The sequence below is a fragment of the Macaca fascicularis genome, chromosome 12, assembly GCF_037993035.2.
Source record: "Macaca fascicularis isolate 582-1 chromosome 12, T2T-MFA8v1.1".
Lineage (NCBI taxonomy): Eukaryota > Metazoa > Chordata > Mammalia > Primates > Cercopithecidae > Macaca > Macaca fascicularis.
The window spans coordinates 96,590,638-96,878,995 of NC_088386.1; the positions used below are offsets into that span (position 1 = coordinate 96,590,638).

The following is a 288,358-nucleotide window of genomic DNA, read 5'->3' on the forward strand; positions in this document are numbered from 1 at the left end:
AATTTTCCTGCCTCAGCTTCCTGAGTAGCTGGGATTACAGGCGGCTGCCACCACCCCTGGCTAATTTTTGTATTTTTAGTAGAGATGGGGTTTCACCATGTTCGTCAGGCTGGTCTCAAACTCCTGACGTCATGATCTGCCCGCCTTGGCCTCCCAAAGTGCTGGGATTACAGGCGTGAGCCACTGCGCCCAACCAAAAATTTTTTTTTAATCCTTCTTGGTAGTGATTGACCCCCATTGAGAATGCATGCTCTAGTTTTTTTTAAAAGGGAAGAAGACCTAGTGATAGGCCTTTGCATTGGCAAGCATGTCTATACTGTGAAGTAGTAGTTTTTCTGTCAGGGTCAATAGAAAATAGATGAGATTCATTTTCAGCCAATCTTTCACCGGTTGTGCTTTGTACCTTAACCCACCACAGGCAACAACAAAGCATTTCCCACTATCTTTCAAGGTCTTAACAGATTCTTACCTGATTGTAAATGTATCACTAAGTAGAATCATTTGGGTTCCTTTTATAAAAATCAGTGAAAATCCTCTAGATGAATGAATTAAAGTTGTAGGCATAACACTGATAAACGGTATTGAAATTTCACTGAGAAACCTCTGCTCTCATACTCAAGTAGGCTGCTTGCAGAAACTGCGAACTATTGGTTGGCTTTAAATGTAATGTAGATGCCAAAGTTTTAGTGTACAGTGTTAATTTCAACTACCAAATTACCTTTGTACAAATATTCCTCAGATACTGTCTACAGGTGCCATGTAAAATAGGTTAATAGGTATTTGCAAATTCTGGTAAATTGCCTTGCTATGATTTTTCATGTTCAGTATTAGTCCCCTAGTATCAATATGAAGTTTTTCTATTCCCCAGCCTACTAAGGCCTAAGGTTAAAATGCCAGGAATAAAAAGGTTTTCAATGGGCTTAATTTGATTTAAGTGGAATCTGGATGATGTGATAAGTACTTTTGTCTTCAGAGTAATGAGTTTATAATTGGCTTTTGTCCAAGAACTTTAAGTGGATTAATATCTTAATCTTTGACACAATTATATGAAACTGGATCAGAAAGGCTTCCTGACTCCTTTCTCTTCACTTTTTTTCTCCCAACTTAACTGTAGGCAATTAACAGTCATTTTAAATCTAGTTATTTTTATTTTCCAGTGTATTTATTATCCTTTTATCTTTATGCTAGGAGTATAGTCTCACTTCTTAATGAGTTGATGGGATGAAGATACTTTTAAATGTACTCAATCACTGTCATTTTAGTAACCCTGAATCAGAACCTCAGTTATTAAAGGCTTAACTGCTGTGGCGACTACTGTAGTGCCCTAGAGAGGACAGTGGTTAAAATCTGCAGAATCCCTTGCTTTGTCATCTTCATCCAGAAGGACTGATACCTTGTTAAACTGTGATATGATTAGAATGTTTGTGGTTGTGTAGTGCATTTAGGGTGCTACAGCGTTAATCAAACATAATTGAGCTGTTCTGTTTCCAGTCAGTGTAACCATTTAAAAATACCTTGGCAAAACAAGCTAGGATCTAGTTCATGCTAATATTCTTAAGGACAACAGCTTCTTTTTTTTTTTTTTTTAATCTGAAATCCTGAAGGCTGTGCTTAAAAGTTAACTTAGAGATAAACCTGTTGGAAATAAGTGATTCATTTATAGACTGAAGCCTCTATGACTTCAAAAAGATACTCTGCAGTCTCTGGCATTTGAAGGACAAAATATTTTCTCTGTAAATACACCTCATTTCCATTCTAGTTAGGAGTAATGGCGCCCAGCACAGCACACACAATGGAGAAAACTGGATAGCTGGTAACTCACTTAGCTCTTGGCACTCTGAACAACCTCAAATACGGCCATCCAAGCCAGTAATTCTATTGCTGCATTATTTCTGTGTTTAACTGTGAAACTTGCTGCTTGTCTGTACCCTTGAAATTGAATAAAATTTCATGAGACTCCTTGTTAATGTAGAGAAAAGCAATGACTGTTGAGTTGGTTGTACACTAAGGCCTCAGTCCTTGACCTTCCCCATTTTGCTCAGTGTTTTAAATACGACGTAAAGGCCTGTTTCCAGATATTTTTCCTCCAGACTCAAAGTTTTACATTTGTAAGACTCACATGTACTTCAAACTGTTTGTACATGTTCCAAAAATGCCAGTGTTTAATTCAAAAGAGACGAATGCAATCTACTCCAGAATGCTTCGAGTCCTGTCCACTGTAACTCCAAAATAATCTCAAATGTCACCGCAATTCAGGCCACCAGCAGCTCACCTAGTTACTAAGTGATTTTTGCATCCACTTTTGTGCATCTCATCTTTTAACAGCAAGAGTTGTCTTTGGATGTAGTTTACCAGTTTAAAATCTTTGTCTTTGCCTAGGTGGTCTTTCATGAACTATTCAGCTTCATCTGCCTTTTCCTCTTCATCACTATGTGTTGTGTAGTTGGCAGAGCTTATCCCATCCAAACCTGCAGGTAATTGAACAAGCTGATTACTAACTGGATTAGTATCCAGGGAATAGTGAAGATAGGAAAAAGGAGATTATAAAGCCCATCAGTTAATACCATTTGTGTTTTGTGTTTTGAGCTGGCCTTGCCCTGTCGCCCGGGCTGACATGATCACAGCCGAGTGCAGCCTCAAACTCCTGGGCTCAAGCAATCCTCGCATCTCAGTGGCTGGGACTGCAGGTGTCACGCTTAATACTGTTATTAAAAAGACAACTAGGAGGGATGTTTGCTTGTAGAATGAAAACTTAGTGAATTCCAAGTATTAGGAAGCAACTTTTCTTGGCAATATTAGATGCAAGCTATTTGTGTCCTGTGGTTAGTATTGCTATGACTGATGTGACCAAGACAGAATGAGAAGCTGGCAGTCCACAAATGTGAAACATATACTGTCAGGCCCTCTGCTGAGCTTTAGGACTATGGTAATGAACAGCACTGGACCCCAAGATTCAAGCCTATAGGAGGAGATAGGAAATGAAGAGCAGACTGAATGCAAAACAAAAGGATGTGGGAGGGACTGGCAAATTGGAGAGTCCAATCTCAAGGATATAATCTGTAAATTATTAGGATACCATGAAAGACAAATTGCACTTGCTGATAAAATATGGTTTGCAAGCCCCTAATATCTGAACAAAACAGTGCATAGCTATAGTCTAATGGAGAAAGATCTGTCTCCATCTATTAGCTGTGTGACTGGGCAAATAATTTAGCGTCTGAATCTTGTTTCATAAACCTGTAAAATGAGAACAGCAATCCAATTTTGATTAAATGATATCATTGCTGGGCACAGTGGCACACACCTGTAATTTCAGCTACTGGGGAGGCTGAGATAAAGGATTGCTTGAGTCCAGGAGTTTGAGGATATAGTGAGCTATGATCATATGTGATAATAGCCACTGCCCTCCAGCCTGGGCAACATAGCAAAAAAAAAAAAAAAAAACTCGTATCATTTTACCCAGTGATAAAATGACAGTCTCAACTACATGGGGCAGTTGAGAAGTTCTACTTAAAGGTGCTTAACCTGGCACATATTCGCTCAGTGAATGGTGACTGTTTTTATGTTCACCAAGGATGGGTGCATGGAAAAGCCAAGAGCTATGGGCAGTGTGCCAAAGTCCTAAATACAGGGGTTTTTGTTGTTTTGTTTTGAGACTGAGTTTCACTCGTTGCCCAGGCTGGAGTGCAATAGCACGATCTCGGCTCACTGCAACCTCCGCCTACCGGGTTCAAGCGATTCTCCTGCCTCAGCCTCCCTAGTAGCTGGGATTACAGGCATATGCCACCATGCCCGGCTAATTTTGTTTGTATTTTTAGTAGAGATGGGGTTTCTCCATGTTGGTCAGGCTGGTCTCGAACTCCCAACCTCAGGTGATCCACCTGCCTCGGCCTCCCAAAGTGCTGGGATATAGATGTGAGCCACCGTGCCCAGCCCTAAATACAAGTTTTTATGTTCGATAGGAACTGGTGGAAGGTAATTTAAGTTCCAGCAGCCATCATTATGATGCCTGCTTTAGCAACTGTAAAAACGGAGAAGCAAGATAGTAGCTGAAATCCTCATAGCCCAGTAGTGAATGATAATCATGCTTTGTATGACTGGTCAAGTATTCAGTCAATCTCACAAAATCCTTTGTAATAACAGTATAAATATTATCAACTTCTAAGAACAAGAGAGAAGAGTTAATGGCAGGTGAAAAATATCCAACTAATGGAAGAAGGCAAGCAGATATGACCAACAGCCCAGCTTGGTTTTAGCTTTCTCTGTTCTGCCAAGCCCCTGTGGTGCCGCAGGTTGCTAACAACAACCCAAGAAGTTGATTGGAACTGCAAAACTCAGCAAGGTCTTGGGAGTCAGGGATGCTAGTTTCTTCTGAGAATGGGAGTGAGTAGAGTGGAGCTGAAAACAAGTTTATTGAATGTCTTAGGCCATCCTTTCCCCTTATGCTGGCAGGTGAGTGCCCCTACACAAATTCAGCAGAAAACAGAAGTTTCACCATCTGCAAAAGTTGGGAAAAGGTGAGGAGAGGGTGATAACGTACTGGGGATACCAGACAGATAAGAGTAAAAAAGCACTGTATCAAAAATAAAAATAATGGCCAGACGCGGTGGCTCACACCGGTAATCCCAGCACTTTGGGAGGCCAAGGCGGGCAGATCACCTGAGGTCGGGAGTTTGAGACCAGCCTGACCAACATGGAGAAACCCCGTCTCTACTAAAAACACAAAATGACCCGGTCGTGGGGGCGCATGCCTGTAATCCCAGCTACTCAGGAGGCTGAGGCAGGAGAATCGCTTGAACCCGGGAGGCACAGGTTGCGGTGAGCTGAGATCGCGCCATTGCACTCCAGCCTCGGCAACAAAAGCGAAAGTCTGTCTCAAAGAATAAATAAATAATAAAAATTAAAATAAAGTCAGCACTTTGGGAGGCCAAGGCAAGAGTTGCCTGAAGCCAGGAGTTCAAGACCAGCTTGGGCAACAGAGACCCCCATCTCTACAAAAAAAGTAATAAAGCCAAGTGAGCTACTTGGAGGCTGAGGAGGGAGGATTGCTTGATCCCAGGAATTCAAGGCTGCAGCGAACTATGATCACACTACTGAACTCCAACCTGAGTGACAGAGTAAGACCTTGTCTCTTAAAAAAATGCTGGGGATGGTGGTTCATGCCCAGCACTTTGGAAGGCCGAGGCAGGTGGATCACCTGAGGTCAGGAGTTCGAGACCAACCTGGCCAACATGGCGAAACTAAAAGTACGAAAATTAGCTGGGCATGGTGGCAGGCACCTGCAATCCCAGCTACTCGGGAGGCTGAGGCAGGAGAATCGCTTGAACCCGGGAGGCAGAGGTTGCAGTGAGCCAAGATTGCGCCATTGCACTCCAGCCTGGGTGACAGAGTAAAACTCTGTCTCAAAAAAAAAAAAGGAAAAAAGACTGGGACGGGCCACTTCTAGTGCCCTTAAAAGGAGAGGTCATGTAGGCCGGGCATGGTGGCTCACGCCTATAATCTCAGCACTTTGGGAGGCCAAGGCTGGCGGATCACGAGGTCAGGAGATAGCAACCATCCCGGCCAACATGGTGAAACCCTGTCTCTACTAAAAATACAAAAATTAGCTGAGCATGGTGGCACGTGCCTGTAATCTCAGCTACTCGAAAGGCTGAGACAGGAGAATCGCTTGAACCAGGGAGTTGGAGGTTGCAGTGAGCCGAGATTGTGCCACTGCGCTCCAGCCTTGAGACAGAGTTAGACTCTGTCTCAAAAAAGACAAAAAGTCTATTCCCAGGTCTGTGAGGTTTATTCTGAGTTCAAGGCTCCAGTATCAGCCAAGAAAGGGCCCCTCCCTAAGTTAAATTCCACATCTTTGGACTCTCTCCAAGCTTAAAATTTGAATAATCCTAACGCTTTCCCTTTTTCACCACCAGCTATAGAGATGATTGCTGCATCTTGCAGTTAGTACCTCTGTAATATGTCAGTATCCCCTCTGGGCCTTTCCAGTTCTCCAGTACGTGTTTTTAAATACTTTCTATTAGATCTCCTTGTTATAATTAGGTTTCGCCTCTTTCCTGACTGGGAAGAATTGGTACCAGGACTGGTCCTATAAAAAAGACTCTCAAAGAGGGTATTTGGGGTTTGATTTGAACTTAAATGCACTGCTGAGATTTTTGCCAGTGGGAAGTGGCATGCTAGGAATTCATGGTGTGGAATACCACATAATTAATCAAATTATCAATGACACAATGAATTAAGTGCTTTGGGGGATCAAGTGGCTGCTGCATTTGGCCATTATTGCAGTAATGATGACTACAAGGACTTGGAATGGTTGCATCCAAGTACACAAGAGCACCTATGGAAAGAAGATAACAAGCTCAGGTCTCTAAACTTTCAACTCAAGACGTGCTTATAAGACCAGAGAGCTTCTGTGATTGCCCTAAAAGAATCTTATTTTGTGTAGCCTCAGGACCAGCTGATAGATACAAAATTTAACCATGCCCAGCCAGACAAATTTGAAATCAGCTATTCCAAATATGTTCCAATAACTAAAAGAAACAGTCTAAAGAACTGAAAGAAAGATAATGATGTTTCACCAAACAGAATAAGCATTAAAGAGAGAGAAATTGCAAAAAGAACCAAATAGAAATTTCCTGGTTGAGGCCGGGTGTGGTGTCTCATGCCTGTAATCCCAGCACTTTGGGAGGCCAAGGCGGGCAGATCACCTGAGGTCAGGAGTTCGAGACCAGCCTGGCCAACATGGTGAAACCCCATCTCTACTAAAAATATAAAAATTAGCCAGGCATGGTGGCAGATGCCTATAATCCCAGTTACTCAGGAGGCTGAGGCAGGAGAATCGAACTTGGGAGGCGGAGGTTGCAGTAAGCCAAGATCACGCCAGTGCCCTCCGGCCTGGGCGACAAGAGCAAGACCCCATCTCAAAAAAAAAAAAAAAAAAAATTTCCAGGTTGAAAATTGCAATAACTAAAATAATTCACTAGAGAGGCTCAATATCAGATTTTAAGCTGGCAGAAGAGAGAAGGTGAATGAGAGAAGCTGTATCAGTTGAGATTATCCAGTCTGATAAATAGATAAAAGAAAAAGAAAGATGAGAGTCTCAGAGACCTGTGGAACACCATTAAGGATACAAACATGCACATTTGAAGTCTCAGAAGGAGAGAGAGAAATGGGCAGAAAGAATACTAAAAGGAATAGTAGTTAAAACTTTCTAAATTTGATGAAAAACGTTAACGTGCACACCTAAGAAGATAAGCCAACTCAAGAAGGATAAACTCAAAGAGGTCCACACCTATATTCCGTTATAATCAAAAAGTCAAAAACCAAACACAAAGGGAAACTCATGAAAGCAGCAATAGAGAAGTGACTCATCATGTACAAGGGATCCTCAATAATATTTAAAGCTGGTTTCTCATCAGAAACGATGGAGGCCAGAAAGCAATGAATGGGATGACATATTCAAAATGCTGAAAGAAACAGAATGCCAAACAAGAATTCTATGTCCTGCAAGGCCGGGCGCAGTGGCTCAGCCTGTAATCCCAGCACTTTGGGAGGCCGAGGCGGGTGGATCACGAAGTCAGGAGATTGAGCCCATCCTGGCTAACACGGTGAAACCCCGTCTCTACTAAAAAAAAAAAAAAAAAAAAAAAAAAAGAAAGAAAAAAAAAAATTAGCCAGGCGTGGTGGTGGGCGCCTGTAGTCCCAGCTACTCGGGAGGCTGAGGCAGCAGAATGGCATGAACCTGGGAGGCAGAGCTTGCAGTGAGCCCAGATCGCGCCACTGCTCTCCAGCCTGGGCAACAGAGCAAGACTCCATCTCAAAAAAAAAAAAAAGGAATTCTATATCCTGCAAACCTGTATTTCAAACATGAAAATAATTAAGACATTCCTACTCAAACAAAAACTGTAAATTTGTCACTAACATATACTTAGTCCGTTCCTGCTACTATAACAAAATGCCTTAGACTTAGTAACTTTATACACAATCAAGTCCACAATCAAGATGTCAGCCAGCAGATCCAGTCTCTGCTGAGCCCGTTGTCATGGACGGTACTTCCTATATGTTCTCACATAGTGGAAGTGGCAAAAATGCTAACTTACGACTCTTCTAAGGTAAGGGCATTAATCCCATTCATGAGGGTGAAATCCTCATGACTTAATCACTTCCCAAAAGGCCCCACAATTTAGTGATGGGCAGTTAAGATTTCAACATATGACTTTGGGGAAACCATCATTTGAAATGTTCTGCCCTCAAGGCCCTGGCATTCTGGGCCTGTGATGGGCAGGGTAGCCCCTGAAGACCACTGAAACATCTAGGATCAATCTTCCACTGTTTTGATGAATGGCACCTGGCTTCCTCTAAGCCATACTAATTTTCTTATCACATGGTTGCTTTGGCCATGTCCTTGATGTTGTCTCCTAAACATACTTTTTCATCTTTATAACTTGGCCAGGCTGAGAATTTCCCAAATATTTAACTTCTGCTTCCTTTTTGATTACAAATTCCATCTTTAGGACAAATGGTACACTCTTGTAATCCCGGGTACTTGAGAAGCTAGGGTGGGAAGATTGCTTGAGTTCAGGAGTTCAAGACCATCCTGGACAACATAGCAAGACCCCATTTCTTAAAAAAATAGCCAGGCACGGTGGTATGCACCTGTAGTCCCAACTACTCAGGAGGACAAGGCTGTAAGATTGCTTGATCCCAGGAGTTTGGAGCTGCAGTCAGTTATGATCCCGCCACTGTACTCCAGCCTGGGTAACAGCAAGACTCTGTCTCAAAAAAAAAAAAGCGGGGGGGCTGGGCGCAGTGGCTCATGCCTGTAATCCCAGCACTTTGGGAGGCCAAGGCAGGTGGATCACAAGGTCAAGAGATCAAGACCATCCTGGCTAACATGGTGAAACCCTGTCTCTACTAAAAAATACAAAAAAATTAGCCTGGGTGTGGTGGTGGGCAGCTGTAGTCCTAGCCACTAGGGAGGCTGAGGCAGGAGAATGGTGTGAACTCGGGAGGCGGAGTTTGCAGTGAGCCGAGATAGTGCCACTGCACTCCAGCCTGGGCGACAGAGTGAGACTCTGTCTCAAAAAAAAAAAAAGAGGAAAACTATATAACTTTAAAAATCTTTGTTTCTCTCTTCTCACATTTTACTATAAGCAGTCAAGAGAGCCATACTGCACCCTCAACACTTGGCTTACATATTTTGCCTGCCAAGTATTCTATTTAATTACTTATAAATTCTCTCTTCTGGGTCAGGTGCAATGGCACATACATATAATCTCAGCACTTTGAGAGGCTGAGACAGGTGGATCTCTTCAGCCCAGGAGTTTGAGACCAGCCTGGGCAAGATGGTGAAACTTCATCTCTACAAAAAATACAAAAATTAGCTGAGCATGCCATGCACTCCAGCCTGGATGACAGAGTGAGACTATCTCAAAAAAAAAAAAAAGTTCTATTTTCCACAAAACACTAGGACATAAACACAATTCAGCCAAGCCCTTTACCACTTTATAAAAAGGATGGCCTTTCCTCCAGTTTCCAAAAGGATGTTCATCATTTCTGTATGACATCTCATCAGAATAGCCTTTATTGTCCATGTTTGTACCACTTAGGTAATCTCTAGAAAGATTGAGGATTTCCTCATGGCACTCCTCTTCTTCTGAGCCCTCACTAGAATTGTCCTTAGCACTCCATTCCCAGCAAGGTAGCCTTTTTCTATCACGCGCTTTAAAACTCTTCTAACCTCTACCCATTGCCCAATCCTAAAGCCACTTCCACATTTTTATTTGTTTGTTTTTTTGTTTTGTTTTGTTTTGTTTTGTTTTTGAAATGGAGTCTCACTTTGTTGCCCAGGCTGGAGTGCAGTGGGGTAATCTTGGCTCACTGCAACCTCCACCTCCTGGGTTCAAGCAATTCTCCTGCCTTAGCCACCCTAGTAGCTGGGACTACAGGAACCCTCCACCAAGCCCAGCTAATTTTTGTATTTTTAGTAGAGATGGGGTTTCACCATGTTGGTCAGGCTGGTCTTGAACTCCTGACCTCAAACAATCCACCTGCCTCAGCCTCCCAAAGTGCTGGGATTACAGGCATGAGCCACCACACTTGGCCCACATTTTTAGATATTTGTTACAGAAACACCCCACTTCTGGTACCAATTTTTGTCTTTGTGCATTCATGATGCTATAACAAAGTATCTTAGACCAATAAATGTATAAACAACAGAAATTTATTGCTCACAGTTCTGGAGGTTGGAAAGTCCAAGATCAAGGCACCAGCAGATTTGACGTCTAGTGAGAGACTATTCCTCATGGAAGTCACCTTCTATGTGTCCTCAAATGGCAGAACAAGTAAACACGTTCTTTCAGCCTCTTTTATAAGACACTAATCCCAAATATGAGGGTGGAACCTTCACGACTTAGTCAATATACAAAAGGTCCCAATTCTTTTTTTTTTTTTTTTGTCTTTTTTTCCTGAGATGGAGTCTCACTCTGTAACCCAGGCTGGAGTGCAGTGGCATGGTCTCGGCACATTGCAAACTCCACTTCCCGGGTTCACGCCATTCTCCTGCCTCAACCTCCTGAGTAGCTGGGACTACAGGCACCTGCCACCACGCCTGGCTAATTTTTGTATTTTTTGTGGAGACGGGGTTTCACCGTGTTAACCAGGATGGTCTTGATCTCCTGACCTCATGATCTGCCCGCCTCGGCCTCCCAAAGTGCTGGGATTACAGGTGTGAGCCACCACACCTGGCCGGTCCCAGTTCTTAATACCATCACCCCAGTAGTCAAGATTACAACATATGAACTTGAGGGGAACACATTCAGACTATAGCAAATACAAAAGAGAGTCTTTCAGGCTGAAACAAAAGGATACAACTCAAATCCAGTAGACAGTAACTCAAATTTACATGAGGAATTATTTTTTGTTCGTAATTCTTTCTTTTATCTGATTAAAAAGATAATACATAAGCCAATTAAATTAGAAAACAGTTTTGATGGGCTTATAATTTGTAAAGATGTAATTTGTGTGACAATAATAGCACAAAGAAGCAGGGAGGGAGCAGAGCTATATAAGAAGTTTTTGCATACTATTGAGATTAGGCTAGCATTATTTCACATATACTAGATTGTTATAAATTAAGATGCTAAAGGTAATACTATGACAACTGCTAAGAAAATCATTCATCATTCAAAAAATTACAGAACTAAAATGGCACCCTAAAAAATATCTAACGTAAAAGAAGACATAATGAAACAAGAAATATGTATAAAAAACAAATAGCAAAAATGTATTAAACAGAGGAAGGAGACAGAGTAAGATGGCCAAATAGAAGGCTCCACTGATCATCCTCCCTGCAGGAACACCAAATTTGACAACTATCTACACAAAAAAGCACCTTCCTAAGAACAAAAAATCAGGTGAGTGATCATAGTATCTGGTTTTAACTTCAAATTATTGCTGGAAGAGGCAATGAAGAGAATAGGAAAGACGGTCTTGAATTGCTGACACCACCCCACCCCCATCTCCCAACAGTGGCCACATGCCACTGGCCCAGGGTATGGAGAGGTAATCTGTGAACTTGGGGGAAAGAGGGTGCAGAGTTTGTGGGACTTTATATTGGAACTCAGTGATGACAACACCGGGCAAAACAGCCAATGTCCATAGAGAAAGCATTTAGAACAGCCCTAGTCAGCCAGGCATGGTGGCTCACACCTATAATTCCAGCACTTTGGGAGGACAGGGCAGGTGGATTGCCTGAGGTCAGGCAGGACTGCAACTCCTAGGCAAGTTCTAGTGCCTGGCCAACATGGTGAAACCCTGTTTCTACTAAAAATACAAAAATTAGCTGGGTGTGGTAGTGGACACCTGTAGTCCCAGCTACTCAGGAGGCTGAGGCAGGAGAATCGCTTGAACCCAGGAGGTGGAGGTTGCAGCGAACTGTGATCACATCATTGCACTCCAGCGTGGGTGACAGAGCGAGACTCCGCCTCTAAAAATAAAATAAAATAAAATAAAGAACAGCCCTAGCCAGAGGGGAATTGCCCATCCCAACAGTCAGAACTTGAACTTGAGTTTCAGTCAGCCTCACCACCATGGGCTACAGTACTCTGGGGTCCAAAATAAACTGGAAAGCCTATCTTGGCCACAGGGACTGCAACTCCTAGGCAAGTTCTAGTGCTGTGCTGGGTTCAGGGCCAGTGGACTTGGGGGGCATGCAACCCCGTGGGATACCAGCCAGGGCAGCCAAAAGAGTGCTTGCCTCATCCCTCCCCTAACACCAGGTAGTGCAGCTCACAGCTCCAGAAGAGACTCCTTCCTTCCACTTGAGGAGAGGAAAGGGAAGAGTAAAGAGCACTTTGTTTTGCAGCTTGGATACCAGCTCAGCCACAGTAAGGTAGGGCACCAGGCAGAGCCATGAAGTCCCCATACCAGGCCCTAGCTCCTGGATGACATTACTAGACACACCCTGAGCCTGAAGGAAACCTATTGCCTTGAAGGGAAGAACCCAGTTCTCACAGGAATTATCACCTGCTGACTAAAGAGCCCTTAGACCCTAAATAATCAGCAGTGGTAGTCAGGTAATACCTGCCGTGAGCCTTGGGTGAGACGCTGAGACAGACTTCAGGTGTGACCCAGCATATTCACAGCTGTGGTGACTGTGAGGAGACGCTTGCTTGAGCAATACAGAGGGAAAAATCAAGGGAACTTTGTGTTGCAAATTAGGTACCAGCTTGGGCACAGTGGGGAAGTGTAGCAAGTGAGTTATTGGGGTTCCCAGTTCCAGGCCTTAGCTCTTGGATGGCATTTCTAGACCTACCCTGAGACAGAGGGAAGCCCACTACCCTGAAGGATGAGTCCCAAGCCTGGCAACATTCACCAAAAGCTGACTGAAGAGCCCTTGGGCCTTAAGTAAACATTGGTGGTACACTGGCAGTGCTCCCCGTGGGCCTTTGTGTAGGGAAAAGAGAGATCAGACTCTTACTGTGTCTATGTGGAAAAGGAAGACATAAGAAACTCCATTTTGATCTGCACTAAGAAAAATTGTTTTGCCTCGAGATGCTGTTAATCTGTAACTTTAGCTCCAACCCTGTGCTCACAGAAACATGTGCTGTATGGAATCAAGGTTTAAGGGATCTAGGGCTGTGCAGGATGTGCCTTGTTAACAATATGTTTACAGGCAGTGTGCTTGCTAACAGTCATCGCCATTCTCCATTCTCGATAAACCAGGGGCACAATGCACTGCAGAAAGCCGCAGGGACCTCTGCCCAAGAAAGCCAGGTATTGTCCAAGGTTTCTCCTCTCTGAGACAGCCTGAGATATGGCCTTATGGGAAGGGAAAGACCTGACTGCCCCCTAGCCCAACACCCGTAAAGGGTCTATGCTGAGGAGGATTAATAAAAGAGGAAAGCCTCTTGCGGTTGAGACAAGAGGAAGGCCTCCGTCTCCTGCATGTCCCTGGGAACAAATGTCTCAGTGTAAAACCCGATTGTACATTTGTTCTCTTCTGAGATAGGAGAAAACCGCCCTGTGGCTGGAGGCAAGATATGCTGGCGGCAACGCTGCTCTGTTACTCTTTGCTACACTGAGATGTTTGGGTGGAGAGAAGCATAAATCTGGCCTATGTGCACATCCCGGCATAGTACCTTTCCTTGAACTTACTTGTGACACAGATTCCTTTGCTCCCATGTTTTCCTGCTGATCTTCTCCCCACTATCACCCTGTTCTCCTGCTGCATTCCCCTTGCCAAGATAGTGAAAATAGTAACCAATAAATATTGAGGGAATTCAGAGACCGGGGCTGGTGCAGGTCCTCCGTATGCTGAGCGCCAGTCCCCTGGGCCCACTGTTCTTTCTCTATACTTTGATTCTGTGTCTTCTTTCTTTTCTCAGTCTCTCTTCCCACCTGACAAGAAATACCCACAGGTGTGGAGGGGCCGGCCCCCTTCACCTTTGGTGGTAGTGGTGGACATGGGAAGAGACTCCTCTGCCCAGGGAAAGGGGAAGGAAGAGAGGGAAGGACTTTGTCTTGTGGTTTCGGTGCCAGCTTAGCCACAGTAGAATAGAGCACCGGGTAGATTTCTAAGGTTTCTGACTCCAGACCCTGGCTTCTGGACAGCATCTCTGGACCTGCCTGGGGCCCAAGGGAGCTTGCCTCCCTAAAGGGAAGGACGGACCGGCTTTATCACCTGCTGACTGTAGAGCTCTAAGGCCTTGAGTGAACATAGGTGATAGCCAGGTAGTGGGTACAGCTGGCCTTGGCTGAGACCCAGTGCAATGCTGGTTTCAGGTCTCACCCAGCACAGTCCCAATAGTGATAGTGGCCACAGGGGTGCTTGTGTCACCCCTCCCCCAGCTCCAGGCAACTCAGCACAGACAGAGAGACTCCATTTGTCTGGGAGAAAGTAAGGGAAAAGAACGGGAGTCTCTGCCTGGTAATCCTGAGAATTCTTCCAGATCTTATCCAAGGCCACCAAGGCAGTACGTCTACAAGTCTGCAAGAACCACAGTGTTATTGGGCTTGGGTTACCAAGATGCAGATATAGTTACAGTGACCAAAAACTTAGAGCATAACACCCAAGTCACTTCAAATACCTGGAGAGCCTTCCCAGGAAGGACAGATACAAATAAGTCCAGACTGCAATATACACCTAACTCTTTTTTTCTTATCTCTTCTCTTTTGTTTTTTTTTTTTTTTGAGACAGGGTCTCACTCTGTTACCAAGGTTGGAGTGCTGGAGTGCTGGAGTGCTGGAGTGCTGTGGCACAGTCACGGCTCACCGCAGCCTCAATCTCCCAGGCTCAGGTGATCCACCTCAACCTCCTGAGCAGCTAGGGCTACAGGAGCACACCACCATGCCTGGCTAGTTTTCTGTATTTTTACTAGAGATGGGGTTTCACCACATTGCCCAGGCGGGTCTCAAACTCTTGGGCTTAGCGATACACCACCTTGGCCTCCCAAAGTGCTGGGATTACAGGCACGAGCCACTACACCCAATCAATACCTAACTATTAACAAAAAATAAAAAATAATTTTAAAAATACATAACTCTTCAATGCCCAGACACCAACAACCACCTATAAGCATCAAGATCATCCAGGAATGCATGACCTCACCAAATGAACTAAATAAGGCACCAGGGATCGATGCTAGAGGGACAGAGATATGTGATCTTTCAGGCAAATAATTCAATATAGCTGTTTTGAGGAAACTCAAAGAAATTCAAGATAACACAGAGAAGGATTTCAGAATCCTTCAGAGAAATTTTAAAAAGGCATTGAAATAATAACTTTTTAAAAATTTGTTTTGTTTTGTTTTGTTTTTGAGACAGAGTTTCGCTCTTATTGCCCAGGCTGGAGTGCAATGGTGCAATCTCGGCTCATGGCAACCTCCATCTCCCAGGTTCAAGCGATGCTCCTGCCTCAGCCTCCTGAGTAGCTGGGATTACAGGCATGCACCACCACGCCCAGCTAATTTTGTATTTTTAGTGGAGACAGGGTTTCTCCATGTTGGTCAGGCTGGTCTCAAAATCCCAACTTCAGGTGATCCACCCGCCTTGGCCTCCCAAAGTGCTGGGATTATAGGCGTGAGCCACCGTGCCTGGCCCTTTTATTTTTATTTTTATTTTTTTGAAATGGAGTCCCGCTCTGTCCCCCAGGCTGGAGTACAGTGGCGCGATCTCGGCTCACTGCAAGCTCCGCCTCCCGGGTTCACGCCATTCTCCTGCCTCAGCCTCCCGAGTAGCTGGGACTACAGGCGCCTGCCACCACGCCCAGCTAATTTTTGTATTTTTAGTAGAGAAGGGGTTTCACCACGTTAACCAGGATGGTCTCGATTTCCTGACCCTGTGATCTGTCTGCCTTGGCCTCCCAAAGTGCTGGGATTACAGGCGTGAGTCACTGCGCCTGGCCCAATAACTATTATTTTTTTGAGACACGGTCTCACTTTGTCACTCAGGCTGGAATGCGGTGGCACAATCTTGGCTCACTGCAGCCTCAATGTCCCGGGCTGAAGCGATGCTCCCAGCTCAGGCCCCTGAGTAGCTGGGACTGCAGGCACGTGCCACCATGCCCAGCTGATTTTTTGGTATTTTTTGTAGAGATGAGATTTCTCCAGGTTGTCCAGGCCGTTGTTGAACTCCTGAGCTCAAGGAATCTGCCCACCTCAGCTTCCCAGGTGCCAGGATTACGGGCATGAGCCACTGCACCTATCCAAGATTGAAATAATTAAAAATAATCAAGCAGAAATTCTAGTCTTAAAAAATGTAACAGACAAACTGAAGAATGTATCAGAGTCTTTTAATAGCAAAACTGATTAACAGAAGAAAGAATTGGTGAGCTTGAGGACAGGTTATTTGAAGTCACACAGGGAAGACATAAGAAAAATGAAACAGAATGAAGCATACCTGTGAGAGCTAGTAGTCCCAGCTACTCAGGAGGCTAAAGCAGGAGAATCACTTCAACCCAGGAGGCAGAGGTTGCAGTGGGCTGAGATTGCGCCATTACACTCCAGCCTGGGTGACAGCGAGACTCCATCTCAAAAAAAAAAAAAAAAGGAAAGAATAGAATCTCAAAAGGGCAAATCTGGCTGGGTGTGGTGGCTCACACCTATAATCCCAACACTTTGGGAGGCCGAGGCAGGTGGATCACCTGAGGTCAGGAGTTCAAGACCAGCCTGGCCAACATGGTGAAACCCTGTCTCTACCAAAAATAGAAAAATTAACCAGGCATGGTGGCACACACCTGTAGTCCCAGCTACTTGGGACTGAGGCAGAAGAATTGCTTGAACCTGGGAGGTGGAGGTTGCAGTGAGCCAAGATTGTGCCATGCACGCCAGCCTGGATGACAGAGCAAGACTCCATCTCAAAAAAAAAAAAAAAGGGCAAATCTAAGTTACTGGCCTTAAAGAGGAGGTTAGAGACAGAGGTAGAACATTTATTCGAAGGGATAATAAGAGAGAACTTCCCAAACCTAGAAAAAGATATAAATATTCAAGCACCAGAAAGTTCTAGAACACCAAGCAGATTTAACCCAAAGACTACTTCAAGGCTTTTTTTTTTTTTTTGAAACAGAGTCTCGCTTTGTCATCCAGGCTGGAGTGCAGTGGTGCAATCTCGGCTCACTGCAAGCTCCATCTCCCGGGTTCACGCCATTCTCCTGCCTCAGCCTCCCAAGAAGCTGGGACTACAGGCACCCGCCGCCACGCCTGTCTAATTTTTTGTATTCTTTTTAGTAGAGACGAGGTTTCACCATGTTAGCCAGGATGGTCTCGATCTCCTGACCTTGTGATCTGCCCGCCTCAGCCTCCCAAAGTGCTGGGATTACAGGCATGAGCCACCGCGCCCGGCCACTACTTCAAGGCATTTAATAGTCAATTTCCAAAGACCAAGGATAAAGAAAGGATCCTAAAAGCAGCAAGAGAAAAGAAACAAATAACACAGAATGGAGCTCCAATACATTTGGCAGCAAACTTTTCAGTGGAAACCTTACAGGGCAAGAGAGACTGACTTGACATATCTAAAGTGCAGAAGGAGAAAAAAATGTCTGTAATACTAACATAGTGTGTCTGGTGAAAATATCCTTCAAACATGAAGGAGAAATAAAGACTTTCCCAAACAAAAGCTGAGGGATTTCATCAACACCAGACCTGTCCTATAAGAAATGCTAAAGGGAGTTCTTCAGTTTCAAAGAAAAGAACATTAATGAACAATACAAAATCATCTGAAGGTACAAAACTCTCTGATAATAGTAAGTACAAAGAAAGACATAGAAACACAGAATATTATAACACAGTGATTATGATGTATAAGCTACTCATATCTTAAGTAGAAAGATAGAAAGGTAAACTAATCAAAAATAATAACTACAACAACTTTTAAAGACACAGACAGTACAATAATATATAAATACAAACAAAGTTTAAAAGTGGGGAGACAAAGTTAGAGTTTATATTAACTTTCGTTTTGCTTGTTTTTTAGTTTATGCAAACAGTGTTGTCATTAGTTTAAAATAAAGTGTTATAAGATATTATTTGCAAGTCTCATGGTAACCTCAAATCTAAAAGCATACAACAGATACACAAAAAATAAAAAGCAAAAAATTAATACATACCACCAGAGAAAAATTACCTTCACTGAAAGGAAAACAGGAAGGGAGAGAAGACCACAAAACAACCAGAAAACAAATAAAGAATGGCAGGAGTAAGTCCATATTATTAATAATAACATTGAATGTAAATAGACTAAACTCTCCAATCAAAAGACATAGAGTAGCCGAATGGATTAGAAATAAGACCCAGTGGCCGGGCGCGGTGGCTCACGCCTGTAATCCCAGCACTTTGGGAGGCCGAGGCGGGTGGATCACAAGGTCAGGAGATCGAGACCACGGTGAAACCCCGTCTCTACTAAAAAATACAAAAAATTAGCCGGGCGCGGTGGCGGGCGCCTGTAGTCCCAGCTACTCGGGAGGCTGAGGCAGGAGAATGGCGTGAACCCGGGAGGCGGAGCTTGCAGTGAGCCGAGATCGCGCCACCGCACTCCAGCCTGGGGGACGCAGCGAGACTCTGTCTCAAAAAAAAAAAGAAAAAAAAAGAAATTAGACCCAGTGATCTATTACTACAAGAGACACACTTCACCTATAAAGACACTTATAGACAGGATATAAAGAGATGGAAAAAGATATTGTATGCAAATAGAAATCAAAAAAGAGCAAGAGTAGCTATACTTATACCAGACAACATAGAGGGTTTTTTTTTAGACAGAGTCTCGCTCTGTCATCCAGGCTGGAGTGCAGTGGCATGATCTTGGCTCACTGCAACCTCTGCCTCCCGAGTTCAAACGATTCTCCCACCTCAGCTTCCTCAGCAGCTGGGACTACAGGTGTCCGCCACCACGCCTGGCTAACTTTTGTATTTTCAGTAGAGATGGGGTTTCGCCATGTTGGCCAGGCTGGTCTCCAACTCCTGATCTCAAGTGATCTGCCCGCCTCAGCCTCCCAAAGTGCTGGGATTATAGAGATGAGCCACTTCACCCGGCCAGACAGCATAGGTTCTTTTTTTGAGACAGTTTTGCTCTGTCACCCAGGCTGGAGGGCAGTGGTGCAATCTCAGCTCACTGAAACCTCCGCCTCCCAGGTTCAAGTGATTCTCATGCCTCAGCCTCCTGAGTAGCTGCGATTATAGGCACGCACCACCACACCCAGCTAAATTTTGTATTTTTAGTAGAGACAGGGTTTCACCATGTTAGCCTGGCTGGTCTCAAACTCCTGACCTCAAATGATCCACCCACCTCAGCCTCCCAAAGTGCTGGGATTACAGGCATGAACCATCATGCCTGGCCAAACAACATAGATTTTAAGACAAAAACTATAAAAAGAGACAAAGAAGGTGATTACATAGTGATAAAGGGGTCAATTCAACAAGAGTATTTAACAATTGTAAATATATATGTACCCAACTGGGGCACCCAGACATATAAAGCCAATATTATTAGAGTTGAAGAGAGAAATAAACCCCAATACAATAATAGCTAGAGGCTTTAACACCTCACTTTCAGCATTGGACAGATCATCCAGACAAAAAATTAACAAAGAAATGTCAGACTTAATCTGTACTATAAACCGAATAGACCTAATAGATATTCACAGAACATTTTATCCAACAGCTGCAGAATACACATTCTTCTACTCGACACATGGATCATTCTCAAAGATAGACCATGTGTTAGGTAACAAAACAAATTTTAGGCTGGGCACAGTGGCTCACGCCTCTAATCCCAACACTTTGGGAGGCTGAGGCGGGTGGATCATGAGGTCAGGAGATTGAGACCATCCTGGCTAACATGGTGAAACCCCATCTCTACTAAAAATACAAAAAATTAGCCAGGCGTGGTGGTGGGCGCCTGTAGTCCCAGCTACTCAGGAGGCTGAAGCAGAAGAATGGAGTGAACCCGGGAGGTGGAGCTTGCAGTGAGCCAAGATTGCACCACTGCACTCCAGCCTGGGTGACAGAGCAAGACTCCATCTCAAAAAACAAAACAAAACAAAACAAAACAACAAAAAAGTCTTAAAACATTCAAAAATTGCTATATACATGAGTGGAAAAAAGTAAATAGATACAGAATAGAGCACAAGCAGGATCTTAAAAAATCGTTTAAAAAGCCAGTTGCAGTGATTCACACCTGTAATCCCAGCACTTTGGGAGGCTGAGGAGGGTAGATCAACTAAGGTCAGGAGTTCAAGACCAGCCTGACCAATATGGTGAAACTCCACCTCTACTAAAAATACAAAAATTAGCCGGGCGTGCTGGCACATGCCTGTAATCCCAGCGACTCAGGGAGGCTGAGGCAGGAGAATCGCTTGAACCAGGGAGTAAGAGGTTGCAGTGAGCCAGGATCAGGCCAGAGCTGGACCAGCTGGAGAATTTGCTGAAGGTGAGCCACATTGCCGGTGAGATGCAGGGCCAGCCTGAGGGTGGCCCAGGATGAGCTGGTGACCTTCAGTGAGGAGCTGGCCCACCTCTACCATCATGTGTGCATGTGAAACAACTGGAGGCCCAGCTCTGTCACGGGGGACTACTACCTGAGGGCCAGGGCGGGGCCAGCTGCACCAGCCCCGCGGGCAACTCCTCCATCCTCCTACCCAAGGGGCTGCTGGCTGCAGAGGCAGGCCAAGCACACAGCAGGACCAGGGACATCAGCCCCTCACGTAGCTCCTCGCTGCTATCGCCCCTGGGTGACCCACGCTGGGAGCCCATGGATATCTACCGCCTGATTGGTATCATCTGCCACCAGATCAAGCACCTGCAGGCAGCTGTGAACCACATAATGGAGCTATTGTGGCGGCGCATCCCCTCGCAAGAGCTGGGCCCAACCATGGACAAGTTCAAGGAGGCTGTCATGGAAGAGATCCTCAGGTTGAAGTCTCTGCTCAGCACCAAGCGGGAGCAGCTCACCAGGCTGCGCACTGTGCTGCAGGCCAGCCAGCAGGCAGCCAAGGTGGCCCTCACCAAGCTGAAGGGCAAGAATGCGAAGGAGAAGACCATGGTTACCAAGACCAGGAGGAAGCTGTGCAATGAGCTCCAGGTGCTCGCCTCTGAGGAGGACGTGGCCGCCTTCTCCTCACTGTGTGCCACGTTTGCCACGTGCAACGAGTACATCACAGCTGGATTAGACGCAGCAGCAGCTGTCAGCTGCAGAGGATGAGAAGGCGCTGAACTCGCTGCTGCACATGGTCATCCTGCAGAAGCTGGCACTGACCCAGTGGCTGGAGCTGCTCAAGCTGGATCACACAGACCTGATGTGACCCCACCAAAGCTGCCCCCAAGGCCAAGCCAGCCACCCCAAGCTTAAGTTATGCCTGCCCCTGCGCCCGTGACAGGGCCAAGAGCACTGGGCTGGCCAACCAGGTGTTCCACATTACAGGTGTAAGCAACCGTGCCTGGCCCAGTCCCTGAGTTTTTAATGGGAGGGAAGAAAAGCTTTAATGTTGGCCAGAGTGATGGCTCACGCCTGTAATCCCAACACTTTGTGAGGCCAAGGCAGGAGGATGGCTTGAGCTCAGGAGTTGGAGACCAACCTGGGCAACACAACGAGACTGAGACCATGTCTCTACAAAAAAGTAGTGGGGCATGGTGGCATGCACCCGTGGTCCCAGCTTCTTGGGCGGCTCAGGTGGGAGGATCACTTGAGCCCTGCAAATCAAGACTGCAGTGAGTCATCATCAGGCCGCTGCACTCAGCCTGGGCAATAGAGTAAAAAAAAAAAAAAACGCTTTAAAATGTTGAGGATGTCGAGAGCTGCTGCGTGGAAAGGCCTCTGTACAGACTGAAGAACCTTCCCTGGCTGCCAGGCTTGCCAAGAGCCCTCTAGAAATGCCCACCGCGGGGCTATTTGTTACAATGTTCTTTTTTTAATCTGATCAACCTGTGCACTTTTGATATTTTGATACTATATTTGCTTCCTTAATTCCTCATGCACTGACAGCCTCAGATGCCGTGGTCTGTACCCATGGGCCTGTCGCTGCCTGCCCCAGCTCCCTCTCTGTTGGTCTGGTGTCAGCACGAGGAAGAGCTGTGTGCTCTGTAGCACGTAGCTCTAGACTGTGGAGATTAGGGCTTTGACCAGAGAATTCACCAGAGAAGGCATCTAGGCCTGAGTTTCTCTTTGTGCAAAATTTTTGTATTATAAATTCAATTTCTTGTTATAGGTCTATTCAGATTTTCTATTTATTTTTTTATTTTTATTTTACTTATTATTATTTTTTGAGGTGGCATCTCACTCTGTTGCCCAAGATGGAGTGCAATGGCGCAGCCTTGGCTCACTGCTGTCTCCCAGGTTCAAGCAATTCTCCTGCCTCAGCCTCCCAAGTAGCTGGGATTACAGGCATGTGCAATGACACCATTCTAATTTTTGTATTTTTAGTAGAGACTGGCTGGTCTTGAACTCTTGACCTCAGGTGATCCACCCGTCTTGGCCTTCCAAAGTGCTGGGACTACAGGTGTAAGCCACCGCACCCAGCCTTTTTTTTTTTTTTTTTTTTTTTTGAGACGAAGTCTCACTCTGTCACCCAGGCTGGAGTACAGTAGTGCAGTCTCGGCTCACTGCAACCTACACCTCCTGGGTTCAAGCAATTCTTGTGCCTCAGCCTCCCGAGTAGCTGGGATTACAGGTGTGTGCCACTATGCCTGTCTAATTTGTTGTATTTTTAGTAGAGACAGGGTTTCGCCATGTTGGCCAGGCTGGTCTCAAATTCCTGACCTCAGGTGATCAGCCCACCTCAGCCTCCCAAAGCTGGGATTACAGACATGAGCCACCATGCCTAGCCAGATTTCTTATTTATTTTTGAATCAATGATTGATGAGAAGCAATTGGCATTGGGTCAGAATTTTAAATGAAAAAAATTTTTTTTTGTTTCTTGGAGACAGAGTCTCACTTCGTTGCCCAGGCTGGAGCACAGTGGGACAATCTTAGCTCACTGCAGCCTCCGCCTCCTGGGTTCAAGCTATTCTCGTGCCTCAGCCTCCCAAGTAGCTGGGACTACAGGCGTCCGCCACCACGCCCAGCTAATAGGGTTTCACCATGTTGCCCAGGCTCAAGCATTCCACCCGCCTCAGCCTCCCAAAGTGCTAGGATTATAGGTGTGAGCCACCATGCCTGACCAAAATGAACATATTTTTTGATTCAGCAGTTCCAATCCCAAGAACTTATTTCAGTTATATGTTGCCATATGCTGAAGTTCAGTGGCATAAAACAATAACCATGTTATTATGCTCACAGATTCTGTGGTTCAATAATTCAGGTAGGGAACAGTGGAGATAGATTGCCTCCATCCCACATGTCTGGGCCCTAATCTGAGAAAATCCAAACACTTGGGAAGGGAAGCAACTCAAATGACAGTGGCTTGGAGTCATTAGCATCTGACTTAAGATGACTTGAAGACCAGGGCTTTCCAAAAGTTACTTACATGTAGTCTTTCTATGTGACAGGCTTCTCATGGCATGGTGACTAGATTCCAAAAGGTAGCCCTCCAAGAGGGAGCTGCCAGAGAGCAGGTGTTCTGTGAAGACCAGATGGAAGTCGCATGACCTTTTATGATCTAGAATGATGTCTCCCACAGTCCATTATTTGAAGCAGTTACTAGTTCCAAAGAGCATGTGAAGTGGGAGATATTGTTGTGGACATTTCTGGGAGATACAGTCTGTCAGACTTTTTACACAAATACTTACTTGTATTTGTTAAGTGTAAAAAGGGAGGCAGAACAATAACTACAGCAGTCTCATTCACAAAGTTTTACAATGTGTACATATGGGCAGGTGCAAATGCATAGAGAGAGAACCAGAAAGTAATGGGATTTTCTTTTCTTTTTTTTTTTTTGAGACCCAGTTTCGCTCCTGTTGCCCAGGTTGGAGTGCAATAGCGTGACTAGGCTCACTGCAACCTCTGCCTCGCGGGTTCAAGCAATTCTGTCTCAGCCTCTTGAGAAGCTTGGATTACAGGCACATGCCACTATGTCTGGCTAATTTTTGTATTTTTAGTAGAAACGGGGTTTCATCATATTGGTCAGGCTGGTCTCGAACTCCTGACCTCAGGTGATCTGCCTGCCTCAGCCTCCCAAAGTGCTGGAATTACAGGTGTGAGCCACCGTGCCCGGCCGGGATTTTCATACTGATTATCTCTGTAACGGGGAATAGGGAGATAGGTAAAGTGGGACTTTCACACTTTGATCTACATTCTTTTGTATTATATGAAAATTATTTTTTATTTGAGTAATAAAATATCAATGTTGAATCCATAGTCGTCAATAAAAAGGAACCAACTACTGATGCATGCAACAATATGGATAAATCTCCAAAGCATATATGCCAAATGAAAGAAACCGGGCCAGCCTCAGTGACTTATGCCTGTAATCCCAGCACTTTGGGAGGCCAAGGCAAGAGAATCGCTTGGGCCAAGGAGTTCAAGACCAGCTTGGGCAACATAGTGGGACCCCGTCTCTACAAAAAAAAAAAAAAAAATGTTTTTAATTAGCTAGGCATGGTAGCGCACACCTGTGGTCCCAACTACTCGAGAGGCTGAGATGGGAGCCGGAGAAGTCAAGTCTGAGTAAGCCATGATTGCACCACTACACTCCAGCCTGGTAAAAAGAGTGAGAGCCTGTCTCAAAGAAAGAAAAGGAAGGAAGGGAAGGAAGGAAGGAAGGAGAAGAGAGGAGAAGAGAAGAGAAGAGAAGAGAAGAGAAGGGGAGGGGAGGGAGGGGAGGGGAGGGGAAGGGAGGGGAAGGGAGGGGAGGGGAAGGGTAGGGAAGGGAAGGGGAAGGGAGGGGAAGGGAGGGGAGGGGAAGGGAAGGGAAGAGAAGGGAAGAAAGAAAGAGGGAGAGAGGGAGGGAGGGAGGGAAGGAAGGAAGGAAGGAAGGAAGGAAGGAAGGAAGGAAGGAAGGAAGGAAGGAAGGAAGGGAGGGAGGGAGGGAGGGAGGGAGGGAGGGAGGGACGGAGGGAGGGAGGGAGGGGAAGGAAGGGAGGGAGGGAGGGAGGGGAAGGGAAGGGAAGAAAGAAAGAGGGACAGAGAGGGAGGGAAGGAAGGAAGGAAAGAAGGAAGGGAAAAAAGAAAGAAAAGAAAGAAAGGGAGAGAGAGAGAGGGAAGGAAGGAAGGAAGGAAGGAAGGAAGGAAGGAAGGAAGGAAGGAAGGAGGGAGGGAGGGAGGGAGGGAGGGTGGGGGGGAGGGAAGGAGGGAAAGAAGGAAGGAAGGAAGGAAGGAAGGAAGGAAGGAAGGAAGGAAGGAAACCAGACTCCAAAGTTTCCATATTGTATGATTCCATTTATGTGACATTCTGGAAAAGACAAAACTGTTAAGGTGCCAGCTGCTGAAGGTGGGATAGAGATTGCCAGAAAAGCAGTATGAGGAAACGTATGGGCATTGTGGAGATGTTCTTTCTTTTCTTCTTTTTAATCAGCCATATGCTAAGAAAATATTGTAACTGAATATTATTGGGGATGGTGGCTACGTGTACATCTGTCAAAATATTGTACCATGTGCTTAAGATGGGTAAACTTATTGTATGTAAATCACACCTAAAGAAGGCTGATTTTAAAATTATCAAAATGTTGAAAACATCAGTTCTCAAGAAATAATATAAGCTACGGATGCCTTCAAATTCCCAAGCAAAAGAAAAATTTAAGGCAACATGCATGAATTTACACAATGCCAATAATTAAGGTCCAGGGATTAGAAACACAGGGGTTTGACCCAGGGAGGTGGTGTGTTAGGGAGGAAAAAAAAAAACAAAGAAACACAGGGGTTTTCAGAGAGAGATGTGAGACACACAAGGAGAAATCTTCTAGAACCTACAATCCAAAGTGCTTTGTGGCCGGGGGTGAGCTTGAAAAAAAAAAACAAGTGCTCTATGAAGGCAATGTATTGGGAGTTATTCGATGGTTGGCATTTGCCAAATTTATAAACCTAGCAAGTACAGTGAATTTCACAAGGTGCAAGAAAACAAAGCTTATGGTGAGAATGTAGATTGACAAATGTCTTAGTTGCCAATTGACATACAAAATGAAAAACCAGAGTCTTGCTATTAGGATAAAACGCCAAGTTTTTGTTTTTAGAGACAGGGTCCCACTATGTTGCCTAAGCTGGACTCCAATACTTGGGCTCAAGCGATCCTCCTGAGTAGCTGGGACTATAGGTGCAAGTCACTGTACCTGGCAAGAGTGAGTCAGGGGTCAAAAGCTTACAGCACCCGGTAAGAATCCCACCCAAGTACTAACCAGGCCTGAGCTTGCTTAGCTTCTGAGTTCAGGTGCATTCAGGGTGGTAGGGCTATAGACTGTTTGGTTTTGATTTGGTTGGTCTTTGTTAACAAAGCCCAAGGGACTCTTTTTATGCTCACTTTTCTTCCTTCAGTATTGCATGCCTGGGAGTTCTGCTTCTAGCTATGGCAGGATCACTTATTCCAACAAACCCTCTCACTAAAAATAACTAGAAAACCTGGACAAAATGTAAAATACTTAAGTTAAAAAACCCCAGCAGTTACCAAGGCAGTGATGACTCGAGGGGCTAAGATCCCTGAGAAAGGAAAAGGGTCCATAGGGGTCAACTATTCAAAGTATTGGGAGAATTTACAAATGGCAGCTGAGAGCTGACTGGCTATAAATTGGAGGTTTGTAGTTCCCATGACTTCCTCTTTGGGTTCAGTAATTTGGTAGAAAAGCTCACAGAACTCAGGAAAGCAGTTTACTTCTAGATTACCAGTTTATTATAAAGGATACAACTCAAGAACAGCCAGGTGGAAGAGCTGCCTAGGGCAAGGTACAATGGAGGTGCGTGGAGCTTCCAGGCCATCTCCAGATCCCCCACCCTCCCAGCACCTCTATGTGTTCACCAACCCAAAAGCTCCCCACACCCCATCATTTGCAGGTTTGAAGGAGGTTCCATTAGGCAGGCATGACTGATTAAATCATCCGCCATTAGTGATTCAGTCAATCTCCAGATTTTACCTTCATCTCCCTCTTATCTCACCTCTTGTCTCCTAGGCAACTTCAAGGGATTTAAAAGGTCTGAACTGGGGACAAAGATCAAATATGTATTTCCTTTTTTTTTTTTTTTTTTGAGACAGAGTCTCTTGCTGTGACCCAGGCTGGAGTGTAGTGGTGCAATCTTGGCTCGCTGTAATCTCCGCCTCCTGCATTCAAGCGATTCTCGTGCCTCAGCCTCCCAAGTAGCTGGGATTACAGGTGTGTGCCACCACATCTGGCTAATTTTTTGTATTTTAGTAGAGACAGGGTTTCACCATGTTGCCTAGTCTGGTCTCGAACTCCTGAGCTCAGACAATCCACCTGCCTTGGCCTCCCAAAGTGCTAGAATTACAGATGTGAGCCTCTGTGCCTGGTCTCAAATATGGATTTCATATTATGTTGCCATATCATTGTACCTCATCAGGGACGAGCATTCCAGACCAGCAAGATGAAAATCTTCAATGTGTGGTACAGTACAGAGGTGTTATCTTTATTGACCTCAGGACCAAGTACCACAGTGGAGACTTTATAGCTTATTCCATTCATCCTCCTGTTATAAAAATCTTTTTTTTTTTTTTTTTTTTTTTTTTTTTTTTTTTTTTGGAGACAGGGTCTTGCTCTGTCAACCAGGTTGAAGCACAGTAACTCGATCTCAGCTCACTGCAACCTCTGCCTCCTGGGTTCATGTGATTCTCCTGCCTCAGCCTCCTGAGTAGCTGGGATTACAGGCACCCATCACCATGCCCAGATAATTTTTGTATTTTTGACGGGGTTTCACCATGTTGGCCAGGCTTGTCTTGAACTCTTGACCTCAGGTGATCCTCCTACCTGGCCTCCCAAAGTGCTGGGATTACAGACATGAGCCACCACACCCAGCCATATATATATATATATATATATATATATATTTTTTTTTTTTTTTTAAAAAGACCAGTGCCAAGGACATGGTAAGTTTAACATAGGGCTTGAGTGGATCTCAGCAGTGCAAGGTGTGGCCTTAGCAGACATTTTTGGCTCCCTCCCTGATCTTATTAGGCCTTACTTAGTACATACAGGTCCAATGTCTCCTGCCAGCACCTGAGTTTTTTTTTTTTTTTTTGCTCACTGCAACATCCGCCTCCTGGGTTCAAGTGATTCTCCCAACTCAGCCTACCGAGTAGCTGGGATTACAGGCACCTGCCATCATCCCCAGCTAATTTTTGTATTTTTGTAGAGATGGGGTTTCACAATGTTGGCCAGGCTAGTCTTGAACTCATGTCCTCAGGTGATCCACCCACCTCGGCCTCCCAAAGTGCTGGGATTACAATGTGAGCCACCATGCCCAGCCACTTGTGTCTTTTTGGCTGAGGCTTTCTTTGCCTGCGTGAGCCCAATGTGAATGCACCATGCGTAAGATTAACATCCCCTGGTATGAAGCCATAGCAGCCTAACTCAGTGACTGACAGGAGTTGGTGTATAAATAGCTCTATTTCTGGCCCCTTAGGTGGAATAATTTTAAGACACATATTCTCAAAGCCAGGCGTAGTGGTATGCACCTGTAGTCCCAGCTACTGGAGAAGCTGAGGCTGGTGAATTGCTTTTTTTTTTTTGAGACAAGAGTCTCACTCTGCCGTCCAGGCTGGAGTGCGGTGGGGCGATCTCAGCTCACTGCAACCTCCGCCTCCCAGGTTCAAGCAATTCTCCCGAGTAACTGGGATTACAGGCACCTGCCATCATGCCTGCCTGGCTAATTTTTGTATTTTTTTAGAGATGGGGTTTCACCATGTTGGCCAGACAGGTCTTGAACTCCTGACTTCAGGTGACCTGCCTGCCTCAGCCTCCCAAAGTGCTGGGATTAGAGGCGTGAGCCACCATGCCTGGCCAAATAGCTTTTTTGAGACAGGGTCTCTCACTCTGTCACTCAGGCTGGAGTCCAATGACATGATCTAAGCTCACTGCAACCTCTGCCTCCTGGGCTCAAGTGATCCTCCCACCTCAGCCTCCCAAGTAGCTGAGACTACAGGTAAGCACCACTATGCCTGGCTAATTTTTGTGTTTTTAATAGAGGTGAGGTTTCACCATGTTGCCTAGTCAGGTCTTGAACTCCTGGACTCAAGCAATCTGCCTGCCTTGGCATCCCAAAGTATTGGGATTAGAGGTGTGAGCCCCCACCCCCAGGTGAATTGCTTGAACCCATGAATTCAAGTCCCAAGTAGCTGAGACTACAGAAGCATGCCACCACACTGACTATTTTTAAATTTTTTGCAGAGACAGGATCTCCCTATATTGCCCAAGCTGGTTTCGAACTCCTGGACTCAAGCAATGTTTTGGGGCTCCCAAAGTGTTGGGATTATAGGCATGAGCCACTGCATCTGGGTAGTAAACACTTTTTATTTTTGGAGATGGGGTCCCACTGTGTCACCCAGGCTGGAATGCAGTAGCATGGTCCCAGCTCACTGCAACCTCCACCAGGCTCAAGCGATCCTCCCACCTCAGCCTCACCAACCAGTTGAGACTACAGGTGCATGCCACCACACCCAGCCAATTTTTCTGTTTTTTGTAGAGAGGGGGTTTCGCCATGTTGCCCAGGCCGGACTTGAACTCGTGGATTTAAGCAATCAGTCTGCCACAGCCTCCCAAAGTGCTGGGATTACAGGAAAGAGCCACTGCGCCCCGCCCCAGTAAAAACTCTTACGAGTAGGGGTGGGGGGAAGCAGAGAAGAGGATGTAAATGGAGTTGACAAGGGAGGGTATTGCAATTTTAAGTAATGCAGTCAGAGGATACTTCACTGAAATGAATAAACTCTTGAATGCCAGGAGGGGAAGGGAAGGAGATGTAGATACCTAAGAGGATGGACTATACTTGGTGAGGCTACAGCGCTGCATGTGGGGGAAAAGTAGACACGTGGTCAGGAAAGTGGAGTGGTACAGGCTATATTGTAGACCTTTTTAAAGATGACTGTAAATACTTCGGTGAAACTGACATGGAAGCCATTAGAGAATTTTTTTTTTTTTAATTTTCATTTTCTCCCCAAAAGCAGGATCTGAAGCCATTGAAGAATTTTTTCCCCCTTCTGTTTCTTTTTCTTCAATAGTTTTGGGGAAACAGGTGGTTTTTGGTTACATGGATAAGTTATTTAGTGGTAATTTCTGAGATTTTGGTGCACCTGTCATCCAAGCAGTGTACACTGTACCCAATGTGTAGTTGTTTATCCCTCACCTCCCTCCCACCCTTCCCCAAGTCCCAAAAGTCCGTGATTCTTATGCCTTTCCGTCCTCATAGCTTAGCTCCCACTTGCAAGTGAAAACATACAATATTTGGTTCTCCATTCCTGAGTTACTTTACTTAGAATAATGGTCTCCAACTCCATCCAGGTTGCTATGAATACCGTATTTTGTTCTTTTTTATGGCTGAGTAGTATTCCCTAGTGTATACGTTGTTTTTTTTTTTTTGGTGACACAGCCCTCAGGAGGTCTTGAGAACATGTGCCTGCTATACATTTTCTTTATCCACTTGTTGATGGGCATTTAGGCTGGTTCCGTATTTCTGCAAATGCAAATCATGCTGTTATACCCATCTTGTTCATATAATGACTTATTTTCCTCTGGGTGGATACCCAGTAGTCAGACTGCTGGATGAAATGATTGGAGATTTTGACATGAGTGATTTAACAGTTTTAACAGGCTCACTCTGGCTATGTTAATAGACTGGGGATAGGTAGGGTGGGTGAACTGATTGCCTTGATGGCCCAAATTCTCCACCTCTTTTGCCCTACAACCTTGCAGTACCATGATTCTGGATGGAGCTGTGCGACTTCTTCGACAAATGGGATGTTAGCAAATTTGCTCTGGACACCATTCCTGAGGAACAAGCCTCAAATTCTGGAACTGCCTTTTAAAACTAAGAAAATATAGGCCCTTAAGGTTTAGTTTAAGTCAATCCAATCTAACACATTTTAGTCAAACATGTAACTACCGTACTTTTGATTCTCATTGGTACAAATGACTATCCACACCACCACTTACAATGTCAATTTACATAACACAAATTTAGGATTCAGGCCAGGTGCCATGACTGAGGCTTATAATCCCGGCATTTGGGAGGATGAGGCGGGTGGATCACTTGAGGCCAGGAGTTTGAGACTGGCCTGGCAAACATGGCGAAACCCGGTCTCTACTAAAAAACACAAAAATCAGTCAGGCCTGGTGGCTCACACATGTAATCCTGGCTACTCAGGAGGCTGAGGCTCAAGAATTGCTTGAACCCGGGAGGCAGATGTTGCAGTGAGCTGAGATTGCTCTAGCCTGAGCAAGAGACTCCATCTGCTTAAAATCTCTGAAGCCTAACTGCATTTTTTTTTTGATAGCCTCATTGTTACCCAAGCCCGAGTGCAGTGGTGCCATCTGGACGCACTGCAAACTCTGCCTCTCGGGTTCAAGCTATTCTCGAGCTTCAGCATCACCAAGTAGCTGGGATTACAAGTGCTTGCCACCACGCCTGGCTAATTTTTGTTTTTAGTAGAGATGGGGTTTCACCATGTTGGTCTCAAACTCCTGGCCTCAAACGATCTGCCTACCAAAATGCTAGGATTATAGTCGTGAGCCACCCCACACCTCGCCAGCATTTAAAAATTTCTGAAAGAAAGAAAAGACAGAAAAAAAAGAAAAGGAAGAAAAGGAAGGAAGGAAGGAAGGAAGGAAGGAAGGGAGGGAGGGAGGGAGGGAGGGGGAGGGAGGGAGGGAGGAAAGGAAGGAAAGAAAGGAAAGGAAAGAAAGAAAACCTCCCAAACCAAAAAAACTACGTAAAGATCTAAGCCTCAGGATCCCAAATGGATCAAACAGATGAAACCAGACAAAAATTTGCTGCATTACACACACTCACTTGATAAATTCAGACTAGGCTGCAAAGGAATGAAGGCTCCACCACAGTGGGATTCTGCAAATGACTTCAGATCCTGTGCAACAATTAACAGCAAACCGCAATACTAAGTTTGAGTAGGATGAAAGACAGAACTCTTCTCGGCTGATCTTTAGTTTTGTGTGTCCCATAATCTGGTTTCATTACATTTAACTTACGGGGCAGTAAAGTCTCAATCTTGACAATCCCTAAAATGGAAATGAAGCTAAATTTTCCCAGACCTGAGGAAATCTCCAAAAACAGAAATCTACGTCCATTCTTTGAGGTAGGAAGAAAAACGGTACTTAGAACAAACTGTTCTGATACATATCAACTTCATAAGCACAAAAAATTTATTCTGAATAAATCACTTTACAATTACTGAAAAAGATGTTCATTACTTAGCTATGTACTTAACAAATCAAATTACCCAAACAAAATAAACATGGCAATACAAAAATGTTAAGAATTTACAAAGCTGTACAAAATAACTTAAAATTTAAAAATTAGACTGATACAGTCTATAAGATCTCTTCAAGAGAGCTGTCCAATTACAGATCTACAGAGTTTTCTTCAGAAGGTCAAAGAAAGGATGCTTTAAGGCTTCTTTGAGAGTAATTCTTTTGGCTGGATCATACTCCAACATTTTCTGAATGAGGTCAAAGAGACACTCATGTTCAACATCCTGAGAAAGCATAAATTCCTGGAAGAAAAAAAAGAAAATCAACAGCCTTTTCCACTACCATTTACTATACTGTGTAACAGTAAACCACATATATATAACCACCATAAAAACAGAAAAGAGGCCAGGCATGGTCACTCACACCTATAATCCCAGCACTCTGGGAGGCCAAGGCAGGCGGATCACTTGAGGGCAGGAGTTCAAGACCAGCCTGGCTAACATAGTAAAACCCTGTCTTTACTATTTAAAAAAAAAAAAAAAAAAAAAAAAAGCATGGTGGCGTGTATCTGTAATCCCAGCTACTTGGGAAGCTGAGACTCGCTTGGGCCTGGGATGCAGAGGTTGCAATGAGCTGGGCCAAGATCGTGCCACTCTACTCCAGCCTGTGCAACGAAGCAAGGCTCTATCTCAAAAGACAAACAGAAGAAACTCAAAGTTTTGACTATTTGAGCAATGTCTCAAAGGCTTACCTTCAGAGGTTTGCAGCGCCTTGAAACATATCTGCCAGCAGAACTGTGTTCATCCCAGTCTAATCGATCATGGTGAAAATATTTACGTTTCCTAAAAATAAGTCAATATCCATTCATGTTTATAACACTGAAAACTTAAAACAGCTAGCAAAGGTTATCAATCACTATGCTTTCCCAGATCAGTTTTCTAGAGACTTAAATGGCAGCCATGGGATAAAAACGTTAGCTGCTTTGCACCAAGGTAATCTACTATTTAACCGATAAAAATATTAGTCTGACTTCATTATTTATAAAGTTCTAATCAGCTCCTGAGACTTGGTAGAGTGAAAATTTTTTTAAAATTAAGTTCTAATCAGAAGATGTGATCAAATGATACTAAAGATGTCACTAACTCTTAAAACGTACCTGGTTTTCTGTATCATATGTTTTGGTAAAGGTCCAAGAATCCTTTCCATCATTGCTAAGTGCTCCTTACTATCGTGTGTCTAGAAATAAAATAAAAACAAACTTGAGGAAGATGACCACCAAAACATAGTTAAAAGCTGACAGCAAAAAACTAACATTAATGCTTGCAGAACAAACTTGCCAATGATTTCCTACATGGACACGGATAATTGCTTATATACTTAAAGGTGTTTTAAATAAAACAATTATGAAAGAAATATGAATTAGTTTCATTTTAATTTATGATTATCTACAATTAATAGTCTATAATGGGAGAAGCAGCTATCTAAATGTGTACGTATACTTTATTTCTTCATATAAACAGGCACTTTTCTTGTGCAAAGCAAGGTTGAATACATCATTGTCACTTACTGGAAATACGGTAAACCCAAGATAGTATTCAATAAGAATGCATCCTATACTCCAGACATCACATGGTTGGGACCACCCTAGGGCTGCAAAGCAAAGCAAAATGTAAGGGAAAAAAATCCTCAATATTTGTTAGAGAAATTAAAATGTTAAGAGTAATACTTTTTTTTTTCTTTTAGACAGTCTCCTCTATCACCCAGGCTGGAGAGCAGTGGTGTGATCTTGGCTTAATGCAAGCTCTGCCTCCCGGGTTCATGCCATTCTCCTGCCTCAGCCTCCCAAGTAGCTGGGACTACAGGTGCCCACCACTGCGCCTGGCTAATTTTTTGTGTTTTTAGTAGAGACGGGGTTTCACCGTGGTCTCGATCTCCTGACCCCATGATCCGCCCGCCTCGGCCTCCCAAAGTGCTGCGATTACAGGCATGAGCCACTGCGCCCGGTCAACAGTAATACTTTTTTAAAAAAGCATATGTAATGTAGGCTGGGCACAAGTGGCTCACGCCTGTAATCCCACTGCTTTGGGAGGCCAAGATGGGAGAACTGCTTGAGCTCAGGAGTTCAAGACCAGCCTGGGCAACCTAGTGAGATCTCATCTCTATTAAAATATATACATATAATGAATTGGCTGGGCACGGTGGCTCACGCCTGTAATCCCAACCTTTTGGAAGGCCGAGGCGGGTGGAGCACGAGGTCAGGAGATTGAAATCATCCTGGCTAACATGGTGAAATCCCGCCTCTACTAAAAACACAAAAACAAAATTAGCCGGGCGTGGTGGCAGGTGCCTGTAGTCCCAGCTACTCAGGAGGCTGAGGTGGGAGAATGGCATGAACCCAGGAGGCAGAGCTTGCAGTGAGCCAAGATCGCACCACTGCACTCCAGCCTGGGTGACAGAGCGAGACTCTGTCTCCAAAAAGACAAGAGACTCTGTCTCCAAAACAACAACAACAACAACAAAAAAAAATTTATATATATATACACACACACACATATATGCAATGTGATGTTTGAGCTGGATGATACTAAAGCAATAACTTAATCCAAGGTTAAATACAATATATATGGCCGGGCACAGTGGCTCATGCCTGTAATCCCAGCACTTTGCAAGGCCAAAGCCGGCAGATTGCTCTAGGTCAGCAGTTTGAGACCAGCCTGGCCAATGTGGTGAAACCCATCTCTACCAAAAATAAGAAAATTAGCTGGGCGTAGTGGTGGGTGCCTATAATCCCAGCAACTCAGGAGGCTGAGGCAGGAGAATTGCTTGAACCCAGGAGACAGAAGTTGCAGTGAGCCAAGATCGCACCACTGTACTCCAGCCTGGGTGACAGAGCAAGTCTCCATCTAAAAAACAAATAAATGATAAAAATAAATAAAATACATAGTGTTACATACAGTCTGGAATATAATAGGCATTGAACAATTCTCTGAGACGGAGTCTCGCTCTGTTGCCCAGGCTGGAGTGCAGTGGCACGATCTTGGCTCACTGCAACCTCTGCCTCCTGGGTGGTTCAAGCAATTCTCCTGCCTCAGCCTCCTGAGTAGCTGGAACTACTGATGCGTACAACCACACCCAGCACATTTTTTTGTAGAGATGGGGTTTCATCGTGTTAGCCAGGATGGTCTCGATCTCCTGACCTCGTGATGTGCCTGCCTCGGCCTCCCAAAGTGCTCGGAATTACGGATGTGAGCCACTGCGCCCCACTCGGCTATTAACTATTACATTAAAAAACCCTACCACATAACTACAAATGTGAAAACAATTCCAGAAAGGTTAAGACACTTGCTCAAATTCCCAGAACTAATTATCTGGTACAATTGAGAGCTTAAAATCCTTAATGCACTTCATGATACTTATCCCTTAAAGAAAAAATGATAAAGCCCCACAAGTAACACCTAAAACTGCAAAAAAATTTTAACTCTCAATAAGGAAATACAAAGGTTCTCAAAGGACAATTAATACTCACCTAAAATAACTTCAGGTGCTCTATAATGTCTTGTAGATACCAACGTACTGTGATGTTCATCATCGTATGTTGCACTTCCAAAGTCTACAACTTTAATATCTGGATTTATTAAGGTGCGTTCATCACGTTTCTGAAAATCATATATTATGGTTAATAAGGCATAAGCTATTAAGGTATAAAATATTCACTTTATGAATACTTTGGAAGACTTACTATTTTGGGATTATATGCCTCTGTGTAGTCAGACTGCACAAATAAGATGTTTTCAGGCTTTAAGTCTGTGTGAGTCAACTTATTACTGTGCAAAACTGAGAATAAAGAGAAAGTTGCTGTAATCAGAAAACATCAAACCAAACCACAAAACCCCACAATAGGCCAGGTGCAGTGGCTCACACCTGTAATCCCAGCACTTTGGAAGGCCGAGGCACGTGGATCACTTGAGGTCAGGAGTTCGAGACCACCCAGACCATTACAGTGAAACCCTGTCTCTACTAAAATTACAAAAATTGGCCGAGCATGGTGGCGTAGTCCCAGCTACTCGGAACGCTGTGGTAGGAGAATCACTTGAACCAGGGAGGCAGTTTCCAGTGAGTGAAGACTGCGCCACTGCACTTCAGCCTGGGCAGCAAAGTGAGACTCCATCTCAAAACAAAAAAACCCAACAAAAAACCTCTGATTCCTTTCCCATATGCCCAAAGAAGAATGGTCAACAACATTCCAGTCTGCTAGAAAATCACCAGTAACTAAAACTCATTACCTCTTATGAAGCTTTCTTTTATGATACACCACGCCTTAATTTTTAGCCAGCATTTGAAGTTACTATTTTTATGCACCAGAAAAGTCTAAATTATAGTCTGCAACACAGTATATTGTTATATGATGGATATCCTACTTATTGAATCAAATGTACACCACTGATCAACAGCCTGTGATCAAATCTCTTCCATACCTACTCTTCCTCCCTCCTTTATTTTTAATCAAATAAAAATTGTACATACTTAGGATGTACATTTTGATATATTTTGTGGAATGGATAAAACTAGCAAATTAACAAAGATACACCAAGAACTTACAATTCACAGACTTGCATATCTGATATGCCATCTTTCTGATATGATCCAGTCGAAATGGTAGAAAACCATTTTCTTTAATGAAGTCGTAAGTACTAAGTCCCAGTAGTTCAAAAACAATGCAAATGTGACCGTGATGCTCAAACCATTCCAACATCTGGACACAGCGGCTATAAACACAAGAAAAATAGCTAAGTATAGTTGCTCCTAATTTAAATATACCTGACACCACTCCCCAAGTTCTAATCTGATACTTACAAAGTACTGTTGGGGTCTGTTGTATTCAAGTGTTCCAGAACTTGTATTTCTGAGCGAGCAGCTTCACAGTATCTATCCACATTTTTAACTATTTTTACTGCTACATGTCTACCTCCCCTGTTAGAAAGATGCATGCAAATTTCAGAATGACAGACATGATGCTCAATTCCAGTTATCACTGACTTCAAACTGTACTACTACTACTCTGACCCACTGTATTTTTTTTTAATTTATGGTTTAGTGTTCAGTTCTGATTATATTACATGCTGAATGACACAAATTTCTTTCCTCAAACCACCACTCACATGAGTTATTTTTTGGTATTTCAGCTAAACAACTTCTTCCTAGGTACCTGTCACTGTCAAACATTATCTCAAATGTTCTTTTAGTCCAGGTTGCCAGACGAGTTAGGATACAGTGGGGACAAAGTAAAGAGCTCTAGGGCCAGGTGCAGTGGCTCACGCCTATAATCCCAGCACCTTGGGAAGCCGAAGGTAGTGAATCAGTTGAGGTCAGAAGTTTGAGACCAGCCTGGCTAACATGGTGGAACCCTGTCTCTACCAAAAACACGAAAATTAGCCAGGCATGGTGGTGTGTGCCTGTAATCCCAGTTTCTTGGGAGGCTGAGGCAGGAGAATCACTTGAACCCAGAAGGTGGAGGTTGCAGTGAGCCAAGATCGCACCATTGCACCCCAACCTGGATGACAGACCAACACTCCATCTCAGGGAAAAGAAAAAAAAAACAAAAACAAAAAAAGAACTCTAGCTCTCATGTCCTTACCAATCAATAGTAGGAAGCCTCCTCAAAACTGCTTTGCCATTCAGGAAGAGGAATAACAACAACAAACAGGGAACTTAAAAAAAAAAAAAAAAGGCAACGGAAAAAATTCTATACTATCTTAAGAAATTTCATGGCTGGAGCCGGGCACTCATGCCTGTAATCCCAGCACTTTGGGAGGCTGAGGTGGGCAGATCACCTGAGGTCAGGAGATCAAGACCAGCCTGGCGAACATAGTCAAACTCTGTCTCTACTAAAACAAAAAATAGCTAGGCAGGGTGGCATGTGTCTGTAGTTCCACCTACTCAGGAGGCTGAGGTAGGGGAACCACCTGAACCCAGGAGGCAGAGGGTGCAGTGAGCTGAGATTGTGCCACTGCACTCCATCCACCCTGGGTGACAGAGCAAGACTCTGTCTTGAGAGAAAAAAAAACAAAAAAAATTCAATCAGTAGTTTGATAAACATACATAATTAAACTTGGGACACTAAGTTATCTCTGGCTGTTACCAGAATGAATTATGGCAGTTTCTAAATATATAGATTCCCAGGTAACTACCCTGAAAAGGTCTGGGGGTAGGCAAACCTCTCAAAAAACCAAGGCTGAGAACCACTAATATGGCGGGGGAAAAAAGTGTGGCCTAACAACAGTGTCTAGTAGGACAACAAAAAAATACTTTCAAAATAATACAAAGTGTGTTCTCAGCCTAAAATTAGAAACTATACATACTATTAGTAGCTGTTTAAAACATATGAAGGGATAAGTACCTCTAACTGGAAGTTTCTTATATCCAAGTAAAAAAGGGTATAAAGATACGTATCTAACTCACAGACCATTTTCTAAAGCTAAATCAAATTACCCATATTGCCAACTTCCCTAAATGTAATCCCAACATGGGAAACTTACGCTTTATGATCGATGCACTCCACAACTTTTCCAAAAGCTCCTTCACCTAAAGTATCAACAATTTCATCTAAAAGAGAGAAATAAATCTCAGTCATATCAAGAAGTGGAAACAATGTACTTATCACAATAAATGCTATCAATGTAGATTATTCTAGTTGATGCTACAAATTTCCTTATCACTAGATATTTATTTTATTGGTCAACACCAGCAAAAAACATATTAGGTCTAATTTCATTAATTTGATTACTGTTCTGGAAGTTCTGTATAACAAACATTACATTTCTAAAGAAAGCAAAAATACAATCCCCCCCACCAAAAGAAATGGAAAAATAAAACAAAAAAAAAAAAAAAAGAGAGAAAGAAAAAAAGATTTCCAAATCCCTGAAAGCTTAATCTATATATAGATTATGTTATCTGAAAAGTTAATAAGTGTTGAAAAATATTCTATACATCTTGCACTTAGTACGTCTCCACTCTGACAGATCAGGTGACCCTCCTCATCATCCTCTACACTCCTGGTTCTTTTCCTTCGGTGACTCTTCTGGAAACGTCAAGTGGGCGGCACCAAGATCATCCAGCCAATCAATATACCCGAGTGAATTCAGGGCAGAATACGAAATTCATTCAGCGGGGAGATATTCAGGCATTCAGATACACGCCAGGCCACAAACGGTTGGCAGGAGCAATTTCAAATTCAGTCCCCAGAAATTCACAGGGCACATAGTTTATGTTAACAGGAGAAAAACATGGCAAGGAACAGATTTTCAGATAAGATACTCAAAGTGGCAAGGCAACAAAACATAATACAATTGTTTTTCTTAAAAAAAAAAAAAAAATGCTTAGTTGTAGCATTCACTGAAACATAATTTTTTAGTTTCTAGTGTTCTAATTTAATGTTGCAAAATTGTAGGATGTAATATTTACTTGTCAAAGTAGACGGTGGCCAAATTAAGATTTCCTAGCTAATCTAAGAAAACAAATATTATAACAGTAAATAAAATTAAAGTGCTAATTTTGGGGAAAAAAAGATTTGGCATGTAAGAATAACACTACGGCATTTTTAATGTCATCTGAACTGATCTCCAAATTAACAAATAACCCGTAACAGTTCAAATCTGCTTTGGTTTGCTTAGTGAAAGAAGGGTTAGAAAACATGCCTTGTTAGAACAAAGAAGCATACCTAATCCTAAATTATACAAAAATAAAATGCCTGTTCTACTCTTGTGATAAGGTTTCAATATATCAAAACTAATCAGATTTCTTGAAGTACCATAAAAAACCTTTTAGAATATTTTGTAATCATTTTCAACTAATCTAAATTAAATCAATTAATTCCCACCATTTCACTGGAATATCAATTAAGAGCCAACCAATAACTAAATTATAGAGCTAAATGTGTACTGTACTTCCAGAATTTCCTATCCAATGAACAAACACAGAAAAAATCGTGTAGGTTAAAACTGAGATGATTTCATCTTAAAACTTTCTCAAATAATCAAACACAAAAATTCAAGTTTCCCTGTTCCACATGGGATATAAAATTTCCAAAATGTTTTAAAAACGTTCATACCCCATGTGAACGACGATGTGAAGTACTGTGGTGAATCCTGTGTTTGCTTTTATAACTACTTCTTCCACTTCTACCAGAAGACTTGCTACTATGGTTCTGATACCGGCTTTCATGGTCTCTATGGCGATGTCCAGGTTCACATTCTTGATTGTAGTCATTTCTGTACTCATCAATGTAGCGTCGACTATGATAATCTTTCTCATTTATACACCTGCTTTCCAAATAATGGCTAGAGAAATAAAAATTATTTTCAATGTTTTATGCTAAGACCAAATATCCTCACATTCTCAACACAGCACAGCACTTAAGACTCCCCCACAACCACCTTAATTTTACAAACATTACAAACCATCTCTCATTAGAAACACAAAGGAATGGTAGTAATCAAGTACTTATTTTAAGTGATACTAGTTTTGTCTAATAATTTATTTTTATATTCAGATATTTTAAGTATCCTCCTTACCTATCACACATTTTAGAGTGAGTGTATTTGCAGCGCTTGTTCTCCCGGGCACTGCTATGTGATCTCTTCCTTCTTTTATGACTGCTGCTGCTCCTCCATTTTCCATAATCCCAATCCTTGTCATCCCAATCAGGACAGTAAGTTCTCTTTGAGTGTCTCATCTACATTAAAGGCAAGTTTTTCCTAGTTAAATTGTATCCCACACTGAGCTGTTTAAAATTCGTATTTACAAAGGTCCCCTCGTGACCTCGTTTTTTTAAAATCAAAATTTAAGAATCATTGTCACCCAATCTGAAATCACTGATAAATCCAATGATTGTGTTGTCCCATATTCTGCAATTTGATCTGCAGTTTGAACTTTATTCACAGGCACTCTGCATTAGCCATATCATGCCCAGATTTATTGGAAGAATGTAAAAAAAGTGAAAAAAGCAGAGGGAGGAATCACAATTTACTAATTTTGGTAAATTTTACCCCTGCCCTACCAGTAGCACAAATGTACTATAGAAGTCCACACGTCATTCTCCCCTTTTAAACGTGTACCAGAAACTAGTCTCCAACTCAAATGCAATCATAAATGTTCCTCACCAACACCGCATTACTGATTACTGCAAACATAATCAGAATTGTATCTGAGTTGCTGACAGAATCATCACACAGAATCATCATTATAGAGTATTTCTGTACACGAATAAATGAAACTACCAAGGACTTCAATTACACACGAAGGCAACGATGGCATCAGAATATAACAACAAAACACCATCTTTCCAGTACCACTCCCAATCACATACGACATAATTTATCCTAAACGCAATGTTAACACAATCAATTTGGGAATGGTAAGAACCACCTTCTTTTCAGAAATCCTTCGAACAAAATCGAAAATCTCTAACCTAACAACTTGAAAACGACATTATATAGAAATTCATCAACTGCCGTTCTTTCTTCCAAGTGGAACCCCTCTGCGTCTTTGGCTACAATTTTTTTTTTTTTTTTTAAAGCCTGTCAAATTTAGCTGTAGGGGTTGTATACTAATTTTTGTGACACTAGTAACTACTAAGTTATAATAACCCATTACCATTGGACCAGCCTGAGTACAATTTCTAAAGCCCTCCAACCGGGTCGGGGGCCGTGGCTTATGCCTGTAACCCCAGCACTTTGGGAGGCTGAAGCAGGATGATTGCTTGAGCCCAGGAATTCGAGGTCAGCCAGAGCAACATAGCGAGACCCTGACTCTACAAAAAATAAAAAATTAACCGGGGGGTGGTAGCGCGCGCCTGTAGTCCCAACTACTCAGGAGGCTGAGGTGGGAAGATCACCTGAGCCCGGATTTCAAGGCTGCAGTGAGCCCTCATTGCACCACTTGCACTCCGGCCTGGGCGACAGGGGCGAGACCTTCTCCCCCCACCCCAAAAAAAAGGGAGGCGGGGCGCGGTGGCTCACCCCTGTAATCCCAGCACTTTGGGAGGCCGAGGCGGATGGATCACCTGAGGTCAAGAGTTTGAGGCCAGTCTAATACGATGAAACTCCGTCTCTACTAAAAATACAAACATTAACCGGACGTGGTGGCGCGGGCCTGCAATCCCAGATACTCGAGAGGCTGAGGCAGCAGGAGAATCGCTTGAACCCGCGAGGCGGAGGCTGCAGTGACCCGAGATCGCGCCACTACACTCTAGCCTGCGCGACAGAGCGACACTCCAAGAAACAAAAGCTCCAACTGCTAACCCAAGAGGAGTACGCTGAAACGCCATCGCATAAAATGCTCGGTCACCAGACTTTTGTCACAACGCTCCTTCAAATACACCCCGGCATTTCTCTTTCCTTAGGTTCCCAAGTCTCGTTTTTGTTAACACCACTGAGGACAAAGCCACTCGCGACGTTTACGCCGACCCTTTAACCACTAGACATTAACTGTAACCCCCTACGGGTTCCGTCTCTTCCTCCACTTGCTCCAGACGACATTTCCCCACAGCTGCGTGCTTCAAGCACATTCCGGAACCCCAGCAAACCCCACCCCCAACAGGGAGCCTCGCCTTTCCGGCCACAGTGCCAAGGCCGGCCTCCGCCCAGCCGCCATCTTACAGCTCGGCCGAGGCGGCCCACAACATGGCGCCCACCCGACCCTCCCACGTCAGGCGGCGCCGCTCCCTCAGCGGAGGGCGAACACTCCAAGAGGGCGGCCGGCCTAGCAAACACCGTAACTACTCCCGCAGGCCGGATCCGGCGGCGACGGGCTCGGCCGCGCAGGAAAGAGGGGCGCGCCGCCATTATGCAGCCTGGGAGTGAAGGGAGCAGGCAGTCGTCGCGCCAGGGACGGCGGGCAGCAAACAAGCGGGAAGTGGTGGCATCGCCAGGCGCCCGCGAGGCTCACAGGAACGGCCCTGTCACCTAGTCCGCTCCCTCCTGCGTCTTACCGTCCTGGACAAAGACTCCAAGTCGAAGGAGACAAAGCTTGTAACGCAATCACGGGAATCACCCAGCTGACTGCGACGAGCACCGACAACAAAATGGAGCTGACAGCTGCTGCGTCGGGACTCGCCTCGAAAACACCGATGACGCAACGAGCGCGTCTCCGCCGCGGGGCGGGGCATGCACGGGGCGAGCAGGCGGAAGGGGCGGGCGTCCGGAGCGTTGGCGGACGCGTGACCACGGTGGGCGCAGGCGCCGGGGCGGGAGCCAGAGGTGGGTGATGAAAGGAAGTTGTAGATGCTTGCTGTGTTGTCTCTAATCTCCCGATACCGAGAAAACATTGCAGTTTTAGGGGAGAGTGTCGTCCCCACTCACTGAAAATTGTTTTTGAACGCTAGAACAAGGAATAACTTGTGAACAAGGAAAAGTGAGGGACTCAGGATACACAATAGCACGTGCCCTGATTGCGACCACTAAAACAATTACTTTAAAAATAATACTTCACGGCGCGATGTGTCTGGCGCGTAACCCTAGCACTTTGGGAGGCCGAGGAGAGCGAATCGCTTGAGCCCAGGATTTCGAGACCAGCCTGGGCAGCATAGGGAGACCCCTGTCTCTAAAAAATAAGTAAATGTTATACCACTAGCGTCAGATGGCTTCAGATTACTAATGGGATCAGTGAACGTGTCAGCTCAGTGTGAGCCAACAGAAATCAATGTTCTGCACCTTGATCCTCATGGTGCCTGCATTAGGCCCACCGTGGGTAGCCAGCGTACCTCCTATGATGCTTTTATGGCTGTAACTTGAGTACACATTCTAAGAATAAAACTCCTTGATAAGTTTTTGAAGGGAAGGCCAGCGTTAAAGAAACAGAGTGGCGGCTCTACAGCAAATGCAGGCTTTATGTCCAGCCTAAGATCTACAGAAGTGGGGGACCAGCCTAATGCCGGTGCCCACCAGTGGGATACTTTTAGGTAAGGGCGGGAGGGGCCTGGGCCATAACGCTTACTGGCTTGCTGCCCTGCAGGATGTTAAGATGTTCCCATAACGAGGCGGTTCTGGCCCTTGTTCCCGCGGAATGTGGTGGTGGTGGGTTTTTTTGTTTTGTTTTTTGTTTTTGTTTTGAGATGGAGCCTTGCTCTGTCACCCAGGCTGGAGTGCAGTGGTGCGATCTCCGCTCACGGCAACCTCCGCCTCCTGAGTTCAAGCGATTCTCCTGTCTCAGCTTCCCCGGTAGCTGGGACTGCAGGCGCGCGCCACCACGACCCGCTAATTTTTGTATTTTTAGTAGAGACGGGGTTTTGCCATGTTGGCCAGGCTGGTCTGGAATTCCTGACCTCAGGTGACCCACCCGCCTCGGCCTCCCAAAGTGCTGGGATTACAGGGGTGAGCCACCATGCCCCTGCAGGAATGCGGTGTTCTTCGCACTTTCTCACAGCAGAATATGACAGAGGTGTTTCTTTAGTGGTGCGTTTGTCCGTTTTGTGGTCAGGTGGTTGGGCAGGATGTTTCTCACAGCCCGAACCCCCGTGGAATGTTTCACTTTGACCAAGGTCTGCAAAATAGCCTGTGGGGGAGACGGGGCAGGGCCGGGGGAACGGGGGAGGGCGGGGGGCAGGGATTTACAAAATGGTGCAGTTTGGACTAACACTCTTAAAACCAAAAAATAACCATATTTGCACCACTGATTAAAAGTGGCAGAGTTTAGAATAAAACCTGGAGGAGGTCGGGTGCGGTGGCTCACGCCTGTAATCCCAGCACTATGGGAGGCCAAGGTGGGTGGATCACGAGGTCAGGAGTTCAAGACCAGCCTGGCCAAGATGATGAAACCCCATCTCTATTAGAAATACAAAAAATTAGCCGGGCGTGGTGGCAAGCTCCTGTAATCCCAGCTATTCGGGAGGGTGGGGCAGAATTGTTTCAACTTGGGAGGTGGAGGTTGCAGTGAGCCGAGATCTACCACTGCACTACAGCCTGGGCAACAGAGCAAGACTCCGTCTCAAAAAAAAAATAAGTGGAGCCTGCGAGTCCTGACATCACTTACCAGGAGCCACAGGGAACCCAGCTGGCACAGCAGCAGCAGCCTTGCTTCTATGAGATCAAACAGTTTCTGGAGTGTGCCCAGAACCAGGGTGACATCAAGCTCTGTGAGGGTTTCAATGAGGTGCTGAAACAGTGCCGACTTGCAAACGGATTGGCCTAATCAAGAAGTTCAACCTGGAGAGATGGAAAATCAGCTCTCATACCTTAAGTTAATTTAGTGTAAAAATAGAATTGATAGTGAAGGTATAAAGTGTAACCATCAGTTAAACCTCTCCTGTCATTCCTAGCTTCCTTACTTCAGAACTGAAATGGAAGGGGGTGTGTTCCTACTCTGTAGAATTTGGGACTGGGCAAAATGTGTTACCTCCTTAAACTAGCTGTTATGATTTTATTCTTTGTGAGTTAATTAGAATAAAGTCATTTTCTTCCAAAAAAAAAAAAAAAAAAAAAAATAAGTGGCAAAACAAGGTCTGGCCAAAGGCGTTAATACTAATTCTAGAAACCTAAATGATTAAAATTTTAAAAGTGAAACAAAATGTAAAGTCATTAGTATACCAGGCGTGGTGGCGCACACCTGTAATCTCAGCACTTTGGGAGGCGGAGGCGGGTGGATCACGAGGTGAGGAGTTCGATACCATCCTGGCCAACATGCTGAAACCCCATCTCTACTAAAAATACAAAAATTAGCCAGGCGTGGTGGTGCTCACCTGTAATCCCAGCTACTCAGGAGGCTGAGGCAGGAGAATTGCTTGAACCCGGGAGACGGAGGTTGCCGTGAGCCAAGATCGCAACATTGCACACGAGCCTGGGCAATAGAGTTGAGACTCTGTCTCAAAAAAAAAAAAAAAGAATTGCTTGAACCCTGGAGGCGGAGGTTGCAGTGAGCCGAGACTGCGTCACTGCATTCCAGCCCAGGCAACAGAGTGAGACTCTGTCTCAAAAAGAAAAAAAAAAGTCACTAGTATAACTGGCACTGTTACAGTAGGTAGCTAGTCAGGTATAAACAAAGAAGATGGCTCCCCCAAAACACACACTATGAGTGTCGGGCAACCATCAGGTGAGATGGTCATGCAGTTATTACTTGTCTTGCTAAAGTAGTAATTGGTCACAGCTGGCACCAGGGAACGGCAGTCTTCTAATAGAGAACACCTGAAACTGATGAGCAGCAGCTTCCTGATAAGATCTCAGGAGTTGGGCGAGTGGGGAGAAGTAATGCAAGATCCTGGAAGCATGACAATGTATAAAACCCCAAGTCATAAGCTCAAGCCACACACTTGTCTTCCAAGTCGCCCGCTTGGCCCTCTTCCAAGCATACTTTCCTTCCTTTCATTCCTCCTCTAAAGCTTTGTAATAAACTTTCACTCTTGCTCTAAAACGTGCCTCACTCTCTCCTGCCCCTCAGTCGAATTCTGTCTTCTGAGGAGGCAAGAATTGAGGTTGCTGCAGACCTGTACGGATACAGCTTCGCTCCTAGTAAAAGCACCTCAATTTAGTGGAAGATATAAATGGTGACAAGAGGATAGCTGTAAGCTAACTTCAAACTAGTCAAGAAAGAATCAAAACATTAATTAGACCAGCCATTGGAAGAAATGAGACAAACCAAGAACTGATGCCAAGAGAAACATTTTGAGACGGAGTTTTGCTCTTGTCGTCCAGGCTGGAGTCCAATGGCATGAGCTCAGCTCGATCTCAGCTCACTGCAACCTCTGCCTCCCAGGTTCAAGCAGTTCTGCCTCAGCCTCCCGAGTAGCTGGGATTACAGGCATGTACCACCACGCCTGGCTAATTTTGTATTTTTAATAGAGACAGGTTTTCTGCATGTTGGTCAGGCTGTCTCGAACTCCCAACCTCAGGTGATCTGCCTGCCGTGGCCTCCCAAAGGGCTGGAATTACAGGCGTGAGCCGCTGCGCTCGGCTGGTATAAGTTTTAGGAACACCCAAATCCAACCACTGTGATCTAGGCAGTGAGCAGAATATGGTCTTGATGAAATCAATGGTAGAACCCAATGAATGGCCTGATGAGGTGAGAGCCCTGTGGTGGACATGAATGTTAGGAGAGCAGCTTCCACTTACTTACTACATGCCAGCAGCTTTACACACATTTAACCCTCACAAATGTCTTATGAGGTATTATTTATGGATGAGAATACTAAAGCTTGGAGATGTTAACTTGCCTAAAGTTACACAGTAAGGGGCACAGCTGTGATTCAAACACAGACCAGAACTCCACAAACTGATGCCTTTAACTAGTTTACTGCATTTTTCAAATGGATCTTCTGTAAAGCTCCACTCTTCAATATTTTCAAAGATATGCCTTATGTTCTTACTTGTAATACAACCAAGTATCCTAGCCTTGAAATGCATTTTAAAGTTTTTTTTTTTTTCTTGTTTTTTTTTTTTTTGAGATGGAGTCTCACTCTGTTTCCATGCTGGAGTGCAGTGGTGCAATCTTGGCTCACTGCGACCTCCACCTTCCGGGTTCAATCAATTCTCCTGCCTCAGCCTCCCAAGTAGCTGGGACTACAGGTGTGTGCCACCATGCCCAGCTAATTTTTGTATTTTTAATAGAGACGGGGTTCCACCATGTTGGCCAGGATGGTCTCGATCTCTTGACCTCCTGATCCACCTGCCTCGGCCTCCCAAAGTGCTGCGATTATAGGTGTGAGCCACTGTGCCTGGCCCATCAAGGGCTAATCGTGACATATACCAGGCTTGGAGACCCAGCTGCAAAATTCCAGAGATTACCTTAAGGTGGTTAGTCAACAACCCAGCCATTGTTGAGATGATGCCAGCCCCCACTCCAGGCAGACCACAACTCAAGATAGCCACCAGAGCAAGCCACAGAGACCTGAAACCCTGTACCACTCCCGCATGCCTCCCATTCTAAGTTCCCTTTTTAAGCCCCTCTCCCCAGCCTAAAGTTCAAAATGATTTATTTAAGGTACCAGCTTTGGCCATTTCCCCATTAATAGCTCTGGAATAAAGTCACTTTCCTTTTACTGCATCTCCTCCTTGTTATTGACTTTGCAAGTGGTGTGCAGCCAAGCCTGCATTCAGTTACAATAAATGGGAACTAAATCTTGGATTCACATGGACAAAAAGATGGAAACAGTGACACTGGGGACTCCAAAAAGGAGGAGGAAGGGGCAGGGGCAAAGGCTGAAAAGCTTGCTTTTGGGTACTATGTTCACTATCTGGGTGACAGGATCAGTAGAAGCCCAAACCTCAGCACCATGCATTATACACTTGTAATAAAGCTGCATATGTACCTCCTGAATCTAAAATTTTAAAAAAAGATATGCCTTAAAACATGTCCATAAGCAGGCCAGGTGTGGTGGCTCACACCTGTAATCCCAGCACTTTGGGAGGCTGAGGTGGATGGATCACCTGAGGTCAGGAGTTCGCAACCAGCCTGGCCAACATGGTGAAACCCCATCTCTACTAAAAATACAAAAAAACAATAGCTGGGCATGGTAGCGGGTGCCTGTAATCCCAGTTATTCGGGAGGCTGACACAGGAGAATCACTTGAGCCCAGGAGGCGGAGGTTGCAGCGAGCCGAGATTGTGCCATTGCACTCCAGCCTGAGTGACAAGAGTGGGACTATGTCTCAAAAAAAAGAAAAAAAAAAGTCTATAAGCAAATCAGTTGGGAAATGTTGTTTACGGTATTCCAAGACGTCTTTTTTTTTTTTTTTTGAGATGCAGTCTCGCACTGTCGCCCAGGCTGGAGTGCAATGGCTCGATCTCAGCTCACTGCAACCTCTGCATCCCAGGTTCAAGCGATTCTCCTGCCTCAGCCTCCCAAGTAGCTGGGATTACAGGCGCCTACCACCACGCCCAGCTAATTTTTTATATTTTCAGTAGAGACAGGGTTTCACCGTGTTAGCCAGGATGGTCTTGATCTCCCGACCTTGTGATCCACCCATCTTGGCCTCCCAAAGTGTTGGGATTACAGGTGTCAGCCACCGCACTCGGCCTCCAGGACTTCTTAGAGCCTTTACTGTAAACCTAAAGATCACACCTGTAATCCCAGCACTTTTGGGAGGCCAAGGTGGGCAGATCACAAGGTCAAGAGATCAAGACCTTCCTGGCCAAAATGGTCTCTGTAAACCCTGTCTCTACTGGAAAAAAATACAAAAAGTAGCTGGGTGTGGTGGCGTGCACCTGTAGTCCCAGCTACTTGGGAGGCTGAGGCAGGAGAATCGCTTGAACCTGGGAGGCAGGTGTTGCAGTGAGTGAGACTGCGCCACTGCACTCCAGCCTAGGTAAAAGAGCAGACTCCGTCTCAAAAAGGAAAAAAAAAAAAATTACAGAAAATAGCAAACGAATTGGCTGGCCTTTCCAGACTAACTTTTTATCCTGTCCCTCCTCTTTCTGACTGTATCAAGTGAATAATTAATGGCAGAGCTCTTACCATTGGTATCAGTTTCAGGAATACCCAAATTTTCAGATTTGGGGATACTTGCATATACACAGTAAGATATCTTGGAGAAGAGACCCAAATTTAAACATGAAGTTCATTTACGTTTCATATATACCTTATAGCCTGAAGGTAATTTTACACAATACTTTAAATTAATTTGTCCTCCAATTTAATTCCTTAAAACATTTTTAATTTTATTATAAAGTAACACTTCCAGGATATGGACTTGCTGTGGTAGGACTACGTAATCAGGCCGCTCAAAAATGCCTGCACTTGAGGCTCAGCATTTAAAAATGAATGTTTATATGTAACAAAAATTAAATGATGTATTTTTTGTATTAAAATTAAAGAAATATGTTGGATAATCGTTATAATAAAGACTATGCTCTAAGAATGGGGATAAAAGCTGTTGGGTGCCCCTTGGTATCATCATTTCGTAGAAGATCATAGTTGTAAACAAGCAGAAGGATGATGTAATCTCTGAAAAATTTAGAGATGAATCTCTAAAAAATTTTTAGATTCAGGAGGTACATAATTAAAACCGGGTAAACCACAATAAGTGTGTTCCAGCAATTTGTCAAGTTATTTGTCCAGGTCTATTACAGCTACTGAGCAAATGGGTTGGCATGAATAGTTATGTCCTTAATGTGTACATCATTAAGAGGTCGATAAGTCTTCTCATTTACTGGCAACTTCTCCAACTCATCTAGAGTTTCCAGACCATCTATTACCCTGAAAGAGAAACAATATAACATATGAAAATTTCCTTAAATTGAAACATGATATCCATATCTATGACAATTACAGTCTCCTTAAAAGAAATCAAGTCTTACAGATCTCTGAATTCTCTAGTTGAATGTACAACAAAATATTGATTTTCCATCATAGATACGGATCAAAATTCAGAAATAATTTACTTTTATGCCCTTAATTAACAATACAAAAGGTAGGAATATTTCCACCATAGTACCTAAAAGTATATTCTACCCCATTCATACACTGACACAGAACAGCTACCAATGGGACTAATATAACCAGTGAAAGGGAAAACAAACTGTTTTTCTACACTTTCACACTTCCAACACCAAATGTGTGGGTTTTCCCAATTCTCCAATTCTCTGGGTATCCCACAACTTAATTATTTTTTCAAAATTTTATTTATTTTTTTAAAGACAGGGTCTCACTGGGACTACAAGTGCATGCCCCCACACCTGGCCCTACAATTTAATTGTGACACTAACTACAAAGAGTGAACAGAGACGCCGGTTAATCCCACAAGACAGCCCCTACTACTTCGGATGCCAGTTCCAAGTCCTGGTTGTGATCTGTACTATCTGACTAACCAGATATGCTTTGGGATTTTTCATGCCCCCCGGCTCTGTTCAATAATTTTCTAAAATGGCTCATAGAACTTAGGAAAGCACTTTATTTATTATCGGCTATTATACAGGTTACAACTCAGGAACAACCAAATGGAGGAGATGCATAGGGCAAAGTCTGAGAGGGGGGCACAGCGCTTCCATGCTCTTCTCAGGGTGTGTTACCGTCTCAGTATCTACTTGTGTTCACCAACCTGGAAGCTCTGAAACCCTGTTTAGGGTTTTTACGGAGGGCACATTAGGTAGGCACGATTAATTAAATCACTGGCCACTGGTGACTGGAACTCAATCTCCAGCCCTTCTCTCCTTCCCAGAGGTCAAGAATAGGAGGTCACTGAATGTTCCAGCCCTCTAAAAATACATGGCTGATTCCTCTGGCAACCAGCCCTCCATTCTGAAGCTATCCAGAACCCCACCAAGAGTCACCTCATTAGCATAAACTCAGGTATGGTTGAATGGGGCTTATTATGAACAATAAAATATTCCTTTCACTCCTGTCACTCAGGAAATTGCAAGGTTTTTAAAAGAACCATGCTAGAAACAAGGGATGAAGTCCAAATATGTATTTCTTATTACAACACACTAGTCATAAAGATTTCTGTGTTACAGGAAATAGCTGGAGAAAGCTAGTAGATGACACTATTATCAATGTTGCCCTACAATGAAGAGTCCTGAAGTAGGTGACCACCCCACTTTGTCCTTGTTTTTGTTTTTATTTTTTATTTTTTGTGAGACGAAGTCTCACTCTTGTACCCCAGACTGGAGTGCAATGGCGCGATCTCGGCTCACTGCAACCTCCACCTCCCGGTTTCAAGCGATTCTCCTGCCTCAGCCTCCCGAGTAGCTGGGATTACAGGAGCCTGCCACCATGCTCGGCTAATTTTTGTATTTTTAGTAGAGATGGGGTTTCAGCATGTTGGCCAGGCTGGTCTTGAGCTCCTGACCTCAGGTGATCCGCCCACCTTGGCCTCCCAAAGTGTTGGGATTATAGGCATGAGCCACCGCACCCGGCAGTTAATTGTTTGTTTATAGTATTTCTTTCTTTTTTTTTCCGGAGATGGAGTCGCACTCCCCTTGCCCAGACAGGAGTGCAGTGGTACTATCTCGACTCATTGTAGCCTCTTCCTCCAGGTTCGAGCAATTCTGCATCAGCCTCCCAAGCAGCTGGCACTACAGGCACATGCCCCCATGCACAGCTAATTTTTGTATTTTTAGTAGAGATGGGATTTCACCACGTTGGCCAGGGTGGTCTCAAACTCTTGACCTCAAGTGATCTGCCCACTTCAGCCTCCCAAAGTGCTGGGGTTATAAGCATGAGCCACCGTGCCTGGCCTAATTACGGTATTTCTACTTTTTGCTTCTGGGTAACAATAAGAAGTAATAAAAATAGGAGAAGAGAAGACTAACAGTTAACTCAGCCTCTAGCAATCCCACTTCATGTTACCACCAAGAAAAAATATATTGAGAGCTATTCTTCAAATACAAGTTTTGGAAATTTCAGTCTAAAACATTTACTAAGAAAGAGTGGCTTTTGGCCGGGCACGGTGGCTCGCGCCTGTAATCCTAGCACTTTGGGAGGCCAAGGCGGGTGGATCACAAGGTCAGGAGATTGAGACCATCCTGGCTAACACGGTGAAACTCCGTCTCTACTAAAAATATAATAATAAAAATTAGCCAGGCGTGTGGTGGTGGGCGCCTGTAGTCCCAGCTACTTGGAAGGCTGAGGCAGGAGAATGGCGTGAACCCAGGAGGCGGAGCTTGCAGTGAGCCAAGATCACACCACTGCACTCCAGCCTGGACGATAGAGCGAGACTCTGTCTCAAAAAAAAAAAAAAAAAATTAACAGATTTGCATTTTATCTTGCATTTTCACAAAAAGGGCACTTCAACCAAAAGATTTTGATTTTACCCCTAAATGTAGACATTTAAGTCTTTAAATTATAAGTCTTAAAAGCTTTCTCACCTTCTGGGTCAGTAAGAGAAACAGAGAATATAGAAAACATAGGTTTCAGGTAAAAAGTTAAAAAAACCCGGCAGGTAGAACTGAGGCAGTTTAAGTAGAGTCAAGTATCTGGGAAACGGACCCCTTGGAGAACTAGAGGAAAGTTACTGGATCATCTTCCCAGAAAAATCTGTGTGCATCTGTATACAACAAACAAGGAATTAATGAACCTAAGGTTAATCTTTGTTCTAAACTCTACAGTTTTGTCACAAATCCAGTAAAATGAGTCCTGGTAATAACTGAACAATAATTTTGAATGATGGGTTAAGGGATAAAATAAGAGGGAAACTGGGTTATTTACAAACAAAAAAACCAAACTACTAGGTGTTGTAATATTTTTTTTCCTTGATTATTATTGTGTAAATTAGACACATGTATATGGAATGAAAAAGAAAAGATCTGTCTAGATCTCACTGCAGCCTTGACTCCCTGAGCTCAAGCAATCCTCCCACTTCAGCCTCCCAAGTAGCTGGGAACATAGGTGTGAGCCACCACACCTGGATAATTTTTAAACTTTTTTGTGGAGACTGGGTTTTGCTATGTTGCCTAGGCTGGGAGTCCTCTATTTTTAATTAACCTAACTTGGCATCCAAACTATTAAATAGAACAAACTCTAGAATTGTGCCTTGGTTTATTAAGCATGATAATTATTTGTTGAATGAACAGACAAATTGACTTCCCACTGATTTATAAAAGGAACTCCCATATATAGTACTTTTAACAGATACCCTGGCAGAAAGTGCAAAACACCTTCCTAGGAGCCATTCTTCTTACTCAGAGAAATCTAATTTTAGTAAGGGTGGCAATGTGGCTGAAATATATTTTCTACCCTCCACTGTAGGTAAGGAGTGGTCACATTACTAAGTTCTGGGTCTTCTGGGAAAGTTCTTTTTTTTTTTTTTTTTTTTTTTTGGAGACAGAGTCTCACTCTGTCACCAGGCTGGAGTGCAGTGGCGCAATCTTGGCTCACTGCAATCTCCGCCTCCGGGTGCAAGCCATTCTCCTGCCTCAGCTTCCTGAGTAGCTGGGATTATAGGCGCACACCACCGCACCCAGTTAATTTTTGTATTTTTAGTAGAGACAGAGTTTCACCATGTTGGCCAGGATGGTCTCGATCTCCTGACCTCATGATCCACCCTCCTTGGCCTCCCAAAGTGCTGGGATTACAGGCGTGAGCCACTGCACCGGATTTTTTTTTTTTTTTTTTAGAGATAGGGTATCATTCTGTTGCCCAGGCTGGAGTACAGTGGTGTGATCTCAGCTCATGCAGCCTTAAATTCCTGGGCTCCAGTGATTCTCCCACCTCAGCCTCCTGAGTAGTTGGGATTACAGTTGTCTGTCACCACACCTGGCTAATTTTTAAACTTTTTTATAGAGATGGGTTCTCATTACGTTGCACAGGCTGGTCTTGAACTCCTGACCTCAAGTGATCCTCCTGTCTCAGCCTCCCAAAGCACTGGGATTACAGGCCTGGGAAAGTTCTGTTAATTAAAAAAGCTGAATCAGCTGGCAAGCACCTTTTGTCTTTCCTCCTCTTTCCTGCCTGATACACAGAAGTTTTGATAAAAGCTGTGCTGCCAATATTATGACAGAGGAGACTAGAACACTGGTAACAAAATGGAACCACCATGCTAGTCCATCTTGTTTAAGCCACTATTTTTCAGATCTGTTAGTTGCTGTGAAATGCTATTATTAATGAAAATAGACCAGCCTGGGCAACACAGTGAGATCCTGTCTCTACAAAAAAAGTGTTTTTTGTTTTGTTTTTTTTTAAAGTAGCTGTGCATGATGGTACACATTTGTGGTTCCAGTTACTAAGGAGGCTAAGGTGGGAGGATCACTTGAGACCAGGAGGTTGAGGCTGCAATGAGCCATGATTGTGCTACTGCACCACACTCCAGCCTGGCAAGAGAGCCTTTCGTCTCAAAAAGAAAAAGAAAAAGAAAATAGATATACTATGTTAATTTGCATAACAATGTTGAAAAAATTACTGGCCTCTTTTATAAAAATAAGGAAAATAAGGCTCAGGGAGATTATAACTTTCCCAAGGCCACAGGGTTGCTAAGCAGTAGACTTAAACTCCAGGTACATTTAGCTCTCACACTCTCACACTCTTCTTTTTTTTCTTTTCTTTTTCTTTTTCTTTTTTTTTTTTTGAGGCAGTCTTACTCTGTCACCCAGGCTGGAGTGCCACGGCATGATTGTGGCTTACTATAATTTCCATCTCCCAGGTTCAAGCAATTCTCCTGCCTCAGCCTCCTGAGTAGCTGGGCTACAGGTGTGTGCCACCACACCCGACTAATTTTTTAAAAATATTTTTAGTAGAGATGAAGTTTCGCCACATTGGCCAGGCTGGTCTTGAACTCCTGACCTCAGACAATCTGCCCACCTTGGCCTCCCAAAGTGCTGGGATTACAGGTGTGAGACATTGCGCTCTGCGTCACTCTTTTCAATATTAGTTATGCTACTATCACAGCTGAGCATATGCACCTGCGTTGAAATGCTAAAAGAAAACCATAACCAGAATACTCACTTCCCAAATACGGTGTATTTCATGTCCAAATGTGGCTGTTTGCCATAGGTGATGAAGAACTGAGATCCATTGGTGTTCGGGCCATTATTAGCCATAGATACAACACCTCTAACACTGTGCTGAAAAAGACACATCAAAGTATTAACTGTGCTTTTATATAACCATCCCAAATATAGTATTCAGGCACACCTTTGTCTTCTTTTTTAAAAATATTTTGAGATGGGGGTCTCACTATGTTGCTCAGGCTGGTCTCTAACTCCTAGGCTCAAGTGATCCGCCTGCCTTAGCTTCCAAAGTGTTGGGATTACAGGTGTGAATCACCACTCCAGCCAAGACATTCACTCTTTGCCTTCACAATATTTAAGGGAGCAAGAAAATATTTAACCAACTTTTATTACGGGTAATCCAAATGTTCAGTTTCTACTTTTTCTGTATACTTGAAAACTTGTATGTAAAAGGTTAATATATCAAATCATACTTCTCAATTAATTTCATTTTCACTTTGAAGAAATACAGCCATGGACGCTTTTTGCAACACCAACAAATAATATAAATAATCCTTACATTTATATTAAGGAATAGTGTGCTGGAATGAAACGATCAGGTAGGCAACAAAACCAATTTGCCCACAATCTCTTCTCACATATAATGGACTCTTGCTAGTTTCTTTATCTGTAAAACAAGGGAGGCTGGACTAGTTCAAGGGTCTATTCATAATTCAGATGCTCACAAGGGTCAAGCAGATAAACTGACAATTGGGAAGAATGTAAACATTAAAGAGAGATGAAGTCTGGCAAAATGAATAGGCTATCTCTTAACTAATGGCATTAAATATATTTTTTTAAACTAATGGGCCATAGAAAATGCATCTGTGGGTGTTCCACTCATGGGCAGTCAGTTTATAACCCCAGGACTGAACAATCTAAGAAAGGTCTCAGCTAGCTCTACTATCATATTTGTTTACCAGAGACTGTGTAGAGAAATTAAAAGGACCTTACTGATAAGAATGAAGATATAACTGTGAACTATGTTACAGGGAGGTGCCTGTAATATACTACAAGTAACTCCACCAATTACTCTAGCTTTAGCTATTCATTGGGTGACGCTAGTAAGTCATAGAGATGCACCTATATAAAAATATTAATGCTTGTTTCCCTAAAAGGTGTTTACCACTCAAATGTAATATTTAATACATATACATGTAATATTTAATACATACACATGTAATATTTAATACATACACATGTAATACTTAACACATATACAAAAATATAGTTAATAAAAATATAAGTTAATAAAATAAGCACCCATTAATGTATTTCCCAGCTTTCAGAGTTAAAATTTACCAATTCATTGGATAATGGGAGCTCAAGAAAAAATAAAAGTTACCAATTAATTACATATATCTATGTGCTCCTCTCCATCTATTACCTCAGCCTCTACAAGAGGTAACCACTATTCTAATACTTTTTTTTTCATTTTTTCCTTTTTTTTTTTTTTTTTTTAGAGACAGGGTCTCGCTCTGTCACCCAGGTTAGAGTACAGTGGTGCAATCACAGCTCACTGTAGCCTTGACCTCCTAGGCTCAAGCAATCCTTCCACCTTAGCCTCCTGAGTAGCTGAGACTACAGATGTACACCACCATACCTGGCTAATTTTTTGACTTTTAGTAGAGACAAGGGCTCAATATGTTGCCCAGGCTGATCTCAAGCTCCTGGCCTCAAGTGGTCCTCTCACCTGGGCCCCCTAAAGTGCTGGGATTATAGGAGTGAACCACTGTGCCCAGCCCTAACACATTACACATGCCTAAACAACACATTCTTTCCTTTTCCTTCTGAATATAATTACATCCTAACATTTTAGTCTTCTGGGAAATGCTCTCTACAAATAACACTGTTACAGTTCTAAGGTCATACCTGTACACATAGCCATAGTTTATTACTGATTTTTTACTGATATTTCACTGATGAATGTACTGCAATTTATCCACAATCTACATGGTGATTTATCTACAATCAAGGGACATTTGGGTTGTTTCTAGACTTTTGCTATTACAAACACTATATCAGAACACTCCTGTACACATCTCTTGGTGCATACTTACAAGTTTCCCTTGAGTAAACATTTGGGAATGGATTCCTGGGTCAGAAGATATGAACAGTCAATACATATCTATAACCTTGGTGTATAAGGTGTATAATACATAATGGTTCTTTTTTTTTTTTTTAGACAGAGTCTTGGTCTGTCACCCAGGCTGGAGTGCAGCAGCACGATCTCAGCTCACTGCAAGCGTTGCCTCCCGGGTTCATGCCATTCTCCTGCCTCAGCCTCCCAAGTAGCTGGGACTACAGGCACCCGCCACCACGCCCGGCTAATTTTTTGTATTTTTTGCTAGAGATGGGGTTTCACTGTGTTAGCCAAGATGGTCTTGATTCCTGACCTCGTGATCTGCCCACCTCAGCCTCCCAAAGTGCTGGGATTACAGGCGAGCCACTGCACCAGGCATGTAATGGTCGTTAACTCTGCCTGCAAAAGAATCATCTAGGAACCTTAAAATATAGTCTCAGTCCTAACCAGCCCTACTGACTGTTTATTTTTAGGAGGGCAAGGCCGTGATCTGTTATAGTTTTAAAACTTCCAGCCAATTGCAGTGGCTCATTCCTGGAATCCCAACAGTTTGGGAGGCCAAGACAGGAGGATCATCTGAGTCCAGGAGTTTCAGACCAGACTGGGCAACAGAGCGAGACCTCGTCTCTACAAAAAAATCAGAAATTAGCTGGGCATGGTGGTGCACTCATGTGGTCCAGCTACTTGAGAGGCTGAGGCAGGAGAAACTGCTTGAGCTCAGGAGGTCAAGGCTGCAGTGAACCGTGATCAGGCCACTGCACTCAGCTTAGGCAACAGAGTGAGACTCAGTCTCAAAAACAAACAACAAAGTTTCACAGGTGATTCTGTCATAGCCAGTCTCTGGTTTTCAACTGGTATATGGAAGCAGTCATTAATGTAGTAATTAATACCTAAAAAATTGTTTAGTTATTCATTCAGGAAAAAGTTGACTTTTCAAAAAGTTTATCACCTCCCAGCCTCAAATCCTGTAACAAAACTAATATATTTCCTTACAATAGAAAAGTAAAAGAAACCAGCTTGGGCAACATAGTGAGACACCATCTGTACAAAAAATACAAACATTAGCTGGGCATGGTGGCATGCACCTGTAGTCCCAGCTATTCTGGGGGCTGAGGTGGGAGGATCATCCGAGCCCAGAAAATTTAGGCTGCAGTGAGCCAAGACTGCATCACTACACTCCAGCCTGGGGGACAGAGTAAGACCCTGCCTCTAAAAAAAGGTTTTAAAAAAAGTAAAACGAAAAGAAATTATTCCTAGTCTTATCATCCAGAGATAAACACTGCAATGAATTTTTTTTCAGAAATTTTGTGGGTACATTTTAATGTAATGTAAATATAATAATACACTTAAGCTGCATATTTTGATTGAATAGACTTTTTTTTTTGAGACGGGGTCTTGTTCTGTGCATGATCTTGGCTCACTGCAGCCTTCATCTCCTGGGCTCAAGCAATCCCCACACCTCAGCCTCTTGAGTAGCTGGGACTGCAGGCACATGCCATTACAACAGGCTAATATTTGTATTTTTTTGTAGAGATGGGGGTCTCACTATGTTGCACTGGCTGGTTGCAAACTCTTGGCCCCAAGTAATCCTCCTTACTGGGCCTCTCAAAGTGCTGGGATTACTGTACCCAGCCCTGATTGAGGATACTTCATCGCTCTTTTTCTAGTCGTAAAGTTGTCATTCTATGGAGATACAAAGTTTGAAAGACCACATAATAAGTCATCAGCTGAAGGCATCTCTGGGAAGTGGAATTGATTTTTAAAACTAGGCATGCACTAGTTTTTTATTTTAGACAAAAAAAAAAAAAAAAAAAAAAAAGACTCCACAGAGGTTTGAAAAACACACAAAAATATAACAAAGAAAATTAAAAATCCCTAATTTTACCATGGTAAAGACTATTTATATGCACTTCTCTTTAACCTAGTTGTGATCTACCACAGGTATTAAGTCAGATTAATACAGGGATATTCAAACATCTAACAGAAGATGATAAAAGCTGGGTACTGATAATGGGCAACATTGCAACCAGGAAGTTTGATAGTCTTTCCTCCCCACTCTCAAAAAAGGCCACTGTTTCATGTCATTCAATATGAATTTTATGGTGAGATATTAAGCCTCTTTGGTACACTACTAGTTAAACATTTCAGGTTAGATTCAAAGATGAACTCAATATCAAGAGCCATGTGGTAGTGGGATTCCATTATACGTCAGGCTAGGACCACCATTTATCAAGTCTCCCCGACATCATTTGTCAAATGTACAAAAACTATAAAAAAGTCTACTCATTTTGCAATGATGTTAACTTGTATTACTATAACACGTGTATCAAAGTTTCCATGCATAAGCAAGGCATGAAAAAACAGATTTTTGGTCGGGTGTGGTGGCTCACACCTGTAATCCCAGCACTTTGGGAGGCCAAGGCAGGCGGATCACCTGAGGTCAGGTGACACCAGTCTGACCAACGTGGTGAAACTCCATCTCTACTAAAAATACAAAAAAAATTAGCCAGGTGTTGTGGCATATGCCTGTAATCCCAGCTACTCGGGAGGCTGAGGCATAAGAATCTCTTGAACCCGGGAGGCGGAGGTTGCAGTGAGCCGAGATCTCGCCACTGCACTCCAGCCTAGGCGACAAGAGTGAAACTCCATCTCAAAAAAAAAAAAAAAAATTTTTTTTCAAAAATTTTTTCAAAAAATAGATTTTTAAAGCATTGAGGATTTACCTTAAGATATTCACTGTATTCATCCTCAAACTTCTTGCCCCATATACTGCTGCCGCCTCTTCCAGTTCCTATGTTACAAGAGAAGCAAATCGAAAGAAGTATTTAATTAAAATTGATAACAAGTTCATTTCCCAAAACTTAAGGAATAGAGTTTGACTGCTTAAATATAAACAAAATTTGATATGGCCTCTCCTAATTCCCCAAATTTAACTTCACAGACCTGAAGATTAAAACAGACCTACAAAAAACAAAACAGAATAACCCTTCTTGTAAATATTGTTCATACATATATTGTAGCATGAAAAGCTTCACAAATTTGCGTCTTATCCTTGTGCAGGGGCCACGCTAATCTTCTCGGTATTGTTCAAATTTTAGTATATGTGCTGCCAAAGTGAGCACAATATTGTTCATATTTTAGGTGTAGGTGCTAATAATTTCTGCTTTAAAATTACACCATGGAATACTATGCAGCCGTAAAAAGGAATGAGATAATGTCCTTCGTAGGGACATGGATGCAGCTGGAAGCCATCATTCTTAGCAAATTAACACGGGAACAGAAAACCAAACACCGTATGATCTCACTCATAAGTGGGAGTTGATCAATGAGATCACATGGACACAAGGAGGGGAACAACACACAGCAGGGCTAGTTTGGGGGTGGGGAGCAAGGGGAAGGAGAGCATTAGGACGAATAGCTAATGCATGCTGGGCTTAAAACCTAGATGACAGGCTGATAGGTGCAGCAAACCACCATAGCACACATATACCTACATAACAAACCTACATATTCTGCACTTGTAGAACAGAACTTATTAAACAAAACAAAAACTCCACGTTTTTAATTCCTCTTCTTTTACCCACTTCTTCATACTATACGTTCAGTTCCTTAGATCTTAGTTAATGGAATAACTTACCTGTTGGATCTCCTGTTTGAACCATGAAACCCTTGATATTCCTATGAAATATACATCCATTGTAGTAATTACTGGCACAAAGAGCCAAGAAATTCTGAAGAGAGTAAAAATAATGATTGAGAAATGATGCAGCAGAAACCGAGTTAAGACAAAGAACCAATCATATTTACTGAAAACCTGATAGCAGCATATTTAAACTATGACTTTTGGCATTACGTTGGATGTCATTTCCCTGCCTAGAACACTTCAATAGCTTCCTTCTCCTTTTGGAATAAAATACAAAATCTTCGGCCAGGCATGGTGGCTCACTCCTGTAATCCCAGCACTTTGGGAGGCCGAGGTGGGTGGATTACCAGGTTAGAAGATCGAGACCATCTTGGCTGCGGTGAAACCCCGTCTCTACTAAAAATACAAAAAAATTAGCTGGGTGTGGTGGCAGGTGCCTATAGTCCCAGCTACTCTGGAGGCTGAGGCAGGAGAATGGTGTGAACCCGGGAGGCGGAGGTTGCAGTGAGCCGAGATCACACCACTGCACTCCAGCCTGGGTGACAAAAACAAAACAAAACAAAACAAAATCATCAGCAGGGCCTAACAAGCCCTGCAGTACCTGGCTTATCTCCTCATCACATATACTAAGAACTGCTTTCTTATTGTTTACTACCTAAACCCCATCAGCATTCTGACAATTAATCCAAAAGGGGCAGCTTTTCTTACCTGGGGGACTTTATACCTGATATTTCTATACCTGGAATTTTTTTTTTTTTTGTAAAGACAATGTCTCCCTATGTTGCCCAGGTTGGTCGTGAACTCCCGGGCTCAAATGATCCTCCTGCCTCAGCCACCCAAAAAGTTGGAATTACAGGTGTGAGCCACTGTGCCTGACCTTGGAATTTTTTAAAATTTTATTTCACAACCTTTTCTGAATCTGAATAGCTGGAATATTATTTTTATACCTCTTTCCAGAGATGCCCTCATACCTTTGCATTTAGTTTAAGTATTAGTTTATTGGCTACGTCTGCCCTCACCTTCTTCCTTTCCCATTAATCTCTATCTTAACACTTAATTTTTTTCAAGGCATTATCACCTTTTAGAATTACTTAATTTTAGGCCAGGCACAGCAGCTCACACCTGTAATCCCAGTACTCTGGGAGGCGGGAAGATCACCTGAGTCCAGGAGTTCAAGACCAGCCTGGGCAACATAGTAAGACCTCATCTCTATCTTTAAAATAAATAAATAAATAAAAATAATTTCTTAAAAATATAATTACTTAATTTTCCTGCCCTGCTTATTTTCACAACTAAAATATTGGCTCCATGAGGGTAAGGAACGTCTGTTGCTCATCACTGTATCTCCAGACTCTGGGGTAAGATAGCCTTTCACAAATAATGGTTTTTTTGTTTTGTTTTGAGACAGGGTCTTGCTCTGTCACGTAGGCTGGAGTGTAGCCATGTGATCAGAGCTCACTATAGCCTTGACCTCCTAGGCTTAAGCAATCCTCCCACCTTGGCCTCCCTTGTAGCTGGGATAACAGGCTCATACCACCATACCTGGCTAATTTTTGTATTTTTTTGTAGAGATGGGGGTCTCACTGTGTTGCCTAGGTAAGTCTAGAACTTCTGAGCTTACCTCAGCCTCCCGAAGTGCTGAAATTATAGATGTGAGCCACCATGCCCAGCCATAAATAATCGTTGAATAAATGAATATATACAGGTGACTCTTCTTCCTTCCATCCTTGTCATTTAAACAGGTGAAACAGGCCGGGCGCGGTGGCTCATGCCTGTAAACCCAGCACTTTGGGCAGCCAAGACGGGTGGATCACCTGAGTTCAGGAGTTTGAGACCAGCCTGATCAACATGGTGAAACCCCATTGCTACTAAAAATACAACATTAGCCGGGCATGGTGGCTGGCACCTATAGTCCCAGCTACTCAGGAGGATGAGGCAGGAGAATCCCTTGGACCTGGGAGGCGGAGGTTGCAGTGACCCGAGACTGTGCCACTGCACTCCAGCCTGGGCAACAAGAGCAGAACTCTGTCTCAAAAATAAATAAATAAATAAATATAAACAAACAGGCAAAATAATGTATAGAACAGGTTAGGCATGGTGGCTCACGCCTGTAAGCCCAACGCTTCAGGAAGCTGAGGTGGGGAGGATGGCTGGAGATAAGGAGTTCGAGACTAGCTTGGGCAACATAGTGAGACCTCATCTCTATAAAAAATTAAAAAAAATTAGCCTGGCATGGTGGCACACACCTGTAGTCCTATCTACTTGGGAGGCCAAGGTGGGAGGATTGCTTGAGACCAGGAGGTTGAGGCTGCAATGAGCCGTGATTGTACCACTGCATTCCAGTCTGGGAGACACAGCAAGACCCTGTCTCAAAAAATATATATATACACAACAATTCTTTAATATAATATTCTGCCGGGCACAGAGGCTCATGCCTATAATCCCAGCACTTTTGGGAGGCTGAGGCAGGCAGATTACCTGAGGTCAGAAGTTTGAGACCAGTCTGGTCAACATGGTGAAACCCCGTCTCTACTAAAAAAATACAAAAATTAGCTGGGCATGGTGGTGGGTGCCTGTAATCCCAGGTACTTGGGAGGCTGAGGCAGGAGAATTGTTTGAACTCCAGAGGCGGAGGTTGCAGTGAGCCAAGATCATGCCACTGTACTCCAGCCTGGGCGACAGAGCAAGACTCTGTCTTGAAAAAATAGAAAAAAGGCCGGGTGCGGTGGCTCATGCCTGTAATCCCAGCACTTTAGGAGGCTGAGGTGCATGGATCACCTGAGGTCAGAAGTTTGAGACCAGCCTGGCCAACATGGTGAAATCCTGTCTCTACTAAAAATACAAAAATTAGCCAGGCATGGTGGTGCACGCCTGTAATCCCACTTACTTGGGAGGCTGAGGCAGAAGAATTGCTTGAACCCGGGAGGCGGAGGTTGCAGTGAGCCGAGATCGCACCATTGTACTCCAGCCTGGGGGACACAGCAAGACTTTGTCTCAAAAAAAAATAAATAAATAAAAAATAAAAGAAAGAAAAAAAGTAATATAATGTCCTAATGATTATGTTTCCCGAGGAAAATCAGTCAAAAGAAAAAGATACTGGCTACTCTATCGTTACTGAAAAATTATCTACCTTCTCTTTGATCCACATTTGACATTGAACAAACAAGTGGAAATCAGGCCAGAAGTTATGATGGCTGGTTTTCCTTAACAATGGTTTTACAGAAAGTTTTGTTGTTGTTATTTAGGTTAGATTATTCAATTCCAAAGTGGTTATCTTGTTGTATTAACTGAAGTTGAATATGTAAATGGTACTTACCTCACATGTTTTGGGTGTCCTCTCACAGAAGACTTCAATTTTAATATCACCTACATCTGTATGCAGTGTCACAGACTAAAAAGGAGAGAAAATGTGAGAACAAATGAAATTTCTTTAGGTGACTTTATGCATTGTTTATTTCCCTATGTGGATATTCAAGATGATAATCTGAAAAAAAACAGACAGAAATACTGCTTCAGAGATGACTCGTCCACAAAGCAGCTCTTAGAGCTAAGTTGTATTTTTTCCTCAAAATTGATCTCAACATAGAGAAAAAACTCCAGAATATAAATGTTAGGGTTAAGTAGTATCCATGATAAAAATTTGGAAGTAAATATTTTGATGGAAAGATTTTAACTTTGAATTTTATCAAGAAAAATAAAAACAATTGTTATGTATTATTGATGTACATGGCAATTCACCAACATCCTTATTTATAGAAAAATGATGAGAAAATGATCTTTCAAAACATAATTTCCACCATTTTCCTTAGGTAATTTAATTCTGAGAAATAAGGTTAAAAAATAATTCCTTTCTCGACTAACAAAAATATAACAAGTGTCAGTGTTTCTAAAATCCTAAATGCTCAGAGATAACCACAGTGCTTTCTTGCTTGCTTTTTGTTTTTGTTGTACCTGTTTTTCTGTAACCTGTATACCCCTTGATATAATACTGTATTCCAGAGAGGGAGAAAACAATTTGGAGGGTTCCTTTTCCATTTCTCCATTTTTTTTTTTTTTTTTTTGAGATGGAGTCTTGCTCTGTTGCCCACGCTGGAGTGCAGTGGTGTGATCTCTGCTCATTACAATTTCTACCTCCTGGGTTCAAGCAATTCTCTTGCCTCAGCCTCCCAAGTAGCTGGGATTACTGGCATATGCCACAACACCCAGCTAATTTTTGTATTTTTAGTAGAGACAGGGTTTCACCATGTTGGTCAGGCTGGTCTTGAACTTCTGACCTCAAGTGATCAACCTGCCTAGGCCTCCCAAAGTGCTGGGATTACAGGTGTGAGCCACTGCGCCCAGCCTTCTTCTTCTTAAATAGTATGTAGCAGTTAGAGAATATGACCAGGTTAAAGATGTGTGAGGGAGAAGCAGGGCACTATTCTCATTGCTTTTTCTACTTCAGGTTCTAGTTGCCCACTTTATTTTATTTTTTTAAAGTAGAGACAGGGTTCTCACTATGTTGCTCAAACTGGTGTTGAACTCCTGGGATCAAGCAATCATCTCACCTCAGCCTCCCAAAGTGCTGGGATCACAGGTGTGAGCCACTGCGCCCAGCTTAGTTGCCCACTTTAGATCTAGAGCAAAATAATCCAATTAAAATTGTCAGACCTGTCTATTCTCTTCTGCTCCTTCAACTCTCCCTTTCCATTTCTATCTATCTTGTAATCAGCCTTTCTCCATAAAAGGTAAATTCTGGCCGGGCGTGGTGGCTCACGCCTGTAATCCCAACACTTTGGGAGGCCAAGGCGGGCAGATCATTTGAGGTCAGGAGTTCGAGACCAGCTTGCCCAACATGGCGAAACCCTGTCTCTACTAAAAATACAAAAAATTAGCTGGGCGTGCTGGCAGGTGCCTGTAATCTCAGCTACTCGGGAGGCTGAGGCAGGAGAATCACTTTAACCCAGGGGGCAGAGGCTGCAGTGAGCCGAGATTACGCCACTGCACTCCAGCCTGGGCAACAAGAGCGAAACTAAATTCTGAGCATTTTAAGTGACAACATTAAAGAATTTTAAAGTAATTTTGTGTATTTTTTAAAAGAATTATTCCATATTAAGTGGAATAATGGTATACAATTTCTCTATCTTGCCACTGCAATTTCCATGCACTTTTATTGCCCTTGACTGAATTTCTAAAAATTACTTACAATGAAAGACATTTCATAAAAATTGTTCAAAACTTACCATTTTTCCTCTTAGTGGTTTCAGGAAGGACTACGTAATTTCTCAGAGCCTTACAGCCAGTTTAAAAATAAGTCTCCAGTCCCAAAAGAAAAAAAGAATTAGGCTCATTTTTCTGTCTTAACTCACACACGCTCATCTTTACTGCACATTTTAAATAAAAATCCTCGCCGGGCGCGGTGGCTCACGCCTATAATTCTAACACTTTGGGAGGCCGAGGCGGGTGGATCACCTGAGGTCAGGAGTTCGATACCAGCCTGGCCAACATAGCGAAACCCCATCTCTACTAAAAACACAAAAATTAGCCAGGTGTGGTGGCACACGCCTGTAGTCCCAGATACTCGGGAGGCTGAGGCAGGAGAATCACTTGAACCCGGGAGGCGGAGGCTGCAGTGAGCCAAGATTGTGCCACTGCACTCCAGTCTGGGTGACAGAGCGAGACTCCGTCAAAAAAACAAAAAATAAAAATAAAAAAAATACTCTAATGGCAACCTCTACGTAATAAAAACCCAGCTACAGAAGTAATGACGAGAGATCCTACCCGATTCAAGCCTCCCCATCTCCTACTTGCCCTGCTTGCTCTTCTTCAAGAGCCTCATTGCAAGTCCCCCAATAACCCAGATACTCTTAGGGTCTAGGCATTGGGTGTCCCTTTTGCCTGGAATTCTTACACTCGAACATCTCTACGGCTGATTTCCTCACCTCCACATTTCTGGTTAAATGTCAAGTTTAACTGACCTGATAATCCTACATAAAACTGCGTTAGCCCTTTAGCCCTAGGACATTCCTATTTCCTTCTCCCACAGCACTTATCACTAATATACTATGAACTTCTTCTTTTTTTTTTTTTTTTTTCATTTTGAGACGGACTCTCGCTCTGTCGCCAGGCTGTAGTGCACTGTGGCACGATCTCGGCTCACTGCAAGCTCCGCCTCCCGGGTTCACGCCATTCTCCTGCCTCAGCCTCCCGAGTAGCTGGGACTACAGGCGCCCGCGACAGCGCCCGGCTAATTTTTTGTATTTTTTAGTAGAGACGGGGTTTCACCGTGGTCTCGATCTCCTGACCTTGTGATCCGCCCGCCTCAGCCTCCCAAAGTGCTGGGATTACAGGCGTGAGCCACCGCGCCCGGCACAGCCGTTGTTAAAACAGGAAAAATGTAATCGCAGATGCCAGCATAGGTCTGTTAGTTCAAAATCATAGTTTCTTTGGGCCGGCGGAAGTTGGGCGCGGGACCCAAGAGAGAAAACGCCCCTTACCGCCTCACCTCCTCCTTCCCCTCTCCTTCCTATCTCAAACCAAAACGACAATGTAATTTATCCCCAACTGGAAATTTGAAAGTGAAACGGAGCTCTACTAATGCACGGGGAAGAGAAATGTAAGGCGAGAATTACCTGGCCAACCTCAAGCAACACTTTACACTCGGCTGCCAAACGGAAAGGACCACTTCCGCCCAGCTCTCTCGCTACGGGGAGCCCATTGCCACAGCGCCCGGAGCGCCGACGCAGGACCGGAAGTGACGCAGCGAAGTTTCCGGGACTGGTGAGTAGTGGGCGATTTAAAAACCCGCGAGTGTAGTTGTGACCTTCGCGGTAGGTGCCGGTTGGGGTCGGCTGTGATTGTTGTGTTGGTGCTGCAGAGCAGAGCAGAAGAGGTTGGGTCAGAAAACTGCCCTGCCGCACGAGAGCACAGCGCACTAGTGGGTCAGGGGTCCTGACTCAGACTTACTGGCTGTGTCTCGTGGTTTTTCACTGCCCTGGAAAAGGCCTGAAGTGGCGCTGAAATGAGGCATAGATGAGGTAACGTTGAGGGAGCGGTTTGCAACTTGCAAAGGGGCCCTACTGATGCTACTTAGTAGTAAACAGTGCTTACTTTAGGACAGGAGCTGTTTGCAGCTTTACATATAAATCTCGCGATATTGTGGCCTGGGCACTACTTCCTTTTAGGAGGAAAATGCATAGGTAAGTCATTTACCTGTTGTTGCACAGCTCTGGCTCTCGGATTCAGACTGGCTTCAGAGTCGGTGCTCTTAACCACCATACTATCCTGCCTCCTGTTGTCGTTGTTGACTGTGGCCATGTAGCCTCGCAGTTTCCTCATCTGTTGCAGTAAATAACTCAAAACCTGAATGGTGGCCCACTAGGGTTTCACTTTCGAGCTTGCCAGATGTAGAAGATGCTGGAGAACGGAGTACTATGAGGACCATTAGAAGATCTTCCAAGGCCGGACGTGGTGACTCACGCCTGTAATCCCAGCACTCTTGGAGGCCGAGGCAGGTGGATCACTTGAGTGCAGGAGTTTGAGACCAGCCTGGGCAACATCGTGAATCTCTATCTCTACTAAAAATACAAAAATTAGCCAGGTGTGGTGTTCCGCGCCAGTAGTCCGAGCTACTCAGGAGGCTGAGGTGGGAGGATCTGCTTGAGCTCAGGAAGTCGAGGCTGCAGTGAGCAGAGATCACGCCCCTGCACTGCAGCCTAGTCAACTAGTGAAACCCTGTCTCAAAAAGAAAACAAAAACAAACTTACAAGACCTCGAGTGGTTTTTGGAGACCCCGTATCACTTCAAATAATGTATTAAATAAGCATCCTCATCTCATTAAATAGAAACGTTGAAAAATTGCTTTTGGAATAATTGGCTTGTGGATATTTCATCAAATTTACAGTTGGCTATGCTTTCTTATTGTGCATACTATGAAATGCTTTTCTTCAAACAGTTTATAAGTGGTAGGTTTAAGAATGGGGTTGACAGCATTATCTTTTGTGGTTATTTGATTAAACATTTACTAATTGTGCATATTTTGGAGCCAGCAGTTTTTTTCTACCTTTCCATTGCCCTCCCACCTTTCCTCTTTTGCCAACCTTTTCAGTTCCTTGTTGGATGTAGATATTTAGAAGGCTTACAGGCTACATGGGAAAAGTACCCTATACCTTAACCTCTTCCACCTCTTGAGCCTGGCCTTTGTGTAGCAAATGTTGCTTAAGGGGCAGTGGCTTCTCCCTTCTTCTGCCTTGACCCTGCCCATTTGTAGAGTGACCTGCCTATGTATTCCTTGATTTTTGATTCTGATAAAGCACTTGACATTTTAAACATTCTTTTTTTTTTGAGACGGAGTCTCACTCTGTTGCCCAGGCCATAGTACTGTGGCACGATCTTGGCTCACTGCAACCTCCACCTCCCCGGTTCAAGCGATTCTCCTGCCTCAGCCTCCCAAGTAGCTGGTACTACAGGTGCACGCCACCATGCCCAGCTAATTTTTGTATTTTTAGTAGAGACAGGGTTTCACCATGTTGGCCAGGATGGTCTTTATCTCTTGATCTCATGATCCTCCTGCCTCGGCCTCCCAAAGTGCTGGGATTACAGGCGCCCCGCCACATTATTCTGTTTTTTGGTAAAGCACATTGTAATGTCAGTATATACCACCCCAACTCCAAATTCTGTTGCAATCAGGGGAGGTGAGCAGTGTCATTCTATGCAGTAAGCAGTTAGTGCTGGCTTATATTAGCGATACTGAGATTTATTAAAGATAGTTCCTATTCCATAGTAGCTTTAGCATAATGGGCACACACAATAATGAGAATACTGAGGGGTTGGGAGCCTTGGGAAGGATGCTGAAAAGGGAGGTCAAGAAAAGTTTTATTTAAGAAGTTGAAGGGGGTTTGGGAAAAGGAAGGATAATATTTAGAGAAATGGATTAGGGAGGAGGTTGGTTGAAGCAAGGGTAGGGAGAATAAGAACAAGGGTGTGTGAGGCAGGAGATGGGATGGACGTTTGTGTATTATGTACCAGACTTTGCTAGGTTACATAATTCATTTGCTCCTCTGGATGGCCTGTGAGGTGGGCTATAGTATCTCCATTTCGTAGGTGAGAAAACAAGATTGGAGAGGTTAAATGGTTTACCTAAGTTACTATGTGCTGGTAAGTGGCAGAGCCACTATTTGAACCCAGATCTCTATGATGACAGTTCTTTTGCCCATATGCTTTGATGCCTCAAAGATCCAGGCCTAAAGTGTACCTGTGTACCATTTTCTTTGTTTTGACTTCAGAAACTTGAACTTTACCTGATTTCTGTATGTTGTCATCTTGTGTACGCCCGGTCCCCACGACAGTCCGGTTTGTAGATTCTCTGATCTGCAGTTCTTCCCGTTCCTTCATGGATTTGAAGGCTCTCCTTTCTTCCTTGAATGACTTTGCATCCCTCTCCTTTGCTGAGAGTTGGGACAATGTTGGATTACTGGTGGAACCAAGCCCACCACATACTGTAAATACGCTCTTCCTGACCAATGACCTGACTGAGGAAGTGATGAAGGAGGGGCTGCAAAAGAAGGCAGACCTCATTCTCTCCTACCATCCGCCTATCTTCCGACCCATGAAGCGCATAACCTGGAACACCTGGAAGGAGCGCCTGGTGATCCAGGCTCTGGAGAACAGAGTCGGTATCTACTCTCCTCACACAGCCTATGATGCCGCACCCCAGGGCGTCAACAACTGGTTGGCTAAAGGGCTTGGTGAGAAGCTTCTTTCATATTTGATATTTTCCCTGCAAATACTTTGAAACCTTAGAATGTCTGTCCAGTAAAGTTTTAACTGCTTTAGGGTTGGGGAGGGTATGATTCCATTTTTGTATAATAAATTTAAAATAATGTTGCTGAAATTTGGCAGTTAAATTGCATTTGAAAAAGGAAACATTTTTTATTCTTACGGAGTTAGGAGAGCAGAAGTCTTCCTTACTGGGCTGAACTTCGTGATCCCTCACTTTTGTGGCACAATGCCTGTCACCCAGGCACTTGAAAAATGCTTGTTGAATTGAAAGCTCAGGTCTCTCCAGAATACACTTGATTGATAAATCAGGCAAATAGACATCTGGGTTTTAGTGAATGTTTTTAGTGAATGTTTACTTATGCCTAGGGAATGATGTATGGATTTTAGCTTTACTTTAGTAAGTCTTTTGTTTACTCATTTTGGGCTGAAGCTTTTATGATGATATCTGGATTAATGTGGTCAAATAAAGTATGAGCATTTGCAACCTGAATGATGGTTTACATGGGTAGATTTACCAAACAGTAGACCATTCTGTGTATTATCTGAAAATGTATGAATCAGTCTTTCTTGTCCAAGTTTTTCAGAGATTTAAGAATCTTTTGGAAAATAATTCTGAAATAATTTGATTTTGTACATCCATACCAAAGCCCTAGGGGACTGGTGATGTATATCTAAAGGATATATGTATGTGTGTGTATGTCATATAAGCATGAGAATGAATCTTTTAAAAAAGTCATTTCTTAGAAATTTTGCCTATAATAGTTTATCTTACTTTTAAATGTTAACCTCTAACCCCCCAAAACTCCCATTTTCCCACAATATTTTCTCTAGGAGCTTGTACCTCCAGGCCCATACATCCTTCCAAAGCTCCCAACTACCCTACAGAGGGAAACCACCGAGTAGAATTCAACGTTAGCCACACCCAAGCCCTGGACAAAGTCATGTCTGCAGTGAAAGGAATTGGTGATGTTTCTGTCACTTCTTTTTCTGCTAGGTACAATTTATTTTTCTCTTTTTTGTGTGTGTATTTATTTGTAAGCATCTTCCTTACAAAGTCTGTAACCCTGGTATTTAGGCTTGAAACAAATAATTTTCTCTAGAGTTGGTTTACAAAGCAGCATACTCCTCATTTGTCTGTGGGTCCTGGAGACGTATGGAATTTTTTCAAAACAATAAAAACAACAAGTAACACTTATTAAGTATTTTCTATGTCAGGGGACTATACTATGCATTTTATATACAGTATTTCTAATCCTGTTGATGTTCAAAGATAGTTGTTTTCACTTTAGAGAACACAGATAGATCCTAGTGATGTGGTGATGAGGCTTTTATTGGTTCCCAGCAAATCAGTGATTTCCAAGCACTTTCTTTGTTTTTTATATTTATCTTTACATTTTAAATATATATTTTCATAAATCAGTTTTTTAATTTAACATCATGGGAAATACTTTTCTGAATAATCTTTGTTTGTTTGTTTTAAGAGACTCCCAGGCTGGGCGCAGTGGCTCACACCTATAATCCCAGCACTTTGGGAGGCCAAGGCTGGTGGATCACCTGAGGTCAGGAGTTCGAGACCAGCCTGACCAACATGGAGAAACCCCGTCTCTACTAAACAAAATTAGCTGGGTTTGGTGGCGCATGCCTGTAATCCCAGCTACTCGGGAGGCTGAGGCAGGCGAATCACTTGAACCCAGGAGGCGGAGGTTGCAGCGAGCCGAGATCGCTCCATTACACTCCAGCCTGGGCAACAAGAGTGAGACTCCATCTCAAAAAAAAAAAAAAAAAAAGCGATTCCCATGCTGGAGTGCAGTGGTATGATCGTAGCTTGCCATGGCTTTAAGCTGCTGGTCTCAAGCAGTCTTCCCACCTCAGCCTCTTAATTAGCTGGGACTATAGCTGCCAAGCACTTCAAGTGAAAAATACATTAAGTGCCTCTTTATAAGGTCAATCATTATTTAGGGCAGAGATAGGAGTTTTTTTGGTTTGTTTATTATTTATTATTATTTTTGAGACGAAGTCTAGGTCTGTCACCCAGGTTGGAGTGCAGTGGCACAATCTTGGCTCACTGCAACCTCCGCCTCCCTGGTTCAAGTGCCCGCCACCATGCCTGGCTAATTTTTTTTTGTATTTTTGGTAGAGATGGGGTTTCATCATGTTGGGTGGGTTGGTCTTGAACTCCTGACCTCGTGATCTGCCTGCCTCAGCCTCCCAAAGTGCTGGGATTATAGGCGTGAGCCATGGTGCCCAGCTGTTTTTTTATTTTTTATTTTTGAGAGACAAGGTCTCACTTCGTCACCCAGGCTGCAGTGCAGTGGCATGATCACAGCCCATTGCAGCCTTGACCTCACAGGCTCAAGCCATCCTCCCACCTCAGCCTCCCTAATAACTGGGACTATAGTTATAACTTGCCACCATGCCTGGCTAATTTTTGTATCTTTTGTAGAGACAGGGTTTTGACTTGTTGTCTAGGCTGGTGTCAAACTCCTGGGCTCAAGCCATGTGTCCACCTTGATTTCCCAAAGTGCTGGGATTACAGGCATGAGCCACTGCCCCCAGCCTAACCTCTCATTATTTTTAATTGCTTGTAGTGTTTCTTATTATGGATGAACGGTAGTTTCTTTAAGCATTCCTCTTCCTACTGATGGACTTTTTAGTTCGATTCCAGTTTTTCCATATTGTAGATAATATCTGAGTTTTACCACTAGATAGGGACCAAGGCATTGGTTTTCTTTCTTTTTTAAAAATTTCGGCCGGGCGCGGTGGCTCAAGCCTGTAATCCCAGCACTTTGGGAGGCCGAGACGGGCGGATCACGAGGTCAGGAGATCGAGACCATCCTGGCTAACACGGTGAAACCCCGTCTCTACTAAAAAATACAAAAAACTAGCCGGGCGAGGTGGCGGGCGCCTGTAGTCCCAGCTACTCGGGAGGCTGAGGCAGGAGAATGGTCTAAACCCGGGAGGCGGAGCTTGCAGTGAGCTGAGATCCGGCCACTGCACCCCAGCCTGGGCGACAGAGCAAGACTCTGTCTCAAAAAAAAAAAAAAAAAAAAAATTTCACAGATGATTGCAGAGTTTATAATTAATGCTTCCAGATTATCTTTAAAGGTGTTCTTTAGTTCTAGAATTTTATGATTATATTTAGAATTTATGGTTAAATGTGAAACTTTCTTGATGCCAATAATTTTGGAGAGGCTCTGGAGGGTGATCCAAGGACCCCCTGCATGATTGTTAATCAGGTGCTTATTTAAAATGCAGATTTTTGTATTCATCTCAGATCTTGTAATTAGAATGGAGTTTGCCTGAGAATCTGTCCAAGACATTCTCAAATTCAATGTTTTAAAATTATCTCTAAGGCTTTAAAAAAATTCAGTTTGCCCCAGCCCCATTCATAGATGTTCTGTTTCACTGGTTCTGTGGAAGGATCCAGCACCTGTTATTTTAAGAAGCTAGAAGGAATTTTTTTTTTTTTTTAAGACAGTGTCTTACTCTGTTGCCCAGAGTGGAGTGCAGTGGCGTAATCTCGGCTCACTGTAACCTCTGCCTCCCAGGTCCAAGTGATTCTCCTGCCTCAGCCACTGGGGAGTGGCTGGGACTACAGGCACCCCCCACCACGCCCGGCTAATTTTTTTTTGTATTTTTGGTGGAGATGGGGTTTCACCATGTTGGCCAGGCTGGTCTTGAACTCCTGATCTCAGGTGATCCACCTACCTCGGCCTCCCAAAGTGCTGGGATTACAGGTGTGAACCACTGTGCCTGGCCTTTTTTTTTTTTTTTAACTTTAATTTTTTAATAAAAAAATAAAATGGGGTCCTGCTATGTTGCCCAGGCTGGTCTTGAACTCCTGGGCTCAAGTGATCCGCCCACCTTGGCCTCCCAAAATGCTGGGATTACAGGTGTGAGCCACCGCGCCCGGCCAGGAAATTTCTGATGCACAATCAGGATTGAGAACAGTTCTTGAACAGTGGTTTCAAAGTGAGGTCTCTGGAACAGCAATATCAGCATCACCTGGAACTTGTTAGAAAGGTAAACTCTCAGACCCCCACTTAGATATAATGAATCAAAAACTCCAGGGGTAGGACCCAGCAATCTGTGTTTTAATAATCCTCCAGGTGATTCTGATGTATAGTAGACTTAGAGAAATGCTATTCTAGAAAATGGATTGGTTTCAGATTAAATGGGTTCTGTTGGTTAAATCCTTAGTTCTACATAAATCTAATCTCCTATTATAGTAAGTTTGTAAACTGTGGATTATGTAAAATACATTTTGGCTATATTTGGCCTAAATGGAGTGATTTTTCCCCCCTAGGTTTGATAATGAGGAACAAACACGGATTAGTCTGAATTGTACTCAGAAGGCTTTGATGCAGGTGGTAGATTTTCTTTCTCAGAACAAACAACTTTATCAGAAGACAGAAATTCTGTCGCTGGAGAAGGTAATAAAAATATTTTATGTTTGATCTTAAAATACTGTGCATTTTCAGCTTTATTGAGGTATAACTGATATACTCAGAATTGTACATATTTGATGTGTACAGTTTGATAAGTATCATTACTTTGCATTTTTCTTCAGCAAATTCATTTGTAAATTATTAGATCAACAGGCCATTCACTGTTTTTTTTTTTTTTGAGACGGAGTCTCGCTATGTCGCCCAGGGTGGAGTGCAGTGGCCGGATCTCAGCTCACTGCAAGCTCCGCCTCCCGGGTTTTTACGCCATTCTCCTGCCTCAGCCTCCCGAGTAGCCGGGACTACAGGCGCCCACCACCTCGCCCGGCTAGTTTTTTGTATTTTTTAGTAGAGACGGGGTTTCACCGTGTTAGCCAGGATGGTCTCGAACTCCTGACCTCGTGATCCGCCCGTCTCGGCCTCCCAAAGTGCTGGGATTACAGGCTTGAGCCACCGCGCCCGGCCCATTCACTGTTACCTAAAGTACAAAATGGCAATGAGAGCATAATATTCTCTAGGAAGTAATTGAGAAAGGGAGACATTCCAGGAATAGGAAAATAGTGGTACTTCTTCAGGGTTACAGATTTGGTTACAGGTTTGCTCTCTCTTTATTTTATACCCTCTGCCTGGACCATGTCATTCACTCTTTCACTTGATAGCCATTTGTATGATGATGATTCCTATCTTTACTTTTTGGCTTAGAATGCTTTCTTAAGGGAAAAAATGACAAGAATCCATATTTTCAACTACTTTCTGGATGTTTTGCCCTTACAGAGCCCACAAGTATTTCAAATTCAATATATCCAAATACTTTATCCCTGTGCCCCCCCCTTTTTTTTAATATATATTTCATATTTCAGTATCATTATCTACTTTAGTTTCCAAGTTTTCATACTCCTCCTTGACTCCAAGCCCTGCTGATTCTGGCCTCATATCTATACAGTGTTTCTCCTCTGTATTGGCTCTGCCACCACAGGAGTTGAAACTCTCATTTTCTGTGATGAGAGTTGTCTCACCGAGCACCTAGGAGGCAGTCCAGGCTCTTTAGCATGGTGTCGGAAGCCCTTAATGATCTGCTACAGCCTGGGCCTCCAGCCTCCTCTCCTTCCACAGCACGTGCTCTGCACAGTAGCCATACTGTCTTCGTTTGGATCTACCCCCACAGTGTGTTCTCTCAAGTCTTTGGCACCTTTGTCCATGTTCTCTCTGTTTAGAGTGCCTTTCTTCATCTCATCGTACCTCTGTCCTGCCACACTGCACTTGACATCACTGCCCTTTCAAACTTTTTTATTACCCCCTTTTTAACTCTTTTAGGGTTTTCTCTAAGACCTGAGTCCTTCCTCCAAGTACTCCCCAAGCCTCCCAAGTCACAGCTCATTTAGTTTGTCATTCCTTGTGCTGCTGCAACTGTAGAACCTACCTTAAATTTAAACAGTTTTATTATTTTGTTTAATTAATTAATATATTTTTGAGGCAGGGTCTGGCTCTGTCCCCAGGCTGGAGTGCGGTGGTATAATCTCAGCTCACCTCTGCCTCTTGGGTAGCTCAAGCCCACCTCCCATTCAGCCTCCCAAGAAGCTGGGAGTGCAGGTGCACGCCACCATGCCTGGCTAATTTTTGGATTTTTTAATGGAGATCAAGTCTCACTATGTTGCCCAGGCTGTTCTCAAACTCCTGAGCTCAAACAATCCACACACCTCAGCCTCCCAAAGTGCTAGGATTATAGGCATGAGCCATCGTGCCTGGCCTGATTATTGATTTAAACATCTGCCTTCTTAGGAAACTGTGAGCTCCTAGAAGAATGATTTTGTCAGGTTTGTGTCCCCACATTTAGCCTGGAGCTTGCTGTAGTAACCTCACAGTGTGCATACTGATTGATTTTAGCATTTGTTGTTTTAGGACTGACAGTGGACACCGTTTCTAACTTCTGTTTCTCCTCAGCCTTTGCTTCTACATACTGGAATGGGACGCTTATGCACACTGGATGAGTCTGTCTCCCTGGCAACCATGATTGATCGAATCAAAAGACACCTAAAACTATCTCATATTCGCTTAGCCCTTGGGGTGGGGAGAACCTTAGGTAAATATTGCTCCTTCATTTATCCAGTATGCCTACTGTTAACATTGGACAAAGGTTGAAACTCTTGATTGTATTAATATGTGATAGAGAATGTGTTAGCAGCTCATAGGAGATCATTGGTTTACTTTATTGATTAGGGTAGGCCAGGTCCTGCTGTGGAGTACATCTCATTGGCCTAATCAATGAGATTTATTTCTCTGTCATGCTATGTGTTCATTTCAAGTTGGTTATTTTAGGAAGTCTGGCCATTGTAGACTGGTTGTTGTTGCAGAGGGAGAGAGTTTTGCAGGGTCTTAAACCATCAGTTCAAAATTCCAGGAAACATGTTCATTTCTGCTCAACTTATTTTCCAGATTTAGTCATGTTATCCAATACAACCAAGGGAGGCATAAAGTGCAGTCTTACCATATGTCAGGAGGAGAGCTGGAATCATGATTGCTACAATTACAACATAAATTTTGCACTTACAAGACTGGTAATATTTTCTAGTGAGGTGCCACTGAGTGATCTGATCCATTGCAGTTTCTAAGTCTTGTATTTTTTCTTCTGGCCTTTCTCGGTACTTTTGAGAACAAAAAGAGTGAACAGACATTTGTTCAACACCTGCAGTGAACCTAGCACTGTACTGATTGTCTGTCCTGAGTGTGTGAGCTCCCACTGGCAAAAGCAGTGGGGCACAGTGGTTATAGGTATAGATTCTGAGCTCAGACAAACCTGGCTTCAGATTTGTCTGTCCTCTCTGTTTGCTGCTTGTCTTTGACAAGTTGTTTATGCCCTCTGTGTCCCAGTAGTCTCATTGGTAAAAACTGCATTAATAATAAAACCTAACTCAGAAGGTGGTAGTATAATCCATGTGACATGGCACAGTGACTGGCTCACATTAAGTATAGTTAAAGTGCTAGCTCTTGTTAGCTTTGTGGTTGGTACTATTTCTCCTATGTTATAGGTGAACAGTTTTGGTTCAGAGAGATAAGTAACTGTATTAGTTCGTTCTCACACTGCTATGAAGAAATGCCCAAGTCTGGGTAATTTATAAAGAAAAGAGGTTTAATTGACTCTTTAATTTATAAAGAAAAGAGGTTTAATTTATAAAGAAAAGAGGTTTAATTGTTCTGCATGGCTGGGGAGGCCACAGAAAACTTACAATCATGGCAGAAGGCACCTCTTCTCAGGGTGGCAGAAGAGAGAATGAGTGCAAGCGAGGGAAATGCCAGACGCTTATGAAAGCATCACATCTCATAAGACTCATGCGTTATCACGAGAACAGCATGGGGGAACTGCCCCCATGACCCAATTACCTCCACCTGGTCCTGCCCTGGACCCGTGGGAATTATGGGGATTACTGTTCAAGGTAAGGTTTGGATGGGGACACAGAGCCAAACCATATGAGTAACTTATGCAAAAGTCCAGTTAGATCAAACAACCCAAGGGAGTTAAGTGTCCAAAGAAAATGGATAGCAGAGGTGGGATTTGACTTCCAAAATAACTCCAAAGCCCCATCTTTGGGATACCGTGCTGCTGAACTGGAGTGACCACTGAAGAAGTGTCCATTTTAGAAACCCAAGTGCTAAATACTTGGATTTTGGTTCAAAAGTTGCGGTTATTTCACTTTTCAGAGGATGCTTTTTGAGAATAAATAGTATATTTAAAAATATGTGCCAACTCCATTCGTAGCATTCCTCTTTCTCACTAGTCCTTTTAGTTCCTTAGCTTCCTCCCCTGAGAATAGAGATAGTACTTGCCTACCTCTCACTGTTGTCTGAAGACCCAGGTGAGATTACTTTACCCAGCAACGTTGCAGTACTGCCTGGAGCTGCACCATTAGTACTATTCAGTGGTTTGTGAGTGTGCAGCCATGTCAAAGGAATAACGGTACTCCCTTCAGCAGCACATATACTAAAAATTGGATGATATAGATTAGCATGGCGCCTATGCAAAGATTACACGCAAATTTGTGCATTGTTCCATATTTTGTGCAATTCACAAAGGTTGTTAGTTAAAAAAAAAAAAGGAATAATAACTGTACCTTGGGTTAGCTATGCAATATCAAAAGAATGACCTGTTTGCTTATATTAAAACATGTTTTTTTTTTTTACATGCAGAAAGAACAATTCGTATACTCGTGATGAGACCAGGAGTAAAATCTGTATTATGTTTAGGATTCTTGCTACAAATTATAATAGTAAAAAGAAAGGGAATTGTAAAGTATTGGTCTCTTGTTTCCTTTGTCTTAAAGAGTCTCAAGTCAAAGTTGTGGCCCTGTGTGCTGGTTCTGGGAGCAGCGTTCTGCAGGGTGTCAAGGCTGACCTTTACCTCACAGGTAGGACAGACTTTGGATCTCTCTTGGTTTATTTTTTGCAAAATCAAAAATGGCAGATTTTAGGACAGTACCTGGCACATAGATGATACCTAATTAATGTTTCGTAAACTTGAACTAAACAGAAACTACAACAGAATTGGGACATACTGCGTTCTTTGTGGAGGGATGAAATCATTGAACAATTTATTATCTCAAAAATTAATGGTCAGCATTTATTTTACCTACATTCTTCCTAAACTGTCCCAAACCTCTCAGATTTCACGTCAGTGGGATACTTTCTACCCTGTCACCTTAGCTAGGAAATGGTTCCTCTTAGCCTAAAGCCAATCATCAATTCCTATCAATTCAAGCTCCCAAATCTTTCTAGAATCTTCCCCCTTATCTGTCCAGGCAGTGTCTCCTACTTGAAGTACAGCATCAACCCTCTAATGTTATCTTCCATATATTCTCCTGAAATTAACTTTTCACAGTGCGTATTTGATGGTCTTGACTAAAAAGACTTCAGTGATTTCCTTCATCTGTCTGGTAGAGCCTGAACATTGCATCCTCTTTCTTGTACCCCTTGCATATGCTGTTTTCTTTGGTTAGAATGCCTTTTCCTTGTTCTTCTTGTGATAAGTGAGCACCCCCTCTGAGAAGCCTTCTCTGACACTGTCCTGCTTCTGCCTCTTGTGGGTCCCTGTCACTTTGTCCTTGATCTCCAGTGTGCACTTCTGTTGGACAGTAATTGGCTCCTGGGCCTTACACTCTCTCCTTAAGGATACTACCTAATAGGTCCTGGCTAATTTTTATTGAAAGAATTACTTCACGTAGTTACTACTCAGGAATGTGACCAAACATGGCCCATTATACCTGCAAAGGATTTGAAGACATTTTAATGGGTTGCCAGTTTGTTTACCTCCTCCTTCTTAGGGTTAGGAGAGAATGAGTTAAAGAATTACTTTTCCCACTTCGAGGACCAGGCTCTAGACTCTTAGCCCTCTGGCCATTCCTTTGGCTACTTCCATGCTTCCCTTGCCTCCCACACCCATGCCTTGTTGTGTAGCACACTCTCTTACAAAGGCTGCTGCACTGAAAGCATTGTCACATCCCGAAGTACCAAGGAGCAGCATCTGAGAAAGCCTGATGGAACTGCTCTAAACCAATAAATTGATTAAAAAAAAAAAACATGTATGTGACTATTACCTGTTTTCCATTCTTCTGAAGATAAAAGATTTTTGTAAGTCCTTAAATTTCTACCAGATTAAAGTGAAATTTCAATATGAATATCTTACAGCATTGTGTCTGGCTATTTTAAAATTCATTTTAGCATTTTACTTAGAAGGAATTTCAGACCTATGCAAAAGTTGCAAGAATAGTACAATGAACTCCTATGTGCTCTTCACCTTGGTTACTAATGGTTATATTCTGCCATATTTGTACATTCTTTATGTACATATTATATATGTGTCTGTATACATTTGTGTGTGCATATATAGATATATAATATATAATATACAAGTTAAAAATTTTTTTATATATATATATATAGATAGATAGATGTATTTCCCCCAGGACCATTTTAGAAATCGATTGCAGACATGACAATTTCTTTACCTCTCAATACTTCAGTGTATAGTCTTCTAAGAACAAAGACATTCTAAGTCTATAGAACAATTATCAAATGAGGGAATTTAATATTGTTAAAACATTTACTTGATATACAGTCCATATTCACATTTTTCCAGTTGATAAAAGTTTATAGTATTTCTTTTTCTGATCCATATCCAGCCCATGATCTCACATTGCATTTAGTTGTTGTTAGTCTCCTTCAGTCTGGAATAGTTCCTCAGCTTTGTCTTCATAACACTGACATTTTTAAAAGAGTATAGGCTCTTTGTTTTGTGCTTCTCGCTCAATTTGGGGTATCTATTTCCTCATAAATACTTTTTTAAAAACTAGTTTTTAAAAAAAGTGATAAAATATAATGATATGTTCATAAAATAAATTCAGGCAGTTCCAAAATGTTAAAATGTCCTTCCTATCTCGCTGTGGGGAGAAAAAGAAAATATTACCTGGCTAGCATTAGATGTCTCTGGTCTGTGAGGCATTGCTTTTGAGTGTAACTTCAGAGATGCGAAGCCCCTCCTAAAGGACCTCTGCTGAACTTCATCACGCTCCCTGTGAGTCTGAGGCCGTGTTCTCGTTGTATTAGGTTGTTAAGGGTAACATCCTGTAAGACCAGCAGATGGGGAGCCTGCTCCTTGCAAATGTAAGTTCTCTCATTTGTCGTTTCATTCTCCATTTGCTTTTCCTTTCCCAAGCTGCCATCCTGGGCCAAGCTTTTCTTTCCGTTGGCTTCAGCAATTATTGCAGGGTCTTCACAGATTTCCCCCCTTTCATGCCTTCTCCGGCCAATGAGTTTGTCACAGTACAGGCAGCCAGACTTATCTTTCCTAAAACAAGGCTTCCAACTGGGTCATCTTAGTGTCTTTTTCTTGCTTTTTACTTTTACTATTATAGATTAAGATGTTTTAAAAGGTGCTTGAATAAAAATTATTCCTTATAATGAGATGACACTTATTAGAAGAGTGTGGGGAACTGAAAAATTCTGGAATTAAGAAAACTTATTTTTTACTTACAGATGTTTTCTTGTGGGAAAATTAGAGAAAAAACTCAATTTTTTTTCTAAGAACCTTTTTTTTCTTAAATTTGTATGCCCTTCTGTCTCTAAATACAGTTCAAAATTGTACTTTCTAAAGAACAAACCAAATTGTACACAGTGCAGTTTCGCTCTTAAATTACAAGTCATCAAATTCACAAACTGCATTTTTAAAAATTCAGAATATTAGGCTGGACACAGTGGCTCACACCTGTAATCCCAGCACTTTGGGAGGCCGAGGCGGGCAGATCACTTGAGCCCAGGAGTTCGAGACCAGCCTGGCCAACATGGCAAAACCCCGTCTCTACTAAAAATACAAAAATTAGCCAGGCTTGATGGGTGCCTGTAATTCCAGCTACTCGAGAGGCTGAGGCAGGAGAATCACTTGAACCCAGGAGGCAGAGGTTGCAGTGAGCTGAGATTATGCTATTGCACTCCAGCCTGGGCAATAGGGCAAAACTCCATCTAAAAAAATAAATACAAATATAAATAAATTAAAAATTCAGAATATTTGAGTTTTCCCCAAATCTTTTCACAACAGATGAGATTCCCTCCAGAGTTTCTAGGGATTTTGCTTAAGTCAAAGAAAAATACTTTGTTTTAATCTGGAAATAATCTTAAATTCATTTCATCCTTGTATATTAGACTAAGTTGACGACAGAAATACTAGTGCTTACAAAGCCTAAGTCTGCTGGGCAGTATACACAGAATGTCCTCCAGAGGTATTTATTACATAAGAGGCAGATTTTCTGAAGGCCTCATTTTACTTAGCAGTGGTCATTCTTTTTACGGTGGAAACACAGTAAAATGGGTGTTTACAGATCTGGTTCTGGCCAGATAATGTTGGATTGGACAATTGCCTTGGGGTCTGCCAAGGAAAAAGAAGTTGGAATTCTCAATGGGATGGCTTTTATTTTTATTTTATTATATTTTCAAGACAGAGTCTTGCTCTGTCACCCAGGTTGAAGTGCAGTGGTGCAATCTCGGCTCACTGCAACCTCCAGCCCCCATACTGAAGCAATTCACCCGCCTCAGCCTCCTGAGTAGCTGGGATTACAGGCGCACGCCAGCACACCCAGCTAATTTTTGTGTTTTTAGTACAGATGGAGTTTCACCATGTTGGTTAGGCTGGTCTGGAACTCCTTAGCTCAGGTGACCCCCCTGCCTAGGCTTCCCAAAGTGCTGGGATTACAGGCGTGAACCACCGTGCCCAGACCTTTCTCTGTTTTTAAGTTGGAGGACATAAAAGAAAACTGTACAGTACTTTCTAGATTTATAACAGTTCTGCTGTATTACATTCACTTTATATAGAATATAAACTTGGTATTTCTGCTTTTGTGTTTCCTCATTCCACAGATTCCATATCTAGCATTTAAGAATTTGCTGTTTCCTTTTTGGTAGGTGAGATGTCCCATCATGATATTTTGGATGCTGCTTCCCAAGGAATAAATGTCATCCTCTGTGAACATAGCAACACTGAACGAGGCTTTCTTTCTGACCTTCGAGATATGCTGGGTTCTCACTTGGAGAATAAGATAAATATTATCCTATCAGAGACTGACAGGGACCCTCTTCAGGTGGTATAATTGCAGAAACATCAGGATAACACATTGTACAAATTAGTTGGATGCCAACTTGAATTTGTAACATGAGTCAGTGGGACTAGTGTGCTTCTAGAAGAGTGTCTTAGAGGGTATGATCATTTCCGGTTTGTTAATCTGATTCACCAAACATTCTTTTTTTTCCTTTTTTTTTTTTGAGATGGAGTCTCGCTCTGTCACCAGGCTGGAGTGCAGTGGCGCGATCTTGGTTCATTGCAACCTCTGCCTCCCAGGTTCAAGCAGTTCTTCTGCCTCAGCCTCCTGAGCAGCTGGGACTACAGGTGTGTGCCACCGCACCCAGCTAATTTTTGTATTTTTAGTAGAGACGGGGTTTCACCATGTTGGCCAGGATGGTCTGGATCTCTTGACCTCGTGATCCACCCGCCTCGGCCACCCGAAGTGCTGGGATTACAGGCGTGAGCCACCACGCCCGGCAGATTCACTAAATGTTCTATCGCTCATACAGTAAAACTGTAATGTAACTACCACATTAAATAACAAGTATTCATATAAAATCTAGGAAAGATTGAATAAAATCTGTTTACTTAACATTCTTTGGAAGCAGCTCAAGTGATTCTCTCCTTAGTTTAATTGTAGATGGGATGGGATGGATCCATTTGGGTATCTTTGCCCTTGCTTAGTTTAACATTATGCTTGAAAAACTTGGGCTTGAATACTTCTTTCTAGGTAGTAGCCTCTTTGCAATGATAAGGTCTGTTTGTCCCTGTTCCTAGTTCTGCCTACGATCTAGTCTCTCACCTAAATTTCAGAATCAGAATGAGATTTATCAGGATGTTGTTTTAAAAATATATATACACAATCATTATTCATTATTACTATTACTTTATTGCTTTTTAGATGACTTACTTGTAATTTTTTTTTTCTTCCACAGTCCTTTGTTCCCAATTTCTGCTGTCACTTCCCTCTCTTGGCAATGAACTTGGCTGACACAGGCAGGGGGCAGGGCCAGGGAGTGAAATTCCAGAGCAGAAAGAACGAAGTCAGATATCTCAAAATATCATCCTGCCCCATTTAATCTGGGCCCTTTCTCCATGTGGATGCCCTTTTCTAAACAGCGCCTGCACTGGGCTGCGAGGCCCCTGCCTGCCTCCACTGGTTGGGCAGGGCAGATACACCTTTCTCCACCCGTTTTCAGATAATCTGGCTAAAGCAATATTCCCTCCAGTTTAGGCATTCTTGGATTGCCTTTATGATTTGTGCTGTTTTACCATACCACATATAATTTTTACTTCATGCTTTTGTGTAAAGCAACTTTTTCTCTTCTTATTTTTTATTGTGGTAAAATTCACATAACATAAAATTCACCATTTTCCTGCCCCTCCCCCCAATTCACCATTTTAAAGTATATAATTCCGTAGCTTTTAGTACATTTACAGTGTTGTGGTACCGTTACCACTACAGTTCCAAAACATTTTTCATCACCACAAAGGGAAGCCCCATTAAGTAATAACTCCCTCCTCCCATCCCCTGAATCCTATTTCTATGGAGTTGTCTATTCTGGATATTTTCTATAAGTGGAATCATAAACACGTGGTCCCTTGTGTCCGGCATCTTTCACTTATGTTTTCTCCATTACTGCCGCCTTTTGTGTTTTTTTCCTTGTATTTTGACTCCCTTATTTCCTTATATATATATATTCTTACCTATCTTTAAAGGAAATTTTATGTCACATCCATTATAACTTAAATATTTACTTAATCTGTATTAAATACAGGATTATTAAAATACAAAGGAACACTGCTCAAAAGAAATGTCATTTTTTAAAAAATATCATTTTTTTTTTTGGAGACATAGTCTCACTCTGTTGCCCAGGCTGGAGAGCAGTGGCATGATTACAGCTCCCTGCAACCTCTGCCTCCTGGGTTCAAGCGATTCTCCTGCCTCAACATTCCAAGTAGCTGGGATTACAGGCACCCGTCAGCATTCCCAGCTAATTTTTGTATTTTTAGTAGAGACAAGGTTTCATCGTGTTGGTCAGGCTGGTCTCCAACTGCTAGGCTCAAGTGATCCGCCCACCTCAGCCTCCCAAAGTGCTGGGATTACAGGTGTGAGCCACTGTGCCTGGCCTGAAATGTCATTTTTAAGCTTAGTGTCTAATGACATGTTTTGTGCTGTTTTGCTGATTTAATAAATAAGGCCACATACTGACATGAAATAGTGGTTTAGTAATCCCTTGTCTACTCCTGAAAGCTGAAGGCTGAGGAAGGACATGCACATTCTCTCACAGGCGTCACATGAAAAATCTTCCCCATCCTGTAGGACTTACAAGGTCACTTTGGATGCCCAAATGGATGGTACATTCCAGGTGGAAGGTTGCAGATTGTAGGGAACAGTGTCACCACCTTTGTTGTGCATCCGTGACACCTTATATAATCTTTTGTGCACATGTATTGGAGGGTGCTGCATACCAATCTAGATCAGGATCCAAATCAGACACTAGCACAGGAAAGCAGCAGCTGGCCAGGAGGTGGCAGCAACAGTTCAGCTCAAGGCAACTGCTGCTGAGCAGAATGAAGGTCCAGCATGGCCAAGTCTTCCTGATCTTTCAGGGGCACAGGAAATCTGGATTTTTAATGTGTGGTGTTAAAATATACATATATTATCATATATAAAACATACATATATAGGTGTTTCTGTACAGTTCCTGGCTTACAACTCCCCTAGCCCTTGTTACAGTCTTTTGGGTGTGTTAAGCCTCAGGGGCAGCCCTCAGGAAACAATCTCTCAGAGTTCTCCTGCCCTTCCTTCACCCCCAAGGCAAAATCCTAATCTTCTCCCTCCCTTTTCTTTTTTAGAGACAGGGTCTTGCTCTGTCACCCAGGCTGGAGTGCAGTGGTGTGATCATAGCTCACTGCAGCTCCGAACTCCTGGGCTCAAGTGACCCTCCCTCCTCAGTTTCCTGGGTAACTGGGACTATAGGCACCTGCCACCACCCACCCCCTACTAATTTTTTCAAATTAAAATTTTTATTTTTGTAAAGACAGGGTTTTGCTACACTGCATAGGCTGGTCTTGAGCTCCTGAGCTCAGGGAATCCTCCTGCCCTGGCCTCCCAAAGTGCTGGGATTACAGGCGTGAGCTACTGAGCCTGGCCTTTTTTTTTTTTTTTTTTTTTTTTTTTTGAGACAAGAGTTTTACTCTTGTTGCCCAGGCTGGAGTGCAATGGCGTGATCTCGGCTCACCACAACCTCCGCCTCCCAGGTTCAAGTGATTTTCGTGCCTTAGCCTCCTGAGTAGCTGGGATATTAGGCATGTGCCACCAGGCCTAGCTAATTTTGCATTTTTAGTAGAGATAGGGTTTCTCCATGTTGGTCAGGCTGGTTTCGAACTCCTGACCTCAGGTGATCCACCCACCTCGGCCTCCCTAAGTGCTGAGATTACAGGCGTGAGCCACCGCACCTGGCCTTATTTTTATTTTTTTGAGACAAGAGTCTCACTCTGTCACCCAGGCTGGAGTGCAGTGGCACGATCTCTGCTCACTACAACCTCTGCCTCCCAGGTTGAAGCAATTCTCCAGCCTCAGCCTCCCAAGTAGCTGGGATTACAGGCGCTCGCCACAATGCCCAGCTAATTTTGTATTTTTAGTAGAGACAGGGTTTTACCATGTTGTCCAGGGTAGTCTAGAACTCCTGACCTCAAGTGATCCACCTGCCTCAGCCTCCCAAAGTGCTGGGATTACAGGCATGAGCCACCGTGCCAGGCAAATGCTGCCATTTTAAGGCCTACACTTTGGGTAGCAAAAGTAAAGATGTTGACCCTAAATACTTGAGAGGCCTGGGGCCAGTGATAAATATAAAAATGGTTACAAAAGTTTAGGAATGAGCTTTGTATTGTACTATGTTTAAAGTTATCCATAGCATCAGTCTTTTCAAATTTGCTTTATTCAACACATTAAGGATGCTATAACTTATGCTATTAAAACCTCATAGGCTGGGTGAGGTGGCTCACACCTGTTAATCCCAGCACTTTGGGAGACCCGAGTGGGTGGATCACTTGAGCCCAGAAGTTCAAGACCAGCGTAAGTAACATGGTGAAACCCCATCTCTAGAGAAAAAGAAAAAAAAAAAAGCTGGGTGTGATGTGTGCCTCCTGTAGTACCAGCTGCTCGGGAGGATAAGGTGGGTGGATCACTTGAGCCCAGGAGGTCAAGGCTGCAGTGAGCTGAGACGGCACCACTGCACTCTAGCCTGGATGACAAGAGACCCTGTCTCAAAAACAAACACTTAACAGACATTTCATATTTCATCTTCATATCCTCACAACTACTGCCTTTTGTGTAGTAAGTGTTCAAATTTAGGCTATTCAGGATTATGCTGAAGAGTAATTTCACCTCACAGAATGTAAAAAGTACATTCTGAACAATGCCACTGCCTCCACATTTGAATTAGCTGGAACAAAAAGAGTGAACTTCTAAAGTTAGTCATTTTGTTTAAAAGTTAGGCAAAATCTATTAATCAGCCCCCAAACCAACTGATCTTTTATTTTGAGACAGGGTCTCACTCTGTTACCCACCAGGCTGGAGTGCAGTGGCATGATCACAGCTCACTGCAGCCTCAGCTTTCCTGGGCTCAGATGATCGAGCCACCTAAGCCTTCTGAGTAGCTGGGACTACATGGTGGGTGCCACCACGCCCGGCTAATTTTTTGTATTTTTAGTAGAGACAGGGTTTCGCCATGTTAACCAGGCTGGTCTTGAACTCCTGGTCTCGAGATTGGCCTGCCTTGACCTCCCAAAGTGCTGTGAGCTACTGCACCTGTTTACACTGATCTTTTATATGAGTGAAGTGATCATGTATTAAAATAACAAATGATGCTAAGAAGGTCTAGTTTCTGGACTACTGTGAGGACTAATTTAGCAGTCCTTTCACAATAAATTCAGCACTGTGGCAAATTTATAAACAATAAATGTTTGACATCTCCTGTGCCTTTTTTTTTTTGGTAATTTTATTAAGAGTACCCAGAAAACCTTTCAAGGTTTCAGTAGGTCTGTTCAATCTTGCCAGAAGCAAGTTAACACAGTAGAAGAAATTAGAGCCTTAGCAGTCGAGACATAACTGCTAGAGCCTGAGGGACACCGATGTGGACACAAGTCAACAAACAGCATATAATAATATGCCAAGATCTTCACCAGATCTGTAAGATGCACTCATAAAACTTCTTTTGAAGAACTTAAAAATATTCTTAGTAAAAAAGTAGCACTACAAATTTACAAAGTGATTCTATCCAAATTGGCTTTTTATTTATTAATAATAAAGTCTACTGACAGATACTGCTTGCAAATAGTATAGACACAAAAATTATAAAAATAAACCAGTAGATATTTAGGGCAGATGCAAAAATTTGCACATTAGGTCATTATAAACTAGATATCTTAAGCAAAAAAAGCAAGGTGCAAACCAGCAAGTATATTACCAATTGTGTTTTTAAAAGGAGAGAGACAGATACTTTTACATATGCATAGGCTATATCTGGAAGAATACTTAAGAAAATGCTATTAGTGGTTGCCTAAAGAACTGGGTGGATCAGGGAGTGGGCAGGAAACTCACTTTCACTGAATATCCTGTGGTACTATTAAAACAATTTTTAAAATCACATTCATGTACACATTTGTTTAAACATTTTGACTAGAGGTTATATTTAAGACTAAGCCCTTGGCCAGGCGCAGTGGCTCACCCCTGATCCCAGCACTTTGGGAGGCCCAGGTGGGATCACTTGAGATCAGGAATTCGAGACCAGCTTGGCCAATATGGTGAAACCCCATCTCTGCTAAAAATACAAACATTAGCCAGGCATGGTGGCGTGTGCCTATAGTCCTAGCTCAGGAGGCTGAGGCACAAGAATCGCTTGAACCTGGGAGGCAGAGGCTGCAGTGAGCTTAGATCACACCACTGCACTCTAGACTGGGCGACAGTGCAATTCCATCTTTTAAAAAAAAAAAAAAAAAGACTAAGCCCATGGACTTAACATAAAATTACTTTTTAAAAAAATGCCTTTAAAAAAATAAAAGTAAAAAAAGACAAGGTCTTGCTCTGCACCCGTACTGGAGTGCAGTGGCACAATCATAGCTCACTGTGATCTTGAACCCCTGGGTTCAAGCGATCCTCCTGCCTCAGCCTCCACAGCAGCTAGGACTATAGGCATGGGCCACCATGCCCGGATGATGTTTTAAATTTTTTGTAGAGACAAGGTCTCACTATGTTGTCCAGGCTGTTCTTAAACTCCTGGGCTCCAGAGATCCTCCTGCCTTGGCCTCCTAAAGTGTTGGGATTACAGGCATAAGCCATTATGCCTAGCCAAAATTACTTAAGTATAAACCACAAGAAAAATTATTTAAAAATTCCAATGATTTTTGGAAATATTTTCATGAAAGAGGTTTACAAGATAAGAAATGAGTGAGAAATGCTGATGTAGTACATATTTTATTGCAGTGATATTTTCAGGAAGAACTTCATTTCCAAGTGTCGGATATTTCAGGGGGTATGTGATGACTGTAAGCCGACAACAGTAGCCAAGGTGAGCCTTTTCTTCTTTCCTAAGAAAAAAGTCTCGTGCAAATATTTAGGAGGCTTGAAATCATCATTTTAAGGAAAAAACTGAAATATCTTACAGTGAGTTTTAGGTCTACTTGACAGAGGAATCAAGATTAAATTTACAGCCAGCCATTAATATGCTACTCACCTGCATGTTATTCAGGAAAAGAAAAATATGTCAATATACAAGAATAATGAAATGTTTTATTTTTTGTGTCTTGAAAACAATTACTAAAATGTAATTCAGGATTTTATTTCTCTAGCCTGGCTTCTCACTGGTATCATGAAGGTCATGGCACAGACATTAACTGTTCCAAATATATGACGTATTGTTCTGTGCTTTCTAGGCTGGGTAGATACCCTATATACTCTTTGTTTTTCCCACTATCCCAACTGAATAGTAGTATAATATATTCCCTCCCCTGCCCCCACCAAGTACATAGCCTCAATCCAAAAGGAGAAAGCTGGATCACCCACCTCTTCCAATCTATACCTTTTAAGTTGTTTTAGAAACAGTAAGAGATGACCTGCCTTCTCCATTACACTCGTTGGTTCTGACACACAGAATAGCAAACAAAGCCAATTTACGTGATGCCCATGTCTTGATACTTCCACACTCTGGAACAAACACACTTGCAAACAATCAGCTCGGGGAGTGTTAAAAGGCCCTCAAAAAATTCAGAATATCTCTAAGTATAAAATATTTCAAAAACATCCAGTTCCAAATAGTCCCTGAGCACACTGTTCATTCCAGCAAGAAGTCTCCAGAGAGGTAATGAATGAAAGGCACATTTTCTCCAACTTGAGGACCGCTGCATAGTACTAGACGGTACCAGCCAGGCCGATCAAAAGTTCTAATTGAGGACATCCCCCACCCCTTCCCAAATTTAAATCTTGTACACTGGAAAAATAATTTAATGTCAGATGTAAACACAACACTTTCAACTAGAGGAGTGGCAGCTGGGGTAAAACCCTTCCATGGGAGGTTCAAGAATAAAGGAAAGCTTCAAGCCTCCTCTTCTTCCTTTTCCAAGAAATCAGTCAATGTTCCATTATCAACAGGAATTAATAAATACTCTACTCCATCAGTTCCCTGAAAGATTTAAGAATACCTGTACGTTAGTCATTCATAAGAGGTATATGAACTCTTCTATTGTAGAGGCTAAAGAAAAAATGAATTTATTTCTTTGATGTAATATTTTAAATATATAAGTATAAAAATTAAGGCAAAAGGGCACACAGTCATATATACTTAAATATATGGAGTTACAGTTAAACAGCCTTATAGTGGAAAAGACAACTAATTAGAGGGTGGGTAGGTGGGTATTTATTTTTTTCATTGTGCTTTAGATCATTTTCACTTTCCTGCCCTGTCCGGAATCTAACACTATTGATGTCTCTATCCTTTCTTCCTCCTTTCAACAAGATCCTTCCCTTTGGCTTTTCAATATTTAATACATTTAAGTATGTCCAATTTTTCAGTAACCCTCACTAGACATCTTCATTCCTCTCCATCTATCACATTATCTCTGCACTTCTCCAGGCAAGTTGGCTATGATGGCAGTCTCCATTTCCACACCTCATTCAACACAGTTCAACTGAGCTACTGCTCCCATTATCACATCGTTTGCTTAGACCATCAGGAATTTTATATTCCTAAATCTCACAGACATTCTCAGTCTTCATCTTTTTGGCCTCTCAGCAGCATCTGACACTGCTATTTTCTCTGCATTAAAACATGCTTCTCTTGGCTTCTGTGACATCACATCCTGGTTTTCTTCCTAGTTCTCTGGCTGTTTCTCTTACCTTATCGTTTACTTGGCTTGTTAAATGTCAGACTTCTGGTCTTATCTCCTAGCTCTCTATTCTCACTAAATGTCCTCCCTTTAGGTAGTACCCCCAATGCCTGGTTTCAGTTATAATCTAAATACATAAGAATCATAATCTTCTCTCTCCAACCCAGATCTTTCCTCTGGTTTCTTGTCCTAGGTATCCAACTGCATAGTTGACATTTCCATCTGGAAATCTCAAAGGAACCTCAAACAGAGTTGTCTAAACTGATTAAGATCATGAACTCATCATCTGTCTCCCTAAAATGCCGCTCTTTCTGTGTGTGTGTGTGTTGTTCTTTTTGAAATAGGGTTTTACTCTTGCCCAAGCTAGAGTGCGGTGGTGTGATCATGGCTTACTGCAGCCTTCACCTCCCAGGCTCAAGTGATCCTCCCACCTCAGCCTCTTGGGCCTCTTGGGCAGCTGGGTGTGTGCCATCACAACCAGCTCTTTTTTTTTTTTTTCCCCGTAGACAGGGTCTCGCTGTGTTGCCAGGCTGGTCTCGAACTCCTGGGCTCAAATGATCTACCCACCTTGGCCTCCCAAAGTGCTGGGATCACAGGCGTGAGCCACCACGTCTGGCCTCCTAGTCTTCCTTTAGATCTCAGCTCAGTGGTCTCTTCTGATATCTATCCATAAATAGGTCAAATCCACCTATTTAAATAAACTCTTTCAGAACTGTACTTTCTAATCATAGGACTTCCTTACAGTTAAAATTTTATGTATGTGATTACTTGACTAATGTCCATCTCCCCCATTAGACTTTAAGCTCCATAAGAAAAGCAATCAGGTTTTTGCTTACTACTGTATCCTAATACTTAGTGCAATATCTATGCAGTTAATACTCAATAAATATAGACCAAATAAATGAATGAGCAATAGGGAAAAAACAAAAGAACAGAATTATTTGACTCACACCATGTTTCTAATTGCCTATTACTCTGGACTAGAACATATGAGGAGTTTTCTGCTCTGCTCTGCTCTGAAGCAGGGTACTTCTACCACGGCTCTTTCTACAAACTCAAATGGCATATCCCCTAAATGAATCTGCGACCCAACATGGGACGTCAGTTTCAAAATCAGGTCTGAGTCAAAGGTATACTTGTCCTTAAGTAAATGATATAGACTATTCCTGGCATACAATGCTACAACAGTGGAGTCTTACCTTCTTTGTTCTTATAAGCTTGTGGTCCCTAAATTCAGTTAACTGGGCCCGGAGTGTCAGCTCACTATTGACGAGGAATGCCTCCCGACACTGCTGGTAAAAATCTTGAAAAGAAAGGCCTGGCAAGTTCAAAAGGATATGAACATAAGTCAGCACTTAAGACATGACCCAGTATACAAACACCCATACAAAAGAACACAGAATAAAAGTGCTATTTGCATGTTATCCCAGAGCAGTGAACAAGTATTGATAGGACTTTTAAAGAAGGAACAAGTCAGTCATGAGAGCAGAACAATTATTAAAATGTTTGTTGAAATCATTTCTGCCAAAGGGGAAGACAATCTCCTAAGATGCCTAGAATATGAAAAATATGTAATTGGCAGATACACATCCATAGTTAGCACAGAACATTTTTAAAGTAAGCTGGGTTTGTCTTTCAATTTGTGTTGGCAAACACCTTGCTCAGCAGTGGATCTGTAGAGCTGCTTGAAAATTTGCTATGTGGCAGACATACCCATCATGAGTGACCACTTACTGCTGTGAAAAACTGCACTTCTGTCATTAAATTCCAGAGAAAGGAAATGTATGGGGTAAAACAAAAATTACACAATTGAATGTCATAAATATTGGATACCAGTGTAAGAAGGGTTATCCTGGTTGTCCAGCTGGTACTTTATTAGTAGCCTGAAAATTCCCCTAAAAACAAAAAACAAGAATTTAAATCCAAAATGTTAACATCAAAAGGTAACAACTAATAGCAAAATACACAAAGAAAATGTCAAATACTTGGCCTATCTGCATTATCTTCTGTTCCTCCAAGGAATATCATATCCTTGCCTACTTAAACAGAAAGCTTTTTTATTTCTTCTAAAGAAAAATATAGGCTGAGTGTGGTGCCTCACACCTATAATCTCAGCACTTTGGGAGACTGAGGTGGGAGAACTGCTTGAGCCCAGGAGTTTGAGACCACCCTGGGCAACACAGTGAGACTCTGTCTCTATAAAAAATTTAAAAATCAGCCAGGCATAGTGGTATGCGCCCATGGTCTCAGCTACTCGGGAGGCTGAGGTGCAAAGATCACTTGAGCCTGGGAGCTTGAGGCTGTACTTGAGTGACAGACACCCTGTCTCAAAACAAATATGAAAATATTTTTTTCTTACTTTTTAGGTTAGCCTTGGTAGAAAAGCTGGAATACAGAATAACATCTAAAGAGAAAAATATCAATCCAATATCCATTAACACTTGGTATTGAGATCATATGGGGTATGCTGTTGTCTCAAATCTTTGTGGAATGAAGCGGGTGGAAACACCGTAAATTCATACATTTATATACTGCATATACCACTTTATACCTTGCTTCTTCACTTTTTGATTTTTCCCACGTCTTTAAAACTTCTCCTAAACAAGTTTTTCTTTTTTTTTTGCCATATGTAAGAAGAACTTAAGGAAGTTTTAACAGCTGCTTATCTACCATGTACCATAAACTTACCATTTCCCTACTGGTTTGGATGTTTACATTATTTCTAATTTTAGATTAAAAATAACTCTTAATGGATGACTGGATACAGAAAAAATAATTCTGCACTAAATAAAACTGTACCTATTTCTTCATATTCTGAATTATTTCCATAGGAGAGTGAACCAGGTAGAATTATGGGATTGGAAGCAGTGTTACACAAACTAAGACTCCCATCAGTCCTTGGGTATGCCAAAAATTCAAAACTTATATGCATTTTCATTTTTATGCAGGTCCAGAAAACAATGACTATAGTCATATTTTGGATCATCTCAATGAACACTTTTTTTTTTGAGACAGGATCTCGCTCTGTTGCCCAGGTTGGAGTGCAGTGGTGCAATCTTGGCTCACTGCCATCTTGGCCTCCCAGGTTCAAGCGATTTTCATGCCTCAGACTCCTGAGTAGTCGGATTACAGGTGGACACCACCACACCCAGCTAAATTTTTATACTTTTAGTAGAGATGAGGTTTTACCATGTTGGCCAGGCTGGTCTTAAACTCCTGGCCTCCAGTGATCCACCTACTTCAGCCTCCCAAAGTGCTAGGATTACAGGAGTGAGCCACCGCATCCCGCCCTCAATGACTACTTTTTAACTAGGTACTACTACTAACTCCAGAGCTGAATTTTGGTTAAAATTTTTATTCAATCACATACCAAGTAAAGGCTAAATGATACTGGAGTTTGCAGAATCAAGCAAAATTTCAAAATAGTTCAAATAAGAAAATGCTGAGGTCAGCACACAGACACTGAGGCATGCCAAACTAAAAAATACTTGCATTAGACTGGGCATGGTGGCTCATGCCTGTAATCCCAGCACTTTGGGGGTCAAGGTGGGTGGATCACTTGAGGTCAAGAGTTCAAGACCAGCCTGCCCAACATGGTGAAACTCCATCTCTACTAAAAATACAAAAATTAGCCAGGTGTAGTGGTGCATACCTCTAGTCCCAGCTACTTGTAGGACGCTGAGGCATGAAAATGCCTTAAAACCTGGAGAGGGAGGTTGCAATGAGCTGAGATCTTGCCACTGCACTCCAGCTTTGGCGACACCATGAGACTCCATCTCAAAAAAAAGCTTGCATTAGAGTAGCCATTGCCATATTTAATGTTGTGAGTTCTCACAATGCATGGACCCTCAACTTTACACACAATAACTTCCAACAGTCCTTCAGCAATTAAGGACTTTTATTATTAGTAATAACAAAACTGAATGAAGACTTTGTCCCCAATTCCATCAAAAAATTTCATTAGATAACCATTTAATGCCTATTTCAATTTTTATTTTATTTTTTTGAGACGGAGTCTCGCTCTGTCACCCAGGCTGGAGTGCAGTGGTGCGATTTCGGCTCACTGCAAGCTCCGCCTCCCGGGTTCACGCCATTCTCCTGCGTCAGCCTCCCAAGTAGCTGGGACCACAGGCGCCCACCACCACGCCTGGCTAATTTTTTGGTAGAGACGGGGTTTCGCCGTGTTAGCCAAGATGGTCTTGATCTCCTGACCTCGTGATCCACCCGCGTCGGCCTCCCAGAGTGCTGGGATTACAGGTGTGGGCCACCGCGCCTGGCCTTTTTTTTTTTTTTTTTAAGACAGAGTCTCACTCTGTTGCACAGGCTGGAGTGCAGTGGTGTGATCTTAGCTCAGTGCAACCTTTACCTCCTGGGTTCAAGCGATTCTCCCTCCTCAGCCTCCCAAGTAGTTGGATTACAGGCATGCACCACCATGCCGAGCTAATTTTTGTATTTTTAGTAGAGACGGGGTGTCCATGTTGGCCAGGCTGATCTCGAACTCCTGACCTCAAATGATCTGCCTGCTTCAGCATCTCAAAGTGCTGAGATTACACGCATGAGCCACCGCACCCAGCCTGCATATTTCAATATTAATGCAAGGCTTTATTTTTATTTTTTGTAGAGATGGGGTCTCACTATGTTGCCCAGGTTCGTCTCAAACTCCTGGCCTCATGCAATCTTCCCTCCTCAGGCTCCCAAAGTAGTAAAATTATGGGGTGAGCCACTATGCCCGGCCGAGTTCAATGCTAATCTTATCTTCAGTGTTCAAATCAGCTTTATAGAGTAACAACATTCATTAAAATTAGCATTTGAGGGTCAACATTTGAGTCTTGTGGTGATGGTACAGCTGTATACATGGAGGTAGTTATACAAGGCTACAGGTAACAAAACTGCACAGAAATTTACACACACACACACACACAAGTGCAGCATGTATAATAGCGAAATCCAAATAAGCTTGATGGATGGGATTACAATAATGTCAATTTCTTGGTTCTGATACTGTACTGTGGTTATATGAGATGGTGGTGGTTGGTGGAAGTTGGTGCTTTGGGAGGAGGGTACATGAGACTTCCCGGCATGTATTTTTGTAGCTTCTTCTGAATCTATAATCATCTCACAACAAAAAGTTAATCCCCCCACCACAAACACACAAGTAAAAGAAAAATAAATTGCTGGGGGGGTTACAGAAAAAGATATCCCCAAAGTCCCTGTGTGCACCATCCTCTATCTATCCCCCTTCATTCTTCTCCAGGGTTAGTACCTAATTATTTTTAAATTATTTTTAGTACCTAAAAATACCTAATTATTCTGAATTAGGTATTTTTCATTTCCATGCACATTTAAAACTTTTATTCATATTGATATATACATTTGAACACTATATGTTTTATATGGTTTTATTTCTACACCGAACATCTGTTCAGTTCAGCATTTGTCCTAAATGAAAATATCTGGTTTGGGCAATATATATCATCACACTACTATCATCCCATATAAGTCAAAATCCTGGCTGCCAATGCCGCTTCTAAACCTAGAATGCAGCTGTGCTGTGGCTTCAACTCTGCTCACTGATTTATTATTCTGTTGCATTGAGATGTTTCTATTTTGAGCCAGGGTATTTATTTTTAAATTTTGTCTATTATGCTGTGTGTTTGGAACAAGAGGGGATGAAAGGAAAGAGTGAAAAGTATTATGCCATCTTGACCACAAGTGTCCCTTTGTTGCTCTTTAAAAACAAAAAAAGAAATTGTCTCTGCTAGACTTGCTTGTTTCTTCTTTTTTTTTTTTTGAGACAGAGGCTCACTCTGTCACCCAGGCTGGAGTGCAGTGGTGCCATCTTGGCTCACCGCAACCTCTGCCTCCTGGGTTTAAGCGATTCTCCTGCTTCAGTCTCCCAAGTAGCTGGGATTACAGGTGTGCGCCACCAAGTCTGGCTAATTTTTGTGTTTTTAGTAGAGGCAGGGTTTCACCATGTTGACCAGGCTGGTCTCGAGTTCTTGACTTCAAGTGATCCACCCGCTTCAGCCTCCCAAAGTGCTGGGATTACAGGTGTGAGCTACCACACCCAGCCGACTGTTTATTCTTTAGGAAACTAAATTTTCTTTCAAATTTAAAATAAAAAAATTCATTTACATTTTGATTAATTTATAGATCTAATACCTATTTTTTGGAGACAGGGTTTTGCTCTGTCACCCAGGCTAGAGTGCAATGGCGTGATGTTGGCTCCCTTCAGCCTCCCCAGCTGAGACTATGGGTGTACACCACCACACTCAATTAATTTTTAAAACTTTTTGTGGAGATGGAGTGTCCCTATGTTGCCCAGGCTGGTCTCAGGCTCCCAGCTGGAGCAATCCTCCTGCCTTAGCCTCCCATAGTGTTAGGATTACAGGTTTGAGCCACTGTGCCTGGCAAGTCTAACACATTTCTAACATGGAAAGAATTTCTACTCTTATAATAGTTAATCTACCCACCCAAGAACACAATATTTCTTTTCGTCTATCCAGCTCTTAATTATCTATTCTCAGCAAGAATTGTCTATTCTCAGTGTTGTTATTTTTCAACACTTCATCTTGTTAAATATAATTCTATAATTTTATGCTTTTGTCAGGGGGTAAAGTTTGTTACTAAAAGCTTCTTTCAACAGGCTAATTATGCAATTTCTTTCTTATTTTTTTGAGACAGAGTCTCACTCTGTTGCCCAGGCTAGAGTGCAGTGGTGCAATCTCAGCTCACTGCCACCTCTGTCTCCTGGGTTCAAGCAATTCTCCGGCCTCAGTCTCTTGAGTAGCTGGGACTACAGGTGCGTGCCACCACACCTGGCTAATTTTTATATTTTTGGTAGAGATGGGGTTTCACCATGTCAGCCAGGCTGGTCTCGAACTCCTAACCTCAAGTGACTTGCCTGCCTTGGCCTCCCAAAGTGCTGGTATTACAGGCATGGGCCACTAAGTCCAGCTAATTATGCAATTTACTTTTTGCTGGCTTATGCTATAATCAGCTTGTGTTTATTAATTCAGATATGCCTCTTGGTTAGGCTGCTGTAAGGGCTTGACTGGAGACATCATACAGTGATGTTTTGGAGCTGACATATCTGGATCAAAGTCTTTGTGCTACTGACTATCCACCTTAGGATCAAATGAGGTATTGCATATAAAGTACTCAGTGTCTGGATCAGAATATTCAATATGTAATGAAAAATAACCATAAAATTTAAGTAAAAGTCATGAAAAGTCTGCTTTTTCTCCATTATGACCACTCAGGTGCTCATATTCCGAAATATATTAAGAAATAAAAAGTTGGTACTCTCACTTTATTACTGAGCAATATGACAGACTGCTGTTGACTTACCTGCCTACCCCATAATCCAGTACTGGTAACTATTATTACTATAATTTCTCTTAATCCTTCAAACTAACTAGGGACTTCAGTATCACCATTAAAACCTAGTAGTACATATCTTAAAATGTATAGTTTTTAAAAAAGAAATATGGTTTTCATCCTTACCTTGCATTAGGGGTAAGGCTTCGTAAGACATGAGTAAGGGAGCTAAGTGGCAGGGATCCAGACTGCTTCACCAGAAGAGAGTTCTCATAGGAGGTTTCTTCAGTATAAGGACTATATGTGGTAGTTTCATACCAGAGCCAGTTAAAAAGACTCTGCTTTGCATGATCCCACACTAGCACATGATCGAAGAAAACAAGAATTACAAATTATTTTCATATTGTCATGATACTAGATTCCACTTTACAAAAGAATGAGAAAGGATTAAATAAAAATGAATCCCCAAGTTTTTCATTTTTGCCACTTCCATATCTAAATCAGTAACTCACAATCTAATTTCATTTTCAACCAACATCTGAACCTTTATTTTTATATTAAGCATAAATTAAAAGCATTACCAATGCATTCTTTTTAAAAAATTAGAAATGTTTTAACATTTTCTTCTACAGGATTATCAGAAAGTCTATACATTAAGTTCATAAAATAAATGCTGCAATATTACAAGAAGAGAAGGAGACCAAAATAATAGTTGGGTCTTTTCTCTCCTTTTAACTTTAGACTAAAACATCCTTATTTAGTATCTGAATTTTTATTTCAAAAAAATATGTTCTAAATTAGATTGAGAACACATTTTTGGCAACCTGTGTTTTTAAACATGTAAAAGGAGGAAAAGCATTCTAAAAACAGTAAAAATTTTCTGATTTACATTAATACTATGTTTTGTAAGACTGATATCTCTAGAAGGAAAAATAGTAACACTTAACTTACTGAGAGGAGCGTTGAGGTGGTCAATGGATGCTATAAGGTAAATGTTATGCAAAGATGACAACTGACCAATGATTTGCTGGCTCTTCTCTCCTCTCAACATCTGGCTATCCAAATTGTGGATGAGAAGGAAGAGTTCTAAAGAAGAATCTAAAAAGAAAAGAAATCCAATTATTATTATTATTTTTAGAGGGTCTCACTCTGTTGCCTAGGCTAGAGTGCAGTGGTACAATCATAGCTCACTGCAGCCTCCAACTCCTGGGCTCAAGCAATCCTCCCACCTCAGCCTCCCGAGTACCTGGAACTACAGGCGCACACCACCATGCCTGGCTAATTGTTTTTTTGGTAGAGACGGGGTCTCACTAAGTTGCCCAGGTTGGTCTTGAACTCCTGGACTCAATTTGGCTTCCCAAAGTGCTAGGATCACAGACGTGAGCCACCATGTCCAGCCGCAATTGTTATTTTTAGTGATATTTCAGTGATTATTTCCTCTACCACACACAATGCCTAGGTATTAAAAAATATATTAAAGTAGTATAGGATAAAATAATGATTGCTTAGGGGTATGTAATTTATTTGAGAAGATATGTCATTTACTCATAAAATAGACAAGACATGATTAGCACTGAAGTCAGGCCCTACAGAAAGCAGCTTTTTTGTGTGTGTTTTTTGAGACAAGTTCTGGCTCTGCTGTCCAGGCTAGAGTGCAGTGGCAAGATCCCAACTCACTGCAACCTCGACATTCCAGGGCTCAAGCCATCCTCCCACCTTAGCCTCTCAAGTAGCTGGGACTATAGGCGTGTACCACCACACCTAGCTGATTTTTATATTTTTTGTTGAGATGAGGTTTCACCATGTTGCCCAGGCTGGTCTGAAACTCGTGACCTCAAGTGATCTGCCCGCTTCGGCCTCCCAAAGTGCTGGGATTACATGTTTAAAGGCAATTTTATTTTTATTTATTTATTTTTTTGGAGACAGAGTCTCGCTCTGTTGCCCAGGCTGGAGTGTAGTGGTGTGATCTTGGCTCACTGCAACCTCCAACTCCCAGGTTCAAGCGATTCTCCTACCTCAGCTTCCCGACTAGCTGGGATTACAGATGCGCACCACCAGGACTGACTAATTTTTTGTATTTTTTGTCGAGACAGGGTTTCGCCATGTTGCCCAGGCTGGTCTCAAACTCCTAACCTCAAATGATCCACCTGCCTCGGCCTCCCAAAGTGCTGGGATTACAGGTGTGAGCCACCGCGCCTGGCTTTTAAGGGCAACTTTATTTTTAAGGTACACTGTTGATCCATTAACACGGAACCCACAGTCAAGAACACTATAACTCATAACTGAAGGAAGTTTACATACACAGGCATTTTTTCCCCAAGGCACATCACAGCCTTCTTGTGCTTGGGAACACTAGATAGCATTCTAACACTATGCTTGGGGGCCATTTTAAACAGCCAAATCACCGACACAAAAGCAGAAAAATGTGAAAAACATAGCACTGAACGGACTGCGAAAAGGATGCTTGTTTATAGTATGAGAGTTGAAACAAGACGGCAAAGCATTGCCTTGTTTGACCTCTGCTTAGAATGTGTACATTGGGCAATGCAAACTTTTTGCCACTCTGTGCATGTTTCACTTTGCAAAAGTGCCAAGAGTATTGATTTTGGGATTATAATAAATGTTAGCAAGCAGGAAAATTTGTTATTATAGAATTTGTGAATAATGAGAATCAACTCTACCTGTTTTCAAATGTGTACAGTTGGTATAAAAATGTATATTGTCTGGCTGGGCTCATGTCTGTTAATCCCAGCACTTTGGAAGGCCCAGACAGGCGGATCCCTTGAGGCCTAGGAGTTTGAGACCAGCCTGGGCAACACAGTGAGACTCCATCTCTACAAAAAATTTTAACAATAGCCAGGCAGATGGTGTGTGCCTGTAGTCCCAGCTAATGGGGAGGCTGAGTTGGGAGGATCACTTGGGCCCAGGAGGTTTAGGATGTAGTGAAATGTGTTTGTGCCACTGGATCCCAGCCCAGGTGAGAGAGAAAGACTGTGTTAAAAAAAAACCAAAAACAAAAAAGTATACTGTCCATTTCTATAAAGAACTGTAGGTAAAATGGGTGTAGAAGTGTGAAAGGAAATTTGGGACAGAAAGCTTTTCAGGTTGGAAACAAAATGAAGACAAAACTAAAGAACATGCCAGAATATTGACAAGATAAAAGTACTATGGAAACAGAGCTAGGATTATTGACATTATCAATAAAATTATCCATCAAAGCAGTTAGGCATTCTCATGTACTTCTCTTAATTTAGTCATTATTAAATGGCAATTAACTATCAGAGACTATATAATGCTATTTCCAATTTTCTGACATACTCACATAACCAAAACATTCACACCAAAAGAATCAGAGATCTTAGTATATAAAATTATCCCAATGTAATGATATATACACAGAATAAAGAAATAATGTTTTATTTATTTATTTATTTTTAGATAGAGTCTCACTCTATTGCCCAGGCTGGAGTGCAGTGGTATGATCTTGGCTCACTGCAACCTCTGCCTCCCAGGCTCAAGCACTTCTCCTGCCTCAGCCTCCCAAGTAGCTGGGACTACAGGCACGTGCTACCATGCCTGGCTAATTTTTTTTGTATTTTTGTAGAGACGGGGTTTCACCATATTGGCCAGGCTGGTCTCGAACTCCTGACCTCAGGTGACCCACCCAGCTTGACCTCCCAAAGTGCTGGGATTACAGGCGTCAGCCACTGTGTCCAGCCAAGAAATAATGTTTTATAAAAACATTAAACAATATAAAAATATCAGACAAAGATGTAACGCTCAAGTGGAGGCACTTTACACAAGCAAAACAAAACCTGAAAATTATTCTGAAATAAATTAGCTGGGCTTGGTGGTGCATGCCTGTAATCCCAGCTACTTGGGAGGCTGAGGCAGGAGAATTGCTTAAACCCGGGAGGCAGAGGTTGCAGTGAGCCAAAATTGCGCCACTGCACTTCTGGAGTGTTTTATAAACAGAAAGAGGCTTTTGGATATACAAACTTAAGAAAGTGGGACTAACATTTTTCTTCCCTGTTAAGTTCACAGAAAAGGTTCATAGAAAAAGGTCAAATTATTTTAGAGCACCAAGATAAGTGCCATTATTAAAATAATCTTTTTGGGCCAGGTGTGGTGGCTCACACCTATAATCTCAGCCCTTTGGGAGGCCAAGGCAGGAGGACTGCTTGAGCCCAGAAGTTCCAGACTATCCTGGGCAACATAGCGAGACCTCATCTCCACAAATAATACAAAATTAGCTGGGCACAGTGGCACACGCCTGTGATCTCAGCTACCTGGGAGACTGAGGTGGGAGAACTGCTTGAGCCCAGAAGGTCAAGGCTGCAGTGGGCCATGATGGTGCCACTACACTCCAGCCTGGGCAACAGAGAGACTGTCTCAAAAAATATATATATAAAAAATAATAATAATACTGTATGTATATGTATGTATATAATACATATAATATGTATGTATAACTGTACTGTATGTATATAAATACATGAATAAGTAGAAGTATATGCTTAACTTTACCCTAAAACTACAGAGCATCTACTTCATGTTACCTTCTTTAAATCTCTTTACTATCCAGTCTAGCTGATCCAGTATACTGCGGAAAGTACCCATATGATCGAGGACTTCTTCTGTTATAGAATTCAGGACCTATATCATGAATGTGCAAGAGGTGCCACATTAATTACAATTTATTGTCATATACAACTAGAAAATCAAACCTTTTTTTATAAATTAATAATGAATTTGGATTTCCCAAAAGTTTTAAAAAATCACTTTTAAAAATTCTACTGGTACTCGATGAATTATATCTAATTCATTGTTTTTTGCCTAAGTTGTGGCTAAAAGAAAATAGAAAAGAATAGCAAAGATATCAACGTAATAGGTAATATAAGAGGGCAGCAAAAACAAATGAAAAAGCTCCCAAGAACATGAGAAACATTAGAAAACTACAGTTCTATCAAAGGAAACAGGACACAAACACTATAGACACTTTTAAAAAGGAATACTACATGACTCAATATCCAGCACCCAAAAGATTTCATGTTCAAATGAGGAAGAGAGATTGAGCATTTGAAATAAAAATGATCTATGATAAATGTATTGTAAAACTATAGTCTTCACATCCTGTTGCATTTTAAAGCATTTTCACAGCATGTAGTTTGTTTTTTTTTTTTTTTTTTTTTTTTGAGAGGGAGTCTGGCTCTGTCGCCCAGGCTGGAGTGCAGTGGCCGGATCTCAGCTCACTGCAAGCTCCGCCTCCCGGGTTTACGCCATTCTCCTGCCTCAGCCTCCCGAGTAGCTGGGACTACAGGCGCCCGCCACCTCGCCCGGCTAGTTTTTTTTTTTTGTATTTTTTAGTAGAGATGGGGTTTCACCGTGTTAGCCAGGATGGTCTTGATCTCCTGACCTCGTGATCCGCCCGTCTCGGCCTCCCAAAGTGCTGGGATTACAGGCTTGAGCCACCGCGCCCGGCCCCGAGTTTTTGCCTAATAAAGCATTTTCATAGTTTATAACAAAACTGAAGACCCCATAATTCCCTTCTTTAGAAGTACCACTGATACTCAGTGTAGTAAACAAAACTAACATATTTTCCTAAGTTTTAATACATGTCAGTTACAACGTAGGACATTCAAAGATGGTTTCAAAGCTAGATTCTTCTGAGTCCAAACACATGGTATTAAGCACTATACAATCCTACTACCGTGAAGACTAAAACAAAAATTCTTTAATACTCCATCCTCATTTATGTGGAGGCATGAATTGGCAGAGGATATAATGTTTTTCCCTTTAACATTTTGAAACTTACTGATTTCACACTGATTCCGGGAAAGAAGCCATTGATGACAACGTGAATGGAATCTTGCAGCATAGTGGTTCGAAACCTTTCTAGTAAATCTCTCTTAGAACCCAAACCATAAAGCACAATGTTGAACCCAAGGCTGTTAGGAAAGACAGTATTCATGCAATTAAACTTCAATACCTCTTATTACCAATTTTATTATCAACCAGTTTCCTTAAATTAAGCTTATAAAAAATACAGGAAAGGGGTAAGGCACATTGGCTCAAGCCTGTAATCCCAGAATTTTGGGAAGGCAAATGCAAAAAAGTTTTTCATATATGTATATATACTTTTTTTTTTTTTGAGACAGATCACTCTGTCACCCAGACTGGAGTCCAGTGGCACTCTTGGCTCACTGCAACCTCAGCCTCCCAGGTTGAAGCGACTCTTCTGCGTCAGTCTCCCAAGAAACTGGGGCTATAGCTGTGCGCCACCACACCTGGCTAATTTTTATATTTTTAGTAGAGATGGGTTTTTGTCATATTGCCCAGGCTGGTCTTGAACTCCTGGGCTCAAGTAATCCACCCGCCTTGGCCCCCAAAATTGCTGGGACTACAGGTATAAGCCACCACATCTGGTCAAAAATATTTTTATTTAAAAAAAAAACAATTAAAAAATTATCTGGGTGTGGTGGCAGGTGCCTCTAGTTCCAGCTACTCAGGAGGTGGAGCTGGGAGGATGACTTAAGCCAAGGAGTTTAAGGCTGCACTGAGCTATGATGGTGACACTGCACTCCTGCCAGGGCAACAGAGCAAGATAGTGTCTGTAAAAAAAAATTAACTAAAATTTTTTTTTCAAGATGGAGTCTCGCTCTGTTGCCCAGGCTGGCGTGTAATGGCACCATCACAGCTCACTGCAACCTCCGCCTCCCGGGTTCAAGTGATTCTCCTGCCTCAGCCTCCCCAGCAGCTGGATTACAGGCGCCTGCCACCAGGCCCGGCTAATTTTTATATTTTTAGTAGAGACGGGGTTTCACCATGTTGGTCTCGAACTCTTGACCTCAGGTGATCTGCCTGCCTTGGCCTCTCAAAATGCTGGGATTACAGGCATGAGCCACCGTGCAAGGCCAGGAATCAATATTTAGTGATTTAGCTATCCCAGTTCTTCCTCTTCCTTCCTAAAAAAAAAAAAGTATTCTTTTCAAAAATAATTATTGGCCGGGCATGATGGCTTACGCCTGTAATCCCAGCACTTTGGGAGGTCGAGGCAGGTGGATCACTTGAGGCCAGGAGTTCGAGACCAGCCTGGCCAACATGGTGAAACCCCGTCTCTACTAAAAAATACAAAAATTAGCCTGGCTTGGTGGCAGGCACCTGTAATTCCAGCTACTTGGGAGGCTGAGGGAGAAGAATTGCTTAAACCTGGGAGGTGGAGGTTGCAGTGAGCTGAGATCGCATTACTGCACTCCAGCCTGGGCAACAGAGTGAGACTCCATCTTAAATAAATAAATAAATATTTTTTCCAAACTCATACAAGGTAAAGGCACAATTTTATTATCTGTATACCAATTTGTTCAGTAGCTTCACTGTAGCTTCTATTACTTTTCAGATGACAGATGACTGGAGGCAAGGGAGACCATTGCCAATAAGAGCTCTAAAAAGGCCGGGCACGGTGGCTCACGCCTGTAATTCCAGCACTTTGGGAGGCTGAGGTGGGCAGATCACGAGGTCAGGAGATCGAGACCACCCTGGCTAACACGGTGAAACCCCGTCTCTACTAAAAATACAAAAAATTTAGCTGGGCATGGTGGTGGGTGCCTGTAGTCCCAGCTAATTGGGAGGCTGAGGCAGGAGGATGGCGTGAACTCGGGAGGCGGAGCCTGCAGTGAGCCGAGATCACACCACTGCACTCCAGCCTGGGCGACACAGCGAGACTGTCTCAAAAAAAAAAAAAGTCCTAAAAATTTTACAGGCTGGGCCGGACGCGGTGGCTCAAGCCTGTAATCCCAGCACTTTGGGAGGCCGAGACGGGCGGATCACGAGGTCAGGAGATGGAGACCATCCTGGCTAACACAATGAAACCCCGTCTCCACTAAAAATACAAAAAAATTAGCAGGGCGTGGTGGCGGCGCCTGTAGTCCCAGCTACTCGGGAGGCTGAGGCAGGAGAATGGCGTGAACCCGGGAGGCGGAGCTTGCAGTGAGCCGAGATCGCGCCACTGCACTCCAGCCTGGGCGACAGAGCGAGACTCCGCCTCAAAAAAAAAAAAAAAAAAAAAAAAAAAAAAAATTTTACAGGCTGAAGCAGAGTTGAAATTGATAGATTAAATTGAAAAGGTAAGCAGAGGTCAAGTAACAAAGGCCTTGTTAAGTCATACTAAACCATTAATTCACTAATTCCAAGGAGAATGAGCATTTATTTATTTTGAGATGAAGTCCTGCTCTATTACCCAGGCTGGAGTGCAGTGGCGTGATTTTGGCTCACTGCAACCTCCGCCTCCTGGGTTCAAGCAATTCTCCTGCCTCACCTTCCCAAGTAGCTGAGATTACAGGTGTGCACCACCAAGCCTGGCTAATTTTGTATTTTTAGTAGAGACGGGATTTCACTATGTTGGTCAGGCTGGTCTCGAACTCCTGACCTCAGGTGATCCGCCCACCTTGGCCTCCCAAAGTGCTGGGATTACATAGATGTGAGCCACCGTGCCCGGCCAAGAATGAGCATTTAAAAGTAACTAATGAGGGGTTAACAGAAAGGTTTTAAGTAAGAAAGTAACATGTTCTTTTCAGAAAGATCACATTGGCTATGTTTGGGGAATGGATAGGAAGGAACAAAACTGGAAGATTAATTTAGCTGTCATGGAGAAAAATGTAAACATGTCAAGAACTTTATAGTCAAGCCAATAAGATTTGGAGACTGATTAGATGTGGAGACTGATTAGATGTGGAGACTGAGTAAAAGAATACTTAAGAATGGCTCAGTGCTGGGCGCGGTGGCTCATGCCTGTAATCCCAGCAGTTTTAGAAGCCAAGGCAGGAGAACTGCTTGTGCCCAGGAGTTTGAGACCAGCCTAGGCAAGATGGTGAGAGATGGTGAGACCTCATCTCTACACAATAAAAAATTTAAAAAATGAGCCCAGGTATGGTGGCGCACATCTGTGGACCCAGCTATTCAGGAGGCTGAGATGGGAGGATTGCTTGAGCCCAGGAGGTTGGGGCTCCTTGAGCTGTGTTCACACCATTCTGGGTGACAGAGTGAGACTCTGTCTCTTAAAATGAAAAAAAAAAAAAAAAAAAAAAAAAGAAGAATGATTCAGTTTTCTGCCATAGGCAACTACACAAATGGAGTGACTAACATTCACTCATTCACTCTGCTGGATAGCAGGGGCAGGTGGAAACAGTGGACTTCAGATGAGCTTAATTTTATGTATGTTGAATTATTTACAGGACATCCAAGTAGAAACTGCTAATATACATTCAGATATCCAGGTCTGCTACTGCGAGTGAGGTATGGGTTGGAGGTTAACTGTTACATGAGTCATTCATATACAGAAACCAACTGAAGCCAGAAGAGTGAATAAGCCCACCCAGAACACCAAGCACTAGAGGTCAAGCTAAAGTCCAACTCCATGACTGTTTATGAAGGTCAAGCAGAAACAGTATTTATGTGATGCTCTCTGGCAATGCAGGATAACCTAGAAATGGAAGAACAGAAAAGAGGTAACCTCCAAAGGTAGAGATTACAAGGTCAAAGCACAAAAATAAAGAGGCAAGGAATTCAGAGAGCTAGCAGTTCCAATGAACTTGCTGACTATAAGGTCTCACCTGAGAAGCAAAGCAAATTAAGTTATCGTAAGTTGACATACTGGGAGAAAAAAATAATGATGGGCTAGAGATGGGATTAGAGTGAAGAGCTTACAAATTTATAATGCACAGATCCATAATTAGTTATTGAGAGAAGCCGAGGTTCTTGCAGAAAAGTTAATCATTCCCTTCCTAGCATAACTTTTTTTTTTTTTTTTTTTTTTTGAGACAGAGTCTCTCAAACCCCTGGGCTCAAGCAATCCTCCTGCCTTGGCCTCCCAAAGCACTGGGATTATGGGTATGGGTCACAGTGCCTGGCCCATGGATCTACCTTCTTATTTACCTCAGTGACAATGTAACTGTGAGTGTGCATGTATATTCACATTCGTGTACATTTTAAGCACTTCCTTATGTTCAAGTCTTTTTAACTGCAAGGATAAAAGTAATTATCATAAAAATAAAATACTATGTTTTGATTTCACTCATTCTTCTAGGCATTTTAGTGGAAATTTAAAATTTAATCTGAGGTGTGTGAAAATAATAAAAGTGAAAAAATATTCTAGGAAATAATGTTAAAATAGTAAATTAATGCTTATAGAACAAATCTGCTCATAAAATTCTGAAAGTCTGTAGTACACAAACATAAGATTAAAGTAAATATTATCCTTTCATTTAAAGAACTATGCTGTGGAAAACTGGATTAAAATCTAATTGGTATATTTATTAATCTTGACAAATTAAATATACAGGTTTTTTAAACCAGTAACATAATTCTAAGAAATGCTATTTATCTTATCAATGGCTGTCAAGTCTGATAAACACAAATTTCTTAAAAACTGTAGAATTTCTGGGAAGAGTCATACAATAAAGTGACATTTCTATATGAGTCATAATGTCTATTTTTACATTTATTTTTATATATGACTAAATATATCAAACTCATTGTAAAAAGAAAAATGTTAACTTACTTTAACATATTCATGTAAATATGTATTATTCTTTATTTTACAAGGGTTTGTAATAATACTTACTGTAATTGCAGCATCCATTTATGAAATAATTTTTCATACTGTTGATTTAGTTGTTTAAGTTCGGCAGAAAAGGAAGGGGAAACCTTGCTCAATAAGTTACGCAATGTTTGCTTTAAAAAAAGGAGGAAGGGAAAAAAGTCATTCTCAAACCACAGATAGCAGATCAATCCAAACAATTTCCTTAGAAGTTGAGCTTAGAAGAAGCCAATTGGGATATTACTTTAATCTGGTTTGGCAATGAGTGTATCAACTGATAAACACAATTCTTAAAAAATAATTTGTTTTCTTAAAACTGTTAACATTCTTTTTAGTAATAACAGCAAAGAATTTCATAAGTTTTGTCCAGAACCATTTAAATGATTATAAACTCCAAGAATAAGGTTTTAATTTAATTCTCAGAAAACATTAAAGGTAAAGAATTTATTTACCATTATCATTAGTAAAATAAATCTGTATCACTGCTCCTCTTCCAAAAGCTGTTTCTAACAAATCCTTTATCTTTGATAAGTATTGCAAATTTTTAACAACAATAACATAAATAAACTGAGGAAAGTGCATTGCCCTGTACCCCAAACTTGGAAAGTCATGCTGATGAATTAGAGATCATTTTTTGAAATGAAAACTCCAGCAAAAAGCTGCACATGGGTCTTCACTCTGGCACTACCATGTTTTCATGATTCCACCACCTTTCAAGTAAAATATTCTTTAAATACTGAAGATTAGAGTTGCGATAAATATTTCAGGTACTCTGGCTTGTACAGTGTTTATTTAGTCACAGTTAAAGCAAAACAGGACTACCTTTAAGTAAAATTGTTAACTAGGTTGCTAAAAAAAAAAAAAAAAAAACTCTCTTATCTCTTCTGAGTTCAGAGCCCTGAAAAAGCAGAGAAAGCACTAGTATCTTTTCCAGCAGTCATTTACACTGGATTATCTGATCATATTCACACTTGAGTGTGAACTCTAGAATGTTATCTCATGTATGTACTTTCATTTCAAACTTTTTTTTTTTTGAGACAGAGTCTTGCTCTGTCACTTGCTCACTGCAACCTCCACCTCCCAGGTTCAAGTGATTCTCCTGCCTCAGCCTCCTGAGTAGCTGGGATTACAGGTACATGCCACCATGCCTGGCTAATTTTTGTAGTTTTAGTAGAGATGGGGTTTCGCCATGTTGGGCAGGCTGGTCTCAAACTCCTGACCTCGTGATCCTCCCGCCTTGGCCTCCCAAAGTGCTGGTATTATAGACGTGAGCCTCTGTGCCCGGCCTCATTTCAAACTTTAATTAATATTCATGGAAAACTGCACTTTTGACCCCAATATCCAGCTGTACTAGAATGACGCAGAACTGGCAATCTAGTTTTGAGCCTGGGCTTTAACAGACTGTTTTCCCACTTTTTCTCTTATGCCTCTGCCATTGTCATGAGGATAACATGCCTCAGCTAGCCTGCTGGTCCAATGAGGAAGAGAAACATGGAGCAAATCCTAGATCAGCCAACCTCTGACTGACTTGCAGACATGAAAAATAAATGCTTATTGTCACATGCTACTGAAGACTGTATTGATTAGCTATGCTATGTTTATGATCAATGAAAGGCTTTCCTCTCCCTCACTGACAGGTGTTTCTTTCATCCCCCTAGAGATCTTTTTGCCTCTAAGTATGATGAAGTCCTATTGTGAGCCTAGACTCATGTGTCCTTCTCCCACGTTGCTTATATTCTCTGATCCGAGTCTCAATACCAATGAGCCAGGACTTAGATTATCAATTGAAATTACTACTGGCAAAGACTTTCTCACTCAGATGGTTCTGTCTCCTCTCTTAGAGAAGTAAAACCCCAGCAAATATAACTGTATGGTATTTTTTTTTTTTTGTAAAATGAGCTACTGGAACCATAGTACATGGTAATCTTGTTACCACACTGGGCAGGTTTTCCATAATATCCTCAAGTAGAATATCCTCTACTTTTTGCAAAGTTTGTAACTGAGAGAAAGTCAGGTTGCAGTCACTGTTTTATGACCAGTGTGAGGTTTAGTAAATACATATAGGTTAAATGAATAACAGAGATTAATGGCAAATGGATATCAAGGACTATGACCCTGATGATTATCATAGATCCTGAAGAAATAATAAACAAATAAGAGGGGGGAAATGCATAATTACAGTCCAATCCAGTAAATTATTTATTTATTTATTTAAATTTTAGTAACAACGAGGTCTCCCTATGTTGCCCAGGCTGGTCTCAAACTCCTGTGTTCACATAATCCTCCTCCCTTGGCCTCCCAAGGTGCTGAGATTACAGGTGTGAGCCACGTGTGCCCAGCCTATTTACTATTTGTATAACAAAAGAAGTAATAATCACATTAACTTGTGTTTCATTTGATCAGGACAATAATTCTACTTGTGTATACTTTTCAAATCTGTTGCTTATGTAGCATATTTTTCAGGACAGAGTAAAAAAAAATTTAGAAGTAACATTCCTTGCAACATACCTGATCCAGTTTAGCTCTCCTTAGCTTCTGCAGCGTTCTATCTGAGGTTAAAACTTTTGAACTGCTGTGAGCTTCAAAATACTCTTCCACTAAGTCACTCTGAAAGTGAACAGAGTAGTCAGTCCTTAGTAGCTTCAGATATCTGTCTTATATCAAAATTAGACAGTAATATTAATGTAAAATAGGACATGTGAAATTCTTTACTTGGTAGTCTTTTTAAAGCAACAGTACCAGTTAAGGCCAAGCATATTTAATTTCAATAATAAAACTGAGTAATTACTAGGATCATATAAGTTAAAGAAATGACTAGATGAAGTAGTAGTCTGTTCCTAAAAATGATTCCTAAGTTACAATATATAATTTCCATTTAGACTAAAAAAAGAGAGATGATTTTACATATCAAGATCTTTCTTTCTCCTCAAGTAAATCTTTTTTTTTTCCTTTCTTTATTGAGGAAGGGTCTCACTCTGTCACCCAGGCTGGAGTGTAGCGGTGCAAATACGGCTCACTGTACCCCCAACCTCCTGGGCACAAGGGATCCTCCCACCTCAGCCTTCCAAGTACATGGGAAGGCAGGCATGCACCACTACACCTGACTAATTTAAAAAAATTTTTTTTTTTTGCAGAGACAGGGTCTTACGTTATCCAGGCTGGTTTCAAACTCCTGGCCTCAAGCAATCCTCCCACCTTGCTCTCCCCAAGTGCTGGGAAACAGGCATGATGCCTGGCCTCAAATAGTCTTAGCAAATTCTTTAATATTAGTATAGCTGAAGTACTGTGAAAATGAGGAGGAAATCGACTGCAAGGTAATAAAAGAAAAAAACCACAAACAAACCAAAAAACTTGCCTACTATTCCAGTCAAGTGGAATTTTCTTCTCACACTATTTGTTCTTCTTATTTTGGGCAGGACTAAACTCTAGGGTGGTAAGGAAGGGACAGAAAGCTATTTAAGCAGTAGGCTCCTCAATTGCTCTGAACCTTTAGATGCAGCACCAGGATAATTAGCCTTTTCTAAAACCAGGGTGCCTGCAGTATTCTTCCAAATGACTCAGCATGGGTCCCTAGCCACATCATTCATTACACTGACTTAAATACATCAACAATGGTACAAAAACAAGATACACTGAGAACTCATGACTCCAACTGTCCAATCAATATTTACTTAAAAGTTCAGTTTTTTCTGTTATTTTTCATTCTAATCCTATAGCATATTTTAAAAATTATTTATTTATTTATTTTTGAGACAGAGTTTCACTCTTGTTGCCCAGGCTAGAGTGCAATGGGATGATCTCGGCTCACTGCAACCTCCGCCTCCTGGGTTCCAGCAATTCTCCTGCCTCAGCCTCCCAGGTAGCTGGGATTACAGGCACACACCACCACACCTGGCTAATTTTTGTGTTTTTAGTAGAGACGGGGTTTCACCATGTTGGCCAGGCTGGTCTCGAACTCCTGACCTCAGGTGATCCACCCGCCTTGGCCTCCCAAAGTGCTGGGATTACAGGCATGAGCCACCGTGCCTGGCCTAAAAAGTTCATTTTTATACAACAGAATTGAGATGTCACTTTTAAGATGTACTATTTAGCATATACTATGGTATTAATTCATGAATATGTAGACAGACCAGAACAGAAAGTCAAGAAGTAGAAACTGATATATGTGGGAATTTATGTGGAAGGCTGAGAAAATATAGAAAAGTGAAGAAAAAATATTGTTTTGAGAGATGTGGATCTCTTAGGGTAGCCTATCTTTGAGATATTACACAATTTTTCTTTAAGGTTAAAGTCTCTCTCTTCACTTACTGTTTTATCTCTTTTCATTCTCTTAGAAGGTGTTTCTTTGCAAACAGGAGCTGAAACTACTCTATTCTGAGCTGGAATCTTTTGGCTGAATATGACTGCATTAGTGTCCTCTTCATGTTCCTGTGCAACCCCTTCATCATCCTCTGAGTTGGAAGCAGAATATTCGCTTTCACTGTCAGAATGAGACCTTGGAACTGTGGGGGGAAAAATAGCAATTTGGACAATTTCATGGTTTGACAAGAGAGGCATTGTGGGGTAAAGGAAAGAGTGGGGGCTCTGAAGTAAGAGTCTGAATTCTGGTTTTGTCATACCTGCTCATGATTTCACCAGAGCTAATTAATAAATTCTCTCAGTACTGGTTTACTTATCAAATTAACAGTACATAATTTTAATAAACCATTAGGAAGATTACACTGAAATGTATATAAAGCCACTAATAATGCCTGACACTCAGGAACTGTGATAGAAATTGTTAATCATACCTAACACCGTTCTCCTTCCCTCTTCCTTGCTAACAGAGCTCTAATTTTACAAAATATGGCAATGTGCCCCATCCTAGGGGATGATTCATGGTAACTGCATTTTTCTTCTTCTAGGTACCTGCTTTCCCAGCCTCTGCTCCAACTATGGTTGACTATGTGACCCCTGGACCAATGAATTGAGGGAAAATAGCTGGCAGTTCTGAGAAAGATTTTCATCAATTATGTAAGAAAAACCCCTATTTATACCCATCGTTTAAAGCTATGAAAGCCATTTTGCAACATGAAGTATCAAACCTAAAGATGAAAAATGCTGGTGGCAGAGTAAAAAGATAGGAACAATCTGGGTCCTTAATGACACTGTTGAGTCACATCAACCATGGAACTTGCATCTCCATATTTGTTTTGATGTGAGATACCTAAATGTCTATGGCTTAAACTACTATTATAGAATTTTCTGTTGCTGCCTATTGACAATGTCATTCTAACTAATATGGCACTCAATAAATGGTACTTATGATTATAATTATTACTAATACATACACATACACCATCCCAGAGTTGATTCAAGAATCATCTTTTTAGACAAACCACAACCTCACCTGTACAACTCCCCAGAAATAATATAGCTAGTTTTACACTTATGAAATAAGAATAAAGCCAGTTTCACAATCAACAGGCATAAAACTGTTTTTAAAAGCTAACTTCCAAAATATGAGTGAAAAAACTTTATACTGCAGAGGATTATCCCAAGTCAGAATGTAACAAACGTAAATATTAAAAAAAAAAAAAAAAAAAGGCTTAATTTTGTAAGCACCTATAGCTTAGCAGATTCAAATGTGCATTGACTGCTGCTCATGGTATATGCACAGCTTAGAAGTGGTGGCAGGTAGCAGAAAGTGTCTCTACCTTCTTTACATGTATGCTTCCTCCATGTAGGTATATATGTTTTGTGGTGATTAAGAAGGAAGAGGGAAGTTCACCTTCTCTCTAAAAAACAACCCATCTTTGGGATAAGGAGAAAACACAAGACATGGGATATAGTTGACATGAAATAACAATCACAACTATACAGACCTTTTACTGCTTTAATATACCAAATCATTTAGCATTACCAATTTTATGGTGATTAAAAATACAGTTTTAACAATTCTATGAAATCCGTACCTTGAAAAGAAAGGGCTATGAAGTTATAAAGCCCTGATGTTAGGCTGAATTTAACAATGTTGGCTAATACTACTCTTGTCAAGGATCAGCATTATGAAAGGTATTGACATTTTCCTGATATATAAATAAAGGTCCAGTCATTTGCCCCAAAGTTAAATATTCAAAAATCTGAAACGATTTTTAATTTCCTAGAAGGCAGGAGCCATGTCTGTTCACTTGATTTTGTTTAGCCTTCAGTACAACTATGAATATTTAATATTATTTCATTATAAAATTTCCAAATAAATCAATAGAATAATTTCCAAACTGTCTCAAAACTGTCTTAAAAGGCATGTTATTTCTTTGGAAAGACCTTTTAGCTGACTTCAATATACACTGACTACAATGTGAAAGACATGGTGCTAAGCGTTGCAGCTAAAAGCCAAAGATTCAAAACACCAAGCAGTCTAAGTCTAGAACCTATATACTTAACTACCATTGCCTGTTGTTTAGATGTTGCTTTTTATAAAAATGTCACGTAAAAAGAAATACGTACCTATTAATCTTTTTCTTAGACTACGAGGTGCTGTTGACAGAAATTCACTTTTGTCATTGTTCTGTTTAAAAACAGGAAAAGCATTAAATAACAACATAGAAGTTAATGACTGATCTGAGTGAAAGAGGCTAGAAAAGAAAAATATTTTGCTTTCAATAGACTGCATTAGAGCTAGATGAGCTTACTTCCTAGAACTAGAAGATAATGACAAATGAATTATTTGGAACAAAACAAGGGTATAACAAAAGAAACAAATTCCAAAGGATTACTAGAGTGATTCTAGAAATTGAATTCTATATTATTTGTAATGTATATACTTCTATTATGTACAGAAAAAATATGAGTATATCAGCCTTTTGAACTACTTTCACCTATCAGATTAGTAGAACATATACACACACACACACACACACACACACACACACACACACACACTTTTTTCTGAGACAGAGTCTTGCTGCATCACCCAAGCTGGAGTGTAGAGGCGTGATTTCGGCTCACTCCACCTCACTGCAACCTCTGCCTCCCGGGTTCAAACCATTCTCCTGCCTCAGACTCCCAAGTAGCTGTGATTATAGGCATGTGCCACCACGCCCAACTAATTTTCGTATTTTTAGCAGAGACAGGGTTTCACCATATTGGCCAGGCTGGTCTCAAAACTCCTGAACTCAAGTGAACTGCCCACATTAGCCTCCCAAAGTACTGGGATTATAGGCATGAGCCACCGTGCCCAGCCCAATAGAGTATCTTTTTAAAAGATAGTATTATGTAGCAATCGTAAGTATGAAAGGGAATGGGCACTCCTATGTATATGGCAATGGGCCTTTTAATGTGCTAGAAATTTACTGGTGTTAAAGTATTACATTCTTTAAGGAGAGAAATAGAGATTTACACTTTCTTACTTTCTGTAAGAAATTTAAAAATTGTAATTTTTAATTTAACAGAAATAAAAAAATTTCTGTTACAATTAAAAAATTGTAACTTTTTATAGAAGTACAAAGAATTTTTTTATAGAATACTACCATAAGTTGTTAGCACATTAAAATATCCACTGTTATATACATGTAAATTTCTAACAGTATTGATAAAAAAGTTAAGGTACCCTGTGATTTTATCAACATGAAAATATGACAAAAAAAATTTAAGTTTATTGTCTTGTGATAGATTGTTGGTGTCATTTAAATCTGATTTGGGATATTAAGAATAGTACTCTAGGCCAGGCGCAGTGGCTCATCCCAGCACTTTGGGAGGCAGTGGCGGGCAGATCACCTGAGGTCGGGAGTTCGAGACCAGCCCGATCAACATGGAGAAATCCCGTCTCTACTAAAAATACAAAATTAGCCGGGCATGCTGGTGCATACCTGTAATCCCAGCTACTTGGGAAGCTGAGGCAGGACAGCTGCTTGAACCTGGGAGGTGGAGGTTGTGTTGAGCCGAGGTCATGCCATTGGACTCCAACCTGGGCAACAGAGTAAAACTCTGCCTCAGGGAAAAAAAAAAAAAAAAAAAAGAATAGTAATCTAATAACTGAGCTAATCCCTTACCGATGGAATTACAGTATGTCTCAAACTTTTTTGATCAAGATCCTCAAAAATTTTTACATTTTGTCATCTTGACCCAGTACATGTATATATATAAACCAAAAAAATTATAAAACAGAAATTTAAAATTCTGTTCTACTTCATTTGTTAAAAATGCAGTTTATGTCTTACTAAACTGATTTCATGATTGAGTATTGAGATAACTTATATAATATATACACAGCTTAAGTCTGAGAATTCACAACACCAGTGTCAAAATAACCATTGCAGAAAATTCCTGCTCAAAAAGACAAGACTAATAAATAATTTCCCTACTTGCTATAGAAAATTTCTGCAAACTAATCTCTCTTGACGGTTTGCTCATTTGGGCAAACTGTTCTCCTATCAGGACAACAGATTACTCCCAGGGCAAACAGCTTATCTTATCAACAGTTTAGTTATCAAGATACACTTTAAGACACGATCTTCACTGTGTCTACCAATCCTAAAATATCATGTCCCCAATTCTGCCCAATACCAATCAGTTTACCATCTTGAAAAACCTGCCTTAAGCCACTTAAGCCCAGGATCCCCAAGCCCTATACATATTTTCTCTTGAACTTGCTTTTCTAAGACAGTACACTAAGATTCTGTCACAACGATGTTGTCTCTTATTGTAATAGGTAGCTTTGTTTCATCAACAGGTTTTTCTGGTCTTTTGGGAGAGTTGACAATATCTACTAATGGGTTATAATCTATAACTTGAGAAAGAATAATCTAAATTCTTGATTGGATTATGGCAATGAGCTTTTTTTCCTTTTATAGTGATATAACACACAAGACATAATATAGGAAAAAAGCATTATTAAAGACAATTGAAATTCTGGCATGTCTAATCCCATACACAGACTTGTCTAAATAGGACATTCCTGCACAGGCCATAAGCATGGCCTTAGATGACGCATAAGAATCACTTGAACCTGGGAGGTGGAGGTTTCAGTGAGCTGAGATCGCCACCACTGTACTCCAGCCTGTACTCTATACTGACTGTGGAGGCAAAAGTGACTCCATCTTGGATGCTAATCCATCATGTTAACTTCTGATTAGCCCCAGACTCATGAATGCCTCCTGATTCCTACTTTATTTACTGTCTTCTGTGAAAGAGCATGTCAACCTTGATATTATTACACAAATTACTGGCTACAATGCATATAGCATTCTTGCCGTCTTGACAATTAAAGAGGGTTGCCTTTAATTATCTTGCTGGAACATGTATACCCTTTCCTTATGCTATGTAAGCCATGGCTCTGGGGAGTAACAGTGAAGAGAGCTACCCTGTCTTGTGGCTGCCCAAGACCATGCTCCTGTCTCTAATAAAATACCCTTTACCGACAAACTAAACTTGTCTGCCTTCTCCTTTGGTTTCTTGGCTCCTTTGGCATTTGGGGGATGCTTTGCATATATGGCCCTTTCATGGAACACTCAACACTCGAAAAGGCATAATGAGAAAATTACACCACAAAAACACAAAGGAGGCCAGGCGTGGTGGATCACTTGAGGTCAGGAGTTCAAGACCAGCCTGGCCAACATGGTGAAGCCTTGCCTCTACTAAAAAATACAAAAATTAGCTGGGTGTGGTGGTTCGCACTTGTAATCCCAGCTACTCAGAAGCCTGACGCATAAGAATCACTTGAACCCGGGAGGTGGAGGTTTCAGTGAGCCGAGATTGCCACCACTGTACTCCGGCCTAGGTGACAGAGTAGGACTCCGTCTCAAAAACAAACAAACAAACAAAGAAAAAAACCCACAAAGGAGGAGATAAAAATTGTCAATTCCTTTTAATTACTCTGGAATGGATTTGCCTAAGCCAGCCTAAGTTTTCAAATGTAAATTATAAAAGGATAGAATAATGGATCTAATGCATCTTGGGATCAAACTGCACAACACTGCCCCCTTCCCCCTGCAAATGAAATAGAACATGACATATAAAAGCAAAACCCCCAAAATTTTCAAGCCCGCTACACACAGCAGAAAAAGCACAACAGTTGGGTCTGGGAGGCCTGGCTTCATTTTCTAGCTGTTCTCCTTCCAGTCAACTGAACTCACACAAGTCACTTCACCTCTCTGAACCTCCAATTCTCCATCTATAAGTTAGATATTTAACTGCCAAATATCTGTAAATTACAAAGCACTATATAAATTAGGAGATCAATTTTTTCATTGAATTTCTGATAATTTTTCATCGAATTTCTGACGATTTTTCATCATGTCTTACTTTGTAACACTAAGGCTTTTGCTTTTTAGTCAATCACTTACCTTCGGCTGAACCTTGTCTGAAGCAGAATGGCCTAAAGAATGAAACAAAAAGCCATGACTTACTACGGACACTTTACTTTTCATTGTGGTCTAGTTTCATCAAAAGTAGTTTCCAGGCATGGTGGCTCACACCTGTAATCCCAGCACTTTGGGAGGCAAGGCAGGAAGATTGCTTGAGGCCAGGAGTTCAAAACCAGCCTGGGCAACATAGCGTGATCCTGTGTCTATTCAAAAAATTAAAAATTTAAAAAAAAAAAAAAAAAAGCAAAGCTGCAGCTTCTACATAGAAGCCACCACATTATTACTGAATTATAAATTAATTCCCTCTCCACCGGAGGATTATCACTATTCATTTCATGATCACTCATATTATTAACAGCTACTTCCCGCATTTCTGTAGCATTCTAACAAGAAAAATGGAGCCCTTTTAAATTTTGATTATTGAAAGGTACAACTGTCCAGGAGCAGTGGCTCACGCCTATAATCCCAGCACTTTGGGAGGCCAAGGCAGGAGGATCGCTTGAGGTCAGGAGTTAGAAAACAGCCTGACCTGCAGGGTGAAACCTTATTTCTACTAAAAATACAAAAATTAGCTGGGTGTGGTGGCAGGTGCCTGTAATCCCAGCTACTCGGGAGTATGAGGCAGGAGAATTGCTTGAACCCGGAAGGCAGAGGCTGCAATGAGCCAAGATCACACCAGTGCACTCCAGCCAAGGTGACAGAGTGAGACTCCTTCTCAAAAAAAAAAAAAGTACAATAGAGCCAGACACAATGGTGCTTATAGGCCCTGTTACACGAGAGGCTGAGGCTAGAGGATCACTTGAGCCCAGGAGTTCAAGGCTTTAATAGTGTGCTTTAATTGTGCCCGTGAATAGCCAATGCACTTCAGCCTGGGCAACATAGCGAGATGCCATCTCTAAAATATGAAAAAATAGAAATATCGGCAAGTGACATTGGTGTTCAAAAACCAAAAGAAAAATATAAATAAAGAGAAACACAATGTATACTTTTTAATCTAGTTAGAAGGGATCATTCAAAAATAGCCGCTCCACAATTACTGTAAGACTTCCAAACTCCAAACGCCTTATTTCATATAGTATTTCCCAAAGTCAAATCTTCTATAAAGAATTGGCTAACTCAAGCAAATGACAACAGGATTTAAAGACTATTTCTGGTTAGCCCTGTCAATTTGCACAACTTCAGTTAGCACAGATATTTTTCCCTCTTATTGACTGCTAAACATGAGTATACTAAGTTACATGAGTTGAAATATTAATTGCATTTTGTTGAATGAATTTTTAGAATAGAAAAGAAGAAAATATATAAAAATGCACAAACAAGGGAAAAAGTAACATGCTCTATCTTGAAGCAACTATGAAAACTCTTTTCAAAGAACTAATGTAATGTCTTACCCTTGCTACTTTGAGGAACGTTTATCATAATCTCAGGATCATTCTTCAAACTGAATGAAACACTTTTTTTTGGTGTTTTTGCTAGTTCTGAAGCTGTAAACAAAGAAATATATAAAAACCTTTTAAAGGACAACAGTAGATAAAGAGGGAAATAAACTTATTTCGCTTACAAAAGTTCTTTAAAAACCTTTGCTACTTTTATCAGAAAAATAATCCTGTCCATATTAGGAGTAGTACTAATTTCACCTTTATTAGCTGTCTTCCCAGCATCTTCAAATTTTCCTTCATATTACCCACAGATTTCTTAAAAAAAAAAAAAAATACAAATAACTTTGACCTTGCTGCTTTCTCTAATTACCATACTCTCCTCTCCATCAACCACTTATGTTCCTTTCACTTCTTACCATATATAGTTGAGGCACATCTTTGATGGGGGGTGAGAAAGAATGGCCAGAAAGTGAGATCTAAACTCAAGGGAAAACTGTGCAGAGTTAAAATTATACTTTAAAATCTTTTAAATCTTCCATAAAGTGTGGAACAGTTTATTTTGTGCCAAAAATTCTATAATACGTATAAATAATGCATAAAACAGAGTGTTGAACAGATGGCCATTTCTTCAACTAAGAATAAATGAAATAGTGGTCTTTTGTTTAGGGGCCATTTTATTTTTACTTTAACAATTTTCTTTCCCTCATTTTTTTTTTTTTCTAAAGACCAAAGACCAAATCGCTTGTAATAGGGGCCATTTAAAATAAAAAAATATAATCGTTATCTTTAATGATGCTCTCACACTCACACCATGAGAGGCATGTGGAAAATGAACCCAAATAAAGAAATAGATTTACATTTTCCAAGTTAACTCTCACACTGGGACACTGTTCACTGAGAAAAAGGGCACATACCAAATTAACTGCTTTTTTTCTTTTTTCTCTAAATGGAGAAGGTGTAGTTAAATTTGTACAAGTGAAAGCCATTTTACTGGCTCCTAAACCTTTCTAACCTGCCCCCATTTTTATCCTCCAATCTTGAAACTGACCCAAGATACTCATAACAATCTCTACAAATGAATTGGCTGCTTCTTTTTTCTTAATCTCTTTGGCATTCTATATGATTCACTAGGTTTTGTTGTTGTTGTTGTTTTGCTTTTGTTTTTTTTTTTTAAATCTCCCTTGGTATTATTCCTCCATTTGAGTCTTATGACATTATCCTGGTTCCCAAGCTACCGGTGGTGGTTAGTCCATCTCTTCTTCACTGTCCTCAGCCTCCTCAACATTCTAGGCATACTTAAGGCTCAGTCCTTGCTCTTCTCTTTATGTCATTTTTGGATTAAAGGCTGATTCACAGGATAGGGAAAAAACTTCATATGAAAAGAAGCAACAAAAGCAACTTAGCTGAGATCATTCTGGTTTTATACTGAAACATAAAAATGCTCCACCTGATTTTAAATAACTATAAAACTACAAAGGAGTCAGGGAGAAAAGAAGAAAAAGAAAGAATTGAAGAGGAATAAGAACAAGATAGTCTTTTTTTTTTTTTTTTTTTTGAGATAGAGTCTTGCTCTGTTGCCCAGGCTGGAGTACAGTGGTGCGATCTCAGCTCACTGCAACCTCTGCCTCCCAGATTCAAGCAATTCTCCAGCCTCAGCCTCCCAAGTAGCTGGGATTACAGGTGTGCACCACCATGCCCAGCTAATTTCTTGTATTTTTAGTAGAGACAGGTTTTCACCATGCTGGCCAGGCTAGTCGCAAACTCCTGACCTCATGATCCGCCTGCCTTGGCCTCACAAAGTGCTGGGATAACAGGTGTGAGCCACAATGCCCGGCCAAGATAGTCATTTTTGTGAGTACACAGAGATAGGCAGACATTCCAACACCTCTTGGATGACTCAACATGTCTAATAAGCACCAGGCACAATGCCTAGTACAACTACCTGTCACCCAGGAGTGCAGTGGTGTGATCATGGCTCACTGCAGCCTTGACCTCCTGGGCCCAAGCCATCCTCCCACCTCAAACTCCCAAATAGCTGGGACCACAGGGGTGCACCACCATGCCTATCTAATTTTTAAATTTTTGTAGAGACAGGGTCTTCCTATGTTGCTCAGGCTGGTCTCAAACTCCTGGCCTCAAGTGCTCCTCCCACCTCGGCCTCTCAAAGTGTTAAGATTACAAGCATGAGTCATCACGCCCAGTGGTGAACCACTATTTAACACATAACTTTTTGTTTAGTTATGACTGTGAATGGCAAAAAGTTACAGTGTTTCTTTACGTCAGGGGTCAGCAAGCTATAAGTCTATGGGCCAAACCCAGACTTTCCACTTGTTTTAAGTACAGTTTTATTGGAACATAGCCACACCATCCATATGTATTGTTTGTGGCTGCTTTTCAGCTACAACAGCCAAGTTCAGTAGTCACAACAGAGACTGTCTAGCTCACAGAGCTGAAAATATTTACTGTCTGGCCCTTTACAGAAAAAGCTGGCTGACTTTTGCTCTGTATTAATCATCTGCATGCACACTTTCAATGCGTGTGTACAGTTTTTATCATTCTTTTCTTGCTCCTGTGTCATATTTGTTTTCGATGATATTAAATGAAATGTAATGGCATGGCTGTTGACTCTATTAATACAAAATTAGGCCTGGACATGGTGGCTCAAGCCTATAATCCCAGCACTTTAGAAGATGGAGGTGGGTGGATCACTTGAGTCTAGGAGTTCGAGACCAGACTGGGCAACATGAAGAAACCCTGTCTCTACAAAAGAACAGAAAAATTAGCCAGGTGTGGTGGCGTGTGACTTTAGTCCAAGCTACTTGGGAAGCTGAGGTAGGAAGATCGCTTGAGCCCAGGACATGGAAGTTGCAGCGAGCCAAGATTACACCACACATTCCAGCCTGGGCAATACAGAGAGACCCTTAAAAAAAAATGATGTTACTTGTGGGCTTGTAAAAAAAAAAATAGGGCATAAATTTTGTATCTTTATATTCATTATTCTAATAATTCATCTATATTGTCTTTTACACAATAAACTGGTCTCTAATGATAGCTTTAGATCAGTCTGTTATCTGGTCCTATCTAACCAATCCATTTTCTTCTTTTTTTAAAAAAGATACTTATTTTCTTTTACCTCATTTATATTTATCTGCTCATCTGTTGATGAACATATAGGTTGATTCCATATCCTGGGTATTGTGAAATAATACTGCAATGAACACGGGCGTGCAGATCTCTTCAACATACTGATTTCATACCCTTTGTGTATATATCCAGTAGTGGGATTGCTGGATCTCAAACTATTTTTAATTTTCCCATTTACTTCTCCAGCCTGATTGAACTCCTCACTTTCTTCTCTACCTGGTAATTCTACTTTTGCTCTTTTGTTTACATTTATTTTCTTACCCTAGATACATTCTCTGTATTTTACAAAGCCTTCCTATCTAACCTATAGTCTATTTCTAGCCCTATATCTTGGTTAGCCCAATTATATGAAAATCTTTTTCTTTTTTTAAATTTTTTTTTATAGAGATAAGGTCTCACTATGTTGCGCAGGCTAGTCTCAAACTCCTGGGCTTAAGTGATCCTCTTGCCTTGTCCTCTCAAAGTGTTGTGATTATAGGCGTGAGCCACTATACCTGGTCAAAATAATCATTTATACTCAGAATAACATGATTTTCTGGCAGATCATGTTATTTATTAAATATTAAGGCATTCTATTTTACTGATATATTTAGATGTAAACACAATTAGCAACAATACTTAATGAGTCAATGAAATTCATTAAAGAGCATCGTAACTAAACATGGGTTGTAACTAAACAAAGATTTTAGAAGTCTGATCAGTCTGTCAAACTGTGTTCCTGAAATTTCATGGTCATAATAATAAAAACTAAATATCTATAAAACTATCTTCTCATGACTTTAAAATGTGTATTTGTTTCAGATGTGATGACAGAAATGCAGAGAATGAAGACAATATTCCAGTTTTATGCAGCGCTTACAAATACAACACATTATCATCTTTAAGTTATGAGCGTGCTGATTCTCCAAATGGAGAACTACTACTTGATTACTCCTGTGAGTTCTATTTCACTTCACAATAATAATTCTCCTCTTTCTCCAGTGGTATTTTTTTGTCCTGCACCATTGTTCTAGGGTTTCATTTTGGTCTTGGTGTCTATTTTATCTTTCTTCTAATAATTACATCAGCATTTCTCCGGTTTCTCAGTGCTCCTATACAGGATTCAGTCATTTTTATAGATTTAAACAACCTTCATGTTCTGGGTTCAAGTGATTCTCCTGCCTCAGCCTCCCAGGTAGCCAGAATTACAGGTGCGCACCACCACATCCAGCTCATTTTTGTATTTTTAGTAGAGATGAGTTTCACCATGTGGGCCAGGCTGGTTTTGAACTCCCGATCTCAAGTGATCCACCTACCTCGGCCTCCCAAAGTGCTGGGATTATAGGAGTGAGCCACTGCGCCCAACCAAAAAAACTTAATTTCTTGATATAGATAAATATATACTAAGAAACACATCAATTAATGTAAATTATTGTATGTACCATGTTATGTTCAAAATCAGTAATGTATTTAATGTTACAACTTTTAGAAAAACTAAACTGATTTTGTCAATTGATTAACTTATATTCAGAAATACAGGTTTTATAATTACTTCTCATATATTCCTCATCAGTGTCAACATTTAACATATTTCATTTTTACTTGACCCTGAATGTTTACATGTGTCATTGGCTACAGTGATTGAATAAAAACAAACCACTGAAGAAATATCCATAGGTGTTTTATACTTATACATTGTAAGCCCTCTTTTTCAACTATTAGATTTACCAGGTGGATAATAATTATTCTCTTGTTCCTGACTTTTTGGTATTTCCAAACCTTATATTTATATACCTTTATAATTTTCAAAGTACTTTCACATATATTACTTTCCTTCCTTACTGCTTTCAAAAATGATGACCCCCTCATACCACAAGATCGAAATACAGTGCCATCTGATTCTTTTGTTTGTTTTTGTTTTTTTGAGACAGGGTTTCACTCTGTCACCCAGGCTGGAGTGTAGTGGTGTGATCGTGGCTCACCGTAACCTTGAACCCCTAGGCTCAAGCGATCCTCCTGCTTCAGCCTCCCAAGAAGCTGGGATTACAGGAATGCACCACCATGCCTGGCTAATTTTTTAATTTTCTGTAGAGACAGGGTTTCGCTATGTTGCCCAGGCTGGTATTGAACTACTGACCTCAAGCTATCCTCCTGGCTTGGCCACCCAAAGTGCTGGGATTACAGGTGTGAGCTACCATGCCTGGCCTGAATTTTAAAAAATAATTGACAGTTTAATTTTAAGGTTATATGTAATTTATTACAGCTTAGTTCTCTGAAAATCAGCAATTGAAGTGTAATTGGTATAGGTGGTAACTCAAGTAAGAAAAATGTTAGAAGACTATTCCTAATAATTTTATGTAAGCATTTTCCTGTAATATAAACAACATTTTTCCATATACAGGGTAAAGCTCTGTGGGTTTTTTTTGGTTTTTTTTTTTTGAGATGGAGTCTTGCTCTGTCACCCAGGCTGGCGTGCAGTGGCACAATCTCGGCTCACTGCAAGCTCTGCCTCCCAGGTTCAAGTGATTCTCCTGCCTCAGCTGCCTGGATAGCTGGGACTATAGGCACGCACCACCATGTAGAGATGGGGTTTTACCATGTTGGCCAGGCTGGTCTCAAACTCTTGACCTCAAGGGATCTGCCTGCTTCCTGCCTCAGCCTCCCAAAGTGCTGGGATTGTCCAGCAAAACTCTTATTTAATCATTAATTCAGAATAGCTCTATGTGACTCTCACTTGTTACTTCAAAATAGTTTGTGAAGAGACTAAGCTATGGCTGGGCACAGTGGCTCATGCTTGTAATCCTAGCACTTTGGGAGGTTGAGGCGGGTGGATCACTTGAGGTTGGGAGTTTGACACCAACCTGGTCAACATGGTGAAACCCCTTCTCTACTAAAAATACAAAAAACTTGGGATTGGGTGCCAAGATGGCCAAATAGGAACAGCTCCAGCCTTCAGCTCCCAGTGTGAGTGACACTGAAGACAGGTGATTTCTGCATTTTCAACTGAGGTACCAGGTTCATCTCACTGGGGCGTGTTGAACAGTCAGTACAGGACAGTGGGTGCAGCCCAATGAGTGAGAGCAGAAGCAGGGCGAGACATCGCCTCACCCGGGAAGCACAAAGGGGAAGGGAATTCCTTTCCCTAGCCAAGGGAAACTGTGACACACAACACCTGGAAAATCGGGTCACTCCCACCCTAATATTGCGCTTTACCAAGGGTCTTAGCAAATGGCACACCAGGAGATTGTATCCTGCGCCTGGCTCTGAGGGTCGCACGCCCAGAGAGCCTCCCTTATTGCTAGCGCAGCAGTCTGAGATCTAACTGCAAGGTGGCAGCGAGGCTGGGGGAGGGGTGCCCGCCATTGCTGAGGCTTGAGTAGGTAAACAAAGGGGCCTGGAAGCTCCAACTGGGTGGAGCCCACCACAGCTCAAGGAGGCCTTCCTGCCTCTGTAGACTCCACCTCTGGGTTCAGGGCATAGCTAAACAAAAAGCAGCAGAAACCTCTGCAGATGTAAATGTCCCTGTCTGACAGCTTTGAAGAGAGTAGTGATTCTCCCTGCGTGGAGTTTGAGATCTAAGAACGGACAGACTGCCTGCTCAAGTGGGTCCCTGACCCCCAAGTAGCCTAACTGTGAGACACCCCCAACTAGGGGCAGACTGACACCTAACACCTCACACGGCTGGGTATACCTCTGAGACGAAGCATCCAGAGGAACAATCAGACAGCAACACTTGCTGTTCAGCAATATTCACTCTTCTGCAGCCTCCGCTGCTGATACCCAGGCAAAGAGGGTCTGAAGTGGACCTCAAGCAAACTCCAACAGACCTGCAGCTGAGGGTCCTGACTGTTAGAGGGAAAACTGACAGACAGAAAGGACATCCACACCAAAACCCCATCTGTACATCACCATCATCAAAGACCAAAGGTAGATAAAACCACAAAGATGGGGAAAAAGCAGTGCAGAAAAGCTGAAAATTCAAAAAATCAGAGCGCCTATCCCCCTCCAAAGGAACACAGCTACTTGCCAGCAACGGAACAAAGCTGGACGGAGAATGACTTTGACAAGTTGAGAGATGAAGGCTTCAGACGATCAAACTTCTCAGAGCTAAATGAGGAACTATGAACCCAGCACAAAGAAACTAAAAACCTTGAAAAAAGATTTGACAAATGGATAACTAGAATAACCAATGCAGAGAAGTCCACAAACGACCTGATAGAGATGAAAACCATGACACGAGAACTATGTGACAAATGCACAAGCTTCAGTAATTGACTCGATCAACTGGAAGAAAGGGTATCAGTGATTGAAGATCAAATGAATGAAATGAAGTGAGAAGAGAAGTTTAGAGAAAAAAGAATAAAAAGAAATGAACAAAGCCTCCAAGAAATATGGGATTATGTGAAAAGACCAAAAGCATTAGGAGATATACCTAATGTAAATAACGAGTTAATGGGTGCAGCACACCAACATGGCACATGTATACATATGTAACAAACCTGTACGTTGTGCACATGTACCCTAGAACGTAAACTATAATAAAAAAAAAATACAAAAAAGTTAGCCAGGTGTGGTGGCACACACCTGTAGTCTCAGCTACTTAGAAGGCTGAGGCAGGAGAATCACGTGAACCTGGGAGGTGGAGGTTGCAGTGAGCCGAGATTGCACCACTGCACTCCAGCTTGGGCAACAGAGTGAGACTCCACCTTTGAAAAAAAAAAAAAAAGAAAGAAAAAGAAACTAAGCTACATATTTTGGAGAGGACTAAAGAAAAACAGACTGTGCTCATACTACAAGAAGCTTATAATCTAGCTGAAAACAGAAGACATCTGAGCATGTAAAAAACCAAATGAACTTAATTGTGCTTAATATAACATCCTTCTTTTAGGGAATGTCTCATTATTCCCTAAACCATAGGGAATCTGTCTTCATTCCTATAGGAAATACAGTAGTATGATAATCATGGGGAATGTGGTTAAATCTACCTTAGGAAAGATGAATAATAGTTACAGAAATCAGAAAAGCAACATACCTAATTTAGCCATCTTTTCAGAGTGTTTTCTATTCTGAAAAGAATAAACTTTATTTCCACCACCTGTAGCAGAGCCATTTTTCAACGATTCTGAAAGAAAAAATGCAACATACATTTAGGAAAAAAGAACAAAATTAACAGAAAAAAAAATTTTAACAAAAAACTAAAGATCTGTACCCCTCACAGCCTTGCATAAAGGTTTAACTATATTTATATATAAAATATTTAGAAATACATTGTAAAGAAAACAGGCTATGGAACTGTTTTTATAGGTTTTAACATGCTATTCAAAGATACACAGACATCTATGTAAAAATACAAAAACATGGCAAAACCCCAGATTAGAGGGATATGCATTCAATTCATAACAACAGTTGCCCCTGGGGAGGGAGGACTAAAAGGACTTTATTGGTTATATTTATTTTCTGAAGCAAAGATGAAAAGTACAATTGTTGAGGTTGAGATTTAAACAGCTGTTTTATGGTAGAAGCTTTCTTGGCCGGGCCCGGTGGCTCACACCTATAATCCCAGCACTTTGGGAGGCTGAGCCAGGTGACCATGAGGTCAGGAGATCGAGAGCATCCTGGCTAACACGGTGAAACCCCGTCTCTACTAAAAATACAAAAAAATCAGCTGGGCATGGGGGCACACGCCTGCAGTCCCAGCTACTCAGGAGGCTGAGGCAGGAGAACTCCTTGAACCCAGGAGGCGGAGGTTGCGGTGAGCAGAGATTGTGCCACTGCACTCTAGCCTGGGCGATAAAGTGAGACTCCAACTCAAAAAAAAAAACAAAAAAAAAACAGCTTTCTTAACAGATGCTGACTTAACTGACATTCTTCAGTCTCCTCTTTAAATATCAACTGCTACCTACAACAGTGAACATTCATTTCTAGTATCCTACTCCCTAACACAGCAATTTCCAACATGTGGCCTGAGGGTTGCTAGGATCCCTGAGGTCAAAATTACTTCTTAATAATACTAAGACATTAATTACCTTTTGATTCTCAATCAAGAGTGTACAGTGAGGTATGCCAGAGACAACATGACGTGATAACAAGTTATCATATTGACTAATGGAATGTGTGAAGCAGGTAAGAAAATCCAGTTGCCTTCAGTGAAGCCAGAAATTAAAAATATAAAACAATGCCCTCCTCATTACGTTTTTGAAACCATTGTTTTTCATTTAAATATGTGATGTATTGTCAATACTTAATGAATTTATTAGAAAATAGTGTCAAACTTTCCAAAATGTGTGCTCATCCTCCTTATTGCTTAAGCTTTCCTAGTGATCTGTATTCCTACTGACACTTGGTTTTATCCAAATTCCTTAATCTTTGTCAAACAATGGGTATAAACTGAATCTCATGAAGAGAGGTGTCTTAATTTGTGTTTCCTTAATCATTACTGACATAGAACATTTTTTTACAGGTATCTTCTCAGAAAAAAAACCTTCTTTACACTGTGGCTTGTCTTTACACTCTTTTTATGGTGTCATTTGAAGGAAAGTGCTGGTTTCTTATAAAATAGACTTTACACTAGTCTTTTTACTGTCACCATAGTTTTGCATTTTCCAGAATGTCATATAGTTGGAATCATACAGTATGTAGCCTTTTCAGATTGGCTTCTTTCACTTAGTAACATACTTTTAAGGTCCTTTCATGTCTTGTTCATAGCTTGATAGCTTTTTCATTTAAGTGCTGAATACTCCATACTCAGGATGTGCCAGTTTGTTCATTCATTCATCTACTGAAGGACCTCTTTGTTGCTTCCAAGTTTTGGCCATTATGAATGAAATTGCTATAAAGGTCCACCTGCAGGTTTTTGTGTGGACATGTTTTCAACTCATTTGGGTAAATACTAAGGAGCATAACTGCTGAATTATATGGTTAGAGTATGTTGAATTTTGTAAGCAGCAGCACAGCTGTTTTTCATGGGGCTGTACCATTTTGCATTAACTACAGATAAATGAGTTCTTGTTGCTCCACATCCTAACCAGTATTTGGTGGTATTGGTGCTTTGGATTTTGGCTGTTCTAATAGGTGTATAGTGGTATCTCATTTTCTTTCAATTTGCAATTCCCTAATGATATGATATTGAGCATATTTTCATATGCTTATTGGCCATCTGTTTATTTTCCTTGATAATAAAGAATAAAAATAGATGGCAAATACACATACAGTATCTGTTCAAATACCTATTTGCCTATTTTTAATTGTTTTCTTATTGCTGAATTTTAAGAACTCTTTGTATATTTTGGATTAAAAGTCCTTTATCAGACATGTCTTTTGCAACATTTTGTTCTAGTCTGTAGTCTTCTCATTTTCTTGAGAAACAATGAATGGTAATTAGTTGATTTTGTCAATCTTTTCTTTTGATTACATATTTTGTAAGAAAACTTTCTATAATCAAGACCAAAACCACATTCTATTTTCACCTAAAAGCGTTTACAATTTGCTTTTCATGTTTAAATAATCAAGGTATTTAATCTGTTTATAAAGGGAGGTAGAGGGTCTTTTTTTTAAAAGGGAATATACAATTGTCCCATCACCATTTACTGACCAGTTCATCGCTACCCCAGTGATCTGCAATGCTACTCCTATAGCATATCTAGTTTTCATATATGCACAAGTCTATTTATGGAGAACTTGTTACTACAATTATAGAACTACAACTAGAATATATAATTAGAATACAGAATGTATAACTATATTTATATTATTTTTTATCTATTATACTTTATGTTCTAGGGTACATGTGCACAACGTGCAGGTTTGTTACATGTGTATACATGTGCCATGTTGGTATGCTGCACCCATTTACTCATCATTTACATTAGGTGTATCTCCTAATGTTATCCCTCCCCACTTCCCACACCCCACAACAGGCCCCGGTGTGTGATGTTCCCCTTCCTGTGTCCAAGTGTTCTCATTGTTCAGTTCCCACCTATGAGTGAGAACATGCGGTGCTTGGTTTTCTGTTTTTGTGATAGTTTTTGAGAATGATGGTTTCCAGCTGCATCCATGTCCCTACAAAGGACATGAACTCATCCTTTTTTATGGTTACATAGTATACCATGGTGTATATATGCCACATTTTCTTAATCCAGTCTGTCATTGATGGACATGTGGGTTGGTTCCAAGTCTTTGCTATTGTGAATAGTGCCTCAATAAATATAAGTGTACATGTGTCTTTATAGCAGCATGATTTATAACCCTTTGGGTATATACCCAGTAATGGGATGGCTGGGTCAAATGGTATTTCTAGTTCTAGATCCTTGAGGAATCGCCACACTGTCTTCACAATGGTTGAACTAGTTTACAGTCCCACCAACAGTGTCAAAGTGTTCCTCTTTCTCCACATTCTCTCCAGCACCTGTTGTTTCCTGACTTTTTAATGATCACCATTCTAACTGGTATGAGATGGTATCTCATTGTAGTTTTGATTTGCATTTCTCTGATGGCTAGTGATGATGAGCATTTTTTCATGTGTCTGTTGGCTGCATAAATGTCTTCTTTTGAGAAGTGTCTGTTCATATTCTTTGCCCACTTTTTGATGGGGTTGGTTTTTTTCTTGTAAATGTGTTTGAGTTCTTTGTAGGTTCTGGATATTAGCCCTTTGTCAGATGAGTAGATTGCAAAAATTTTCTCCCATTCTGTAGGTTGCCTGTTCACTCTGATGGTAGTTTCTTTTGCTGTGCAGAAGCTCTTTAATTAGATCCCATTTGTCAATTTTGGCTTTTGTTGCCATTGCTTTTGGTGTTTCAGACATGAAGTCCTTGCTCATGCCTATGACCTGAATGGTATTACCTAGGTTTTCTTCTAGGGTTTTTATGGTTTTAGGTCTAAGATTTAAGTCTCTAATCCATTTTGAATTAATTTTTGTATAAGGTGTAATGAAGGGATCCCGTTTCAGCTTTCTACTCAAGGCTAGCTAGTTTTCCCAGCACCATTTATTAACTAAGGAATCCTTTCCCCATTTCTTGTTTTTGTCAGGTTTGTCAAAGATCAGATGGTTGCAGATGTGTGGTATTATTTCTGAGCGCTCTGTTCTGTTCCATTGGTCTACGTCTCTGTTTTGGTACCAGTACCATGCTGTTTTGGTTACTGTAGCCTTGTAGTATAGTGTGAAGTCAGGTGGCGTGATGCCACCAGCTTTGTTCTTTTGGCTTAGGATTGTCTTGGCAATGCGGGCTCTTTTTTGGTTCCATATGAACTTTAAAGCAGTTTTTTCCAATTCTGTGAAGAAAGTCATTGGTAGCTTGATGGGGATGGCATTGAATCTGTAAATTACCTTGGGCAGTATGGCCATTTTCACAATATTGATTCTTCCTATCCATGAGCATGGAATGTTCTTCCATTTGTTTGTGTCCTCTTTTATTTTGTTGAGCAGTGGTTTGTAGTTCTCCTTAAAGAGGTCCTTCACATACCTTGTAAGTTGGATTCCTAGGTATTTTATTTTCTTTGAAGAAATTGTGAATGGGAGTTCACTCATGATTTGGCTCTCTGTTTGTCTGTTATTGGTGTATAGGAATGCTTGTGATTTTTGCACATTGATTTTGTATGCTGAGACTTCACTGAAGTTGCTTATCAGCTTAAGGAGATTTTGGTCTGAGATGATGGGGTTTTCTAAATATACAATCATGTCATCTGCAACAGGGACAATCTGACTTCATTGTTTCCTAACTGAATACCCTTTATTTCTTTCTCTTGCCTGATTGCCCTGGCCAGAACTTCCAACACTATGTTGAATAGGAGTGATGAGAGAGGGCATCCCTGTCTTGTGCCAGTTTTCAAAGGGAATGCTTCCAGGTTTTGCCCATACAGTATGATATTGGCTGTGGGTTTGTCATAAATAGCTCTTATTATTTTGAGATACGTTCCATCAATACCGAATTTATTGAGAGTTTTTAGCATGAAGGGCTGTTGAATTTTGTCAAAGGTCTTTTCTGCATCTATTGAGATAATCATGTGGTTTTTGTCTTTGGTTCTGTTTATATGCTGGATTACGTGTATTGATTTGCGTATATTGAACCAGCCTTGCATCCCAGGGATGAAGCCCACTTACTCATGGTGGTAAGCTTTTTGATGTGCTGTTGGATTCAGTGTGCCAGTATTTCATTGAGGATTTTTGCATCGATGTTCATCAGGGATATTGGTCTAAAATTCTCTTTTTTTGTTGTGTCTCTGCCAGGCTTTGGTATCAGGATGATGTTGGCCTCATGAAATGAGTTAGGGAGGATTCCTTCTTTTTCTATTGATTGGAATAGTTTCAGAAGGAATGGTACCAGCTCCTCTTTGTACCTCTGGTAGAATTCGGCTGTGAATCTGTCTGGTCCTGGACTTTTTTTGGTTGGTAGGCTCTTAATTATTGCCTCAATTTCAGGGCCTGTTATTGGTCTATTCAGGGATTCAACTTCTTCCTGGTTTAGTCTTGGAAGAGTGTATGTGTCCAGGAATGTATCCATTTCTTCTAGGTTTTCTAGTTTATTTGCGTAGAGGTGTTTATAGTATTCTCTGATGGTAGTTTATATTTCTGTGGGGTCAGTGGTGATATCCCCTTTATCATTTTTTATTGCATCTATTTGATTCTTTTCTATTTTCTTCTGTATTAGTCTTGCTAGCGGTCTATCAATTTTGTTGATCTTTTCAAAAAACCAGCTCCTGGATTCACCAATTTTTTGAAGGGTTCTTTGTGTCTCTATCTCCTCCAGTTCTGCTCTGATCTTAGTTATTTCTTGCCTTCTGATAGCTTTTGAATGTGTTTTCTCCTGCTTCTCTAGTTCTTTTAATTGTGATGTTAGGGTGTCAATTTTAGATCTTTCCTGCTTTCTCTTGTGGGCATTTAGTGCTATAAATTTCCCTCTACACACTGCTTTAAATCTGTCCCAGAGATTCTGGTATGTTGTCTTTGTTCTCATTGGTTTCAAAGAACATCTTTATTTCTGCCTTCATTTCGTTAGGTACCCAGTAGTCATTCAGGAGCAGGTTGTTCAGTTTCCATGTAGTTGAGTGGTTTTGACTGAGTTTCTTAATCCTGAGTTCTAGTTTGATTGCACTGTGGTCTGAGAGACAGTTTGTTATAATTTGTGTTCTTGTACATTTGCTGAGGAGTGCTTTACTTCCAACTATGTGGTCAATTTTGGAATAAGTGCGATGTGGTTCTGAGAAGAATGTATATTCTGTTGATTTGGGGTGGAGAGTTCTGTAGATGTCTATTAGGTCCGCTTGGTGCAGAGCTGAGTTCAATTCCTGGATATCCTTGTTAACTTTCTGTCTTGTTGATCTGTCTAATGTTGACAGTGGGGTATTAAAGTCTCCCATTATTATTGTATGGGAGTCTAAGTCTCTTTGTACGTCTCTAAGGACTTGCTTTATGAATCTGGGTGCTTCTGTAATGGCTGCGTATATATTTAGGTTAGCTCTTCTTGTTGAATTGACCCCTTTACCATTATGTAATGGCCTTCCTTGTCTCTTTCGATCTTTGTTGGTTTAAAATCTGTTTTATCAGAGACTAGGATTGCAACCCCTGCCTTTTTTCATTTTCCATTTGCTTGGTAGATCTTCCTCCATCCCTTTATTTTGAGCCTATGTATGTCTCTGCACGTGAGATGGGGTCTCTGAATACAGCACACTGATGCATCTTGACTCTTTATCCAATTTGCCAGTCTTTGTCTTTTAATTGAAGCATTTAGCCCATTTACATTTAAGGTTAATATTGTTATCTGTAAACTCAGTCCTGTCATTACGATGACAAATGACATTATTTGTCATTATTACAAAATAACCTGTTAGCTGGTTATTTTGTTCGTTAGTTGATGCAGTTTCTTCCTAGCATCGATGGTCTTTACATTTTGGCATGTTTTTGCAGTGGCTGGTACTGGTTGTTCCTTTCCGTGTTTAGCGCTTCCTTCAGGAGCTCTTGGAGGGCAGGCCTGGTGGTAACAAAAATCTCTCAGCATTTGCTTGTCTGTAAAGGATTTTATTTCTCCTTCACTTATGAAACTTAGTTTGGCTGGATATGAATTTCTGGGTTGAAAATTCTTTAAGGATGTTGAATAGTGGCCCCCACTCTCTTCTGGCTTGTAGAGTTTCTGCCAAGAGATCTGCTGTTAGTCTGATGGGCTTCCCTTTACGGGTAACCCGAGCTTTCTCTCTGGCTGCCTTTAACATTTTTCCTTCATTTCAACTTTGGTGAATCTGACAATTATGTGTCTTGGAGTTGCTCTTCTCGAGGAGTATTTTAGTGGCGTTCTCTGTATTTCCTGAATTTGAATGTTGGCCTGACTTGCTAGGTTGGGGAAGTTCTCCTGGATAATATCCTGCAGAATGTTTTCCAAGTTGGTTCCATTCTCCCTGTCACTTTCAGAAACACCAATCAGACATATATTTGGTCTTTTCACATAGTCCCATATTTCTTGGAGGGTTTGTTCGTTTTTTACTCTTTTTTCTCTAAACTTCTCTTCTTGCTTCATTTCATTCATTTGATCTTCAATCACTGATACCCTTTCTTCCAGTTGATCAAATTGGTTACTGAAGCTTGTGCATTTGTCATGTAGTTCTCATGCCATGGTTTTCAGCTCTATCAGGTCATTTAAGGACTTCTCTACATTGGTTATTCTAGTTAGCTATTCGTCTAATCTTTTTTCAAGGTTTTTAGCTTCTTTGCGATGGGTTCAAACTTCCTCCTTTAGCTCGGAGAAGTTTGATTGTCTGAAGCCTTCTTCTCTCAACTCGTTAAAGTCATTCTCCATCCAGCTTTGTTCCAGCTTTGTTCTATTGCTGGCAAAGAGCTGCATTCCTTTGGAGGGGGAGAGGCGCTCTGATTTTTTGAATTTTCAGCTTTTCTGCTCTGTTTTTTCCCCATCTTTGTGGTTTTATCTACCCTTGGTCTTTGATGATGGTGACATACAGATGGGGTTTTGGTGTGGATGTCTTTTCTGTTTGTTAGTTTTCCTTCTAACAGTCAGGACCCTCAGCTGGAGGGTTGGAGTTTGCTGGAGTTCCACTCCAGATCCTGTTTGCCTTGGTATCCGCAGTGGAGGCTGCAGAAGAGTGAATATTGCTGAACAGCAAATGTTGCTGCCTGGTCGTTCCTCTGGAAGCTTCATCTCAGAGGGGTACCCGGCTGTGTGAGGTGTGAGGTGTCAGTCTGCCCCTAGTAGGGGGTGCCTCCCAGTTAGGCTATTCAGGGGTCAGGGACCCACTTGAGCAGGCAGTCTGTCTGTTCTCAGATCTCAAACTCCATGCTAGGAGAACTACTACTCTCTTCAAAGCTGACAGACAGGGACATTTAAATCTGCAGAGGTTTCTGCTGCCTGTTGTTTGGCTATGCCTTGTCCCCAGAGGTGGAGTCTACAGAGGCAGAAAGGTCTCTGAGCTGCAGTGGGCTCCACGCAGTCTGAACTTCCCAGCTGCTCTGTTTACCTACTCAAGCCTCAGCAATGGCGGGCGTCCCTCCCCCAGCCTTGCTGCTGCCTTGCAGTTAGATCTCAGACTCCTGCGCTAGCAATGAGGGAGGCTCCATGGGTGTGCGACCCTTGGAGCCAGGTGTGGGATATAATCTCCCGGTGTGTTGTTTGCTAAAACCCTTGGTAAAGTTCAGTATTAGGGTGGGAGTAACCCGATTTTCCAGGTGTTGTGTCACAGTTTCACTTGGCTAGGAAAGGGAATTTCCTTCCCCCTTGCGCTTCCTGGGCGATGCCTCACCCGGCTTCAGTTCTTGCTTGGTGGACTGTACCCACTGTCCTGCACCGACTGTTCGACACGCCCCAGTGAGATGAACCCAGTACCTCAATTGGAAATGCAGAAATCACCTGTCTTCTGTGTCGCTCATGCTGGGAGCTGGAGGCTGGAGCTGTTACTATTCGGCCATCTTGGAAGCACCCTTCTTATTATTTTTGAGACAGAGTCTCACTCAGTCGCCCAGGCTGGAGTACAATGGCACGATCTAGGCTCACTGCAAGCTCCACCTCCTAGATTCATGCCATTCTCCTGCCTCAGCCTCCTGAGTAGCTGGGACCACAGGCGCCCACCACCATACCCAGCTAATTTTTTTTTTGTATTTTTAGTAGAGACGGGGTTTCACCATGTTAGCCAGGATGGTCTCAATCTCCTAACCTCATGATCTGCCCACCTCGTCCTCCCAAAGTGCTGGGATTACAGGCATGAGCCACCACGCCTGGCCTATATAATTTATTTTTGTCTCTATGTCAAATATAGACAAAATATAAATTTGAAAAAGTTATTAACTAAAACGACTGGTTTTAAGGTACGAATGAGAAACTGTAAAAGATTTAAGAGAAAATTTGAGAAACATGAAAGCCTACTACACTCAGATAGCATTAAAAGTATCATTAAGTTATCAGTTTATTGGAGGAAAATGAAACTGGAAAATTCCAGTTGATGCATTATGGATATGCTATCTTAAAAATTAAAAAAAAAAAAAAAAAAAAAGCAGGCTGGGCGTAATGGCTCACGCCTGCAATCTCAGCACATTGGATAGGCCAAGGCTGGCAGATCACTTGAGCCCAGGAGTTTGAGACCAGCCTGGTCAACATGGTGAGACCCCACCTCTACAAAATATACAAAAACTAGCCAGGCATGGTGGTGCGCACCTGTAGTTGCAGCTACTCAGGAGGCTTAGGTGGGAGGATCACCTAAGCCCAGGGAGACTAAAGTTGTAGTGAGCCTTGATTGTGCCACTGCACTCCAGCCTAGGTGACACAGTGAGACCCTGTCTCAAAAAAAAAAAAAAAAAAGGCAATACTGTTCAACCAGGCGATCTCCAGCAAACTTACATTCAAAGACTCAAGTCTGACATCAAAATCAATCACTACTGCATTAGTTACACTAATAAAAAGTTAGAAACAATCCAAAAGTATAATATAGAAAACCCTATATTGTTTATATATTAGAATGCAATACTACTAGCTATTACAGTTCTTTTTGTCTGAAGACTTATCTCTGAGAATTTCACAATATGTTAAATTTAAAAGAAAATAAAATCATCGCCTCATATCCATTAAAAAGGCTACTTTTTTTTTTTTTTTTTTTTTTTAAAGGAAATAGGTGTTGGTAAGAATGTGGAGAAATTGAAACCCCTGTACACTGTAGGTTGATATGTAAAATGGTGCAGCTACTGTGCAAAAAGTATGGTGGTTCCTTAAAAAATTAAAAATAGAATTAGTACATGATCCAGCATTTCCACTTACGGGTATATACCCAAAAGAATTGAATGCAGGGTCCCAAAGAGGTATTTGTACACCCATGTTCACAGCTAGCATTATTCGCAATACCCAAAAGGTGGAAGCAACCCAACTGACCATCTACAGATGAATACATTTCACTTTTGTACAATGAGAAAAATTTGGGAGATTGGTTACAAACAGTGCAAATGTACCTAATGCCACTGAACCATACACTTAAAAATGGTTCAGATGCTAAACTTTTTTGTGTGTGTATGAGATAAATTCTTGCTGTCACCCATGCTAGAGTGCAATGGTGTGACTGTGGCTCACGGCAGCCTCACCCTCCTGGGCTCAAGTCATCCTCCCACTTCAGTCTTCTGAGCAGCTAGGACTACAGGCGCATGCCACCACACACAGCTAATTTTTGTATTTTTTTGTAGAGACGGGATTTGGGATTTCTTTTTTTTTGTTTTGAGACAGATTTTCACTCTTTTTGCCCAGGCTGGAGTGTAATGGCGTCATCTTGGCTCATTGCAACCTCCGCCTCCCGGGTTCAAGTGATTCTCCTGCCTCAGCCTCCCAAGTAAATGAGACTACAGGTGCCCACCACCACGCCCAGCTAATTTTTTGTATTTTTAGTAAAGATAGGGTTTCGCCATGTTGGCCAGGCTGGTTTTGAACTCCTGTCCTCAGGCGATCCAACCTCCTTGGCCTCCCAAAGTGCTGGGATTACAGGCGTGAGCCACTGCGCCTGGCCAAAACCAAGTCTTTAGGAAGATGTAACTATGATTAAATAGTGTAATCTGTATAAACTTTAGGAGGATATTTGGCAATATATTTCAAAACTCTTATTGTGGAAGAATGTCTAATGACAGAGTAATGTATATATGATACATTATTAATTGCAAAAAGCCTATTTATAAATAAACATAATGGTGCAAGCTTATGTGTGCCCATGCATGTATGAACAGACAGAAGATACACACTGAAATGTTAACGGTTCCATGTTCTGTAAAGCAGGCATTCTTGACAGGTACAATACTTCTCCCAATTGGGTAAAACTGGATCTTGGTATGGGGGGAGTGTGGAAAAAAGACTTTGACATTATTAATATAATAGTCTGCGGCCCTCCAAAGGGTCACAGTAGATAAACAGATATACAGCATATATATAGTACTGAAATTTTACGGGTGGGAAAAAGTGATTAGGAGAAAATGTCTAAAAAGGCTAATTAAGGGACAGTAATTTTAAAAAGGTTGAAAAACACAGGGCATGATGCCAAAAAATAAGGCAAAGCTCCCCAATCAGTATGAGGAATGAATGAATGAATAAATAAGCAAATAAATAAATAAATAAAAGGTATGGATTTCATATGTGCTGAGTACTGATTCTCTCAGGCCTTTGAGGATGCCAGTCAAGGCCAGTAGCAGGGGTAGGACCCTTGGGTATTTGTCCTTGGTCTGTAGCATCCTCCTCTATTTATTCCATTGTGCCTCCAAATATCATTTGCTGTGAGTGCTGTTATGTGAGAAAGGTTCGTAAGCACTGAATTTCTACAACAAACATACCGCTTTTTAAAGAAATGATTTTTATGATAAAAGTTTCATTTTTGGAATACTGTTTCAATCTCTTCTTAGGCCTGGCATAATAGGGAGTCAAGAACACCAAGTTTTATTTAGAATATCCTCAAAAAATGTCAACTGTCTAGCTGTGGATAGTTGATAGGAGACCCTACCCAGCCCACTAAATCTATTGAGGAGCAGTGGTCATTTTTTGTGTAACTCTATACAGGGAGTATATGATTCTACCCCCATAGTTAATGAACTAAGTAATAGGCACAGATAACTCAAATGTGATTCATCTGTGGATATTCCAATTATATGTTATTTCTATGTCGAGATTTTAAAAATGAATTGAGCTAAATCGACTCTTGAGAATCTAGAATGAGAGAACTGAAAAACCAAATTATTTAACACTGGGAACTTGATGTACATTTATAAGTATGCGAGAATAAAGCACATGTACATGAAGAAAGTAAGTGGCATAGAGAAATCAGAACAGATGCACAGAAATGACACAGGGAGACCCGGAGACTCATGAAAGCACAGTTCCTCAGTTTTTAACACTGTCCCAGTTCCAACTCTCCTAGTGCCCAACAATATTGATTTCTTTCCTTGTCATTATTTTTTTAAGCTAGGTTGTGGGGATCTGTGTTCCTTGTACCCAGGAAAAACCTAACTAAAATATAATTCAAGCCTAAAAAATGTTTTATGTTAAGAATAATCTTGCAGGAATCTGGCTTCGATATAAAAATTAAAGCCACACACACAATACCAGCATCCCTGGGTTAGAACACTACTTCTTGAAATGTTCCTCCTAGTTCTGTAAAGATCAAGGTAAAAATAAAGTAACTTGCTTTAGAAAGTTATTTTAAATAAGTTAGAAACATATTTTTTTGTTTTGTTTTGACCTAGGGTCTTGATTTGTCACCCAAGCTGAGTATAGTGGTGCAGTCACAGCTCACTGTAGCCTCAACCTCCTGGGCTCAAGCAATCCTGTGCCTTAGCCTCCCAAGTAACTGGGACTATAGATACACACCACCATGCTCAGATAATTTGTTTTTTTTTTTTGAGACAGGGTCTCACTTGCCCACACTGGAGTGCAGTGGTATGATCACGGCTCACTGCTGCCTCAACCTCCCAGGCTCAAGTGATCCGCCTACCTCAGCCTCCCTGGTAGCTGGGACCACAGGTGTGTGCCACCACGCCAGGCTAGTCTCAAACCCCTGTACTCAAGCGATCAGTCTGCTTTGGCCTCCCAATTGTGCTGAGATTACAGGCATAAGCCACCACACATCCAGCTTCCAGCTAATTAAAAACATTTTTTTTTTTTTTTTTTAGAAACGGGATCTTACTATGTTGCCCAGGATGGTTACAAACTCCTGGGGCCCAAGCAGTCCTCCTGCCACAGTCTCCCAATGTGCTGGGAGTACAGGCGTGAGCCACCAAGCCGGGCCATAAATAAATAAATATCTTAAAAATAGTACTAGCTACTCAGGTGGCTAAGTTGGGAGATCTCTTGAACCCAGAAGCTGGAGGCTACAGTGAGCTGTTTTTGCCATGGCATCGCGACAGAGACCCTATCTCTAAAATAAATAAATAAATAAATAAATAAATAAATATCCTGAAAATCACTTTAGGAGTACTATGCAGCCATAAAAAGGAATGAGATCATATCCTTTGCAGGGACATGGATGAAGCTAGAAGCCATCATCCTCAGCAAACTAACACAGGAACATAAAACCAAACACTGCATGTTCTCACTCATAAGTGGGAGTTGAAAAATAAGAACACATGGACACAGGAGGGGATCAACACACGCCACGGCCTGTGAGTGGGTGGAGGGAGGGAGAGCATCAGGACAGACAGCTAATGCATGTAAGGCTGAAAACTTAGATGACGGGTTGAAAGGTGCAGCAAACCACCATGGCACATGTATACCTATGTAACAAACCTGCACATTCTGCACATGTATCCTGGCAAAATTCAAAAAATAAAGTAAAAAGAAAATAACTTTAGAAAGGTTGGTCTATAGATTCCTTCTTACTGAAAACTATGTGCAGGACTGGTTGTTAAAAAAAAAAAAGAACTGTGGAGAAATTGAAGCAAATGCTTTTTAAATGAGAAACACGATAATATAGAACACCACTGTTTAACCTACCAGACTACTTTTGTGTATCCTATAAAGCAATTTTGCTACTAGCAGAAACATGAGTGCATATTTCACCCCCTCAAATACCTTGAACATCTCTTCCCATAATTTCCACATAGTTCTGATCTTTTAAGACCTCCTGGTCATCTTCCTCCAAATCATATTCTGGCTTCTTTATTATTTTTTTGGGGTTGACCAAAAGCTGAGCTCGCTCCTTCTTTAATTTAGCTCCTATAAGAACATCCAAAGAATTAGAGCCTGACATGTATAAATTCTTTCTAAACATTACATTTAAATAAGTAAAGAAATTATAATATTTATATTGTCATTACTTAAAAGCTGGGAAAAAAGTTTTTTCTTTGATTAAAACTGACCACTTCTTCCACAGTTTATATAGTTAAAAAACAAAAAACAAAAACAAAAAAACCCCCACAATCTCGAAAGTGTGTATTTTTAGGGTTCAAAATAAGCACATATTTTAAATTACAATGGGTAGTTATCAATGACTACCACTACTGAGCATTTCATTTTAGATTAGGCTTTATTGAACATTTTCAAATAAAGTTTGAAAGAATTAAACTAAAAATTAAAGCAGTTTTTATTTAGTTTTACTAACCAGATCAATCCTTTGTGCTATATTTTCAAGATAAAATGTTAAAAGTTTTAAAAGTGAAATAATCCTTAAACATTATATAATAAGCATCTCTTCAAATTGTACAATCACTTAGTACCTCCTTCTCTATCAAGAATGTGATTAAGAACATCATCATCTCCCACAAAATGAACCTCCAGCATCTTGTCTTCCTTTAATTCTGGTTTACTCATTGTTGCCAACCTAAACAAAAACAGTAAGTTACTCAAAAGTGATGAAGAATTCATATCAACCACCAAATTAAACATTCACATAATGAATACATGTCTTTATCTAGTATTTTTAAAGTCTTTTTAAGTATAAAAAATATATTATGCATTACTATATTACTATATATTCGACTGTAGGTAACTCAATTCTTTATCTAAAAAATTGGGGAGGGAAAGAGATGTCTGAGATTTGAGAAGAGCTAAATCCTATCAAGGTAGCTAAAATACACTCAGAAAAAAATAAAATATACTCAGAAAAACAATTCAAGTTTTAATGAATGCTCCAACCAATCTAGATAAGCACATTAACAGAAATGGGGTGGTTAATACATGAGTGTTTAGAAAAGTGATAGCCAAACAAAGAATAACGGTTTGGTGGATTATATTATCTGTTCACTAGAAAGCTATAGTCAATTGTGGGGAGACTGTTAAACTTCATTTATGTCCTAAACCTGGATAAAAAACCCTCAAGCACCTCCCTTTACTTTTATGGAATGCTTACCAAATAACTTTACAAATATGAATATGGCTTTCTAGGTATCTTGGTAACTAAATAGTAAACACAAATCTTTCGAACACTTAACACTCAGTTCCTCACTGAACAAACCTCCAGAGTTTGGCAAGCAAAAGTTTGATCAACTGTGACTAGTCTGACAAACTGTACTTTCAGAACTTATTATGCTACTGGCCTGAAAATAACTAATGATGATTTTAACTGTTGCCAGCTAATCAGTTTACCCAAAAAATGTAAACTAAGATTCAGTGTTCTTGGTGTCTTAGTGATTTATTTTCTCTTTTCTCTTTCTTACAATCTTGTTTTCACCTTTTCTTTTGGCAGGAGAAACTATTGACTGTGTCTCTCTTTCCTCCCTCCCTCCCTCCCTTCCTTTTTTTTTTTTTTTTTTTGAGACAGAGTCTCACTGTGTTGCCTTAGTCTCAACCACCTGGGCTCAAGCAATCCTCCTATCTCAACCTCTGAAGTAGCTGCGATTATAGGCACATGCCACCATGCTAGGCAGGTTTTCCTCTTTTTGTAGAGACAGAGTCTCACTATGTTGCCCAGGCTGGTTTTGAGCTCTTGGAATTAAGCAATCTTCCCACCTCACCCTCCCAAACTGCTGGGATTACAGGCATGGGCCACCACAACCAGCCATTTATCTCTTCTGAGTTCATTATCTGCAGGAAGAGAACTAATTCAATGTTACCAAGTTTTATTTTGACAAGCAACATGCTTAAATGACTTGTTTCACTTTTCATTTACCTTTTAAGGTACTACACATTCTGCAGCTGCAAAATTCAGATAGAGTCACCTGTAATTGGAAAAAGAACTCAGTCAGGGTCAGCTAACAGAAAAATGAAAGCAATGGGGCAAAAACAAGTTCCACAAGTTTTGACAAGCATGATAAATAGATAACATGTAGACCTTACAAAGCTAAAGCTGTTGTAATGGTATAGTAAAGGACAAAAAGACCATTACCAATTTGGCCAGGAAGTCCTAGATACTGAGAACATCTGGATGGAGTGGGAAGATAGGAGGACAAAATTTGAGTACTTACAATGTGCTAGACATAGTTTTGAGTACTCCATATGTATTCTCATTTAATCTGCACAACTCTATGAGGTTCATACTTTGTGTACAAAGATAATAAATACTGGGCTGGGTGCAGTGGCTCATGCCTATAATCTCAGTGCTTTGGGAGGCTGAGGCAGGGGGATCCCTTGAGGCCAGGAGCTGAAGACAAGCCTGGTAACATAGTAAGGCCCTGCCTCTATCAAAACAAAAAAAACAAAAAAAAACAAAAAAAAAAAACAATTAGCTGGGAGTGGTGGCATGTGCCTATAGTCTACTTGGAGGCTGAAGTGGGAGGATTCCTTGAGCCCCAGAGTTCGAGATTACATTGAGCTACGATCACATTGCTGCACTCGAGCTTGGACGACAGAGTAAGACCCTGTCTCTAATTTTTTTTTCTTTTTTTTTGAGACAGGGTCTGGGCTCTGCCACCTAGAGCAGTGGTACGCTCTTGGCTCACCACAACTCCGACCTGGGCTCAGGTGATCTGTCCACCTCAGCCTCCCATATAGCTGGGCCTACCGGCTTGTGCCACCACACCCCCGGCTAACTTCTGTGTTTTTTGTAGAAATGAGGTTTCACCATGTTGCCTAGGCTTGTCTCAAACCCCTGGGCTCAAGCGATCTACCTACCTCTACCTCCCAAAGTGCTGGGATGATAGGAGTGAGCCACCACACCAGGTCAAAAAAATTTGTTTAAACAAAAAATAAAAAATTATGGACTTAGCTATGATATGAAGGAAAAATTTTAGAAATAAAAATAAAAAATAAAGATAATAAATACTTCATCTATAACTTATGACCACTGCTTGTAAAACATGTCCTCTTGGGCCTTCTTTCTAGTCATGATACTGCTTCCTATTATGGGGAATCTGGGTATATTAGAGAAAAAGTTTAATCCATTTACATATTTGTATAAAATAAAGAAACAGGTTTTTTGAGGGCACTGTTTGTGAGGCACTGTATTAGGCACATTTATGTACACCAGCTCATTAAATCCTCAGATTCTCTCACATAGGTATTTTGCATCTCTCTCTTTATATGTATAATGTCCCCAATTTACAAATGAGTAGACTGAGGCTAACTCATTAAATATTAATAACTCATTAAATTATTAATGCCAATACACACAATTATAAAGTCTATTAGGGTTGAAATCCAGGTCTGACTCATCCTAACTTCTTCTTTTTTTTTCCTTCTTTTTTTTTTTTTTAAGACAGAGTCTTGCTGTGTCCCAGGCTGGAGTGCAGAGGCTCAATCTCAGCTCACTGCAACCTCCGCCTCCCGGGTTCAAGAGATTCTCCTGCCTCAGCCTCCCGAGTAGCTGGGACTACAGGTGTACACCACCACACCCAGCTAATTTTTGCACTTTTAGTAGAGATGGGGTTTCACCATGTTGGCCAGGATGGTCTCGATCTCTTGACCTCATGATCGGCCCGCCTTGGCCTCCCAAAGTGTTGGGATTACAGGTGTAAGCCACTGTACCTGGCAGATTACTAACTTCCTGACCACTCTATTACACCACATACCTCTCCTGCCATCAAATAAAAATGTTATCCTAAATGCTTGGGTTTTTTTTGTTGTTCTGGGTTGTTTTTGTGGGGGTTTTTTTGTTTGTTTTTTGAAACAGGGTCATTCATCTCTGTCACCCAGGCTGGAGTGCAGTGGTGTGATCTCAGCTCACTGCAACACCTCACCTCAGCCTCCTGAGTAGGTGGGACTACAGGTGTGCAATGCCAAGCCTTGCTAATTTTTGTATTTTTTTGTAGAGACGGGGTTTCCCCATGTTGCCCAGGGTGGCCTGAGCTCAAGCGATCTGCCCACCTCAGCCTCCCCAAGTGCTGGGACTGCAGGTGTGAACTACTGTGCTGAATGCTAAATGCTTGTTTTGACCTCTGAAAACCATTCATAATAGGTCTAGTTATTTCTCTACATGTCAGTTAGGGTTAGGGTATTCTATAGCCCGTAACTATAGAATGTCCAAAGAATTCTATAGTTTCTCTAACTTTCCAGTTCATTGGGTGAAACATTACTAGTTCTATCAAGCATACTTCAAAGAGCATGGCCAGAGTCAGCATAATCTACATTATTTTACTTAATTATATGCTGCCATGTACTACAAAGGATTTGAAGCAATGACACGGATCAAATGTGATAAAACAAATTATAAATTATAAATGCTAATAGGGAGTCTACACCAGAAAAAATATAAAGGAAAGCAGAAAATAAAATCACAAAACGAATTTTTGGCTCTGAGCTTCCTGGTAATCAAAGGAAAAAGCAAGTAAAGGTCTGTTACATAATTCTTATTGGCCAAAGTTTAGTTGTTCTTGGGGATGGGGGGGACGAGATTTTCTAGGAAAATTTAAAAACAAATATTCTAGGCAACTGAGTATTGTCCTAGGCAATTTCCCTATGGTATTCTATATAAGAATTGCCTGGACAGAGGCATCCTCAGTCTTGTTTGTAGCCAAATGCATTTATACAAACATTTCCTTTTCTAATTTTGGAGCATCTTACTAAATAGTACAAAATCACCAAATTAAAGAAAATGTCTACAAAGACCTCATGAGAAACGTTTCCTTCTTTCCTTTCCAACAGTTCCTGAAAAACAAACACACAAACAAACAAACAAAAAACCTAACAATCACACAATAAAATGCAATATTTAGTGACCATTATGACCCTTCAAGGCACTGCCTTGGTGCTTACCTGTCAACCCCTTTCAAGGAGTTAACTTCAAAGCAATTCAGCAGCACCAAGTGTTAGCAACACACTCTCCTTTGAAAGCAAATGAAAGATTTGCTGTAATTTTTAAAAACATAATCCTTTGAAAAAGGTTGGAGAGAATTTTAATATCAGAGAAACGTGAGTTCCAATCTCCACTCCATACTTTATAACTGTGTGACTTTGTCCAAAGTCCTGACGATTAAATGAAATCATGTGCCTGATGTATAAAAGAGCATCACTGAATGCTCCCAATTATCGGTAATTTTTTCTTTAACCTTTTTCTTTTTTAGCTCCTTACTGCAGTACACACTGAGATATTTTTACTTTAAACTTCAACTTCACCATGCAGATTTCTTGTACATCTCTAACTCATTCAACATCTAACAGAAAAACTGCTCAATAAGTGATGATGACCGTTTAACGTGCAGTGCCCTTATACAACGGTGTAGGACCGTGCTATTTTTCTTCAGATTACAATTTAACTGGGGGAAAGTGTAACGATTCTATTAGGATTTCAATTGTAAAATGAAAAGTAACGTCTCAACATCTTTTTGATTAAAAAGCTCTACCAAAAGGGCCTGGCTTATCAACATTTTACAGCCAAGCGTGGCTCCAAGGTGACCGATCAGTTAGCAGGACACATGGGTGCCTCCAGGCTGGGATGACATCAAAGGTTCTAGCTACAGTGGTTCTGGGATGCGATCTCTTCCTCTTCATACCTCACAGGGCACTTTACCACTTTCGTTACAGATCTTCACAGTTCTTTTCCAACCAGAGGGCTTCGTAAGCTGGGAATCAGGTATGTTAATATTAGGCGTCCCTTTCACAAAAGGCTTTTAACTGCTGGGCAGACTAACGAAAGGTCCTCCCAGAGCGAGCCTCTCACCTCAAGTATTAAAGGACTTTGGCTTGCGCCTCCAACCTCTGGCCAGTTGGCTGCGCTCCACCAGCAAAGGGTTCTCGAGCCCCCGGGCAGCCTGCGGGGGGCAGAGAGGCGCAGAGACCATGCCCCGAGTGCCGAGGGAAAGCCCTGAGATGCGCGACGTGGGACGCTGGGGGCCAAGCTCCGACGCGGGGCTGTGTGCACCTGGATGCGCCCCACAAGCCGCGAGCTAAGCAGAAAAGGGAGGCAGGCTGCTCCGACACCCCACTACTCACCGCTAGGTTTCCGCCTGGCGCCGATCCGGCCGCCTCACGCCGGCCGAACGACACCCCGCTGAATCGCCGCCGCAGGGAAAGCACCTTCGGCACCAACGGGAGAAGCCAATTTCTAGTAATTCACGCCCGACGACGGCGGAGGTAAGGAGCCCTGCAGGCCAGCTGGGGGATGGGAAACCTGCGTGCGGCACACCGAATCTCCCGCCCTGTTCAGGGGGCGGTGCCCGGGGAAGCCAATAGGAAGAGGAGTCGGCCAAGAGCGACGGCTGTGCCGGCCAGTCGGCGCCGGCCACTCGGCCCCGCCCATCAGGAAACCTGAGGAAAACGGATCCTTAGGCCCTGAGTTGTGGGCCTTATCTTTCCTTTCCTCTTTCCGTTTCCGGGGAAGGGAGAAGGAAGTGTGTGGATGCGAGGAAGTTTGCGGAATAGCTGGCTGAGTGGTGGCTGTGTACTTGGGGTCGGGCGCAGTGGCTCACGCCTCTAATCCCAGCACTTTGGGAGGTCGAGGCGGGCGAATCACCTGAAGTCAGGAGCTCGAGACCAGTCCGACTGACATGGAGAAACCCCGTCTCTAGTGAAAATACAAAATTAGCCGGGCGAGGTGGCGGGCGCCTGTAATCCCAGCTACTCGGGAGGCTGAGGCAGGAGAATCGCTTGAACCCGGGAGGCAGAGGTTGCAGTGAGCCGAGATCGCGCCATTGCACTCCAGCCTGGGCAACAAGAGCGAAACTCCGTCTCAAAAAAAAAAAAAAAAAAAAAAAAAAAAGTGTTCGTTGGTTTCGCCAGGTACCTTTTGAAGAAAAAGGTAATGGAAATTGATTTGTGTTTCTTTTTGAAATATTTTCTTCATTTGGCGTGAAAGGTAGGATCTTGTACATCTCCAGGGTTTGGAGTAGGGAAAAGAGACGTTAGGAGAAGCACTGAATTATGGAGATGGGATCGGACGGCTAGTGGGATGAAGAGGCTGGGGAAATAGAATGAATAGACAGAGTAAATGATTGACTTCAACTATCCAAAATATAAAAAAGACAAGACAGAGAAAATGAGGAAGAAAAGGAATGAACCTGGATGGGATCCATACAGTATTAAGAACAGGGTACTATTTCATTTGGATTCACTGACTCAAAACAAAACAAAACTACAGAGTACTCTGCGAATCAGAAGATAAGGATTCAGTATATAGCGAGACACCTACAATCTCTGCATTCACTATAGTTACCTAGCACTTGAAGATATTGAACGGAAAATATTGAGAAAAATGCTATTATATGGGAAGTGCATTGGAGCACATGGTAGGAGTATCTAATTAAAAGTCCAGAAGGAGTCAGGAACAATTTTCTTGGAGGAAGGGATGTTTAAACTGAAACCTGAGTGTTGAATAGATTTAAAACAGGTCAAGAGGGGTGACATTTTCCAGGTAGAAGGTCCAAATCCGTGTAACAGCTGTGTAAAATGCCAAGCGTTGGGTCTGTTATTATGAAGGGCTTAGTTGGCCGTTAGGGCACTGGTCAGATTTGTATTGAAAGATCTTTGGATAAAGGAGGTAGGATTGGGAGGGAAGATACAGAGTCACGAGATTTGGAAGCTGTTTAGGAAATCCAGTTGAGAAAGAAATGATCGTAGCCTTGATACCTCATTATTCTATTTTGGCTAGGTGGAGTTAAGAAAACAGAAGAGAAAGGCAATTTTTTGTGCATTGTAAATAAAAAGAATTTGGGGAGTGACTAGAGACAGAAGATAAAGAGAACATAGCTTAACAGTTAACAACGATGTGCTTGAAGAGTGTTTAGAAATGTGAAGATGACTATCTAGCCCAGCATACACACCTGTAATCCCAGCTACTTGTGAGGCTGAGAAAAGGAAGATTGTTTGCATCCCAGAATTCCAGGATGCAGCGAGCAGTGATCTTACCTGTGACTAGCCACTGCACTCCAGCCTGGGCAACACATTGAGACCCCATTTCTCAAAAAAGAAAAATTTGAAAAAAAAGATGAAGATCTAGGAATGTTGAATAGATATGTTCTACTTATGTGTCTTTTAGATATATATATAATTTTTTTTTTTTTTTTTGAGATGCGGTCTCCCTCTGCCTGCCCAGGCTGGAGTGCAGTGGCTACATCACAGTTCACTGCAGCCTGGAGTATCTATTCTCAACCAGACCTCCCACCTCAGCTTCCTGAGTAGCTGTGACTACAGGCGCACGCCACCATGTCCGGCTAACTTTTGTATTTTTTGTAGAGAGGGGGTTTCACCATATTGCCCTGGTTGGTCTCCAACTCCAGAGCTCAAGTGATCCACCCTCCTGGGCTTCCCAAAGTTTTGGTATTACAGGAGTAAGCCACTGCACCTGGCTGTTTTTTAATATTTCTCTGATGTCAGTAAACTCCCCTTCATTCCTCTTCTTTCCACATCTTGAAAAAAGGCTTCTACAGACCACAGAGGCCTTGGTGTGAGTGGTGGGTTTGGATGTAGTTTTTATGGCATATGTGTGGAAAATAGAGGGAAGGAGCTGAGTTTTGCATTTAGATTGATACTAAGATAAAAACAAAGAGCCATACCTTCAGAATGGAGACACAGGATTTAGGAGCAGCAGGAAGTTGAAGTCAGAGGGGACCATAAAATGGCAACTCACCATGTATTCATGGAAATTTTGTGTAGGGCAGTAGACTGTTCCAAAGGGGGAAATAGAAGCTCAATATTGTAAGGGGTACAGGCACAAGCAGTTAATTGGGTAATAGTTTGAAATTTAGGGACTGGCTTTAAAAAATCTCTAATCTATGAAACAGGGTGAATTGAAGACCTTTTAAATACCACTAAAATAACAATCAGAATTTTTTATTGAAGTATAAACATAAAATTAACAAACTAACACAAAAAATTAGCCGGGCGAGGTGGCGGCGCCTGTGGTCCCAGCTACTCGGGAGGCTGAGGCAGGAGAATGGCGGGAACCCGGGAGGCGGAGCTTGCAGTGAGCTGAGATCTGGCCACTGCACTCCAGCCTGGGTGACAGAGCGAGACTCCGTCTCAAAAAAAAAAAAAAAAAAAAAAAAAATTAACAAACTAGAAAAACAGGTTAACGTAAGCTGGTTAGCTGGAATCCAGGCCTGCAGAGGGGGAAGCCAGTAATAAGCCTATTCCTGTCACAGAACTCCAGGTGGTAGTCTCAACAGCATGGGTCTGGTTCAGTGGCTCATGCCTGTAATCCCAGCACTTTAGGAGGCCAAGGCAGGTGGATCACTTGAGGTCAGGAGTGCAAGACCAACCTGACCAACATAGTGAAACTCCGTTTCTACTAAAAGTAGAAAATTAGCCAGGTGTGGTGGTGCATGCCTGTAACCTCAGTTACTTGGGAGGCTGAGGCAGGAGAATCGCTTGAACCCGGGAGGCAGAGGTTGCAGTGAGCCGAGATCGTGCCATTGCACTCCAGCCTGGGCAACTAGAGCGAAACTCTGTCTCAAAAAAAAAAAAAAAAAAAGCATGAAGCTGAGACTGGAGGATTGGTTGGGGGAAAAAAAAAAGGAGTATGAAGCTGAGACTGGAAGATCGGTTGGAAGTCTTGAAACAGTTAGATGCTAGATCTCCTGTCATACTTTGTGGAGGACCAGGAGATTACAAGGTGAACCGAGAGGATCTAGACTCTACCACTAGGCACAACTGAGAGTAGAAATGAGGTCATACTGAAATGGGGAGGACAAGCTTAGGACCTTGTTTTACTTGGCTCCCAGAACGCTGGCAATGAGTCATATATCCCCTGAGCATTAAATTTAAAGACTTTTTCAGGCAAGCTAATCAGAAAAGACAGGAGGCCCCAACTGAAAAAGCCAGTTTATCAATATAGACCTACACTGACACCTACTAGCTGATAAGCCCTGTCCCTGCACGCTGAGCTTCTGATCAATTTTAGCATTACCAAACTTTGGGATAAAGTCTCAGCTCTGAAAAAGAAAAAAATAAAGTAGGAGCAAACATTCTATGTAGAACCCAGAAGAAAATTTACTCAAAATTGTAATAAACTCTTGACGTTTTATATCTATTAAAAAAGGAATGTAAAAAGGAATGTGAGTCATCAAATTTAGATTCTTTAAGGAGAAAATAATTCTTAAAGTTTTAATTTTTAAATAGACTGCAGAATCAAGATGGTATCAGCTTATATTTTTTCTTCACCAGTGATCTCATCTGTCAGCACACTGAAGAAAATCAGAATCTTTATATTCTTCTTCAAGATGACTGAGTTAAAAAATGAAATCTTTTTTAAGTTCATTTTTATGTTCAAACAAGGTTTTTTACCCAAACCATATTTTACTTGATCAAATTCAAGAATATGATCTCAGTTCATATCTTCCAAATGGAAATATAACCTAAATAGCTGTATAGGTATCAGGGAGAGATCTAGATTAAGCAACCAGAACCAAGTAGGTCTTATGAACAAGTTAAGATACATTTATATTGGTCCCTAAGTTTGGGAAACTCAGTTAACTTTTGTCTTTGCCAGTATTGTGAAAAGCATTATATTGATGCTATTGCTCCTTGAAAAAATCCATTTTCTCCCTGGGTCTTTAAATAGTTTACTTAATAAAATTTTTGAGCCCCTAACTCTACCAGGGGCATAATGCCCAGGTATGGCCCTTACCCTTAAGGAATTTAGATTTTAGTTTAGTAGAAAGAATCAGGTAATTTCGACACAAAAGGGTGTAGGCTGGGCCCAGTGGCTGACACCTGTAGTCCCAACACCTTGGGAGGCTGAGGTGAGAGGATCATTGGAGCCCAGGAGTTCAAGGTCACTCTGAGCACATAGGGAGACCCCATCTGTACCAAAAAAAAAAAAAAATTCAAAAAGGTGTACTGAGAACTACAAGGACAATGGCCATTTAGCTTAATCTAGGGGTTGGGTTGGGGGATAGCAGAGGAACAGCCAATCCAATTTCAAAAGACAAGTAGACTTAAGCAAAAGAGAAAGTACTAGAGAAGACATTTCAGTAAGAGTACAAACTGGGTGTGGTAGTACAAAGGACAAAGGGTGTGATTGTACAAATGAATGTGGTAGTACAAAGGACTTTGTTGTTACTTAAGAATGATAGGAGATGGGGTAGAAGTAGGCCACAGGGCCTTGTATGCAGGCTAAATAACATGGAATTTATCCCCTATATTGGAACCACTGGATAATTTTAACCAGGGTACTGATAAGCATTTAATATCCATCACTAAGAAGGATAAATTTACAGGCAAGGAGTCTAGTTAGGAGGCTATTGAAGCAGTCGATATGAAGAGGATATGAGTTTGTGCTTTAGTAGTAAAGGTGGGAAGGATTAATTTGGAAGAAAAAAGGGGGCAGTCAGCAGGATTTGGGGACTGGATAATAGAGGTGAGGGAGAGAGGAGATATAATTCTCAGGTTTCTGGCTTGGTTGCCTGGGTTAGTTCATTGGTGTGATGTGAGAGATAGATTACTGATAGAGGAAAAAGGTAGATGAGTTTAGTTTGAGGCATCTTAACTTTGAAGTGCCCAAGAGATATCCAGCTATCCAGCAGCCAGTTGGATTTAAAAGTCGAACATTCAAGAGGTCTAGGCCTAGAGATACAGATCTAGGGTCATCCGTATATAGATTTAAGCCAAGTGGTGAAAATGAGAACTGCAGGGACTGTGAGAAAAATAAGAAATGTGAGATACCTCTCATCTGAGACAGGCAGCAAGGGGATAAGGATAGTTGCAGACATAGTTCAGAACTTTGAAGTGGTAGTGGGAAATAGGAAATAAAGAACATTCATTCTAGCATCATGGCCTCCATTTCATAGAAAAAGAGTTGAGGCTGCTGAGAAAGTGATACTTTATGTGCCGAAGCTGTGGAATAGAAACTAAAGGGAATGAGAAAGGGGACGGGCCAAGAAGTGCAAGGGGCCAATGAAGATGTATTAACACCTACAGTGTTCAGTGGCCTGAGTTAGGGAATAGAGAAGGCAGACTAAAGCATTGATAGGGATGGATCTATTCTTTGGGGTGGAGGTATATTTATGTAATGGGTTAATAATACTTCTTTCTTATATTGTCAGTTACTATACTAGGTATTTCTCTAGGAAAATTTTATTATTGAGTCAGGTTCTGGACAGAAGAGAGAAAGCTTACCTATGCCAAAGATTGGTATAGCATTAAAGAGAATTTTCAATCCTGATTGCACATTGAGAATTAGCTGGGGATCTTTGAAAACTATGTGATGCCAGATCCTACTCCCTGAGAGTCTGCGTGGGGCCAGGTCATCAGAATTGTTTTAAAAAATTACCCAGATGATTTTATTTATTTTTTTCGAGACAGACTTTCACTCTGCTGCCCAGGCTGGAGTGCAGTGGTGCGATCTCGGCTCACTGCAGCCTCCACCTCCTGGGTTCAAGTGATTCTCTTGCCTCAGCCTCCAGAGTAGCTGGGACTATAGGCGCCCACCACCACACCCAGCTAATTCTTTTGTATTTTTAATAGAGATGGGGTTTCACCATGTTGACCAGGCTGGTCTCAAACTCTTCACCTCAGGTGATCACCTACCTCGGCCTCCCAAACTGCAGGGATTACAGGCTTGAGACACCGCGCCCAGTCGGCCAGATGATTTTAATGTGAAGCCAGGACTGAGAACCAGTGAGCTAGAGAGAATTAAAAATTGGCAATAAAAATTTTTGTGAGATATGCAGTGGCCTAGATCCTGTATGTTAAACACACACTTGATAAAGGTTCAATAGATCTAATATGTCAGTGACACATGCCTCAGCAAATAACATCTACCCTGAAATTTTTTTATATGTCAATTTGATTTCAGTCATGCTCGGGAAAAGTGATTATATCTGAGTATCTAGGAATAAAAGAGAATATGGCAGCCAAAACCTCCAGGATATTTTTTTTTGTACCAGGGATGGTGAAGCAGTCAGTGAGGACACATGAGATGACATCATCAAGTAAGTAGTGAAAGATTTGACACGGTAATCCTTAAAAATGTACACAGATGGGCCGGGCGCAGTGGCTCACGCCTGTAATCCCAGCACTTTGGGAGGCCGAGAGGGGTGGATCACGAAGTCAGGAGATTGAGACCATCCTGGCTAACACGGTGAAACCCCGTCTCTACTAAAAATACAAAAAATTAGCCAGGTGTGGTGGTGGGTGCCTGTAGTCCCAGCTACTGGGGAGGCTGAGGCAGGAGAATGGCATGAACCCGGGAGGCAGAGCTTGCAGTGAGCCGAGATTGCACCACTGCACTCCAGCCTGGGCAACAGAGCAAGACTCTGTCTCAAAAAAAAAAAAAAAAAGTACACAGATGGCTGGGTGTGATGGCTCACACCTGTAATCACAGCACTTTGGGAGGCCGAGGTGGGTGTGAATCACCTAAGGTCAGGAGTTTGAGATCAACCTAGTCAACATAGTGAAACCCCGTCTCTACTAAAAATATAAAAATTAGCTGGGCATGGTGGTGGGCGCCTGTAATCCCAACTACTTGGGAGGTGGAGGCAGGAGCATTGCTTGAACCCAGGAGGCAGAGGTTGCAGTGAGCCAAGACCACACCATTGCACTGCAGCCTGGGCAATAAGAGTGAAATTCCGTATCAAAAAAAAAAAAAAAAAAAGTACACAGAGTAATTACAATAATGGGCAATTAGTTTTTGAAAACAATTCTGAGTTGGTCAGGCGCGGTGGCTCACGCCTGTAATCCCAGCACTTTAGGAGGCTGAGGCGGGCGGATCATGAGGTCAGGAGATCGAGACCATCCTGGCTAACACGGTGAAACCCCATCTCTACTAAAAAACGGAAAAAAAAAAATTAGCCGGGCGTGGTGGTGGGCACCTGTAGTCCCAGCTACTTGGGAGGCTGAGGCAGGAGAATGGCGTGAACCCGGAAGGCGGAGCTTGCAGTGAGCCAAGATCGCGCCACTGCACTCCAGCCTGGGTAACAGAGCGAGGCTCCGTCTCAAAAAAAAAAAAACACAAAAAACAATTCTGAGTTTTACAGTGTGTATAAAGTCAATATAACGTTTGTAAATAAAGGAAATATATATAGATTTCTTAACATTCTGTAATTTTACTTGGAGGAAGTGAAGAAAGCCTATGTTTGGGGAGTATGTTTGGGGAATTCCCTACTGAATATTGGAGAGAATAAAATAAAAAGCTTATTGAATATAAGAGGATAAGAATGTTTTGTTTTGAGACTATTAGCATTGTTTCAGTTTTTTTTTTTTTTTTTTTTTTTTGAGACGGAGTCTTGCTCTGTCACCCAAGCTGGAGTGCAGTGGCGCGATCCTGGCTCACTGCAAGCTCCGCCTCCTGGGTTCACGCCATTCTCCTGCCCCAGCCTCCCGAGTAGCTGGGACTACAGGCGCCCGCCACTGCGCCCGGCTCATTTTTTTGTATTTTTAGTAGAGACGGGGTTTCACCGTGGTCTCGATCTCCTGACCTTGTGATCCGCCCACCTCGGCCTCCCAAAGTGCTGGGATTACAGGCGTGAGCCACCGCGCCCGGCCTTTTTTTTTTTTTGAGAGAGGGTCTCACTCTGTCACCCAGGCTGGAGTGCAATGGTGCGATCTTGGCTCACTGCAACCTCCGCCTCCCAGGTTCGAGAGATTCTCGTGCCTCAGCATAGGTAGGATCACAAGGGTGCAATACCACACCCAGCTAATTTTAGTAGAGACAGGGTTTCGCCATGTTGGCCAGGCTGGTCTCAAACTCCTGACTTCAGATGATCTGCCCGCCTTGGCCTCCCAAAGTGCTGGGATTACAGACATGAACCACTGCGCCCAGCCTATTATCACAGATTATATCTATCGCATTTGGATTATCACCCAGGGCCAGATAAAGACCTTTACGTATCCTAAACACAAAAGACTATTCTTCTCCCCTCTCTCATGTACTTAAAAATTTAACATTAAATCATAACATAGTCATCAGCCTAACAAAGTTCTGTTTTCCTCCCATGCTACCTGGCAGTTTTTTTGTGTGGATGGGAAGGGTCATAGAAAAAACTTAAAAATAAAAAACTTAAAAACATATATTTTTAAGTTTTATATTTTGGCAGTCTCTTCTGCTTTATTATGCTGTAAAATAGCTTTTCTCAACTGAGCTTCCTTACGTGAACCACAAAAAGACTATTTTCTCATTTTCCCTCAGGATAGTACACAAGAACCATTGTATATACATAGGAAAGAAGTTAACTTATAACTATGGATACTTAGGATGTTAGGGCTTCTTTCATGGATTTAGTTTGCCTATTAGCAATCTAGCTCTGTTGAGCTCCAACCCCTCCCTTTCTTCCCATCCCTCACAGAGGGACTGGCTTTCTGGGGTAGGTGTTTTAGCAAGTGTACTAATAGTTGAGAACAATCAATGCAATTAAGCAGTATATCACGATGTTTAAGTTCACAAGTACATTTGCCTGAGTGTCTATGTTCAGTGTTAGCTCTTCCACTTACTAGCTCTGTGACTTTGGACAGCTGTACTTTACTTTTCTCATAAAAGAAGAATAGTACTTATCTAATGCTGTTGTATTGAGTATTAAATGAATTACTGCATTTTCTTTAAAGTGTTTAGAATAGTGCCTGGCACATCCTGAGCACCCAATAATGTTAGTTATTGTTTAATTCACATGGGAAGAATCTTTGTACCATAAAACACTATGACTTACCTGGACAAGAGTTGTATGTGTAGGGATAGTGTGTGTGTGTGTGTGTGTGTGTGTGTGTGTGCGCGTATATAAAGTGCCACTATTCTATTAATATCACAATTATATTACAATACCTTAAAGGAAAATATTACTTTTCCCATTGTACTTTTTCTGTATTTTCTTTTGTTTCTGAGATGGAATGGCGCGATCTTGGCTCACTGCAACCTTCACCCCCAGGTTCAAGTGATTCTCCTGCCTCAACTTTCCTAGTAGCTGCGATTACAGGCGCCTACCACCCTGCCTGGCTAATTTTTGTACTTTTAGTAGAGATGGGGTTTCACCATGTTGGCCAGGCTGATTTCGAACTCCTGACCTCAGGTGATCCACCCACCTCGGCCTCCCAAAGTGTTGGGATTACAGGCATGAGCCACCACACCCGGCCCTTTTTCTGTATTTTGTAAATGAACAACCATTACATTTCTAATAAAGGGAAAAAATTGTAACTGTCAGTTTGTGAATCTCATCCTTACTAATGCAGATCCAGAGTCAAAGAGAAAAACACAGTCTTGGTTCTGGATCTGACAATCTTTGGATTAAGGGATAATAAATATCAAAAAGATAATGTACTTTGTTTGCTTGAATCTGAAATAAAATGGAGAATAAAGCTTTCACTCAGCAAGGAATACCAATCATAAAGAAAAAAGGCACAGAAGAGATTTTCCCAGAAAATGCATGTAAAGAAAGGGAAAGGACAAAGGGCCTAGGGCTTAACCCTTGATTAAACCCATGTTCCAAGCAAAGGCTAAAGTATCTTTAGGAAAGACAATGTGGGAAAGGCCAAAAAGTTTAATGATGAGAGAACTAACTGCAAATAAGGGTGTGAAGAAACAAGCACCTTCATAAATTGTATTGTTAATTGTATCGTAATAATGTTGGTTCCTCTTTACAAGGACCCAGGAAAGAAAATATTTTAACATTAGAAACAGTTGTGCTTCACCTGAGAAACTTGTTGAATCTTAAGGATATCTGAAATTATGTAATTAATCTTACTTCTGTCTTTACATTTGGCTGCTTTAACGTTCAGTGCTAAATCTGTACCCCTACAATTAACTACAGAAATATATGGCACATGTTTTATGCATTAATTTCACACCTGCCTTTGTCTTGTTTCTCATTTTGTGGTGGTATATATAATTTTATATACTGCCTTAATGTTGTAGGGTATGATATAAGGGTTCAGATATACATAATTAAAATGGTACACTTTGAAAAAATATGAAAAGATCCTTTTAAGGTATAACATTTAGGTAACATAAAATCAACTCAGGGAAATCCAGTTAAAAGCCAAATAGAGCTGTATTTTTATACTGTACAAAAAAATTTACACTCTTAATGTAACTAGATACATCTAAGGGTAAATTACACATCTCTCAAACACAGTATTTTAACATCTAAGATATGTTTCTGCATTGTAGACTGATACTGAATTTTATACATCTTTATTTACAATAACTTAAAATATTTTTTCATCTCTGGCAGATATTTACAAGGTCAACAATGACTACATTTCACATTTCAACATCAACAGCATTAATCGGTTCAGTAAGACAGGATAATGGCTTACATGCACCAATAAATATGATCTTAAATTCACGGTTTTTTCTTCAGCTCTGAAAAAATGAAGGTTGTCACTAGTCCTAGGTTGAAAGGACATCACTCAGTACAAGTTGTAATTTCTATATGCCTATCCTATTTAAATTTTCACCAGCACTATTCTCTAAATACTTGGGAAGTTTATACCAAGTTATAGGTTGATGCTGGTAAAAAAAAAAAAAAAAAAAAAAAAAAAAAAAAGGCTGATGTGTACATTCCATATCCTTTTATGAAGCAAACATATGAAAGTGAGATATTTCTTATTTACTTGTCCAGTGTGAAAGCGATCAGATTACATAATGCCAAAGTAGTAAAAATCCTTCAGAAATTATAGCTCAGGAGACCCAAATTATCACAAGAAAACCAGTGGGAAAATAATTTTTGCACCCTAAAAACTGTTTCACTTAACCAGTTAAACTGAATGTAAGGCCAGAATAATTTTAGAATAAGAATAAAAAAGATTCAATGTCAAGTAGATGAACTTATTACAAATATTTTTAAACATGGAGCATCTCTCTCTATTCAGTATGGATGATAAAACTTACAAACAAACAAACCCCCTGCCCTACCGCCAAACCCAGACCTGTATCAGTGATTGTTAGAAAGCCAATCCTCTCTTTCCAAGACAGCTAATCAGTATATTCATTACTTTTTAACTACTCCCTGCTATAAAAAACAATACATAAAACCTGTTTGGAATATTAATATGCAAATACATTTCATGATTTCCAAAAAAAAATTATTTAACTTTTGAAATAAATTATTTAGTTCTTATTGGGCTATACATTTTAAAAAATGAGTGTTTTAGCTTTTCTTAATCCAATCCTGTTTTTCTGCAAAGAAAAAAAACACTCAGAATGATCATGGACATATTTAACAAACTTTACCAGTTTAACCAATATTATACTTACAATAATTGCCACTGCCCTTTAAAATAGGTACATTTCCATAATGTCCCCCTAAATTTTACTTAAATGACCCACAATATTACACAATATACCAATTTTAGGAGTTTCCCCCTTTTTATTCAATCCTGATGAGTAGGATTCTTAATTTAAGGAGACAAGAAACTGTGCTATGAGGAATAATGTTTCGACTTAGTCTTTAACGAGTATTTTTGCTGGAAGTGTGAAATATTGACATTTTTTGACATAAGAAAACCTAAAATGGAATCTTATAGCTACTGTAAATCTATTTTCCAGGTCAGGTCAAGGAACTTTAAAAAATTATATTTGGTAGATACATTTTCTTTGGTAAATTTTGTAATCAATGAAGATGTAAAGAACTTCCTTTGATGTAATTAACACTGAGCTGTTTATACTCAAATACAGCAAACCATATTGGTATGAATTCTGTAATTGGGGATGAGTTGTCCAATTAAGTTCATTTCTTTGAAAATAAAAGGATTTCTTTATTAGACCTACTTCCAGATACACATTTTTAAAGAGACTCATTTATACTTTAAGCTACACCTAATTCTATTTTTTATAAAATCAATATTAAACATAATAGCAGACATCTGAATATGCCTTAATTTGTAAACATAATTAACACAATTTTTAAAAATCCAGAAGCAAAACATATACCCTACATTTCTGTACTATGCTGCCAGTTATTTCACATCATTCCCAGCTTTCTGCCAATTTCTATCCTGAATTGTTTACTCTTACATATATTTCTCATAGGACTATGGCTAAGATTACAAAAATATTGAAAAGACTGAAGTTACCAAAATGTTGTACTTGTGTAGTCAAGTTCAGAAGAAATATGCCTACATGGGCAAGGAGGTTGGGTGGTGATGACTCCTCCATGAATATTCTATATATGCTCAGTACCAGTATGATATACCTATTAGGTACACATAATGCAAGTAATACTAAAATTTGTCTTACATTATCAATATGACCACCTTGGCATGGAAAACTGTACCAATGTGATGACTCATAATTTTATTAGCATTGTTAACAGTTTTACACTGCATTCCATCTTCTCATAACCAGGCAAATATTCTAATTTCTAATTAGTTTTCAAACAACTTGTTTCTAAAAACACTTTAAAAAAATTAAAGTATTACAAGTAAGTGTCTCAACCAACTTAGTGGTAAAACGATGACAATAATCATTCAACTTGAAAGATAAAAAGTCTCATGTTCAGACTGTTTAACATAGCTGTACGTAGAAAAATTGCTCTAAAATCTTACAGATTTTCTGATCATTGGCATGACCTGTTAAACTTTTTAAAGCTGAAAACAAATATGTAACTGAAATACTGATTAAAAAAGAAAAACCCAAAACATACTTTGTAATCCAAGGTCAGAAATGGAGAGATATTCCTTGCCAGTGTTTGTAATAAATAGGGGACTACCCCTAAAGACAGGTACTACATTTTTTATTTACAAATGAACATGCAGAGATTTAAACGAGACAACTGATTGTCAACAACTGAAGTACTAAAAAATTGACTCCATTTCATTAAAATATTCACAAAAGTAGTGCAAACAAAACAATCTGAAGTTATTCTCAGTATTCCAGTGTCTAATAAACAATTTTAATTAATTTAAAGCTACTACGTGGAATTTGAGAATACAGACTGGAAATACTGAGCTTATATAGCTGAGACTACTGCATTTAAGACATTTTATACGGTATATACACACTTTAAATGACATCATGGTCACTGTTCCATTATGGAATCATAAGCTTCACACTATAAAACCTTTTTCAATCATATAAGGAAATATTGCTTGCATTTGCTCTAAGCATAAGTAAGATTCAGTCTCTTTGTACATTAAAAATTAATGGAATCAAATTTATTTAATCTTTACTTTGCAATACTCTATTGTGCAATATAATTAGCTTGCCACACTGGTGACTGAAAGCTGGCTGACTCAAAAATTACTTTAAAATAACTAGAAAACACTGATCAAAGCCGTTTCATTGGGTTTATTTTACATTTAAATAAATCCCCAACAAATGTATTCAACTATAAAATGGCAGCATACAACTGTTATGTGGCAGAAAATATGCATAAATTAGAATAATGTGTTGATCCTTACATCTGTAGATATACTTAACATTTCCAACACTTCCCCATCTAGATTACTGTACATTTGGATTTAACACTTTTCTTAATGTGCTGTATTCACCAACTATTAGACCAGAACTATAAAGAAACTGCAAAAATGGAGTTAACAACCCACTGCCTCCCCAAACCCATGGGAGACTGCGTTTGATTCTGGCTCTGCTTTAGTTATATGACCTTTATCATACCACAACCTCTGAGCTTCCGTTTCTTGAGGATGAATGTTGGGGTGAGGGAGTGGGAGACTAGCTAGATTATCCCTAGGGTTTCTTAGCACAGTTCTGATTCTATCATAAGCAGACAAAGAAAAGTGAATTGGAAAGGAATGGGAATGGTAAGGGGTAAAGGTAAGGGGATCAGGATTTTAAAATAACAATTTTCCCCTTAGCTTCTTAAAATATTTTCACATTTAAAAGTCTTCAAGCCAGGTGTGGTAGTTATGTCTGTAATCCTAGCACTTCTGTGACGCCAGGTGGGTGGATCTCTTAAACCCAGGAGTTCAAGACCAGCCTGGGCAACATGGCAAAACCTCGTCTCTACTAAAAATACAAAAATTAGCCAGGCATGGTGGGGCATGTCTGGAGTTCCAGCTACTCCAGAGGCTGAGGTGGGAGGATCACCTGAGCCCAGGGAGGTCGAGGCTGCAGTGAGCCGTGATAGTGCCACTGCACTCCAGCCTGGAGGACAGAGTGAGACCCTGTCTCAAAATATCAAATCTTCTGAGTTAACTATTCACTTTGCATTTTAGTTTGCTTTCCAGTAATTAATGTCAGAGCAGAGCTCCCAAGCCTTCAGCTATTTCTTTGTATTCTTTTATCCAACTTGGCATACATGGCATCAACCTATTTGTTTTATTACAGAAAACAAGTATTTTCTCCCTAAATATCTTTTTCATAGATGGTTAGACTTATAGAAATTAGAAAATATACAACAAAAGCTTGTTAAAAAGGTATAAATATTGCTGGCATATATCTGTAACAGCTGTTGTATATCTGAAACAAACTATTTTAAATTAAATGCCAAAAATAATGCATGTTAAAATGCATAGTTAAAAAGTTAGAAAATTTGACTCTCAGTTTGTTAAACTAACGCCTTCCATTTTAACTAATAATAATTCTTGAAACAAGAAATCTGTTGTAAGACCCTGAATGCAAGGTTTAGACTAAATGAAATGTTTCTTCACTGAGGTCAACTCACATCACCTAAAAGAATAGAAAACAAATGTTACAGGGTCATAAAATGTTAATGTGTGTATGTATACGTACAAGCATATATGTATATATATACAGATAAATAAAATCCTCTAAGATGAACTTTTTTTTTTTTTTTTTTTTTTTGGAGACGGAGTCTTGCACTGTCGCCCAGGCTGAAATGCAGTGTCGCGTTTTCAGCTCACTGCAAACTCCACCTCCCGGGTTCAAGCGATTCTCCTGCCTCAGCCTCCCGAGTAGCTGGGATTATAGGCGCCTGCCACCATGCCCCGCTCATTTTTTGTATTTTTAGTAGAGACAGGGTTTCGCCAGGCTGGTCTCGAACTCTTGACCTTGTGATTCGCCCACCTCAGCCTCCCAGAGTGCTGGGATTACAGGTGTGAGCCACCGTGCCCAGCCATGATGAACATTTTTTAAAACCAATTTTTCAGGTATAACATAAGATTTCTAGCCAAAGGAAAATTTTGTTGTATTTATTGTAACTTTTGCTGTAATTTGGTATTGTGTGGTATTTCTTTTGTGCTTTAAGTAAAATCATGCTAGATTTAGATGCCAATAAATGCACAATTTGAATTAAAAACAGTCTTTGTACCTCTCAAATAAAACCATAATTTATGCCATAAAGTGACTGACCTCCAGCCATAGCCAAGATCTCACTTTCTAGGTGAGTATAATGCTCCTTTCCTTACATACCTGAAACTGCCTTTTTTAGTATGTTATAGACCTTTACAGCTCATTTATTTTGGCTATTTTTAACCTCCTTTCATTTATTTGACATCCCTTAAATTAAAAGAAAGGATATTTAAAATACAACTTTGTGATATATACATATACACACCATATATATATATACACACACACACACAGACACACATAAATCAATAAATTGTCTATTTATCAACTTTTAGCTTTACCCCGGACTTTGGCAATGTTGTAGATAATAGTTCAGGTTCTAGTTTTCCATTTTCACATGAGCTGGAAAATGTTACAGACTACCAAATTCAAACAAGCATCTCATATATAAAGAGTCTAACAGAAAGTCTCTTAGGGAGAAAAGAAAGTTCTTACAATAAAAACGGGAGCATTGCTAGGTGTGAAAAAAAAAAAATTTTTTTTTCTGTTATTTATCAAAATCTATTGTAATTTTAATGGTAGGGATAAAATTTTAACTTTTGTTAATTAGGAGAATACTTGCTTTCTATAAATTCAGTATTTTTTTTTAAACAATAATCAAGTAAAAACATCTAAATGTACAAAGCACTAATAGCTCTGATATATTCTGTGGAAGGATAACTTATAACAGTTTAAGTCACAATACACTGATTTTTTAAAACCCAGTATATTCCCTTCTTTTTCAAACATCAGAGCCTGAGACCCAGAAGAGGTTATGATAAAATCTTATCCAACCAGATCAGAACTAAGAAAATTTTTTTTACCAATAATGTTTTTGTAACCTCTTAGCAGTTACCAAATGCTACTTACATACATTCAACATCTAGCTTATTGGCATGATTTCAAAGTTTTATAAAAATGAGAAACTGCAGATATATGATTAGAAGGTACACAAATTGCATTACATTAAACACAAAGGCAGTGTGGTCCTTATAGGAGAAATCAAGGTCAGTACCCCCTGGTAGAAATGTTCTATAAAAATGTGTCACATTGAAGTATCAGTGTTTTCAGCCAATTGTCTGTCCCTGATATATTTCCTTGGAGTATGTAATGTATCAGGACTTTAGGTTTCTTAATCCAAAATACCTGACTGAATTTAGGTACATCTAGAAAGCAGCTGAAAGGGTTTCTCTTATAGTCTGACATAACAGAAAGTAGATTGAGAAATCCCTCTCTTTACCTGAAGATGTACTGTTATACTTCAGCCATCAGCTCACAAAGGAAAAGAAAAAAAAGAAGAATCAAAATCTCCTCTCACACACACAATCTCCACACAAGCTAAACAAAAACCATCCCTCCCCCCACAAAACCCCAGCACCAAAGTGTCAATCATTCCTGGGAAATAGAACATGCCCCTCAGAATCTGATTTGTTAGTTGGCCAAACTTGAAGGACAGAAATGACCTTATATGTCCTTGTGGGGAAGAGGGAAGACATGTTAATAATGACTATAGAGCCATTGAGAAAGTGCATTATCAATTACACAATCAACTTAGAGCCCTGTCCTCCAATGGAGGTGGTCACAACTTGATTTAAATGCCTCCGTAATTGAACATTTATGTCTTCGGGATAAACGAGATGGGGGGTGGAGAAAGAGCTACCCTCATTTTAATGAAAAAGTGCAGCAGTCTACCACCTTTCCCCATGCTTCTCCAGAAAATGATTGCACAGACTCAGAGAAGTCCAAAGTCATTGCAGAATCTCTGAGGCACTCCTGGTTAAGAGAAAAAAATATGATCCAGTAATCTTCATAGTTCTCTAGATTATGAGAACAAACCCGTTTTGTTTTGTTTTTAAACAAAAGCCAAAGAATCGTTTCATAGGGATCATATACACCATTTCCTCTAACGTATCCTCAGTCTCACAGTGTTGAAATGGGACCGATCAGCCTACGATGGATTGCACATCACCCAAGGAGAAAGGAAGGCATGGAAAAGGCAAACATTTTATACTGCTTCACAAACACATTTACAAGGAATACGTGAAGATGTAGGAAAGAGGGATAAAGAAAACCTTATTGCTGTTTTGATACAAAATACAGTATGAAGATACCTAAACTAAATGAAATCTGATGACAGTGACCAATATTTTCACAATGTGGGATGAAGTGTCTTCTTGCACAATGAAATGTTCAGTTTAAAAGGTAAGCAGAAAGATGAGGGAGGATGTCAAAACTACACCTGGGATATTAGCTGCATATTGAAACTTGGGGATCGAGACTGCTTGGTTAAGGGGGCTCCTGGGCTGAGAAGCTCTTTACCTTCGCCAGCTTGACCTAGCCGGTCTTCCTGCAGACTGACAGTTGAGTATCGATTAGCATTGTTAGCTGCTAAATTAGTACCTCCCTCAGTGCCAACCCCAATGCTGGTACTTGCTTGACTGCCATTTACATAGTCAAATGATTTACTTGAGGAAGCACTGGCTGTCCGGATTAGACTTAAGCTATTGGTTTTTGGCACCACCTGGCCAGCAGGCAGGCTCAGGTGTTTCTTCATTGGTGTCAGCTCAACTGAATCTACACTAAGATCAGTTGGTTGCTGTACATACTGCTTGCGAACTACTGAATCTCGAGGGCTCTCACTGGATTTGATGGCAGAGGCTGTTTCTTTATCCTTGGCTGAACGCCCAGTTGCTACTTTCCTTAAGCTTCCCCTCTGAGAAGAGGAGGATGGTTTGGTCCCAATTGGCTGACTGCTGAGGGAAGCCCCTGATGAAAATCCTTCATCTGCATCATTCAGGTTTACAGACTCCTCTCCTCCATTTACACCCTCAGCACCTAAGAAAACAAATCAGACAGACTCAGCAATAGCTAAATTAAGTAAGAAGCAGCTGTGAATAACAATACTGACCTTATCTCTTGGGTAATGCTTGCTATAGGTTGTCAATAGCCCTACTATCAACACTTCCCCTAAATAATTTAGGGGAAATCTTAATCTACACAGAGTTCTACTATGCTCAAACATGTTAATTTAGCTTTATTTAGTCCAGTTTTTGTAAAACTATCCACAAACATATCTAGTATATTGTCAATATTTAGGCATGTAAAACAACTAGGTAAAATACAACAGTTAACATAAATTTTTATAATGCACTCTATCATTCTTCTGAAATGACTATATCTACCTACTGGAAAAAAAAAAAAAAAAAAACTTTGCCCCTCATACCTTCTTTAACTCACCATAAGATGTGCAAGAGACCCTCTTCTAATTCTGGTTACCCAGAATTATACCAAAAACTCATTTATGCTTACAGGCCAAACTCTTTTTAACTATAATAAAATTTATATTTACTCAGTGGTTGGTTAACTGCTTCTATATGGCTTTAGAACCTTTAACATGGAACTAGCAATTTTTTAAAATAACTCAAAACTATATTGCTTCTGTAACTTCACAGTCATATTTTGTCTTATGGCCTTTTCTACTCACTGGTTTCCATATTTTGATCAATTAATGTGAAGAAAATATTATCAGAGAGCAGTGGTAGGGAACCAGCAGGGGTATTTAAGAAGGATTTATATTTTCTATATGGTATGTTTTGATAATATTTTATGTAATTATTTCTGTAATATTTTAGATTCTTAGTATTGAGATGTCATAATCACAAAATACTATAGTGTCCCATCACATTTCATTTCATGCAGAAACTGCAGTTAACAAAATAATTTTTTTTTTTTTTTTTTTTGAGACAGAGTCTCACTCCGTCACCCAGACTGGAGTACAGTGGCACGATCTTCAGCTCACTGCAACCTCTGCCTCCCTGGTTCAAGTAATTCTCCTGCCTTACCCTCCCGAGTAGCTGGGATTACAGGCGTGCACCACCATGCCCAGCTAATTTTTATATTTTTAGTAGAGATGGGGTTTCACCATGTTGGCCAGGCTGGTCTCCAATTCCTGACCTCAAGTGATCTGCCCACTTCAGCCTCCCAAAGTGCTGGGATTACAGGCGTGAGCCATCTCTCCCGGCCAACAACAGAATTCTTATCTTGGGTTTTTGTGGGAGGAAGAGAAGAATATATAATATATTGAGCTTGCAGTTTACAGAAAGCCACTTCTCTTACTGAGAGTATGATCAACATTCTCTTAGAAAGTAATACATTTGCTTCTTTCAAGAACTCATATTGGCTTGCTACCTCATTAAATACATTTTCCAGACTGCCATAAATTTAATCTGAATCTACAAAACAGATATCAACATTACAGGTAAGGTAAAAATGTCAGGAAAGAATCTAAACAAATATTAGAGATATAAGTTACCTAAGCAAAATATATACAAAATATTTAAACACAATCTTTTATTTAACATAGTACCTGGAAAAATATTTACTTAGCTACATTTACTCATATGGATTATTTTCTTCCTTCTAAAGAATGAAATAAGCTATCCTTAAAGCAAAAGGCACCTTATTATATCCAGCAGTTTAATAATCTTTAATCATCATGCAAAGCCATATGAAAATGCATTTACTAAGAACAGTAGCAGCTGACACCACTTCTCTCAACCTCTTCAAAAGAACTGTATATAATGTACTTTTATAATATGCCTCAAAATAAAAACTTTATATTCATATGATACATTTTAGTAATTTACTTAGAATTAGTATAAAGAACTCCAAAATGCCCAAGAAAGGATAGTTATTGGGTCAGAATTGATATTAGTGATATAAAACTGGGAGTGAACAGAAATGTATCATTAGGTATATTTATTAGGAAAGAAGACTGAGAGACTTAGTGCTAGCTTCTGAATCTTGCTACATGCAGATCTGATGTCCAAGCAATATGGCCATAAAAAAGATGGTAACATAAAAGCCATCATGCAAGAGAATCTATTGATATTTTATATACTAAGAAATGCTTAGTATATATAATGGAATACTGATTATACTTTAATCACAGGTATTGTCTTCAGTTTAGTAATAATTTTTAAAAACATTTGTTTATTTATTTTTATTATATATTTTTTGAGACAAGGTCTCACTCTGTTGCACAGGCTGGAGTGCAGTGGCACAATCACAGTCCACTGTAGCCTCAACCTCCCAGGCTCAAGTGATCCTCCCACCTCAGCCTCTCAAGTAGCTGGGACTACAGGCATGTGCCACCATGCTTGGCTAATTTTTGTATATTTTGTAGAGACGGGGTTTTGCCATGTTGCCCAGGCTGGTCTCAAACTCCTGGGCTCAAGCAATCCACCTGCCTGGGCCTCCCAAAGTGCTGGGATTATAGGCATGAGCCATCGTGCCTGGCCAGTTTAGTAATAATCTTAACTCCAGCTTTAAAAGTCACAAATAGAATGTACTCGACATCAGGAGAAAAGTAGGTAATGGGCTTATATTGTCTCTTCAATTTCAACATGTAATAAACCCAATTTTAATTGTAAAATTATTTAAAACCATCATAGCAGAAAACTAGTCAATAATCTATGTCAATCCAAAAGCTTCAGCAGAGTTCAGAATTACCAAAACTTTTCATAGGTTTTAGTAATTTCCTTTCTTCTGTTTGGTGGGGTATGGTGGCTCACGCCTGTAATCCCAACATTTTGGGAAGCCAAAACAGATCCTTTGAGTTGAGGAGTTTGAGACCAGCCTGGGCAAATAGCAAGATCCTATCTCCAGAAAGTTAAAAAATTAGCCAGATGTGATGGCACCCACCTATAGTCCCAGCTACTGAGGAGGCAGAGGTGGGAGGATCACTTAAGTCCAGGAACTCGAGGTGGTAGTGAGCTACGAATCTTAAGGAGGCTGGGTGCAGTGCGTCACACGTGGGAGGCCAAGACGGGAGAAGTGCTTGAGCCTGGGAGTTCAAGACTAGCCCGGACAACATAGCAAGACCCCATCTCTACAAACAATTTAAAAATTAACTGGGCATGGTGACATGCCTGTTGTCCTAGCTACTGAGAAGGGTGATGCCAGAGGTTTGCTGGAGCCCAGGAGTTTGAGGTTACAGTGAGCTACGACTGTGCGACTACACTCCAGCCTGGGCAACAGAGTGAGACCATCTGGGGGTCGAGAAAAAACCCTCAAGAAAGAAAAAGGCAACAGTGTCTCAAAACATTTTTCCTTTGTAATTTGCTCCAAAGGTGATAACAATACATTCCTGGTCCGAAGAGGAGACATCTGAAATAGATTTTTTTTTTTTTTTTTTTATTCCTTTTTGTATTTACACTGAACCCCAAGAAGCTATGAAATGGATTTTTAATGAACATTTCTATTCATGGCTGACTTTACCTATACATTTGGCTTCTGTTAACATTGATTTAAAACTACAAATAGGCCGGGGTGGTGGCTCATGCCTGTAATCCCAGCACCCTGGGAGGCTGAGGTGGGCAGACTGCTTGAGTCCAGGAGTTTGAGACCAGCCTAGGCAACATGGCAAAACCATATCTCTACTAAAAATACAAAAAACTAGCCGGCTGTGGTGGCGTGCCTGTAGTACTAGCTATTCCAGAGGCTGAGGGAAGATCACTTGAGCCCAGGAAGTTGAGGCTACAGTGAGCCTTGATTGTGCCACTGTACTCCTGCCTGGGTGATGTGAGTGAGATCCTGCCTCAAAAAAATAAATAAATAAGACTACAAACAATCTGGATTAAAAGGTAAAATAAGGAAACATTCCTCTTTCCTTGTGGCTACACCTTCTTCCTCCCTCCCCCAAACTGAAATTTTACCAGTGATAGATATTAAAATAGGATATTTTAATATTTTATAGGATATTAAAAAGGAACTACTATTTTGGTTCATTTGTTTCAAAGTGTATGACTTGATGTATCTGAAGGAATGCTTCAACCTAATCCTACACTTTCTGGAATTTGAGCAACTGTTGATTAACATGGTACTATATTTAGCATAAATACTTCCAATATTCTAGCAATAGTAGTAGATAAATATCAAGTGGCTCAGTCATTCAAAAATGTTCAGTTTAGGCCAACTCTGGGTTCCACATCTATTCATCATCTTATTGTTACATGTTTATACAAGATAAAACTTACTCCTAGGGATAACGTAATAAGATACAGGGAATAAAGGGAAGGCTGCATCTTTCAGAGCCATTTAAAGGATCTCTCAAACAGCACCAACTTTTTTGGGTCCCTAGGTCATGCACATGCAACACTGTTAAATGAAATAAGGTCAATCTGGGTAAATGGGCAAGGGAACAGAGGGTAGATTTAGATTCTTACTGAGCATGCTCAAATTTCTAATGCACCAAAGAGCAAGAGAGTTCCCTATGGTGGAAATTAACTGCTTTATGTATGTTTGGTCTTTGAGTAAAAATATATAACCTCATTTAAAGCTACTTGTTTGATTTAATAAGTATAAAGGATCCACAGTAGCAATACATTAAATAACTTTTTAAAAACTGGCTACAGTTCCCTCCTTTACAAAGCTAATTCCTATGGCATTACATGCAAAACAGCAAGTAAATACTTTCCCAACAAAGAGAAGCATTCTTTTGCAGATGGGGGTTCAAGGGAAGGGTATTAAAAAACCCCTCCATGTTGTGATACTTACATTATAGAAATAAGGCTCTACTAGGATATCTGACCTCTAAATATAATAATACATTTTAATTCCATTGAATTTAATACCACCATTATTTACAGTAAATTGTAAAATGTACTGTGCATCAGGATAGCACATTTATAGAAGGTGTCAGTAGTTTACTAGTTAGACCTAAGCAACTTAATCTACAGATGATAAAGCCAATGAACATCAGCATACTTGGTCAAAGAGCTAAGAAATTCTTCATTGAACACCACAGAATTACACATAAACCAGCTGGCTCCACTTCAATTTTGATCTTAAAGATAATATGCTAATGTTTTAAAACTCTCTTCAAAAATTTTAAAGAATAAATTATTGTATAATTAAAATCATTCATGTTGATGAATAAGGCTCATGTCCACTGGGTACATTTTTCTTTCCTAATGTTAGAATAAACATGCTCAGTAATAAAAAAAATTCCAAGCATTTGCAGACCTTGTGGAGACAGGACCCTGCCTTGTTAGTAGCCATGCCAAGCTGTTCCTTGATTACACAGGATGCAGACTTCAGACCAGCACAAATGGTAACTAAAGATTGCACCTGACCCGGTGCTATGCATATGAGGAGGGAGGGTGCTTTGCAAGGAGAAGCTAATACACCCTGGGGTACTGGAAACACACATTAGAATGGAAAGATGCTCTGCTTGGGGATAGAGAGCCAGGATCCTTCTCCAGCAACTGCCTCACTGACTTCTGCCTCCTCATCTCTGTCCTACCCTCTGTTGTGGCTGTTGCTGAGTTGGGCTCGGGTGAGCCATGCTCAGGGGTCCTGCGCACCAGCACCTCCCCCTCTTGCACACGTTTGATCCCTAGGTCAGTGGAGCCGTGTTGGATCGGGGAGCCAGGAATACTCGAGTCAGCCTCGTTTGAGAAGTCAAAGCCATCTGGGATTCAACATATAAAATTTTAGTGCTTTTATGCTGCTCTATTATTTTCTGAGCATTTTGACCCAGGCAGATAAGAAAATGTATATATGGATATGATATAAACACAAACACTATTTATATAGTTACATGTGTGTGCACAGCATGCACACACATAAGGCAGCAGATGAACAATGTGAGGTTTGCAAATGAATTAAGACAGAAAAATCAGGATCATTAAAATGGCAATATCTCTTAGGCAAGACAGCTTGACTATTCAAGTACCATGTGTATGAAATACTGCTGGATTCAGCACTTACAAAAAAAGGAAAGGCAAAGATAAAAATCAAAAATCAAGAATAAATCATTTTATGAATAGCTTGCATTATACTGTTTGGCCAGTTATATAGTTTTTCCCACAGTGCTCATACGTGCACCTTTTTTTTTCCAGTATGGTAACAAGGTTAAAGCAACTTCTTTCCTATTTTTCTTATTTAGTTCAAAAAAAGACAAAAATTAACCTCATCTTATTTTGTTTTAATCTTCATACAGCAATCTAAACATCTATTTTATAAATACATATTAAAATAACTTTAGACATTTAGTCACATTTCTAGTGATAAACAAAAAAATTTACTTTACACAGGGTCTTTTAATATCATGTGCTAAGATAGTCTGTAAAAACAGTGATAAATTTACTTGACTCCATGTGTGGACTATGGGGATTTTGTACTCACCTTCTCTTCTCCATCTATGACGACGGATTGAAGCTGTTGTAATTGCAGTCCGAGAAATCCTCGGCACTGTTGGAGTGACTTCAACTTTAAGGACTTTCTGGCCTTCTTGTGTAGAATCAGGAGCATCAAATGGTAATGAGTTTTTCATGGCATTGGCAACCTAAAATGATAATATAAGTCTATACAAGTTTACAATCAATATGCAGTTTTTGTTTATACTACATGTGTCCATAACTTTTGAATATGTATTTAAAATTTGTATTATAATGTTTAATAAATGTATCTTTCTTGTTCTGTATTCTTTTAAGCAGGCTTTTCAAATGAGAATTTCTAAAATATGAGTCACATACCCCAATGATGCCTTAAAATTGTTGACTTTCAAAGAGAAAAAGCATGCCAAAGAATTAACATATAAACTCTGATTATGAGACAATTTAGAATTGTCTGATTCTTCAGATAAATAACATGCAAAATTTAATCTCTAATAAAACATTAGGATGTTCTCTGCTCTTCTGTTTACATGAGGAGAAATGTTCCTTAAATACTTCTGACATTTTGTCCTACCATTTTCTGCTCCCTGAAGAGGAAAGTGACATACCTGGTAATTGCCATTTGACTGATCCATGTTTCCTAACTGGGCTGTACTAATCTAGCAAAAATCTTGAGCTAAAGGATTGTCTTGCTCCTTCCCTCTCCACTTGGACAAGCCCACATGGAATTAAGCAGCCTGGATGGGTGTGCCTGATCTGCTCACTCAAACATTCTTGCCAGTGGGCTGTTCCAAGGTCTAGATGTGGAGGAAAGTCTTTCAATTTAGCTTTTAACAGTAATGAAAATACTTGTTCCCCATATACCAACTATTTTTCTGTTTATCATATGGCTCTAGATTTGAACAGGGAAAGAGGGTATTATTATTGTGTACCTCAGAGACCACGGACAATAAAGGAATACTGTAACTAGAGTTACTAATCTCTTTACCTGTATTGCCTTGGAAATGCCACCTCTACTTAATTTACAAGATTGTTGAAAGGATCAACTATTAAAGAGTTTCATAAGTTCAAGGTACTACTCTGATGATGTAATTTTTAAATCTTTTTATCCATTTGTTTTAATATAACTCAGGGTAAGATTAGGAAACAAATGGGAATTCAAATGGAGAATTACTGCAAATGCTACCTTGATAAATTTATATTTGGCTTAAATATTTTAAAAATGATATAAATACAATGGCTTTTAAAAAGCTGAGCCAGGCATGGTGGCTCATGCCTGTAATCCCACCACTTTGAGAGGCTGAAGCAGGCAGATCACTTGAGTCTGGGAATTTGAGACCAGCCTGGGCAACAAGGTGAGACCTTGTCTCCACAAAAAAATACAAAAATTTGCCAGGTGTGCCGGTATGCACCTGTAGTCCCAGCGACTCAGGAGGCTGAGGCAGGAGGACCACTTGAGCCCAGAAGGTGGAGGTTACAGTGAACTGTCATCACACCACTGCACTCCAGCATAAGTGACAGAGTGAGACCCTGTCTCAAAAAATAATAGTGATTTTTTGAAACAGTGAAATAAAAAGCTGTATTCTTACAATACTGCAAGTAGAAAATAGTATTTTAAGAATACTGTTATCAAAATACTACAAAAAGCTTAGGAAATTGGAAAGGAATAAAAATTCAGTCAAATCACCTAGACAACTATTATAGCATTTTATGTTTCCTCTGTCCTGTCTAGATCTAAAAAATAGTTGTATACTGTTTTTCTACCTCATACAAGCTAGCACTTCCCTTTAATATAAAACCTCATATATATAATCTCATCAAGTAAATATTATATAACTTAAATCATTTTCTGCTGTGGGACATTTAGACTGTTTTTATTCCTTTGCAAGTAGAAATAAAACTGCAATGTGGTGCTTATAATACATTGTCTTTGGTATTTATAATTTTGGTATTAAATTTAAGTTTAGTTTCTTGGAATACATTGCTAGACATGGGATAGAGGGCCAAAGAAATAAACACACATTACCAAACTGCTTCTTCAGGGGATATTCAGAGTTGTTTCACACTACCACTGTAACATAAAGAATGCCTTCCTCACTCCACTACTGGATATTTACATTCGTTGTTTTGTTTTGTTTTTGAAACAAGGTATTGCTCTGTCACCCAGGCTAGAGTGCAGCAGCACGATCTCAGCCCATTGCAACCTCTGCCTCCCAGGTTCAAAGCAATTCTCATGCCTCAGCCTCCCAAGCAGCTGGAATTACAGGCATGCGCCACCACACCCAGCTAATGTTGTTTTTGTTTTGTTTTTTTTTTCAGATGAGGTCTCACTCTGTCGCCCAGGCTGGAGAGCAGTGGCACAATCTTGGCTCACTGCAACCTCCACCTCCCGGGTTTAAGCAATTCTCTGCCTCAGCCTCCCGATTAGCTGGGATTACAGGCGCCCACTACCATGCCCCGCTAATGTTTTTAATTTTTTGTAGAGATGGGGTTTTACCATCTTGGACAGTCTGGTCTTAAACTGCTGACCTCGTGATCCATCCATCTTGGCCTCCCCAAAGTGCTGGGATTACAGGTGTGAGCCACAGGGCCTGGCCTTAAATTTTGTGTTTTTTTGTAGAGACAGGGCTTTGCCACGCTGACCAGGCTGGTCTTGAACTTGTGGCCTCAGATGATCCACCCGCCTCAGCCTCCCAAAGTGCTGTGATTACAAGTGTGAGCCACCGTACCTAGCCTTACATTTGTTTTTCAATTGATCACTTACCATTTGAAGATTTGTTTATTTTGTGGGAGAGTACAAAATCTTTTTACATAGAATGAAATATTAATTTGCTTATTCGTATCATGACTGCTGAAAATGTTTCTCAGTTTGTGCCCTGCATATATTAATTTTGCTTTTAAAAACCTGATGGAGGCCAGGTGTGGTGGCTCACGCCTGTAATCCCAGCATTCTGGGAGGCCAAGGCAGGCAGATCACTTGAGATCAGGATTTCAAGACCAGCCTAGCCAACACAGTGGAAACTCTGTCTCTACTAAAAATACAAAAATTCACTTTGGGAGGCCAAGGTGGGTGGATCACGAGGTCAAGAGATTGAGACCATCCTGGCTAATACAGTGAAACCCTATCTCTACTAAAAATATAAAAAGTTAGCCAGGTGTGGTGGCACGCGCCTGTAGTCCCAGCTACTCGGGAGGCTGAGATAGGAGAATTGCTTGAACCCAGGAGGCAGAGGTTGCAGTGAGCTGAGATCGCGCAAATGCACTCCAGCATAGGTGACAGAGTGAGACTCTGTCTCAAAAAAAAAAAAAAAAAAAAAAAAATCACCTGGGCATGGTGGTGCCTACAATCCCAGCTACTTGGGAGGCTGAGATGGAAGGATCACTTGAACCCATAAGGCAGAGGTTGCAGTAAGCCAAGATCGCGCCACTGCACTCCAGTCTGGGTGGCAGACACAGACTTCATATCAAAAACAAAATAAAAATAAAAATAAAAAATAAATTTAAAAAAACTGATGGAATAGGCTGGGTGTGGTGTCACACATCTTTAATCCCAGCACTCTGGGAGGCTGGGGCCAGCCTTGGCCACACAGAAAGACCCTGTCTCTACAAACAATACAAAACAAGAAACAAAAAAAACCCAAAAACCTAACGGCTTAGAATTCAAGTGTTTATGTGGGGGCTGGAGGGTGGGGATCAAACTTATTTTAGTGACTTGTCCTATCATTTATGCTTAGAAAGTAATCCCTTCTCCAGAAATCTGAATATTTAGAACCTTTTCTTCTCTCTTTTCTTAATGGATTTCAAAACATTTAATTATTCACTTTATCTGAACTTTATTTTGGTACTGGAAGGTGGAAAGGACCTAAACCTATTTTGTTTTCTCTCTAACAGTTAACCAACTGTTATCATGGAATAAAATTTTTCCCCTAATTATTTGGATTGTCTTACTTTTTTAACCTAGTACCTTTTTTAGGTACAAGTATATTTAATAAAGAGTAAAGATAATAACTTACCAATAGTGGTTGAGAAAAAAGCTCTAGCTGGGCTCTATAAATGATATCATCAAGAACTTCCTGGCCAAGGTCCCACTGTCCATTATACCTATGAAGAAGAAGATCATTTACTCTCCTGAGCAAATATCTAATCTTCAGCACAACTTTTTAAATTGTTCCAAATCCTACTATTTTGGTTGTGAAGCAAAACTTTCATACCAAGTGTTATGTCATTTCATTTGTGAACTATCCCACTTTTGGTTATAAAAACAAAACAGATTTTAAATGCTATGTTTACAAATGTTTCTTCACATAAATTGGTTTTTATTACATGCTGATATTTAATCTACTTAATGCATTCATGAAAACCTGGGTTATGAACTATGTAGAGATAGTCTTCCATACAGAAAATCTGACAATTTCTAGACTCCAATTTTAATGACTAGTTGTGTTATATTTTGGCTATTTTAAAAGTACTAAAAGGAAACCATATTAGAAAAAGAAGATAAGCCCGTCATGGAACAAAAGATTCAGTACTGTGTCTGATAAGGAAGAAAGAGAAATTTTCAAAGTTTCTAAACATTAGGAAGAATTCATACAATTTTACATTCCACCTACTTACATGGCATAATACACCCCTGTGAGAAGCTGCACCATAAATTCAGGATCCAATACTATTCGACCACAGAGTTCTTTCCAATGTTTTTCATGTTGCCGTGGAAACCCACTCACACAAACCCTAGGAAAATACACTATTTAACATGTGATTTCCAGATTCCTTAAATAAAATAGTTTTTGTTTTCCTAAGTTCATTTATTCAATTTATTCATTCCTCAAGTATTTATTGAGTGCCTGTTATATACCAGTCATTGTTCTGGGCCTAGGCATACAGTTGTGAACAGGTGAAAGATAAAAAATAAAAATGAAATCTGTGCTCTCATAAAGCACTCATTCTAGTGGACTGCACATAAAAGCAACTTTTCTAAAATAGCTAACCATCTCTTTCACAATCATCCTTCTTTCTTTTCACACACATACACACACAAATGTCTAACTTTCACTCAACCCAAATTGTATCAGGGTGAATTAATGGGAAGTATAGAAATCTCAAAACAAAAGGACATTTCAAAATACTGTTGTCTGTGAGGCCATTTTTAAACAAACAACTATAAACAACTCCCTAACATCCATTTCATCTCATTAAGTGATGCTTCCAAAAAAAGTTAGGCTTGATAATGATCAACAGTTGTAATATACTACATTATTTAATCAATTAATTTAGTAAAATAATTGTAATAGTAAATCCAGAAGACATTTTTTAGTGTTTAGTGCCTTATGGTCTTGGGAAATTTTTTTTTAAATTCTGTTTATATATTTTTTGTAGCAGAGATATACAATAAAAGACTTGCTATTTAAAAACAGCATTATATGGCCAAGCGCGGTGGCTCATGCCTATAATCCCTGCACTTTGGGAGGCCGAGCCAGGTGGATCACGAGGTCAGGAGATCGAGACCATCCTGGCTAACACGGTGAAACCCCATCTCTACTAAAAATATTTTTAAAAAATTAGCCGGGCATGGTGGCAGGCACCTGTAGTCCCAGCTACTCAGGAGGCTGAGGCAGGAGAATGGCGTGAACCTGGGAGGTGGAGCTTGCAATGAGCCAAGATCGCGCCACTTCACTCCAGCCTGGGCAACAGAGCAAGACACCATCTCAAAAAAATAAAAATAAAAAATAAAATAAAATAAAAATAGCATTATATTAAGATAAAACTATGTGGCGAAAGGGGAATGGAAATTTCTCCTTTAATTTCAAGGAGAAAAAGGAATAAATGTAATATTAGACCATTAAAGAAAAGTTTCTTCATTTATTCCTCAAATGGATGATGGTATCACATCATTATGGTATTTACATTACATACATTTAAAACAGTGACCCAACAGTTATTTTTTTAATTATGTCGATACTTACATACTAGAAATTACATCATTTCCTTTTTCCTTTTTTTTTTTGAGATGGAGTCTCGCTCTGCCGCCCAGGCTGGAGTACAGTGGCCTGATCTCGGCTCACTGCAACCTCTGCCTCCCAGGTTCAAGCGATTCACCTGCCTCAGCCTCCCAAGTAGCTGGGACTACAGGCATGTGCCACCACTCCCGGCTAATTTTTGTAGTTTTAGTAGAGACAGGGTTTCATTATGTTGGCCAGGATGGTCTCAAACTCGTGACCTCAGGTGATCTGCCCACCTCAGCCTCCTGAAGTGCTGGAATTACAGACATGAGCCACCACGCCTGGCCTAGAAATTATATAATTTCTACCTACTTAAGATAGGATGAAAAACCTTTAATGTCAACAACGTACAAGGAGTACATAGTTTTTCAAAATTCTGTAGAGGATATATGAACAAAAGAACAAAAGTTTGAGGACCACTAAACTCCACCATCATCTTTGTTATTAAGAAATTCTATTAGGCTGAGTGTGGTGACTCATGCCTATAATTCCAGTACTTTGGGAGACCAAGGTAGGAAGATCACTTGAGGCCAGGAGTTCAAGACCAGCTTGGACAACACAGTGAGACCCCATCTCTATAACAAATTTAAAAATTAGCCAAATATGGTGGCACATCCCTATAGTCATAGCTACTAAAGAGACTGAGGTGGAAGGACTGCTTGAGCCTACGAGTTCGAGGCTGCAGTGAGCTATGTATAATGATTGTGGCACTGCACTCTAGCCTGGGTGACAGAGGAAGACTCTATCTCAAAAAAAAAAAAAAAGAAAAAAGAAATTCTATTGAAGGCCACAATAATGTTGTCAATGAGAGAGCAGGCAGTTTTCTTTTAATGAACCTAAAGTAATGAATTATAAATAAATTTATCTGCAGATAGGCAGTAAGTGCTTAAACAGCATCTAAATTAGAGACAAGAATTTTGTTAGACATTAATCACGTTATTACAGTTAAGAGAAACAAATATTTTTAAGTAATCTGTAAAATCAAAGTAACAGCTAATTTAGATGGGAAAAATTAGTAAGTTTTGTTTAAGCAGGATCTCTTCCCAGTAACACAATAGCATGTCACCTTGAGCAAAGCACTTGTGGTGGACAGACTCTTGGAGAGCCATGATCCCTATGATCTTTCTGGTATTCACACTGTGTCATGCCCTTCCCCTTCAGCAAGGGTAGGATCTACAGCTTGCTTCTAACCAATAGAATAAGGCAAAGGTGATGGGATTCCATGATTATGTGTACATGAGTACGTTACATAAGGTAACAGGTCTTGCTGGAGTCTCACTCCTCCTATGTTGAAGAAGTAAGCTGCCATGTTGTAGGCTGCCTGTGTTGGGAGGCCAATGTGGCAAGGAGCGAAGGATGGCCTCCAGCACACAGCCACAAAAAACTGAAGCCCTCAGTCCTACAGCCACAGGAACTCAATTCTGCCAACAAAACTTTTGAGCCTCAGATGAGACTGCAACTCCAGCTAACATCTTAACTGCTGCCTTGTAAGACGCTAAGCAGAGTACCCCAGCTAAGCCATCTGGATTCCTGACCCACAAAAGCTGTGAAACAATAAATGTGTGATGTTTTAACCTGCTCAATTTGTGGCAATTTATTACGCAGTAATAGAAAACGAACACAACATTTAACCTTTTTGGGGGATTGATATCCTCAAGTAAAAATCATTTTGAAAGGCTGAATTCAGAATTCCTTCTATAACTGAACTTCTGTGACTCTAAACATCCATTGTCTCCAAACTAATTTATATCACTTAAATTTTTTTCTTTTTTTTTTTTTTTTGAGACAAGTTCTCACTCTGTCACCCAGGCTGTAGTATAGTGGCACGATCTCGGATCACTGCAACCCTGCCTCCCAGGTTCAAGTCATCCACATGCCTCAGCCTCCCAAGTAGCTGGGATTATAGGCATGCACTACCACGCCCAGCTAATTTTTGTATTTTTAGTAGAGACAGGGTTTCACCATGTTGGCCAGGCTGGTCTCAAACTCCTGACCTCAGGTGATCTGCCCGCCTTGGCCTCCCAACGTGATGGAATTACAGGCGTGAACCACTGCACCTGGCCTACATTTTTTCCACAGTAGAAATTTAAGGCCAGGTACAGTGTCTCACACCTGTAATCCTAGCATGTTGGGAGGCCAGGGCAGGCAGATCACTTAATCCTAGGAGTTTGTGACCTGCCTATGCAACACCATGAAACCCGGTCTCTATTTAAAAAAAAAAAAAAAACCCAGCACAGTGGTGGGCACCTGTAGACCCAGCTACTCAGGAGACTGAGGTGAGAAGATCGCTTAAACCTGAGAGGCAAAGATTGAATAAGCTGATATGGCACCACTGCACTCCAGCCTGGGTGACAGAACAAGATTTCAGCCTAGGTCTGTCCAAATTATTAGAAATTCTGATTTAGTAAAGATTATAATCCATGAGATACAGAATATCCACCCCCCACATACAAATGAGACACATACATCATTGGTACTATTGCTAATCACTTTCTCCAACACAGAGACAGTTATTTATGAAATGTATGGGAAGAGGTTCACATTCCTTAAGACTTTCCCATATATATAGCACTATTTTTTTCAAAGATCTCAAAGTGATTTACAAAGGCAACCAGGGAATGATAAGATATGTCACTAAACAACCTTAGATTTGGATGTCTTGGTACAACTCTATGTTCAGCTAGAAAATATTTCTTTAATGCTGAAAACATTTTCATAATGCACAAGGCCAGGCATGGTGGCTCACACCTGTACTCGCAGCACTTTGGGAGGCTGATGTGGCAAGAATGCTTGAGGCCAGAACTTCAAAACAAACCTGGGCAACATAGCAAGACCCTGTCTTTACAAAAATTAGCTGAGTGTCGTGGTGTACACCTGTGGTCCCAGCTACTTGGGAGGCCCAGGCGGGAGGATTCCTTGAGCCAAGGAGGCCGAGGGCACAGTGAGCTATGATTCAGCCACTGTACTCCAGCCTGAGTGACAGAGAGAAATCCTATCTCATAAAAAAGCAACAACAAAAAAACAGCCTCATGAGGATACGGACTCCTACAGGAATATAAGCTCCCTGAGTTTTGTTTACTGCTGTATTACCAGAAGTTAGAAGAGTGCCTGGCTTAGAGAATGTGTTCAATAAATATCTGTCAAATAAATATGAAGATTAGTAATAATCACTCTTCTCACCTGGAACCCATCCGACAAAGAGATTGATAAGATGAGGCAGGCATATATACAATAGCAGAATTATAACACAGCATGAGAAAACTCAGGACTTCAAACCTAAAAACAACAAATGCAAGGTTAAAAGGATTACAAATAATTACTTCTACTAGCAACTGGTTATCACAATGCCTTAATATTGACCTTTATGATTTCTTAATCAGATCAACATAGCATCTTTCTCAAAGATTTCCTGTTTATATTATCCTTATTACAAGTCATATCCCTTGCTGTCATCTTGTCATCTGTTTCTGTTTTTAAAAAATAAATGAGGCCAGGCACGGTGGCTCACGCCTGTAATCCCAGCACTTTGGGAGGCCAAGGTGGGTGGATCACAAGTTCAGGAGATCGAGACCATCCTGGCTAACACGGTGAAACCCTGTCTCTACTACAAATACAAAAATTAGGCAGGCATGGTGGCACAAGCCTGTTTTTCAGCTACTCAGGAGGCTGAGGCAGGAGAATTGCTTGAACCCGGGAGGCAGAGCTTACAGTGAGCCGAGATCACGCCACTGCACTCCAGCCTGGGCAACAGAGTGAGACTCCATCTCAAAAAATCAATCAATCATACATGCTTGAACAGATGACTCCCCTATAAATAAGTCTACCATCTTCCTACTGACTTCATAATAAAATCCAAACTTATCACAAGGTCCTTTAAAATCAAAGTCCTTATTACAAGGTACTTTAAAATCCACCTTCATCCTTCCTCTCCAGCTTTACTTCCCTCCATTACCAACCACATATACCACACTATATCAATCTTCTTACCATTCCAACAATATGCTGTAACCAATCAGAATTCCTTGCTTTAATGCTCGCTGCTCCTTCTTAATAGAATATACTTTTTCACTTGGGTGATTCCTGATAAGATTTCAAGTCCTAGATCAAATTTTTACTTTAGCCATAAAGCCCTTCTTACTTCTCTCTGCTAAAGTAAACCAGTCCCTTACCTGTGTAGCTCTAATATAGCATTTATCCCACTGAATTATAATTTTATTCCTTTATGTCTCTTTCTCCCATTTAGTAATAAGCAACTTTAGAATAAAGACCCTGATTTATTAATCTCTATCATTAGTGTCCAACCAGTGTCTAATACATTATTGTTTAATAAATACTTGTTGAATGAATAAACGCTTTCCTAACATTTATAATGTCTAAGAAAGTGGCTCCTAAATCTGGATGCACATTAGTTATTTAAAGACCTTTTTAAAAACATACACTTCTATGCCTTAACCCAGTTGAACTACTTAAAACCTCGGGTAGGAACCAGGAAAGTTGTACCTCTAAAAAGCTTCCCACAGATGAATGGCGAAGGGTTTATGGAAGCACTTTGTACTATTTTAACAATGTTTTTTGTAAGTCTGAAGTTATTTCAAAATGAAAAGTTAAAAATCAAGTTGAAAGTCTGATCTGGAAGCAGCCATACTTTCAGATCCCTTCACTTTCTCCATACATCTAGGTAAAACAATGGAGATTTATTCTCTGAAAGGATAAAAAATAATTTCTACCTGGGAGCCCCAACGGTGATGGGGGTGGATGCCAAATTGAAAATAGGAAGATTGGCCGGGCGCGGTGGCTCAAGCCTGTAATCCCAGCACTTTGGGAGGCCGAGACGGGCGGATCACGAGGTCAGGAGATCGAGACCATCCTGGCTAACACGGTGAAACCCCGTCTCTACTAAAAAATACAAAAAACTAGCCGGGCGAGGTGGCGGGCGCCTGTAGTCCCAGCTACTCGGGAGGCTGAGGCAGGAGAATGGTCTAAACCCGGGAGGCGGAGCTTGCAGTGAGCTGAGATCCGGCCACTGCACCCCAGCCTGGGCGACAGAGCAAGACTCTGTCTCAAAAAAAAAAAAAAAAAAAAAAAAGAAAATAGGAAGATTAAGTGAAGTGAAATATAACTGACTAGATATTGCCACTTGGCCACCAAAATACTAGCAACAAGATCTCTAGTTAAGATACCAGAAGAGTTGTTTCTAGGGAATTTGACCACTCTAAGAGGAAAGACTTAAAGATATGGATTTGGGAAAATTTCCAAATGAATGGCCTAGTGAGATCCTATGGTGAAGTTTATATTTATAGTCAGTTACTAGGTTGGTGCAAAAATTATTTTTTTTAAATGGCAAAACCACAATAACTTTTGTACCAATACTAGCTCAAATCAGCCATATACTAACATGGTCAAAGCTTCTCATTTTTTATTCCCCCCCAACTTTTTTTTTTTTTTTGAGACAGAGTCTCGGTCTTCTCACCCAGGCTGAAGTATAATGGCACGATCTCGGCTCACTGCAACCTCTGCCTCCCGTGTTCAAGCTATTCTTTTGCCTCAGCCTCCCAAGTAGCTGGGATTACAGGTGCCCACCACCACACTCGGCCAATTTTTTTTGTATTTTTAGTAGAGATGGGGTTTCACCATTTTGGCCAGGCTGGTCTCAAACTCCCGACCTCAGGTGATCTGCCCGCCTCAGCCTCCCAAAGTGCTGGGATTAAAGGCATAAGCCACCGCACCCAGCCTATTCCCCTATTCTTAAACACGAGGGAAAAAAGATTGCCAGACATCTAAGGAACTTACTAGGATGAAAAAGAGACTATAAAGAAACAGAAGGGCTGGGCGCAGTGGCTCACATCTGTAATCCCAACACATTGGGAGGCCGAGGTGGGTGGATCATAAGGTCAGGAGTTCGTGACCAGCCTGGCCAACATAGTGAAACCCCATCTCTACTAAAAATAAAAAAATTAGCTGGGCATGGTGGCACGCGCCTGTAGTCTCAGTTACTCAGGAAGCCGAGGCAGGAAAATCACTTGAACCCGGGAGGCGGAGGTTGTGGTGAGCAGATCATGCCACTCACTGCATTCCAGCCTGGGCAACAGAGCAAGACTCTGTCTCAAAAAAAAAAAAAAAAAAGGAAATAGAAGGCTGGGTCCAGTAGGTCATTCCTGAAATCCCAGCACTTTGGGAGGCTAAGATGGGGAGGACTGCTTGAGCTCACGTGTTTAAGAGCAGCCTGGGCAACATATTGAGACCCCGTTGCTACAATTTTTTTTCTTTTTTTTTTAATTAGCAGGACATGGTGGTAGTCCCAGCTACTCAGGAGGCTGAGGCAGGAGAAGCACTTGAGCTCAGAAGGAGCACCTGAGCTCAGGGGTTCTAGGCAGCAGGCTGCAGTAAGCCATGATCACGCCACTACACACCAGCCTGGGCAACAAAGCAAGACCCTGTCTTAACAAAAAAAGAAAAAAAAAAAAGAAAGAAAAATATGCAGAGCTAAAGCATATTTGGCTTCAGGGGAAAAAATGTATGTGTATTCCTGATAAAGTTGGCTATATAAAAAACTAAAACATACAGCAAAAACAAATAAATACCAGAATGCCATATCACTCTTTATACCCATTAAGATGACTACAATCAAAAAGATGGAAAATAAGTGTGAGAATGTAGAGAAACTGGTATCCTCATACACTGTTGTAGAAACGTAACATGGTACATCCACTCTGGAAAGAAGCATGACAGTTCCTCAAGAAGTTAAGTGTTGAATTACCATATGATCTAGCAATTCTATTCCTAAGTATATACTAAAAAGAACTGAACATGTACATTCACACAAAAATTTGTGAATGCATGTTCAAAACAGCTGTTGTTGTCTAAATTCATGTTGAAACTTAATCTTCAATATGGTGGTATTAACAGGGGAGGCCTTTGCAGCTGGGCGAGGTGGCTCACGCCTGTAATCCCAGCACTTTGGGAGGCCGAGGCACGTGGATCACCTGAGATCAGGAGTTCAAGACCAGCCTGGCCAACACAGTGAAACCCTGTCTCTACCAAAAAAAAAAAAAAAAATTAGCCAGGCATGGTGTTGCGCACCTGTAATACCAACTATTCAAGTGGCTGAGGCAGGAGAATCACTTGAACCCAGGAGGCAGAGGGTGCAGTGAGCCGAGATCGTGACACGGCACTCCAGCCTGAGTGACAGAGCTAGACTCTGTCAAAAAAAAAAAAGAGAGATGGGGCCTTTGGGAAATGATTAGGTCATGACAGCTCTGCCCTCCTGAATTTGATTAGCTAGAAGGTGCCATCTATGAGGCAGAGACTATGAGCCCTTACTAGACACTGAGTCTGCTGGCACTTTAAGCTTGTACTTTCCAATCTGCAGAACTGTGAGCAATACATTTCTATTGTTTATATATTACCCAGTCTAAGGTATTTTGTTATAGCAGCCCAAATAGACTAAAGAGAGCAGAGTTATTCATAATAGCCAAAAAAGAAAAAATAGAAATAACTCGAATGTCCACCCATTGATGAATGGATAAATAAAATGTGGTATATCTACACAATGAAATATTATTTAATTATAAAAAGAAAGTACTGATACATGCTACCACAGAAACAAACCTTGTAAACATGCTAAGTGAAAGAAGCCATACACAAAAGGCAACATATTGTATGGATCCACTCATGTAAAATGTCTAGTAATAAAAACCACTCAATTGTATGCTTTAAAGGGGTAAATTTTATTTTTAATTTTTATTTTTTTGAGACAGAGGCTCGCTCTGTCGCCAGGCTTGAGTGCAGTGGCGCAATCTCGGCTCACTGCAACCTCCACCTCCCAGGTTCAAGTGATTCTCCTGCCTCAGCCTCACGAGTTGCTGGGACTACATGCGCCCAACACCATGCCCGGCTAATTTTTTTGTATTTTTAGTAGAGATGGGGTTTCATCATGTTGGTCAGGATGGTCTCAATCTATTGACCTTGTGATCCACCCACCTTGGCCTCCCAAAGTGCTGGGATTACAGGCGTGAGCCACCACGCCTGGCCCTTTTTTTTTTTTTTTTTTTTTTTTTGAGACAGAGTCTCAGGTTGAAGTGCAGAGGTGCAATCTTGGCTCACTGCAACCTCTGCCTCCCAGATTCAAGTGATTCTCCTGCCTCAGCTACCCAGTAGCTGGGATTACAGGCATGCGCCACCACACCTGGCTAATTTTTGTATTTTTAGTAGAGACAGGGTCTCACCATGTTGGCTAAGCTGGCCTCAAACTCCTGGCCTCCAGTAATCCACCTGCCTCAGCTTCCCAAAGCGCTGGGATTACAGGCATGAGCCACCGCGCCTGGCTCCCTAAAGGGGTAAATTTTATGGTATGTGAATTATATCTCAATTCAAAAAATAAATGTAAAGTCAATAATTAACTGAAAACATGCAACATGAAAAACCAGTGTCAATTCCTCAATATTCAAAGAACTATTGCAAGTCACTAAGAAAAAAAAAAAATACACAGCTCAATAAGAAAAACGGGGCTGGGCACAGTGCCTCACATCTATAATCCCAGCACTTTGGGAGATCGAGGTGGGAGGATTGCTTGAGCCCAGGAATTTGAGACCAGTCTGGGCAATACAGTAAAACAAACCTCTCCCACTAATCGGCCAAAAAAAAAAAAGGACACAGGACATGAATACGCAGTTCACAGGTAAAGAAAAACAATAATGAATAACAATGTGACACCAGTTTTTAACTATCAGATTAGTCAAGATTAAAAACTTTGAAAATAGTATTGGCAGTTAGTAGGAGGAAAAACTCTCAAACTACTAGTAGGACATTCAATTGGTATAGTTGTTTTGGAAAGGGTAATTTGACAATATCTACTCAAACTAAAAAAGCAGACATTCTTTTTTTTTTTTTTTGGAGATGGAGTCTTGCTCTGTCACCCAGGCTGAAGTGCAGTGGCGCGATCTCAGCTCACTGCAACCTCCACATCCCGGGTTCAAGCGATTCTCCTACCTCAGCCTCCCAAGTAGCTGAGATTACAGGCACCTGCCACCATGCCCAGCTAATTTTTGTATTTTTAGTAGAGACGAGTTCCACCATGTTGGCCAGGCTGGTCTCGAACACCTGACCTCATGATCCGCCCACCTCGGCGTCCCAAAGTGCTGGGATTACAAGCATGAGCCACCGTGCCCGGCCACAGATATTCTTTAGCATAACAATTTCACTGCTAGGAATTTATCCTACAGATACTTTTTGTGCTCTCACACAAATATATGTACAAAAAATGTGTTCCCAGCAATATTGTTTATAATAGCAAAAACCTGAAAACAATCTAAATTTACTCAATAAGAGATTGGCTAAAAATTGATGGTACATAAATAAAACTGAATAATAACTCATCATTAAAAAGAATAAGATATCTATGTGCTGCTAGAGAAAGAAATACAATTTTTTTTTTTTTAGGAGATGGGGTCTCGCTTTGTTGCCCAGGTTGGAGTGCAGTGGTGCAATCATAGCTTACTGCAGCCTCAAACTCCTGGGCTTGATCCTCCAACCTCAGCCTCCAGAGTACCTAGGACCATAGGCATGTACCACCACACTCAGTTTCTTTTTTAAAGAGATTGGGTCTTGCAATACTGTCCAGGCTGTTCTTGAAGTCCTGTCCTCAAGTGATCCTCCGACCTCAATCTATGCACTAGGATTATAGGCATGAGCCACTGTGTCCAGCCCAAGATTTATTCTTTAAAAAGCTGGGCTGGGAAGCTGAGGCAGGAAAATCGCTTGAACTAGGGAGGTGAAGGTTGCAGTGAGCTGAGATCACGCCATTGCACTCCAGCCTGGGTGACAGAGCAAGACTCCGTCTCAAAAAAAAAAAAAAAAAAAAAGAAAAAAAAAAAAAGTCTGGGCATGTACGCCTGTAATCCGAGCACTTTGGGAGGCCGAGGCGGGTGAATCACAAGGTCAGGGGTTTGAGACCAGCCTGACCAAAATGGTAAAACCCCATCTCTACTAAAAATACAAAAATTAGCTGGGCATGGTGGCATGCGCCTGTAATCCCAGCTACTCAGGAGACTGAGGCAGGAGAATCGCTTGAACTTGGGAGGCGGAGGTTGCAGTGAGCAGTGATCATGCCACTGCACCCCAGCCTAGGCGACAGAGCAAGACTCCGTCTCAAAAAAAAAAAGTGAAAACTTACCAGCTTGGCAGGTTGGCTGAATTGCATGCAGTTTGCTGCTATGTTTGTTTTGTTGTTGTTGTTGTTGTTGTTGTTTTTGAGATGGAGTTTCGCTCTTGTTGCCCAGGCTGCAGTACAGTGGTACGATCTCAGTTCACTGCAACCTCTGCCTCCTGGGTTCAAGTGATTCTCTTGCCTCAGCCTCCCGAGTAGCTAGGATTACAGGTGCCCACCATCATGCCCGGCTAATTTTTTGTATTTTTAGTGAGACAGGGTTTCACCATGTTGGTCAGGCTGGTCTCAAACTCCTCACCTCAGGTGATCCACCCACCTCAGCCTCCCAAAGTGCTGGGATTATAGGCATGAGCCACCATGCCTGACCTGTTTGGGTTTTTATCAGCTCATGAGTGGTGGCCAGTAGCCTGGCCATGTGATCATGCAGAAACGTAATATAAAACTGGCCTATTAAAGGGGTGTCTGTATGGAAAAAAACAGACATATGGAAACCACTATGGGAATCTGAAGACTGCATAAGTAGGATATGTCAATGCACATCAGGAGAACCTCCTTCTAGAATCAGGTGACTGGCACTTATGGGCAAATATCCCTGTGTCGTCACCTGGTGTGATCACTTGGGTCCATGAAATGAGTGGACATGGTGGTACTGCAGCAATGCAGAGATGGGTTGAATTTAGACATATTCTTTTTGTACCTTCTGAGGCATAAAATGCCAATAACACAGACAAAGACTGCAGATGGCTATGGGGCACATTCCTCTAGGGGAAGGCCCTGCACATAGCTGGCAAGCTGAACAGATGCCAGCAGTCTCTGGAGGCCACAAATGGGTCCTGACAGGAACAGACACTCTGCATTAGGTTTTGCTTATCAGACTGTGGATCAAATGCTCAGAGTACTGTAAGAGGACCAGAAGATACTATACCCATATGGACTGCTTAGTTACATTTTTGGAGCAAGAAACACACTTTAAAGACCAAAAGTCCAACAATGGGCAAAGAGACATCCTCAGGGTAATGGAACAAGCAATTGCATGGAATGAAAGCAATTGAAAAAGAAAATAATTGGAACAATCAAATGAGATATTTTTGGTCTAAAAGGCGGGGGTGAGATACAGGCATGAAGGGCTGGCTTATGGGCCTTCATGACTGTGTACTTAACCTGAGCGGGGCCAAGGGAAGGCCAATTATCACTGGAGAGATTCCTCTGTTTTTCTGGGGGATGTGGGAGGAGGCAGTGGAGAGATGATGCTGGGATAGTCATCATCACTATTCTGTTCTTCCCATAGTGACAGAAGGTGGTGGTATTACTATACTTTTTTCCCTTCTTTTCCACATCACCTCAACATTTTTTTTTCCCCCACCTAAAGCAGTGGTTGCAGTACCAGTGCTGCAACTGTGGGTGCAAGGAGCAGAGATGATTCCTAAGCAAAAAAACTGGAACTACACCTTCAGATCTTTATGTCAGAATTCCTAAAGGCCTGATGGGCTAGGCTGTACCTTCATTCCATCTGGCAAAATTAGGATTGACAGAGAATGTATATTTATCGCCTAGTTGTGATAGCACATTAATTCTTTATATAAATCTACTCTACATCCTTGGGATTGAATTGATGGGGAGGCACTTGCTAGTCAGTTTTGCTGCCAGAAATAGAGACCAACACGATGGCCAAACCTAACCTCTCTCCAAGGGAGGAGAGTTTGAGTATAAATGAAGAGAGAAAGAAATAGTAGCTAAGATTTTTTATTTTTATTTATTTATTTATTTATTTTTCTTTTTTTTTTCTGAGATGGAGTTTCACTCTGTCGCCAAGGCTGGAGTGCAATGGCGTGATCTCGGCTCACTGCAACCTCTGCCTCCCAGGTTCAAGCGATTCTCCTGCCTCAGCCTCCTGAGTAGCTGGGATTACAGGCATGCGCCACCATGCCCGGCTAACTTTTGTATTTTCAGTAGAGACAGGGTTTCACCATCTGGTCTCAAACTCCTGACCTCGTGATCCACCTGCCTCAGCCTCCCAAAGTGCTGGGATTACAGGCGTGAGCCACCGCACTCGCCTATTTTTTTTTTTTTTTTTGAGATGGAGTCTCACTCTGTCACCCAGGTTGGAGTGCAATGGCGTGATCTCAGCTCACTGCAACCTCTGCCTCCTGGGTTCAGGCTATTCTCCCTGCCTCAGCCTCTTGAGTAGCTGGGATTACAGGCGCCCACCACCGCACCTGGTTAATTTTTTTTTTTTTTTTTTTTTTTGTATTTTTAGTAGAGATGAGGTTTCGCCATGTTGGCCAGGCTGGTTTTGAACTCCTGACCTCAGGTGATCCACCCACCTCGGCCTCCCAAAGTGCTGGGATTACAGGCATGAGCCACTGTGCCCGGCTGAGATTTTTTAAAATGAATAAATGAGTTGTGCAATGTGGGAAATACATCAGCACCCTGGAAGAGGCTCAGAGCAAGAGATGATACTATTAGCTCAATTATACTAGCTGCCTGAAAGAGTAAAAGTCATAAGTTTGTGAGACCACTCCTGCTTTTAGAACTTAATAAGGTTGAACAGAAGTCTGTAAACTTGAGTGACTTCTCTCTGGGAGATATTTTGGTCATATATGATGATGAACTGGGGTAACTGTTAATGACTGACTGGTACTCTATGAATGTGCCAGTATCTTTGGCTCTTATTTTTCAGGTTTCATTTACTGCCATCCTGTGACATGGTATAATATTGGCATTGTTGGTAAGGTTATAATATTGGTCATATGTATTGGAAATTGAATTGAAGCCTCCTTCGAATGAATACTAATAGAACATGACTTGCCTGAGGAGGAAGGAGATTTAGCTAATCAATAGCTAATTTCTACGACAAATAGTTCTGCACAAGTTTACCATGAGGTAGGTCAAGAAGAGAGGTGAGGTAATCATATTTGTGCAAAAATATGAAAATATATGCAAACATTAAAGGACGAATTATTTATTTAAATCTATCTGTAACCTACACTGGTTCCTCCAAATGTTAGGCATATTCATAATGATAGTATCTGTCATATAAATGCTATACTAAATGTAAATGCCCAGATAAACAAGATCATTTTTGAGCCTTGGCCAAAGACCAGGAGACAGCCTATATAATAAATATAGGTGTTTCTCAACCTATGATGGAATTGCATACCAATAAACCCATTGTAAATCGAGAATATCATAAGTAAAAAATGCATTTAATACATCTACTCTACTGAACATCATAGCATAGTCCAGCCTACCTTAAATGTGCTCAGAACACTTACATTAGCCCTACAGTTGGGCAAAAATCATCTAACACAAAGCCTATTTTATATTTATCATAAAATTGAGTATCTCATGTAATTTACTGACCACTGTACTGAAAGTAAAAATGAGAAGGGTTGCATAGCTACTTGAAGTACAGTTTCTACTGAATGCATATTGCTTTCATACCATTGTAAAGTTGGAAAACCTTAAGTTGAACCATAATAATTCATGGGCCATCTATAAACTGGCCTTCCCCAAAGAGAGGTCTGGCATTTGCTCCTAAGAAGTTAATCTGTGTCATATCTGATAAAGAGTCTTTGTTTAGGGCAGGGACTGGTAACACCAGAACTTAGGGCTGGACTGACCACATCTGACTTTCTTAGGTAGGAGTTGGCCATGACAGAAAGAACTACCATGTCGATTTAAGGTGGTACCTCTGGGTCACACTGCATCAGTCCACATGGAGGCTGAGATCAACAGTGGGCAATCAACCTAATCAATCATGCCTACATAATGATGCCTCAATAAAAAAACTCTGGAAACCAGAGCTTAAATGAGCCTCCCCCATTACCAGTACTTTGTGTTTACTGTCATACACTGATGCCAGGAGGTTGTAATGTATCCTGACTTCAGGGGAAAGGACAATAAATGCTTTGTGTTTTAAACACTTCATATTCTACTACATGTGTCTCTTTTGGCTGATTTTAATCTGTATTCTTTCCTTGTAATAAACCATAACTGTGAGTATAATGGCTTTCAGTGAATTCTGTGAGTCCGTCTAGCAAATTATCAAACAAGAGTTTAGTTTTGGGAACTCCCAAAACTTTCAATTTAGTCAGAAGTGAGGGCAATTTTGGAACCTGTCCCTGAAACTCTGTCTAACTTCAGGAACGAATCCCATTCTACAACCAAGAAAGCAAGGTATACAGAATAGATAAACTGCCTGAGGGAAAAATTTCTAAATTGCAGTACTAGAATATGAATCCTGATTTGACTGACTGCACGTTCACTTTTTAAACTGCTTTATACAAGATGACCATAACATAATACCAAACGTTAGAAAATGGGTATTTCATGACTATGATGTATTTACCTTTTGGACTCTTTTCATACCAAACTTGAATTGAAGTAATTATAGTTAACTACTAAGCATAAGTTAACAATTGTTAGCTGAGTGCAGTGGTGCATGCCTGTAATCCCAGCTACTCACGAATCTAAGGTGGGAGGATCATGTTGAGGCCAGGAGATCAAGACCAGCCTGGGCAACATAACTAGACTCTGTCTCTAAATATATAAATAAATGGGCCAGGTGCAGTGGCTCATGCCTATAATCTCAGCACTTTGTGAGGCTGAGGCAGGAGAAGTGCTTGAGGCTAGGAGTTCGAGACCAGCCTGGGCAACATAGCAAGACCTTTCTCTACAAAAAATTAAAAAAAAAAAAAATTGGCCAGGCATGGTGGTGCATACCCGTAGTCCTAGCTACTTGGAAAGCTGAGGTGGGAAGATCACTTAAGCCTGGGAGGTCCAGGCTGCAGTAAGCCATGTTTGTGCCACTACACTCCAGCCTGGGTGACAGAGTGAGACTCTGTCATTCATTCATTCATTCATTCATTCATATATTCATGCATACATACATACAAGTTGGTACTATATACAGTTTTGACCATTACCGGTTCTGTGCCGTGAATGTTTCCCTCTGAGGATGAAGATCACTATAAACAACTCTGATGAGATCATGCTGACACAATGCCCCTTCTGTCAAAGCCATGGATCCAATTGTTGAAGGCTACAAAAATAAGGTACAGTATGAGACAGTGTCTCTACCATGAAGTAAAAATCTGTATCATGTAATAATATTTAATTTTCTTTTCCACAAAAGGCAGTTTTAGATCATTTATTCTTCTCATTCTTCACAGAAAACATTCAGAATCTTTCAATTCTCAATTACATAAATTATATAGCTTCTTTTGGAAATTGTCTGTAAAATATAAAACTAAAAATATTTTTAAAAGGTTATATATAATAAATCTATATTTAAAGGAGTAAGAAAAGTTGCTGAAAAAACTAAAGGTTAAAAATACATCCATTTTGATGTCTATATTTCAGAACAGAGTACAACTGCTTATAATTATACAAACAATATTAAATACTATAATCAAATATCTATCTTTTCTTTTGAAACACAGTCTCGCTCTGTCGCCCAGGATGGAGTGCAGTAACACGATCTTGGCTCACTGAAACCTCCGCCTTTTGGGTTCCAGCGATTCCGGTGCCTTAGACACCCAAGTAGCTGGGATTACAGGTACCCTCTATCACGTCCAGCTAATTTTTGTACTTTTAGTAGAGACAGGGTTTCGCCATGTTGTTGGCCAGGCTGGTCTCAAACTTCTGACCTCAAGTGATCCACCCACCTCAGCCTCCCAAAGTGCTGGAATTACAAGCATGAGCCACCATACCCAGCCCAGATGTCTCTTTAATACTAACATCATTGAGTTCGTGTTTCTAAAGTTAGAAGAACGATCCAGGCTGGGCGCGGTGGCTCACGCCTGTAATCCCAGCACTCTGGGAGGCCGAGGCGGGCAGATCAAGAGGTCAGGAGATCGAGACCATCAAGGCTAACATGGTGAAACCCAATCTCTACTAAAAATACAAAAAAATTAGCCGGGCTTGTGGCACGCACCTATAGTCCCAGCTACTCGGGAGGCTGAGGCAGGAGAATCGCTTGAACCCAGGAGGCAGAGGTGGCAGTGAGCTGAGATCGCACCACTGCACTCCATCCTGGGTGACAGAGCGAGACTCTGTCTCAAAAAAAAAAAAAAAAAAAAAAAATAGAAGAACCATCCATTCATTAATACTTTACTACTCTCCATTTTACTTTATAACATGATACACAGAACTTAATTAAAATCTATTACTCAGAAATACATTGTGCTAAAATGATTCCTGGCTAAATGGGAGACATTCTATTTTAAACACAAAACAAAGTCCCAGGGAATTAATTAAGCAAATTAATAGTGCAAAGAGCTATGAGATGGTCAGGATACTGTGTGTTGACAGGAAAATAGAATATAATTTTTAGACTACTAGTAAAGTTTCTCTAAATGTTATCCTCACAACTTAGTGTAGCAACAATAGAGGCCACTGCAGATCAGAAGTTTGATTCATAACAGTTTCTTATTGGATTTTACTTAAAGACAGAAAGCAGAAAAAGTTCAGCTCAACAGGCATCATTTACCTACATGATTATCAGTGTTCTCGAATTCTTCAACCAAATAAATATAAGCTAAAAAGTATAATGTACTGAACACCTAGAATGCAACAATTAGATTCCTTTAAACTGAAATATAACAGAGTGTCAACATTCTTTTAAGTAGTTATTTTCCTAGAATAATAAAGAATAACAAAAACAAATCAATCTAAGGTGATTTCTAAGTAGTATAGAAGACTTTAAAAATTAAAGAATATTTTTAAGGCTTACGATTTTAAAAATTAAAAATACAAATATAAAAAAATTAATGAATTTTTAAAAAATTCATAAAAGATTAATGAAAGTAAAAAATGATACTGGTAGAGCCGGATGCGGTGGCTCACGCCTATAATCCCAGCACGTTGGGAGGCCAAGGTGGGCGGATCACAAGGTCAGGTGTTCGAGATAAGCCTGGCCAACACGGTGAAATCCCATCTCTACTAAAAATAAAAAAATTAACGGGCATGGTGGTGCGCGTCTGCAGTCCCTGCTACTGGGGAGGCCAAGGCAGGAGAATTGCTTGAACCCAGGAGGCAGAGGTTGCAGTGAGCCAAGACTGCACCACTGCACTCTAGCCTGAGGGACAGTGCAAGAGTTTGTCTTCAAAAAGATACAGAAGAATAAAAAAACAAAAAGAACTAGAGAAAATGTTTCATTATTTTCTGCCTCTCTTGTCACAGCTCAGTCTTGTAATAACAAACATCCACTTTTTTGTTTGTTTTTTGAGAAAGAGTCTCGCTCTGTAACCTAGGCTGGAGTGCAGTGGCGCAATCTTGGCTCACTGCAAACTCTGTCTCCCGGGTTCACGCCATTCTCCCACCTTAGCCTCCCGAGTAGCTGGGACTACAGGCCCCCGCCACCACGCCCGGCTAATTTTTTGTGTTTTTAGTAGAGACGGGGTTTCACCAGGTTAGCCAGGATGGTCTCGATCTCCTGACCTCATGATCCTCCCGCCCCGGCCTCCCAAAGTGCTGGGATTACAGGTGTGAGCCACTGCACCCAGCACACCCACTTTTAAGAAGTAAATCAGTAAAGATATTTTAGGAATATTTATCTCTGATAAGAAACTGACTTTTTGATTTGTTACTCAATATAATTTAAAATAATTCCACCTTTCCAATGTTACTTACTTCATGGTATATTGAAGGCTTGGATAAGGAGGGGATAGTGAAAGACAGAACTTTATTGTTCCCATCTTTATCAGCAATTTCCTATAGCCAAAAAATATACAAAGATAATGAAATAATCACAGATCTACAAGAAATAATAATTACTTTCTTAATTTACAGACTATATGACTGGCAGTAGAAAGATTTTTCAGAAATAGTAATGGATAAAAATATTACCACCCTAGTTTATATTTTCTAACTTATTAGCAAATTTGTACACTTTGGTAGTAGAGTTATAATCCACAGAATCCACAGAGAGATAGATATTGAGTACAATTCTATACAAAATCAAATACAATATGACAGCAAAGACATGAGGCAGGCAAACAAATGAATTTGATGTTAAATTTACATACAGGATGGGAAGATTACAAGTGATTAGATCTTTTAGTAAAAACACGGCTATGCTAAACAGATTAAAATGAAAAAACCAAGAGATCCACACTTATGAAAACAAGAAAAACACATTAATTTAATACAGAATGAATTTTTTCCAGCTTTACTGAGGTATAATTGACAAATGAACATTATATATTTGTGGCATAAAACATGATGTTTTGATATATGTATACACTGTGAAATGATTAAAATAATCAAGCTAATTAACAAACACAACACCTCAGTTATCCTTTTTTTAAAAATGGTGAGAACATTTATCAATGAATCTTGAATAAAAGATTCTTACAATCATTTAGCAATAAACGAATGACCTGAAATAAGCCACAATTAATAATTATATTGGGCCAGGTGTGGTGGCTCAGGCCTGCAATCCCATCACTTTGGGAGGCCAAGGCAGTCAGATTGCTTGAGCTCAGGAGTTCAAGACCAAAAAAATACAAAAAAATATTTTTTCTACAAAAAAATACAAAAATTAGCTGGGCATGGTATTGCAGGCCTGTAGTCCCAGCTACTCAGGAGGCTGAGGTGGGAGGATCCCTTGAGCCTGGGAGGTGGAGGTTGCAGTGAGCTGAGATCACCCAATGCACTCCAGCATGAGTGACAGCATGACACCCTGTCTCAAAAACAAACAAACAAAATGATTATTAGTCTAAGTCATTAAAAATAAATTCATATTTAGGTAATTTTTACTAAGCTACAAGAAAGTTCTTGTGATTTTATTAAAAACACTTTCTTTTCATAAAAAAGACAATGGACAACGGTATCCTTCATTTCTCCATCTCCGGCACCTCCAATATTCCTGTTATAAATAAATATGTGTGGCCAGGCACGGTGGCTCACGCCTGTAATCCCAGCACTTTGGGAGGCAGAGGCGGGCGGATCACCTAAGGTCAGGAGTTCGAGACCAGCCTGGCCAACATGGTGAAACCCCGTCTCTACTAAAAATACAAAAATTAGCCAGGCACGGTGGCAGGCACCTGTAATCCCAGTTACTCAGGAGGCTGAGGCAGGAGAACCCAGGAGGCAGAGGTTGCAGTGAGCCGAGATCACGCCATTGCACTCTAGCCTGGGGACAAGAGTGAGATGTCGTTTCAAAAAAAAAAAAATATATATATATACACACACACACACACACACACACACACATATGCCTACAGACGACGACAATCAGAGGAGTGAAAACTGCAGCAATCCTTTTCCCCACTGTCTTATTTTTGTCTATTTCCCTTACAACTCATATTAGCATACATCACTGGCATAAAATCCATAGAGAGAAGACTGCCCTTACTAGACCTACATGGCAGTAGTCAGAGACTGAGTAGTTGCATGGCCTAAAAAGAAGATACATCAGGCTGGGCACAGTGGCTCACGCCTGTAATCCCAGCACTTTGGGAGGCCGAGGCGGGTATCACTTGAGGTCAGGAGTTCGAGACTAGCCTGGCCAACAAAGCAAAACCCAATCTCTACTAAAAATACAAAAATTAGCTGGGCATGGTGGCACATGCCTATAATCCCAGCTACCTGGGAGGCTGAGGCAGGAGAATCACTTGAACCCCAGAGGCAAACGTTGCAGAGAGCTGAGACTGCCAGTGCACTTCAGCCTAGGCGACAGCTGAGACTGTGCCACTGCACTCCATTTCAAAAAAAAAAGAAGAAACAATAACAGCAGCAATAATCCTCATCACCAAACACAAACCCCAAAGAACTTCTGTATAGGACTCATTTCTGAGTTTATGATGTCACATAAGAGTACCAATTACATGTGAATAATGACCATACCTCTAATTACGGTAGGAAAATAGGTCTGAAAAGTTCCTTGAGGATATAACTTCTTTGTAGTCAAACCAGGTCCCACCACATTTGGGCCACTGTGCTTCAGAGAAAGTCTATGCTAAGATGAATGGGCCTGATTTAAGTTAGACAAAAATGTTTTAATTTTATTGTTAAATTTCAAATTAAGCCTAATACTTTTGATTTATCTTTGCAGGTATTTGTGAAAAGGATATGCTAAATTTTGTTTAAGGGAAATATAAAACTTCCCCTGGGGCTATTTGAAACAAAGTAGTGCTGGGGAGGGAAAGAAGGAAAAACAGAAAAGAATATATGGACGACTCCCAGTGTGATTAAGAAAAACTGAGAACCACAGAAAAGGAAGAATACAGATATCAAGGGAATTAAAAGGAGTCCAAAGCCTAGGGTTACACTTCTGACATAAAACTGAGCAAAAAATTTTTCTATAGTATACTAATTTTGCATTGTCAAACAGCACCAACAAGTTATGTCAACAATTTGTCCAACATGACACTTTGCAAAATGTTTCATGTGCCTCATTATTGAATTTTATTACACTAAACACATTAATGAAAATGATAGCTTAATGCTAAGCGTAGTCTAAAACACCAAGTTCCATCATTAAATCAACAAACATTTACTAAGTATCTGCTGGTAAGCACTATAGGAAACACAGTGGTAAATAAAACAGACTTCCTACTTGAAAAGAAAAAACAATCAGGCAAGTTAGGAAAGTAGAGAATTTTATTCCTAGATCAATTTTCATTGTTTTTAAATTTTAATTTTGATGGTAATTTTGATGAACATTTATAAACACCTTAGGCAACATAATGAATTCTTCAAGTTGTTTTTAATCCTACTAACAATGTTTTCTTTTTTACAGATGAGGCAACTGAAGTCAAGATATTAAGTAACTTGTCCCAATTTAAAACAGCCAATAAGTGGCAGGGCATGGTTCTGAACTGAATACAAGTCATGCTAAAGCCCTTGCTCCTTCCTTCAGACTTCTAGCGATGGAAATGTTTGCTAATGATTTTTTAAAGTAACTAATACTTAGAGGAGTGAGCACTGGTACAGAAGAATATTTACCATGAGATTCAATTTTCTTGTACTTTATTACCTTTCAGTTATAAAACTAAACTTTTATTATGTGGAGTGTTTGTTTACAATGTATACTAAATACACAAAATATTAAGACTTCAAGGCGCAGAAATTTCAATACCAATGGTCCTTAACTGGACATCATGAGAAAAAAATAGAATAATAATGTTTACGGTACTTAATTCCTTAGAAGAAAAGAGTTTTATAAACAATGTACTATCAAATACATGATATATTATCAAATAACTATTAACAAATTTACAACTTTTATGACAAATAACACTTTGGTTTCTCAATTGCTACCCCACTCAATGACTCCAAGATACATTCATAAAATTCACGATTCTTTATTGATGAGTTCAGGTAACTGCCCAATTTTGTAGAGGCACATGGGAATGGAAATATGATGCTGTGATATTTTGTTTCCCTGAATTGCACAAGAAAAGGTGCCTTGTGCTGCCCAAATCTTCAGAAAAGTGCTACGCAGATGATCCCATGTTCCTAAACTCTCCCTCACCTTTTCACCTTGCTTCCTACAGTCTTTGTAACCTTTCTAGCATACCCTCCCCATCTTGCAGAAGTGATCAACTCTCAATCTTTGAGTTCTATGTAAAGCCCCTAGTATCTCAGAAGTGTTTATGGTTTCTTTCCTCCCCCTAGTTTCCACTGTGTTCTTACTAAGATTTTAAAAATCCTACCATGCTATAATACTACATGAACTTTTTTCCTGAAACTGATGTCCTCCCCTCAGAGAAACAGAAATCTCATGTCCATTTGCCTCACTCTTCTCAATTATGTATATAGCCTTTAATATATAAGAAGTGGTGACTAAATTCAATTTATAATTCAAAAGTCTCTCTGCATATCACCACAAGATTCATCTTCCTAATATATAATACAATTCTTCTGTTCAAAACCCTCTAATTGCTTTGAAGAGAACCCAAACCTAAACTCTTCACTTTAAAAAGACTCTCCAAAACTGACACAAAATTGTCTTTTCCAGCTTGCATATATACTCTGTGCTTCAAACAGAATTACTTTCTATTTCCAGGACGTGACCTGACTCTCCTGCCTCTCTGCTTATGTTCAATTGATAGCTGCTTCCTGAAACCTCACCTGCTCCTTATCTCAATGGGCCAAAACTATACCTCTTCATAAGGCCCAGCTTAGATGCCATCACCTCAATAAAGCCTGCCATGATAACTTCAGCTAACATCTGAGTTTCTCTCTAAAATCCTCTTATTATACAAACCGCATTATTAGTTATCTGTAAACATGTCTTTTCAAACACAGCAGGAGTTTCCTAAAAGTAGGTGCCACACATGTAATTCTCCATATTTTCAGTGTCCAACTCAATGCCATACATCCAAAAACATTTATAAATATTGGTCAAATAAAATAATTTGGCCGGGCGCGGTGGCTCACACCTGTAATCCCAGCACTTTGGGAGGCCGAGGCGGGCGGATCACAAGGTCAGGAGATCGAGACCACGGTGAAACCCCGTCTCTACTAAAAATACAAAAAATTAGCCAGGCGCGGTTGTGGGCGCCTGTAGTCCCAGCTACTCGGGAGGCTGAGGCAGGAGAATGGCATGAACCCGGGAGGCGGAGCTTGCAGTGAGCCGAGATCGCGCCACTGCACTCCAGCCTGGGCGACAGAGCGAGACTCCGTCTCAAAAAAAAATAAATAAATAATAATAATAATAATTTGAAGAAATAAATATTAATAATGCTATCAATTATAGTAGTTTTACATACTTTGTAAAATATATTATCAAAAAATGCATTATCAGTATTTACCCCTGTACTCAACCTAATTAGTTCAAACAAGTTACATTTATAGACATTTGAATTGTTTTTTGTTTTTTTGAGATGTGGTCCTGCTCTCTTGTCCAGGCTTGAGCACAGTGGCATGATCATGGCTCACTACAGCCTTGACTTCCTGGGCTCCAGAAATCTTCCCATCTCAGCCTCCTAAGTAGCTGGGACTACAGGTATATGCCACCATGCCCAGCTAATTTTTTATAGAGACAAGATTTGGTTAAGCTGCCCAGGCTGGTCTCAAAACTCCTGGGCTCAAGTGCTCCTCAGACCTTGGCCTCCCAAAGTGCTGGAATTATAGGCATGAGTCACTACATCTGGCCTCAATTTATTTATCTAGTATTTTTATTTTTTTTTTTGAGACAGAGTCTCAGTCCTTTCACCCAGGCTGGAGTGCAGTGGTACAATCTTGGCTCACTGCAACCTCCAACTCCCCAGTTCCAGCGATTCTCCTGCCTCAGCCTCCCGAGTAGCTGAGATTACAAGAATACACCGCCATGTTTGTCTAATTTTTGTATTTTTAGTAGAGACAAAGTCTCACCATGTTGGCCAGGCTGGTCTCAAACTCCTGACCTCAAGTGATATGCCTGCCTCGGCCTCCCAAAATGCTGGGATTACAGGCATGAGCCTGGCCGATTCATTTTTCTCTAAACATTCCTTAAGTATTTCAGAGGACCTTACAAAATACTTAAAATTTCTGTCACCTTCAACTTACCAAATTGTATATTCCTAACAGAAGTGCTTCAATGCAACCATTACTCTGTCTGTCTCGGCTAACTGTAAGCCGTAAATAAACCCACATCAATTCTGGCAAGAACTGCAGTGTGAACCTCTTAAGTCGAACCTCTGAGCTACGATAGAGCTCAAACAGCTGATGGCAGACAGGCTCCAGGAGCTAAAAGGAAAATAAAGTGCACTGGTCATTTCAATTCTTTTGGTTGTAATTCTTTTTTGTTTTTTCTTTTAAAGGCACCTATATCTGTATAAAACTTTTAAAATAGTCTTAATATTAACTTCTCCATATTTTGAGTTAATTTAACCAAAACCTTTGTGTAAAGAGACCACATATTAAACTGACCAATTCACTAACTATAAGAAGTATTTTGTGCCCATATATCAATGTACCTTTCAGTATAGTGTACTACTAAATTTACTAGATTATTAGTCCTTTAGCCAATGTACTACACATTTATATTTAAGAAGAATTTTCCTTTCTATTCTTATCAACTCTTACTATCCTCCATTTCAAAAACTTTCCACTGAAATAAGATAATTTTGCATAATATTGTTGGGAATAAACTTAAAATCTCAACTGAGACTATGATTTAAACAAATTATATACCACTCTTACTGAAAAATGTGTATTGATACAGAATTTTCTAAGAGTCATGTTGTTGTGCAAAGCAATTCTTTTTTTCAACCACTGCTAATCAGTTTCTGTACAGTCAAAAATTCTGTACATATTTTGGAATCTGAAGAATCCTATGTAAATCATTTGTTACTTAAATCTGTGAAAAACATGCTTCTTTGGAGGAAAATGTATGCATTTGTAAGTGTTCTGTGGAATCAGTTTTCACTGTATTGATGTCATTGTCTCTAAGTACTCAGTGTCTTCACTGCAATATGAAATTCATTAAAGCATCCACATTCCATGTAAAAAAAAAGTTATATACCACTCAGTAGAAGGGATTTTGCAATAAATATTTGTGCATCCAAAATTCTAGCTAATATTTAAAATACACACAAGTGAAGCAAACCATTTTAAAACTGATTTAAATTTTACTTATTGTATTTATGTGAAAGATTTTAACAGAAATAGCTTTTTCAGTGTTCGATTGGCTAATTTTTCATACGATATCACACAATATGACTTATGAGGAACTTCACAATCTAGAAAACTGAAGAAAATGAACAGTTAAAATAAACTTTCCCACTTTTCCCTAAATATGTACTGCCAATTTAGAATGGGTTTGCTGGAGTAACTGTAGGCTGCACAAAACTGGGCTATGACTTTAAAATTCATATAAAATATTGACAAGAAACTATAAAATAAATTTTAAAGTTTAACACTAACTCTTTAAAAAAAAGAATAATAGTTCAGTAATTTCATGTGCTTTCCTCTATTCTGAATGATTAAAATAATGGATATAACTTTGGAAATCTGCTTGAATATAGTTATATACATCTGTAATAATCTAACACTCTACAATAAAAAGTCACTGTCATGATAAAAAGTTAACAAATCCATGTCAATTATATAGTTAATATATTTAGAAGAGTTAGGATTAGCTCTGGAAGAATTCTAAAGTTTAAAAAATTTACATACATACACATCCTAGTCTAGTAAATACTAAGCCCTTTATGTTAAATCACTATCAGAACAGTTTTCAAAATCTTAAAAAATTTTCCAGAGGCTGGGTGTGGAGGTACACATCTGTAGCTCCAGCTATTCACAAGGTTGAAGAGGGTGGATAGCTTCAGCCCTGGAGTTTGAGGCTGCATTGAACCATGATAGCATTACTGCACTCCAGCCTGGGTAACAGAGCAAGACTGACACAAAAGTAAAATATTGCAACTCTTCTCTTACATTGAAGTCTAAACCAATCAGATAATTTGTCAAAAGTCGTTGAAGTTAATGGTGAAATAAGACACTAAATTCAGGTCTTCTGACATCAAGTTGATGTTTCCACTCTACCACATTTCTTATATTAGAATGGAGGTATAGATTGTTTAATCACAAACAGTGTATTCCATGTAGTGCCAATAATGAACAAGTAATAAACTTCTGGAAACTGTCAGTTGCTGGCATCTTTCTTAAATACTGAGAGCAATATTCAGTTCTTTGGGAGAAGTAAAAAACTGTTGCTCTCACAAATTTTGTTTACTAAAAATTTATACTCATGTTTCAAACTCAATCTCCTCTTTAGTAAAAAAAACTCTCCAAAGATTGCCTTCTCTAAACTTCAAGGGCCATGGTACAATTATGATGAATTTCTTCTGTGAAGACCTTAAACTCCTCTTTCTCAGTAGCAACAGGTACACTGGCATGTGGGACACTATAATTTAACTAAGCACAGTGAAGTAATACAGGGTTACCAACATTATTACTCTGTTTTATTTTAAGCGAATGGGGGGTAGATGTTGGCAATCCAGTAACTTTTAATCAGATACTACTACAAAGTAAGACTGTTAAAAACTTGCTGGTCAGGCACAATAGCTCATGCCTGTAATCCCGGCAATTTGGGAGGCCAAGGCAGGCTGATGGCTCGAGGCCAGGAGTTTCAGACCAGCCTGTGCAACGTGGCAAAACCTCACCTCTACAAAAAATACAAAAATTAGCCAGGTGTGGTGGCACACGCCTGGGTAATCCTAGCTATTTTGGGGGGCTGAGGCAGAAGAATTGCTTGAGCCCAGGAGGTTCAGGCTATAGTAAGCTGTGTTCAAGTCACTGCACTCCAGCCTGGGTGACAAAGTGAGGCCCTGTCTTAAAAAGAAAAGAAAAGAAAAGAAAAATTGCCAATGTTATGTGTTAAAATCTTTAATTGTGGCCAGGCTCAATAGCTCATGCCTGTAGTCCCAGCACTTTGGGAGGCCAAGGTGGGAGGATCGCTTGAGCCCAGGCATTCAAGGCCAGCCTTGGTAACAAGTGAGACTCTGTCTTTAGAAAACAAAAAATAAAATTAGCAGGGTGTGGTAGCATGTGCCCATAGCTAATTGAGAAGCTGGGTTTGGAGGATCACGAGTCCAGGAGTTTGCGGTTACAGTGAGCTACAATGGTGTCACTGCACTCCAGCATGGAAGAGAGAGTGAGACCATGGCTCAGAAAAAAACAAAAAAACAACAAAAAAACTTTAACTTGAAGCATATGTCTCATAGCACCATGTTCTCAAATTCTTAATATAAATGATTCTGACCTCCCTTAAATGGCACCACCACCCACATCAAAAAGTATTAAAAATCATTATCCTTGGGTTAGAAAAAATCATAACTGACACCTTTCCCAAATTTAGCAAACACTGTTTTGACATGATAATTATTAAGAGACATGCTATTTGATGAACACACTGAGTATTTTGATGGAATAATGAAGATGAAGCCTAACTTGAGTGGGTTAAAGAATGTGAGGTGAAGAAAAGGAGACAAGTAGACAGAGGCTATGAATAAGCAGTATTTTATGAAGTTCATCTGTGAATAGGGACAGAGAAATGGGGTAGATAATAGCAGATAAGCTCAAATAAAGTTTTTAAAAAATAGAATAAGGTTGTTTATCATATTCCACTCATCAGGGAAAGAAAAAAAGATCAGTGATGGAAGAGAGAAGGAATAATTGCAGGACCCGAGTCCTTAAGGTAGCTAGAGAAGATAGGATCCAGGCCTAAGCAGAAGAGATGGCTTTTGATACAACCTGAGATACTTCACCCACTGAACACCAGAAAAGGCAAGAGAGTGCTGTGGAGTGGTAGATTTGAATCAGAAAATATGAAAGTTTCCAAATATTTTCTTTTCTTTTTTTTGAGACGGAGTCTCGCTTTGTCACCAGGCTGGAGTGCATTCGTGCAATCTCGGCTCACTGCAACCTACGCCTCCCAAGTTCAAGCGATTCTCCTGTCTCAGCCTCCCAAGTAACTGGGACTATAGGCTTGCACCACCAGGCTCAGCTAATTTTTGGTATTTTTAGTAGAGACAAGGTTTCATCACGTTGGCCAGGATGGTCTCGATCTCTTGACCTCATGATCCACCCCCGCCCCGCCTCCCAAAGTGCTGAGATTACAGGCGTAAGCCACTGCGCCGACAACTATTGTAAGTTCTAATTCATATTAAATATGGCACATGACAATTTTCTAAAATAATTTCTTGTAACCTAAATAGTACATTTGTTTCTTTCAGAATATAACAAAATTAGGATTAAAAGGGACCTCCTTCTATGACTAACGTCCATAATTGTTTTGAAATTCTATCGAATTTATCATTCTGTTTTTCTGAAGTCTGAATACATGGTTAAAGCCTTCTAACCTGACAGGAGACAGGAGAGAAACTCAAACCTCCTCTAGCAACTGGTTGATTATAATGAATGCTGGATCTTGAGCTCATATCCCTCGAGTTGTAATTTTTCCATTTCTAGCCATGAGACCCCCAAAGTCCCACACATTAATATTATGAAATATGACAACAGAAAGTAATGAGAGTAGCTTTTTTAATGTAAAAGCTTCCAAAGTATTAAACAAAAAAATAGGAAAAGGTTACATCTTATACACTTCTGAGCCCTAATGAAAATGTCATTTTAGAATCTCATTTTGTACTTCACTGTTCTTCCAATCAATATTATTCTATGTTTGTTATGTACATGATAAAATACTAGATTCTAGAGAAGTCACAAATATAGAATATCTGACCACTGCCCATGAAGAGCTTACAATCTAAAGAGAAAGCATTAAAACAAATACATTTTAACAAGCAAAGCTTAAATGTTAAGATAGCGCAAAACAAGGGGTAGGGAATACACACATTCATTATTCAAAGAATTCTGAAAACTCTTGACCATATGGATATGCATATACGTACATTACGCATATCCAGAGTTATAAAACATTCAGAAATACACTGCAAGAGAAAAAGCAAATGAATCCTGCAATTGCTGCTACAAATAGCAACAGATGCAAGTCTAACTGAGAGCCAATCGCAATTTAGGAGACAGGAAAGAAGGAGGTCAATAAGCAAGCTTTTAGTGATAGGACAAAAATGAAGATGCACTTTAAGTTAAGCTGCTGGTTAGGAGGGGATTACCTGAACTTCTTCAAACTCACTCCAGTACACAGCAGAGGCACTCTTGGAGGTTGTATCTGGGAAGATAAGAAGCTACTTTCCTGTGTGTTCCTTTCATTTTCATTTTAAGCATACATGAATCCAGTGGTGATAAAACTGTATGTCACACTACTGTGTTAATGGAAAGATAATGTGTGTATTTTGCATAAGTTAACATACAGATTCAATAACTGCACTTTTTCCTTCTATCACAAGGTTAAATAATACAAAACTCTTACTCTAAGATTATCGATCTTGACTACTTAGACTAAAAAGTGCTTCCTCTGATCCTTTTCAAGCTAAATTGACTAGCAGCATCATTTTGTGTTATCAGTTTGATTTTAGAGTGATTATACCTAATTATATATTCTCAGAAAAATAACTGTAAAAATACTTAAGATAAATAAAGTTGGATCAGTATACAGTTAAAATATGGCTTCCAGAGCAGGAAACATTCCAGAACAGGCAACAGAAAAGTTTCAAATAAATAATCCACTGAGATGATGGTCACTAAAATCAACAATCAAAACATACTGCACACTCAACAGGAAAAAATTTGACCAAAACATTTCAAAATATGGAAAGGCAGGGAATAGGGAAAGCCAAAGCAACTATCAGAATGAAAAACAGCAGAAAGAAAATTTTCCAGATTCACAAGAAGAGAAAACTATAAAACTTAAATTTACATGTTTTGGTAAACATATTTCATTTCACTATGTAGAAATTATTTTTCTTGAGCTCTCCTACCTCATTATTCGAATCCTGAATAACTTTATAGAGGGCTGGTACAAGTGTTTTTTTCCGGTGTAAAGTTGCTGCATAACTGGTGATCTGAGTGTCAGGTAATGCCTAAAAGAAACCACCAAAGGAAAACAAAAGTGAACATTTGAGAAGTGAGGAACTTTATTTTACACAAGTAGTTCTTGAACAGATTTACAACAAACTCAAGTAAGAAAAGTAAAAATAATTAATATAAAGAAATAGGCTGGGCACAGTGGCTTATGCCTGGAATCCCAGCAGTTTGGGAAGTCAAGGTGAGCGTATCACTTGTGGTCAGGAGTTCAAGACCAGCCTGGCCAACATGGTGAAACCTGTCTCTACTAAAAATACCAAAAATTAGCCAGGCATGGTGGTGGGCTCCTGTAATCCCAGCTACTCAGGAGGTTGAGGCAGAAGAATCGCTCGAACCTGGGAGGTGGAGGTTGCAGTGAGCCGAGATAGCGCCACTGCACCCCAGCCTAGGCGACAGAGTGAGACTCCAACTCAACAAAAAAAAAAAAGAAAGAAAGAACCATCAGAGTGCAAACAAATTAAGTTAGGATGTTATAGTATAGAATCCTTCTAACTACTCAACCATAAATACTGATTAGAAATCACACATTATACCAAGATTTCCTGAAATGGGCCATCTTAAATTAATCTAACCTTTTAAAAAATGTAGGATGTTTCAATTCTTGCATTTATGTTTTGCCGAAACATTTACAATTCCACAGTATTCATAAATTACATAGTTTTCCATCAAGACTATTTGACTTTTAATTACAGGATAGAAAAACGTAATTTTTGTGCCTTATTAAAGCTTGGTGGATCTTCTCTTTTACTGAATATATTTTAAAATATCATCTCATCAATCTTAACAACTATTTTCATTTTTACATATCCCCTTCTAGTCATTATTCATATTAGTACCATTTTTAAGAACTACAATTACAGAAGCACGTTATTTTGTATTTTGCCATTTTCACTTCCTACCATATTTTTATACGTTCCTCCATAGAGCACATATTCACTGTTTGAATTACTGACATACAGAATAATATAATACATTCTGATCTCCAATCCAATTTACCTTGAATTCTGATAACCATTCTTCCACCACACAACGGTCAGTTCCCAGCATTTTCTTTCACCTTCTAATCCTCTTTTATCTCTAAAAGAAAAAAGCATTGAAACTGAGGACAGTAGTACTTATAGAAACAACTAGAAATAAATGATATGTGCCTTTCACCAAGAGAAATTAATCTAGTATACATTTTAGATAAGGTGACTTGTTTTAGTTTGGAGCACAATTAAAAGAAAATTTTCAGAAGTAAGTTCTGGCTGGGCGTGGTGGCTCACACCTGAATCTCAACACTTTGGAAAGCCGAGGTAGGAAAAATCACTTGAGCTCAGAGTTTAAGACCAGCCTGGCAACACAGTGAGACCTTGTCTCTACTAAAAATCAAGAAAATTAGCCAGGCGTGGTGGCGTGCACATCCAGTCCTAGTTACTTGGTATGAAAAGGTCGGAGGATAACTTGACCACAGGAGATAGAGGCTACAGTGAGCTATGATCGTACCACTGCATTCCAGCCTGGGCGACAGGGCCAGACTCTGCCTCAAAAATAAAATAAAAGTAAGTTTTATGTTTAACGATACATTTGAAACCTATTATCCTAATGCTTTCATATTTTCTCCAGCAAATTATACTTCAAAGTAGCAAAGACAAGTGTCCTGAGTAAAATCAAGTTGCACATTATCCAGACAAATGCACAGTCTACAGTTTTATCAAATACATAACCAGAATAAGCTACATATCATAAAACGAACCGAGAGAGTATAAATGACAAAGCCAGATAAACCAGAAAGCAAAGGTTACATATTCAGCAAACTGATTATAAACATATATGCACCATACAAAATAAGGCCTCTGAAGAAAATAGATCCATAAATCTTCTAAAATGGAGAAATAGCTGGGCACAGTGGCTCATGCCTGTAATCCCAGCACTTTCGGAGGGCCTGTAATCCCAGCACTTTCGGAGGCTGACACAGGACTGAGCCCAAGGGTTCCAAGACCAGCCTGGGCAACATGGTGAGACCCCATCTCTACAAAAAATTAAAAAAAAAACTTAGTCGGATAGAGTGGTGTGCACCTGTAGTCTCAGCTACTCAGGAGGCTGAGGCAGGAGGATCCCTTGAGCCCAGGAGGAAGGCTACAGTGAGCCATGTTCACGCCACTGCACTCTAGCCTAGGCAACAGAGTGAGACCCTGTCTCGAAAATAAATAAATAAATAAATGAACTGGGCCGGGCGCGGTGGCTCAAGCCTGTAATCCCAGCACTTTGGGAGGCCGAGACGGGCGGATCACGAGGTCAGGAGTTCGAGACCATCCTGGCTAACACGGTGAAACCCCGTCTCTACTAAAAAATACAAAAAAAAAAGCCGGGCGAGGTGGCAGGCGCCTGTAGTCCCGGCTACTCGGGAGGCTGAGGCAGGAGAATGGCGTAAAAACCCGGGAGGCAGAGCTTGCAGTGAGCTGAGATCCGGCCACTGCACTCCAGCCTGGGCGACACAGCGAGACTCCGTCTCAAAAAAAAAATAAAAAAAAATAAATGAACTGGAAAAATGCCCAAGTAGGAAAAGCAAGCTGTAGGATGTAAACTGTAATTCCATTTAAATGCTAAGGGAGTCACCCCTGGAAGTTTATCAGCACCCAAATAGGCAGCTGCTGAAAAAGCTAAAAAGGGATTCAGTAAGAATTGATTGATTCATTCCATAAATATTTGTTAAGCATTAACTATATGGCAGCCATTATGCTAGGATCTGGAAATATAATAATAAACAAATCCAGATGTACACCCACTTTAATGAACCAGTTATCCAGTGGAGGAGACCAAACATATTTTTGCAAAGAGATGAAGGGTAAGACAGAAAGAAAGAAAGACACACAAAAGTATAAAACAAAGGAGCCAAATATTGACTAAGGAATCAAAAGAGCTTCTCTGAGGTACTGCTTAAGTTGAGATATCAAGGATCCATAGAGTTAAGGGGAGTAGAAAGAGAACATTCTAGGAAGAGGAAACCACTTATACAAAAGGTCCTGTGGCAAGAAAAAGCACAGAAAGTTATAGAATCTAAAAGAAGATCCAAGTGGTTTGGAGTACAGAGCACAAAGGGCAAGAATTGAGGGTGGACAGGCAGGCACAGTCCAATGGCATAGGAAGTTTGAGGGCCAGGCATGGTGACTCACACCTGCAGTCCTAGCACTTTGGGAGGCTGAGGTGAGAGGATTGCTTGAGGCCAGAAGCTTGAGACCAGCCTGGGAAACATAGCACGGGACTCCCATCTCTACAAAAAAATTTTTAAAAATTAGCTGGATTTGCTAACATCATAATGTTAGGATCAGATTCATACATAACAATATTAACCTTAAATGTAAATGGGCTAAACGCCCCAATTAAAAGACACAGACTGGCAAATTGGATAACAAGTTAAGACCCATAAGTATGCTGTATTCAGGAGACCTATCTCACATGCAAAGACACACATAGGCTCAAAGTAAAGGGATGGAGGAAGATCTACCAAGCAAATGGAAACCAAAAAATCCAGGGATTGCAACCCTACTCTCTGATAAAACAGACTTTAAACCAACAAAGATCAAAAGAGACAAAGAAGGCCATTACATGATGGTAAAGGGATCAATGCAACAAGAAGAGCTAACTATCCTAAATACATAGGCACCCAATATAGGAGCACCCAGATTCATAAAGCAAGTCCTTAGAGACCTACAAAGAGATTTAGATTCCCATACAATAATAATGGGAGACTTTAACACCCCACTGTCAATATTAGACAGATCAACGAGACAGAAAGTTAACAAGGATATCCAGAACTTGAGCTCAGCTCTGCACCAAGCAGACCTAATAAGACATCTACAGAACTCTCCACCCCAAGTCAACAGAATATACATTCTTCTCAGCACCACATTGCACTTATTCCAAAATTGACCACGTAGTTGGAAGTAAAGCACTCCCTCCTCAGCAAAAGTAAAAGAACACAAATTATAACAAACTGTCTCTCAGACCACAGTGCAATCAAACTAGAACTCAGGATTAAGAAACTCACCCAAAACCACACAACTACACGGAAACTGAACAACCTGCTCCTGAATGACTACTGGGTACATAACGAAATGAAGGCAGAAATAAAGATATCCTTTGAAACCAATGAGAACAAAGACACAACATATCAGAATCTCTGGGACACATGTAAAGTAGTGTGTAGAGGGAAATTTATAGCACTAAATGCCTACAACAGAAAGCAGGAAAGATCTAAAATTGACACCCTAACATCACAATGGAAAGATCTAGAGAAGCAAGAGCAAACAAATTCAAAAGCTAGTAGAAGGCAAGAAATAACTAAGATCAGAGCAGAACTGAAGGAGATAGAGATGCAAAAAAACCTTCAAAAAATCCATGAATCCAGAAGCTGGCTTTTTGAAAAGACCAACAAAATTGATAGACTGCTAGCAAGACTAATAAAGAAGAAAAGAGAGAAGAATCAAATAGACACAATAAAAAATGATAAAGGGGATATCATCACCGATTCCACAGAAATACAAACTACCATCAGAGAATACTATAAACACCTCTACGGAAATAAACTACAAAATCTAGAAGAAATGGATAAATTTCAGGACACACACACCCTGCCAAGACTAAACCAGAAAGAAGTTGAATCACTGAATAGACCAATAACAGGCGTTGAAACTGAGGCAATAATCAATAGCCTACCAACCAAAAAAAGTCCAGGACCAGATGGATTCACAGCTGAATTCTACCAGAGGTACAAAGAGGAGCTGGTACCACTCCTTCTGAAACTATTCCAATCAACAGAAAAAGAGGGAATCCTCCCTAACTCATTTTATGAGGCCAGCAGCATCCTGATACCAAACCCTGGCAGAGACACAAGTAAAAAAGAGAATTTTAGACCAACATCCCTGATGAATATCGATGTAAAAATCCTCAATAAAATACCGGCAAACTGAATCCAGCAGCACATCAAAAAGTTTATCCACCAACATCAAATCGGCTTCATCCCTGGGATGCAAGGCTGGTTCAACATACGCAAATCAAAACGTAATCCATCACATAAACAGAACAAAGACAAAAACCACATGATTATCTCAAAAGATGCAGAAAAGGCCTTCAACAAAATTCAACAGTCCTTCATGCTAAAAACTGTCAATAAACTAGGTATTGATGGAATGTATCTCAAAATTATAAAAGCTATTTATGACAAACCCACAGCCAATATCATACTGTATGGGCAAAAACTGGAAGCATTCCCTTTGAACAAGATAGGGATGCTCTCTCTCACCACTCCTATTCAACACAGTGTTGGAAGTTCTGGCCAGGGCAATCAGGCTAGAGAAAGAAATAAAGGGTATTCAATTAGGAAAAGAAGGAGTCAAATCGTCCCTGTTTGCAGATGACATAATTGTATATTTAGAAAACCCCATTGCCTCAGCCCAAAATCTCCTTAAGCTGATAAGCAACTACAGCAAAGTCTCAGGAGACAAAACCAACATGCAAAAATCCTAAGCATTCCTATACACCAATAACAGACAAACAGAGAGCCAAATTATGAGTGAACTACCATTCACAATTGCTACAAACAGAATAAAATGCCTAGGAATCCAACTTATAAGGGATGTGAAGGACCTCTTCAAGGAGAACTACAAACCACTGTCCAACGAAATAAAAGAGGGCACAAACAAATGGAAAAACATTCCATGTTCATGGATAGGAAGAATCAGTATCATGAAAATGGCCATACTACCCAAGGTAGTTTATAGATTCAATACCATCCCCATCAAGCTACCAATGACTTTCTTCACAGAATTGGAAAAAAACTACTTTAAAGTTCATATGGAACCAAAAAAGAGACTGCATTGCCAAGACAATCCTAAGCCAAAAGAACAAAGCTGGAGGCATCACGCTACCTGACTTCAAATTATACTACGAGGCTACAGTAACCAAAACAGCATGGTACTGGTACCAAAACAGAGATATAGACCAATGGAACAGAACAGAGGCCTCAGAAATACCACCACACATCTACAACCGTCTGATCTTTGACAAACCTGACAAAAACAAGAAATGGGGAAAGAATTCCCTATTTAATAAATGATGCGGGGAAATCTGGCTAGCCAAATGTAGAAAACTGAAACTGGATCCCTTCCTTTCACCTTATACAAAAATTAATTCAAGATGGATTAAAGACTTAAATGTTAGACCTAAAACCATAAAAACCCTAGAAGAAAACCTAGGCAATACCATTCAGGACATAGGCATGGGCAAGGACTTCATGACTAAAACACCAAAAGCAATGGCAACAAAAGCCAAAATTGACAAATGGGATCTAATTAAACTAAAGAGGCCGGGCGCAGTGGCTCAAGCCTGTAATCCCAGCACTTTGGGAGGCCGAGACGGGTGGATCACGAGGTCAGGAGATCGAGACCATCCTGGTGAACACAGTGAAACCCCGTCTCTACTAAAACTACAAAAAACTAGCCGGGCGAGGTGGCGGGCGCCTGTAGTCCCAGCTACTCGTGAGGCTGAGGCAGGAGAATGGCGTGAACTCGGGAGGCAGAGCTTGCAGTGAGCTGAGATCCGGCCACTGCACTCCAGCCTGGGCAACAGAGTGAGACTCCGTCTCAAAAAAAAAAAAAAAAAAAAAAACTAAAGAGCTTCTGCACAGCAAAAGAAACTACCGTCAGAGTGAACAGGCAACCTACAGAATGGGAGAAAATTGTTGCAATCTACCCATCTGACAAAGGGCTAATATCCAGAATCTAAAAAGAACTTAAACAAATTTACAAGAAAAAATCAAACAACCCCATCAAAAAGTGGGCAAAGGACATGAATAGACACTTCTCAAAAGAAGACATTTATGCAGCCAAAAGACACATGAAAAAATGCTCATCATCACTGGTCATCAGAGAAATACAAATCAAAACCATAATGAGATAGCATCTCACACCAGTTACAATGGCAATCATTAGAAAGTCAGGAAACAACAGATGCTGGAGAAATAGGAATGCTTTTACACTACTGGTAGGAGTGTAAACTACTTCAGCTATTGTGGAAGACAGTGTGGCAATTCCTCAAGGATCCAGAACTAGAAATACCATATGACCCAGCAGTCCCATTACTGAGTATATACCCAAAAGATTATAAATCATGCTATTATAAAGACACATGCACACGTATGTTTATTGCAGCACTATTCACAATAGCAAACAGTTGGAACCAACCCAAATGTCCATCAATGATAGACTGGATTAAAAATATGTGGCACATATACACCATGGAATACTATGCAGCCATAAAAAAGGATGAATTCATGTCCTTTGTAGGGACAGAGATGAAGCTGGAAACCATTATTCTGAGCAAACTATCAAGAGGACAGAAAACCAAACACCACATGTTCTCACTCATAGGTGGGAACTGAACAATGACAACCCTTGGACACAGGGTGGGGAACATCACACACCGGGGCCTGTCATGAGGTAGGGGGAGCGGGGAGGGATAGCATTAGGAGAAATACCTATGTAAATGAGGAGTTAATGGGTGCAGCAAACCAACATGGCACATGTATACCTATGTAAAAAACCTGCACGTTGTGCACATGTACCCTAGACCTTAAAGTATATATTTAAAAAAATTAGCTGGATGTAGTCATGCACACCTGTAGTCCTAGCTACTGAGGAGGCTGAGGTGGGAGGAACGCTTGATCTCAAGAGTTCAAGGCTGCAGTGGGCTATGACCACGCCGGTGTACTTCAGTCTGAGCAACACAGTGAGACCTTGTCTCAAAAAAAAAAAAAAAACAGTTCGGAAATTTCATTGTAGTGGTGACAAAAAGGACATATTTCCCAAAATAAACAAAATTGGAACTTTAAACAACTCCCTTATCTCTATTGCTAGTTATTAAATTACTGACCTTTGTTTTTTTTTTACTGGAAAATTAAAAAGCCATACCTGCTCTGTATCTCAACTATTACCTCTGTAGTTTTACAATCTAGCTATAAATACATATTTAGTTGATATTAAATTTTTAAATAATTTTAAAATATCATAGATGCCTGTAAAAAAAAATGGAACTTAGCCCAACCACCTATTCCATCCACAAACACTGTCAACCATTCTTCTAGATCTGTATTTATATATATATATGTATTTATAACATATATGTATGTAAATATATGTTATTTAAATACAGTCATGTGTTCACATCATATATAGTGCTCTACAGTATGCTTTTTACATTTGTTAAAAATATATCACTGGGCACGGTTGCTCACGCCTGTAATCCCAGCACTTTGGGAGGCCAAGGTGGGTGGATCACGAGGTCAGGAGATTGAGACCATCCTGGCTAACACAGTGAAACCCCATCTCTACTAAAAATACAAAAAATTAGCCGGGCATGGTGGTGGGTGCCTGTAGTCCCAGCTACTCGTGAGTCTGAGGCAGGAGAATGGCATGAACCCGGGAAGCGGAGGTTGCAGTGAGCCAAGATCACACCACTGCACTCCAGCCTGGGCGACAGAGTGAGACTCCATCTCAAAAAAATAAATAAATAAATAAATAAATACATATAAAGATTTAGATGTTAGACCTAAAACCATAAAAACCCTAGAAGAAAACCTAGGCAATACCATTCAGGATATAGGCATGGGTAAGGAATTCATGACTAAAACACCAAAAGCAATGGCAACAAAAGTCAAAATTGACAAATGGGATCTAATTAAACTAAAGAGCTTCTGCACAGCAAAAGAAACTACCATCAGAGTGAACAGGCAGCCTACAGAATGGTTATACTGGATATATAGATATATATACACACACACATATATATATTCTAGAACTTTTTTTTTTTTTTTTTTTTTGAGTTGGAGTCTCACCCTATTGCCCAGACTGAAGTACAGCAGCAAGATCTCGGCTCACTGCAACCTCCGACTCCTGGGTTCAAGGGATTCTCCTGCCTCAGCCTCGTGAGTAGCTGGGATTACAGGTGTGCGCCACCACACCCAGCTAATTTTTGTATTTTCAGTAGAAACGGGTTTCACCACGTTGGCCAGGCTGGTCTTAAACTCCTGACCTCAGGTGATCTGCCTACATTGGCCTCCTAAAGTGCAGGGATTACAGGTGTGAGCCACTGTGCCCAGCTTATGTCATTCTTTTTAACAGCCACAGAACTGTAAGCACAAACCCTTATCTGTCCAATAACTTACTGATGGACACGGACTGTTTTCAATTTTCTTATATTACCAAAAACTTGTTGCAATCAACACCCTTCTACATATTTGTGCATTTGTGTTGTTCTCTTCCATAGTATAAATTCTAAAAATTGTACTTGAAAATTTAAGGTTATAAGATATAAACATTATTGATAGCATATTCAAATCTACTCTCAAAACTATAATCTTTCAGATTTTTAAGAAGCATGTGGCTGTTACATATACAGAATAATTTCTTCCTGCTCTGTTTATAAAGCTACTACCATAGCATAGAAACCTAAATTAATCTAAATATAAAACCATCAATTTGACTGCATTTATTTACATATAAGACTTTTAAAACTAGCACAATGAAAATTGGAATCAGAACACTCTACAACAAAAAAGAAATCACAATATATATTACTGTATTTTAAAAATCAGCCAGGCATGGTGACTCATGCCTATAACCCCAGCATTTCAGGAGGCCGAGGAGGAGAGATCACCTGAGGTTGGAAGTTCGAGACCAGCCTCACCAACATGGAGAAACCCCATTTCTACTAAAAATACAAAATTAACCAGGTGTGGTGGCACATGCCTGTAATCCCAGCTACTTGGGATGCTGCGGCAGGAGAATCACTTCAACCTGGGAAGCAGAGGTTGTGGTGAGCCGAGATAGTGTCATTGCACTCTAGCATGGGCAACAAAAGCAAAACTTTGTCTCAAAAAAAAACAAAACAAAAACAAAAAACACCTTGCTTGGTTAAGGCTTCACTCTTCTAAAATTAAAAACCACGTTCATGGTTTACTCTTTAAACAATCTGGAAGTTATTTTAGAATATGATATGAGATTAAAATCTAACAATTTTTTTCCAATTGTTCTAATATATTGTTTGCATGCCTTTTGTTGTTTCTGTTTTTGCAGAGACTTGAAATACTACTAAAGTCTTACATATATTTGAAACTACTTCCCAGCTACATTTCGCAGTAGTTTTGCACAAGGACTGCAATCATTTATTTACTATCATTTTATTTTATTTTATTTTATTTATTTTTTGAGACAGAGTCTCACTCTGTTGCCCAGGCTGGAATATAGTGGCACGATCTCGGCTCACTGAAACCTCCACCTCCCGGGTTCAAGCGATTCTCCTGCCTCAGCCTTCCGAGTATCTGGGTTACAGGTGTGTGCCACCATGCCCAGCTAATTTTTTGTATTTTTGGTAGAGATGGGGTTTCACCATGTTGCCCAAGCTGGTCTTGAACTCCTGGCTTCAAGTGATCAATCCGCCTTGGCCTCCCACAGTGCTGGGATTACAGGTGTGAGCCACCACGCCCAGCCTATTTACTGTCATTTTATAATATACTTTAATACATAGCAGTACAAGCCTTATCCTAATTCATTTTTTCTAAAAATATATTTCATCGTTATTGCCTGCCTTATTCTTGCACATGAATATTAGACTTTTGATAATAAATTCCTTCCCCACATCCTATCCTCAGGAGAATGTATAAATTAATTCCAAATGACAGCTTCACAATACTGAGTTATTCCACAGAGGAGCATAGCACTGCTCTTTCTTGAAAATCCTCTATGTCTTAGCATAAATTTTTATTTTCTTCATGGAGGTCAACACAATTTCCAATTAATTCTTAGGTGGTTTTTATATTTTGATGCAATTACGATTGGGATTCGCTTCCATTATCTTTTCTAACTAGTTATTGTTACACAAAAATTATGAAAACATTGTTTTTTTTGAGACAGGTCTCTGTCACCTTGGCTAGACTGCAGTGGTGCAATCATAGCTCACTGTAGTCTCAAACTCCTTGGCTCAAGTGATCCTCCTGCCTCAGCCTCCTGAATAGCTGAGATTATACACATGTACCACCACACCTGGCTAATTTTTTATAATTTTGTTTTTTGTAGAGACAGGGTCTCACTATGTTGCCCAGGCTACAAAAACATTTTTTAAACATCAAAATTAAAAACTTTTTAGATAATTACAATCATTTAAAACATTGAAAATGGTTTAAATTAAGATGTCTGTGTTTTAGGAGAAATGTATAAACAAGTCATCTTTTAGCTAACTATAAGGAATTTTTTTTTTTTTTAATGTATACTACTACTTTACCGAAAAGGGCAAGAAAAAAAACTACAATTAATCAATTTTTTTTTAAATGTTCTCTGAAGAACATAAACTGCCTTTAGAAGTCAAAAAGAAAGTTGTTGTTTTTTTTTTTTTGTGATCTCTCTGTCTCCCAGCCTGGAGTGCAGTGACACAATCAGGGCTCACTGCAGCCTCACAGCCTTGACCTTCCAGGCTCAAGCAATCTTCACACCTCAGCCCCCTAAGTAGCTGGTACTATGCATGTGCCACCATGTTTGGCTATTTTATTTTATTTTATTTCATTTTATTTTTTGAGATGGAGTCTTGCTCTGTTGCCCAAGCTAGAGTGTAGTCGTGCGATCTTGGCTCACTGCAAGCTCCGCCTCCCGGGTTCGCACCATTCTCCTGCCTCAGCCTCCTAAGCAGTTGGGACTACAGGCACCCACCACCATGCCCGGCTAATTTTTTTTGTATTTTTAGTAGAGACGGGGTTTCACCGTGTTAGCCAGAATGGTCTCGATCTCCTGAATGGTCTCGATCTCCTGACCTTGTGATCCACCCGCTTTGGCCTCCCAAAGTGCTGGAATTACAGGTGTAAGCCACCGCGCCCAGCCTAATTTTTTTTATTGTATAGAGAAAGGGTTTTCCTATGTTGCCCAGACTGGTCTCACTTCTGGGTTCAAGCAATCTTCCCATTTCGGCCTCTCAAAGTGCTGAAATTACAAACATGAACTACTGCACCTAGCCAAGCCAAACACTTTTTAAAAAGCAACACAAATCTTTTGATACGTACTTTTATCAGAATCCCTGTCTGATATAGGGTCCAGAATATTTATTTTGGAAAAGCCCCCCAAGTAATCCTGATGACCATCCTCCAGTTTTAAAAAAACAAAAACAAAAAAAGTATCACCTCCAGGCTAAATATTTTAAATTCCTATTTGATCTTTCCTATAACCACAAATTCAGCACATTAAACCTCTATTGTTTCCACCCATACCATTTTAAAAATGACTAAAAATGAAATACCTTTAGAGAAATATAGTGGTATTAATAATAATAATAATCATAACACATCATATTTCCCAACTCTATAAAACTACTACTAGTTTTAAGACAGTAATTTAATAAGTACTTTAAAAGAAAATACGAAATAATACTTTATGAAAAAGAAAACAAAAAGCTTAACTAAGACAAGAGTATAAGGTCCCTCATATAATCACATGCCACTTTTTAAAAATTACCCTTTATGTTTCTGGCCACCTTTGGTCTTTGTACCTGCCACCTGGCATTCTCTCCCAGCTCTGTACATGGCTGGAGTAGACTCAGTTCATGTATTACCTCCTTAGAGAACCTTTCCCTATATACTTTAATCAGCTACCCCTACCTTCCTCCTCCCTCCAACCTCATCACTCTGCCCATTTTCTTCATAGCATTTAGCACAATCTGTAATTATCATTTATTTGTTTACTTAATGTCTGTCTTTTCGACTAAAATCTGTACTTTCCAGAGACAGGCACTGTATCCCAAATGACAGGCATATAGCAGGCATTCAATCATCTGTTGATTTTGAGCACCTTCAGCGCTGACATTGTTATTTTTGGCCATAACAAAACTTGAGATTTCTGTTTTCTTAGTTAAACTTGATAATTTTACTTGGAAAACTAAATACCAAATGGAAGTTAAATACCTTCTTCATATATCGTCCAGAAATTTGTGACAAGTAAATGTTGTCCCAGATGCATGAATTAGTAACACCAACCTTGCCAAGGTTTGATATGAGAGACTGAATAATTTGGCGATTTTGTTGTCTTTGAATTAACTGACATATGTCAGGCAATCTTCTACTGAGATAATTGTTCATTTCAAAGCTGTATCTTACAGTGATATATAGCAGACATTTTAAACAACAATTAGGGACACAAATCCAATTAATATTTCAACCCCATGTGGTGCCACTAATATCAACTGAAATAACTGAATAAAAGAATACACAAAGCTAAATTCTAGAAATACTAAGTATAAACGACTACTACTACTTCACAATTTACTTGGCTGGCTGCTGAAAAGTTTCTTCAGACAAGTCACACCTTGATTTCTAAAAATATCAAAATGTGGAAAAAAATGTGTCTTAAAAGTGAGGAAATAAGTTACCAGTGAGCCTATTAAGTAGAAACATGATACCAGGTGTTTCCTATATTTTATCTGATTTAATAACAGGTGGCAGAATTTAGTGGTGTACAGCACCAGTTCTCAGCTTTTTTTGGTTTCAGAATTTCTTTCACTAAAAACGTTCATTTATTAATTAATTTTTTGAAAAGCCTATTACATGTTAACATTTTAAAGCGAAAATTATATTCTTCTAAAACAAAAGCAAACTGAGGATAGCGTTTTGTTGTTGTTGTTCTGTTTTTTTGTGAATCTCATAATTGGTTTTTTTGTTTGTTCGTTTTTTCGAGACACAGTCTCTTGTTGCCCAGGCTGGAGTGCAGTGGCACAATCTCAGCTCACTGCAACCTCCACCTCCTGGATTCAAGCAATTCTCCTGCCTCAGCCTCCAAGTAGCTGGGATCACAGGCACGCCCCACCATATCCGGCTAACTTTTTTATTTTTAGTAGAGATGGGGTTTCGCCATGTTGACCAGGCTGGTCTCAGACTCCTGACCTCCAGTGATCCCAAATCGCTGTGATTACAGGCGTGAGCCACTGTGCCCAGCCTCATAATTGCTTCTGCATTCAATCTGTTGCAGAAAAACCTCACTGTATATTTATGACAGAATGACAGTGAAGATGGCAAATACTCTTTATATTAATATGAAAAATAGTTTTGACCCCATGGACCCCCTTAAAGGATCCTGAGGATCACAGTTTGATCACAAACTCTGCAGCAAGGTTGCCTAAGGTTAACGTCACTTATTAGCTATGTTTAAACCCTTGTACCCTCTTACTAGCTATACTCAAACCTTCTGTCCCTCATTTCTCTCATTTCAAAACTGGGAATAAGAGTGATACCTACTTCATACAGTTTTTGTATACTTAGAACAGTTCTTATCACAAGATAAACATTACATAAGTGTTTGCTATAAGCACTATATAATCTTCATGATATTATGTACTATGAAGTAGCTTGTTATTCTCATCTAATAGATAAGAAAATTAAAGTGTAAATGGGTGTGTGACCTATACAAGGTAACACAGTTTAAGTGGCAGAACTCAGACTTGAATCTAACGCTATAATTTTGAAATCTATGATTGAAAAAGGCACTATGTAATCCGGCCCCTATCTTATGGTTCATACTACTCTCCCCACAGCTTTCTATGTTCTGGCCATACTCTTCTTTCAGCTTCTCTATAGCTTTATGTGCACCTTACCTCCAGCACATCTGTGCAGGCTGTTCCAGCCTGGAATGCTGCCCTGCTCCTGCTATTTAAGTGGCTGGCTCTTTCTGATCTTGTCAGTCTCAGCAGCCTTTCCGAACCACTTTACGTAAATAGCAGCTCTTTTTCTATTCCCCAGTATTTTCCATTCCAACACAATATTTATTTCCTGCCTAGAACTTTGTGTTTTGTAATTTGTTTATCAGACCTCATTACTTATTGATTATCCATCTCCCCACAGGATTGTAAATTCCAAGAGAACAGGGTATATTTCTGCATTGCTCACTACTATGCATTCAAAGCTAACAAACATACTATGATTTCTGGATGTAAGACAGGTACTTAAAATATACATACATATATATATATAGTCAGTGAACCATACTGTTTATATGTCCTCAGACAACTCATTTAAACCCTTTGGGCTTCAGTTTCCTAAAATGAATAGTTATTTTCTAACTCTAAAATCCTAAAAATAGATTTTAGTACCTTCATTTGAAAAATAGAATAGTACTGGTTACAGAGGAATTCTGTAAACATATATTTTCCTTTTTTTTTTTTTTTGAGACAGAGTCTCGCTCTGTCGCCCAGGCTGGAGTGCAGTGGCGCGATCTCAGCTCACCGCAAGCTCCGCCTCCTGGGTTCACACCAATCTCCTGCCTCAGCCTCCTAAGTAGCTGGGACTACAGGCGCCCGCCACCACGCCCGACTAATTTTCTGTATTTTTAGTAGAGACAGGGTTTCACTGTGTTAGCCAGGATGGTCTTGATCTCCTGACGTCATGATCCACCCGCCTCGGCCTCCCAAAGTGCTAAGATTACAGGTGTGAGCCACCGCGCCCGGCCAAACATGTATTTTCTAACTAGGCACAGCACTATTAGTACATAGAGATATCTACAGAGCACAGCTATAAGTAGACTGCAAGGTATCTTTTATTTTTTGAGATGGGGTCTTGCTATCTTGCCTCAGCTGGTCTTGAACTCCTGGGCTCAAACAATCCTCCCACCTCAGCCTCCTGCATAGCTAGGATTACAGCATACGCTACGGTGCCTGGCCCTGCAAGCTTTCTGTTTATCTAACCATACAATATAAAATTCTACAGATCATTTCTTCTACTGTATATTACATCTATCCCATCACACGGTAAAAACTATACTTAAAAGAACTCAAGCTGATATTCCAGCATGCAGTTTAATTCAGATCCATACTGCCTTAGTTCCAGAATGTATAACTAAGAGGCTATCACAGAAAATGACTATCTTTTTGATAACTATGACAATGACGACCTTTTTATTATTAATAGTACTACCATTATTTACAGACGAGTTCTTGCTACGTTGCCCAGGCTGGTTTTGAACTCCTGGCCCCAAGCAATCCTCCCGCCTTGGGATTAGAGCTAGGATTACATGTGTGCACCACTGTACCAGAGATGGTAATGGCAACCTTTATTAGCAAACCCTAACTACAACATAATGAACAAAATAATAAGCTGCTGGAATGTGATCTGAAGAAGGTCAAGAACTACTTGCCGGGAAGAAAACTCACAGTATTTGTCCAAGGTCTCTAAGTACAATAATATGTGTCCTTGGGAAAATTACTTAACTACTCTCTGTCTTCAAATTCCTCACTTATAAAATGAGAATACGTACCTATAACAAAGGTTTATTTTTAAAGATTTAATAAATCAACACACATAAGGTCTCACTTAGAACAGTGACTGTACAACATAAGTCTTCAATGGATGCTTGCTACTATTATTATTATAGAAATATTATCAATATAATCATTTAATTTTTGAACAATTTAGGAGGCATTTTTTTCCTGTAAAGTACAGAGATTCATCCATTCTTTCAACTAATATGCACTGTGAATACCAATTACATGCTAGGTACCAAGTAAAATGTTAAAGATACAACAGTGAGCAAAACTAACTGTGGTAAGCGCTCTCAAAGGTTTCTTGTGGATCAAAATTATGGGATAAACCAAGCTACACAATTATCAAGACAACATATGAAATAGCCAGTGATGGTTTTGCTACTGCTAATTTTCAAACTTGATCAACAACTATGAAGATACTTCAAGGTGTAAGTCTAAAACTTAGGCATTTAAGACATACTGTTAGCATAATCACCAAATTTCCTAAGGAAAAGCCCAGAGCTGCACTGTCTAACACAGGAAGCTACTTGTGGCTACAGTGTCCTATATTGGACTGCAAAGATATAGAATATAGCCATCATCAAAGAAGTTCTATTGGACAGCACTGATCTAGATGTAGCCAGATAATACAGTTATGCTGAGTAAATTCAATTCTTCAATAAAGTTTAGATAACAGAAAGGTTTTTTAAAAACACATTTATAAAAGGGAAAAACTTTCAAAAATAGAATTCAAAGGCAAAAATTAAGATGTCATTATGTTAAGTAAAACTGCTTAATAAATAGAAGCTATCCAGCAAAGGTTACCAAAAATGCTAACATGTCTAACGATATAGAAAATTCATTCTTTATCCTTTAAAAAGTTAAAGTCTTAATTTTACCTGTATTAAGATCAGTTTTCTAAAGGAGGAGGTGGCACAGGAATTCGGCAGAGTTCAAGTGGGGAATTCATTTGTTAAGAGTTAAATATTTTCCAATTCTATAAAAAATACAAATAGAAAACTGAAATATTGAAGAAATAGTCTCAAGAATGTAATACAAAGAACAGTTTTGATAGGCATTTATAATACAGCTTATCTAATTTTAAGAAATAATTATAGATCCAAAAATTTCTGTAACAACTAGCATACTTGCATACCTTTATCAAACCTAATTAAAATGCATTATTTTGAAGACAGAAAGTCTGAATTTTAATTTCAAATTTGCCATTAATTATCTATAAGACCTTGAGTAGATTACTTAAATTATCTGGTGCCTCACTTGCATTATCTGTAATATTAAGTCCCTTCCAGACAAAAATTATATGACTCTTTTGAAACATGTTATAGTGGTTTTTCTTTCTCTCTCTCTCATACACACACACACACAAACACACAATCATTTTAAAAATACCCTCATTAAAATCATAATATGCAGTATAAAACCAAGCTTAAATAATAAGTATCATAAGCTACAAAATTATTTTGGTTGAGTTTCACATAACTGAAAAACTTACCTTTTATAGAAAAGAACACAAAAAATGCTATTATGCTGAATTTTTGGCAGAAAAACACATTAAAAGATTGTCAGAATCATTTTCAAATTGCTAAAATGGAGACTTTTCTTAGAAAGTAATAACTATTTTCATGTGTTTGCTGACTACATTATGCTCTCCTTTCTTTGATACAAAGAATACTGTGATGAAATTCTCTTAGAATTATATTAACTGAAGATGTGTCAGGACCCCCTACTCCACTACAGCAGCTGACACTTTATCTCATATACTGGGCTTTCACATGTGAGTTTTGTTTTATGAGAAGGTTCTGCAGTGGAGGGAAGAACTTGAACGGGACTAAGGGAGTATTTCTGGAAAGACACAAAAGAGACTGGTAGTACTTTAAGAAGGGGCACTTGATGGAAATAGGGTGTACCTTGGGAATTTTGAACCACAACCACCAAGACAATTGCCAAATTGAAGCAGTCTGTAGGCAGAATGGCTATGTGGGGAACCTCTACAGAGACAAATCTCCCATAGTCTTCCAGGGCCAAGGAGATAGATAACTCAGTAGACTCTCAATTTAAAAAGTAACAAACAAAAAGGCCAAATGATAAGAACAATGAGTTTTATTAAACTTTAAGACAACCCTAAAATAGCTCAATCTCTGTCTGGTTGAAGGTAATTAGGTCCTTACCAATTTGTGCAACAGAGAAAAATGTGATCCCTACTGGGAACACTGTATAGCACCTCTATGGTTCTTTCATATACAAAGTCTGGCACACAATTTAAAAATTACTAAAAATACAAAGGGATAAAAAAAAGACCAATAATTAAGAGAAAACTAGACAAGAGAATCAGACTCACAGACATTTTAAAAATGAAGTTAATACACAAGGACAATTATTTAAAGTAATCCTGATTAATAGAAAACAGAAGGGGAAATGTACAAAACTGCTGAAGATGCAACATTTCACTAAAGGATTAGGAACTACAAAAATAATTAAATAAGCACTCTAGAACCAAAAAACACAATATATGAAACTAAGAACTCAATATAGAGCCCTCTCAGCATAGCCGGCAGCACATCAGTCTTATAATCTGAAGAATTCAATATATTGATCTTAGAGCAAATGAGACACAGCGGAAAACAGGATGAGTTAACTAGAAGACAAATCAATAAAAAATACCCGAACCGAAGCATAAAGAGAAAAGAATGGAAGACAGAGGAAGGGGAAAGGGAAAGTAGTGAAAGGAGGAGGGAGAAGTTTAAGACAAATGTGACACACACTCACAATGTCTAATGTGTGTGTGTGTGTGTATCACATTTCTCATATATATACATAAAACAGAAGTCCTAGAAAAGAAGAGAAACTGATAAATGTAATATTCTAACAAAGAATAACTGGGAGTTTTCAAAAACTGATGAAAGAAATCAATCTAGAGATTCAGAATGCTTTGCCAACACCAAGCAGGATATATTAAAAGGAAATTCTACCTAGGATGCCATAAACTAGGGAAGGAAGGGAAGAAGTAAGGCGGAGGGGAATCATAAAAGCAGCCATAGGAAAAAAAAGAGTTGCTCTTCGCAAAACAGTAAGACTCACATATTTCTCAACAGAAATAACAGAAGTCAGAATATAATAGAACAACACTGTTAAAGGGCCAAAGAGAAAACAACTGCCAATCTAGAATACTATGCCCAGCAAAACTATCCTTCAAAAATAAAGGTGAAATTTTAAAACTTGCAAAAAAAAAAAAAAAAAAAAAAAAAAAGATTCTCACCTTCTCACCTACAAGCCTGCACTAAAAGAGACTTAAAAGGAATTATTCAGGCAGAAGGAAATTATCCTAAATCATAAACATGGAAACGCAGGAATAAATAAACAATATCATCTGCTCAGTTCTGGGGCATAAAAATATATATATATCAGGGTAAATAGTGTAAGGAAATGTTAATAGTGACAGTTCAAAACAGTAACTGAAATGCCTTGTAAGGTTTAAAGGTTCTAAGATTTTTAGCAGTTGTGTGACACTAGTAATAGTAATAATTTGTATTATACTGTAAAAGTTAAAGAAGGAAGTTGTAATTTTTAGGATAACCATTACAATAAAATTATATATATAAAAAACAAGTTAGAAGGAAAATATAACATTTAATCTAAAAGCAAGCAAGAAATTAAAAAAAAAAAACAAAAAAACAGATGGGCCAAATAGCAAATGACAGTAAGATTATACATATAAACCCAACTATATTAATAATTATATTACAGTATATAGACCAAGATTGTCCAACTCACAGCCCAGGGCGGGCTTTGAATGTGGCCCAACACAAATTTGTAAACTTTCTTAAAACACAATGCGATTTTTTTTTTTTTCAGCTCATCAGCTATCATTAGTGTTAGTGTATTTTATGTGTGGCCCAAGACAATTCTTCTGCTTCCAATATGACCCAGGGAGGCCAAAAGAGTGGATAACCCGATATAGAAAAAATTCTTCTAGTAAAAGACAAATTTTGTCAGACTGGATTAAACAAACAAAGAAGCACAGTCCTTAAAAAAGACACACTAATTTCAGAGAAAGATTTAGAATATATGGCAAGAATGATTATTAGAGATTAAAGTAGTATTAATGAAGGGATCGATCCAACAGGAAGATACCACAATCATAAACTTATATGTACCCAGTAACCTCAAAATACATAAAGCAGCAGGGCATGGTGGCTCAAGCCTATGATTACAGCACATTGGGAAGCTTGAGCTCAGGAGTTCAAAACCAGCCTGGGCAACATGGCGAAACCCATTATCTAGAAAACAAACAAACAAACAAAACCAGCGTGTGGTGGTATATGCCTGTAGTCCCAGCTACTTGGGAGGTTGGAAGGATCACTTGAGCCCAGGAGGTCAAGGCTGCAGTGAGCCACGATCACACCACTGTACTCCCGCCTTAGCAACAGAGCAAGACTCTGTCTTTAAAAAAAAAAAAAAGAAAAAAAACACATAAAGCAAAAATTTGCAGAATTAAAAGGAGAAAAAGACAAAGCCATAATAATAGTTGGAGACCCACATCTCTCTCAGCAAACTGACAGAAAAGGCAACCAAAACTCAGTAAGATCTGAATGGTGCAATTAATAAACAACCAAAATGACTAATACAGAACACTGTACCTAGCAACAACACAATTTGAATTATCTTCTTTTTTTTTGAGACGGAGTCTCACTCTGTCTCCTAGGCTGGAGTGCAGTGGCGCAATCTTGGCTCACTGCAACCTCTGCCTCCTGGGTTCAAACGAATCTCCTGCCTCAGCGCCTAGAGTAGCTGAGATTACAGGTGCTTGCCACCACCCCTGGCTAATTTTTTTGTTTGTTTGTTTGTTTGTATTTTTAGTAGAGATGGGGTTTCACCACATTGGCCAGGGTAGTCTCAATCCTCTGACCTCGTGATCCACCCACCTCGGCCTTCCAAAGTGCTGAGATTACAGGCATGAGCCACTGCACCTGGCCTAAAATTACATTCCTAAATTATCTATAGGTCAAAGAAGAAATCTCTACAAAAATTTAAAAAATAAGCTGGGTGTGGTGACGCACACCTGTGGTTCCAGCTACTCAAGAGGCTATAAGGTGGGAGCATTGCTTGAGCCCATGAGTTTAAGGCTGCAGTGAGCCGTAACTGTGCCACGGCACTCCAGCCTGGGCAACAAAGTGAGACCCTGTCTCAAAAAAAAAAAATTCCCCCAAAACAAAACAAAGAGAAAACCATGTCAGTATAAAATGGACACATTTCTTAAAAAATATAAATTACTAATGCTGAAAGAAACAGAATATCCAAACAGCCCCAAAGCAAATAAAGAAATGGAATGTATTATTAAAAATCTTTCCTTAAAGAAAATCTCAAGTAAAGATGTTTTCACCAGTGAATTATTCCAGTTACGGGAGAAACCACACCAAGATTATAAAAGTCATCCCGAGAATAGAAAATAATAAATATGCAGAGGAGGGAGAATCTCTTGAAACCGGTAGGCAGAGGTTACAGTGAGCCAAGATCGCGCCACTGCACTCCAGCCTGCATGATACCCTGTCTCGAAAAAGGAAAAAAAAAAAAAAAAAGAATGAAGACTTCCTAACTATTTTTAAGAACCAGTATAATAGCCAGGTGCAGTGGCCCAAGCCTACAATCCCAGTACTTTGGGAGGCTGAGGCAGGCAGATCACTTAAGGTCAGGAGTTCAAGACTAGCCTGGCCAACATGGTGAAACCCCATCTCTACTAAAAATACAAAAATTAGCCAAGTGTGGTGGTAGGTGCCTGTAATCACAGTTATTTGGGAGGCTGAGGCAGGAGAATCACCCGAAGCCAGGAGGCAGAGGTTGCAGTGAGCCGAGATCGCACCATTGCACTCCAGCCTGGGGGACAGAGCAAGACTCAGTTTCTGAATACAAGGTTAATTAATACAAAAAAAATCAATTGTGTTTCTATAAACCAAACACAAATTTTTAAAAATGCATCTTACAACAGCTTAAAAAAATAAGACTAGAAATAAATCTAAGTCTTATTTATAAGAAAAGTCTTATGTATAAGAAAACAAGAAAACATTTTTTAGAGAAAATAAAGACGGTTTAAATAAAGCAGAGGATATACCATGTTCATGAGTTGGGAAGACTCATAAAGATGTCAGTTCTCCCTCAGTTAATCACTCCCTTAGTATTAAGCATATGTATTGCCTAATCTGTCATTGTGTGGGGTGGGGGCAGGAAAACTGTAAGATCCTGGCACAAAAACCAGCCCAAAACTGAGATTGGACCAAGACCATAGAGAACACCCCAATCCTCAATCATAAGCCTAATACTAGGGAAGGAGAAAAGTGTGAGGAGAGAAGGGCCTTCCATTTCTCAATAAGATAGAGTGACAGAAAGTCAACTTACCTTCTTGCCTGAATTTAAGACATGGAAGAAAGCCGGGCATGGTGGTTCATGCCTGTAATCCTAGCACTTTTGGAGGGCAAGGAGGGTGGACCACTTGAACTCAGGAGTTCAAAACTAATTTGTGCAACATGGTGAAACCCCATCTCCACTAAAACTACAAAAGCTAGCCCAGCACAGTGGCACACACCTGTAGTCCCAGCTACTCAGGAGGCGGAGGCAGGAGAATCACTTGAGCCCAGGAGGCGAGGCTGCAGTGAGCCGAGATCATGCCACCGCACTACAGCCTGGGCAACAGGAGTGGGGGGAAAAGAAAAAACACGGAAGAAAATATGAAACAAAGGTAGGTCACAGTGGCTTACACTTGTTATCCCAGCACTCTGGGAGGCCAAGGCAGGAGGACAGACTGAGCCCAGGAGTTTGAGACCAGCCTGGCCAATACAGTGAAACCTCATTTCTGCAAAAAAAATTTTTTTTAAATTAGCCAGGCACGGTGGCACATGCCTGTAGTTGCAGCTACTCAGGAGACTGAGGTGGGAGGAACACTTGAACCTGGGAGGTGGAGGCTGCAGTGAGAAGTAACTGTGCCACTGCACTGCAGCCTAGGCAACAGAGCGAGACTCTATCTCAAAAGAAAAAGAAAAAATAAAGAAAGAAAATACATGAAACACAAGTTTTCATGACACTGGACGCAGACAATGAAGAACAATGAAGTTGCCTCAACTTCCTTCCTCAAGACTTTCCAGGCTGCAGGCTAAGGAAGAGAAAGGCAAGTGAAAACTCGTAGACTCTCTGAGTTAAGGAGGCAGAGCCAAGAGTACAGGTAGACCAAAGTGTTAGAGGACAGGGTAACGCGGAGAGCTGTACTGAGAACGAACCCTGGAGATCTGCAAAGGATCCCTCTCTAGTAGTCAAACGAAAACTGATCAGCACACTGTATGTGTGAGGAAACTACTAGAAACCAGGAAAAGAAGCACCAGATTAGAGGTAGCAGTGTCCAGAACTTACACAGGGCCAGAAATAGTGCCACTTCTCACCAATTCCATTGAGGATGGGGTCAAGTACACATAAGAGTTCTTCCTAAGTAATGGGGACTTACCAGCCCTACAGCGAACACAGATCCAGTACTCTCTATTAAATCTTAAAATCTTTTTTTTGTTTGTTTGTTTGTTTGTTTGTTTGTTTGTTTTTGAGACAGAATTTCCCTCTTGTCAACCAGGCTGGAGTACAATAGCACGATTTCCAGTCACCGCAACCTCCGCCTCCTGAGTTCAAGTAATTCTCCAGCCTGGGCCACCCAAGTAGCTGGGATTATAGGTGCCCGCCACCATGCCCAGCTAATGTTTGTATTTTTAGTAGAGACAGGGTTTTACCATATTGGCCAGGCTGGTCTCAAACTCCTGACCTCAGATGATCTGTAAAATCAAAATCTGGAACTATTTTCAAATAAATGTAACTGCATCCCAGAGCAGAGTTCGAACACATTTATAGGAATGCAAAACTATCCCACGTAATGCAAAGGTTTAAAAAGTGCTTGCACACTGGAGTTTGCCCTTCTTTCTACTTTTAAAATCTAGCAGCCATGTGAAGAAGCCAGAGCTAGCTTAATGAATAGACATAGGCCGGCCAACCGCCAGCACTATCCAACAAATGTGTGAGTGAAGCCATCTTAAATAACAGTCCCAGTGAAATGACATGAGTAATCTCAGGGAAGATCAAAAAAAGAACTGCCCAAGCCAGGCGCGGTGGCTCATGCCTGTAATCCCAGCACTTTGGGAGGCCAAGGCAGGTGAATCATGAGGTCAGGAGATCGAGACCATCCTGACTAACATGGTGAAACCTCGTCTCTACTAAAAATACAAAAAAAAATAGCCAGGCATGGTGGCGGGCACCTGTAATCCCAGCTACTCAGGAGGCTGAAGAAGGAGAACCATTTGAACCCAGGAGGCAGAGGCTGCAGTGAGCCAAGATCGTGCCGCTGACCCATAGAATTGTGAGCAAATAAAATAGTTGTCATGTTAAGCTACTAAATTTTGGGGCTATACAATAAAGGGTAACAAATACATATGTTAAAGAGGGGAGTTGAAAATCATTCATAAATCTACTATAAAGGACATTAAAAAGTGTTCATCACTAGATAATTTTCAAAACAGATCTTATTAACTGAGTCCCTACCAAGACATTCTGAGAGACACTAAATGCCAGGAACTAGAAACCAGCTCTTAGTTCAAAATGACACAGGTTTGTATTAGCATTAGAACTCAATGCAGCATCCCTTCCTGGTCCCCAGGCTGCAGGGGAGTTAGCCTACTGAAGAAAGTAATGAAAACAGTGATCTAACAAAAATCATAGTTGTCCACTTATAGGTCCTGGATATCAATACTTTTAAATTATCCATATAAATTTAGTGATGTCAATTATCTTTGTCCTTTTTTGGATATCTGCCTGCTCTAGCTACATGGGCTTTCTTAATGTTTCTTGAACATGCCAAACTCGTTCTTGCCTAAGAGGCTTTGTGCTTCTATTCCCTTTGCTGCCCAGCTGCACGCATTGGTTTCCTTCTTACTTCATCCAGGTCTCTGCTCAATCCAAAAAAAAAAAAAAAAAAAAAACAAACCCACTACCCATCACCAATCACAATCACTCTCTATCCCATGATCTGCTTTACTATTCTCCACATTTACTAGTACTTGTTTACTGCCTATTTTCTCCTACTAGAATACATAAACACATAGGAGGTTGTCTTCTTATTCACCACTAAATCCACAGTCCCTATTTCAGTGGCTAGACAAAGCAGGTAGTCACTAGATGTACAGGGAAGCAAGAAAAGATCCCTATTTACCTAAGTGTTATTGGGGTCATGGCAGAGTAATGACCTCAGAAAATCCTCTCCTCCATAAAAGCAACAAGACACTGGTAAAAAGTGTCAGAATGAACTTTTTCAGAACTTTGGAAATTAGGCAAAAGGTTAACGCAATCTGGGAAGTGTTTATTCAAGAAAAGTAGCTGAATCTCTAAGTAGCTGAGACTACAGGATGTACCCACTGTGCCCAGCCATCAAGGAGTTTTAACTTGCCCTATTCCCATTCCACCTCCCCAGCTCCACAGTAGCCTTGAAAACAAAAAGCCCACAATCACACTAAGAGCCAGCAGACTGGCAGCCACTAAAGGTGACAGAATGGTCTGCAATGCCTTCAAAGCCTCATTCTTGAAAAACTAATTATTTGACCCGTCTGATAGTTCCTGGAAGACCCTGATATGGTTCGGCTATGTCCCCACCCAAATCTCATCTTGAATTGTAACTCCCACAATTCCCACATGTCGTGGGAGATGATTAAATTATGGGGTGGATCATTCCTGCTCTGTTCTCATGAATGAGTCTCATGAGATTGGATGGTTTTAAAAATGGGAATTTCCCTGCACAAGCTCTCCCTTTGCCTGCTGCCATCCATGTAAGATGTGACTTGCTTCTCCTTGCTTTCTGCCATGATTGTGAGGCTTCCCCAGCCATGAGGAACTATAAATCCATTAAACCTATTTTTCTTCCCAGTCTCGGGTATGTCTTTATCAGCAGTGTGAAAATGGACTAATACAGACCCCATTTGCAAGGACGTCTTTAATTTGACTTGAAGATCAACCAGTGCAAAGTCTTTTCCCTAGGGGTATTTGTCTAAAACAGGAGCAGTTATTTAATATCCCGGCTGCCTAAGGCAGTGGATACAGTTAGGGCAAACAACAGGCCAGTCAAAAAGCCTAAAAAGAAAAGCTGGGAGCCAGGCACGGTGGCTCATGCCTGTGCACTTTGGGAGGCCAAGGCTGGTGGATGACTTGCAATCAGGAGTTCGAGACCAGTCTGGTCAACATGGTGAAACCCCACCTCTACTAAAAACACAAAAATTAGCTGGACATGGTGGCACACACCTATAGTACCAGCTATTCAGGAGCCTGAGGCAGGAGAACTGCTTAAACCGGGAAGCAGGAAGTTGCGGTGAGCCAAGATCACACCACTGCCCTCCAGCCTAGGCAACAGAGTGAGACCCTACCTCAAAAACAAACAAAAAACCCAGAAAAGAGAAGCTGGGGAATGAGATGTCCAAAAAGGACTCTGAAAAGCTCCAACAACTTCCCGGGAATCCAGAACGTCATATTCATGCAAAGGGATGTGTACTCAGAGCTATATGCATGCTCAGGAATAGTCTGAGAAGCCCTTAAAATCTCATTAGGGGCTAACCTGAGGCTCTGCACACAAGTCACTACTGGAAAATTAATGGCATCTTTTGCAACTCTACTGGGAGAGGATTCTTGCAAGCTTGAGCTTGGTTTCTTCCAGACTTCATTCCATTTGCCTTTTGCTTTGCTGATTTGCCTTGTATCATCTCATTGTAATAAACTATAACTGTGAATAAAATATTGAGTTCTAAGAGTCAATCTTGGAAATCATGAAATGTGGGAATGGTCTTGAGGGACCCTCTACAAAGCTCCTAAGCCCTTTTGACATAAACCTAGTTAATGAAGATAACTTCCTAGCTTCCTGCTAGGACAAGAAGTTCCAGCCTTACCTTGCACAAATCCTGCCTTCAGCCTAGAATGAGACATTTCTCCAAGGAACTCCTTTCAGTAGGAAACAATACTTTAAAGACTACACTATGGGTGCTAAAGCTTGGGCATATCTTAAATACAATTTACTCCCAATTAAGTGACATAGGGGTAGAGAGAGGAAAGGATCCATTCCTTGTGTTTCTAGTAAAAAAAATTTTTCCCCCATAAAAAGTAGTATCCAACTCTGAAGAACCTAAAAACATGTTGGATATACAACCTGTTTAGGTATGTAGGCACAAAATTAAAGTAGAAAAATAAATTCCAAGAAAATATGTTGAATTTTTTTAATTTTAATTTAATTTTAATTTTAATTTTCAGAGATGAGTTCTTGCTGTGTTGCCCAGGCTGGTCTTGAACTCCTGGCATCAAGCAATCCTCCTGACTTGGCCTCCCAAAGTGCTGGGATTACAGGCATGAGCCACTGCACCTGGCCTATGTTGAATTTTAGAATAAACCTTTCAAATACTGAATAAATAAATGTTGGTTTAAACTTTACTTAATTAACTGGCACAGTTCATAATAAGTTCTTCCTAAAGGCAAAAATATTTGAAATATTGGCATCTTTTTTTCTTTTGTGTTTTCTTTTGTATTTTTTCCCAATTTTTTTTTATTGTGGTAAAACACACTTAACAAAAAATTTACCATCTTAACCATTTTTAATGTACATTTCAGTGGTATTAAATATATTCATAATGTTGTCCAACCATCACCATACTCTTTTCATCTTGTAAAACTAAAACTCACGGTGAGCCGAGATCGCACCATTGCACTCCAGCCTGGGCAACAAGAGCGGAGAAAAAAAAAACACTAAAACTCTAAGCTAGGCGTAGGGGCTCACACCTGTAATCCCAGCCCTTCGGGAGGCCAAGGAAGGCAGATTATTTGAGCCCAGGAGTTTGAGACCAGTCTAGGCAACATGGCAAAACCCTGTCTCTATAAAAAATATAAAAATTAACCGGCCATGGTAGTGTGCACCTATAGTTCCAGCTACTCCAGGACTGAGGTGAGAGGAACACTTGAGCCCAGAGTTTGAGGTTACAGTGAGCTACGATCATGCCACTGCACCCCAGCATGGGTGACAGAGTGAAACCCTGTCTCTAAAAAAAAACATAAAAATAAAAATGAAGGACAAGTTATCATAGCTCAATCTGCCACCACCACTTAGAAAGAAGCACAGTGCTGGAAGCAGTGGCTTATGCCTGTAATCCTAACTACTCGGGTGGCTGATGTGGGAGGATTACTTGAGGCCAGTAGTTCGAGACCAGCTTGGGCAACATAGAAAGACCCTATCTCTAAAATTAAAATAAAATAAAGAGGCCAGGCGCAGTGGCTCAAGCCTGTAATCCCAGCACTTTGGGAGGCCGAGACAGGTGGATCACGAGGTCAGGAGATCAAGACCATCCTGGCTAACACGGTGAAACCCCGTCTCTACTAAAAAACACAAAAAACTAGCCGGGCGAGGTGGCAGGCACCTGTAGTCCCAGCTACTCGGGAGGCTGAGGCAGGAGAATTGCTTGAAGCCGGGAGGCGGAGGTTGTGGTGAGCAGAGACCACACCATTGCACTCCAGTCTGGGTAACAAGAGCGAAACTCCATCCCAAAAAAAAAAAAAACAGATGTTCTGCCATTTGGGCCTTAAGATCCAGCAAATTCAGTGGTATTCAAAGTGTCTGTGGTAGATGATAAAGTAGCTGTATAAAGCTACCAGTAGGCCCTAATAGGAGAATCACAACAAGGCACAGAAGTCCATCTAAAGCAGGATTTCTTAACCTTGGCACTATTGGCACTTTAGTCACCCTTGACATTGTGAATGGCTTTTACGTGATAGGATGTTTAGCAGCATCCCTGCCCTCTTCCTACTAGATGCCAATAGCACTGCCCTGAATTGTGATCAGCAAAATGTCTCTAAACATTGTCAAGTGTCCCCCTGGATAAGAACTACTGCTTCTGAAGAGAGTTATGCCCTCTCTGCAGATGACTGCTCTTCTTTTGAGAAATAGCTCCTTGCTTGACTTTTGAGCCCCAGCAGTGACTGACCATGTGACCTGACATACTCTCAAGAAGTGAGTGTTCCAATCCACCAAGCCATAAAGCTATACGTGCTGGCAGTGTTCCATCATTAAATGGAAGTGATATCGTGTGTCAAATGTGAACTTTCAAGGGAACATGGGAGGACTATATTTTTCTATCCTCTTTAAGTCAAATGTGACCTTACGACTTTTTTTTTTTACCAAAGAGCAGAAATCATTTCTGCAGAAACATTTATGTGCCAGTACGCAATTCTCCAGCCCGTTCTTCTCTTGTCACTATGATAATAGAAGCAGAGATAAATATAGATACGCAATGCTGACCCATCAAATGAAGAACAGCTGCCTGGAATCACCCAACTTGCAGCAGATTTTACATGAGAAGAAATAAATCTTTCTTTTTCACATTTTAAGCCTTTATTTGAAGGTTGGTTATTACCACTACATAACCAACTAATCCTGACTACAATGGTTGTAATGAGGTTAGAGCAGGCTCCAAAAGCACAAGTAAGCTAAAAGAACAAATGGCTCAGACACCCATGGCACTTACTTCTACTAATCAACTCTTCCTTAATCTATGGCCCTGTAGAGTTCCCTAAGATCAAATGAAAGAAGAAAAAAAAAACTTAGACCTGGTTTACACATGGTTGCATACAATATGCTGGCAGTGGCCTTACAGAGAAGTAGCCCTACAAGACAGGAGAAAGGGAATTCCCAGTAGGCAGAACTTCAAACAGTATCTCTTTGTTCACTATACCTGAAGAAACCGAAGATATGGATCTATTGGTTTGGCTAAATGGCCTTTGTAAACAGTATTTGCTCAACAGACTCATGAACAAAATGGTCTTGTCAGCAAGAATAGAAATTATACCCTGGCTCAACACAGACTTCCCCTCATCAATGTTGATCTACAATTTCACAATATGCCAGGCTATCTCACACCTCACACATTTTCTTATGCTACACTCCTCTCTGGAATGCCTTTCAACTACCCTCTATCCTAACTGCCCTCCCCTTCTTCCAACACTCAGACCAACAGTTGCCTCCTCTATGAAGCTTTTGCATAGCATACAATCCTGCATCAATTCAAAGCCCTCTCCTTCCTGTTCACACAGCAGTTCTCAACATAGGGTCCACAGACCCCCAGGGATCTATAATAAAACTCATAAACTTTGATAAGAAGAAAATTGTATCACTCTTTTTACCAATCTCTAACTAAAATTTATAATGTCATTAGATTGTGAGTATAGGCAAAACAATAAAACAAACAACCATAATATTTTTACGATTTGGTCACCAATAGAAATCACAGGTATTAGGCCAGGCACGATGGCTCACGCCTATAATTCCAGTACTTTGGGAAGCCAACACGGGTGGATCACTTGAGGTCAGGAGACCACCCTGGCCAACATGGTGAAACCCCGCCTCTACTAAAAATACAAAAATTAGCCAGGCGTCGTGGCGCATGCCTGTAGTCCCAGCTACCCAGGAAGCTGAAGCATGAGAATCACTTGAACCTGGGAGGTGGAGGTTGCAGTAATCTGAGATCGCACCATTGCACTCCAGCCTGGGAAACAGGGCCAGACTTCATCTCAAGAAAAAAAGAGAAATCACAGAAATTTTCATATCAAATTACATTTGTTTCTTATCACTATGTCATGACACTTTTTTCTGGTCAGAGAGCTTCCATTCTACCCTGGATAAAAATGTTTCCAATCTCATCTGCCCAGATATTTAGCTAAACATTTTTCTAGGTGTTTCCATATGAGATTAACATTTAAATCTATAGACTGAGTAAAGCAAATTGCCCTTCCTAATGTGGGTGGATGTCATTTAATCAGTGGAAAGCCTGAATAGACAAAAAGGCTAAGCCTCCCCCAAGTAGAGAGAGTCAGTTTCTTCTGCCTAAGGACATTGACTTTCTCCTGCCTTCAAACTCAAACTGAAACATTAGCTCTTCAAAGTCTCAAGCCTGAGTGACTGCTACTATGTTATCTCTGGTTCTCAGGCATTTGGACTGTGTCTGACTGGAACTATACCATCAGCTCTCCTGAGTCTCCAGCTTGCCAACTACCCTGCAGGCGTGGTAGCAAGCACCTGTGATCCCAGCTACTCAAGAGGCAGAGATGGGAAGATCATCTGAGTTCAGGAGGTAGAGGCCGCAGTGAGCTGTAATTGCACCACTGCACTCCAGCCTGGGCAACAGAGTGAGACCTTGTCTCCAAATATGATAATAATTATTAAATATATTAATTAGATTTATATATATAATTTTTATATATATATATGGCAACTGTTGAAATGGTCCTAGTGAGCCGCCCAGTGAGAGGTTAGAGGCCTGAACAACTACTACTGCTGCTATTACTATTAATAGCAGCTAATATTTATTGTGCACCAAGTACTATAATAAAAATATTCTGTGTATCTGCTCATTTAATCCTAACAACTCTTCTTAAAAACCTTTAATTTTGAAATTATAGACTCATGGGAAGTTGAAAAAAAATTGCCAGCAGGTCTCATGTACCCTTTGCCCATTTTCCCTCAATGGGAACACCTTGAATAACTACAGTAAAATATCAAGACCAGGAAATTGACATTGCTACAGTCTACAAAGTTTATTCAGATCTAACCAGTTTTACAAGCACTCATGTATATGTGTGTGTATAGCTCTATGCAATTTTATCACATATGTAGACTCATGTAATTACCACCACAATCAAGATACAGAACTGTTCTGTCACCAAGACACTCTTGTAGTCCCACCCACTCCCCTCTCCTTGATAACTAAACCATGGCAACCACGAATCTGTTCTCCATCTCTTTATTTTTAGTATTCAAGAATGTTATATAAATGGAATCATGGAATATGCAATTTTCACATTTTTTTCACTTGAGACCCATTCAAGTTGTTACATATCAAACAGTCCATTCCTTTTTATTGCTGCATAGCAGTCCATGATACAGATGCACTATAGTCTATTTAACCTGTTGAAGAACATTTATGTTTCCAGTTTTTGGCTATTAGGAATAAAGATGCTATGAGAAATCACACAAATTTTTATATGAATGTAAGTTTCAGTTTCTCTCGAACAAATGCCCAAGACTGCAATTGTTGGCTTGTATAACTCTATTTCTAAAGATAAGGACACTGAGATGTAAATAGTGGAGCTGGGATTCTAATCTAGACCGTTGCCTCCAGGCCCTAACTCTTCATAATATTTCTAGCCGCTATAGATGAGAGAAGTACATGGAATCAAAAAAAGAGTAAGAAGGTAAAGTCAACAGAACCTAGCATTGCTCAGATGAGGGGTAAGTGTTAAAGATAGACAACATCAGGGTTTCAGTTCCAGCAGGTTAGAAAGATGATAAAAGGGAAAACATGAATTCACTTTTAAACATATTATATTTGAAGGACCTGTAGATCATCTTCATCCAGCAGGCAATTACATGTATAGAATAGGAACTAAAGTTCAAGGGAAAGCTCTGGATTAGAGACACAGATTTGAGAACCATCATATTCGGATGCTAATTAAATAAAAAAGATCACAGAGTAACAAAGTATAAAATGAGAGAAGATTCAGAACCTTAAGGAACAGAAACATTTAAGTCTTAAATTTTATATTCATTTCCCCTAGTATTTTCCATAAACAGTAGATACTGTAAAATACTGCAAATTCAAATTAACTTTAGATTTTTAAAAAGTCCTTCATGGTTTCTTGCCTTTTTTTTTTTTTGGAGACACAGTCTCACTTCATCACCCAGGCTGGAGTGCAGTGGCACAATCTTGGCTCACTGCAACCTCCACTTCCTAGGTTCAAGCAATTTTCCTGCCTCAGCCACTCGAGTAGCTGGCACTACAGGTGTGCACCACCATGCCCAGCTAACTTTTGTATTTTTAGTAAAGACAGGGTTTCACCATGTTGGCCAGGCTGATCTTGAAATCCTGACCTCAAGTGATCTACCCACCTCGGCCTCCCAAGATGCTGGGATTACAGGCATAAGCCACTGTGCCCAGCCATTATGTTTTCTATTTGAGTCTTACAGTTACCCTATAATGTAGACAGGACAGTAGTATATTCTCTCCCATCCCCACACCCTTTCTCATTTAAAAAGTATAAACTAGTAAATAAATTTTAAAAAGAATGAATGCACAAATTAAAAAGCCTCAATAGAAAAGAATATGGAAAAAGTATAACTTTCAGTCCCTGCTCAGTATCTAACTTGTCTCTCTCATCTATATATATATATATGGAAAGGAATTTAAGGAGGTTAATTGGCAAGTCTTAGTAGCTAACAAAAGTCTGTATTAATTAAGAATCAGGGAGACTCTTTTCACAAGATAGTGCCAAAGGCGAAGAAGGAAGCTCCTACCCCCTCTTAAAGCAGAAGCCAAAGCAAAGGCTTTGAAGGCCAAGAAAGCAGTGCTGAAAGGTGTCCACAACCACATACACAAAAAAAGAAGATCCACAAGTCACCCATGTCCCAGTGGCCCAAGGCAGCCCCAGAGGTAGCCCAAATATCCTTGTAAGATAGCAGGATACAAGGAGAAAGAAGCTTCACCACTATGCCATCATCAGGTTCCTGCTGATCCCTGAGGCTACCATGAAGAAGATACAAGACAACAACATACTTGTGTTCATTGTGGATGTTAAAGTCAACAGGCACCAGGTCAAATAGGCTATAAAGAAGCTCTTTACCATCGATAAGGCCAAGGTCAAGACCCTAATCAGACCTGATGAAGAGAAGAAGGCATATGTTTGACTGGCTCCTGATTATGATGCTTTGGAGGTTGCCAACAAAATTGGGATCATCTAAACTGAGTTCGGCTGGCTAATTCTAAGTATATATCTTAATATCTTTTCACCAGAAAAAAAAAAGAATCAAGCACTATCAACAGTTAAGTATTCATAATGACAAAGGTGATGGATAAATTGGATTCTAACACTTTTTGAAGTTTCATGTGTTAAAATAGGACAAAATAGATATTCTGTAACCCATGCTTTGCCATTCAATAAATTGATGCCATTTACCATATTTTATGACTACTTTTTTGGCAGTTATATTTCAAAACTAGAAAGTACTATAATTCTATAAATAATCAAAGTCACACCTCTTAATATATTACATAATTGGGTTTTTACGCTTTTCTCTAAAATTAAAGTCTACTCATACTTTTCCTCAGATTTGTCTCCATGGCAGCCAGATACTCCAACAGAAAGTCTAGAATTCACAAAGATGAACTGTAAGTTTCTAAACTGGACCCAAGTCAAGGTAAACACATTTGCAATGCCAATTTTTAGTATATATTACTGAGTGGAATGTTTATGCAAAGATTAATGCATATGTTCATCATATATCATTATCAGAAAACAACCTTGAATTACTCCAACTCTTATTTTCCAATTTTAGTTTAATTCTAGAACTAGATAGCTTTCAGGGACAGTAAGAGAATAGGATATAAATGTCTATACAAATTAGCACAGGTCTGAATCATGAAAAAAATTAGTTTGATTTATGGAAAGCAGATAAGTGCCAAGTAAGAACTAATCCAAACCAAAACATTCAGCACAATTTTCATTTCTCGCAACTCCAGCTCCTGGCTAGAAAAACTATCCTAGCTATGACAGGCTGGGTGCGGTGGCTCACGCCTGTAATCCCAGCACTTTGGGAGGCCGAGGCAGGTGGATCACCTGAGGTCGGGAGTTCAAGACCAGCCTGACCAACTAGTAGAAACCCCGTCTCTACTAAAAAAATACAAAATTAGCCGGGCGTGGTGGCACATGCCTGTAATTCCAGCTACTTCGGAGGCTGAGGCAGGAGAATGGCTTGAACCTGGGAGGCGGAGGTTGCTGTGAGCCAAGATCGTGCCACTGCACTCCAGCCAGGGCAACAAGAGCGAAACTCTGTCTCAAAAAAAAAAAGAAAGAAAAAAAAAAAAAGCTATCCTAGCTATGACATGAAATGACAATTTATTGAGCTATAAAAATACTAGCAAATTAGTAGATTTGGCAGCCCTTTCTCTAAACTGAAACTACTACTGCTTCATACCACAAGTGTCAGAGTCTTTGAATTAGATCAAGGCACTTCCACTCTGAAGTGGAAACCAGTGGTGAATCAAATAATCAAGGGAATTTGTTTCCAAAATACATCTACCCCCTTCACACTCCTCTCATCTGTAAGATTCTGAAGGGAAGTGGAGATGATATAAGTGATATGTGTATGCCTTTTTAAAAACTCCTAAATTGTTTTGAGGTATCTATTTCCAACTCCATGAAGAATTCTTAAATTAGTTCCAAACTTTTTAAAAACACTGCATCAATCACAGGCTTGAGGAGCAGAGCTAACAAGTGACAAGGGCTCAACAGAAGGCTAGAAAGGTAAGGAGCTGTACTCAGAACAGATGTAAGCTACTTTCAGAGCTTTCTGTGCTGGCTCCCTCCAGAATCCACTACATTTTAGTCAGTGATAAATGTTCAGTTCAACATCCCGAGAAAAGAACATAGTCTAAGCAGATAAAAATGTAAAAAGAAACAACTCTGGAAATCAAAAGAAATAAGAAGCCACAGACAATGACAGACAAAAAAATCTTCTGTTCTGGCTTTAAAAGAACAGTAACTCGGAACAAGGATCTCTAAGGGGGAAAAAAAAGAACAATACAAAGTACGATTGTGATAACTAGTTTTGAAACTTCTGCCCATATTTTATCAGTTTTTCATTATGTAGCATTGGTTTTTCTATAAGATTCAAGCTGAAAATCTCAATCATTCTAGAACTTAATAAACTATTACACGACGCCAAAACTGTGTATTACAAATAATCAAACTTAAATCTGAATCACATGTCAAGATAGTTTAAGGGCTGGGCTAAAAAACACACTTTCAAGGTCTATTTTATGGCAAACAAACTCCTTTACAACCATTGTTTCAAATTCCTTATAAACAGCTCCAATACTGAAATGTTTCATAAGAGAGAACTTCTATAACGTATAAATAACCATCTAACCACACTATATGCTAATTTGGACTAGTGTTTCTTTAACTACTTGTTAATTTCCTACTCGATGCTCAACTTACTGCATTCTACAATGACACCTACTGGCCATTCAAAATCAGCCATTAGTTCTCTAAGACAGCTCTAGTAGGCTGGTTACATAAGAAACACACACACACACACACACACACACACACACACACACACACTCACGCATAAAAGCAAAGATTTAACTGGTACTCAAAACACTACAGAATTGCACCTAAAATAGAACCAGAAATTTCCTTTGTGACTGAGATTGCATTATTCTTGGAAAAAGAGAAAAGTCAAAGAACAAAACACCAAACGTCAATTAAAATTTTTATCTAAAGCATTCTCAAATATTTCAGTACTGAGAACATCTGGGAACAAACAAACTTTAATGATGCACCTCTTTCCCAATTAAAATTTTGAGAAAAAAACGAAATTTTGACTTAGGTTCATATACAGGAATATAAATTATCATTAATAGAAAAAAATCACATCTTATAAAGTTTTTCTGATATGCACTACTGAAATAAATTTAGGAAAATTATAGAGTTGCTGATACTACATTAGACCTTATCTCCTAAGCTAAAGACAATATTTCAAACACCTTACATTTTAGAAATTTATAACGCTTCCTTTAAAATTATTTTCCAGTGCTTCTTTGAAAATTGTTTTTCAATGAGCTATAAAATCAAGTTTTTATGTCGTTTGCCCTTCCATAACACATACTGAATAGAATTCCTATTTTAATTCTACATTTTATTGTGGAAACAATGAATTATAAAACTTTTTAAAAATAAGATAATTTAGTTAATTATATCTATAAATATATTTTGCCTCTGCCCGAGAGGTTCAGAGTCCACTTTTTAAACCTAATAATTCATAACTAGCTTATCAGACTTGTTTACAGAACAAACTACTTAAAAGTTGACTTTTTTCGGCCAAGCGCGGTGGCTCACGCCTGTAATCCTAGCACTTTGGGAGGCCGAGGCAGGCGGATCACCTGAGGTCTGGAATTCGAGACCAGCCTGACCAACATGGAGAAACCCCGTCTCTACTAAAAATACAAAATTAGCCGGGCGTGGTGGCGCATGCCTGTAATCCCAGCTACTTCGGAGGCTGAGGCAGGAGAATGGCTTGAATTCGGGAGGCGGAGGTTGCTGTGAGCCGAGATCGCGCCATTGCACTCCAGCCTGGGCAACAAGAGCGAAACTCCGTCTCAAAAAAAAAAAAAAAAAAATTGACTTTTTTGCCCAAATTCAGACCACCACCTTATTTGCACAGTTGCTAACTTCCACAATATCCTGGGGGGAGGAAGGGATCTGCCAACTAATTTTCTACTCATTTTCCAACTTACACTTAGCTCCCACTGTAAATTTTTTAAGGATCCCCACTTTCCTGAAGATTTTTTTTAAATGTTGTCAGCCTTGACCCTCAAATAAATTCACAAACTACAAAACATGAACCTGCAAACTACAAAACATGAACCACATTCATCGCAACCTAGTATCTGTCAAGTCAAGTCCATATTTGGGATAAGCTCTTCGTGACTACTCTATCCTCCATGCTACCACCCTTCGCCTACAGAACCTGCCGAGGTAAAAGACACTCAAGCCAAAGAAAAAAGTGTTCTAATACATTAATAGGTTGAAAGACCTTCTCTCCCAGGAGGGGCAACCTAGTTGTTTGGGTAAATAACCGCCAAAGATTACATAATGTACAGCAATAATGAGTTTTCAGGATCTGACCGCCCGTAAATATTTTTCTTCTCCGCTCCCCTTCACCACCCCCAGGAAATAGCCCTAAGAAGCAATCACTGGGATTTCTTAGCTGTCTTCAATGCCGTGTCCTTTTCTCGCCTAGGGCTTTGTGCAAGGAATCCCTTCAGCCCTCACTACACCGCCTTGCTGCCGCCTCTCTCCTCCCTCTCTGCTGGCGCCAGCGCAGCCCCCACGCCCTAGGTGGGCCCCCACGTCGCCCCACAGGGCTCGGCTTCCACCCGCCTCGGCTGCAGCCTTCTCCTCCTCAGGACCCTCCCAAGATGTTACCTGGTTTACGAGAGGTTCTGGGACCACCAACACACCAACTACCGCCTTTCCAGACCACCCACGCCAGCTACCCTCTGTAGTTTCCGCGGCCGAAGGAGAAGAAAAACCCTCTTCACCTAGCACTTTGCGTCCCCCAAAGACAGTACCACCGCCTACCTGTCACCCTGCTGTCTCCGGCTTCCTACTGCCACCGCCTCCCGCAGCAGCCTGCCAACTGCAGCGCAACAACCAACCCTTTCATTGGGTGAGAGCACGCGCTCAACAACAGCCTCCCTGATTGGCTTCAGTATGTCCGCGGCCCTGCCCCCTGTGCGGTGTCTAAGGGTTCCGTCCCCAAGCAAGAAGAACATGTTCTCTTCCCTGCCTTTTTCTCTTCTACAGTATCTGTTACCTCAGTCAGATTGAAGATGCACATATGTGGGGAAGATAATCGACTTCCAGCCTCCTTCATGTAATCTCTTCCTGATTTAGGAATCTCTAACCCAGTACCGGAACGTTAAGCGGCTTCTCCGCTTTCCTGCCGTGAGAAACTCGAGGTGACAACCTCCGCTTCCGGTTGGTTCTGGTTGCAGAGTTGAGTGTCCTGAGAGGTCAGATTGAATTCAGGTAAATTAGGGAGTTGGTGGGAGACCCGTTGATTAGGATTAAGAGCTAGATTCTATTCTGGGGAGTGTAGAAAAGGAGAGACTAAATAAATGGAGAAGGATGGGAGGCTGGAAGGGAGATCAAAGAACTAGCAGGCGAGAACTAATGAAGTCTAAGTTTAAGTTGGGGTAGGGAGGGGTGATTGGAGGATTCAGTGAGCATTACTGTAGTTGTTACATAAAAGTGCTTTTTCCCGCCTTTGCCACACGCAAAATTGTCTTTGTTTGGCTTTGAATAGAACAAAGGCAGAAGAACAGCATCACTAAAAGTAAAACAGTTCATTTGTTATTTCCTAATATTCATATAATCACAGTTTTTTAAATACGAGGAAGTTAAGATATATACTTGATAGTCTTCGGTAAACTAAAATTGCACGTAGTGGAAGTGGCATTATCTTCTTATTTCTTTCTTAGGGAAAGGATACCAGCACACATCTTCTTAGAGCCAGCTTCCTTTAGTGGAAGTTGATCCTCATCAGACTTTTAGATTCACTTCAGACACAGATAGATAGCTTTTTAAATTTTTGGTTGCATGTTTTTTTCTTTATTTAATTAATTTCCTTACTGTTATTTGAGCTGCTCTGAAACGGAAATAACCACCATTTTTCAGTCCTCAGCACAATTTAAGTCAATTTTTCTAATTTTATTTTTTATTGTCAAGTATACATACAGAAGGGTGTATAAAACATACATTTTTTAAAATTATAACTAACAGAAGCAGACACTCCCGTAACCACCTCTTAAATTAGAAAATAAAGCATTGCCAATACCTTAGAACATGCATTCTTAACAGGGGTGATTTTGCATTTCAGGGGGGTGAAAATTGGTGGGGCTGGGGTAGTAGGTCTTAGTTACTACAATGAGTTGTGTCCCTCCAAAGGGCCACAGTATATAAACATATATAGTGTGTATGTAGTGTTAAATTTTCATGGTGGGAGGGTCGTGATTAGGAATAAAATGTCTAGAAAGGTTCCTTACAGGGACAATAATTAAAAATTGGTTGAAAAACACTGCCTTAGAAGCTGCCTGTATGTTTCTGTGATTCCATCTCCTCCACCAAGAGCTAACCATTATCCTGACTTGTGCTAAGCACTCACTTGTTTTACTTTAATTTTTCCATCTATGATGAATTCCTAAAAAAATGAATTGTTAGGCGTTTCAATTTATATAAATAGGATCCGAGTGCATGTGTATTTTTTTCTGACTCACCCCTTGCTCATTATTATATTTGTAAAGATTCAATCATACTTTTGCATGTAGTTTTTGGTTGTATAATATATAGTGTGACTATACCATAATCGCTTCTGTTGTAATTGGACATTTGGGTTGTTTACAGTTGGGAGATAGAATAAACAATGTGGCTATAAAGATTCTTTTAAAAACATTTTTCTTAGGCTGGGCATGGTGGCTTACGTCTGTAATCCAACACTTTGGGTGGATAATTAGGTCTGGAGATCGAGACCATCCTGACCAACATGGTGAAACCCTGTCTCTACTAAAAGTACAAAAAATTAGCCGGTTGTGGTAGCGCATGCCTGTAATCCCAGCTACTCGGGAGGCTGAGGCAGGAGAATCACTAGAACCCAGGAGGCGGAGGTTGCACTGAGCCGAGATCACACCACCCATTGCACTCCAGCCTGGTGACAGAGTGAGGCTATCTCAAAAAAAAATTTTTCTTTTTTTTTTTTTTTTGAGACGGAGTCTCGCTCTGCCGCCCAGGTTGGAGTGCAGTGGCCGGATCTCAGCTCACTGCAAGCTCCGCCTCCCGGGTTCACGCCATTCTCCTGCCTCAGCCTCCCGAGTAGCTGGAATTACAGGCGCCCGCCACCTCGCCCGGCTAGTTTTTTGTATTTTTTAGTAGAGACGGGGTTTCACCGTGTCAGCCAGGATGGTCTCGATCTCCTGACCTTGTGATCCGCCCGTCTCGGCCTCCCAAAGTGCTGGGATTACAGGCTTGAGCCACCGCACCCGGCCTAAAACATTTTCTTTTGTTTTTTTAGAGACAAGAGTCTTGATGTCTCTAAGAAAATATTTTAAATATATTTTTTATATTCCATAAATGGAAACCTTTGATCTGTGATCATAAGATTTACAGTTGATAAAGTAAATTCATATATCCAAATTGTTCCAAAGACACTTTATTTTATTTACTTTTTTTTTAATTTTTATTTATTTATTTATTTATTTTGAGACAGAGTCTCACTCTGTTGCCCAGGCTGGAGTGCAGTGGTGCAATCTCAGCACAGTGCAACCTTCACCTCCCAGGTTCAAGTGATTCTCCTGTCTCACCCTCCCTAGTAGCTGGAACTACTGGCATACACTACCATGCCCAACTAATTTTTTTATTTTTAGTAGAGATGGGGTTTTGCCATGTTGATTAGGCTTTTCTTGAACTCCTGACCTCAGGTGTTCCACCTGCCTCAGCCTCCCAAAGTGCTGGGATTACAGGCGTGAGCCACTGCGCCTGGCCTCCAAAGACACTTTAGTATTTTCTAATAACAATTTGATCATCTGTTTTGGGGTTAAATTAATTAAAATTAAATTAAAATTCCCAGTTCCCAATTGTACCAGCCACATTTCAAGTGCTAGTGGCTACCATATTGGACGGTGTCTATCTAGAATATATGTACTAGGAGTGGAATTGATGGCCATAAGGTATTCGTATGTTCAGCTTTTCTTTTTTCTTTTTTTTGAGATAGAGTCTTACTCTGTCACCCAGGCTGGAGTGCGGTGGTGCAGTCTTGGCTCACTGCAACCGCCACCTCCTGGTTTCAAGTGATTCTCCTGCCTCAGCCTGCCTCAGCCTCCTGAGTAGCTGGGACTACAGGTGTGTGCCACCACACCTGGCTAATTTTTGTATTTTTAGTAGAGACAGGGTTTCCCCATGTTGGCCAGGCTGGTCTCAACTCCTGGCCTCAAGTGATTCGCCTGCCTCGGCCTCCCAAAGTGCTGGGATTACAGGCATGTGCCACTGCGCCCGGCCATGTTCAGCTTTTCTAGGTCATGCCAGTTTTTCAGAATGGTTGTGCTCAGTTGCATTCTCACCACCTAAGTGTGAAAGTAGAAGGTACATCACAATGTGTTTTCCTCAGCTCTCAACAATCTTGCAAGGTAGGTTTTATCCTCATGTTATATGAAGAAACTGAAGTTCGGGGAAATTAAGCGATTTGCCTTGGATTTTACTTTTACTAGTGCAAAGTAGGAGAATTTCAAGCTCGCTCTTTACATGATCACGATATCATTGTTTGATTTATGGCTATTTGGAAATAGAAATAAGTTTAAAAAGAAAAATGGGCCAGGTGCCATGGCTCACGCCTGTAATCCCAATATTTTAGGAGGCCAAGGAGGGAGGAATGCTTGAGGCCAGGAGTTCAACAGCAGCCTGGGCAACATAGGAAGATCCTGTCTGTAAAAAAAAACTGAAAAAGAAAGAAGAAAAAAGAAAATGAAAGGTTTCCTAGAGATAGTGTTTTCAACTTTCTGCTCTTTTTGAAAAGTCATTTAAATTTATATCTAGTAAATTCCTATGAAAAGGATACTTCTGAAATAATTAGGTAGAAGAGAAAATACATTGAATGTATATATAAATAAATTTGTAGAGGAGAAATGAGGGTATGTATACTTTCATGTTTTCTTTCAAAGATTTATCTTTCAAATTACTTAATAGTTTAAGCACAGTAGTAGTGTAATTTCAAAATAGTCTTTATACCATGGTAATGTTTCAACTTTTATTTTCAAAAGCTATTTTATCAAAATTCTTGACCCTTTGTTTTATACTCTCTTCCAAATACATTGATCCTCAAGTTAATATTCTAGAAGTGACATTTGCCAAAATAAGGGTTTGTCTTGTAATCTCTTTAAGCATTTTTAAAATGAAGCCTTATTTTAAAAAAGATTTTTTGAAAACATGGTATGCAGAAACCAAGACATTATCATTCTAAATAAACACTCGTAATGGTCTTCTTTTGTAATAAATGTATTCAGTCTCAAAAGTCAGTCCGAAATCTGACACCATAATTTTTTCCTTCATTTTATTGAATCTACCAAGTAATAATGGGTTAAATGTTTCAATCAGAGTTGTGTTGTAGTTTTAACTTGTGTTTGAGAGTATTGATTTTCATTTTCATTTAAATGTGAAAATCCTCCTGGGCATGGTTGTAACCCCACTGTAATCCCAGCATTTTGGGAGGCCTATGCCAGAGGATCGAGGATCATTTGAGGCCAGGAGTTTGAGACCATCCTGGACAACATAGGGAGGTTCCATCGCTATAAAACATTTAAAAATTAGCCAGACATTGTGCACGCTCCTGTAGTCCTAGCTACTCAGGAGGCTGAGGCAGGACAATCACTTGAGCCCAGGAGTTTGAGGCTGCAGTGAGCTATGATCCAGAGCAAGACCCTCTATCTTTAAAATATATATATATATAAAAAATTAAATGTGAAAATCATCAACATAATGTTTTTTTAGTATCTTAACATGTTTACAAATAATAAGTGTTGGTTTTTCACAGTTAGTATGTACAAGTTTTTCCTCATATCTTGGAACTATTTATTTTTTGAGACAGAGTCTCGCTCTGTTGCCCAGGCCTGAGTGCAGTGGGACCATCTTGGCTCACCGTAACCTCTGCCTCCTGGGTTCACTCGATTCTCATCCCTCAGCCTCCCAATAATGTGTCTTTAATATACACTTTCTAATAATTACTTCTATCTTGTAAGATGCAGTATAAGAAATCCTACCAGGCCGGGCGCAGTGGCTCATGCCTATAATCCCAGCACTTTGGGAGGCCGAGGCAGTCACATCACCTGAAGTCGGGAGTTCGAGACCAGCCTGACCAACATGGGGAAACCCCGTCTCTATTAAAAATACAAAATTAGCCGGGCGTGGTGACGCATGCCTGTAATCCCAGCTACTCAGAAGGCTGAGGCAAGAGAATCGCTTGAACGCGGGAGATGGAGGTTGCTGTGAGCCAAGATCGCACCATTGCACTCCAGCCTGGGCAAAAAGAGCAAAACTCTGTCTCAAAAAAAAAAAGAAATCCTACCTTATTGGGCCTGTTCATAGTTATAAATATGGACATAATGGTAATAGTAATGGTAATGGTAATAGTTACTTGATTTTACTTCTGGAAAAGCAGTGATTATAGAATTGCTACTGTTTCCCTAATTAGAATTTGGGAAAATAAAAAAAAGAATTGCTACTGCCAACCTTATACAAATTATAGTATAGTGTTATTAAACCATACCCATTAATTTGAATTAGCAATTTAAATGAAGACTGAGCTGGTTTATTTTTATATTATATATTAAAATAACACTAGTAAAACTGAAGTATTTATATAACCATTGAGGACATGTTTTATTTAAAGAAGCAAGTTTATTGATTAAAAAGGGAGTCCTAAGGTCTCTGTTGGCCCAGTTCAGGGATCGGCAAACTGCAGCCTGTGGACCAAATCCAGCCCAGTGCCTATTTTTGTAAGGTCCATGAGCTAAGAATGGTTTTTACAAATGAACATTTGTAATCAGTTTGATGCTAAGGATCACTAACTTTGAGCCCCAGTTAAGCAAAATGTTACCCCCCAAAATGGGAGTCCCATTTTTTTTGTCAGTAGACCGGTATTACAACAAAATTGTACTCAGTTACATATTATATTTTGAATTTTATCAATAAGGTATTTCTGGAAGTGTGTTTTCCTATAAATGTACCTACATGATTGCCTCGATTTTACCTCTTTTACCCACAAAGCCTAAAATATTTACTATCTGTCTCTTTAAAGAAACTCTTCATGTAATCATAAGTATTTAAAAGCATTACTGCATTTTAAAAGAATCATCTAAAGAAAAATTTTTAAAACAGTATGTATAACCTTTTTGTTATATATATTTATGCATTATGAAAGGATTCAAAAGGAAAACAATATTGCTTAGAAGTTAGGAGCAGGAGGCCGGGCGTGGTGACTCACACCTGTAATCCCAACACTTTGGGAGGCCAAGGTGGGCAGATCACGAGGTCAGGAGATCGAGACCATCCTGGCTAACACGGTGAAACCCTGTCTTCACTAAAAATACAAAAAATTAGCCGGGCGTGGTGGCAGGCGCCTGTAGTCCCAGCTACTCGGGAGGCTGAGGCAGGAGAATGGCGTGAACTCGGGAGGCAGAGCTTGCAGTGAGCCGAGATCCACCACTGCATTCCAGCCTGAGCGACAGAGCAAGACTCCGTCTCAAAAAAAAGTAATAATAAGAAGAAGAAGTTAGGAGCAGGGTTCTGAAACTAAACTGCAAGGTTCTAATCCCAGCTGTACCATTACTATAGTTACCTTTGGAAAGTTACTTAACTGCTTGGAGTCTCATTGTCCTTATCTGTAAAATGGGGAACTCATAATATAAGTTCAAAGAGTTGTTTTAGAAGTAATGGAGTTAATACACATAAAGCATCTTAGCATAGTACACCTGGCACATAGGACTCCATAAATGTTTACTATTGTTATAATGAAGAAAAGAACCAGATAGTAAGTGGTTATCTCTGAGTGGTGGGATTGCCAATTATTTTTCTTTTTTATATTTTGTGTATGTGTATTTCCTAACTGAACGTGGTTGTGGAATAAGACACTTTTATAAAATCTTTTAACAAATTTACGAGTATTTATATTGGCTTTTTTTTTTTAAATATTAAATGCTTCACCTTAAAACATAAACAATAAATTTGGGTATTTGATATCTACAATTTGCATATATCTCACTTGTGTTAATATTTTCCTTATAGACATGGCCCATGGACATGGGCATGAACATGGACACCATAAAATGGAACTTCCAGATTATAGACAATGGAAGATAGAAGGGACACCATTAGAAGATATCCAGAAGAAGCTGGCTGCAAAAGGGCTAAGGGATCCATGGGGCCGGTAAGATGAGTTAAGCAATTTAGATAGAATGTATCCTAGAGAATTAAGTGTCTATGTTGCTTTTCAATGTATTCTCCTCAGAGAATCATGAAAAATGGCTTTTTACTTTGAGCCCCAGTTAAGCAAAATGTTACCCCCCAAAATGGGAGTTCCATTTTTTTCGTCAGTAGACCTGTATTACAAAAAAATTGTACTGAGTTACTTATTATATTTTGAATTTTATTAATAAGGTATTTGTGGAAGTGTGTTTTCCTATAAATGTACCTACATAATTGCTTCAATTTTACCTCTTTTACCCACAAAGCCTAAAATATTTACTGATTTGTTTTTGTTTTTGTTTTTGTTTTTGAGATGGAGTTTTGCTGTGTTGCCAGGCTGGAGTGCAGTGGTGCGATCTAGGATCACTGCCACCTCCGCCACCTGGGTTCAGGCGATTCTCTTGCCTCAGCCTCCTGAGTAGCTCTGATTACAGGCACACTACCCACCATGCCCAGCTAATTTTTGTATTTTTAGTAGGGACGGGGTTTCACCGTGTTAGCCAAGATGGTCTCGATCTCTTGACCTCATGATCTGCCTGCCTGGGCCTCCCAAAGTGCTGGGATTACAGGCATGAGTTACCACGCCCAGCTACTTTAGAGTTTTGTGTTTGTTTTGAGACAGGGTCTCACTCTGTCACCCAGACTGGAGTGCAGCGGTGCGCTCACAGCAACCTCCATCTCCCAGCTAGAGCGATCCTCCCACTCCAACCTCCCTAGTAGCTGGGACTATAGGTACAGCCACCATGCCCAGCTAATTTTTGTATTTTTAGTAGAGACAGGGTTTCGCCATGTTGCCCAGGCTGGTCTCAAACTCCTGAGCTGAAGCGATCTGCCCACCTTGGCCTCCCAAAGTGTTACGATTACAGGTGTGAACCACTATACCCAGCCACATTAAAATGTTTAAATCAGCTTTATTGAGATATCATTTATATATAGTAAAATTCACCTGTTTTAAGTGTAAGTCCTTTATCAGATAAAAGTTTTGTGGTGCTTGCTTCAGAAACATGTATACTACAGTTGTAATACAGAGAAGTTAGTATGACCTTGTGCAAGGATATTTTTTTAATTTTTTTTTTTTTTTTTTTTTTGAGATGGAGTCTTGCTCTGTCGCCCAGGCTGGAGTGCAGTGGCCGGATCTCAGCTCACTGCAAGCTCCGCCTCCCGGGTTCACGCCATTCTCCTGCCTCAGCCTCCCGAGTAGCTGGGACTACAGGCGCCTGCCACCTCGCCCGGCTAAGTTTTTTTTTTGTATTTTTAGTAGAGACGGGGTTTCACTGTGTTAGCCAGGATGGTCTCGATCTCCTGACCTTGTGATCCGCCCGTCTCAGCCTCCCAAAGTGCTGGGATTACAGGCTTGAGCCACCGCGCCCGGCCTCTTTTTATTTTCTTAATAATGTCTTTCAGAGAGTTTTAAATTTTGATGAATTCACAATTTAGCAATTTTTTTTATTTTACAATGTATGCTTTTTGCACCCTAAGATTATCTTCTATGTTTTCTTCTAGAAGCTTTTATAGTTCTTCTTACATTCTATGATCTGTTTTGAGTTCATTTTTGTGTCATATGAAGTAAGGATGAAGGTTAGTATTTTTACATATATACATCCAGTTGCTCCAGCACCATTTATTAAAAGACTATTGTACCTCCATTGAATTACCTTAAGAATGTTGTCAAAAATCCACTGAGTGATTTTTGACACTCAATGAGGGTGGTGGCTCGCACCTGTAATTCCAGCACATGGGGAGGCCAAGGCAGGCGAATTGCTTGAGCCCAGGATTTTGAAACCAGCCTGGGCAGTACGTGGAGACTTTGTCTCTACAAAAAATTTTAAGAATTGCCAGATGTGGTGACACACACATGTAGTCCCAGCTACTCAGGAGGCTTAGGTGGGCAGATCATTGGAGCCCAGTATGTCCAGGTGGCAGTGAGCCAAGATCTGGCCACTGCACTGCAGCCTGGGCAACAGAGAGAGACCTTGTCTCAAGAATATAAAAAAATAAATTGACTGTATCTATGGGATCTATGTCTGGACTCTATTCTGTTACCCTGATTAATATGTCCACCCTTATGCCAATACCACATTGTCTTTAAATCACATAGCATAAGATCTCCAAATTTTTTTTTTTTTTTTTTTTTTTTTGAGATGGAGTCTTGCTCTGTCGCCCAGGCTAGAGTGCAGTGGCGCAGTCTCAGCTCACTGCCAGCTCCGCCTCCCGGGTTCACGCCATTCTCCTGCCTCAGCCTCCCGAGTAGCTGGGCCTACAGGCGCCCGCCACCACGCCCGGCTAATTTTTTGTATTTTTTAGTAGAGATGGGGTTTCACCATGTTAGCCAGGATGGTCTCAATATCCTGACCTCATGATCCGCCCGCCTCGGCCTCCCAAAGTGCTGGAATTACAGGCATGAGCCACCGCACCAGGCCTAATTTTTGTATTTTTTTAGTAGAGATGGGGTTTCACCATGTTGGCCAGGCTGGTCTTGAACTCCTGACAAGTGATCCACTCGCCTCGGCTTCCCAAAGTTCTGGGATTACAGATGTGAGCCATCATGCCTGGTTTTGTTTGTTTGTTTGTTTGTTTGGGAGACAGAGTCTCTGTCGCCCAGGATGGAGGGCAGTGGTGCAGTTTCGGCTCATTGCAGCCTCTAACTCCTGGGCTGAAATCATCCACCCACCTCAGCCTCCTGAGTAGCTGGGACTACAGGTGTGTGCCACCATGCCCATCTAATTTTTGTATTTTTTGTTGAGACGAGGTTTTCCTGTGTTGCCCAGGCTGGTCTCAAAATCCTGAGCTCACGTGATTTGACCACCTCAGCCTCTCAGAGTGCTGGAATTACAGATCTGAGCTACAGCACCCAGCCTGAATTATTTTATTTTTTGATGATATTGTAAATAGTATTTTAAAATCTCAACTTCCAGTTGTTCATTGCTAATACTTGTAAACACAGTTGACTTTTATATGTTGATTTTATATCTCATTACCTTGCTAAGTTCACTTTTTAGTTCAAGTAGATTTTTTTTGCACATTTGTTAGAATGTTCTTCATAAACAATCATTCTGTCTACAAATACATTGTTACTTCTTCCTTTTCAATTTGTAAACTTTTTATTTCTTTTTCTTCCATTTTTGTACTGGCTAACACCACTAGTATAATGTTGAATGAAAGTGGTGGACGTCCTTGCCTTGTTCCCAACTGACAGAAAACATTTGGTGGGTCACTACTTAGTATGATATTTCTTGTAGTGATCTCCTAGCTGCCTTTTATTAAGATGAGGAATTTCTTTCTATTTCTAGATTACTAAGCGTTTTATTGTTTATTATTACTTTTTTTTTTTTTTTTTAAGATGGAGTTTTGCTCTTGTTTCCCAGGCTGGAATGCAATGGCGAGATCTTGGCTCACCACAATCTCCGCCTGCTGGGTTCAAGCAGTTCTCCTGCCTCAGCCTCCCGAGTAGCTGGAATTACAGGCATGTACCACCACACCCAGCTAATCTTGTTTTTTTAGTAGAGACTGAAATGTTGGCCAGGCTGGTCTCGAGCTCCCGACCTCAGGTGATCCACACGCCTCGACCTCCCAAAGTGCTAGGATTACAGGCATGAGCCACCACGCCTATCCTGTTATCACCATTAATGGATATTGGATTTTGTTAAATGCTTTTTCTGCGTCTATTGAGATGTTCATAGTTTTTTCTTTTTTATTCTGTTAATATGGCGAATTACTTCTATTAATTTTCAAATATAAGCCAATCTTGCGTTCCTGGAGTGAACCCTACTTCATTATGATGTATTACCATTTTTATATCCTGCCGGATTCAATTTTCTAAAATTTTGTTAAGAATATATGTGCCAGGTGTGGTGGCTCATGCGTGTAATCTCAGCACTTTGGGAAGCCAAGGCAGGCGGATCACTTGAGGCTGGAAGTTTGAGACCAGCCTGGCCAACATGGCGAAACCCCATCTCTACTAAAATTACAAAAATGGGCCGGGCACAGTGGCTTATGCCTGTAATCCCAGCACTTTGGGAGGTCAGGGCAGGTGGATCACGAGGTCAGGAGTTTGAGACCAGCCTGGCCAATACGGTGAAACCCCATCTCTACTAAAAAAAAAAAAAAAAAAAAAAAAAAAAAAAAAAAAAACGGGTGCTGTGGCTCATGCCTGTAATCCCAGCACTTTGGGAGACCAAGGTGGGCGAATCACGAGGTCCGGAGTTCGAAACCAGTCTGGCCAATGTAGTGAAACCCCATCTCTACTAAAAATACAAAAAATTAGCCAGATGTGGTGGTGTGCGCCTGTAATCCCAGCTACTGGGGAGGCTGAGGTGGTTGAATCACTTGAATCCAGGAGGTGGAGGTTGCAGTGAGCTGAGATTGTGCCACTGCTCTCCAGCCTCAGTGACAGAGCAAGACTCCATCCCAAAAAGAAAAAAAGAATATTTGCATCTATGTTCATGAGGGATATTATTCTGTAGCTGCTTTTCTTCTAACATCTTTGTCTGGTTTTGGTATCTCAATTAGATTTAATTAGCTTTCGTATTTCCTAAGTCATATTTCTAGAGTTAAATGGTTTTTGTTTTTCATAACATGATTTTTTCACTGGTTTGTGCTTATCAGAGCAGGATGTCAGTCATCTAAAATTCAGGCTGCTATGGTAGGGAGAAGCAGAGATCCTTTTGAATAGTAGCAATAATGTCAAGTGTTACATACTCCATACTCCTCTGCCAAAATATATCATGTATGAGCCTGTTTAGTCTTTATGATATTATAAAGGAGATAATCATCATCATTGAATAGAACAGGAAGCAGACCATGACAGGCTAAGTATCTTGCCCAGCCTACAAAATTTTGAATCTAATATAAGTGGCATACCAAAGATAAATACCAAGTCTCTAACATCATCTTTCCGTGATGTTATAATGACTAGTGTGGGCAGAGTCCATCTGACCTGTGACAGATAAGCTGAAGTGAGTCTTGCATTTGAGGGTTTTGTAAAATCCTGAGGCATGTGACTATTAAATGTGAAACCATCAAGTGTTCATTCTTCTATTTTATATGTGAAACTTGGGCATATACTTAATTATCCTATGCCACAGAAAGATTCCTATTGCGATTCACTTAGATGATCTTCTGTAGGGTAGCATTTAAGTCAATTAGAAAGATGAAAATTAAATGTATTCAATGTATATACACACAATTGCGTATGATTATAATTTTTTCTTTTTTTTTTTTCTAGCAATGAAGCTTGGAGATACATGGGCGGCTTTGCAAAGAGTGTTTCCTTTTTTGATGTATTCTTTAAAGGATTCAAATGGGGATTTGCTGCATTTGTGGTAGCTGTAGGAGCTGAATATTACCTGAATTCCCTGAATAAAGATAAGAAGCATCACTGAAGATAACACCTGGAAGTATCATAGTGGTTTCTTAACTCTCCAAAATAAGATTTCTTCACTATAACCTACTTGTCTGGTTTGTCCCTTACAGAATATTAGTAAGATTTAATAAAGTAAAATAAAATATATATATGCCAATCTGTTTTTGTCATTCTTTAAAAAAAAAAGTCTCAAGCCATATCAGATTTGGTTTAGGATACATAGGGGGTTGGAGAACAGCAGTAGTGCGTTCTATGTAACAGGCAGGCATCATATATTTGAGCAAATGGACATGTTCTAAGAAGTTTGTTTTAATCTTTTTTTTTTAACGAGTCCTGACCTAACTGGCACTAACAAGTTTTTAAATGGGAGTTGGCCTTGCTGCTTTTATCGTCCTCTCAGATGGTTTAGAGGAAGCCAGATTCTACTGTAAATACTCACTGCCCTGTTCTGGTTGACACATCCATGTATCATGTTCATTTTTCTTAATTGTGGTAATTGTGGTATTTTCTACTTGCTTAGTCTTCATTCTTCCTATGTCATGAAAAACCTTACTTTCTTCTTCTTTTTTTTTTTTTTTTTTTTGGGAGATAGGGTTTTGCTCTGTCACCCAGACTGGAGTGCAATGATCTTGGCTCACTGCAGCCTCAGCCTCCCTGGGCTCAAGGGATCCTTCCACCACACCAGGCTATCTTTTTGTACTTTTAATAGAGCTGGGGTTTCGCCTTGTTACCCAAGCTGGTCTCAAACTCCTGGGCTCAAATGATCTACTTGCCTTGGCCTCCCAAAGTGCTGGGATTACATGACCCACTGCGCCTCACCTTTTTCTGTATTTCTAACAATAAACTAGATATTCTCCCAACATCATTGACTTTTTAAAATTTATATCCCTAATTAAAGATTTGGTTAGGTGCAGTGGCTCATGCCTGTAATCCCAACACTTTGGGAGACCAAGGCAGGCAGATCACTTGATCTCAAGAATTGGAGACCAGCCTGGCCAACATGGTGAAAACCCAACTCTACTAAAAAAACAAATTTAGCCAGTCATGGTGGTGGGCACCTGTAATCCCAAGTACTTGGGAGGCTGAGGTGGGAGAATCACTTGATCCCAGTAGGCAGAGGTTCCAGTGAGCCAAGATCACGCTACTGCACTCCAGCCTGAGCGACAGAGCAAGACTGTCTCCGAAAAAACAAAAATAGATTTAACACTCGTTGAGGAGGGGTGATAATTTTGTTTAAATAATGAAACAGAAAATCCCAAGGTGAATTTTTTTCTTTTCTTTTTTTTTTTGTTTGTTTGAGAATGAGTCTTCCTCCCAACCTAGAGGGGTAGGCAGTGGCACAATCTCAGCTCACTGCAACCTCTAACTTCTGGGTTCAAGTGATTCTGCCTCAGCCTCCCAGGTAGCTGAGATTTCAGGCACCCACCACCACGCCCAGCAAATTTTTGCATTTTTAGAAGAGATGGGTTTTGTCATGTTGGCCAGGCTAGTCTTGAACTCCTGACCTCATGTGATCCACCTGCCTTGGCCTCCCAAAGTGCTGGGATTACAGGTGTAAGCCACTATGCCCAAGGTGACTTTTTCTTTGTAAATTTCTTGTTTTTAAATGTAAAGCAATGCTAAAGTGAGACAAATTTCTAATAAACTGATAGTGGTAAATAGAATATGGTAACATGAAACGTAAAAAAGACTCCATGCAAAAAAAGGAAAGCATTTATTTTTTAATTTAGATACAATTTAATACATACTTTCTTCTCTGTTTTTTGTTTGTTTGTTGAGATGGGGTCTCACTCTGTTGCCCAGGATAGAGTGCAGTAGCTCACTGTAACCTCCGCCTCCGAGGCTCAAGCAATCCTCCCACCTCAGCCTCTCAAGTAGCTGGGACTACAGGCAAGTGCCACCACAACCAGCTAATTTTTTGTATTTTTGGTAGAGACTGGATTTCGCCATATTGCCCAGGCTGTCTCAAACTCCTGAGCTCAAGTGATCCACCTGCCTCAGCCTCTCAAAGTGCTGGGATTACAGGTGTGAGCCACCATGCTCCTAATTTTTTTTTTTTTTTTTTTTTTTTTTTTTTTTTTTTTGAGACAGAGTCTTACTCTGTCGGCCAGGCTGGAGTGCAGTGGCGAGATCTCACCTCACTGCAGCATCCACCTCCCAAGTTCAAGCAATTCTCCTGTTTCAGCCTCCCAAGTAGCTGTGATTACAGGCACTTGCCACCTGCCCAGCTAATTTTTGTATTTTTAGTAAAGACGGGGTTTTACCATGTTGGTCAGGCTGGTCTCAAACTCCTGACCTCAGATGATCCACACACCTCACACCTCAGCCTCCCAAAGTGCTGGATTACAGGCATGAGCCACCACACCCAGCCCACTCTAAAACATTTCAGTTAAGAGATGGCCGGGCATGGTAGCTCAGGCATGTATTTGTTTTGTTTTGTTTTTGAGACGGAGTCTCGCTCTGTCGCCCAGGCTGGAGTGCAGTGGCCGGATCTCAGCTCACTGCAAGCTCTGCCTCCCAGGTTTACGCCATTCTCCTGCCTCAGCCTCCCGAGTAGCTGGGACTACAGGCGCCTGCCACCTCGCCCGGCTAGTTTTTTGTATTTTTTAGTAGAGACGGGGTTTCACCGTGTTAGTCAGGATGGTCTCGATCTCCTGACCTCGTGATCCGCCCGCCTCGGCCTCCCAAAGTGCTGGGATTACAGGCTTGAGCCACCGCGCCCGGCAAGCTCAGGCATGTAATCCCAGCACTTTGGGAGGCCCAGGTGGGTAGATCACTTGGGCTCAGGAGTTCAAAACCAGACCAGACAACATGGCAAAAACCCGTCTCTACAAAAAATACAAAAATTATATGGGTGTGGTGGTGCACGCCTGTGGTCCCAGCTACTTGAGAGGCTGAGGTGGGAGGATGGCATGAGCCCAGGAGGCAGAGGTTGCTGTGATCCAAGATAATGCCACTGCACTACAGCCTGGGAGATAACCTAACCCTGTCTCATAAATGAATGCATGAATGACAGAGATGATCAGCTTTGGCAAAAAACAAGACCCAATTCTAAACTGCCCATATGAAAACCCCAGTGAAAAGAATGTTGAAATATATTAATATCAAAGTGATTTTAGAATGAAGAACTACCTGTGAGAGAGACATTTCATAATAATGAAGGGGTCAGTTCATTAAGAAGATCTAAGGAATCTTAAGTGTTTATGCACAGGGCTTCAAAATACGTAAAGCAAAAACAAAGAAAACTTAGAGACAAAACACAATTATGATGTGTTTGGAGATTTCAACACTTCTTTCTCAGTAATTGATAGAAAATTAAAAATAGGCAAGTTATGGTGGCCCACATCTGTAATCCCACCACTTTGGAAGGCTGAGGTGGGAGGATCGCTTGAACTCAGGAATTCAAGACGAGCCCAGGCAACAGGACAAGACTCTATCTCTAAAAAACAAAAAAGTTAAAAAAATTAGCCAGGCGTGGTGGTGTGCACCTGTAGTCCCAGCTACTCAGGAAGCTGAGGCAGGAGGATTGCTTGGGCCCAGGAGGTCGAGACTAGAGTGACCTGTGATCATGCCACTGCACTCCATCCAACCTGGGCAACAGAGTGAGGGCCTGTCTCAAAAAAAAATTAATAATTTTAAAAAATTTAAAAATTATGAATCACTCACTTTCTAACAAAACCCAGGGAATGTACAAGACTATCCCTTGGGGTAAAAGGAGAAAGTATTTAAACCTCTGTTCTTATTTTCATGTTTAATGAAAATGAATTGGTGGCCGGGCGCAGTGGCTCACACCTGTAATCCCAGCACTTTGGGAAGCTGAGACGGGCGGATCACGAGGTCAGGAGATCGAGACCATCCTGGCTAACCCGGTGAAACCCCGTCTCTACTAAAAAATACAAAAAACTAGCCGGGCGAGGTGGCAGGCGCCTGTAGTCCCAGCTACTCAGAGGCCAAGGCAGGAGAATGGCGTGAACCCGGGAGGCGGAGCTTGCAGTGAGCTGAGATCTGGCCACTGCACTCCACCCTGGGCGACAGAGCGAGACTCCGTCTCAAAAAATAAAAATAAAAATAAAAAAACAAATTAGCTGGGCATGGTGGCTCGCGCCTATAGTCCCAGATACTCAGGAAGCTGAGCCAGGAGAATTGCTTGAACCCAGGAGGTGGAGGTTGCAGTGAGCCAAGATTGCACCACTGCACTCCAGCCTGGTGATAAAGCGAGACTCCGTCTAAAAAAAAAAAAAAAAAGAATTAACTGTTGTTAATGTTTAATAGATTCACAGTGAAGTTTGCTCTCACATGGCGGATACCAAAGCAGTCACACAGAATTAGTGATAAGTCATCCTGAAGTGAAAGTAAGAGTTCTACCCTCCAAAGGAGAGAACAAAAGGAGTTTTCAGCAAATTGCTACAGACTGTACTTTATACATCCTCAGTTTTGGAATTTATTATCTGCTAATTATTGTTTTCTTGTTTTTCATTTTTTGTGGGGTTTTTTCGTTTTCTTTTTTTTTTTTCTTTTTTTTGAGATGGAGTCTTGCTCTGTCACCCAGGCTGGAGGGCAGTGGTGCGATCTTGGCTCACTGCAACCTCTGCCTCCCGGGTTCAAGAGATTCTCCTGCCTCAGCCTCCTGAATAGCTGGGATTACAAGCACAAGCCACCATGCCCAGCTAATTTTTTGTATTTTTAGTAGAGACGGGGTTTCACCATGTTGGCCAGGCTGGTCTCGAACTCCTGGCCTCAAATGATCCAACCACCTCAGCTTCCCAAAGTGCTGGGATTACAAGCGTGAGCCACCACGCCCCACTTTTTTGTGGGTTTTTTTGAGGCGGGATCTCACCGTGTTGCCCAGGCTGGGTGCAGTGGTGCAAGCACAGCTCACTGCAGCCTGGACCTCGTGGGATCAAGTGATCCTCTGGAGCCTCATAAGTAGCTGGGACTGCAGGGACATACCACCATGCCCGGCTAATTTTTTTTTATTTTTTGTAGAGACAGGGAGCTCACCATGTTGCCCAAGCTGGTCTCAAATTCCTGGGCTCAAGGAATCCTCCCACCTTGACCTCCCAAGTACTGAGATTAGAGGTGTGAACCACTGCACCCAGCTTTGTCTACTAGTTTTAACTAAACCTTCATGAAGTAGATAAGTGGCTTAAAAAGATTTTTTACAAAGAAACTGCTGATTGAAGCTAATACTAATAACCCAAGAACAAGTAAACAAGGATAAAATAGAAGAGCTATGAACTCTGTCAGCAACATTACCAGTAAATAGGATGATCTCATCACCAGAAGAGTCAACCAAAAAAAAAAAAAAAATTTAAAGATTAAATTATTAATGCCATATACTGTATTAGACTGAATTACTTTTGATATATATAAACAATTTAAAACTGCTTCAGAAGTCACAAAGAAAAGGACAAAATCCCCTTGTCTCAAGGTCTGTATATTTTTCTGTTTAATATCATATGCAACAAAATGAAGTAACTCAAGCCCCAAATTACAAAACTAACTGGAAAGAATTTTGACTTGGTTGTTGCTAAACACCTGTTTCTGAGAACGCATTACAAAATAAGAACATTGCAAAATAAGAACACGCATACTTATAATGTAAATCAGAAAGTTGTGTGCAATTTGAAAAATTCACACATTTTGTAGTTTTTCTTTTTCGTGTTTTTTTTTTTTCAGATGGAGTTTCGCTCTTTGTTGCCCAGGCTGGAGTGCAGTGGCACATCTCGGCTCACTGCAACTCCGCCTTCCGGGTTCAAGCGATTCTCCTGCCTCAGCCTCCCGAATAGCTGGGACTACAGGTGCCCGCCACCACGCCCGGCTAATATTTGTATTTTTAGTAGAGACGAGGAGGCTGAAGCAAGAGAATCGCTTGAACCCGGGAGACGGAGGTTATGGTGAGCCGAGATGGTGCCATTGCACTCCAGCCTGGGCAACAAGAGCGAAACTCCGTCTCAAAAAAAGAAAGAAAAGGAAAAAACATTTATTACTCCCTGCAAATGTTGTACTCACTTTCATTTTAATTAATTCCCAAGATGAATTTGGAAAAACAGCATTTAACATACATTTTTCTGCTGATTTAGTAACTAATCAAATATCGTTCTAAATTTACTTTCATATTTTTATTTTATTTTATTTTATTTCTTTGTTTTTTTTTTTTTTTTGAGTCTCACTCTGTCGCCCAGGCTGGAGTGCAGTGGCGCGATCTCGGCTCACTGCAAGCTCCGCCTCCCGGGTTCACGCCATTCTCCTGCCTCAGCCTCCTGAGTAGCTGGGACTACGGCGCCTGCCACCACACCTGGCTAATTTTTGTATTTTTAGTAGAGACAGGGTTTAACCATGTTGGCTAGGATGGTCTTGATCTCCTGACCTCATGATCCATCTGCCTCAGCCTCCCAAAGTGCTGGGATATACGCATGAGCCACCATGCCCAGCCCCAGAAAACATTATTAATAAAAGGTCTTTGGCAGTGTCTGGGACACAGATTCCAGAATTGGAAGGCACTTCCTCAATCCCAAGGCAAGAAGATTAGAAGTAAACTAGGCCTGGCCGGGCGCGGTGGCTCGCACCTGTAATCCCAGCACTTTGGCAGGCTGAGGCGGGTGGATCACGAGGTCAGGAGATTGAGACCATCTTGGCTAACATGGTGAAACTCCGCCTCTACTAAAAATACAAAAAATTAGCCGGCATGGTGGTGGGTGCCTGTAGTACCAGCTACTCAGGTGGCTGAGGCAGGAGAATGGCGTGAACCCGGGAGGCAGAGCTTGTATTGAGCCGAGATCTCGCCACTGCACTCCAGACTGGGCAACAGAACGAGACTCCGTCTCAAAAAAAAAAAAAGAAGAAGTAAACTAGGCCTAAGCATTCTGACACATACTATATAATCTTCTCCTACTTGTTAATGAGTTGGTGATAAAAAATACTGACCATGAAGAGTCAAGATCAATTTGTGCTACATGCAACCAGTTATTCCATGGTCATTGCATGCAATTTCTCCTTTAACACATTGGTCATTTTAGTTTTTTTGTTTTGTTTTTGCAGAATTATAAGGAATAGAACCCCTGCCTGCAAATAATGGGGCATGCTAAATAGTGGGGCATGCTGACCCAACCGTCCTCCAATGTCAAGGAAGCTCCATGGAAGTGTCTAGAACAGTGGCAGACCTCTTAGTTCCTTTTCTATGAATTGTATTTATTCACTTAACAAATATATATTGTGCACATCCTATGTACCAGTAATATTCATGGCAGTTTATAATACATCAATGAACAAAACAAATTTATCTTTTCTTGGCACTTACATTTCAGTATAGGATTACTACTTTTTCCCAGATGCTGATTAACGATGCAGCTTCTCACTACCTGGTGGGCACCAGAGACATTTTGTCCACGTGCAATATATTTTATGAACCAAACTTTTTTTCCTGGAAACATACATTTATTTGTTTATTTGTATTTTTTAAAATTTTGAGATAGGAGCTCTAAAATTTTGTATGTAGCGCAGGCCGGACTCAAATTTCTGCCCTCAAATGATTCTCCAGCCTCAGCCTTTCAAGTAGCTTGGACTACACCAGCATGCCTGGCTAAACAAATTTAAAACTGTGGTTTGAATTAGTGAGATTTGATTCTTGATAATGATTTTTTTCTCTTCTAAATTGCCCATGCAACCATCGATAAAAGAACAAGATTTTGTCTTTTGTGGGAACATGGATGGAGCAGGAGGCTATTATCCTCAGCAAACTAACAGAGGAACAGAAAATCAAAAGCCGCATGTTCTCCCTTATAAGTGGGAGTGAAATGATGAAAACTCACGAATGTAAAGAAGGGAACAACAGACACTGGGATCTACTTGAAGGTGGAGGATGGGCGGAGGGAGAGGATCAGAAAAAATAACTATTGGGTACTAAGCTTAATACACCTGGGTGGGTGATGAAACGTATGATAAATCCCCAAGACATGAGTTTGCCTATGTAACAAACCTTCACACGTACCGCCAAACCTAAAATAAAAGTTAAAAAAAAAAAAAGAAAGAAAAAATGAAACCGACTGGGCGCGGTGGCTCACGTCTGTAATCCCAGCACTTTAGGAGGTCGAGGTGTGCGGATAATCTGAGTCAAGGGTTCGAGATGAGCATGGCCAACATGGTGAAACCCCGTCTCTACTAAAAATACAAAAAAATTAGCCGGGCGTGGTGGTGGTGGGCGCCTGTATAATCCCAGCAACTCAGGAGGTCAAGGCAGGAGAATCACTTGAACCCGGGAGGCAGAGGTTGCAGTGAGCTGAGATCACACCACTGCACTCCGGCCTGGGCAACAAAGTCCAGACTCTGTCTCAAAAAAAAAAGAAACCAAATTGTCATTACACTTTAAAAAATTGCACAGAACTTTGTACTCTCCTAATAAAACATATCTTGCTTTACCTTGTAACTCAGATTTTTTTTGTTTTTTTTTTGGACAGAGTTTTGCCCTGTTGCCCAGGCTGGAATACAATGGTATGATCTCCACTCACTGCAACCTCCGCCTCCCGGGTTCAAGCTATTCTCGTGCCTTGGCCTCCTGAGTAGCTGAGATTACAGGCACAAGCCATCACGCCTGGCTAATTTTTACATTTTTAGTAGAGACGGGGTTTCACCGTGTTGCCCAGGCTGGTCTTGAACTCCTGACCTCAGGTGACCCACCCTCCTCGGCCTCCCAAAGTGCTGGGATTACAGGCATGAGCCACCACGCCCGCCCTGTAACTCAGATATTTTTATACTTGCCTTATTCTCTACCAGATTAAAAATCTTGCAAATCTTGCCTTATTTATCCTGTCTCCTACACAGTGCCTTGCACATAGGAAACATTCACAAATGTTTAATTTGAACTTAATTCCAGACAGCATCTTGCTATGTTGCCCAGGCTGGAGTACAGCGGCTACTGACATGTGTGATTATTGCACACTACAGCCCTGAACTCCTAGGCTCAAGAGATCCTTCTACTTCAGTCTCCCAAGTAGCTGGAACTACAGGCACACACACACCACTTTGCCTGGCAATTTCTTTCTTTTCTTTTTTTTTCAGAGTTTCACTCTTGTTGCCTAGGCTAGAGTGCAATGACATGATCTTGGCTCACTGCAACCTCCACCTCCTGGGTTCAAGTGATTCTCCTGCCTCAGCCACCCAAGAAGCTGAGATTACAGGTGCGCACCACCATGCCTAGCTAATTTTGTATTTTTAGTAAAGACAGGGTTTCACCATGTTGGCCAGGCTGGTCTCGAACTCCTGACCTCAGGTGATCCATCCGTGTTGGCCTCCCAAAGTGCTGGGATTACAGGTGTGAGGCACCGCACCCGGACCTGGCTAATTTCATTTTTAAATGCATACTTCATCATCATTCTTTTATTTTTATAGTGGGCATGCACCACTATACCCACTAAATTTTAAAATTCATATAGAGATGGAGTCTCGCTATGTTGCCTAAGCTTGTCTTAAACTCCTGGGCTCAAATGATCCTCCCACCTTGGCCTCCCAAAGCTCTGGGATCACAGGCCTGAGCCATGGTGCCCAGCCAATAATTCTTATAATGAATATAAATTCTCATTTAAACTACTTACACATAGTTACACTATTTTTCTTTCACAGTGCTGTGTGAAGAGTAAACTCTTGGCCGGGTGTGGTGGCTCAGACCTGTAACCCCAGCACTTTGGGAGGCCAAGGCAGGCGGATTACCTAAGGTCAGGAGTTCGAGACCAGCCTGGCCAACATGGTGAAACCTCATCTCTACAAAAAATACAAAAATTAGCTGAGCTTGGTGATACATGCCTGTAATCCCAGCTACTAGGGAGACTGAGGCAGAAGAATCACTTGAACCTGGGAGGCAGAGGTTGCAGTGAGCCGAGATCACACCACTACACTCCAGTCTGGGCGACAGAGAAAGACTCCCTCTCAAATTTAAAAAAAAAAAAAAGTAAACTCTCAATAAGCATTTTCTGAGTTGAATTGAAAATGTTTAAAGTCATTTTATTTATTCTTTGATTTTTAAATCAATTTTTATGGAGCAATAAATTCCCCTTTTAGTTGACCATCTAAGGTGGATCTTAATGAGCTCAGTGGCACATGACTGTAATCCCAGTTACTTGGGAACCTGAGACGGAAGAATCACTTGAACCCAAGAGGCAGAGGTTGCGGGAGCCGAGATCACACCACTGCACTCCAGCCTGGGCGACAGAGCGAGACTCCATTTCAAACAAACAAACAAACAAACAAACAAAAACACTGGTGACCTCCAGGGAGCGGAGACCACCAGGTTGCTCAAGGAAGGATGAACCTGGGAGGTGAACTGACCCAGATCAGAAATAGAGCAGGTCAAAAACTCTTGTGCTGATCAGTAGTGGGGTCTGCTTGTGAATAGCCACTGCACTGTAGCCTGGGCAACATAGTGAGACCTTGTCTATTTAAAAGAATAAATAAATAAAGATTAATAAATAAAGTCAATCCTTTAAAAAAGAAAGAAACACGGCCGGGTGTGGTGGTTCACACCTGTAATCCCAGCACTTTAGGAGGCCAAAGTGGGCGGATCACGAGGTCAGTAGATTGAGACCATCCTGGCTAACATGGTGAAACCCTGTCTCTACTAAAAATCCAAATATTAGCTGGGCATGGTGGCAGGCGCCTGTAATCCCAGCTATTCTGGAGGCTGAGACAGGAGAATTGCTTGAAACTGGGAGGTGGAGGTTGCAGTGAGCCGATATCATGCCACTGCACTCCAGCCTGGGTCACAGAGTAAGATTCCATCAGAAGGAAGGAGGGAGGGAGGGAGGGAGAGAAGGAATGGAGGGAGGGAGTGAGGGAGCCCAGGCACAGACAGTGGTTCATGCCTGTAATCCCAGCACTTTGGGAGGCCGAGATGAGAGGAGCATTTGAGTCCAGGAGTTCAAGGTTTCAAGGTTATAGCGAGCCAACACTGCACTCCAGCCTGGGTGACAGAATAGGACTCTGTCTCTTAAAAAAAAAAAAAGAAAAATGAAAAGTCAGATAAAGAGTAACTGAGAAAATAAAAGCACAACAGGTTTTGAAAGAGTTTTATAATATGTATCTTTTCCATCCATGCACACCACCCTTTTTTTTTTTTTTTTTTTTTTTTTGAGATGGAGTCTCGCTCTGTCACCCAGGCTGGAGTGCAGTGGCACGATCTTGGCTCACTGCAACCTCCCCCTCCCGGGTTCAAGCTATTCTCCTGCCTCAGCCTCCTGAGCAGCTGGGACTACAGGTGCGCCCCACCATGCCCAGCTAATTTTTGTACTTTTTTTAGTAGAGACAGGGCTTCACCATGTGGGCCAGGCTGGTCTTGAACTCCTGACCTTGTGATCTGCCCACCTCAGCCTCCCAAAGTGCTGGGATTACAGTTGTGAGCCACCGCGCCTGGCCACTTACTAGAATTTTTAAACAAGGAGGAGTCAGGCGCATGCCTGTAATCCCAGCACTTTGAGAGGCGGAGCTGGGACGATTACCTGGGGTCAGGAGTTTGAGACCAGCCTGACCAATACGGTGAAATGCGGTCTCTACTAAAAACAAAAAGTTAGCCGCGCGTGGTGGCACACGCCTGTAATCCTAACTACTTGGGAGGCTGAGGCAGGAGAATCGATTGAATCTGGGAGGCAGAGATTGTCGTGAGCTGAGACTGTGCCATTGCACTCCAGCCTGGGCAAGAAAAGCGAAAACTCCGTCTCAAAAAAACAAAGAAAGAATTTTTAAGTAAGGAGAATTACTATTTCAATTTCGCATCTTGGCTATATTTTGATAAAGGAGATGCCTGTAAGAGTATAGCAATACAGCAACAATCTCCTGTCCCAAGCCAGGAATCGATCAGTGTTCCCCTCCCCATCTCTACCCCAATCTCAAGAGCCTTTTACTTCCCAACTAAACAACACAATTGGCAAATGAAGCCTGTGTGAAACTGTATCAAAAACCAATAAGAGAGTCTGCAGTGAACCAGTGTGTTATGCAGCCACTCTCATAAATGATTACTTGGCCTCTCATAGACTTCTCAGCAGAAGATGGACCTTTATATCCTGGTGGAAAAACTAACTTAATATTTCTGAGCATGCTCCACATTACATCATTATTTTCTGCCTTCCACTATCCTTTAAGGGCAATTAATTATTCTTGCTAAGGGGAATAAATAGCATAACAAAATGTATAATTCCAAAAAGTGACAAAAGCTAAAACAACAAAGTGGTTTTGCATATGCAGCCTTGGTTGAGATTGTAGTGGGCTGATTGGCCACATGATGAGAAATTTATTTCTGGAAAATTTTCACAGAAAAATGGGTAGGAATGGTGGTGGGGTCCATGTGGTATAGGTTCTGAGGTCTGGGGCAGAGAACATTTACCAAATAATGTCTAAAGAGAATGCTAACAGCCAAACCCAGAAAATCCTGTCCAAATGGGTTATGCAAGTAAGATGGTGCAAGGACAAGAGCATAGATTCTAATTCAAGGGGATCATCAAGCCAGGCAGGCAAAGAAGAGAAATGGAACAACTCTGGACAGTAACTGGTAGGCCATCTGGGATGAAAGCTGGTGACAGCTGCTATTGTCTAGGACTGAATCCCTTGTGTTAGGGCTGGTCTGGTTCATTTAAAAAGTCTTAGCCAGGCATGGTGGCTCACACCTGTAATCTCAGGACTTTGGGAGACCAAGACCAGAGGACTGCATGAGTCCTGGAGTCCAAGACCAGCCTGGGCAACATAGGGAGACCTTGTCTCTACAAAAAAATTAAAAATTAGCCAGGTATGATGGCATGTACCTTTAGTACTAGCTACTTAGGAAGCTGAGGTGGGAGGATTGCTTGAGCCCAGGAGGTCGAGGCTGCAGTGAGCCATGTTTGCACCACTACACTTGAACCTGGGCAACAGAACAAGATCCCATCTCAAAAAAGAAAAAAAAATCTGGAATGGAGCAGACACTAAACTTCATATCCTGGCAAAATTCCAGAGATACTGTGTCTTTAGCTTAGTCCTTTCCTGTCCAAAGAGAAAGTTATGGGACAGATTGATAGGTCATTCATATCCAGGGCATATTATTGGTTTTAAGCAATTTGATTATCATGTTTGTTGGTGTAATTTTATTCATGTTTCTTGTACTTGGGGTTCATCAAGCTTCTTTTTTTATTATTTCAATAAGTTTTTGGGGAACAAGTGGTGTTTGGTTACATGAACAAGTTCTTTAGTGGTGATTTCTGAGATTTTGGTGCACCTATCACCTTAGCAGGGCACACTGTACCCAACACGTAGTCTTTTATCCCTCACCTCCCTCTCACTCTTTTCCCCAAGTCCCCACAGTCCATTGTATCATTCTTATGCCTTTGTGTCCTCATAGCTTAGCTCCCACCTTTTTTTTTTTTTTTTTTTTTTGTTTTGAGAAAAAGTCTCATTTGCTCTGTCACCCAGGATGGAGTGCAGTGGTTCGATCTTGGCTCACTGCAACCCCCTCTCCCAAGTTCAAGTGATTCTCCTCCCTCAGCCTCCCCAGTAGCTGGGATTACAGATGAGCACCACACACCCAGCTAATTTTTGTATTTTTAGTAGAGACTAGGTTTCGCCATGTTGGCCAGACTGGTCTCAAATTCCTGGCCTCAAGCAATCCGCCTGCCTTAACCTCCCAAAGTGCTGGGATTACAGGCATGAGCCGCTGTGCCCAGCCGCTTAGCTCCTACTTGTAAGTGAGAACATAATGACATTTGGTTTTCCATTCCTGCGCTACTTCACTTAGAATAATGGTTTCCAAATGCAAACTTTTTTTTTTTTTTTCTGAGACTCACGCTCTGTTACCCAGGCTGGAGTGCAGTGGCATGATCTAGGCTCACTGCAACCCCTGCCTCTTGAGTTCAAGCGATTCTCCTGCCTCAGGTTCCCGAGCAGCTGGGATTACAGGCGCACACCACCATGTCCAGCTAATTTTTGTATTTCAGTAGAGACGGAGTTTCACCAAGTTGGCCAGGCTGGTCTTGAACTCCTGACCTCAAGTGATCCACCTGCCTCGGCCTCCCAAAGTGCTGGGATTGCAGGCATGAGCTACTGCACCTGGCTGCAAACTTTTATTAGCATTTGTTTTATTCTGAATTTATTCCCATGCCACAAGTTTTTTTGTTTCTTCAGTTTCTTTGAGATACCTTTTTCTTCAATTCAACTTCCTCTTCCGGTTAAAGAATAATTTGTTCTGGGCCGGGCGCAGTGGCTCAAGCCTGTAATCCCAGCACTTTGGGAGGCCCAGACGGGCGGATCACGAGGTCAGGAGATTGAGACCATCGTCGCTAACACAGTGAAACCCCGTCTCTACCAAAAAATACGAAAAAACTAGCTGGGTGAGGTGGCGGGCGCCTATAGTCCCAGCTACTTGGGAGGCTGAGGCAGGAGAATGGCGTAAATCCGGGAGGCGGAGCTTGCAGTGAGCTGAGATCCGGCCACTGCACTCCAGCCTGGGCGACACAGCGAGACTCCGTCTCAAAAAAAAAAAAAAAGAAAGAAAAAAAGAATAATTTGTTCTGGTCAGGTGTGGCAGCTCATGCCTGTAATCCCAACACTTTGGGAGGCCAAGGTGGGCGGATCACTTGAGGTCAGGAGTTCGAGACCAGCCTGGCCAACATGCTGAAAGCTCGTCTCTGCTAAAAATACAAAAATTAGCCGGGCATGGTGGCACTGGCCTGTAATCCCAGCTACTCAGGAGGCTGAGGAAGGAGAATCGCTTGAACCTGGGAGGCAGAGGTTGCAGTGAGCCGAGATGGCACCATTGCACTCCAGTCTGGGTGACAGGGCAAGACTCTGTCTCAAAAAAAAAAAAAAAAAAAGAAGAAGAATTTGTTCTTTTCAGTAAGGATCATCTCGATGTGGCAGGCAGAGGTCACATATGGGTTATTCTGACCATGAGCTCTGTAAGTCCAGCAGTGCATCTTGGGTGCTTTGTTCACCTGGATAGGCTCAATGATCAGAGAATCTATATCCAAAACCAAAATTCAGCATTACCCTGCATTTTTAAGCATGTGCAGCAAAAATTCAGCACTCTTTTTGGGTCAGCAACCCTGTGTCTAGCCCCACTGTTTGGCCTGGGCACACCTACCAACTCCACCATTGTAACGTGGCTTCTACATGGTATTTTTATAAAGTGACATCTTTCAGATACTTGGTGGCTTCTCGTGTATGCCTACCCTTGATGGCCCAGATAATTTCACCCATATTCTTAAAAAAAACAAAGATTTGAACCTTTTGATTTGCATGATTTTGTGAAGTTTTCTAGGGCAAATGAATAGTGAACCATTTCTGCAGATCACCTCAAGCTGCTTAGAGGAAGCGAGCTCATTAAGTTTCTTTGATCAATGGGTTTGTTTTTGTCTAATTTGGAATTTTTCAGCCATTATTTCTTCAAGAATTTTTTCTTTTCTTTTTTTTCCTTTGAGACAGAGTCTTACTGTGTTGCCCAAGCTGGAGTGTAGTGGCGCAATCTGGGCTCAATGCAACCTCTGCCTCCCAGGTTCAAGTGATTCTCCTGCCTCAGCCTCCTGAGTAGCTGGGATTACAGGCACCCGCCACCACATTCGGCTAATTTTTGTTATTTTTAAAATAGAGACAGGGTTTCGCCATGTTGGCCAGGCTGGTCTCAAACTCCTGACCTCAGGTGATCCACCCGTCTTGGCCTCCCAAAGTGCTGGGATTACAGGCATGAATGAGCCATAGCACCCAGCCTCTTCAAGTATTTTTTCTATCTCCCATCCCCTCCTTCAGCGAATTTAATTACACATATATTAGCCTCCCTGATACTGTGTTATGGTTTCACTATTTTTCTCTTTCAGTTTTTTTTTTGTTTTTCATTTTACTATTTTTTTTTTTTTTTTTTTTTTTAGACGGAGTCTCGCTCTGTCGCTGAGGCTGGAGTGCAATGTCACAATCTTGGCTCACTGGAACCTCCACCTCTCAGGTTCAAGCGATTCTCCTGCCAGCCTCCTGAGTAGCTGGGTTTACAGGCGACCACCACCACACTGGGCTAATTTTTGTATTTTTAGTAGAGATGGGGTTTCGCCATGTTGGGCAGGCTGGTCTAGAACTCCTGACCTCAAGTGATCTGCCCACCTCAGCTTCCCAAAATGCTGGGATTACAGACGTGAGCCACCATGCATGGCCTCTGTATTTCATTTTAGATAATTTATATTGTGTGTCTTCATGGTCACTAATTTTTTCTTCAGTATCTAATCTGCTTTTAACCTCATGCAATGTATTCTTCACCTCAGACATTGTAGTTTGCATCTAGAAGTTTTTTTGTATGTGTTTTTTGGTGGTGGTTTGTTTTTGTAGAGATGAGTGTCTTGCTATGTTGCCCAGGCTGGTCTTGAACTCCTGGCCTCAAGTGATTCCTGTCTTAGCCTCCCAAAGTGCTGGGGTTCCAGGCATGAGCCACCACATCTGGCCCATCTAGAGCTTTTTTTCTTTTTCAGAGACAGCGTCTCACTCTGTCACCCAGGCTGGAGTGGTGCAATGGCACAATCATAGCTCACTGTAGCCTTGAATTCCTGGCCTCAAGGAGTCCTTCTGTTTCAACCTCTTGAGTAGCGGAGAGTGTGTGCCACCGTGCCCAGTTAATTTTTTTATTTTCTAAAGATGAGGTCTCTGTTTATTGCCCAGGTTGATCTCAAACTCCTGGCCTCAAGCAATCCTCCCACCTTGGCCTCTCAAAGTGCTGGGATTACAGGCATGAGCCACTGCATCTGGCCCCATCTATAGTTTTAATATGAGTCTTTATATCTTCCGTATCTGAACTTAACATGCTCAGTCTTTCCTCTATCTTATTGAAATATGGCTATAGAATCTGTTTTAGTATCCCTATGTACTAACTATTTTGCTTGTTTGTTTTTGTTTGTTTGTTTGTTTTACCTCACCTCAAAAGCCAAGGCAAATATACTAATTCTATTACCTATGGCATTTCTGGGTATAATTCTATTGATTGATTGATTGTTATTTTTCTCATAGGAGTGATCTTTTCCTGGTTCTTTGTTCTTTTGTAATTTTTTTAAAGAGATGGAGTCTTGCTACTTGCCCACGGTAGAATGCAGGTAGATATTTTGTCTACGCGGTTTTTTAATTGTTTCAGGCAGGAGGGTACTCCAGTCCCTGTTACTCCAGCTACCAGAGCAGAACATGTAAATTCACTAGAACCACAAATAGTTGTGTATACTTCATTTAGGCTTTTCCACATTCTTAGATTTACATGGCCTTACATGTGCAAAGAATAAAGCAGTCAGAGTGCAGTGGCTCACACCTGTAATCCCAGCACTTTGGGAGGCCAAGGCAGGAGGATTGCTTGAGCCCAGGAATCCAAGACCAGCCTGGGCAACATAGTGAGACCCTGTCTCTACAAATAATAAAAAATTAGTTGGGCATGGTGGCATGTGCCTGTAGCCCCATCTACTGAGGATTGCTTGAGCCTGGGAGGTCTAGGTGTCAGTGAGCCATGATCATGCTACTACACTCTAGCCTGAGCAACAGTGGGAGCCCCTGTCTCAAAAAACAAGCAAACAAAATAGATTAATCAGGGGGATAAAAATAAAAAGTAAAAAAAAATTAATATACAATCACATAGGAGGTGCAAAGCACCTCCCTGATAAATGTCTTCCAAGTAGAATGTATGTTAATTTTTATTGAACATCAGAGAATATATTTTTCTCTGGATATGGTATTTTTGACTAATATTTGCACAGAAATTGTTCATATTTCTGCCCCCCAAAAAAACCTCAAGATAGTATTTTTAAGTAAAATTATGTGCTTGAAAAGTCTTACATTGTGTCCCAAATACAATTGGTGGAATACAGAATCATGTGTAGATATTTTTCCAACTTTTTATTTTCAAACCTGAAAACCAGGCTGGGTGTGGTGGCTCATGCCTGTAATCCCAGGACTTTGAGAGTCTTAGGTGAGCAGATCACACGAGGCCAGGAGTTCAAGACCAGCCTGGCCAACATGGCAAAATCTTGTCTCTACTAAAAATACAAAAATTAGCTGGGCATGGTAGTGCACGCCTGTAGTCCCAGCTACTCCGGAGACTGAGGCATGAGAATTGCTTGAACCCAAGAGGTGGAGGTTGCAGTCAGCTGATATGCCAATGCATTCCAACCTGGGTGACAGAGAGACTTTGTCTCAAACAAAACAAAACTCAAACAAGACAAAAGAAAACCTGAAAACCAGAAAATTTAAAGAATACACATATACCCTTTACCTACAGACACCAATTGTTAACATTTAGCCACAAGTACTTTATCTGTCTAGACACACACACACACACACACACACACACTTTGCTGAATCATTGACAGTAATGTGCAGACACCATGATATTTTACCCCTAGATTCTTCAGTGTGTGTTTTCCATGAACAAAGACATTCTCCTACATGATCACAATATCACTATCATACCTGCAGTAGACTGAATGTTTCCCCCTGAAACTCATGTTGAAACCTAATCCCCAGTGTGATGGCATTTGGAGGTGAGGCCTTTGGGAGGCGAATAGGTCATGAGGGTGGAATCCTCATGAATGGGATTAGTGCCCTTATAAAAGAGATCATAGAGAGCTCCCTTGTCCCTTCTACCATATGAGGGCACAGTGAGAAGATGACCACATCTATGAACCAGAAATCAGGCCCTCACCACACTCTGAATCTGCCAGTGATCTTGGATTTCCCAGCTCCAGAAGTGTGAGAGATAAATTTCTGTTGTTTATAAGCTACCCAGTCTATGTTATTTTATCATATCAGCCCAAATGAATTAAGACAATATCCATGAAATTTAACATACACAATAGTATCTAATGTATGGGCTATACCAAAATTCCCATTTACCTGTAACTGACATTTATCCTCTTATCTCCAAAATAACTCTTCTCTGCCAGTCATGGTGGCTCATGCCTATAATCCCAGCACTTTGGGAGGCTGAGGCGGCTGGATCACTTTGAGGTCAGGAGTTCGAGACAAGCCTGGCCAACATGAAGAAACTCCATCTCTACTACAAATACAAAAAATTAGCCAGGCGTGGTGGCAGGTGCCTGTAATCTCAGCTACTTGGGAGTCTGAGGCAGGAGAAACACTTGAACCCGAGAGGTGGAGGTTGCAGTGAGCTGAGTATGTGCCACTGCACTCTAGCCTGGGCAACAAGAGCGAAACCCCATCTCAAAAACAAAAACAAAACCCTCTTCTTCCTTTTATGCCCCTAATAGTTATGGGCCCTCCCCAAAGCTAAACCAATGCTCTCACCAAAGCAAAGCATGCCCAATTCTTCATAAACTTGACCTACCATCACTACACATAGTATTCCATTTATTCTTACACAAGAAGGTCTTCACTATCTCTATTATAAGAAAAATTAGGTTCAGAGAGATTCATTAACTTGGCTACAGTCACACAGATATTTATTAAGTCTCAGAGTCAAAATTTGAACTCAGATCTCTGACTTCACAGCCGATGTTCTTTCTGCTACACCACACTGTCTACTGTATTAAATCTATATTACTTTTTTTTTTTTTTCTGAGACAGGGTCTCGCTCTGTCTTTCGGGCTGGAGTGTAGTGATGCAATCACAGCTCACTGTAGCCTTGATCTTCCGAGCTCAGGCGATCTTCCCAGCTCAACCTCCCAAGTAGCTAGGACGACAGGCTCATGCCACTATGCCCAGCCAAATCTATGTTACTCTGACTAATGGAGATCACAAGGCTTTTGTTTTATTTAAATGAGACTTTCATTTATTTTATTTTATTTTATTTTGAGACAGAGTCTCGCTCTGTTGCCCAGGCTGAAGTGCAATGACTGAATCTCAGCTCACTGCAAGCTCTGCCTCCCGGGTTCACACCATTCTCCTGCCTCAGCCTCCCGAGTAGCTGAGACTACAGGCGCCCGCCACTTTGCCCAGCTAGTTTTTTGTATTTTTTAGTAGAGACGGGGTTTCACCGTGTTAGCCAGGATGGTCTCGATCTCCTGACCTCGTGATCCACCCGTCTCGGCCTCCCAAAGTGCTGGGATTATAGGCTTGAGCCACCGCGCCCGGCCAAGACTTGCATTTATTACTTACACAGTGATTAATAAGCATACAAGTTTTAGTGTTTTCTCTGTTAATTCTTAGTAGTCTACATTCTAGGATCAGTTTGAGGGTACAGCTAGTTTTGTTCTTAGAGACACCCTCAGAACCTAGAATGACGCCTGACACTTAGTAAGTACTCAACGAATGTCTACTGGATAAATGCATGAATTAGACTAAGTACACATAGACTCGAAAGAAATATACAAAATATGTTTTCAAACTGATTTTCTAACCCAGCAAGGGCTGTAAACATTCATTGTAAGAAGTTGATCAAACAGGAATTTACTCTGCTGCACTTTTTTTTTCTTGAGACAGGGTCTCATTGTGTTGCCCAGGCAGGAGTGCAGTGGTGCAGTCATGGCTCACTGCAGCCCCAACCTCCCGGGCTCAGATGATCCTCCCACCTCAGCCTCCCAAGTAGCTGGAACCACACGCTCGAGCCACCACACCTGACTAATTTTTGTAATTTTTTGTAGAGACAGAGTCTTGCCATTTTACCCAGGCTATTCTGCTGCATTTTTAACATTTTCAACTTCATTTAGACCATCACCTCCTCTCACTCAATCTTGCCATTACGCTTTTGCTCAATTTTCAGACCCAGCATTACTCTCAAATCCTCCTTCTGCAATTCCAGCTTGAAGTCTTCCTTTTGCTCTCATCTTTAACCTATAAGCAACATTTTTATTATACATTATATTTTACATTGTTCTTATTGCAGAATTTATTATTTTGCATAAATAATGATCAAAGGCAATATTTTCCCAGTTATTTGGTATCATCATTTAAGTGAATCTTCCAGATAACTCAAGTCTATAAGAATTAAACCTTTTAAAAATTTGAATCTTCTTTCACAAAAAGCCTTCTAAAATGCATTAAATATTTTTCTCCCTCTTAAAACAGCATGCACAGAACATTTTAAACCTTTTTCTGACTCAACCTCTGACCAAAAGCATCTGTGATCGCACTGGTCCATGGCAGAGATGCCATGACAGAAAATGATTTTTCTGTCATTTTCATCACATATTATTTTGCTTCATTCATCACCAGCGGCCACTTCTTATTCCTGATCCAGCTCTGGAAGCTCCTTCCTAATTCTCAGCTCATTATAATGTAGGAAACCAGCCAAAGGAACTTGTTAACATTTGTGATGAAAATAACTAGACCCCAAGGATCTTCCAAACAAACTGAGTTAGTTTAGTGACACCTTTTTTGTACATGCAAATGCCTCTTTTTCTTTTTTCTTCTTTTTTTTTGATGGAGTCTTGCTCTTGTCGCCCAGGCTGGATTGCGATGGCGCCATCTTGGCTCACTGAAATCTCTGCCGCCTGGGTTCAAGCGATTTTCCTGCCTCAGCCTCCCGAGTAGCTGGGATTACAAGCACACATCACCATGCCTGGCTAATTTTTTATATTTTTAATAGAGACAGGGATTCACCATGTTGGCCAGGCTGGTCTCAAACTCCCAATCTTAGGTGATCCGCCCGCCTCAGCCTCCCCAAGTGCTGTGATTACAGGCACCTTTTTTTCTTAATAATTCCTAATTCTTGGCTAGGTTGTTGGGTAAAAATTATCTCCTGATAAGGCATTACCTTTTATATATTATCAATAAAATTATATGTATACATACATGGAAATGCATGCATAGTATTGCATTATTCAATAAGGGTTTTACAGCTCAATGTCCCTTTTAGGAATTCCTTGAGGACAAAGACTCTATTTCGTTTTTATCCTTTTCTTTTCTTTTCTTTTCTTTTTTTTTTTGAGCCAGTCTCCCAGGCCAGTGCGATCTTAGCTCACTGCAACCTCCACCTCCCAGGTTCAAGCAATTCTTCTGCCTCAGCCTCCGGAGTAGCTGGGAATACAGGCATGCACCACCACATTCAGCTAATTTTTCTATTTTTAGTAGATGGTTTCGCCGTGTTGGCCAGGCTGGTCTCAAATTCCTGACCTGAAGTGATCTGCCGGCCTTGGCCTCCCACAGTGTTGGGATTACAGGCGTGAGCCACTGCATCTGGCCTCTATTTCTTTGTGTAGTACTTGGCACATAGTAGGAGCTCAAAAATGTTTGCCAATGAATGGATATTATAGCGTAGCCTTCTGGTGTGACATAAGTTATTTTTTAAATTTATTTGCTAGATTATGCAACAAAGCAAGACCCTTTCTCTACAAAAATTAAAAATATTAGCCAAACACCATAGCATATCCCTGTAGTCCCAGGTTCTCAGAAGGCTGAGACAGGAGGATTGCTTGAGGCCAGAAGTTTGAGGCTGCAGTGAGGTATGATCATACCACTGCACTCCAGCTTGGGTGACACAGTAAGACTCCATCTCTGAAAAATAAAAATGAATAAATGGCCGGGCATGGTGGCTCATGCTTGTAATCTCAGCACTTTGGGAGGCCGAGGTGGGTAGATCACCTGAGGTCAGGAGTTCAAGATCAGCCTGACCAACATGGTGAAACACTATCTCTACTAAAAATACAAAAAGTTAGCTGGACATGGTGGTGGAGGCTGAGGCAGCAGAATTGCTTGAACCCAAGAGGTGGAGGTTGCAGTGAGCAGAGATTGTGCCATTGCACTCCAGCCTTGGCAACGGGAGCAAAACTCCATCTCAAAAATAAATACATAATAAAAATAAAATAAAATAAAGTATTTGCTCACTTGCACTTAACCATGGGGGGAAAGTTTTGGGAAAAGGTGAAATGGAAGTTGTCAACATAACTTCTAAGCTCCAAGTGTAGGACCTTTGCTTTTTCCTTCCACTATATTCCCAGAGGCTAGATCAATGCCTAGTACATAGTATTTAATTTATTTAGCACCTGCTATATGCCAGGCATCTTATTCAGAGACAGAGTCTCACTCTGTTACCCAGGCTGGAGTACAGTAGTGTGATCACAGCTTACTGCAGCCTTGAACTCCCGGGCTCAAGCAATATGCTCGCCTTGGCCTCCCGGACTACAGGTGCTTACTACCACACTGAGCTGATTTTTTAAAATTATGTTTGTGGAGACAAGGCCTCATTATATTGCCCAGACTGGTCTTGAACTCTTGGCCTCAAGTGTTCCTCCCACCTCAGCCTCCCAAAGTGCTGGGATTACAGGCATAAGCCACCTTGCCTGGCCATGCCAGGCATATGCTAAAGATTAATTTGTGGCCGGGCGCGGTGGCTCAAGCCTGTAATCCCAGCACTTTGGGAGGCTGAGACGGGCGGATCACGAGGTCAGGAGTTCGAGACCATCCTGGCTAACACGGTGAAACCCCGTCTCTACTAAAAAATACAAAAAACTAGCCGGGCGAGGTGGCGGGCGCCTGTAGTCCCGGCTACTCGGGAGGCTGAGGCAGGAGAATGGCGTAAAAACCCGGGAGGCGGAGCTTGCAGTGAGCTGAGATCCGGCCACTGCACTCCAGCCTGGGCGACACAGCGAGACTCCGTCTCAAAAAAAAAAAAAAAAAAAAAAGATTAATTTGTGTACTCATTCTATGAGGTTGGGACTATTACTGTCATTCCCTTTTTACAGATGAGAAAATTGAGGCACAGCCGGGCGCGGTGGCTCACGCCTGTAATCCCAGCACTTTGGGAGGCCGAGGCGGGCGGATCACAAGGTCAGGAGATCGAGACCACGGTGAAACCCCATCTCTACTAAAAATACAAAAAATTAGCCGGGCGCGGTTGTGGGCGCCTGTAGTCCCAGCTACTCGGGAGGCTGAGGCAGGAGAATGGCGTGAACCCGGGAGGCGGAGCTTGCAGTGAGCCGAGATCGCGCCACTGCACTCCAGCCTGGGTGACAGAGCGAGACTCCGTCTCAAAAAAAAAAAAAAAAAAAAAAAAAAAGAGAAAATTGAGGCACAAAGAGGAAACTTACCGAGAAGTTCACTCTGCTAGTGAGAGGTAGAGCTGGAATGCAAACCCAGAACTAGTTCCAGAGGCAGTACTATTAATTCTTATGTAATAGTGCCAGTTATATTTCTGGAAATGACTTAGTTAACTACTAATTTCTGCATCTTGCTTTGCTTGTGAAGTCTGTTGCTACAAATCTACAGTTGACTATTTCTATACAAACCCAGCTGTCTTAGTCTGTTTTGTGTTGCTATAAAAGAATACCTGAGACTGGGTAGTTCATAAAGTAAAGAGGTTTATTTCACTCGTGGTTCTGCAGGCTGTACAAGAAGCATGGCACTGGCATCTGCTTGACTTCTGGTGAAAGCTTCAGGTTGCTTCCACCCGTGGTGGAAGGCAAAAGCCTTCTCTCATGGTGAGAGAAGAAGAAACAGAGAAAAAGGGGAAAGTGCCAGGCTCTGTTTAACAAGCAGCTCTTGTGGGAATTAATAGAAGAAAAACTCCCTCACCGCTAAGGGAAGGCATTAATCTATTCATGAGGTATGCGCCCCCATGACCCAAATACCTCCCATGAGGCCCACCTCCAACACTGGGGATCAAATTTCAACATGAAGTTTAGAGGGGACAAATATCCAAACCATAGCACCAGCATATTAGAATTAGGTGTTTATTTATTCTTCTCAAGAATGTATTTTTTTTTTTTTTAATCGAGACCGTGCTGGCCAACATGGTGAAACTCTGTCTCTACTAAAAATATAAAAATTATGGCTGGGCGCGGTGGCTCACGCCTGTAATCCCAGCACTTTGGGAGGCCGAGGTGGGTGAATCACAAGGTTAGGAGTTCAAGACAAGCCTGGCCAACATGGTGAAACCCCGTCTCTACTAAAAATACAAAAAATTAGCTGAGTGTAGTGGCAGGCGCCTGTAATTCCAGCTACTAGGGAGGCTGAGGCAGGAGAATCGCTTGAACCCAGGAGGCAGAGATTGCAGTGAACTGAGATCACGCCACTGCACTCCAGCCTGGGTAAAAAAGTGAGACTGTCTCAGAAAAAAAAAATTAGCTGGGCATGCTGGCACACGCCTGTAGTCCCAGCTACTCAGTAGGCTGAGGCAGGAGAATTGCTTGAACCTGGGAGGCGGAGGTTGCAGTGAGCTGAGATCATGCCACTGCAATCCAGCCTGGTGACAAAGTGAGACTCCATCCAAAAAAAAAAAAGAATGTATTCTTTTTAAACTAAGTTTATTTATTTATTTATATATATTTTTTGAGACAGGGTTTCACTCTGTCATCGAAGCTGGAGTGCAGTGCTGTGCTCATGGTTTACTGCAACCTCAACCTCCCTGGCTCAAGTGATCCTCCCACTTCAGCCTCTTGAGTAGCTGGGATCACATACATGCATCACTACACCTGGCTAATTTTTAAATTTTTTTGTAGAGACAGGCTCTCCCTATATTGCCTCGGCTGATCTTGAACACCTGGGTTCAAGTGTTCCTTCTGCCTTGGCTTCCCAAAGTGCTG

The 288,358-nt window shown here is 40.9% G+C and overlaps 6 protein-coding genes, 2 non-coding genes and 1 pseudogene across 81 annotated transcripts; 4 read left to right on the plus strand and 5 right to left on the minus strand.

The window, feature by feature from the left end:
• The first annotated feature begins 8,087 nt into the window (after positions 1-8,087).
• On the plus strand, positions 8,088-21,443 carry LOC102120754 (protein bicaudal D homolog 2 pseudogene; annotated as a pseudogene).
• Positions 21,444-32,213: 10,770 nt separating this feature from the next.
• On the minus strand, positions 32,214-43,361 carry CLK1 (CDC like kinase 1). 4 transcript variants are annotated; one of them, XM_045368356.2, is made up of 13 exons: positions 43,267-43,361; positions 40,850-41,010; positions 40,387-40,615; positions 39,267-39,357; positions 38,816-38,882; positions 37,134-37,250; positions 36,879-37,045; positions 36,019-36,113; positions 35,806-35,935; positions 33,847-33,929; positions 33,436-33,515; positions 33,031-33,121; positions 32,214-32,581 (listed from the first exon to the last, which is right to left on the minus strand). In XM_045368356.2, exons 2-13 carry the CDS (start codon positions 41,008-41,010, stop codon positions 32,438-32,440), a joined length of 1,455 nt encoding a protein of 484 aa, XP_045224291.2. In that variant the 5' UTR covers positions 43,267-43,361; the 3' UTR covers positions 32,214-32,437. The 4 variants fall into 4 exon arrangements, with proteins under 4 accessions (XP_045224291.2, XP_065381937.1, XP_065381938.1 ...); XM_065525865.1 differs by having other exon boundaries at positions 42,296-43,361; XM_065525866.1 differs by lacking the exon at positions 39,267-39,357.
• On the plus strand, positions 42,933-148,285 carry NIF3L1 (NGG1 interacting factor 3 like 1). 34 transcript variants are annotated; one of them, XR_012421361.1, is made up of 10 exons: positions 42,933-43,534; positions 67,969-68,169; positions 70,674-71,135; positions 72,001-72,163; positions 75,476-75,602; positions 77,556-77,694; positions 79,931-80,014; positions 115,420-115,528; positions 126,186-126,319; positions 147,943-148,285. XR_012421361.1 is itself a non-coding variant. In XM_074009702.1 (9 exons), the coding sequence occupies exons 3-8, from the start codon at positions 70,700-70,702 to the stop codon at positions 115,483-115,485; spliced, it is 1,149 nt and encodes a 382-aa protein (XP_073865803.1). In that variant the 5' UTR covers positions 42,933-43,534; positions 67,969-68,169; positions 70,674-70,699; the 3' UTR covers positions 115,486-115,528; positions 126,186-126,370. The 34 variants fall into 34 exon arrangements, 27 of the variants coding, with proteins under 27 accessions (XP_073865803.1, XP_073865816.1, XP_073865817.1 ...); XR_012421357.1 differs by lacking the exon at positions 42,933-43,534 and adding an exon at positions 90,704-90,788 and having other exon boundaries at positions 68,146-68,588; XR_012421360.1 differs by lacking the exon at positions 147,943-148,285 and having other exon boundaries at positions 126,186-126,370.
• Positions 49,896-68,131, minus strand: PPIL3 (peptidylprolyl isomerase like 3). 3 transcript variants are annotated; one of them, XM_005573898.4, is made up of 7 exons: positions 68,022-68,131; positions 66,633-66,707; positions 64,727-64,801; positions 61,405-61,498; positions 60,491-60,558; positions 55,641-55,759; positions 49,896-50,459 (listed from the first exon to the last, which is right to left on the minus strand). In XM_005573898.4, the coding sequence occupies exons 2-7, from the start codon at positions 66,633-66,635 to the stop codon at positions 50,333-50,335; spliced, it is 486 nt and encodes a 161-aa protein (XP_005573955.1). In that variant the 5' UTR covers positions 66,636-66,707; positions 68,022-68,131; the 3' UTR covers positions 49,896-50,332. The 3 variants fall into 3 exon arrangements, with proteins under 3 accessions (XP_005573955.1, XP_045224299.1, XP_073865826.1); XM_045368364.3 differs by lacking the exon at positions 68,022-68,131 and adding an exon at positions 67,500-67,559; XM_074009725.1 differs by lacking the exon at positions 49,896-50,459 and adding an exon at positions 53,074-53,247.
• LOC123568099 (U6 spliceosomal RNA) lies at positions 60,783-60,889 on the minus strand. The gene has a single exon (XR_006691328.1). It is a non-coding gene; the product is annotated as a U6 spliceosomal RNA (small nuclear RNA).
• Positions 79,567-79,668, plus strand: LOC123568128 (U6 spliceosomal RNA). Its single transcript, XR_006691353.2, has one exon. It is a non-coding gene; the product is annotated as a U6 spliceosomal RNA (small nuclear RNA).
• On the minus strand, positions 90,679-150,781 carry ORC2 (origin recognition complex subunit 2). 3 transcript variants are annotated; one of them, XM_005573889.4, is made up of 19 exons: positions 150,611-150,781; positions 149,435-149,503; positions 146,415-146,463; positions 145,024-145,127; positions 144,380-144,523; positions 130,396-130,485; positions 122,253-122,345; positions 120,841-120,872; positions 117,005-117,065; positions 114,824-115,017; positions 113,024-113,122; positions 110,540-110,649; positions 105,737-105,869; positions 104,481-104,577; positions 100,873-101,019; positions 100,108-100,279; positions 94,435-94,496; positions 93,801-93,919; positions 90,679-91,898 (listed from the first exon to the last, which is right to left on the minus strand). In XM_005573889.4, exons 4-19 carry the CDS (start codon positions 145,115-145,117, stop codon positions 91,812-91,814), a joined length of 1,734 nt encoding a protein of 577 aa, XP_005573946.1. In that variant the 5' UTR covers positions 145,118-145,127; positions 146,415-146,463; positions 149,435-149,503; positions 150,611-150,781; the 3' UTR covers positions 90,679-91,811. The 3 variants fall into 3 exon arrangements, with proteins under 3 accessions (XP_005573946.1, XP_005573945.1, XP_045224292.1); XM_005573888.4 differs by lacking the exon at positions 149,435-149,503; XM_045368357.3 differs by lacking the exon at positions 149,435-149,503 and having other exon boundaries at positions 90,679-93,289.
• Positions 150,782-166,601: 15,820 nt separating this feature from the next.
• On the minus strand, positions 166,602-250,191 carry HYCC2 (hyccin PI4KA lipid kinase complex subunit 2). Of its 34 annotated transcripts, XM_074009682.1 has the most exons (15): positions 250,130-250,191; positions 228,775-228,872; positions 214,731-214,826; positions 212,570-212,650; positions 211,468-211,569; positions 210,703-210,758; positions 205,634-205,813; positions 199,769-199,849; positions 197,062-197,177; positions 185,149-185,244; positions 180,584-180,700; positions 179,983-180,070; positions 175,980-176,139; positions 175,096-175,263; positions 166,602-169,625 (listed from the first exon to the last, which is right to left on the minus strand). In XM_074009682.1, the coding sequence occupies exons 7-15, from the start codon at positions 205,718-205,720 to the stop codon at positions 169,024-169,026; spliced, it is 1,515 nt and encodes a 504-aa protein (XP_073865783.1). In that variant the 5' UTR covers positions 205,721-205,813; positions 210,703-210,758; positions 211,468-211,569; positions 212,570-212,650; positions 214,731-214,826; positions 228,775-228,872; positions 250,130-250,191; the 3' UTR covers positions 166,602-169,023. The 34 variants fall into 34 exon arrangements, with proteins under 34 accessions (XP_073865783.1, XP_073865781.1, XP_065381934.1 ...); XM_074009680.1 differs by lacking the exon at positions 214,731-214,826; XM_065525862.2 differs by lacking the exon at positions 210,703-210,758.
• A 330-nt stretch (positions 250,192-250,521) lies between these two features.
• On the plus strand, positions 250,522-263,076 carry NDUFB3 (NADH:ubiquinone oxidoreductase subunit B3). The gene is made up of 3 exons (XM_005573879.5): positions 250,522-250,579; positions 257,378-257,519; positions 262,782-263,076. Exons 2-3 carry the CDS (start codon positions 257,380-257,382, stop codon positions 262,936-262,938), a joined length of 297 nt encoding a protein of 98 aa, XP_005573936.1. The 5' UTR covers positions 250,522-250,579; positions 257,378-257,379; the 3' UTR covers positions 262,939-263,076.
• Positions 263,077-288,358: the final 25,282 nt, after the last annotated feature.

Coding starts and splice junctions, on each gene's coding strand:
- CLK1 (XM_045368356.2), bottom strand. CDS start 41,010: ATGAGACACTCAAAGAGAACTTACTGTCCTGATTGGGATGACAAGGAT. Junction 37,251..38,815: donor GAGTGCATCGATCATAAAGC/GTAAGTTTCCCA, acceptor TCTTTCTAACAG/GGGAGGTAGACATGTAGCAG. Junction 33,930..35,805: donor AGCACCTGAAGTTATTTTAG/GTGAGTATTAAT, acceptor TTTGCTTTGCAG/CCCTAGGGTGGTCCCAACCA.
- PPIL3 (XM_005573898.4), bottom strand. Junction 60,559..61,404: donor TCAAACAGGAGATCCAACAG/GTAAGTTATTCC, acceptor CTTGTAACATAG/GAACTGGAAGAGGCGGCAGC. Junction 55,760..60,490: donor AATACAGTGAATATCTTAAG/GTAAATCCTCAA, acceptor TGTCTTTTTCAG/CACAGTGTTAGAGGTGTTGT.
- NIF3L1 (XM_074009702.1), top strand. CDS start 70,700: ATGTTGTCATCTTGTGTACGCCCGGTCCCCACGACAGTCCGGTTTGTA. Junction 71,136..72,000: donor CTGGTTGGCTAAAGGGCTTG/GTGAGAAGCTTC, acceptor TATTTTCTCTAG/GAGCTTGTACCTCCAGGCCC. Junction 72,164..75,475: donor GTCACTTCTTTTTCTGCTAG/GTACAATTTATT, acceptor TTTCCCCCCTAG/GTTTGATAATGAGGAACAAA.
- ORC2 (XM_005573888.4), bottom strand. CDS start 145,117: ATGAGTAAACCAGAATTAAAGGAAGACAAGATGCTGGAGGTTCATTTT. Junction 101,020..104,480: donor AGTAAAGAGATTTAAAGAAG/GTAACATGAAGT, acceptor TTTTCTTTTTAG/ATTCTTCTTTAGAACTCTTC. Junction 93,920..94,434: donor GGATAACCCTTCTTACACTG/GTATCCAATATT, acceptor TGAACTTGCCAG/GCCTTTCTTTTCAAGATTTT.
- HYCC2 (XM_005573885.5), bottom strand. CDS start 212,620: ATGCTGGGAACTGACCGTTGTGTGGTGGAAGAATGGTTATCAGAATTC. Junction 199,850..205,633: donor TGTTAGGAATATACAATTTG/GTAAGTTGAAGG, acceptor TTTTGGCTATAG/GAAATTGCTGATAAAGATGG. Junction 176,140..179,982: donor TTTTTTCTCAACCACTATTG/GTAAGTTATTAT, acceptor TTATCATTTTAG/GTTGCCAATGCCATGAAAAA.
- NDUFB3 (XM_005573879.5), top strand. CDS start 257,380: ATGGCCCATGGACATGGGCATGAACATGGACACCATAAAATGGAACTT. Junction 257,520..262,781: donor CTAAGGGATCCATGGGGCCG/GTAAGATGAGTT, acceptor TTTTTTTTCTAG/CAATGAAGCTTGGAGATACA.